Source organism: Gossypium hirsutum, chromosome A11 (genome assembly GCF_007990345.1).
Source record: "Gossypium hirsutum isolate 1008001.06 chromosome A11, Gossypium_hirsutum_v2.1, whole genome shotgun sequence".
Taxonomy (NCBI): Eukaryota; Viridiplantae; Streptophyta; class Magnoliopsida; order Malvales; family Malvaceae; genus Gossypium; species Gossypium hirsutum.
In genome coordinates, this window is record NC_053434.1 from 113,744,850 (window position 1) to 114,033,207 (window position 288,358).

Genomic DNA, 288,358 nt, shown 5'->3' on the forward strand with positions numbered 1-288,358 from the left:
GAATGTATTCAAAATGTTTGTTTTGGCCAACCTCTGGCTCTGGGTTACTGATTTTTTGAATTGATGAAATGATTATTATTTGCTGTCACACACGCATGTTTATGGCTCTCATCAACTTGTAGGTTGTTGCTTAGAATCCTCTGTTTGAACAGAAGAGGGACCTTCATGTACTTCGGTTACTCCTCCATCCACGGTGCTTCCTTCCTCCACGAGAAGCGGTCCGGTACTCGAATCCTTAGCTTTGGCTTCAGTATGCTCAGGTTCTTCCTCCGCAACAAGCATTCTGGTACTCAAATCCTCACCTTTGGCTTCAGTAGGATCAGGTACTTCCTCCATGGGAAGCTGTTCGGTAGTCAAATCCATAGCTTTGGGTTCACTATGATCAGGTTCTTCTGTCTTGTATTTGTACCATGAGGCCCAGTACAAATAGTTTAAAAAGTTTAGGCAGCTAAGGATAGCTAAAAACCAGTAAAAGAGATTTAAGTGACTCGAGTTTAAGTCTAATCCATGAATCCAACCTTGTTTGCTTGAACTGGTTCTTTTCGTGATGGCGTTTATGACATTGACGAACACTGTACTTAAGAAGTAGCCAAAAGATAGTGTTAACCACGTAAATGATGTGGAGAGTGACCTCATGCCTATTGGTGCTTCCCTGTAGAAAAATTCCAGCAGTCCCACAAGAGTGAACATGTCTGCAATTCCAAATATTCCATATTGAAAGGAGAGCCAGAAGAGGCTTATGGGCTTCATTATGTCCCTATGAGCTTGATCCCTTCTTTTAACCTCAACAATACCGGCAATAGCCATTGAAATTGCTGACAGAACAAGCCCCACACCGACACGTTGGAGTTGTGTGATGCCCGATGGATGTTTTGTGATTTTTCGAGCAAAAGGGACAAAGAAAAACTCATAGATGGGGACCAGAATGGACATGAAAACCAGTGGGATTATCGGGATCGAAGCAGCAGGAACGTTGAAATTTCCAATCTTGCGATTCATGAAATTACCTTGCATAACTGAGAATGTCTGCAGCTGCGCCAGACATGTGTTCATTATGACTGTACTGAATAAAATGGGCAACATCCTGGTTAGTATCTTAACTTCTTCAACTTGAGTCACTGTGCACACCGTCCATGGTGTTGTCTTTGAATCTTTCGGAACAATTGCAGCTTTATCTAGGAACCTGACCAAGAATCATGAATCACAGTTGGTTTCCGAATTTTTTTTTAAACATGTTTAGCTATCATACAGTCACATCACATCACATTCATGCATTCATTACCTGAATTGGTTGGTGTGGGATATTATTTCCTCCCTGAAATCATTTTTGGTTTTACTGATCTCATACAATTCATCTGGACTATCCGGCAGAGCTAGCTTACTGTTGTTTATGGCTACTACTATGACCTATGATCATAACACAAAAGAAATGTTTATCACCTTTGTCACCACCCTTGTTTCTATTTGTAGATATATCCATTAAGTAATGAAATGCAGGGATAAATAGTACTGAACCTGAGCTATCCTTATGATGGGGCTATCGGCCATCTCGGGTTCTCGTATGTGGTAGAAAGGCTTGCCGAGTGCAAGAACAGTGAAACCTATGAAGGTAGCCACAGTCGATATGAAGAAACCCCAATACCATTTGTGCTTTTCAGTGGTCAGATACACGATCCCTGTCACTCCGACACAGGCTCCGAGTGTAGTACTGAGCAATAGCCAGTTGAAATACCTTGCTAGAGCTTTGGCTTCCTTGGGGTCTTTATGATCAAATTGGTCACCACCGAGTGCTGGAAGAGCTCCCTTGACCCCACCGGCCCCCAATGCCAACAACCCCAGTGAAAAGTAGAACATCACTGCCTTGCTACCGTCTATGCAGCTGGCCTTGCCACAGTATGCGGGCTGCAAATCCTTTGAATAAGCCTGGATTGTTACCAATGCCAATCCCTGCAAATTAAAACCTTGTTTTAGTTAAGCCTCTAAGAAGGGGAGGGTCTGGGTCAAATTATGGTTTTCGTCCCTGCATTGCATTACTCATCTCGGAGATTTAGTTCCTCGGTTGATGTGTAATTTAATAATAAAAAAAAACAAAATTTTCTGTGTCATTTTAAATGTAAAAATATTGTTATTAAAATAATAATTTTCTATTTTCCGGGAGCAGGTCGATTTTCCGTGGAATTACTCTTCAACGACACTCAAAAAGAACAATAGTTTTACGTTATCAGCATGATGCTCGATCAATCCTTAATATTTAACAACTAAAAAGATTTTATTTTTCGGAATTAAGTTCTCACCAGCACTTCAATGAATCCGAAAATAATAGAAGTAGTGAATCTACTTATGAAAGTATCAGAAATGAAGCCACCAATAAGGGAGAGCAAGAAGGTCGAGCCCATGAAATTTGTAACTGTGTTTGCAGAATTGGGATAATTGAAGAACATAACATACATGAAGTATAGGACCAAGCTGACCATGTTGGCAATGAAACCCATGTTTTCTAATGACACCAGCACTGCAAAAATGAAAACATTAGATATGTACATGCAATTTAGATCAAAACCCTAGTTTAGAAATGGTTTCAAAATAGGTTTAATTCCAAATTTTATCCCTCTACTTCATCAAAATTGAGAAGTTAATCCGGTTGTCAGTGAACATATAAACTTGAATTTTTTTTTTATTTTTCTTTTTTCTTTCTTTCTTTCTAATTTGTTGCATAAAAATGATTGAACCGCTGATTTTTGTTATTTCCGTGCATATAAATGGTTCAACTACTAATTTTTAGGTCTAACAATGTTATTCGATTGAATTAACTTTCAATTTTTGTAAGATACGAGGACTAAATTCTGATGAATTAAAATAAAGAGACTAACTTTTTTATTTTTCATAAAGTAGAAGACGAATTCATATTAAAATAAACCTAATTTTAACAGCTGGAACAGTAACAATGAAAACAACATCCTCTTTAGTGAGATTATATGAACAAATGCCCGAACCTAAATATGTTTTTGCTATGGGTGCGTGTACAATTACAGGAGGGATGTTCAAAACTGATTCTTATAGCACTGTTCAGGGGGGTTGATAATCTAATTCCCGTGAATGCCTATTTGCTGGGTTGTCCCCCTAAACTCGAGGCAGTTATAGATGTTATAACAAAACTTCGTAAGAAAATATCTCGCGAAATCTATGAAGATCGAATTAGATCTCAACAGGGGGATCGATGTTTTACTACCAATAACAAATCATTGGTTTAATTGAATAATTAAATAAAATAGATAGACCTTTCTCTTTGTCTTAGGTCAATGGATCTTCTCAACTGGAGGACCCCCTATATGGATAAAACACATTCCAGTTGGCCGAGCCTAATTTTATTTTAATTGTTTTGTTCCAAAGTAAAGATATCCACGGGGCGGTTCGCCCTATTAAGATATTCACTAAAGAGGGTGTCATTTTCATTGTTACCTTCCAAAATCGTATTAGCTTTATTTTAGAAAATCACTTTCTAGTTAAATTATCTATTCGCCCTCACGCCAGGGGTTGATAGGAGCCCCGATCCCTTAAAATGAAAATTTGCAATTTTGATCTTTTAAAATGTATAAGATTTTAATTTATTAAATGGTTAAATTACACTTTGATTCCTTAAAATGATAAAATTTTTTATTTATTCCTTTATTATAAATAAATAAAATATTAAAATGATAAATTTATATTTTAACATTCTTAAAAATATACGACTTACTTTCGACTTACTAAAAAAATTTCTACTTCCGCTCTTGATCTTAAATCGAACTTTTTTTTAAACTAATTTTCAACAAACCTAATATATTTTTGAACTAACCCTAAATAAATAAAATAAAGGGTTTGGTTTAATTACCAAAAATGAAAATGGAAGCCTTGAATCCACCTTTCTTCTTGTAATGGTCTCCGGTCATCTCTTGGGCCTCCTGTATGTAATAAAAGTCATGTATATTAGCTTTTGCTTAAGATAGCAATTGATTTAACTGATTTAATCCACCACTTCCAAATACAATCAATTATTCAATAGAACTAATTAATTTAATTTAATATCCATCGATTAAATCAGTGAATCAACTTCTTCTTCTTTATTTTTGTTGGGTTAAAAAATTAGATTAATTTAAATGATATATTTTATATTTATTATTATAGATATATATTAAAGTTAGTTGAATCAATTGGCTCGATTATTGTGAAAAGCTCGGTTCGAAATAAATATATATATATAAATACTAGAAAAATGATGGTTTCAAAATTTTTAGTATTTACCATTGTTACGAGAAAAATAATAGTATTTGATTTTTTCTAATAGTAATTGAATAAGAATTGTGATTAAATTATAAAATTTTTAGGTTTTTTAATACATTTTTATCATTGAATAAGAACCGCCTTGTAAGCGAATAATGTTTCATATTTAAAATTTAAAAAATATTTTTTAAACAATCTCATTATAAGTTTTGATTATATCTGCCTTTTTTGATTCAATGCTTAGAATTACTTATAGTCCTTCCCCAACTCATAAATAGGAGGATAATGCGCTTCAATGCACTTGAACCCACGTCCTCCTATATTGGCAACAATGCCCATGCTCAATATAATTCTATATACATTATATAAATAAATAAATATGTGATCATTTAATAAAGGATTAATATAACTTTTAGTCCCCAAAGTTGGCAATTAGGTCCAATTTGTATTTTGTTATTTGAATTTGGTGACTAGATCCATTTTAGCTCCTAAATTTGACAAACGTAAAAGTTTGATGATGTAGCACTCTGAGATTGTATCCCACTATCAACTGAAAATTAGAAGGAAAAAAAGAATTCAAGTGATGATGTGGCACAATCTCACAGTACCATATCATCAAATTTCGATACAATCCAAGTTCAGTGATTAAAATTGACCTAATTGCTAAATTCAAGTACCAAAGAGGAAAAAAGTACGTGTACCAAAATTAACCTAATTTCTAAATTCCGGGACTAAAAGTTATATTAAGCCTTTATTAAATATAAAAGTAATTATACATGTAAAACATGATTTCCAAGTAAAAAAATGAAAGTGCTTTTGATCCAAACAGAATGCTGACAGAAAAAAGGTCTAATTACAGCATAAAAAGCAATGAACAATGTTGAAATTAAGAAGAGATTGAATTAATTACCATGTTTGATGATGACCAGAAATTGCAAGTAGTTGATGAAGAAGATGAGAGTGACCCAAAATACTAACTCACTCCATATATATTTATAGTATACCAAAAATAGGTAAAATTATTATGGAGGTCCTTGTACTAGGAGTCAAATTGCATTTTGCTCCATTCACTCAAAAAACGAGTAAATTGGTTATTTAGTTAAAATTTTTATCTATTTCTACTATTCAAAATTGATTCATGTATGTCAGCATGAGGTACACACAGCACGACATGTGTAACTGTCTAATTATTCCTTCAGCCATGCCAATTTTTAACAATAGAAAAAAATAAAAATTTTAACAGAAATAACTAGTTTGCTCTTTGATCTAACGTATAGGAACTAATTTGTCTACTTTTTGTGCGAAGGATACAAAATGCAATCTGAATCTTAGTACAGGGACCTCCAAAATAAATTTACCACAAAAAATGCTATATATATCATAAGACATAAATTGTAACGTTAGTGACATTAGATTCATCGTCAAAATTTGGGTTGTAATTAGTGACTCCAATTCCTAGAAGATACCATATTAGGGTCAGCAACAAAGCTCGTCTATCACTGTCTTCAATTTGGCAATGTAGCAATAATATTCCATATTCCATCTGTATTATACACAAAATATTATTAATCTATTTGCATTCACAGCCAAATTTTAAGGCCAGTTATTTTGTTTTCTTCCTTTGGAAAAATGAGCAAAGCTCTGGATTTTATGTAAATTAAAATTATTTTGAAGGGGTCAAATTTAAAAAATTGTGTTAAATTAGCTTTGTTAAGGATTCATGTGATACCAAGTTTGCTTATAAATTTTAGGGAAAATTATCAAAATAGTCACTTTTGTTTACTTCAAGTTATTTTTTAGTCACTTATGTTTGAAATGTTGTGTTTTAGTCACTTACGTTATCACATTGTAACATTTTAGTCACTGAGCCGTTAACGGTATAATGGTTTGCTGACGTAGCATATTAAATCATTATTTTAAACAAAAATTTAGGTTAATTTATATAATCGGTCCCCATATTTTTTCGTTTTGAGTAATTTAATTTTTTTCTTTTATTTTTATTTTTAACTTTCTTTTATTTTCTTTTATTTTCCATTCTCTTTTGCTTCTCCATTTGTTTTCCTCCATTCTCCATTTCTTTTAACGTAGTTTTTCTATATTTTCTATTTGTTAAAATTAGTCCCTATACTTTTATTTTTTTGAACAATTTAATTTTTTCGAGTGAGGTGAGCTTGTGGGCTAGCTAAAAGAAATGAAGAAGGGAGGAAAATAGAGGGAAAAACAAAAGAGAATGATAAGTTAAAAAAAAAGGAAAGTTAAAAGAAAATAAAAGAAAAAAATTAAATTGCTCAAAATGAAAAAAAAATATAGGGACCAATTGTAGAATTTAACCTAAAATTTTTGTTTGAAATGATGATTAACATGCCATGTTAGCTTACCGTTACATCGTTAATGACAATTAATGGCTCAGTGAATAAAATGTTACAACACAATAACGTAAGTGGCTAAAACGTAACATTTCAAATAGTAAACAAAAATGACTATTTTGATAGTTTACCCTAAATTTTATAGGAGATCTTAGTTAGTGGTTCGAGTTACAGTGCATTTAGGTACCTCAATTATTTACATGTCCAATATTAACATTTATCCAAAGTCTATATACATCAACATAAGGTACACGTGGCATGTCACATATAGTTGTTTCGTTATTTTGTCGACCACATCAAATTTTAATAGTACAAATGGAGAAAATTTTTAACAAAAAAAAACCAATTTGCTCTTTAATCTAACATACATGAAATAAATTGCCTATTTTTTAATACAAAAGAGTAAAATATAATTTGACTCCTAATATAGGGACTTCCATGGTACTTATACCATTAAGTAAGTAAAGGTCCATGTATTTTGTGCTTGGCCATACAACATATCTTTGTTCCCCTCACTATGTAGCTAGTAAGTGAAGGAAACTATTTCTTAGAAAAATATAATTCCAAACAAGTGAAACAATTAGTTAATAAATAATAACTTCGATCAATTTCATGTCTAAATCTTTACTTTTTTGTTCATTAAATCTTTATTGATTTAGACAAATGTTTATTTTAATTAAGATAGATAATAAAATATAAATAGAGTTGTCGATTGAGTCTTAATTCGATTGAGTCTTAATGGGCTTAATTCGATTGGTATCGGTATTGTTGCCAGTGCAGGAAGTCATGAGTTTGAGTATGTTGAAGTACATTATCCTCATATTTAACAGTTAGGGAGGGACAATAGGTAGTTCTAGGTATTGTATCAAAAAGAACAGATGCTAGACTTTTTTTTTTTAATTTACACCGAACTTGACATTCATGATCTACATTAGAGTTGTTCATGAGCTACGCCAAACCACAACCCTCAAAATTTTTTTCAAATCTAAGCCTATTTTTGGGCCGGCTCGACCCTCAATCTCATTTCAATGTTCACAATATTAATAAAAACTAAAAATATATCTCTATATTTTTATAACTAAATTTAAATTTTAAAAAAAATATTTTTTAAGTAATTAAATTAAATTCAGGTTTGGCCAAGATAAAAAAAACAATCATTGTCCAATCTCGATCCAAGTCGGCTCAGACTTACTCGGTCGTTGGACAACTCCAATCTACATTAATGGAACATGAAATATGATAATTGGATTGTTAAAATATTAATCATACAAATATATATATACACACATAGGGAATGATCCACTTAAATCGGTATAAAACTCAAGTGGTTTTACATAAATTTATAATTTTTCTATAATTAATATTTTAACAGTCAACCATCATATTTTATATTCCATTTATGTAGATAATGCATATTAAAATTTGAGTAAATTAAAAATATCTAACTATTTATTTTATGTAAAAAACTTTCAACCATTAAATATATATTAATAAAAACAGTATTTGAAATTAATATGATAGAGATATCGAATCAATTTGAAAATTTATATGCATGACAAGTACAACTATATTGATAAATTTAACGGTTGGATTAAAGATATTTATGGGCTAAACCAGACTTAAGCATGATATTAACACATATTATGATTGCCCAAGCCTGAACTTTAGGCTTGTTCATATAAATTTTATTTTTTTGACGAATATTTATATTATTTTTAATTTAATATTTTTTAAAATTTTATTTATTAAAATCATATATGGGTAATTTAACTCTTTTTTTTAAAATATGTTTACATTATAGTATTATATATTAGTAGTAAATTTAATTTTTAATGTGTTATAAATTACATAATATAATATAGGGGTAAATATCAAATTGATACATGATCTTTGATTTGGTGCAATTATACACCTGAAATTTGAATTGTGGTTCATATATATATATGAAACTTTAATTTAATTTCAATTGTACACATTTAAAGAAATGAATACATATATTTATTTTCGCATTGGATTAATATAATTGTTTATATATGCAATATGTCAACGTAAAATGGTGCTAACTTGATAATATTGTTAGTAATTTGTGAAAATTGAACCAAACAAAAAAAATCATATATAAAATTACACAAAATCGAAGCCTATGTATAACATTGCACATTGGATACTTTCAAAAAAAATTTGCACATTGGATCAAAATTAATGTATAGTTTTGATTTTCATCCCTATAATATATTATAAACTTAGAAATAGGTTAGGCTCGAGAGTCTAACCCATATTTTAAATGGGTCTAAATTTTTGCAGAAGTCTACTTTTCAAGCCTAATGTTTTCACCCAAATCCTCTCAAATTTCGGGCAAGCCTTTGAGTAGAAGTGACCATGGATTGAGTCTTAATAGAATTTTAAGCCCGTTTTCTAGAACCATGCTCAAAAAAGGGGCCTAAAATTTTGCCCGACCCGCCCATATTAAATTTTTTCATAATATTATTTTTATATAAAACAAATTTAAAAATATAATACATCAAACACAATAAAAAAATTAAAATAAATATTTTAATGTTTCCCAATAAATTGAAAATAAATGAAAAAATATTTATGCTTAAATAACACTAAAATAGGTGTAGCTTAACAAATAAATGCCTCTAAAATAATAGCAAATTTAACAATAAAACAATAATTATACAACATTTGAACAACAACAATCAAATAGTAATAATATAATAACTAAATGGCAGCAAAACAACAACAAAACACAACAGCAGTTTTTTTTTGAAAATTTAGGTCGGGCCAAGGTAAAAAAATTTACTCGGGGCCCGACCCATTTAGGAAACGGGCTTCTTTTTTTGCTCAAGTTCATTTTTCGTGTCTATAATTTTACCCAAACAATCCCACTTTTTGAACGAGATCAAACCTATCTTCAAGTTTAGACAAATAACCTAACTCTTTAATAGGTATAGAGCTACTTAAATTTTACTTTCCAATAAATGGATTCCACTTGTATATATATTAAATTGAAAAAAAAAATCTCAATTCCATAAATCCAAATTACAAATAAAAAATAAAGTAAAATAAATCTCTGCAAGTTTTGCTACACTCTTTTCATTATCAAATTACAAATATAATGTATAATTTTGTGAAAATAATAATATATTTTTAACAAAAAAGAAATTCAAATGACCTGTGGGTGAAGTGAGAGATTAGATAGAGTGGGAAGCCCCCAGTGAGTGGAGAAGATGACATTCATGGCCATGGGACTCCTACTTAATAATTCTAAACCTGCATTCATCAACCTTACAATTGATAATGCCTTTAAACTCAACATTAGTCTTAGCTTTATGGAACGTGATGATGATAACCGTATTCCTCCGCTCATTTTCTTCAGCCACCGCCTCCTCGGACGCCGCCTTACTACCACCTTGTTCCCGTCATTCTGCGGCTGCGGCGGCGGAGATAGCAGCTTTTCGTAGCGACGGCATTGCCTTGCATGTCCCCGCAAAATGCTTTCCAAATGGATTTGCCCCATTGAGATTAATACACAGGCAAAGAAAGAAAAAGGAAATTACAATGGAACTTGAAGTCTTCACTGAACTTCAATGAAGTACGTGGTCAAAGTTGATGATCAATCATGTATATATATAAAAGGAAAATTTGATTTTTATTTCTCTTAAACTTTATAAAAAAATTCATTTTAGTCTTTTATTTAATTTTTCGGTTATTTTAAGTCTTTGAACTTGTATACACGAAGCTAAAATTTTTTTTAGGGGGCCAAAAATTTAATAGTCTATATCTTTATAATTTTTATAAGATTAAATCAAATTTTATCATTTTTGAGGGGACAAAGTGTAATTTTATCATCACTAATTTAAAATTTTATAAATTATAAAGGGGTCTAAATGAGCAATTTTCTATTTTAGGGGTTAGGCCTTTTGCCAACCCTCCTGGTTTTGCTCTTGATTGTTTGTCAAATCACCCCTAATGATGGCATACACGTGACAATTAATTAGTTTTTAAAATTTTAAAATTTATTTTTTATAATTTTTATACTTTTTAAAATACTTTTTATAATTGATGATCAGTGACGGAGCCAGAAAAGTATTTTGGGAGGTAGAAATTAAATTATATATTTTTACTATAGTAAAAATATAATTTTACAATTTTAATAGTCTATTAAGATTAAATAAAAGTTTTATCATTTTGGGAGGCCAGAGTACAATTTTACTATTTCTAATTTAGAATTATATAATTTATAAAGCGTCTAAATGAAAATTTTTCATTTTAGGAGAAGTCAGGGCCGCTACCAACCCTCCTAATTTCACCACTGTTGATGATATGACATCTACATGTATAATAATTTGATAAATAATAGAAATTTAATAACTAAAAAGGACGAAAATTAAATAAAAGAATAAAACAATTTTTTTCTTAAAGTCAGGAGGGTCAAATAAAATATTATCCCTTTATATAATATGCAAGAGTATATGTAAACAGTGCGGGACAAAGAGGGAATAAACGGCCGGTGTTGTTTTTTAGGGTCAAATGCATTCTATGTACATAGTATAATATATACCTTACAACACATTCCTTGCATTGTAATTAACCTAAGTGTATTCCAGCTGCAGCATCTATAAATATATTGTAATTGTAGCTTCTTTTCCACACATGGCCAGCATCCACATACAGTTATTGTAATTTTGTACATATTTTCTCTTTTTTTTCTTTTCCGGATTATTATAAGTTATTATCATATCTATTTTTTTATATATAATTTTTAAAATTACTTATAATCTCTCTCGAACTTTTAAATAGAAAAATAATATATTTTAACATACTCAAAAGATTGATCCTCTTATATTAACAATAATACTGATATCGGTTGAATTAAATATAAACAAATAACATTTAATATATATATTAAACTTGCTTGTTAATATATGTATATATATATATGGGAGGTGCGCATGTGCAATGATTGAAGCCCATGTTAGGAGTGGAATCCAATCATTTGCAAAGGAAAGGAATGTGTGTGTATTTGCGGATGTATATCATATTTAATTGATACTGTTTTGCTTTTGTTTGTTTATAATGTCAACATAATGTTTTTTCGTTTCTAATTATCCAATAAATCATTATAAAATTATCATAGAGATCTTTATATTATAGAATAGATATGTCTATAGGTCAGGTCTAATTTAAAAAATGAGAAAATTTGAATAAAAATATAGGCTCCAAAAAATAGTATTGGGCAAAAATATAAGGCCCGTTTAGAAAATAAGTCGGGCCTCGGGTAAGATTTTTTGCTCGGGCTTGATCCGAATTTGAAAAAAAAATTGTTGTTTTGCTTCTATGTTGCTGCCATTTTACTATTATGATATTATTATTTTATTGTTATTATTTGGATATTGTATAAGTCATATTTTATTTTAAAATTTGTTACTATTGTAGAGAGAAGCACTTGCTTGTTAAATTATACCTATCTTGGTGTAATTGAAGTATAAATACTTGTTTTAATTTATTCTCAATTTGTTGGAAAATATTTATTTTAATATTTTTTATGTATTATGTTTTTTTAATTTTTTATATAAAAAATTTTAATAAGGACGAGCCAGGCCCAAGCATATCAAACAGGCCTAAAAATTTGTTAGGGCCTAACCCAAACCCAGCCCAACCCATGGAGACCTCTAACTAAGGGTCAAGTTGTATTAAGTCTTTTTTTCTTAGAAAAAAGGTACATTAGTCTTTGTACATTAAATTGAAAAATATAATAGTTTTTCTTATAAAAATTTTATCCATTTATACTGTTAAAAACTAGCGTGATTGGCCATATTTACCTCATACTGATGTACAAAAAACCATTTACTATTTGGTAGAATAATCGATTTACTTTTTTATGTAAGGTACTTGTATTAATTTACTACCTCAGAAATTAAACACTCTTTCCACCAATAAGAAAAAAACTCATTTATGACGACTGTGAATTAATTCAATATTCAATAATATTAAGTTTCCAAAACTAGTTTTGTTTCTTTCACTTTCATCATTCTTTCTGTTTCTTCTTGATTTTTCTGCCAACCATTGGTTGAAACTAAGGTTAAAATGATTTTTGGTTTGGGAAAAAAAATTGGTGGCTATTTTTACAACCATTTAAAGAATGAGGCCGTAATACTACCCTGCCGTTTTAGTCAATTGAGTCAAAGCAAACACAAACAATGGAATCGTTGAATTTCACTGAATAAGGCATGAGTGCAAGCCATTGAGAAAACTTGGGGGAAACTTTCAAAATGCCAAATGACTCATCTCCCAAGTATATATATATAGGACTCTTTAAGTCTCACATATAATTGGACGCAAGCCTTAATTATACATAAATAATTATGACACCACAAAATACATGAATCCATCTAATTTTTGAAAGAAAAACAACTACTCCAACCCTTTGATGCTATACTAGGGCAAGTATAGTATAGTATGATACCAAATGGTGACATCATTTGAATAACAAGCAAAAACAGAATCAAGATTGAAAGTGAATCAAAAGTTGAAACCAAATTTTCATGACCCCAATTCAGATCCTTCAAATATGACCTAAAGTGCTTTGCATCTACAGAGCATATAGCGACAAAATCAGACAACTACCAGCAGGCAGATGCTCCACTACGAGAGCTACAAAGTGACCATAATTTACAGTGTGACTGAAATCAACACAGGCAAAAGGGAGAAAATACTGGGAGCTGAGGTCGTAAGCAAATCCACACCAATCACCAACCAACACACAACTTCACATAGGAGGCTGTCCAATGTCAGAAATAATGTTATGTCAGACACTCCCGACTCCACCCTCACTCCACCTACTCCAACCTAAGTCCCCGAGGATGCAGCCTTCTTTCTAGCCTGTCTTAAGGATGCTACTACACACTTGTCACCTAGGTTCAGTATCTTTCGCTGCAGGAACTTTTGAAGGGTAACTGGATAGATCCATGTCAATAAGTGACATATCGTATGGCGCAGAATAAGAATTTGAGTGGTCCACAAGCAGTGATGATTTTGTAAGATCACCGCTTGTAGAATCTGGTACAGAGCTAGGGTTTTGGGGAGCACTTGTACCATATGAAGGGAGACTGGATAGCTGAATATCTTCTAGCTTGTTTCCAATCATGTGTTTGTTTCTTCTAGCAGCATCCATCTCGGGCCCAGTTGGCACAAAAGTCCTCGACCGGTATTTCCTTGTTCCCTCATCACCATCATTATGGTTGTACAGTACATAATCATGATATGTAGGTGCAAACTGCGAATATGATAAAAACCATAAATAACCCTAAACAAAAGAAGAAGAATCCAGTAGAGGAACCTCTGGGAAATGGCAACAGAAGTAAGGGTCACCTGGTGAACAGTATCATGATAGAAGTCATTCAACATCAAGGCATGTGCAAGGCTTCGTGTAAAACCACGAGACATACCAATATTTGCACCAGCATACTCCTTATATGGAAATGCATAAAGATGACCTAGAGCAGCTAGAAGCATCTCAACACATATAATGAAGTTTTGAAATTGAGCTGCTGCATCAGCATCCTTAATAAATCCAGATTTTGCAGCAAGAAAAAACATAACACCCTGCAAAAGGAAATAAAAGAAAAGGATGTTTTGAGTTTATTTAGCACCTATGCAACTAGATGAGGTTTACAAACAGTACAATGCCATCACAACACAAGATGTTATGGATAACCATCAATATAGGCATGCATTCTATTTTACAGGGTTTAATACATTGTACAATGCCGTCACAGCACTTCCGGAACTTCGAACTGCTGTCTTATGATTAGACATCAGTATAAAAAGGGAAAGCAAAATATAGAAAAACAGCCTCCCCTATAAAACAAAACATGAAGATGATATCAATGTGGACAGCAAACAGGTTAGGAAAGATTGCATTCCAGTAACCAGAATTCACCATCCCCAAGGTTTGCCATAAAGATACTAACAAGATTTCTAAATGATGATTATCACCAAAAAGCAACAAAGGGGTGATGCAATGAAATAGAAGGAAAGATAAAAGTATCTAAAAGCCAAAAACAAAGGATTTGTCTTCTTTTTGCATGCATGAGTATGAGAGGAAATAACAGGCACACAAGATTTTACCTGCCAATAGGTTAAGAAAACCACAGATTTTATGATGATAAACTTTGGAACTGGATTGAATGGCTGAAGAAGATCTCTGCATGCCATGTAAAACAACACCAAAGCATACAGAGCTACGGTGTAAGAGATTGTATAGATGATAGTAAGATATAGATATGCTTGACTTGGACTAAAATTCCCATCTTTATATTTTCCTTTGGCGTATAATACGAGTGTAACAGCGACTAAAATGGGCTTCAGGATGACAAACTGCAGACAGCCTTGCTTGCATCTCCGTATAAATCGCCTACATTGCAGTTTCACGTGCAAGCAATCAAATTTAAGCTGAATTCATGAAGTGTAAAGTACAAGAAAGTCCCAAAAAATAAATTTTTATCAAGTTTCCAATCAATCATGACATTAGATATAACGAGGAATTTGTTAGTGTAGGGCCAATGATTTGTCTAAAATACACTTGTTATATTGTAATATATCTAGTAATGGTCTTCATATTATCTATAAGTTTCTTGATTACATTTGTATTAATGATTAACGGTCAAGTCCTTGATCTTATATATATAAACAATCCTATAACTTGAGATTACTAAAGATGTAATATGAAAAGTGTTATAATTTAATTCTAATCACAATTACTCCAGTCATCTAATTTAGGGTATAATATGAAAGCAATTAATAACATTACCCATATCAAACTAATAGGTAAAGATCTAAGGTAAGATGAGGCAGAAATTGTTAAGAGTTCAAAGGAACTGTTATTGTACTAGCATTTGGAAGTGGTCTAGACAGGGATGGCACAAGCACATAGCTCTTCTTTACCTTAGAAGCCATATTGACAAAGTTCATTTAAATCATGCTGCTTTGATATCTGATCTTTTATCTTCAATTCACAATAAGATCAAGTGGCATTGTCAATTTCCCCATAATTTCAAAAGACAGGTTAGCGGAAATGTGTCACTCTAGTCAATTTGGCGAGGGTAATCTCAAAATAAAAGGCTATTTACTCTCACTGGATATTTCCAAGCTGGGGAGAATGATGCAGGAACTACTACACTGCTACTTTATTATTTTAATCTTATTCACTAGACATACTGATAGATAGCTAAAGTTTAGAGTTTAAATCTAGTGCTAGCATTAAAGCTGTTCTTGTAACCCTAATATAAATAAACTGTAAAGCAGATTAACGCCCAACTTACTAATTTTCTTTTTAATTAATAGACTTCAGAAACTAAAGGTTGATTGAACTCTGTGTTTTCTAACAGATCTGCTTCTATCTTACTTGTTTTTGAGCCTTAGTTTTATTGATTTGCTTATGTTTTCTCCTTGAACCACACCACAAACCAAGCTGCTTAAACCCTTCTACTTAGGCACATATTCTCAAATGAAAACGTGAACTTCTGACGAACATTACCCAAGAAATGAATGCTAAGCATTTTGTAACTCTAAACCATTTATTAAATGTCAATTCCCAAATCTAAACTAATCATGAAAGCAAAGATATTTTCGATACCACAAATGCCTAAACTCCCGCATGCATGGACCTGCACAACAATGAAATGTTCAAACCAACTGCATTCCATCCAACACTCACCCATCTAAAGGCATAGGAGGCAAGCAGCATGTCATCAGATACCAAGATGGCTTTAAAACTCGACCACTCAAGCTGAGCACAACTGCTCCTGGACCTCCAACCCATGCCAAGCAGAGAGAAAGAAAATTATAAATGACCCAAGCTTCATAGCTGAAACAGTTAAAGGGGATAACAGTTAAAGAAAATTATAAAAGCCAGCAAAACATGGTTAGTGAACCACTATGATTGAATAGAAGACCTTAACAATTTTAACATATTTTGATATCCATACACCATCCCTATCAATTAATCAATTAATCCATCAACCCAAATATACATACGTAGCATACACACTTAAATGGGATAACGGATTAGAAGAATATGGAATTCGGAAATGAAGTGCAAAATAAAAACTAACGATCAATTCAAACACACACACAGTCGGGCATACTAACCCTTCCCGGATGGAATTGAAATAGATTGAACTCCGTGGTAGAACAAGGGACAAGAAAGACATCAAGGCATAAACCTGTGAAATTTAGGCACAAAGAAAACGAATCCAGTATGAGAAATTATATAATAATCCAAAAAAGAGAGCAGTGAAAAAAAACTGACCGGAACCATGAAGATGATGCGGACGATGTATCTCTGAAAAATAGGTTCGGTGTAATTCAAAAGATGCCTGTAGATATGAAGAACGGCCAACGCAATGGCTCCAGCAGTACAAAAAAAAGCGAGGATGACGAGGTAAATAGGCACTAAATCACCCATTTCTGAGACCGAATTCCGTTATTTTTTTTTATTTCTCGTTCCTTTCGTAGGTAAAAAAAAAACAAAAACAAAGTGGGATTGGATTTCTATCACGCCAAAATCTAAAAATCGATTGCTAAATTAGGAGGCAAACAAAAGAATTGAGATTTATGGAGATGACATATAATTGAACGCTTCAGTTGTACGACGATCGGAAAATCGAGACGGTGAAACCCTAACGGCCAATAAATGGTATCCTCAAAGACAGATCTGGCAGTGTTTGGCTTGGGGAGATTCTTTATGCACTCCGCCGGCGGCCAAACATGGCGGCTCTCCAACTTTTCCCACAGACAAAGTAATTTCCTTTTTCTTTCTTTTTTTTCTTTTTGGGGATTTTCTTAAGAATCAAACAGCACACTAGTAGCTTAATATAAATTTCTTCTCTTCTTCCTTACAATGCAAACAACCCCAAACAAATACCATAACCGTAATTTTGCTTCACCCTTTTTCCAAAACTTATTACTGTTTTCGGCAAATGAACCGATAGATAACTTTAAAATATAATTTAAATTGAACGATAATAAATCCTTTTTATAAATTGAAAATCCATCAAATTTAAATAACGATAAACTATTAAAATAGTCACTTTTATTTCATTCAGTTTACATTTTAGTCACTAAACCATTAATTATCATTAATGGTATAATGGTAAGCTAACAATCATCATTTTAAATAAAAAATTTAGGTTAAATTCTACAATTGATCCTTATATTTTTTACTTTAAGTAATTTATTTTTTTATTATCTTTTAACTTTTTTTCTTTATTTTTCATTCTCTTCTGCTTCTCCTTCTATTTTTCTCCCTTCTTCTTTTTTTAACATGGTTTTCTATTTTTTTCATTTGTTATAAAATTAGTCCACAAGCTTGTCGGAAAAATTAAACTATTCAAAAAAATAAAAGTATAAAAACTAGTTTTAACAAATGACAGATATAAAAAAACTACATTAAAAGAAATTGAGAATGGAGGAAAATAGAAGAAAAAGCAGATTTGTTTGAAATTGCTTAAAACCAAAAAATTTAGAGACCGGTTGTATAAATTAACCTAAATTTTTTATTTAAAATAATGATTTAACGTGTCATGTCAATTTACCGTTATCCGTTAACGGTAATTAACGGCTCAAAGAAAAATGTTATAATACGATAACGTAAATGACTAAAACGTAATATTTCGAACATAAATAACTAAAATGTAATATAAGATAAATAAAAATGACTATTTTAAAATTTACCCAACAATAATTAGATCGGAGTTAATATAATTGAACCGAAACTTAGGTAAACAGTGCGGTTATGTCAATAACTGTTGACGTAATAGCTTGTGTCGGCATCTTGGTGATTCTGTATTAATTATTATTTTAAAATTTTAAAAATAGAATTTTCAGTTTTATAATAATTAACTAATTGTTTTTACCTTTTATCTGCTAACTTTTTATCCAAAAGTTTAAATTTCTGCTGAATATGTATATATTTTAAACTACTTTAAGTTGTTTTCAATTACTTAAGCGAATTTAAATTAAAATAAATAAATAGATAAAGTTTATTTGTTTAGATTTAACTTTAAATTTTAAAAATTTAATAATAATCTCTAGTTTTATTTATTATTTTAAAAAGTTATAAAATGATGATTGAATTATTTAAAAATTTTTATTTTTGGATTTTTTTTAAAAAACTCGGCTAAAGAGTTTCAAGTGATAATTTGATGATCGGTACAATAGATTTAAGTTGATCTGACAGTTAATATCGGATATCGAAAAAATAAATTGGTTGGATTTTGATTCGTAAATTCGTGATTTTCAAAGTTGTTTTATGAAAAAAAATTGAACTATAGAATAGAAGGGGAATGAAATGTTTCAATTAGATTTGTGTATTGCCCGGGCTGAAGGCCCGCCCAAAAAGTAAGAGGTTTGGAAAAAAATTAGATGTGCTCATGGGCCGAGTCGGGTTCCGGTCGGGCTAAGCATGATATTAACATACTTTATACTTGCCTAAGCTCGACCAAATCCAAAATTTGGGCCTAAAATTTTGCCTAAACCCACCTATATTTCCAAAAGGCTAACCCAATCTCATTAGGCCCACCCATGTTTTTTTTTAATTTTTTAATTTTTTTAAAAACCATTTATTTTATTTTATTTTAATATTTAAAAATCATATACATTTTTCATTTATGGAAATTTTTTATATTATTAATGTAACAGCCCGTTTTCAGTGAAATCGGAATAGTGGTTTCAGGACCACAAATCCAACATCAAAATATTTATTTTATTATTATTTTATTGTGTACAACATGATAGTGATTTTGTATAACGAAATTTTACCGTTTACATGTTTAATTTGAAAAAAAGAACTAAATCGCGTAAAGTGCGAAAGTTGAGTTTTATAAGTCAAAAGGGATTAAATAGCTATGAAATTAATTAGTAAAGGGATTTATGTTGTAAATATACCAATTTATTTTGAGTGGACAATTATGGACACTTTAATAGGTGATTTAATGGCTTTATAACAAGGTTAATTAAGTAATTTAGTAAATAAATTAAGTAAAATAAAACAAAAATTAAAGTACCATATGAAATTGTCAAATAGGGATTAAGAAATAAAAAAATTTACATGGTGAAATTGTGAAATAAATTAAATATAGGGCTTGTTAGGGACCTATATGAAATTTGGCTATAGTGGGTTGAGGATGAATTACATGAATTTCCATTTTTATAAGCTAGGGACTAAATTGAAAAGAAATCAAAAGTATGGGGGCGAAATTGTCATTTTTCTAAAATGTGAATTTGGATTAAATTGAATAAAATACATTTTGAATTGAGTTGAATTTGTCCGTTTAGATCAAAACAAACTCGTACGGCTTTAGATTGGGGTAAAGATAAAGTTTTGGATTAGTCGCCTCTGTATCTACATTTATTCGTCGAGGTAAGTTCGTGTAATTAAATTGTATTTATATGTTTTTAATTGAATTATACATGTATTGTGAATTGCCATATATATATATACCAATTGCATATCCAACGATGTACGACGATTACCGAGCCCTGTTTGAATATTAGGAATTCGTAGGATACAAATGACATATCATTAGAGTTTACATGATTCAGGTGTTGGTCCTAAATGACCTACCGATGGTTGAGATCCGGCATGTCTTGCGGATACTCCACAGCTCGTGTGAGCAGCATCGTGTAGCTACATTCCGACCCACAGTGCGTGTGAGTAAGCCCATTTTCACAACTCGTCTGAGCATTCTGATTCACAACTCGTATGAGAATACATGTACAGGATTTGACGGATTACAGTTATATGAGTTAGTACACTATGTGAGAGATATCCCGTGTATCCAATGGTATTCTAAACTGTTCAACAGGCATTATTCGGATATAAAATGGTAACAATTTGATATGAATTGAGAATTAAAATGGATGATATATGCATATGATATATGATTAAATATTGTGCTCACCCATGTTGATATTGCCTATGCCATATGTTTAAGTGGCTAACATGTTTGGTGAACATGCTTAGGCTTTGGCCAAGTGTGGTTGGATTACGCCATGTTTATCTTACCTATTATGTGTTGATTGGTAAGTTATGTTTTACATTATACGAACTTACTAAGCTTATATGCTTACTTTGTGTTATTTTCCGTGTTTTATAGTGAATCAGAAGCTTGTCAGAGTTATATCACATTATCCATCGGCTATATCAGCATTTTTGGATGTTTAAAGTTTGGTTATAATGTCATGTATATATATTTTGGAAAATGTTTGGTCTATGTGTTTTGGCTTGTATTTATGGCATTTTGGATGTTGATAAGGATTTGGTTTTTGGCATGTATATATTTGACTTTAAAATGGTTGATATCTTGGTTCATGATACTTGAATGTTTGAAAGTGAAATGGTAACTCAAAGTGTATATGGTAAATGGTCACGTGATATGTTTCAATGTGATGGTTTGATACATTTGTTTTGGATGACATATATGGTTATGAGTGTTAGTTGTTGAATGGCACATTTGGTACCATTTGGTGTTTTATTGATAGGTAAATTAAATTGTATGTTTTGATGTAAACTTAGTTAAAGTTAGTGAACATTTTGGTGAATTTGAGTGTATGGTTATATTTGTGTAGTTGTTGACATTGAGGTGTCCCTTGGGCATATTGGTTGTATGCAAATGTATCATATTTGATTATCTTGAATATACATGTTTTTGATGCATTTTGATGGCTTGTTCAATTGTGCAAAAGTGATTGTAGGTACATGTTTGAATAGGTGAGAAAAATGGCTTGGAAATGGTCTATTTTTCGTCCACACGGGCAGAGACACCGGTGTGTGTCTTAGCCGTGTGCCAAGCAACATGGCCGTGTGTCCCCTGTAACTTTCAAAGGGTTGCAAATTAGGCTATTACACATCCTGGCACAAAGACGTGTGAGTCTATTTCGAAGGGTACATGACCTGGCACACGGGCGTGTGGCTTGGCCATGTGACCCAAGTCAGTGAGTTACACAGGCTGGGGCACGGCCATGTGTCCCTACTTCGAATGTCCACACAGTTGTGTGACCCTTACAGTTTGAAAATTTTCATATTTTTCTTAAAAATGCTACATGTTTCTGATTTAATCCTAATTCATTTCTACAAGTTTCAACCAATTCACTCGCTCCCTCTATTCCCAATAGTGCTCATCCTTTTCATTCTCAAAATTAAGTTAAATCTTTGTGTCGATAAGTCCTGCCAAATTTTCATCATCCCTTTCGATTTCCATCAACTCTGACAGTTTAGAAGTGAAAAACTCTTTTTTCTTCTTTCTTCTTTTACGGATTCAATTAGCCCATCTCTCCAAACCTTTCCTTACGCTTTCCAACTTTTGCAACAAATCTCCTGTTGATGTATCCCAGATAAGTCGGACCTCATCGTTGAATAATTCCTCCTAAACCGACCAAGCTTCAAACTTGAAACTTTTTCCCGGCCACCCTTTTTATTCTCTTTTTGTAGTAATAAGTAGTGGAAAATAATCTGAAAAAGAGTGCAGAAGATGTTGAATTAAAGCCTCAAGAAACATAGACATCCATTCCTCAGTAGCCACTCCCCTATCCAAACGTTCTTGGTTATTCGATTTCGGCAAATTTCCTCTTTCCTATGTAAACTAGTTTCCAGAATAACCCACATCCAATAGATAACAATCTTCCAACACGTTGCGAATACTTTCATTCATCTCTCATCTCGAGGTAATCCTCTCCTTTTTTTAAAGCCATATATAATTTTGTTAAAATCCCCACAAACAAACCATGGAAGCCCCACAGTACTACGTAGGTTTTTAAAAGATCCCACGATTCATCCCTATCTTATGTGTAAGGAATACCATAAAAGCCAATATATCTCTACTTATTATTGTCGTCAGGGTTTTCGATCACCACGTCAATGTGCCTTTTTAAGAAATTTTGAAGCACAATAGAAACATCACCACGCCATGCCAAACATAACCCTCCTCTAGAATCGTTAAAGTCAACGTCAATACTGTTAGGAAAACCGCAACTCTGTCGAACTCTTTCCATTTGATTCTTATTAATCTTTGTCTCCATAAATAAGACCATATGGGGATTATACGTCTTCAGTGAATGTCGAAGTCGTCGCACAGTTCGTGGGTTCCCCAAACCACAGACGTTCCAACTTAAGATTTTCATTGTGCCCGGTCGGCTTGCCTTTTGGCAGCCGTAGATGATAAAATGTTACTTTCTAACATTCTCCTATTCAGTGAGGCCGAATTATTGGGTTCTTCTCCAACTAACGACCCTTCAATATCTCCTCTTGGTCTCTTTTTCCCCTCTTCTCCTATTAAAACACCTTCTTTAGTATTATGATCCATTGCAAATTGATTCTACTCTGTTGATAAATTTCCTCCCCTTTTTAAAGAGGAAAACGAATTCCCTTCCAAATTGATTCCTAATATCGGGTTGATAGTAGTCCCAAACCTAGATTTATTATTCACACCTCATAATCTACTTTTAAGATGCCTAATTTCCATCAAGATTTCCACCCCTTGCTCCCTCTTCACCTTTACGTAACCAAACACTACTTAGTGCTAGAACTTTTCTAGATTGCGCTCATAATGATAGATCCCAATCAATTTCAACAATCTCCACACCTAAAGCCATTTTTGCCTCACAAAACAAGTCATTATGTCCCATACGACCACTATAGAAACAAAAGAGTGTCAGTCTTTCATATTTGAACCTAACATATGAGCGGTTTCTGAAAAGCATAACCTGCTTATTTCTCTTTAAAAGGCGATGTACATCAAATTGAACCCCAACTCGTAAATAATTCTGATAAAATCTAAAATACTAACATTTTAAAATTTTCTAAATTTTCAAAACTTTTCATTCAAATACATCCTTAAGACCGCAACAATGAAAATGGGATCCAAATGGAGCATTAGTAATCTCATTGTTAGGATGAGTTTGGATGGGCAATGTGTTTACCTGCGGTTAGTGTAAAAACATTAGTGGCGGTGAGATTAAATACTGCAGCGATACTATAGCGTGAGACAATAAGTAAACTAAACACACCGCACCTCCCAGCCAAACCTACACTTAGTGTTTTTAATCTTATGAATGTTAAACGGACCTTTAAGTAAGTCATATATCATTACATCAATGTTTATTTAACACGTACATAGTACATTAGTTTGACTAGAAAAAAAAAAGGTAAACTACGCTCAAGGTTATTAAATTATTAATAATTTTATGTTTTCATCATTCTACTTCAAAAAATTACAAAATGATCACTGAACTGTTCAAATATTTTTATTTAAGTCATTAGGTTGTTAATGGTTTTTTTTAAATTTAGGTAGGGGACTCCAAATTTGACGATTGATACGGTAAATGAATACTATATTAAAATTTTCAAATTTGTTAATTCGCTTTGACAAATATATTTATCAATATACTTAAGAATTTAAAAATCTCATATATAAATGTGTTGGTGAAATTAAAAAAAGAATATTGTTGTGAAGAAGGATTTTCATGATTTACATAATAAAGTAAGAAACCATACAATATATATATTTTTGTATTTATTTTCTTTACATCAATTTAATAAAGTAAGATAATCCTATTTATAAAGTTATACCAATGTTTCTATTTTAAAATTTGTGCAATATTATCACTAATTAATTCTAACAATTTTATTAAGATAACATATTTTATTATCTAAATATTATTCATACAAAATAATACACTTTAATTAATACACATAAAAAATAGTAGTTTATCACTACGTCAATGTTTATTTAACACATAAATCTTTAAAAAGGATAAATACATTCAATATCACTAAATTATTAATAAATTTATATTTTGATCACTCAATTTCAAAAAATCTTGATTTAAGTCACTGGACTTTTAAGGATTTTTTTAATTCAGGAAACTAGCTCCAAACGATGATTTAACGATTGATATAGTAGATCAATATCCATTAATGAGTAGAAGAACATGCCTAATATATAAGTCAATATGATGATCAATGTTGAAGATCAAAGAAGAAAGTTTTTTAAAATTTGATTCGTGGATTCGTCAAATTCAAAGTTGTTTCATGAAAAAAATTGAATCATTGAAAAGAAGGGGTATGAGAACTTCTGATTGATGCAAACGGCGCGAATAAAGAAAGCTATATAACAACGATTTTAACAATCTAGTCACTTAAACGAAAACTTTCGAATAGTTCATTGACATTTTGTAACTTTTTTATTTGTTATTTTTTTGTTTTTAAGTTGAATAATCAAAATGCAATCTTACTAATACTTTAATGATTTTAAATGTAATTTATCCATATAATAACAGCTGATTATGAATTCACAAAATGAAGACATTAAATCCATTCAAATTTATTTTATATTGATAAGATAAATAATTAAATTGTTAAAATAGATTTAATTTTGCCCTCAATCCTTTTAATTTTAAATTTTAATCTCTTTTATTCTTTTAATTTAATAATTAAAGGATGTCTATTAAATTGGATTCTGCGACTCGCTTAGCTAATATTACACTTGTGTAAGGTTTTTAGTTTTGAGTATGGGATCATAAGACACGTTAGCAGTATTTTTGAAAGGTTTAATACATTATTTGGTACTCAAATGTGACATATTTTTTAATATGATACTTACATTTAGTCAAAATTATACATTTTGATACATGAAGATAAAAATGCTATTTTTTTTACTTAATTTGGGTTTTATGGTTGGTGTAATAAAAAATAATTGTTAATATTATTAGGTTTGAATTTTCACAATAAGCTAAATAATTGAATTGTTAAAATATATTTATTAATGCTCTCAATCCATACACTCTTCACACATTTGAAATTTAGTCCTTTAATTTTAAATTCCAAGAATTTTGTTGCACAAAAAAATATTAAAACTATTAATAAGTTTACGTTTTGGTCATGTAACTATAAAAAGTTACAGAATGGTCATTGAACTATCCAAAAGTTTTCATTGAAGTCACTAAACTATTCAAAAGTTTTTATTTAAGTCACTGGGTTGTTAATTGTTTTAAAAAAGTATAGCTAGTAAGTTTCAAGTGACAATTCAACGATCGACACAGGATCAATACCCATCGACGAGTAGAATAACATATCTTAGATCCAAGTTGATCTGAAGTTCAGTGTTGGAGATTGAAGAAGAATGCTATTTGATTTTAGTTAGCAAATTCGTGATGTTCAAAGCTGTTTCATGACAAAAATCTGAATTGTAGGCGAGAAGGAGAATGCGAGCTTTCTCTTGGTGAAGGTGGTGAGAACAAAGAAAGCTACACAACATCGATTTTAATAGCCCAATGACTTAAATGAAACTTTTCAAATAGTTTAGTGACCATTTTATAATTTTTTGAAGTTAAATAATCAAAATATAAATTTATCGATGGTTTAGACACATTAGGTGTTGTTTACATTTTTTTAATTAAAAAATGACGCATAATTTAATTTGAGGTCATTTCTTTGAGAGTGTTTTCATTGACTTAGAAGTACCAAATTTTAAATTTTTGTAGAATATTGGGACTGAAAGCATAAATAAACCATTGTTTTGTACATAATTAAAGCTTAAGGTATAATACCTGTTATAAAAAGGATAAAAGGCAGAAGCCAGTAAGAGCGAGGTGGAGGGCAGCGAAGCCATTCATTTGGGAAATAGTGTGGCCTTATCTCCGTCACTCAACGCCGCCCCCTATATATAGTATCTGAACATCCCTTCATTGTTTTTCCTTCCAAAATATCTCCAGCCCCCTTAAAGCCTATCTTCTTCTTCTTCTACTACTACTAAACTTAGAGGGTGAAATGGCCTCCATACATCAAACCCCATCACTGGAGGTCTCCTCTTCTGCCGCTAATACAAGAAAGATAACACCACCCACTCCTTCAACTTCTCGTTTCTCTTTGCCCTTTACTTTTAAGTCTCAGTTCAACGCCTTGGTAGTCGGTGGGAGGCCATTGCTTGGTGGGTTTAACCACTCTTCTGTTCCTCGTGCCGTTGCCACTCCCAATTCAGTTCTCAGCGAACAAGCCTTCGAGGGTCTTTCGCTTCACCAAGAAGACGACGACGTTTATGACTCCGAGGGTGAGGTTGGGAGTGGGTTCGAGTCTGAGTCTACCCTCGACGATGAACTCGACCTTTCCAAGTTGGGTTTGCCTCAGCGACTCGTTGATTCACTTCTCAAACGTGGCATCACTCACCTTTTCCCCATTCAGGTAAATTTTCTTTTATTTTATTGTGTTTTAGATGATGGTTTTTTCTTTATATGCAACTTTGCTATGCTTAATTCTTATGTTGTTTATAATATTTATGTTGGATATGGCATTGTTTTGTTTATAACCACGAGAGTTTTGGGGTTGAGGGCTTCTCTTTAATACGATTTTAATATTATTATGTATATACGTTCATTGATTTTAGAGAGCTGTATTGGTACCGGCACTGCAAGGTAGAGACATCATTGCTCGTGCAAAAACTGGAACTGGCAAGACATTAGCCTTTGGGATTCCTATAATTAAACAAATTACTGAAGATGAAGGCCAACGTACAAGGAGGTAGCATACCTTATAATGCATTGCAGCCCTCTAGTTTGTAATGTTATTGTTATTCTTAATGTTTTCTCATATCTGTTTCTCTTGTTTTAGGGTGTCGGGTCGGCTGCCAAGAGTTTTGGTCTTGGCTCCGACTCGGGAGTTAGCCAAACAAGTGGAGAAAGAAATTAAGGAGTCGGCGTCTTATTTGAACACGGTTTGCGTTTATGGAGGGGTTTCTTATAATTTGCAGCGAAATGCTCTTTCCCGTGGGGTTGATGTAGTGGTCGGAACTCCTGGTCGAATCATTGATCTGATCGAAAGTAAAGACCTCAGATTGGGGGAAGTTGAATATCTGGTCCTTGATGAAGCTGATCAGATGCTTGCTGTTGGATTTGAGGAGGCTGTTGAAGAGATTTTAGAAAATCTACCATCAAAGAGGCAGAGCATGCTTTTCTCTGCAACCATGCCTTCTTGGGTTAAAAAGTTGGCAAGAAAATACTTGGACAATCCTCTAAATATTGACTTGGTACTTTCATCTCTATGTAATATTCCCTTTCCTGGTATTATGTTGAAAGTACTTCCATAAAGCTGTTGTTATTTCTCCTTTCACAGGTTGGAGACGGAGATGAAAAACTTGCTGAAGGGATCAAACTTTATGCAATATCAGCCACTGCAACTTCAAAGCGGACCATTCTTAGTGATCTTATAACAGTAAATAATTTATCTTCTCTTTGTGTCATTGGTTTCAGTATTTCCTTGTATTTTTGCTATAAATTGAAGCTACCAATGAAGATCTCTTTTATATTTAATAAGTTTTCTTCTTCATTTATGTCTCTTTTTAGTGGTTAGAATTTTAACGAGTAAAGACAAAAACCTATTACTTCATTCTTTTTGTGGAAATACTTCCGTTTGTTTTGAATTTTTGCATAAAATTTCACCATCCCCGTATCATTTTGTTTCATGTTTTTATCAAATGTAGTAGTTGCTTCTCATATCTTTACTTTTGACTGTAAGCTTTCCTTAGAGGAAATAGTTTTACCATTTTGCTCACTAACGTGGTTGCGATGTTATGCTACCATATGTTAAACACTCTTCAAGTTCATTTAGAACCAACATACTGAAGCACTGAATTTTTATCTAATCTTCAGGTTTATGCAAAGGGTGGGAAAACCATTGTCTTTACACAAACGAAACGAGATGCTGATGAAGTGTCTATGGCTTTAACAAGTAGCATAGCTTCTGAGGCATTGCATGGGGATATATCTCAACATCAGAGGGAGAGAACATTGAATGGATTTCGGCAAGGAAAATTCACTGTGCTTGTTGCCACTGATGTTGCATCTCGTGGACTTGATATTCCAAATGTTGATTTAGTATGTTGCCTGAATATATTTTAGTTCTTTAAACTCTATAATTCTTTTTGGGTCTTCCATTGCTATTTTTGGCTCCATTTGATTGTTGCTTTTGCCACTTCTTGTTTTTTGCCTTTGATTCTACTTGCAAAATTAGTTTCTTAAGCTTAAAAGAAGATCTATTAATATTTGATATTATGAAACTAGTGGGAAAGATGTGTCACTGAAGTATAAAAAATGGACATGCATGATATGTTGATTTTCATAAGCTTGTCTGCTGATTTTTCCAACTTCCTTTCTCTGATTTTCATGTTCCAAGTTTTGAGATATTATCATATATGGAAAGCTATGACAATTATTTACCTTTCATTAGTTTCAAAATGCTGAATGTGCTCTCTAAATGGCATGTCAAGAAGAACATTGCACTTACTACCTCTTTCTCCAGGTTATCCACTATGAGCTTCCCAATGATGCAGAGACTTTTGTGCATCGCTCTGGACGAACTGGACGAGCAGGGAAGGAAGGTTCTGCAATTTTAATGTATACTAACAGCCAAAGGAGGACTGTCAAATCTCTTGAACGTGATGTTGGATGTAGGTTTGAGTTCATTAGTCCCCCATCTATGGAAGAAGTTCTAGAGTCATCAGCTGAGCAAATAATCGCAACTCTAAATGGAGTTCATCCTGAGTCTATAAAGTTCTTTACCCCAACTGCTCAAAGAATAATCGAAGAGCAAGGGACAAGTGCACTTGCTGCTGCGATAGCACACCTAAGTGGATTTTCCTCTCCTCCTTCGTCCCGATCTCTTATTAGCCATGAGCAGGTAAACTATAGTACAATTTATCTTGCTTTTAATTTTATTTGGAGCAGTTGATTGCAAAATTACATTGAAGTCTGCTTGTTGCTCATAGGAGAACCTAGTGCTTGATTTAAGGGCTTCCAATTTAAGGTTCAAAGTTCAAATCTTTGCAAGAGTTTGTGGGAGGGGGATTATGAAGCGAGTCTCCATGCCAACCAGAACTTTTGTTTTTCTTAGTGGCTTACTTTTCTTGAAAGCCTATTACTCCAGGTCTCCTTTTTGTTATGTTGGTTGAGTTGGAATATTGAAAATTGAGTAAGACAGTGAATAGAACTATAGGACGTGGTTGTAACTGTACAAACGACTCGTAAGAATGCAATTGTTTGTGAATGAGATTTTAGTCGTGTCATGTTTATCCCAATTGTGGATGTACCAGATGCAATTGCCATCATGTGGCTGTGAATTTATCTTTGTTATGTTTGGGCTTTTTTTATTTGTTTCAATAAATTTTCTTAGCCTATTATCTGATCGGTACATGTGTTGCAGGGATATGTAACACTGCAATTGACAAGAGATTCCACTTATTCTAGAAGGGTCCTGACTGCTAGGTCTGTCACTGGGTTTCTTTCTGATGTCTACCCTGCGGCTGCTGATGAAGTTGGGAAAATACATCTAATTGCAGATGAGAGGGTTCGTATGAGGATTTTTTTTTTTCATTTTCTTTTTGGACTAAGTAATTTCTTTGCTCAAGACCTAAGAATGTATTTATTATCAGGTTCAAGGAGCAGTATTTGATCTGCCTGAGGAGATTGCAAGAGAGTTGCTGGATAAGGAAACACCACCGGGAAACACCATCACAAAGATCACTAAGGTTGATGCTCAATATTGACCACTGTTGTTTGTATTGGTTATATTATATTACTATCATCTAATTGAGCTCTGCTCCTTTGGTAGCCATAGCCACCTTGCGCGAAACTAAGCTGATCTCGTCTATTTATTTCTTCTGGCAGTTGCCTCCTCTGCAAGATGACGGCCCCTCAAGTGATTTTTATGGCAAATTTTCTAGCAGGGATCGCTTTTCTAGCAGGGATCGTTTTCCACGAGGCGGTTCTAAGGAACGGAGAGGAGGTTCAAGGACCCCCAGGGGTTGGGGTAATGGCCGAGAGTCTGACAATGAGTTCCAAGGTGGAAGAAGTAGCTGGTCCCGGGCTTCGAAAAGCAGTAGGGATGACTGGCTAATTGGTAGTGGCAGCAGATCAACTAGGTCACCCGCCCGTGACAGGCATGTCTTTTCCTCCTATTCTCTTATGATAAAATTAGGACTTTTTTGTTTGTTCCAAGTTTTATGACATCTTGTATGATAAGATACATGCAGTACTCAGTTTTATCAAGATCATCTAATGTGATTATTAATATCAAATACTAGGCCAGCAATAGTCACTAATTTTGCCGCTTTCATTCTACAATTTACACTGCAGACTTCTTGTCCTCGTCTTAAACAAAGGTAGAAAGGGTGGAATAGTTGGTTTTAAAAAAGAATTATTTTAGTCATGCATGGTAGAGTGTACATGCATTAGGAGTAGGGATGTCGAAACCCAAGCTCTTCCACCGGTTTGCATTGGTCTGCTCCGAATGGAATTTTTTTTATATATAAAAAAGTAGATGCTTGTGGTAGAGTGGGTAAATGCTTGCTCTGCTTTGCCCTGACCTGACCCAGCTTTTAAAATTACTATTTTACCCCTTGTATCTATTTATATTTGTAGTACACACACACCATATATATATTGTCATCTTGATTAAGAGCTACTGGACTTATGTTATCATGCATGGTAGAGGGTACATGCATGAAGAGCGAGTTGAATTATGTTCTCCCCGTGGTGCATGTATTTTGATGTTTGGTTACTTTGTCCGAAATTGATATATTACACAGGCACCACCACTTATTGAGGTTGACCTTTCTCATAAACTTGTGCAGAAACTTCGGAGGTTCATGTTTCAACTGTGGGAGATCTGGGCATAGAGCATCGGACTGCCCTGAAAAGGTAGACTTTTAGGGTGTTTGGTTTTAGAGATAGTGTTGGAACAAAAGCTGGGAGTAGTAGAGGGCAACTTGGGTTTTGGCAGAAAATAGGGCATTCACTTGATGATGATGATATCTCGATGATGGAGACGCCATTGCTGCCCTGCGAGGGAAACTAATGTTTGTAGTTAGTTGTTTATTTTTGGTAGTCCAGTCATTTGTTATTATCTTTCTCTCTCTCACTCGCTGTTTTGTTGCCTAAAATGTGCGACCTGCCAAAAATGTCAAATTGGCCCCCATGATTGAATACATTATTACTATTATTATTAAAATGGCATACCAAAATCCTCTTCCAATTTGGTTCCCGCAGTTCTTTTAAAAGTAAATTTAATGTGCATGCAACATTATCAAGAATAGTTGGAACATATATTAATTATATTAATAAATGAAGGATTTACACTCATGCTTACTTCTTGAAACACAAGTCTCAATTAATTACTTTATATCAAGCCAAAAAAAATGTAAATATATAATATAAATGTTAAATTAACTCTCATAAATTAAGTTTCTAATTGAAAGTTGCTATTAATTCTTTTCTTTTTTTCAAAAAAAATAATTTTTCATGAAAGCTATTAATGAATAGATAAGCGATATGACAATGATACGTCTTCATCAATTTTTCTTGTATCATTCAACTACTCTTATGGGGTTTTAATGAAAAATTATATTTCAAGGATTCAATTGTTAACTTTTGCTGGTGTTGGTAAAAGTTGAGGCCATAAAACTTTACTTTATTAAGAATGTTTGAGGTTCAATTCTCACATTGTATAAAGTTATGTGTGGATTGTCTCAAGATTTACTTTGACCCAAGTCTCTCATGGTAGGCTTTATACTCTCATACTCTTTAAAACTATTCTAGTTTTACTCGAAAATAGATTCCGTTATTAGTTTGATTCTACAGTATAATAATTGATTTTAATTATAATTTATTTAAATAAATATTGTTTGTAATTATAACCTTAAAAAATACATTAAAAAAAAAGTCAAAACTAATGGCTATTCATCACCTCCTCCACATTATTCTCTTTCCTTTGCTGATGCACTGATTTCCTATGATTTATCTCTTCTCTGCATGGACATCAAACTCAACATTATACCACATCATATCATAGCTAATAAACTAGTAATATAAAAATTGTATCGAAACAGATTGAAAACATAAATACGAACCTAAGGCAGTTCCATATTGTTTCGTAATAAAGAACACCAACGATTCTTCGCTTCCTTCCTTTACGGGCTTCCCCACTAGATTTCACCACTGGCAATTGCTTTATCTCCTTGGCCTCCATCAACACCTTGGCAATGGCCAAGTTGGTTTCTGGATAACATGTTAAAAGTGCACGCTCTTGCCCTCGGTAGGTTATCCCTCGAGTGCAGACAGAGGAAACAAGACATGTATTCACCTGTATAGATTTCTTAATTTCTTAATTTCTTATTCAAAACGAGAGAGAGAAGAGGGGGGGGGGTTGGCTGCCATCACATACATCCAGAGCTGTTGAATCATCGATGGAGACATCACTTTGCTTCTTGGACAGATACTGTCTAATATCACCATATGTGAGAATCCCCTCCAGAAGGTCATCTTTATCAACCACGAGTACACAATTCTGGTGGCTGTCATGCATGCATTTCATTGCTTCTTTTACAGTAACAGCCATTGATACCTTTAAATACTTCTTTGACATGGCCTCGGAAACCTGGAAATAAGCATTGAATGCAGAATTCATCAAGTAAAGAAAAAAATTCGAATAAGCTAAAGGTAATGAAGCTCAAACAACCAATTAAGACCAAAAAAAAAACTCTAATCATTTTGAAAATATTTTCTAATACAAAAAGATAAAAATCTACCCTCAAATCTTCGAGAAGCAGATCTTCATCTATTACTTCGTGGTTAGCAGCCTTTTCTATGTCAGAAAGTTCCTCAGCAGCATAAAGGGAAGAATAACCTCTACCTAAATTCCTTGTAATAGATATTTCAGTCTCCTTGTTCTGGTTAGCCACAGAAGGAACCCATATCGCTAATCCGACAGCCCCCTATATGCCAAATTGACAAGGAATTAAGAACGTGGAAATATTTAGACAATGTCCCATGACATGGTGTTCCAAGAAATTACTCAAAAGTGTAAAGCAAAGCTCTAAGGCCTATATAAGCAATCCCATAAAAAATGAGATATGCTATAAAAATCTTGTGGTAAAACAATATAATAACAAAGAAGACATAATTTCTATTTCGATTCTAAAATTACAGTCACGGTGCATAATATGTTTCCATTCTTGGTTAGTCACTAAACTTGATCCCAGTAAAGTTGGACTGCACTTAAACTGAGCATTTTCACTTTTTCATTTTGCTTGAAGAAACTAGGCCTACTATTAAAAAATTAGTAAAAGAGTATATTCGCCGATTCTCCTCTGAGCAATTGCAATAATCAGGTTCATTGATATTCCTGGTATAGTAGATGCTATTATACTTACAATCATACTCTAGTTACTTCCCGGGAAAATATGGAAAGGAAGACCACTTTAAAACTCACCATGAGAGGAAGTAATATCCTGTAATCTTTTGTCAGCTCAAAGAGCAGCAGAACTGAAGTTAGGGGCACTGAACAAACTGAAGCTAAAGTGGAAGCCATTCCAACCTAAAGTGGAAGCTTAAATGTATGAAAATCAGATTACATGAAATTGATTAGTATTTTCCAAGTTCAACAGATATTTGTGCAGCAACTCCCATGAATAATTACCAGTGCATATGCTTGAGGCTGTGCAAGAGCAGCAATTCCAGGAATAGCTGAATTTGTAAGTTTAGCAGCTGAACCTCCAAACACAGCACCAACCGCAGCACCCATCATCAAACTTGGTGCGTAAAGGCCACCTACAAGTCCAGACCCCTTACACAAAGCAGTGGCAACAACTTTGGCTGCTGCTAGTTGGGTTAGCAACCAGATTCCAGGAGCTGATAAAGTCTTCCCAGTATGCAGGATTTCATTGACATTTGTAAAGCCCCAGTACAGTATTCCAGGATACTTAAGAGCTATCATTCCAGCTCCAAAACCACCTAAAGCAGGACAGATTACAGCAGGAAGTCCGTATTTCTCCTTGATAAACTCAAATGCCTTTGTGAACCAAGAAACCAAACGAGTGAATACTACACTTACAATGCCACATAACATTCCCAATATCAGGTATAATGGTAGCTCTGCAAGGTAAAATCAAATAAATATTTTTAAGTATTGTCATTTTTTCCTTTATATGCAATCATTCCTAATCACATCTTCCCTTACCATGAACCTCGTTTCACCTATTAAGGTAGAAAAGCTAAACAACCAGGAGAGCATGCCTTTTGAAATGAAAAGGCATATTGAAATCACATGCTAATTGGCCACTCACAGTCAGATTTGAAAACCAAGTATGGTCTTTGAATGTTTTAATTTTCAAAAATCAGTTCAGTGGACTTGCAATCAGAACAAGACATTGATGAAATTGCTCTGAATCGATAGTGGAGTGGCACATTCATCAATCCCCTCCATCAAACAATAAATTACGTGTGAAAGAAATATCAGAAGCTGTCACACCATGTAACTCGTACGAGAAACACACCAAAATCCCTAAAATAAAGAAAAATTTCATTCAGGAAGGTGAAATACCAGCAGCAGATTTCAAATCATATGATGGCACAGTGAAAGCTGGTTCTGTCCCAAGTAAAGCACTTGATACTGTAGATGAGATTACTGAGGCCAAAATTATCATCGCAGTTGTAAATGGAGGGGAGTTTTCAGCACGAAGAGGCCTTAACACAGTCTCAATAGCAAAGAAGCAACCAGCAACAGCAGCATTAAAACCTGAAGATGGCAGAAAAGTTGAAAGTTAAATATCAACCCACTTCATCAAACAATTTAAATATAGCCTCAAAATGAAATTAATAGATCAACCACTTTATTATTTTTTGGGGGTGCAGGTAGGTGGAAGGCAACAAACTAGAGATTATCTTGCGACAATCAAAGAACATGGCCAATACACAAGTCCTCAATCTGGCTCTGCTTATCACGTACAAGCTATGAAGTATTATTAGAGAAGATAAGTTCCTTGGAAGTAAGACAATCATCTAAATGAAAATAAAAAACTGAGTACATCACATCCTAGTAGCCTGGCCCATCATCACCCGGTGATGTCATCCTTCAAATAACAAGATACCCTGGACTATTAAGAAACTAGTTCCTGTTAGATTGACACCCCAAGCAGGCATGGCAATACATAAATACAAACCCCTTGGACCAAACTCTTCCAGAAATAGACTTAGAAATAATAGAGTACCTGCGCTAATAACGCATATGTATATTTTTCTGTGTCTGCAGAGATTCTTGCCTATTCCATTCAGCTTCTAAATAAAATATAAAAATGACAGCTTATATGACCTTGGAATTGCAATATGTAGTACCTGCGCTAATATCAAAATCCACATGATACGTACAGTTTCTTGTTTCTGCAGAGATTTCTTGCCTGCTCTTTTCAGCTTATAAATAAAAATATGAAAATGGCTGCTTAAATAAATTTGAAATTGCATTATTCCATAACAATATAAGGGGAAACAAAGATACTTAAAGACTATTCACATTAGCCCGTGTAATATTGTGAAGGGCCACTATTATAAGGCATTCTCATCTAGGGGAACTTTGATCAACATAAAGCTTATCTAGAAGTTGCAAACTTGTAAACTTTGTTATAACACAAGCGGTGTACCTGAAGAAATCCCAGATGCTGCTCCAGCTGCCACAAGTGCAATCCTCCTTTCTCTGTTGTTTTCCATCGTTAATGAGAATCCATTGGCACATGATTTTCCAATGTCTACACTAGGGCCTTCAGGACCCAAAGAACAACCAGTGCCTAAAGTTATGGCAGCCTGGATAGCCTTTATTGTAGGGAAAACCCCAGCAACCAAATCAAAACCTTGTTGTTGTGAAGAACTGGATTGCCTTATTTGAGACAATACCTCAAGTAAACCATGCATCATTCCAACAATGACTCCACCAGCGACTGGTATCAAAAGGATTCGATGCCAAGTGTTGGCCAGTTTCTGTAAACGAAGCCATGCTGCACCCTCATTTGGAGTCCCAGCCCATGCCCATTCATGTATGACGTGAACCTGGATGAGTAATACAAAGCAATTTAAGCACAAAACGACAACAACTATCATGTATGGACTTAAGCTACAGTAAAAACCTGCAGTGGAAGCAGCTTACATTAGCAAAGCAAGAATCAAAATAACAAGGGAGACAACATTGGCTGAGAAAAGGTAAATGAAACAAAGTTTTGATTCTAGATATAGAGATGTAAGGTTCAAATTTTTGAGTCATCAATATGGGGAAAAGAATAGCATGGTTTTCGGCAAAGCTAACAAAAACTTCAAATGTTCATTGCCTTTGTCAATAGAAAAATAAAATGAATTTTACATTTGCAGTTGCAAAAGAATAGTGAGAGTATGGAGTACGGACCATATACATGCAACTAATTGAAGAATTTTGTCCATAGAGAAGTTGTATAAGGTCTAAAAAAAGATAATCTTATAGAAGCTACATTTTCATTTTCATAGCAGTAGATAGCAAATCAGAGTTAATGATCCAAAAGAAGAAATAAATGCGGAAAAAAAAAAAGAGAACTCACTCCTTTATTGAATGCGGCAACTAAGAGACCGGAAGCCAGTCCAAGCAAGCAACCGATAAGCAGCAAAGCCCATTCAGGAGGGGCACCATCTCCCAGTTCATCAGAGCCATCCACCAGGTAAGTCTGGTGATGATCATGATCATGATCATGATGATTATCTCTATCTCTATCTTTATCTCTATCTCTATACCTATCGAGTAGCTTGAAGCTGAGGCGCCTGCTGGAAAAACCCTTGTCCAAACGTGAATGCTTTAAGAGATCAACGACGCCAGTGTTGTTTTTGTTGGGCGATGGAGATTCCAGCTCATCTCCATTTTCATATTTATGAATGTTGGATCTGAGTAGATGCATTTGATCGCTAGATTCTCCTCTCATCATTTCCCTCACCTTTTTTGTTTTACATTATTATCCAATTCCATATCATTGAATTTTTTTTTTCCTTCAACAATAATTCGTGCTTGTTTGGCCGAGATTCAGAAGAGATGACAATTGAAAAAAAGGAAACGTGAAAGAGTTTATTTATAGGTCTCGGTCTGTCTTATGAGTAGAGGTCATCACAGCTCGGGTCGGATCGGTTCGGGTTGTAACAAAATTTTAGATTTAAGCTTGGCCCGGTCACTCGTACTAAAATGTTTTTATATTATTTTTATATAAAATTAAATTTAAAAAATATAATATATCAAATACATTAAAATATGTTAAATTGAAAATCTATTGAAAAAAGTTAGTCGTAACTTAGTGAGCAAATGATTTTAAAATAATAATAAAATTAGCAAAATATAATAGTGAAATGACAACAAAACAGTGAAAAAACAACAATAATTTTTTTTACAAATTTGAGTCGTGCTTGGTCTAAAAAAAGCTTACCCGAGATTGATTCATTTTCTAAACAAAATTTTTTTTTTGTCTAAACCCTTCCATTTTTCAGGCGGGTGACTAGACCATGATCAGGACTAGTTATGAGAATTGAAGAAGTGAAAATAGAATTAAATGGGTTAATTTTAATAAAAATCCTCAAATTATGAAAACAATTTTAAATTAATCTCAAACTTTATCATGATCTCATTGGTGTTATTTTAGTAATCTACTTATAAGTTTGGACGATATTTAACTTGAAGCATATACAATCATCTCTATCTATAACGACCTTATTTATTTGTTAAAATTTTGAATATGATAGAAAAATTACTCGTATGCTTATAATAATACTTAAAAGAGGAGTTAAAATTCAGTACTGAGTTCATCCATAATGGGTGATACTTGTTTTTTGTTAAATATTATAAATTTATCAAACGATTATTGTACCAATATGATTTAAATAACTATCTATAAATCATTAGTTTCAATTTTTAGAATTATAGTTCATACGTATCCTGGAGTCATCGTTGTTAAGAGAGCCTTATTTGAATACTGCTAGAGTTGTTTATGAGCCGAGTCGAGTTTAGATAAAAAAAATTTGGTCCACTCAACCCAAAAATGAGCCTAATGCTAAACCCGAGTCCCATCCATATTAAATTTTAAAAAATATATATTTTATTATATAAAATAAATTTAAAAAATTTAATATATTAAATACACTAAAAATATTAAAACAAATATTTCTCAACAAATTTCTAAAAGACATGTATCCAGATTGGGACAAGACCAAAAAAATCTTGAGGATTGGCTCATTTAGAAAATGTGTCTCATTTTTTTATCCAAATCAATATTTTAAATTTATATTTTTACCCAAACTCTCTCATTTTTCGAATGGATCTTTAAGCTTAATTGAATGACCCAACTCATAAACAATTTTAAATATCACTTCTGGCAGAACAAAATTTATTATAGTTCGTAAAACAGATAAAGAAAATTTGTAATCATAAAAAAAATAGATTATGTGATGTTCTGATTGGGCTATTGTTTTTGTTGTTATTTGGTGGCAGCTTTTGAAGAGAAGGAATGCAATGGTGTTCGATAGTTGCTACTTTGACCAATGTTTGCGTGTTAAGGGATGAACTTTGTTTTCTTTACAGGCTTCGAATATACCTTTCTGATAGTGGATCTACGCAGTGGGGATTCAGGGGTACCCAAATGGAAATTTTGTTATTTAAATCCCTTTATAGTTTATAAAATTTAAAATTAGTAATGGTTACATTGCCTTTTGGCCCTTCAAAAAATGATAAAATTTTTATTTAATCTTTAAAAACTATAAAGATATAGGCTATTAAAATGATAAATTACATTCTTACTATTGTAAAAATATATAATTTAATTTCGATTTTAAAAAAATTTATGACTTTACCCTAAATCTATGTGTTCATGGTGGAATATTGATTGTCAACCTCCTCGGCCAAGCAAGTGGAATGATGACAATTTCTGGAGAGAGTCGAATAATGGTTGTTGTAATGCTTATAAGGCTGCAGTTTGGGGTGTTAGATGATCTCCCAATCAAAAAATGGAAATTATGCGATGAACAGATAATCCTCCAAATAGACTACTTTACATTAAATGACAACCTAATTCATTAATTTAATTTCACATGTTTGTAATACATGTTATTGATCAATTAATTTTTATCAATATATATTAGAGAATGGAAAGATTTTTTATGTCCAACAAAATTCGGGACATGAATTTGATATCATGTTTAATGGCTCATTATAAATGATGAACTATTTAAGTAATCACAATATACTATCAAATTATCTTATGATAATCCAAGCCAACAAAAAAGTTGGGCTAAACCCCACCAATGATAATGGTGTATGAGGGGATTGAGAGACCTAAACATAAAATTGTGCGTGATAGATTTCGAATTTAATTATTCAAGATCTAAGATTTCTACCATTGCTAATTAAATCAATTGAATTGGAGTCTTAAATAGGAGAAAACATTTTCATTTTTTTGAAATTTATTGAAAAAAAAACATTTTTGCATAATGAGTTTGGATCACACCCAATTTATCAATTAAATTTTAAAAATATATATTTTTTTAGTGAAAATAATTAAAACATTGGTGAAAGTATTATGAAAGCTTTTGTACTAAGAGCCGGATTACATTTTGCCCTTTTTATTAAAAAAATAAGTAAATTAATCCCTAAATATTAAATCAAAGAGCAAATTGATCACTCTATTTAAAATTCTATTTTTTCTGTTAAAAATTAGTTATTGTATGTCAAAATGCGCTACACGTGATACATCACATATAATTTAATAATTATTTTTGTTAGCCACACTAATTTTTAACAACAGAAATTGATGAAAATTTTAATATAAAGAACTAGTTTGCTCTTTAATCTATTGTACAGTAACTAATTTGCATATTTTGGAGTAATGGGTCAAAATGTAATTTGATTCCCGATGCAAAGACCTCCATAGTAGGTGAGAATAATTGGTTTAATCGGTTGGTTCAGTCGATTTTTTCTAAATAAACTTTAACATGAGAAAACCAACCCAACCAATTTTAATTGAGAATTGACGAACCAAACTAACTTTGATTTGATCGGTTGAATTGGTTTTTCGGTTAACCAACCTCAAATTATTGAATTGGGTTTATATGATTGTAAATCTATTATATATTATAAAATATAAATATATTTTAAATACTTTAAAATAATATAAAATAAGTCTATTTTTCGGTCAATTCAGTTGTATGATTTAAAAATCGATAAACAACCAAATTAACCTATTAAACCGAGATAAAAATTGATCAACCTATCCTAAATAACGAAATCGAAATAAAAATTTTTTTTACCTGAAAACATCATCAATTGTTACTACTTGCATATTATTTTCTATTTTGATATTTTATACTTGTATCAGTTTAGTTTAAATTCATTTTATCTTTTAGTTTAAATTTACTTTATTTTATATTTAATTTTTAAATTTGTGTTATTTAAATTTTATTTATTTTAAAAACCTATAATTTATTGTTTATTATATTTCTAAATTGACTTTAAAATATTAATTCATTAATATATTACTAACTATTATTGGATAATAACAAAATGATATTAATTAGCTATTAATTAATTTAATATAATATAATTAATTAAAATAATAATAAAATACACAAATTTTACATTTATTAATAATTATTTTATGACAATAAGAGAAGTAATTTACCTAATCATGTATGTTCTTTTTTACTGTTGTTATTACTTAATTAGACTTTATATATTTAGAATAAATTATCAAAAAACTATTTTTTTAAAAAAATATAGAAATAAGCTAATTTTTTGAAAAAATACGAAAATGAGTCGATTTTAGTAAAATGTTTTATCAGGAGAAACCCAAAAAAACAAATTCCAACTGGAAGCCATTTTTTTAAATTTTTGGTGCCACCTATTTATGTGAAAATAAAACTTACAAAATAGGTATTTATATAAACTCAAAGTCTTATTTTCGTTGTTTTTGTAAGTAATGTGGGATATGAGATATGTGTATATATAGACTAATGAATAAGTTTGCAGCTTCTTCCTAGACAATGTGAGAATGCTTCCTTAAATTGTGATATATATATATAATGTGTATATTTAGACTCATGAATAAGGGATTCCCACCATTGTGCTTAAATAATTAATTTATTTAGATAAAAACAAAAAATATTTAATTTATATATTTTTTATTCACCAATTTTTGAGTATCACAATTTCAAGTCCTAAAGATTTTGGAAGAGTATGCCCCCTATTATCTTTGTGCATAGACAAATTTTGATTTCTGTTTTCGTCCATACATATTCTTATTTTTTTGTTAAAATAGATTGAAGTCTCAGTATAATACTTGATAAGTTTGGAATTTAGGCATTTTTTTTATTTCAAACAATTTAGTTTCTCTATTTTTTTTGAATTTAAAAATAGAAGTCTAATTGTTAGAATCATTTTGTTAAATTTATTGGTGTGGCTAAATAAAAAAATTGACAGATATTGTAACATCTAGATTGATGATTAAATTGGCCAACCCATTGATTTCAATTTAATCATTCAACAATATTTAAATAAAAATTCAAATCAGTTCTAGATTTTGTGACAAGTGTTGAACTCTAATTTCTAACACGTAGCTCTAAATCATATCATATAAACGACAAAGCTAAAAGTTATGCAAGAAAAAAGAAAGAACATTATTCTTAAATCATAATTCTTTTCAAAGTAAACTATAAACCTTCAAATTAAAGTGCAGCCCAACTATTTTAAATACACATTTAGAAGACAAATTTAAAATTAATTTTTGAGTATGTCAAATATAGATTTTAACTAGTATACAACGTGGAAATTAATAATTTTAAATACTAATTTTAAAAATAAGATATATATTTTTTTAACTTTGTTTATTTATTATATTAGATATAGACTTTAGATTCGCACTTTTTATATAAATCAATCACTTTAAATACAATAGTTAAACATTAAAAAAAAGGCATCGAGTTTATTATTAATCATATAAATACAATCACTTTATGATTTTTAAGAAATATATTTTAATAAAAAAATCAATTCAACATATTGGCAACTTAAATTTCATAATCTACGTTTCTTCAAAAAAAAATCATAATTTTTATTGAACAATTATATTAAATTTAATTTTATAATTAAACATACTCACGAGTCTATATATACATATTGTCTATATATTATAATTTAATGAAGTAATCCCACATTATCTAGGAACAAGTTGCAAACCTATTAATAAGTCTATATATACACATATCTCATATCCTACAATGCTTAAGAAAATAAGGGAAATGAGATTTTGGGTTTATATAAAGGCTTATTTTGTAAGTTTTATTTCACATTAATAGGTGACACAAAAAAATTGGCCCATTTGACAGGCGCGACTGGTTGAGCCTACAGGCATGACTGATGCTTTATTTTTTCCCTATGTATACTTCCTCGAAAATCAAATGAGCAGAAAATACAGAATTTAGCAGAACGGAAATAAGAAGATAGGGAGAAGAAAGAAAGAAAGGAAAACAAAAAGAAGGATAAGGTATTTTAGTTTATTTCTTTTTAAATAGAATGTAGAGTTTTGTTAGTAATTTTATTATTTGAAAGTTATTTTGTTAGGTTATTAGTTTTATTAGCTTCTGAATGAAAAAATTTCCATTAAAAATTTTATGTAACTTTTTTACTATTTGAAAATGTTTTGAGAATTTTAATTTTTTTTACCAGATCTAATATTGAAAATGGAGAATCAGTTTTTCGTATGCATTTATTTCAATGGAGAAATTTTGACAACAACCATGGGATGTATATTTGAATGTCGCAAACAAGTAGCAATGAGATTTAATAGAAATATCTCGTTTGATGATATGAAGGAAAATTAGTGAAAAATTTTATAGACGTTGTAGGAGAAGGATCTCGAAACTTTTTTACAAGTTTCAAGTTTCGATGGATCCTATAAAATTCACCGAAGTGGAACTTGTAGACGATGAAGAAGTAGAGACAATAGTCGTTCTTTATTGTAGGACTCGGAGCAACCAAAATGCACCGATTCAGTTTTTTTGCTGAGTTAGTTGGTGTGGAGCCAACTGAAGATCCCACTCTATTAGGTGAAGAAGATGGAGCTCAAGAGTCGTGTATTGTGGTTCTGATATCGTACGTTGATAGTCAATCAATTATACACGGGATCGACATTGATCTTAATGCTGCACCTGAGACTGATGTGGTTGGTGATGATGTATACCATAGTCGTGATCCTTCTAATCACGAGGTCGATAGTGATAGTGATAGTGATCTCGACTTGGATGAGGTCCTGGATGATATTGACGACAAATGTATGAATAAGGATAGAAACATTAACGCATCTTTAATCGAAAACTAGATTCGTTGTATTATGATACATAATAATCTTGGGGTACACAGACCCCGATGCGGCGCATGCGGCCAAGTTCCCAAAATACCCTGAAATACTACCTACTCACTGGATAGCCGTATATTCCGATCTTAAAGAGTTGTTTGTAGGCCAGAGATTCAAAAGTAAGGAAAATTGCGCATTTTCCATTAAGGAGTATAGCATGAATATATCATTGGACAACAAAGTCACAGTGTCTAAACCGACATTACATATTGGAGAATGTTAGAGGTTGGTGGAAGGCTACAATTGGCAGATACGAGTTGTATTTATCCAGAAGTCGCAAATGTGGAAGCTACGAATATTTGTTGGGCCTCACACATATACTTCAACATGTATGACAAAAGATCATCAAAAACTTGATTCCAAAACTATTTGTACATGCATCATGCCAATGGTGAAAGACATTCAACCATTAAAGTTTCGGTACTGATTGCTGAAATGCAAGCACAATTCCAGTATAGAGTATCATACCGGAAGGTATGGATAGCTAAACAGATGACAATTGACCAATTGTACGAAGATTTTGATGCATCATATAATAAGTTACAGGGATGGATAGCCGCTATGCGAGAGTACGTACCGTGGACTGTCATTGAGTTGCAGACGCGACCTTATTACAGCCCGGATGACCAACTACAACTTGGAAATTTTTTTTCCAACGAATGTTCTGGATGTTTGATCCATGCGTGTGTGCTTTTCTCTACTGCAAGCCATTTGTGCAAATAGATAGGATATGGCTATACAGTAAATATACACATATCCTATTTCTTGCGGTTGCTCAAGACGGGAACAAGAACGTGTTCCCGATTGCATTTGCCATCGTAGATAATGAGAACACGGAGTCGTGAGAATTCTTCTTTACAAACATGTGGAGGCATGTTATTAGTAATTATAATATTTACATCATCTCTGATAGAGGGAAATGATTAATTGCCACCATTAGGCATTCCGGTGTGCCATGGAGATCCATTTAGTGCATCTGACACATTGCAGCTAACTTCTACGAGATTATAAGAATGCAGACTAGCGGAGACAAGTTGTGAGAATGGGTAAAAAATAATCTTATCCTTTCAATATATAACCTAATGTTTTAGGGCGAGACTTTAACTTATATTTTCTTAATACATACACAATGCACGAGCTAGAGCCACACATTTTCTGGCAAAGGATGACTCAACTTGAGAGTGACATGGAATGTCAGACAAACACAACTTTCCAACAATGGTTGGGTACCACGGAGCCGTGACAATAGGCTCAAAGTTTTGACGAGGGCTTTCGTTACGGTCAAATGACTACAAACTTGGTAGAGGTGATCAACGTTATGTTGTTAAAAACACGAAATCCTCTGATTTTATCTGTCTTCTTGGCTACATTTTACAGGTTGACTACGTTGATACCAAGAATGAGTCAGCAACAAGTCAACCAGATGAATGCAGGACATGTATTTGTGGAAGATGCCAGAGATGCAATGGTTGCAAACCATCAGATGGCGAGGTCGACAAATGTAGAAGTATATTCATGACGTAATGAAATGTTTCGAGTTACAGAGACTATCGATGGTCGACCCGGTATACCACTTAGGTCCTATGGAATTGATCTCTGAAACAGACAGTGCAATTACAGGAGGTTTTAGACACTTCATTATCCTTGTACACATGTCGTGGCAGCTTGTGCTAAAGTTTCGCTTAATGTAGAACAATTTATTGATGAAGTGTATACCCTCGAGGGCACATTGCGTGTATGAGAGAACGAGTTCCCCGTGCTTCCTGACTTATCAACGTAGGAGGTTTCTTCGATGACCTTCGAGCTTGTCCCAAACAAAGGGTTACGTAGGAACCTGAAAGGTCGTCCGCAATCATCTAGAATCCATAATGGAATGGCCATTAGGGAGAAATCCGACGGGAAGCTGTGTGGCGTATACAAATTAGCCGATTATAATCGGAGTAAATGCCTGCTCTAAAACTACCATGTCGGACAATCGTCGCGATTAGATAGAAATTGAGATGTTGTTCATTACATGTTGAGAGGATTGAATCTAAAATTTGTCTACAATTTATTGTAGTTAATCTAATTTGACTTACAAAGTTAGTATAAAATTTATTTATTTAAATTGAAAAAATCATAAAATTGATAAATAAAATGGTAAAAAAATCATTACATAAATACAAAGTTGACTATTTAAATTTTTTAAAAAATAAATTAAATTGATAAATAAAATGGCAAAAAATTTATTATATAAATATGAAGTTATTTATATTACAAAACCCCCTAAAAGTGATAGTTTGATGGTGTGGTTCTAGGGGTATATTTTTATGGAGCTTGACATTCACGTTGCAGGCGATTGCAGCGATCAACATTCTCTTCATCTGTATGTGTGGGTGTACAAAATATAGATGAAAAATCATGTCTCAAACGCCATCAATGAACTTGAGCCTGGATGAGTGGAGTACGGCGGTGGATATGGGTCAGGAGTAGTGGAGTATGGTGGTGGATATGGGCCGGAAGGAGCGGAGTACTGAGGTGGATACGAGCAGGGATGACTAGAGTACTGAGGTGGTAGTGGGCTGAAGATATCAAACTCTGAATGATATCCGTGGCTTGATGAGCCCAGGAAATAGTAATCGCCCCCCTAATCTGGATGATAAGAACTATCCTCAGAGTGTAGTTTCGACTCTAGCTCCGGCTTTGGTGCATAATGCAGATATGGAAAGGGTTGTCTAATTCGTGTCGTATGTGGAGGGACTACCATTGATCACCCACCAAACAAAAATGATTTCCCTATCTCACAGTACCATTGTATGTACTCTAACGAGGACTGTAGATCTAAAGCACGATCCATCTGAGGTACATTCCCCAACCAGTTGTTTCACATCGTAATATATTCTTCATGCATTTCTCTCCAATCTCTTCCATGCTTCCCCCTCCTGTTAATCCCATGGATCTCCCTCAATCGTACTAGCAATGCCAGGATATACTGTATGCAACCGAACTACCGGAGTACTCGATCGCCATGATACCACTCTATTGTCTGAAAATTGATAACGGGTGCATTAATGCACCATAGGTTTGAGTGGATGTGGGAAGATGAGGGAATAACCGCCATAATTTTTGGAACAAAATACGATATCCAAATGAACTGCATAGTTAATAACATTGTTATATTAACGCGGGTCAAGTGAGATAAAATAATAAAATTAAATTGATATTGGAAAAAGTTACCCCCTCTCCAGCACGATTCTCGATATTAGACGGTATATCGAAATCTTGTATGACCTCCTAATACCTGGATTAATGCTCCATCTACGAAAACAAATTGTTAGAACAATATAATCTGAGAAAAAGTCAACTAATTGTTATAACGAGTACAATTTCATCACCTATTAGCGAGTGGAAATACATATGATTGGTGACTAATGGATGCCAACAATGGCATCCGGTAAAGTGCCCACGACTGCAGCAATATGAGGCATCCGCCTATGTTCATCGCAGAAGGATCTGTCGTCCGGCAAAGTTTGCAATACAACATGGCTAACACTGCGGACCCCTAACTGGCAAATTTCCCCTCACTTGGCTTTTAGCCATAAAAACCTCAATCTGGCAAATTTCCTTGGTAAGCGTCCAAGTAAGTCATAGCAAAGGGCAGCCGGCTTAGAGATTAAACTTACGCCCATGATCATGTTCCCGTCGATGGGGAGCTCGAGCTGTAGTGCAACATCCTCTAGAGTGATGGTGCACTTTCTGCACGACAAGTGAAATGTGTGAGTCTCTGGACGTCATCACTCGACTAAAGCGGAAATCAAATTATAATGCAGATCAAAAGTCCGGATCAATGCCATTGATTCGAACCTGGCTAACTCTAAGTATGGCATTAGGCATTCGTCTGGCAGAAACCCTACACTATTAACACTACCCCTCAATGCGCAGTACGAGCCCTGATGTTATTAAATTAACAAAATAGTTAATACAATATAATTTAATTCCACAAATAACATGAGTATCAAATAAAAATTTCATTACCATCTCATTAATAGTACTTGATATGTGATTATTATTAATCAAAGAATCCATTTGTTGCAAATCTGCAATTAAAAGAATGAATGCATTTAAATTTTTTCAAAAAATACAATAAATTGTTTCAAGTTTCAGAAACAAAACACGGTAAATATCTAATAATTTCCCAAATTTACGTACAATAAAAAATAATTATGTTAGATTACAATAATAATATAATTAAAATAAATATAAACTATTTAAACATAAAAAACATACGAATTAAAAAAATAAAAATAGAAATTAAAACATACTTGATTAGTTTCTTTCAAACAACTTATAAAATTATATAATAACAAATTTAATCAACATTTTAATAAATCAATAAAAACTGTCAAATAAATAAAAAAAATAAAATAAAATTATATTATATAAAAATTACATTATATATAAATTACATTTAAAAAGTCACAAAACACTAAACTAAACACTAACAATTTATATAACCTAACGTAAATTGCTAACAAAATAACTATAATTTTTTTTAAATACATTACTAAAAAATCACAAAACAAATAACTAAACACTAACAATTTATATAACCTAATCAAAAAGTATTAACAAAATAACTATACAATTATTTTTTTAAAAATTTACATTACTAAAAAAATCACAAAATCCTATACTAAACACTAACAATTTGTAACCTAATCCCATAAATTATTAACAAAATAAATAACTATAACAAGACACAAAACACTAAAAATTTATAATAAAATTACTAACAAAATATTTAACAAAATAATTTTATATTACTAAAAACTCACAAAACACAACAATTTATAATAAATTACTAACAAAATATTTAACAAAATAATTTTACATTACTATAAACTCACCAAATATTAAACTAAACACAACAATTTATAACATAATCCTAAATTACTAATAAATTAATTTTAAATAATTACAAACACAAAAATTTATAATATAATCCTAAATTACTAACAAATTAGTTTTAAAATAATTATAAAAAACAAAAAAAATTACATTCATACAAAATATTAACCCAAAACCATAAACACTAAACACAAAAAAATTATAAATAATAATTAATAACAAAAAAATTTCACAACATCTTAATTAAACTCTTTAAATTATAAACAAAATTATTTACTAAAATAATACATTGCCTTTTTTTTCTTCTTCTCCATTCTCTCTCTCTTTTTTTTTTCTCTCTTCGGGTGGGTGCTTGATCTTGATGGACTATGCTTATAAGGTCCCCCATTTACAATTTTTTTTCCTTTGTGAAGGGATAGCACATTGCCAAGCAGTATTGTGTAGCAAAGGGGCGCTGGGGGGACTGTGCGTGCAGAGGGGCGCCGGTGTTAGGGCAGTGACACTTACCTGTCAGGCGCAACCAGTTGCGCCTATTTGACAGACGCGACCTGTTTCGGGTATTTTTAACCTGTATTTTGACCCGTTGACTGTATTTTGACTTGTATATATATATTTAAATATTTTTAATAAAAATAAAATAATATTTTATTTAAAAAACAAAAAATATTTTAATGTAAAAAAGGTGTTGTGCCTGTCAGATAGGCACGACCCAAAAAACATACAATTTTCATATATAATCCAGCTGACAACTTATTTCAGTATTTATTTTTTTTAATTTATTTAGGTAAAAAACCCGTAATAGTGTTTTATTTCAATAATTTTACCCAACAAAAACTAAAGTATTATAAACTAATAAATACTTAATAATAAAATGTGTCATACCCTTATTTGTCATTTTACATACATTAGCTTTCATCTATCAGTTAAGTTTTACTAAACTCTTTTAAATAAACAATTAATAAAATCAGTTGGTCAGATCAGCTACTACAATCAACTATCAACTATCAACTATCAACTATCAACCACTTTCATTTCAATTTTTTCATCTATCAGCTCGATTGACATCTGCAAAGTTGCCAGTAGAGAAAAATGTGGGTTCGAATGCATTTAAGCATATTATTCTCCTATTTAAAGGTTGGAGAGAAACTCCGGTATATAATAAGAACCTATATAATGAGATTAATACTAAACACAAATAATAAAAAAATAATATTTAAAAAATTAATTAAAAATTAAATACGTAAAATCAAATACAAAAATTATAATTTCTAGTACTTATAAATATTTGGTTAAATGCCCTCTTTACCTGGTAGTGCTACTACCGTCATCAATTGTTGCCACTTGCATATTGACCCAAAAAGGAAAATTCTTTCTTTCTTTCTTTATTTATTTATTACTTGCAAGTTGCATAATGAAACTATGCAATACTTTTTAGTTTACTTTTCAAATAGTATTATTTTATTTTATTTTATTATTTAATAACACCATAATTTTTCTCCCGATAATGATTTTCATGGCGTATATAACTGCAAATTTATCCACAGATTAGGATTTTCCGTTTCCCTTCAATCTATCTTCTTCTTCAATTTCCAAACCCTCATTCACAATTTCTGTAAAGATATTGCCCTAAAAGGTAATTCATCCTAAATTTCACACTTTTTTTTTCTTTTTCTGTTTCCCATTCATTATTTGCTGAGCTTTTTCATGGTGTATAAATGTTAATGTTTATAGGTAAAGCCTAGCTTAATTCTCCTTTTTAATTGATTATAATAGAGAATCCCAATGATAAGTGTGTATTGGATTTTATTCATTAATTGAATTTTGCTGCAATATTATTGAATAGCATAGTTATATTTTGATTGATTTTGACATGTTTTTTTTTTTTGGAATGATAGTTGTTGATCTCGATCTTGTTCTTGATTAAATCTTGAACGGATTAATAGTTATGGATTTGGAGAGTGAATGTTCTGCGGTTGAATCTTTGGAGGATAATGAATCCACTCAACACACTGTGCCTCATGTTGATGCTAATAAGATCAAGGATAATCACGTTGATGATTGCAAGAGTAAGGATAATGGGCTATGCGGGAATGATGATCAGACACAGAGGTTGTCCACTGATCGTGGTGTTGTTTCTGATGATTTCGCAGTGGATAGTCATGCGAATGGCCCTGTTGGGACTATACGGTCGATGCATTTGCCTACTGTACCAGTTGAATCTCCTGCTGCACCGTCTCCTCCTACCACCAAAGGCTATGGATTGAAGAAATGGAGGCGTATCAGAAGAGATTTTGTTAAGGATCCAACCGCCACTGTGGATGGTTGTAAAATATTGAAGCGAGGTTTGTCCGGTTCTGCTAATCCAACTGAACCTCAACAGAATGCATCAGCTGAGATCAAGCAGAATAATAAGCCTCATATTGGGCCTCTGAATATATTGAAGAACACAAATGTTGCTAGTGGGTTCATGAATCATAGCCCCAGTTCAGATTCCAGATTTGCAGTTGGGGTGCCTTCTGCTGCTACTACTGACTCTGAAAATAGCGAGGATCGAAGTAGCAAGTCTTCTACGGCAGCTAGTATGCCAAAGACAAGATATGACCTGCCTACTGTTTTGGGGTATGTGCATGGGAAAAACCGTATGAAGAATTTAAGTGGAAAATTTGTGGGTAATTCAAGTAAAAAAGCTCAACAGGGAAAGGGTTATGTTGAAAGCAGTAAGAAGCCAAGAGGAGAAAGGATCAAAATCGAGAAGGAAAACTCTCAATCCAGTGTTGAATCGGACTCAAGAAGCTCCAACTTTGGCTTTGTGTTGAGTCCAGTTTCAGTGACAAGCAACGGAAAGCAAAGTGGAAGTTCCATGAATCATGATAGGAGAAATGGTGATGAAGCTCATGAAGGTGAAGGCCAGAGCAATGAGGAAGTACAGACTACTCATAGGAAAGAAAGTTCCTGTGAAATTGAAGAACTTTCACTTGATGATTTGGGTGTGAACTTGTCTTGGGAGGCTAAGGAAGAAAAAATTGAGAGTCACCAACTTTCACCAGATCAGGACCCATTGGTCAACTCTATTCTTTCTCTCCGTTCTGTCCAAGAAGCCCTTGAAAGTGGTGGGTGTGATATCCTTCTGCTAACTTCAATAAACCTTCATCATGTTTTACAACTTATGCATATTGTTCATTATATGCTCTGCAAATCCTGCTTGTTGATCATACCGCTTCTCTTAATTTGCTATTTTTTTAGTTAGCTTATTTATTTGAATCTCTGAAATATTTCCCAAAGCATTTACTTAAAGCAGTTGATTACTATATCCTTTGTTCCATAGTTGGACAAAGATTGAAAATAGTTTTGGACAAAGATTGAAAATAGTTGTTCTCCATAAAGCCTCATTGAGGCCAAATTTGAAAGTTACTATACCAGTCTCCATGCATGTTTCATTCAGGTAGGCATAAGCCTAGAACAAGCATATCACTGGACAAGTAGGGCTGCAAAGTACTTGTTTGCATTCTTGGCGGAGTGGTGTTGATATATATATACATATATATATTACTAAATATCACTCATTTAATGATAGCATAACTGCAGACTGTGTCCTGTACTTTTTAAAGTTCAATGGAGTGATTTTATCCTTGCAGAATTATATAAATTCGGGGAGATTGGAAAGGAAAATGCATCTCAAGATGATGATTCGGTTAGCATGAAAAATGATCATGTGGATTCTACTTTTGCTGATCAGGAAACTAGCCCATCTGACCGATTAGCTTCTGAAAAGATGAGTGGAAGTACTTTGGGTTCCTTGGAAACTCAGTTATTCACCTTAACACACAAAGTAAAATATTTGGAGAGCAAACTAGAGGAAGCGAGGGCTGTACTGCAGGCAAGGGATTCAAAGATTTCTGAACTGGAAACCAGTGTAAATGGTAGCAGGTCAAGGAACGAAGAACCAGGAAGCACGGCAGGGTTGCGGCAAGAAAAATACAGAGAAATGGAATTTGACCTTGAGGGCCTCTTTCAACAGAGAATGGAGGCTGAAATCGAGTTTCTAACCCTAACCAGGGCAGTACAAAAATTGAAAGTTTCTGTAGGCAATCATCATCTCAAAGTATCTGAAGATCAAACACCATTCGCCAGGGAGCAAGCCTGGATGTCAAATAAGCTGGGAGAGGCAGAAAATACAGCTGCTGCAACACCAATGATACAAGCAAGGGAGTTGGAGAAGTCTTATGGAGATGCCTTAGGTACCAACAACGTTTTGATGATGCAGAGGAGAGTGTTTAAGGTAACATTATGTTTTTTCATGCAGTTGGTGTTACTCATTTTAGTGTTCGTGTGGGTCGTCTTGCAGTTATCATCCCATTCAGGGATGGTTGTTCCCACCTGAGGTTTTTATTTTTGGTGGTATGATCCAAATGTAAGATTTCATTGTTAGTATAATTGGAGCCATTTTTTCTTTTCCCTTTTCCCCACTTTTGTTTTTGTTAATACGACAACTTCCTTAAAAGTGGAAACCCTTTTTACAGGATTCACTTGAGTTGAGCTTTTCACTATAGATTTTTATATTAGTAGTATAAGAAAGGTTGTTTATGTGTGGAGTATAATGCTAGGCTTTTAGTATGTAATTTATTGGTAAAATCCCTAAGGTAGTCAATTACCTACTGGTTCCGGTCATATCGGCTGGTACATACTAGTGGAAAACTGTACACTGAAACATTTAGGTGCTGTTTTGTGCCATAATAAAAAACGGAACATTCACCGGTGTGATACTGATTACTTTGAAAGATAAAATGGTATGGTTCTTTTGTTGGTAGCTATTGCTTTGAAGTAATTGCTACTCCTTTATTTTCTACTGTAAACTTTCTTATCAAATACACTTTGAAGGGTAAAAGAACTATGGATGTCATTGTATTAAAAGACAGATTGTATTTTTTCCCTTCCACTTAAAAAATGAGCAAATTAGTCTTTGTATCTTAGATTAAAGAGCAAATTGATCATTTTGTTAAAAAAATTAATCTATTTCTCTTTTTAAAACTGGTTCATGAATGTTTGCACAAAGTAAAGGACTGATTTGCTCTTTGATTCAACGTTTAGGGATTAATTTACTTATTTTTTGAGTAAAAGAGCAAAATACAATATGACTTCTAGTACAGGGATCTCTATGATACTTTACCCTTTTGAAGCATTTCTTTCAATTGATCTTACAAGGAGCATCTAGTCAAAGAATCATTGTGAAATCTTCTTTTTTTCATAAAGTTCAGATTCACGTATAGCATAAACATTTTATCCAGTTCAAGTTTTGTTCAATCAAGCAAATAAAGGGCTAAAACATAAATCTAGTTCATATCTATATGTTAAGTTTTTTAAAAATATGTTAGCATTTATTTAATACTACCAATTTTATATATTTTTCCATTTTATTAAAATTTTAAACATTATAGTATCCTGTATTTAATTTTTTCACTGTATTTGAAAATTATACTAAATTTTCAAAAAGAAAAAAAATATAATACAATAAGTAGTAGATAACACTTACCACTTGATGTTGAAAAGGTTAAATTATTATATTTATTTTATTGAAAACTATATGAAATAATAAAGAAGCTTATATTAATGAGATTAAAAATCATGAAGTAAAGCATATTTCTAAAATTAAGATTTATTATTATCAAGCCATATAATTATATTTGGTATTAATTTTTATTAATATGTATAACAAATAATTTTAAAATATAAATTCAACATGTATAAAATTTATTTACCCATTCGAAACCGTCATGATAAAATAAATATTTTAGTTGGAATGGTGTCTTAAAGAAAATTGGCATCATCAATTTAATTGAAATAGTTAATAATGTTAACTATTTAGATTAATTAATTACATTATAAAAGTATAAAGATTAAAATATACCAAAAATTGAAGTATCTGGAATAAATCTCAAATTTCAACATAATATAAGGGTCAAAACTAAAATTTAACCATAATTTTATATTATAAAAGAATGCAAGGCAAGTTATATATAATCACAAAATATTTTAATTAAAAAGTTTAACGATGTAATATACTTGGATTAACGAAAAACATTGTGAAAATATATGGACCAAAATATTTAAAAATTAAAATATAAAGATTAAAAGTAAAATGAAGGACCACAATTAAAATTTAACATTTTTTTATATTACATAAAAAGGGTAATACACGTGTTAGAGAATCTTCATTTTATTTATAACTATGGAAATAAATTTATTGTAGTGGTTGTAATAGTCAACTAATTAATATTTATTTTAAAAGTTGTATATATTAATTAATATATAGAGTTTTTGAATTTTTTTTAAACAATCTCATTATAAGTTTTGATTATCTCTGCTCGTTTTGACAGAATGTCTAGAATTACTTTTAATCCCTCCCTAACTCTTAAATATGAGGATAATGCGCACTCAAAACTACGTTATTATATATTTATGAGTGAGTAAAATTCGATTTGATTAAAAAACTTAATAAAAAAAATTAAATTTTGAATTAAATAAAAAATTAGACTTGCATTTGTGTATAATTTGAGTTATCCGAAAATCCAAATAAAAAAAAGACAAAACTACGTCATATTGTTTGTTTAGTTAAATAATATTGTACTTTGTCTACTAGTTAAATAAATCGGTCAATGTGAATGCAACATTGAATATAAATAATAAGATTCGTTAACTCGACTTGATTCGAAAGTTTTTGACTCGATTCTAGTAAAAAGTTCAAATTGAGTTCGGTTGCTAAAATAGGATTTATCAACTCGACTAACTGAAAATTTTATTACTCGATTCGACTTGATTCGATCGAATGCTCATCCGTACTTGCATTAACAACAATACCTATACCAATCGAACTAAGACTCAATCAATAGTTTTTTAACCTTTTTAAGACTCTATTTAACAATAAATTGATTTTTTTTTCTATGACAATAATTATTTCGTAGGTATCAAATTTAAATTCATCATTTCACAACTAAAGTTGACACTTGAATAAATAGTTCCATTATTAATGGACATTAGACCTGATTATGGGTTAGACTGATACAAAATTTTAGGCCCATTTTCTTAGGTCGAGCCTAACCCTAAAAATGAGTTTAAAATTCTACTCAAGCTCAATCTAGATTAAAAATACTAAACCTAAACCCAGATCAACTCACCTGTATTATTATTTTTTAGATTATTTTTTAAATAAAAATAAATTTAGAAAGTATAATACATCAAGTAGGCTAAAAATATTATAATAAATGTTTCTTAACAAATTGAAAATATATTAAAAAAATCTTTATACTTAATAACACTAATATAGTTGCAGCTTAGCAAACAAATGCTTTACGTAAGTTATCATTAATCGGTGTTTGGTTAATCTAAAACAAGAGTTATACAATTTTAAAGCAATAACAATAAAATAGTAGCAATATAATAGCAAAATGATAACAAAACAACAGTGAAATAGCAACAAAACAACTGATTAGGGTCGGGCCCAAGCCCGAGTAAAAAAAATCCTATGGGAGGCTTGAACCATTTAGAAAATGTGTTTTATTTTTTGTCCAAACCCTCTTACTTTTTAAGCAAACTTTAATATTTGAGCTAGTGACCTGACTCATTATCTGGTCTAATGGGCATGTGAAGGTACTGATACTTTTCTCATATGTAAATGTAATCCCGAGTTCATTATATTTCGTAGACCAAAAAATTTTCTTTTAATAAATTTTATTAAAGGGATATATTTTCAGGTGAACAATCACACCTAATCAAAAAAATCATCGGAAGTAATAAAGTATACATAACATAATTAAAATGTAAATTTTATATTAAAATAAAGCTTTGATTTAGTGGTAATATTAATATTTTTTAATTATAGAAAGATATTTTAATAATTTTACAAAATAAATTGGTACTCAATTCACTGGTGTAATCAATTATAAGCATTAAAATCATTAACAAAAGTAAAATAAAATTTTCCTCAAATTTATAGTGTTTAAATTTCAAATTCTTATTACAGATTAATTATATTTTTTTGAAAATTCAAATTCTTTGTTTAAAATACTATTTATTTTTGAAAATTTATATACAAAAGAAAAATCTAGTCCATATATAAATATTAAGCTATATTATATTATATTATATTATATTATATTATGCTTCCTATAGGTTTATAAAGGGAGAAACCATATAGAACCACCACCAGCACTTCCTTCTTGAACTACGCATTCTTCTAAACTCATGACTTCATCGGTCGGTGGCGGAGGCAGATGCATGGCCTTCTCTCCGTCGCCTTCCGCCCCTCACTCTCCCCATCTATCCGGCCTTCGCTCCGCAGCCGCCGCTCTCCTTGACCAAGAGAAGTAAGCTATTCTTTTTTATTTTATTTTGTTTTGTTTTTTTTTCTTATCCTCTCATAGTCTTGCATTTATTTTTAATCTAACCTCTTGCGATCTTCGTTTTTTTTATTCTTCTTTTCCCTTCCGATCCTGTTGCATCTGCATCATCTGCTTGTTTCTTTGCGGTTAATGGAGTGATCTTGCCTTTGATCTTTCTCCTTTTCTTGTAATTTGGTTAGCTTACTGTTAAAATTGCTTTTTCTAGCTCATTTCTGCTGAAATCTCCTAGATCTAGAGCTTGATCGTTCGTTTTTGAACTGATTATGCTTTTTCGTTTTGAGTTTCTGTTGATGTTATGATTTTAATATCAGATCAGTTAAAATTTATTAACTGATGAATTTCTAGTGTTGTATGTGTGTGGGGGTTAGGGTTGCTGTTTAAGTTGTGATCCGGATATAATTGTACTGAATTGAAAAGTGATGACAGCAGGTCAGGTATCTGTAATTTTTGGAAAATCGAAGTTCGAAATCTGTTAAATATCCAAATTTAATAAGTCTAATAAGATTTTATTTAAAAATTTTTAAAAATGAAGCAGTTAATGGATTCATGTTGGAGATCTATAAAGTAAAGTAAATTTAAATAATGGACATAAGAATCTGAATCTATTATCCTCAATACGAAAGCAGATTCAGATGATGACTATCCATTGCTATCCCTTGAATCGAAGCTAAAAAATCTGGGGATTGTTTGAAACTCTCATTAATGACGGTTTCTGTCCAACTTTAACATTACCTTGGTTAGAAGGACTGATGGTTTTATTTTTTCTTGCAGATATCTCTCGGAGTTACTGGCAGAGCGTTACAAGCTTAGTCCATTTATGACAGTGATTCCTCATACCTGTAGACTGTTGAACCAAGGTGAGTTACTCTTAAGTAGCAATTTTTTTTCTTGTCAAAGAATCATGCAGACAATATCTCCCTCCCTCCTTGTCATCACTAAAACAACGACTTGAAGCTAACTTTTAATTGCCAAATACTAATTCTATGAGTTACTGACTGGAAATTCTAATTAAGGATCAGCCCACTGAAACTAACGTGAATGAAATCATGATTCGCGTGTCATGAAAATTGTAGATAGTACTGACAATTACTAAGACTTGGGTGGAGCTGTGATTGAGGTACGACTACCTGCAATTTTTAGCTCACGATGGAATATTTGCTTACTCTTTTCATTTTCTTTTTTGGGTAGAGCAATCATTAAATGACAGAAACTATGGTTCTAAAATAATTTATATAACTAATATGATGAATCTTACTTGAACTTTGGTGGCCTTCTATGTAAATGTAACAATGGATACTTAGACATATCTTAGGAAACGATTGAAGTGAAGGATAAAGAGGGAGGAAAAAGGAAGTTTCTGAACCTCACTAACTGTGGTGAAGGAAGAAATGGATATGAAGAAAGAGTTACAGAGGGCAAAGCCAGTGATTCTGCCGGTATTCGTCTTGGGAATTGAGTGGGGAACTTCCCTGTAATATTTAGTTCTTTTAGGTTAGTTGTGAGAGACATTAGTTGCCAACTTCTGGCCAAAATAGGTGCTTGCTCATTTTTTTCTATTTTTCTATTCTATAAAAGCTGTCCTGCAACAATGTGCTGATATTTGGTGGCAGTCAACTAATTAGTGTTTCTTTTTTAATTAATGTAATAATATTTATTAATGACTTAAAAGTAAACCAAAATAAAATTCCACATTTTAACTGGAAGAGTAGCTTAATTTATGAAGCCAGAGTTGATATTTAACTGACTAAATTAACATTGCGTTTGGTCTCTCCATTTTGTGGTGACTGCTAACTGATTTCTTAACAAATGCTGACTGGTACATCTTATTCTTGAAAATGACATTTTTGGAGCAGAAATTTTGCGTATAACTACACTGTTGGGGAATGCATCAGTTTTAGGTCAAAATGGGCTTGAACAAGCTAGCCCCCTGGTTTCTGGAGGAACATTTTCAAATGGAGGAGCCGATATGAACAGATGGATGTCACAGTTTCAATCAGAAGTATGGATACTAACCATTAACCTAACTCTTTACCATCTAATTTTACTGCTTTAAGAGGTATTCCTGACTTATTACTTTACTATATTTTCATGCTAACTCAACCTTTATTTGAAATCTAGCTTGTATTGTCGTTTCTCTTATGACAGGCAATCTGAGGCTAACATGAAGAAGTCCTGAAAACTAACTCTACCATAGAAAATGTTTCAGGCCGTTGCTTTTAATTATATAACTCATTCCTGGGTCTTTATCATTATCAAGATAGAATCAGATTTGTGGGGGATGGTAGTTACTCGTAGTCTTATTTGGTGTTAAGCTTCAGTTTTTTTAGGATGGAAGCCTGAAATGTCGATAGAGTGCGAGACAGTGCATGTTAGGTGTTCTGTTAATAGAGTTATTCTCTCCGCTGTGTACTTTATTGCTGACATTGATAACTACACTGTCATTTTCATGTGTCCCCCCCCCCCCAAAAAAAAAGTGCAGATAGGAGTTTTGAGACATTTGCGTTAATGAGTTAATATATATATATTTTTAACAAAGCCTTGAATATTATGGTGCCAGATGCCTGGTTTAGTACAACCCTCTTTGGCTGAGAACTGGCTGAATTCTCAAAGGGGCTCATCCGGTCTTATTGTTAAGAGAACAATCAGAGTGGATATTCCTGTCGACAAGTATCCTAATGTATGAATGAACTCATGTCTTAACAGTGATTTTAGAAGATTTATTTTTTCAGCATCTAAACTAATTTAATGTTGCAGTACAATTTTGTTGGCCGCCTCCTTGGTCCTAGGGGCAACTCTCTTAAGCGTGTGGAGGCAAATACGGAGTGCCGTGTCCTTATAAGAGGTCGGGGCAGTATTAAAGATCCTGCTAGGGTAATGGTCCTTTGCCTTGCAATATTATGTGTAATTATTGCTCATTAAATAAGTTTGGTAAATATGTGATCATGTTTCAAAGATTTTGTTGAAAGTGAAACCTATCGAATATGTAAACCCTAAACTTTTTAGCAGTTACCATTATGGATACAACTTAAATGAATTATTATGTCTTAAAATTTGTGAAGGAGGAAATGATGAGAGGAAAACCCGGGTATGAACATCTGAATGAACCTCTTCATATCCTAATTGAGGCAGAATTACCCGTTGAAATAGTTGATGCTCGCCTAATGCAAGCACGTGAGATACTTGAAGATTTGCTGAAGCCTACCGTGAGTGAAGTTTCCTTGTGTTGTGATAATACTAATATTATGCATATCTTTTTGCTTAAATTTTCTTTTATTTTGTTTTTGAAAAACAGGATGAATCCCAGGATTTCTATAAGAAACAACAGCTGCGAGAGCTAGCAATGCTGAATGGTACACTTCGTGAGGAAGGCTCTCCAATGTCTGGTTCTTTATCCCCTTTCCAGAACAGCCTCGGAATGAAGCGAGCAAAGACTAGGGGGTAAAAGGATCCCTTCTCGAGGCCTGTTGGAGCTTGTGTCTTAGTGTCTGCCATAAGCCAGCAGTTTTCCCGGACATTGCAGGTATTGGCTATATATAGGCAAATGCCTCCATGCACGATCGGGGCACTGGCATGGGCACTGTTACTGTTGTGTGCCAGTTAAGTTAGGTTGTTCTAACTTATTTGTTTGATATATGAAGTGTGTTTATGTTGTGTGTGTTGGGAGAGGTTAAATGCTAGTATTATTTTTACACTGTGAGCAATGGGTTTGCGTTCATTTTCGGGGTTTGCATTTTGCATGTTCGTTGAAACAGATAAAAATAGCTGTATGTAGGTTGTAGTGTTATTATTAGCTCGTCTGCTTCTGATTATAGTTAAGCTTTGTAATAATTGACAGTTTTGAAGTGAAGGAACCTATGTAAAGTAAATGCGAGGAAATTAAAGGTATGGTTTGTATTGTATTGTATTGTATTGTAATCTATACAAGTCCGACAATAGTATTTTTTTTTATTTATTTTACCCTAAAAAGATGTGGTCTCTATCTAGCGGGACTTTTTAAACATGGGTATTGTTGTTATTGTTGGAGAACGTCAATTTACTATTTTCTTATTTTTGGGCTAAGAAGGGATTATAATTAATTTTAGGCATTGTGTCAAAAAGAGTTGATATAATTTGAACATTTAATGAGATTGTTTAAAAAAAATATCGGTTACACATTTTTATTAGGCTAAAATGTGCTGTTAATTTTTATACTTGCATAGAATTTGAAATTTAATCATTGTATTTTGAAGTTAAAAATTGAACAATTAAAAATCTTAATTCAATCGTTATTGTCGATGGTCATAGTTTATTAATTTAATATATTTAATTTTTTGTTAATTATATTCCAATTTATATTAGGACATAAATTTTGACAGAAAATATTTTTGATCTTAGTGATTGGATTAATATTTTTAAATAACAAAATAAGATTTATTTTTTAAGTATAAGATTAAATTTTAAATTTTTTAAAATCATATCCATTTAGTTGATTTACTTAAAATTAGGTTTTTTTACTCATACATAATTAATTATGTTTTAATTGAAAAGCGTATAAATATAGTATGTATTGTTTTTTACTCACGCAAACATGATTGTAAAATATTAAACATATAATTTAATAATAAATTTAACTATGTTATTATGAAATTTTAAAAAAAATTACATTTCAATACAAAATAAAATTGAAATTTAAATAATATTGTTTTGAAGTTCATTTTTATGGTTACATAAGCTAAATAAAGTGTACAATGTGTTGTATAGAAATTGTAGGTAACTGCCATCTATTTAAAACAATGTTTGAAACTAAAATTAAGTATAGTTGTTAATTGACTGGCCGTAGATTTGAATTCTATTTGAAGAGATTTGATTCGTTCCGAATTAAAAAATTTAAAATGTCAGAATGAAAGTATTCACTTTGATCGTTAAGAGCAGGTAACTCGTTCCCTATGTCTTTATTTTTATTACATTTTATCTCATCGTATCACATTTTGTTTTAAGATATTTGAGAATCACTGTCAATACCTCAGTGTAAGTGTTTGGGATATTTCATAATCCTGAGGCTATTTACAACTAGCTAATGAAGAATTCTCAGATGTACTAGTACTAACAAATGCCTTAGAAATATAGTCACCGATTCTTCTGAGAAGTCACAATTACCATGAGCAAACACATTAATTTAATGACGAAGAGCACATATTTTTTATGCGCCCAAGCCTAGTTGAGAAAGAGTTACGAGACGTAAAACAAAAAAAAAAGTTTATTTTATTTTTTGACTGAAGATATTATATATAAAGTAAAAAAATAAATATACCATAAATAATAAATAAAAAGCTACTCCATTTTGACAAAAGAGCCACGCCAAAGTTCCATAGCTTTTGAGCACCATTTATTTAACCATTAACTTTTTTTATATTACATAATCGACAATCATCATCGAAACCCTATGGTTGTCCTCTTCACCAACTCCATTTACCTCTCAGAATCACCTGTTCTTCTGGTATGGCCCTTGTTTTTTCTTCTTCTTAAAAATCTTCCTAATTCTTTTACCTTTTTTCCTTCATTTTGAATGTTTGGAATATGGACTCACGCTTGAAAGCAATCCTCATTATGAGGGTAACCTCAATTGTCGGTGATGTCTTCAGTTCCAAGTCATGTTAATTTTCATCAGAGGACTATAAAACCCTAATCCGATTTCATCTTAATAGTGGTTTAGGGGAAGGGAATGCGTTTAGGGTTTTCTTTCTTAATTTTCTTTACATTATTTTGTTCAATTAAGAAAATTAATTTTACAATTCTTTTCAGCACAATGAAGGTAAATTAGACATTAATAAATCAAATACTAGATTGCAGCAATATATAAATATTAAGGATCAAAGTTGTTATTATGCTAATTTTAAAAGTTACCAGTGAAAAAAAAAGAAGAAAAGATAAAATTGAATAGTTAATGATTTTTTTTTGAATTTTTGCAATTGAATAATAATAAAAAAAATACTACCAATTGAATAATTAAGTAACTATTTGGATCACTACTATAAAACTTTTAACTTTTTTATACACCATAAATATTTTAATTTTTTATAAAAATTGTAATATTTATTTATCTAACCTTGTAAAAATAAATATAATATAAAAAATATATTTAATAATTCCAGAGTCGACAATTTTAGTTTTTGAGGGTAAGATAGTAAAATTTTAAATAAAATTGAGAGTTATATAAAAATTGAATTCACATCCCTACACTTACAGTTATTTTCATTGAAAATAAATTGGAAAGAAAAAGCAAAAAAAAAAAAAAAGTGAAAATGAAATTAAAAGAAGAAAATTTCCCTTTTGTAAAACACACCAATTACTTGTATAGCACACCACCTCTCTACACTGCTTTTATAATACAAGCTATAAGGCAATCACAAAGAAGAAAAATAATAACCCAAACTTTTCATAACAGCCTACCAAATCATTACATACAAATATAAATACAGTAAGTGCTTGTCTTCTTTGCTCCCTTTTATCTCACCACAATATAAATTTTTACAACCAAAAATGAAATCCAATCCCAAAAGAGCTTTATCAAATGCCCCCCATTCATCCCTATCTTGTTTAGGATATAAGCTGGGGGCTTCATCATGCAGTGGAAGCTCTTATATCGGCATGAGTTCATCAAGATTCCGCCTGCGGGGCTTGAACGCAGCAAAGCCATTTTTTCTAGAATGAAAAATAACACTGAGTTAAAAGAGAAATCTACGATTGCTACGTTCGCGCAAGCTGTTATTATACCATCAGTTGTATGCGTGCTAAGTCGGTTAGAGATTACTTACGGATTGGGGTTTGTTGGGGTCGGCTCCAGGCTTACCATGAGTGTCAGCCTTTTCCAGTGACTCCGGTTTGCCACCTGTTTTCTTCTCATCCCTTGCCTTGTTAAAGATCACTGTAAATCCATCAGCTGATGCAGGATCGTTGACATCCCATTCACCGAATTTCGGCAATGGTCGACCCTGGTCCTGTTGAGCAAAAAGAGAAGTAAAATGCATCCGTCAATATCCTTGTAACCAAAGTAAGGTAGATAGACAAAACATCAAGGCAACAAAATTAAAGCCTGTCAAGATTCATATCTCGAGTTGCATGTCATAACAATCCAATAAAAAATTGTACAGACAAAAGAGCTCCAAGCATAGAATTACTTGTCCAAAATCCAACTAGGAAAGTCCGACAACAAAACTGTTTGCTCTAACAAATTACTTACCACGATGGTTCCAAACTCTAATAAAGGGAAAAACCAGGATATTACAAACAACTCTTCATTGTTTTCCATATAGGTCACCCTACTTATTAGCATAACCATGGAAGATATTTTTCACTTTCTAGGTCTTTATAGAATTATGGTTTCTTCAAATAGAACAAGAGTAGATCTATTCTGTTCCGAACTAGCAAGCAATCACATGCAACTTATCTCTAAATGCCAACAAAGCTCCTAAATGATAGCTGCTAGATACCGTACGGCTCTTACATAACTTCAGCTTCAACATGATTAAAGTAAATTTCATTTAATAAAAGCAAAAGCAATCGGGATGTTTTGCAATAGGGCAAACAGAAGTAATTTCAGCCGAGCTCGTATTGAAATCTATTCAGGAATCTTACAGCAGTCAGGTAAAAAGGCATGTTGCAATTTGAGTTATTACAGTCCGTTGTAGGCCTAAATAGATGGCATAGTTTAAATTAACCAAACACCGGTTAATGATCACTTACGTAAAGCAATCCGAAAGAGAACCTGCCCTAAGACCAATCATAAATGATTCATGGGTACCTATTTTAAGCTACTGTATAATCAATACTCATTCACTTGAGACAACTTTTATTGAAGGGAGATGTTAGGTGTGTAGGAAAATGAGAGTTAGCCAATGCATAGATAGTGACAATACAACAAATTACATGAATCGCAACCACCATTAAAGGAGATAAAAATATACTACAGAAAAACACAACCAAGTAATTTGAAAGATACATTAAAAGCTTAAATTATCTTGAAAAAAGAGATTAAAAAGAGTCTGCCAAAACGTCAAACTTGAATCAGGATAAACTAGAAATCGAAAACCAAAATTAATATCATGGGAATCCAAGCATAACTTAGTCAGACATTTCGAAAACTAACATTGCCATATACCCCATAAGGAAACTTAGAGAAGGTGAATTGAATAATCAACAGGTCGATATGAAAAATTTGTCTACTTTTCAGAATTTGATCATATGTATAGGCCATGACATTGAAGAACAAGCTTCCATTTCCAGATTAGAATATCAAATACTTCCAAAGTAACAACAAAATGCCCTGTGAAAATACCCAGCAAAAGCTAATTTTCTTAAGGAACAAACTTCAATGAATATCCATAACAAAATTAGTAGTACATTAAAACAACTCACATATTTTCTAAAGCATTTTCTTTTCAATCCTTTAAGAAAGATAATTCCAACCATAAACCATGCTATCACACAAGTGAATTGCTTAAATGGTATTCAATTCATCAATCAAACATAAAACAAAAAGGCTCAAAACCAGCTTCCACCAAAACCCATCAAATGAGACAGCGACAAAATGATAAAGTGAAGTGTACAATTCTAATCAGTAAAAAAAATCTTGCCCAAAATGATAACGAAATAAACTTTTGATCAGCAACAAAATCGATATCGATTCTTTAAGAAAAAACAAAAAGGAAAAACATTAAAAACCCAGAACAAAAGAACCCATAAAATATATGAATCGCAACAACCCAAAGCTCGTATCCATTGAAAAGAAAAGTAAATTTAATCAGACAACAAAAATTAAACATTTTTATAACAAATTTAAACAGGAAATGAAAGAGAAAAAAAACCAAAAAAGATTTGCTTACCGACATGAATTCTTGAGAGAGAGAAACTTTTTATTGTGATGGAAAAAAGAGAGATATGGGAAATTAGAGAGAGAGAAAATGAGAGTTTTTTAGAGTGAGATTGAAAGATATTCAATAGAATGGAATGGAATTTTGGGGAGGAAAATGTGAAAGAGAAAAAGAGACTGGTCGGAGGGGGGATAACCAGCGTTAGTTTTAACGGATAAACGGGGAGGGGGAATTGGTGGAATTGAACCGGAGGCGTAGATGACACCGTTAAATATAACGGAACGATAAGATGAGCTGGCAGACGGCTTGATGATAATTGTTGGGTTTTTTAAGACTAAATAAATTAATAAATAAATTTGTATTTATATTTTTTTCTAAATAACCCTAAATAAATGGTTAATTTTATTGGTTAGCTTAAAAATATTGACTCGATGAGATCGGACAAAAAAAAAAAGATATGTTTAGAAAATGAGCTAAGCCTCGAGTAAAATATTTTGGTCTGAGTCTGGTCCGACCTAAATTTGTAAAATAGAAAAACTGTTATTTTGCTGTTGTTTTTTCATTGTTATGCTGTTATTATTTTGTTGTTATTGTTTAAATATTATAGAACTCTTGTTTTGTTGTTAATTTTGTTATTATTTTACAGGCATTTAATTGTTATTGTTAATTTTGTTATTGTTTAAACATTTATTTTAATATTTTTAGTATTTTTGATATATTATATTTTTTATTTTTTATATAAAAAAATAAAATAAAAATTTTAATACGAATTAGGCCCAGATTTAACATCTATAATTTGAGTCGAACTTGAGTAAATTTTAATCCTATTTTTTAGGTCGGACAGGACTCGAGCCTAGAATTTTATTAGAGCCAATTTCGAAGTTAACTTGACCTATTGACAGATCTAATAAAATTAGTATCAGAACTCAGTCACTTGTATTTTTAAAGAAATCTTATATAATTGAATAGTATATCACATTATCTTCATTATGGTAATTTATTCTATTTTTACACCATTAATTTATACATTAAAGATGAAGATAGAAAGAATTATAATTAATATTTAAATGTAGTTTTATTTTACGGTTAAATGTAAAATTAGTACCTAAATTTATCTATTTTTATTAGATTGATATCTAAATTTTTTTTCTTTAATTTGGTACTGAGTCTAATGATATTAAAATTTTACTGACGTGGTAGCACTGAATACTAATGTGCCGTGTCACACTTCTAAAACCCTTTTGTATTTTTTAATAAAAAAATTTAAAAACAAAAATTAAAAAAAAAAGGAAACTATTGAGATTGCCCAAATTCAAAGCTTTTTCCCCAGAAAATATCGACTGCAACTTCGATTCTTCTTCTTCTTCGTCAAATTTTCAATTTTTTTTTTGTTTTGCTTTTTGGTTGTGAATTTAATCATTCCTTCTTGATTTAAATCCTCCCTTTTTATTTTTCTTATTCTTTTTGGTTTAAATCGAAACCCTAGACCCAAAATCAAAACCCCTATTTCTCTTCCCTTCCCTTAATCTCTCACCACCTCCTCTCTCTCTCTCACAGATTTTTCTTCGTTTCTTTCTATATCTTTGGGGTTTTAATTTCTTCTTCATCTTATCGTTGTTTTATCTATTATATCTAGCTAGGGTTTTTTCTTCTTTTTTTGTTATGTCAATTTTTGTAAATATGGATCAACCCAATGGCAAACTTCATAACAACTTCTCCTTTCCTCAATTTCCTCTTTTCTTTTTCAATTTCCTCATGTCGAGTAACTTTGTATTGTGTCTTATTGATGAGCGTATTCGAGTATTTATACATGCTATTATAGCTCATAGTATGACTCTACTCTCTTATCTTGACTCCACCATTCCTAATACTAACATTCCGTGTGGATCTCAGACTTGTTGAACTCGTGTTTCACTCTAAGTTGTTTGTGGAGTACGCAGTCCTTTCTATTATTAGCATTGACATTTCGTGCGAGCTCCAGGTCTTCTTGTTTTTATCTTAAACAAAACAAAGGTTTTTTTTTTATGTTTCTTGCATTTGATGGTTATGAAGCTATATGTTATCCTGGTTGATCACGTCTATGCTACTGTTTAATTGCTAAATTAGTTAATGATTTTGCAAATAATGCGCTTTTTGATGCATCCCAGTATGAATTTTTTGGTCAAAATGCTATGGAAGAAGTGGAGTTAGGGGTCTAGAAGATAATGAACAGGATGCAAAAAGTGGGGTTTCTTATTATTATTCCTTTGTCTTTTTGGTTTTCCTTTAGAAACCTAGATATTGGGGTGGGGTTTAACAACGTAAAGGTGATGAAAGGGAAAGAAAAAACCAAAGGGATAATGGATAAGGCATAAGATGAATCAACGGGTCAAAGGAGTCTTGGGAGTGCGAGTGCGACACGTGGTGGCATGCGAGTGGTCAGCGTTGCCACATCAGCAAAATTTTAACTCTGTTAAACTCAGGGTTCTAAACTAGTGGACAGAAAAAAGTAAAGGTACCAATCTAGGACAAAGAAACCTATAGGTACTAATCTGAGAGAAGTAGATAAGTTCATGTACTAATTTAATATTTAACCCTTATATTTATTAAAATATTTTTAAATTTAAAGAGTAATTTAAATTATTGATCTAATTTAATACTCAATTTTAGAAAATAATCAAAATTAATAGGATTAATTTATGGATAATTATCATAGTTTTTCAATTTTAGATTAAAAACCCTTATTTTAGAAAAATAAAAATAAATAAAAATGTGATAAATTTGGGGTAAATTATTGAAATAGTTATTTTTGTTCGCCTCATGTTATATTTTAGTTACTTATGTTTGAAATGTTGCATTTTAGTCAATTATGTTATTGTTTTGTTACGTAATGATCACTTTGCTGCTAAGATCTGTTACATCCCAAACGGCAGTCCAACGTAACAGTTAAAATAAGTTTTAAATGCCAATGTGGATATTCAGCTGTAGAGCTGATCATGGGTCAGGTCGGGCTGAGCCCAAACAAAATTTTAGGCCCATTTTCTAGGCCTGGGTCTAGCTCGGCCCGAAATATGTGCCTAAAAAATTGTCTAAGCCAGACCCAAAAGAAAATTGCTAAGCCTGAGCCCGATCTTGCTGGCCCATATTAAAATTTTTTAGCTTATTTTATTAAATAAAAAATTAAAATATAATAAATCAAATACATTTAAAAACATAAATGATACTAAAACAATTCTTAAAACAATACACAAATTGAAAGTGAAAGTGAAATTAGAAACGTAAAGTTAAAATTTTAAAATGATTAAAAATAAAATAAAATATTTATTATATAATTCGGGCCGGGCTGGGCCCAGGCCAAAAATATCTTGCCTGAGGCCCGACCCATTTTCTAAACGAGCCTCATTTTTTCGTCTAAGCCCATTTTTTGAGCCTATATTTTTGTCTAAACCCTCTTATTTAAAAAAACCCCATTATTTACTGTAATCAATGCTTGGATCCTCCATTGAATTGATCCTTTGTTCTTCCATTTTGAATAAAAAATCCAACCATTTGATGGAGCACCCAATTTGATTTCTACCATTCGACTTAACAAAGATGACGATGAAATGGATGGTTTTTTCAGTAAAAATTCAAAACAAAAATTAAAAGAAAAAGGAGACTAAAGGTTATTTTTTTCCAGTTCAAGGATTAATTTGATGCATTGGTTTTGATTATTTTTGGAAACCAAATTAATATTTTCTTTTAATTAATTTAGAAAATTTAATTAATTGAATAAAAAAATTAATTAATTTACTTGGTTGGATATCCATGTTGGCGTTTAAAACCCTTTTTAACTGCCACGTCGAACCGCCGTTTGGGACGTAACAAATCTTAACGATAAAATGGCAATTTCGTAACAAAGCGATAATGTAAGTGACTATATATTTCAAACATAAGTGACTAAATATAATCTTAGGCAAACAAAAGTAATTATTTTAATAATTTACCCATAATTTTTAATTCTTTTTATAATTTTTTTTACTACAAATTTACTTCTTTGGAAACATGGCTGGATGTATATTAACATTAGCAAAGCGTAAAGAAGGCTTGAGGCATAAATGTATTTTTAATCTTAACTTTGTGATTTTAAAAATTAAAGGTGTGATTGGTTACCACACTATAATTAGGAAAGAAATAACTAAGTATTATTTATTTTCAAATTTAAAGAATTAAACGCAGTAAATATAATTATTTGGTCCTGATAATTTATTAGCAATCGTTTTTATTTACAAGATTACTAATATCTTGAGATCTTCAATGAATCTCTTAGAAGAAACAGATACTTCACCCCTATAAATGGAACTCTGTTTGAGTAGCATTACCAATATGTCTCAAGAACTTCCATAGCCTTTCCAGAAATCTTGATGTTGCAATCATACTTTAAATTCTCGATCCACTCTCGACCTTCTGCAGCATCGATCATTTGTGCATTGAGATTCATTCCTCCAGTAATGCCCATCTTCTTATCAGCTTTTCCTACCTTGAGAATGTTTTCAAGCCCTTGTAAGCAAACTGTAACAAACTCTCGATCGAAGTAGTAGAGAACATCACATAATGGCTTGATGCAACCTTGACTTACAAGGAATCTGAAATATGTGACATGCCCAGATGAGATAGTTTATCATTCATACTCTACCAAGTCATGATTCCCTTAAAAATTAATATAGGTAACCATTTTTGTACCTGATCTGATCATGAGTCCCACCAGATGTAGCCTTTGAGATGGCTTTTCCAGCTTGTTTCTTAATATCAAATTCAGCATTTTGAAGCAAATGAAGTAGAGGAGCAATAATATTAGCTTCAATTATAGCCTGTAAAATTCATACCATCACCCATCGTTTCATTGTACAAATCAACGCAGATAAAACCTTAGGTTCAAAATTGATACTTGTATCTGCTCTTTATTTCCTGTTGTGATACTCGAGATTGCCCATCAAGCAAACTTATTGATTTTCTTTTCATAATTATTTTTCAAAAGGTTTAAAAGGCATGGCAATGATACACTTTGTAGCAACAAGATTTGCCCATAAACAAGAAAATAAATCATCTTTAACAACTAAACCTACAAAATCTTTAGTCTAATTAAGAGGGGTATAAATGTGGTTTTAGTGAGAAAATTAGTTATTAAAAGAAAATGATATGATAAGTGGCAAAAGATACATACTCTCGTAAGATCATTTAAAAGGAAAAGCAAATTAAATAAAGTGCCTAATACCTGAATTTGCACATCATCTCCAGTAACAATATGTTTAACTGTATAAAGAGTAGGAGTTATCACCGAAGGAGAAGGGTGCCTGTGAAAGCCCCAAAAGTTACGATTTGGGTCAGAAAACCAAACAAAATAGCTCAGTAATGGAATGGATTTTAGAGTCAATCAATAAAAAAATAGTCTCACTCACATTAAAAGTTCCACCAGACGCCCAAGTACACCTGATTCAATAACTGCTTGGATTTTGTCATTTGTGCCATCAAAAAGATATGAGAGTGCCCAACACGCTTTAGCTAAGACGACTTCATCTTTTGAATGAATAAGACGGCCTAATGTAGGGAGTACAAGCTTAACCTGAACAATAAATAAAGGATAATTAATTAGACAAAAATCAATTTAATACTAAACATTCGTAAGCCTCCCAGCAATATATCTCGCTTTCTAGTTTAATGTTAGTAGTGCATAGTTTACATATCATTTGTGTTAAATGGGAAGAATTGGAGGTTTCCATTAGTCTGTGAAATGGAAATACGCCCAGAAGTTTGCATCCGAGGCTGAACTGGTGTGAAAACAAGGTCCCTCGTCTTTGGAAGCTTTGAAAATTATTATTGATAGTGAGAGCTTAGCTTGGAAGGTACATTGGTTGAAAGTGTATATTGCGTGACAGTTAGCCTTGCTTAATCTACTTTTGGTCCAAATTATTGGATTGTGAGGGTGTTTATGTTGTTTGGCTGAAGATTTGTTTGAGTGTTCGTGGTTTGTGGAGGTATTTGGTTCGTGGGAATGCTCTCTTACTTATGATGGTTTTTTATACGGGTGTTCAAACAATTAACTGAATGGTTAACCAAATCGAATTAATATTAATTTAATTAATTAATTTTTTTATCCTTTAATCGTTAATTGAATCAAAATTTTTACAAAAAAATTATTCGAACTGAAATATTTCTATTTATTCGACCGAATTAACCGAAATTTATATGTTTTTTTGGTTAAAATAAGTATAAAATATATCAAAAAATAAATTGATAATATTCATTTGACCAAATTAACCGAATTAAAACTACATGTAATTTGTATCATGAATTAATAAGTTTTGTTAATGCGGTTAATTACTTGATTTCGAACCGAATTAATCGATAACTGAACTTCCAAAAAATCATTAACTGACTTTCGATCGAATCAGGTCGGTTAACAAACCGATTAACCGAATTAGATCGATTCGATCGGTTAATTTGGTTTTAACTAAAATTAGAACATTCCTAGTTTTTATAGGGAGCCACCACTATAAATACTCCCAAGCATAAGGTCCCTAAGCACCAAAAACAAAATTTGAAAACAATTCCATCTATTGAGGTTTTCGAGTGCTTAAAATATTTTGGTGATTTTTGTATAGCTAAATTCGACAACCTCGTCGGTGGGTTAATGTGCTCGAAAGTGGTGTGAAAACATTCGAATTTTGGCATTTGATTGAGACAATGGCTAGAGATATTTATATTCGATATTTCTGCTGCACTATATTGTAAATCGATATTTATTATTTCAGTTTGCTCTGTTTTGGTTTCTGACTTGTAAATTGTTGCTGCAGTTGCTTTTAATATATTTATGATTTAGCAAGTAAAAAAGCATTGTACTAGAAAAAAGAAGGGACTTAGGGTCAAACCTGATCAAAGGGGGGCTTACAAAACCTTGACAGTGTCCATGTAGCATTTCTCAGCATAGAACGTGAAACAGGTTCATTCAACAGAGCCAACAATGGAAGCAAAGCACCATAGCCAAGGACAAGATCACGGCATGTAAGAGAAACAGCAGCAATATTTCCCAATGCCAGGACAGCCTGAATTTCGAAACAAAAAAGAATGATATAAGATTACAAAACATTCATACAAGCTTTTGCCAAAGTAAAATTAAATGATATTAGAATAATTTCATTTCATATGCATACCTGCTCACGGACATAATCACTTGGGGAACTAAGTAAGTCAACAAAGCGAGGAACTACTCCAGCTTGAATCACTTCCTCAATAGGTGGTTTACATTCTGTAATAAATTATAAACGATATCAAAGTAGATAATTTAAACTTTATATCACTATTTAAATAAATTTTATTACAAAATAATTTTCTCACTATTTGAAAACAACTTCATGAACCTGGCAATCAAATTTTCCAGCTGCAGTCAAGGAGTGGAACATGATAAGAACAACCCAATGCTCAATCAAGTCAAAAGCAGAACCAATCAACATATCGTGCAAATAATTCACGAAGATGGTGATGAGGTAAAACTATGACATAAACAAAAATTAAAGAAATAAGCATGTTAATTATTCATAACAACTCTGCTTTGAAATAAAGGATCCCAGTTTTCACTACACTATTGCAATTATTTCTGCTTCAACTATCATGCACATCCCAACAACTAAGCTATAATCCAACCACTAAACTGACCTTACATGAACCAATCAATTAAATTTTTAATTTGGAAATGTTTACAATAAAAATGGAAAACTGACCTCTTTTCGGAAACGCTCTTCGTGAATGTTCTTCCTAATCTCCATGTTATCCTCTACCTAACAGCAAGAGCATATATTATGTTAGAGAAAACAAATACTGGACCTTTATATTTAAAAAAATTAAGTATGTAATTAACTTACTTCAGCCAACAAGCATTCTATGTGAGCGATTGTTTGACCATTACATTCTTCACAATAGTATTTATCATCATTTGGATTTCTTTCTTCCTCACAAAAATCACAATAATACTTTCCCGAATCATCTTCTATAAAAGAATCCTTTAAGAGTAAAGGATGAATATGATATTTGGATTTCACAGTATATGGTATACAAACACATTTCAAATGAAATTTGATATCACACTTTAGGCAACAATAAAAGGGCTCACTTCTACAACTTCCGCCACATACTTCACATTTGAAAATTTTGCCCCATATTGAATCAAAGAGTGATATATGATTTCTCCCAAAATAATAAAGATCATTAAGGTGAAATTTATATTTCAATGGTCGCCTTAAGGAATTAGCACACATAACATGGAGGTTAAAGTCACAATGTTCACAGCTATATACTAATTCACCTAAGTGTAATTGCAAACTGCAAGCATAACACCGTTGAGGTGAATTAGAATAAGGGAGTGAATTAGAATAAGGGAGCAGGCAACTAACCAACATGTGATTTGGATGAAATGGGACTCGAATCTTTTGTGGCAACCTAAGGCAAGATTCATGTAGTTTATACCCGCAGAATCTCTCAGGGCAAAGATAGGCTGGACCTAAGATTTGCCATCTACAAATGCTGCATATTATTTCATGTTTAGGGTCATTACAACTGGCAAGAACAAGTTTATGGGGGTGGGTAAAATGGTGCAACTCAGTTACTCTACCAGTCATTTTCTCTTCTAAAACCCCAATTTTATGAGTTGTTAGAGCTGCACATTTCATATCAAGCTTGAAATCACACTGCTCGCAAAAGTATATGAAGGCATCACAAATGTCTCTACACTCATCACATGCAATTAAATGATGATCCCAAACATTTGAAGTATAGAGGTTAAGAGGGTGGCTAGAATGAAAAGGGTGTCGTATCTCATATGAGAATTTAGCACAATTTTCATGTAGGTAAAAATCAAGACATGTCTTGCAGAAGTAGCTTGAACCATTAAGTACCAGACGACAACCACTGCAATAAATTTCTCCTTTTAACTCTTCAGTTACTTCATACATCTGGTGAGGGTGGATGATAGGTCGAAAAAAACTCTGCACATTTAGAAAGAAATAAAAAGAAAAAAAATTAGAGAATGAGCAAACTCATTTCTTAATTAAGAAATATAATTACATAAAAACGTTGGGTTAAGTTTTTTGAGTAGTTGTTCAAGTGATTAGTTAATAATAAAATAATTAGAGAAAAAACATATTGTAACATATTCATAATAAAGTTGCAAACCAGAGTGCGGATGACATGACTCCCTTCATTCTGCTCCACAAACAAAGCTTTGTTTTCCATGGGCGGGGGTGAGGAGGATGGGACCTTTCCGGATGCAACTCTATCCTATAAACCAAACATGTATTAATATTTATTTCATCTAGACCTGGAAAGTATTGAAGCAATGGTTAGCATGTAGCAATCACATGTTTTATTATTATTATTATTATTATTATTTGGATGTAATGAAGTAACTTAGTTGTATTCCAACTAAGTTTGTTAGTGGTAGTAGGTGGTGATTTATTTTAAGTGGATGTAATGATGTAACTTAGTTGTATTCCAACTAAGTTTGTTAGTGGTAGTAGGTGGTGATTTATTTTAAGTGGATGTAATGATGAAACTTAGTTGTATTCCAACTAAGTTGTCAAGTTGTAAGCTTGTATAAATAGGCTTTATGCCATTTTAAAAAAAATGAATGAATTCAATCAAGATTTCATCCATATACTCTCTATTTTAGCTTTGCTTAAAATTTATTTCATTTTTCTTCTTTGTTTCTGCCGCAAGTCTCGATTCTTGCTCGGCAAGCTTTTTGTTGAACCTTGCTATTTGTTGCACTTAGCTCCAACAGAAAGCTTCACAAATTTAGCTCATATTTTTACCATTAACTTTTAATTTACTTTTTTTACCAAGGAATATTTTTAAAAACAAGAAAGAAAAAAATTAAAAAGAAAATCAAAGACATCGATAAATATTATAAATCTTATGTCTTATACAAATGTTGAATTAAATGGTGAAAAATGATTATTACCTGATCAAGTACACATTGAATATGAGCTATGAATGTGCAACTTTGACAATAATACACGGGATCTTTCGGATTTCTTTCATTCTCACAATCATCACAATAATATTGTTCAGAATTATCTTCTTTGATCAATTCCATCATGGTAAGTGGATGTCTGTGATATTTATGTGTAGCTGAAGATAGTACAACACATTTCAAATGGAGACTAAAGTGGCATTGCACACAGCGATAAACGCTAGCACCACCACAATGCTTGCCACATACTTGGCAATACGGATATTGCTCTTCCTCACCGTTCTTATTAAAATCTTTGAAAAAAGTGAGAAGGTGATGGTGACAGTCAAGTTTTAGGGAAGGCGAGAGTTTAGCGCAGTCAAAATCAAGTCTGAAGCTGCACATCTCGCACACATACAAAGGGGTATAAGTATCACACTCCTTTGAACAACCATTGCAGTAGTCATTTTCGTAGGTATAGGTTAAGCGAAGAGGGTGGTTAGGATGTAAAGAATGAGAAAGTGTCCTGGGTATCTTATCACTGCACACCTGATGGAGATAGAAATTGCAAAAACTACAACCATAGCACACTTCTGATGGCAGTAGATGTTTTTCACACCAAAAACAATCATAGTCTTCTTCGCGTACCTTCCTATATTTGAAGAAGCCCAGCTTGTGATGGTGGCTGTAGTGGAAGATTGTCTTTTTCTTTCCATCTTTAAATCTCAATGGCTCTTGATCTTTAGGCAACTGACCACTGACCGAAGAACCACATGTGAGATCAAGATTGAAACCACATGAAAAACATATGTATCTTAAACCAGTAGATATATACAAACATTTATCACAAATGAAATCGCCATAATAAAGCCATTGTAGTTGAAGTCGGTGTTGCAAGTGGAGGGGGTGAAAAATCTCGAAAGGCAGATCACGATTCAATTTATCCGCACATGAAATGTGCTTCCAAACCTTGCACGAAGCACAAGTAAAGGCAGTACCCGAGATTTTCCCTCCACATTCTTCACAACGATTCTCCGTAGTCTCACTAAGAGTTATGGTGATAAAGTGAGATGTATGATTGCAGGGAGGTATGATGATATCCATGTGAAAGAAGAAAGAAATGTAGAAATTTAAGATTAAAGAAAGAGAGATAGAGAATGGGAAATAATGAAGGTAATTGTGTTATGTGAGGGAAAGTATAATTTCTTGTGTGATGGGAACACATTCAGTATCTATACATAAATAATTTGGGAGTATACTTTTAAAATAATTTTAAAATTTACACAAGAGTAGAAGTAAGGAATGGGAGTATACTTTGGGGGAAAATAAAGGATAGAGTGGGCTAAATGATTTGGAGTTAAAAAGGATGGAAAAAGTTACACCTCACCTTTAGTTAAATAATGTAATAATGTATAGAATCACGCAACGATTACTGTATGCAAACCAATGATTCCACGTTAGGAATCCAAAGCCCAATATTAAGATTCGTATTTATAAATTTTAAAAAATTTTAAGTTTTATAAAGTTGATTTTGTTAAGAATAATACAAAAATATAAAATAAAATTTTAAAATTTAAAAGCAGATTAAATTAATTAATTTTATCAATTTCAAAATTATAATAAAGAATTAGTTGACATTATTTCAATAAGTTATTTAATTGATTTTTAATGCATTGTTTTAATTTTTATCGCTTTTTCATTTTAATTCTTAAAATTCCTTTTACCTGGATCAAGACTTCAGGAAAAGTCTTTTATTTTTTATTTTTCTTATGACCAAAATGAAAGTAATCTAGAAGTTAGGTGACGCAGTTAAGGATTTAACACTTGGGTAACTAAAATGAAAGTATCCTAAAAATTGGGTGACAAAATTAAAAATTGGATTTTTTTAGGTGATTAAAATGAAAGTATCATAATAATTGAGTGACCAACTAGGTAGTTTACCTAATAAGGTATATTATTATAAGGTTACTTTTGTCTTTTTCATGTTTTTAGTAAAAAAGCCATTAAAAATCTTACATGTGATAATATTTGACCCGTCCGCACCGGTATTAATAAAATATTATCATCACCACTCCAACTAATACTTTATTTAATTTGTTTGTACATATTAATATTATGAAACAAACTTTTTCGCCCACATCATTTGTATCTATATTATTTTTTAAGTTATTGACTGAGTTCGTGTCATGAGTTAGTCGAGCATCAATTCGGTTAGGAAAATTATAAAAAAATTATTTTTTAATTAAAATAAGTTATATTAGTCCAAGGTATTTTAATCTTTTTATTTAAAAACAACAAAAAAAAGCATATGGAGAGATTTGAACTCAAATAAATTGAATTGATAAAACTTTAAATTTGCAACTCAACCACTTTATCAGTGACACAAACTCTTGGTGTTGGTTCGCTTCAACATATTGGGTACAAGAAGGATCCTCGTTCTGGCACATGGGTAAAGGCTGCTCAAGCCAAACCAAATGATGATAAAGATGACAATGTTGAAGGAGGTGATCTGGTTCTACCTCCCATGCCAACTCCACCACAATATGCTTAGCTTTCGGCTGAGACTTTAGCTATCCTTAGCGCAATTGGGTCATTGCGAGATGACATTGGCTCATTACAAGATGCAGTTAGTGGCATAGATGCCAGGATGTCTATAATGGAGGAACACATAGCTTTATCTTATGTCTCAATTTCCTCACCGCAGCCTCCACAAGATAGCTAGGACTCATCTTGCATATCATGCACTTTCATGGTTTAATTAGATATTTTACATTATTTTTCTTTTCCTATTTATATGTTTGTTGCTTGTTTGTAGCACTTAAATATTAACTTCCTATTTTGAGATACTTTGGAGCTCAATGTTAATTCTTTGTTCTTCATTGTTTTATATTTTTAGAGTAATCATTTTCTTTCTCTTCAAGCTTTAGTTTGGTTTGTAAAGGTAAATTGGTTGGTAATTCATCTCTACAATTTTGTGACCATTTTTCAGAAACAAAATTGAGCCTTTAATTGAAATTGATTTTAAAAAAAAAAGGAGTACTTTATTCAAAAATAAATTTACCAAAATGTTTTGTTATATCAAAAAAGGAGAGATTGTTAAGTTTTCATTTGATATAATGTTTTTGAATAAAACTTATTTTTGAAATAAAATTTAATAAATTTCAAAGTACAAATTTGTTTCAAAAATATTTGTAAGAGATAAAATTTTAAATATAAATCTTTCAAAAACTTACAAAATATTTTGAAACTTATTCAAATTGATTAACAAAATTTTCAAACATTTTGGAACTTAGAGAAGGTGAATTGAATAATCAACATGTTGATATGAAAAATTCGTCTAGTAACATTTTTTTTTTCCTTCTTTATTTGGAAACGTAGCTGGATGTATAGTAACATTAGCAAAGCGTGAAGGCGGCTGGAGGCATAAATGTTTTTTTAATCTTAACTTTGTGATTTCAATAATTAAAGATGTTATTGGTTACCACACACTAAGTATAAACTTTGTCAATTGTATTTGTTGAGGCCCAATTTTGGCCCGAGTACAAACCCCAATTAAACCAAATCAACCCACCGCAAAAATAAAGAAATTAAAACAACCCAAAACTCAATTACAAAATCAGACCCCAGCCCAAATAAATTACATAAGCCCAATTTAAGCCCAAACTAGCCCTAGCCTCCAAACAGAAAACAAAAATGAAGAATCAGATTTTTCAAATCCTAGGTGCGCCGCTCCTAGGGCATTCGACCAACTGCTCTCTGTCCCATCGCCCATACCATCTGCTGTGCCACCGGTCAAGTTGCCCCTGCAAGAATTAAAGAGAAATGACAAGTAGTTGAACAGATAAACTCTGTAAACGGCTATATAAAGCCTTTTTATCCTTGTAGATATTTTTAGAGACATTGAATATAAAAAGAAATCAGTGAGTCAAAGCAAACAATAGCAAATCAAGAGAAAAACACCAAATCGGAAGAAATCGAAACACCAAGAATCGAAATCTAAAAAAAAAACCAAAGGTGATTTTGTCTTATACATTTTTTCGATTTATTTCTTTTTCTTTTCTATTTTTCGAATCTATTTATTCACATATGTACATATATTAAAAGCACATAAAAAATATAAAAAAAGAAAAAAAATACCTTTTTGAAATTTTCGGCAACCGTGCGCGGTGGCCGGCGACGGTGGCCGGCGGCAGACGGAGCCAGAGTCTGGCCGGAGGGAGAAGACCTTGAGAGAGAACAGAGAGCTTTTGGAATTTTTTTTGAAAAACAAATGAAGAATGATTTTTTTAAAGAAATTTTGACTTATATAGGCCCCCCAAAACGACGTCGTTTTGGGACTGGCCTTAAATGCCCAAAACGACGTCGTTTTGGCCCTTAACCCATGGCCGACCCGCGACTCGACCCGCTCCAACTTCAGGATCCGCGTGTTTTCATTGGAGGGGCTATTTTCGCATTTAGCCCCTCCACTTTTTTATTACTTTGCAATTAAGTCAATTTTTATTTTAAATTTGGCCCCGAAATTTGTCGCGATTTTCAATTTAATCCTAGATAATGCTGTGCGTTTTAGGAAGGGGGGTTACTGCACTTTAGGCCCTCCGTTGTTTCACGCGAATTTAAATAAGCCCTTTTCTTCTTTTTTTATTTTATTTCAAATTTGTCCCAAAACTTCGTTTTTAATTCGAATTTAGTCCTTTTTTTTTAATTTAAGTTGATTTTTATATTATCTTTGCTATTTTAATTTTTAATATTAGTTCCAATAATATTATGTATATACTTTTAAATACACTCTTTGATTTTCTTTTATTATAAATATTATTACTTTATTTTCCTTACGTTATTATTATATCATATTGTCTTTTTTTTTGTTTTTTTTATTATCATTATTATATCATTATTATTTTTCATGTGCACATTATTTATATTATTTTTATGATTATTATTGTATTTATTTTTACTACTATTATTATATTTATTATTAGTATTAGTGTTATAATTATTATTATTACTCTTATATGTATATATATTTATATGTAAAGTTATAAATGGTTATTTTAATATTATCATCATCTTAATATTAATATGTATTTATTTTTAACATATATATGTATATATTTATGAAGTATTATTAATAATCGTTTTGTAACATTATTATTATTATTTCTAACATGTATGTATTATATATATTTTTTAATACTATATTATGTATATATTTTTAATATCACATTATTCATATATTTTTTATATTATCCCATGTAAATACTTTCAATACTACATTATGCATATATTTTTGTCTATATTATATATATACTTTTAATACTCAATACTATTGTTATGAATATGTTGTTGGTATATATATATATATATTTTCTTTATTTATTATTATCATTATTTACCACTTTATATTATACTATTTTTATTTTTGTACATACTTTTAATATCATTATTATATATAAATTTTCAATACATATACGTATATATTTATGTAATATTATTAATAATTGTTTTTTAACATTATTATCATTTCTAATATATATGTGTATCGTATATGCTTTTATATATATTATGTATATATCGTTAGTATTATTAGTTATATGTTTTTTTATCCTATTCTTGTACATATTTTTATTATCCTTATTATCATTATTAATATTAGCATGTGTTTTATTATATGTATATATCTTTAATGAATATATGTATATATTTATGTAATATTATTAATAGTTGTTTTTTTAACATTATTATTATTTCTAATATGTATATACTTTGTAAATATTTCAATATTATATTATGTATACATTTTTTTATATATTACGCATATATATCTTTTAATATTGTATTTTTATTATTATGTATATATATTCTTAATACCACGTATATATTTTTTTATTTCTATTATTACGTATATATTTTAATACATATATGTATATATTTATATATCGTTATTATTAGTTATTTTTTTGTATATATTATTACTGTTTTCAATAAATATTGTATATATTTTTAATCTAGTATTATATGTTTTACATATATATGTTCCCTACTATTTCATACTTACATTATTACTATTATTATCATGTTTAATACCATATGTTTTATTATCGTTTTATACTATTATTATTTATATTATTATTATCGTTTTCGTTATCATTGTCATTTTTATTTTGCCATGTTTTATTTATTTATATTTATTTATTTATTTACTTATGTATTCGATCATTTCATTTTCCTCATGCATTTGTTTATATTTATATATTACTAGCGTTGCTATTATTTCATCTTTTATAATTGCTTATATTATTATTTTTGACACTGTCGCACCTATTATTATGTTATTATACATATTAATACTATAATTTGCTTTTATGTTTTACTATAAATCACGTTATATTTTTTTACTCAATACATTGAAATAATTCTTTCATAAAAGTAATATTCCGTATTAGGTAATTCGAGACAATCGTGCCCTAACTTACTGGGTTTCGATTTTTCTCATTTAACCTAAATAACAGAATATTCTTTTAAATCACAATACGAGTTAAAAAAAATGCTTATTCTCGGAGATACGATATGTGGTGCCCTAACTTACCGGGTATGACATTTTGTTACCTCGAAATAACATTTCTCGCAAGTAAAGGCAATATTCGGTATTTGGAAAATTCGAGAAAACGCGCCCTAACTTACTGGGTTTCGACTTTTCTCGTTCACCCTAAACAACCGAACATCCTTTAAAAAAAAGGGGGGCTAAAATACATGAACTTTAAATAAAGGCAAGCTCGTTCTCAAAGTTCGAGATGTCGTGTCCTAACTTACTGGACATGGTGTTTTATTACTTCGAGACGAGAAGGTCTTTAACATTTGAGCATTTTCTACAAAGAGGGATCGTATTTCAAAGTCTTTCAAGTTTTCAATCTTCGACACTAAGACACTAATTAATCAACTAAGTACCAATTTTTTAGGCGTATCGAGGGTGCTAATCCTTCCTCGTGCGTAACCGACTCCCGAACTCATTTTTTGATTTTCGTAGACAAAAAATTATCGTTTTAGTAAATCTTAACTTTTATTAAAATGATTAATTTAAGGTGACCCGATCACACCTCATAAAAAGGACTGGTGGCGACTCCCATTTTTTCTTTTTCATTTCCATATCCAAAGTCGACCCTTTTATGAAAAAAAATGGTTTCGGCAATATTTATTTTCAAATTTAAAGAATTCAACGCAATAAATATAATTATTTGGTCAATCGTTTTTATTCATAAGATTAGAATAAGTCTTGATTACTAATATCTTAAGATCTTCAATGAATCCCTTGGAAGAAACAAATAGTTTATCCCTGCAAAATAGAACATTATGACACGTTGATAATTAGTTTTATCACAACTCAAGCACGACATATTAGTGATTGCAAGTAACTATCACAATAAGAAAATGAGTCCCAAATTGTCTAAAACGGTGGGCGGACAAAATCCGTAAAAGAATTGAGCATGCATCGAACTGGCGAGGATAATGACAAAATCGTCCCTAAAATTACTTCCAAAAGCAATACTACATGCATAAGTAAGACTAAAAAACATGCCATAAGAACAGGAAAAAAATTATAATTTAAAGTCTTAATTAGAGGTGAGCAAAACTCGATCTGATTTGGAAAAACTATAAATTTTTTTTTGAATTTCGAGTTAATCCAATTGAGTTATTCGATTCAAATCGAATAAGTAATTCGAGTTTCAAGTTTGAGTCGGGTTAAATTTTACAATTCAAATGACTCAAATAATTCAAATAACATATTAGTGTAAATACCCTTTTGATCCTTGACAAATTTGAAAATGAGCAAATTGATCATCTCTCAATAAAAATTATAAAAAAAAATCAAAATATTTATAAAAAATTCAAATTTTAAAAAAAAATTTAAAAAAATTCTAAAGAGTATAGAGAAAGTTAAAATTTTGAAAATGTTCTAAAATAATAATTTTAGGACCTAAATAAGTTAATTAATAATTCAAGTTTATCATGATAAAGTATCTTTTTTTTTCTTATTTTGCTTAGAATTTTTTAAAATTTCAAATTTATATGCTTTAACAAGGAATTAATTATACTGTAAAAAGATTTTAATTTGACATGTTTAATTTTTTAAATTTAATTCGAATAATTTCACTTGATTCGACTCGACTCGACTCAAATTTTATTTCACTCAAATCGATTAAAAAAAATCAAATCAAGTTAGAATGATAAAATATGACTTGTAAACTCAATTAACTCGAAAATTTTTCACTCAATTTGATTGAATGCTCGCCCCTAATCTTAATGTATAATTTAGTACTTGAGTTTGACACTTTTTTAATGTGGTATCTGAGTTTTTTTGTCCAATACGGTACCTATATTTGACAAAAGTTATACATTTTGGTACCTGAAGATAGCAATATTTATACATTTTGGTACCCAAAGATAACAATATTAACTTTTTAGTGTTTAATTTGAGTTTAAAACCTAGTGAACCATTTATTATTGTTAATTACTTTGCCTTTGTTACAGGCCAATTTTACCCACAAACCCATTTTAAACCTCAGCCCGTTACACTAAACCCAAAACAATACCCAAAACCCGAATGACCCACCAAGCTAACCCTTACCCACTAACCCATTTACAACATTAACCCATTAATCCCAAAACAACCCACCAAGCAATACATTACCCAAACTCCTTAACCCATTTTCAAACCCATACCCGAAGCCCACCTAATGTAACCCAACCTAACCCAAAACCCAGAAGCCCAAAACCCCAAATGACCCAACTAGCCAAAGTTAGGGTTTCAGAAAAGCTAAAACCCTAATCACCCACTTGCGCCGACCTAGCCAACTGCCCCACCGCCACTGCACCGCCGCCATGCCGGTCATGTCTGCCACCTACTCCAGGGTCACCTCCACCATCCCTCTGCACCTGCAAGAAATCAAGAAGAAGACAGGACAAAAATAATAGAAAATGGATGTAAAAAAGGGGTTATAAAACCCGAATAAAAAATGTTGTAAAAGGGGAGCGGAGAAAATTTTTTCTTTGAAAAACAGTTGATATACAAATACTACAATCTTAACACAGAAGACAGTTTTTCAAACACCACAACATCAGAGAATCAGGAAACCAAAAATCAAAATAAAAAGAACCAAGCATTTTAACAGTCAGGAATATTGCGCTTTTGGTCCCTTTAAGTCACACGCGTGTTGCAATTTGGTTCGATTTCCCTATTTTATTTCTAATTTCGCCCCAAAATTGTGTTTTATGTTCGATTTAGTCCTTTTGTTAGTTTACTGCTTTATTTTCAATTTACTTGTTTTCATTTTCTGTTATTTATTTATTATAATATTTATATTTATTATATTTATTGTATTTATTATATGTCTTAGTGTATAATCTTTTATATATGTATGCATACGTAATATACTTATGTATTATATTATATATGTAATTTTTTTATATATTATATATATGTGTTTTAATATTATGTTATATATATTATATATATATTTCCAATATTATTAATTATATTTTCTTATAATCTTCCATGTATATATTTTTATATCATATATATGTTCCTAAATACTATGTTATACGTATATATATTTTAATACCATGTTAGTATTATTTTTGTACTATCTTATGTGTACATCTTAAATACTATATTATGTATGTATTTTTAAACACCTTATTTTTATGTATGTCGTGTACATTTTCTCACATTTTACCACATACGTATATACATTTTTATTGCATTATGTACATGTTATTATATCTATTTCACCCTATTATATTTATTATTACTATTGGTTGATTTTATTATACCGGTATATATATACTTTCTATATAGTATTATTTTCATATATCCTTATAATTATTACTATACCTATTATGTTATTCTAATGATATCATGTATTCATTTTAAAATATATATATGTATTTATGTAGTATTATCGTGTATATTTTTATTTTTATTTTTATTTTCTATTAACCTTATATTTTTACACTATTTCATGTATATTATTCATTTTAAATATCATATTTTCTATATATTATGTATACATTTTTATATATTACGTATATATCTTTTAATATTGTACTATTATATCATGTATATATTTCTAATATTATATTATGTTTTCACATATATTACGTGTATACATTTTAATATTATATATGTATATATTTTTAATATGTACGCGTATATATTTGTGTAGTGTTATTAATAGTCCTTTTATTTCTAGTATGCATACATTATGTAAATATTATGTTATGTATGTATATATATATGTATTTATATATTATGCACACTTTTAAAAAATATTATATTGCTTATATGTTATTATGTATGTATTTTGGCATCATTAGTTATACATTTCTCTATACTATCTTATGTACACATTCCTAACACCGTTGTTATATATCTATATATATGTACTTACGTAGCATGGGTATAATTTTTTATATATATACTATTATCATTCTAATATAGGTATATATTGTATATATATTTTACATATGTATTATGTACATATTTTTAACGTCTTCATGTAAATATTTCTTAAACTATTCCCTCTATGTATTTTTGACCATCTTAATTATATACATTTTTCATATTATATTATATATCTATCCTTTTAATACCATTATGTATATAGTTTTTATTATTATTTATTATTATTAAGTATACGTATGTGTAACATCATTAATATTTTTAATGTCATGTTTTCATAACTATATTAACCATTATTATGTGCGTATGTATATACATATATTGTTTCTATTTCACATTTAATTCTCATTGTACGTTTAATACCGCATACATTTTTATCATTTTTGATATTATGGTCATACTTATTATTTGCTTCGATATGTTTCCAGTTCTTTTATTTATTTATTTTTATGTCGTGTCAATTTGCTCTGCACTACTTCGAAAATCATATTCTCGTTTTCTAATTAATTTCAATAATCAAAGCAACATACCGACTTAACATTAAGTCATCGATTTCATCGGTATGTTGGGTGAACATCAATTGACTCGTGTTAAAACGGTATGACCTTTCCAAAAATCAAAAGAATTGAAAATTCTCGTGCTTCAATCGGATCACAACTAAATGATTATATTGAACTCGTATTTTTGAAAATCAAGACAACACGTGTTTATAAGATACCAATTTTGGGCGTCGCGAGGGTGCTAATACCTTTGTCGCGAGTAACCGACTCCCGAACCCTATTTTTCTCTGCATTTTGACGTAGACCTAAACTCGGCCTCCTTTTATTTTAAAAATAAATTTATTAGGTGTCCGATCACACCTATAAAAAAGGATCGGTGGCGACTCCCTTTTTACTTCAAAATCAAATTTCAGTTTTCAAGTTTTCAATAAATCGCCACAATTAGCGACCAAGCTAAATTTTTACGTCGCTGCAGCCCTAATGTATAAAATTAATTAATAGAGCATTAAACAACATGGCAAATCTTTTGATGGCATAAATGATGTATAGAATCACGTAAGGATTATTTCATGCAAACCCATGATTTGAACTTTAAATTACAATATTAAGGTTACACCTCACCTTTAGTTTTTTGCATACAAATTATTTTCCATTTTTCTTTATTTTATTCTGGTATAGAAGATTCGTATTTATAAATTTTAAAATAGTTTAAGTTTTATAAACAATTATTAAATGAGTTATATAAATTGATTCTGTTAAGAATAATACTAAAATGTACAATGAAATTTTAAAATTTAAAATAAGATTAAATTAATTAATTTCAAAATTATAATAACAAATTAGATTACATTATATGGCGGACAAGTGAGATGTATGATTGCAGGGAGGTATGACGATATCCATGGAAAGAAGAAACAAAATGTAGAAATTTAAGATTAAAGTAAGAGAAAGATAGAGCATGGGAAATAATGAAGGGAATTGTGTTATGTGAGGGAAAGATGGGAAGACGTTCAGTATGTATACATAAACCATACAAAGGCAATTACTTTTAAAGAATTTTATGGAAAGCGAATAAATTAAAAAAAAAAAAAATTGAAGCCGATACATTGGTGAATGATGTAATCATAATATGTAAACCCGTGATTTCACGTTAGGAATTCAAAGCCCAAATCTTTGAATTAAAATATTAAGGTTAGATCTTGGCTTTAGTTTTTGCATATAAACTAATTTTAAATTTCAATCGAGAATTTATCTTTTTTTAAGGAGACAACTTATTAATTCATTTTATGAATGGGATGATATAATTAGAGTAAAAGAAAAAATAATAAACATCCATCGTCAACGGTGAAGGACAAGCTCCATCAACACGACAAAAGCTCTAACCTCAGCATCAATAGAACATTACAACATGTTGATAACTGGTTTTATCACAACTCATGTACAACACATCTAGTGTGATTGCAAATAACTATCACGATAATGAAATCAATCCCAACTGGTCTAAAACAGCGGGCGGGCAAAATCCGTAAAAGAATTGAGCATCCATTGAATTGGTGAGGACTATGACAAAACCATCCCTAAAATTACTTCCAAAAGCAATACTACATGCATAAGTAACACTAAAAAACATGCCCTAACAAGAGACAAAAACTTCTAAAAGTGAAGACTTATTAGGCAATGAAAAACAAATAAAACTCAATACAATACAGGTCCAAATTGACTCGTGAAATAATTTATTATTTTGAAATATTCTCAAAAAATAAACGAATTAATAAGCCTATGAAGAGTCACGCACTCCTCAAGAAAAATTGCTAGTGACTTGTAGAGTTTCAGCAATGACAAGCACTCCAAGAAAGATGAGGTTGGTGGGAGGGAGAAAAAAGCGAGCAGTAGCCAATTCGAAGATTAGCATCATCATTGAGCAAAACAAGGGAGAAAAAGTAAACGGTTTGAAGAAAAAAATAGAAGTCTTTAGTGTTGATCCGAAGAATTTATTTCTATAGGATATAAGTAAATTTTTTAAGATAATAATTTATAATTACATAAGATCTAGAGAAAAAAATGAAATATTTTCTAAATGATTTAAGTTATGTGTAAATAAATTTAAATAAATATTATTAACTCAAAAGATCTAATTTAAAAGTAAATGAAAAAAAATACAAACTAAAATAATTCATTTCAAAATTTTAGTGACATTAAAATAAACCCTTCAAATTATACTACGTTATATAGTATGAAATTACAGAAATCATATATTTGACCACATTCAAATCAAACAATGCATTAGTTTATTAATTAAATTATTTAATTCAAACATTTAATGGTTTCTTACTAATGAAATTATTATTTTTTCTTTTTTTATAATAATCATACAGATATAATAACTAAGGTAGCTATACAATTATAATATCTAAGATGTGTACTTTGATATAAAATTAGAGTTTTCATATGTTATGGTATATAAAAAAACTCGAATTCGCAATATAACACTATAACATAATCATATAATTATATTAACGTATAACATTAGAGTTTTATATGGTACAAAAAAGGATTATAATATATGGTTTTATGGATGACAAAATGCTACTAATGTTGCTTCCAAAAATATTAAACCCAAGATTTTTTTTACATAATCGCATCAAATTGAAAATTTTGGGTGTTACATTTAAATTTTTTTTCATTCTTCTTTTTAGTAGTTAAATAAGAATGTATGGGTATATGTAGATTTGAATATGTTGATTTTGAGTTGTGCATAACTAAAGTTGACAGTGTTAGAGAGTAACTTCTAAAACATCTTCCACTAATTCAGCTTGATCAAGTGTACATTTTTTAAAGTTTTATTTTGTTTTAAAATTAAGGATTTTCGTTATAAATTGAAGTTGTGGTAATATTTTAAATTTCAATAAAATTTAATCTTGTACTTGTTATTTATTTTATTTTAAATAAAATATAAAATAAAATTTTAAAATTTTAAAGGAGATTAAATTAATTAATTTTATTAATTTCAAAATTATAATAATAAATTAGTTGACATTATCGAGGGAGAACATTTTTTTAATAATTTATTTAATTAATTTTTAATGCATTACTTTAGTTTTTATCGCTTTTTCATTTTAATTCTTAAAACTTCTTTTACCCAGATCAAGACTTTAAGAAAAAGTTTTTTTTTATGACCAAAATGAAAGTAATCTAGAAGTTGGGTGACATAGTTAAGGATTTAACATTTGGGTGACTAAAATGAAAACACGCTAAAAATTGGGTGACAAAATTACAAGGTTTTTTTAAGTGACCAACTAAGTAGTTTACCTAATGAGGTATATTATTATAAGGTTACTTTTGTCACCATTCCAACTAATACTTTATTTAATTTTTTTTATACATATTAATATTATGACACAAACTTTTTCACCCGCATCATTTGTATCTATACTATTATTTAAGTTATTGAGTGAGTTCGTGTCACGAGTCAATCGAGCATAAACTCAGTTAGAAAAATTATAAAAAAAATATTTTTTAATTAAAATAAGTTATATTAGTCGAGGGTATTTTAATATTTTTATTTAAAAAAATGCATATAGAGAGATTTGAACTCATATAAATTGAATTGATAAAACTTTAAATTTGCAACTCAACCACTTTATCAGTGACCCAAACTCTTGGTGTTGGTTTGTTTCAACATATTGGGTACAAGAAGGATCCTCGTTCAGGCACATGGGTAAAGGCTGCTCAAGCCAAACCAAATGATGATAAAGATGACAATGTTGAAGGAGGTGATCTGGTTCTACCTCCCATGCCAACTCCACCACAAGATGCTTAGCTTTCGGCTGAGACTTCAGCTACCCTTAGCGCAATTGGGTTATTGCGAGATGACATTGGCTCATTACAAGATGTAGTTAGTGGCATAGATGGTAGGATGTCTACAATGGAGGAACACATAGCTTATCTTATGTCTCAATTTCCTCACCGCAGCCTCCACAAGATAGCTAGGACTCATCTTGCATATCATGCACTTTCATGGTTTAATTAAATATTTTACATTGTTTTTCTTTTCCTATTTATATGTTTGTTGCTTGTTTGTAGCACTTAAATGTTAACTTCGTATTTTGAGATACTTTGGAGCTTGATGTTAATTCTTTGTTCTTCATTGCTTTATATTTTTGGACTAACCATTTTCTTTCTCTTGAAGCTTTAGTTTGGTTTGTAAAGGTAAATTACTTGGTAATTCATCTCTACAATTTTGTGACCATTTTTCAAAAACAAAATCGAGCCTTTAATTAAAATTGATTTTAAAAAAGGGGAGTACTTTATTCAAAAATAAATTTACCAAAATGTTTTGTTATATAAAAAAGGGAGAGATTGTGAAGTTAAGTTTTAATTTGATAAAAGTTTTGATATAACAAATATAATGCTTTTGAATAAAACTTATTTTGAAATAAAAAATAAAGTTCAAAGTAAAAATTTGTTTCAAAATATTTGTAAGAGATTAAATTTTAAATATAATCTTTCAAAAACTTACAAAATATTTTGGAACTTATTCAAATTGATTAACAAAATTTTCAAACATCTATCAAGTGTTAAAATGATCCTAGGGATTAAAGTATCGATACCCTATATAAGGTATCGATATCTGTGCCTTGTATCAGTACCAATTTAAGCTTCAAAGTTTAGGAATATTAAGCAAAAATAAAAAGTATCGATACCCTTAGTTAAGAATCAATACATTAACCCAAATATCGATACCCTTTCCCTGGTAATGGTACCAAATTGATGAGTTTTGATGTTCAAGAAAATTTGAACAAAAATACAAAGTTTCAGTACCTTCATGAAAATATCGATACCTTTAAAAAAGTATCGATACCTTACCTAGTATTGATTTCATGATGTGAAAAGATGATGAATTTTGCTTTGAAAGTTCATATCTTTATTATTTTTCCTTCGTGGGTACCAAATGGGTCTTTATTGTTAACCCCCACTTACTTTATTGTATTTGCTTTATTAACAACGTAATTGTGATGAAAGAGAAAGAAAAAAACTAAAGGGATAAGACAGATCAACAAGATCTTGGGAGTACGATACATGGCGGCGCGTGAGTGGGCAGTGCGCGAGTGGCTAACATTGTGATGTCAACAAAATTTTAACACCGTTAAACTCAAGTACTAAATTAGTGGACACGAAAAATTTTTTGATATCAATCTAACACAAAAAACCATTGATGCCAATCTAAGAGAAGTGGATAAGTTCATATACTAATTTTATATTTAACCATTAAATTTATTAAAATATTTTTAAATTTAAAGATTAATTTAAATTGTTGAATTAATTTGATACTCAACTTTAGAAAATAATCAAAATTAATAGGATTAATGTATGGATAATTATCCTGTCATAACAAAGTTTTTCAATTTTAGATTTAAAACTCTGATTTTAGAAAAATAAAAATAAATAAAAATGTGATAATTTTTGGGTAAACTATTAAAATAGTTACTTTTAGTTGCTTCAGGTTGCATTTTAGTCACTTATGTTTGAAATATTACGTTTTAATTAATTACGTTATCGTTTTGTTACGAAATAGTCCGCTAAAATCTGTTACCTCCCAAATAGCAGTCCAAAGTAACAATTAAAATAATTTTAAATGGTAAAGAAGACTAAATGTAATTTGAGGCAAACTATTTTAATAGTTTACTCATAATTTTTTAATTCCTTTTATAAAAAGAAAAAAAAAACTTTGACTACAAATTTACATCCTTTTTTTTCCTTCTTTATTTGGAAACATAGCTGGATGTATACTAACATTAGCAAAGCGTGAAGAAGGCTTGAGGCATAAATGTATTTTTGATCTTAACATTAGCTGGATTTGATTGGTTACCACACAATAATTATAAACTTGGAAATGGAAAGAAATATCTAAATATTATTTGTACAAGCCCAATTTCACCCGGACCTCAAAACCCCAACCAATTAAAATCAAAGCCTAAATTTTAGACCCAACTACCCTAGCCCAATACAGCTCAAAACCCTCTTAACCCTAGCCCATAACAATTAGAAAAAAGAAGACTAAAAACCCTAGCCACCGCCCTTATGCCTGACTTTCGGCCAACTGCCCTCTGACTTCTGCCATGCCGCCGCTGTCAGCGTCTCTGCCACCACCTGCTCCACCCTCCCCACTTGCACCACCGCCTGCAAGAAATAAAGAAGGAATTGACAACAATAATAAAGAAATATTGTAAATGGCTATATAAGCCAAGCAAAATAAATGTAAAAGAGGAGATTTTTTTTTGAAATAATAAAAAACAGACAAAAAATACAAGAAAACAAACACTTCTTCTCTTAAAAAAAATAATCAGATCGAAGAAAAATAGAAACACAAGATCTCCAAGGTGATTTAATCTTTTCGTTTTTCTTTTGAGTCATTTATTATACATAAAAAAAATAAAATAAAAAGAAGAAAGGAAGTTCAAAAAACAAGCTAAGGTCTTTTATGTTTTTATTTTTCTTTCTTTCGAAATCGCTCATATACATGTGTATTTCTCTTTATTTTATTTTCCTTTTTAAAGCTATATATTTATACATATTAAGAAGGGATTTTTTAAAAAAAAAAAGAAAAGAAAAGAAACGAAAAGAAAAACTTACCTTTTAATCGCAAAAAAAAGGAGCGATTTTTTGATTTTTCGGCTACCGCGGACGGCGGCGCTGTCACCGGCAACAGGAGGCCCTGCGGTGGTCCAGTGACCGGAGACCTGGCCTGGCCTTGGGAGCTTTGAGAGAAGGGAGGGGAGCCTTTTTGTTTTTTTTTTTGAAGAAGGATAAGAATGAAGATTTTTGAATTTTTTTTTGGCTTTTATGGCCTAGTGAAACAACGCCGTTTCACTCACCTCCCCCAACGTCCAAAACGACTTCGTTTTGGGGGAAGAACCCGAAGACCTGACCCGCCTGTACCTAGGGTCTGCGTGTTTTTTTAGCGGAAGGGTTATTTCCACTTTTGGCCCTTCCGCTCTTTTATTGTTGTGCAATTAAGTTTTTTTTTTAATTTTTACCCTGTGATTTATTTCAATTACATTTTGGTCCATATTTAAACGACGCTGTTTTGGTGGGTAGGGATTATTTCTCTTTTGGACCCTCCTCGTTATTCGCGTGTTTAGATTGGCCCATTTCATTTTTATTTATTTTGAATTTACCCCAAAATTTTGTTTTTAGATTCAATTTAGTCCTTTTCATTACATTTGTTGTTTTATTATATTATTACTATTATTATTATACTTGTATTTATATTTATTTTATTCTAATACCATTATTATTATTATTATTATTTTACTATTATTATTTTTCATACATATATATTATTATTCGTGTTATTACTATTATTAATGCTCTTATTATTGCTATTATTATTCCTTTTACTATTACTATTATTATTACTATTATTACTATCTTTTTTTATGTTCATTTTTATTAATAATATTATTATAATCTTATTTTAGTACTATTATCATTTTTTTTAAAATTATTGTTACTATTATTCTTTTACCATTTAATACATTATTACTATTTTTGTTATTATTATTATTACTATTATTATTATTATTACATTTTCTTTTTTTGTATTTACTTATACATTATTATTTTTATATCAACGAATTTAACATATATATTTTTAGCACACTTATTTTATTTATATATCATTACTCTTATTTTTATCATTTGATCATTTGTTTTATTTATATTTTTGTAAATAATTTTAAACTTTAGATTATTTTATTTGTATTATTGTTATTTTTAATATTTATTATTACCGTCATTATTACTATTACTATTACTTTTATTTACTATTACTATATTATTATCATTTTTATTTTTATTACTATTATCATTATCTTAGTATTAAACTCATTAATTTCATATTGTTGTTATTATATATATATCTTTTTCTTTCATGTATATATTATTATTTACATTACCGTTATTATTACAATTTTTATTTTGTTACTATTAACATTAGTACTATTTTTATTACTATTACTACCCCTATTTCTATATTGTCATTATTACTAACATATTATCATTATTATACTATTTTTACCTATTATTCTTTAAATACACTCATTTATTTTTATTCCTCACTCGCATTATATGTTATTTATTTATATATACATATATATACACTTTTTTATATATCTTTCCAACTTATTACCATTAATTATTATTATCATTACTATCACTATTATTTTTTTGAATAGCTTTACATAATGTTTATTTATTTACTTTTAATTTCAAATGTTTCTTAACTTATTTATTGTTTCCCTGTTATTTTAGCTTATTCACTTTATTCGTTTATTTTATTTTTGCTCTTATCATCATTATCATTCACATTCGCATCTATATTCACTCTGCTATGCCTGTTGATATCGAAATTTATATTCGTTTATACATTCTTATCTCGTTTTGTTACGAACTTATGTTTTACCCAACCCGAAATTAAATCTTTTATAAAGACAATGTTCCATATTTGGAAATTCGAGGAAATTGTGCCCTAACTTACTGAGTTTCGATTTTTTCGTTTAACCTAATTAACGATATATTCTTTTAAAATCGCAACACGAGTTTTCGAATAAAATGTTTATTCTTGGAGATACGAGGTGTTGTGTCCTAACTTACTGGATATGACATCATGTTACCTCGAGATAAGATCTTTGCAAACAAAGGCAATATTCGGTATTTAAAAATTCGAGAGAACGTGCCCCAATTTACTGGGTTTTGATTTTTCTCGTTTACCCTAAATAATCGAATACCCTTTTAAAAAAGGGGATTAACATACACAAATTTTAAGTAAAAGGCAAAGCTCATTCTCAAAAGTTCGAGATGTCGTGTCCTAACTTACTGGATGTGACGTTTTACTACTTAGAGACGAGAAGGTCATTAACATTCGAGTTTTCTACAAAAAGAGGGATTGTATTTTGAAGTCTTTCAAGTTTTTAACTTTCGACACTAAGACACTAATTAATCAACTGGGTACCAATTTTTGGGCGTATCGAGGGTGTTAATCTTTTCTCGTACTTAACCGACTCCCGAACTCATTTTCTGATTTTCTTAGTAAATCTTAACTTTTATTAAAATGATTAATTTGAGGTGACCTGATCACACCTCATCAAAAAGGATTGGTGGCCACTCCTAATTTTCGATTTCTTTTCAAAATATAAAGTCGATCCCATTTTCAAAAAAAATAGTTTCGACATTATTTATTTTCAAATTTAAAGCATTCAACGCGATAAATATAATTATTTGGTCAATCGTTTTTATTCACAAGATTAGAGTAAGTCTAAGTCTTGATTACTAATCTCTTAAGATCTTCAATGAATCCCTTGGATGAAACAGATAGTTCACCTCTGCAAAATGGAACTCTGTTTGAGTAGTATTACCAATATGTCTTAAGAACTTCCGCAGCCATTCTACAAATCTCGGTTCTGCCATGAAACCATACATACTCGATCCCCTCTCGACCTTTTGCAGCATCGATCATTTGTGCATAGAGATTCACTCCTCCAGTAATGCCCATATTTTTATCAGCTTCTCCTGTCTTGAGAATGTTTTCAAGCCCTTGTAAGCAAACTGTAACAAGCTCTAGATTGGGGTAGTAGAGAAGATCACACAATGGCTTGATGCAACCTTGACTTACGAGGAATCTGCAATATGTGACATGCCCAGATAAGATAGTTTATCATTCATACTCTACCAAGACATGATTCCCTTAAAAAAGTAATACAGGAAACCATTTTTGTACCTGATCTGATCATGAGTCCCACCAGATGTAACATTTGAGATGGCTTTTGCAGCTTGTTTCTTAATATCAAATTCAACAGTTTGAAGCAAATGAACTCGAGGAGCTATAATATTAGCTTCAATTATAGCCTGTAAAATTCATACCATTACCCATCTTTTCTTTGTACAAGTCAACGCAGATAAAACCTTAGGTTCGAAATTGATACCTGTATCTGCTCTTCATTTCTTGCTGTGATATTTGAGATTGTCGAACAAGCAACCACCTTGATGCTTCTTTCATAATTTTTTGTCAATAGTTTTAAAAGGCATGGCAATGCCTGATGACTTATAACACACTGTGTAGCAACAAGGTTTGCCCGTTAATGAGAAAAAAATATCATCTTTAACAACTAAATCCAAACAATCTTTAGTCCAAGTAAGAGAGGGTATAAATGTGGTTTTAGTGAGAAAACTAGTTATTAACAAAAAAAAAATACGATAAATGACAAAATATACATGTTTTAGTAAGATCATTTAAAAGGGAAAACTAATTAAACAAAGTGTCTAATACCTGAGTTTGCACATTATCTCCACTAAGAATATTTCTAACTGTATAAAGAGCAGAAGTTATCACTGAAGGAGAAGGGTGCCTGTGAAAGTCCAAAATTTTACGATTTGGGTCAAGAAACCAAACAAAATAGCTCAGAAATAGAATAGATTTCAGTCAATCAACAAAAAAATAGTCTAACTCACATTAAAAGTTCAACCAGACGCCCAAGTACACCTGCTTCAATAATAGTTTGGATTTTGTCATTTGTGCCATCAGAAAGATATGAGAGTGCCCTACATGCTTTAGCTAAGACGACTTCATCTTTTGAATGAATAAGACGGGCTAATGTTGGGAGTACAAGCTTAACCTGAATAGTAAATAAAGGATAACCAGTAAGACAAAAATCAAATTTAAACTAAACATTCGTAAGAGCCTCCAAGCAATATATCTCGCTTTCTAGTTTAATGTTAGTAGTGGATAGCAATGCATAGTTTAGATATCAGACAAACAACCCACCAGATTAGATTTGAAAGATTAAGGACAATGATTTTGCCCTGTAAAGCAATAAATCGATGATATCATTTGTGTTAAATGGAAATATGCCCACAAGTTTGCATCCGAGGCTGAACTGGTGTGAAAACAAGGTCCTCGTCTTTGGAAGCTGTGAAACTATTATTGATAGTGGGAGTTTGATTGGCTTAGCATGGAAGGTACATTGGTCGAAAGTGTGTATTATTGCGTGACAGTTAGCCTTGCTTAATCTACTTTTGGTCCAAAGTAAAGGATTGTGAGGGTGTTTATGTTGTTTGGCTGATGATTTGTTTAAGTGTTTGTGGTTTGTGTAGGTATTTGGTTCGTGGGAATGCTCCCTTACTTATGATGGTTTTTTATACCGGTGTTCAAATAATTAACCGAATGATTAACCGAATCAAATTATTATTAATTTAATTAATTGAATTTTTAATACTTAATGGTTACTTGAATCAAAATTTTTCAAAAAAATTAATCGAACTGAAATATTTCGATTTATTCGATCGATTAACCGAATTAACCGAAATTTATATTTTTTTTGTTAAAACAATTATAAAATATATCAAAAAAATAAATTGATAATATTCATTTGACTAAATTAACCGAATTAAAACTACATGTAATTTGTAGTATTAATTAATAAGTTTTGTTAATTCGGTTAATTACTCGATTTCAAACCGAATTAATCGATAACCGAACTTATAAAAAATCATTAACCGACTTCCGATCAAGTCAGATCAGTTAACCAACCGATTAACCAAATTAGATCGATTCGATCGGTTAGTTTGGTTTTAACCGAAATTTGAACACTTAAGTTTTTTATAGGAAACCACCACTAGAAATACTCCCAAGCATAAGGCACCTAAGCACCAAAAATAAATTGTGAAAACAATTCTGTCTAGTGATATTTTTGAGTGTTTAGAAGATTTTAGTGATTTTTGTATAGCTAAATTCAACGACCTCGTTAGTGGGTTAACGTGCTCGAAAGTGGAGTTAAAACATTCGGATTTTAACATTTGATTGAGACAATGGCTGGAGGTATTTATATTCGATCTTTCCACTGCACTCTATTATAAATTGATATTTATTCTTGCAGTTTGCTCTGTTTTGGTTTCTGACTTGTAAATTGTTGCTGCAGTTGCTTTTAATATATTCATGATTTAGCAAGTAAAAGAGGCATTGTACTAGAAAAAAGAAGGGACTTAGGGTCAAACCTGATCAAAGGGGGACTTACAAAACCTTGACAGTGTCCATGTAGCATTTCTCAGCATAGAACGTGAAACAGGTTCATTCAACAGAGCCAATAATGGAAGCAAAGCACCATGGCCAAGGACAAAATCACGACATCTAAGAGAAACAGCAGCGATAAATTAAATGATATTAGAATAATTTCATTTCATATGCATACCTGCTCACGGACATAATCACTTGGGGAACCAAGTAACTCAACAAAGCGAGGTACCACTCCAGCTTGAATCACTTCCTCAATAGATGGTCTACATTCTGTGATAAATTGCAAAAGATATCAAAGTAAATAATTTAAACTTTATATGACTATTTAAATAAATTTTATTACAAAATAAACTTCTCACCATTTGAAAGGAACTTCATGAACCTAGCAACCAAATTTTCCAGCTGCAGTCAAGTAGTGGAACATGATAAGAACAACCCAATGCTCAATCAAGTCAGAAGCAGAACCAATCAACATATCATCCAAATAATTCACGAAGATGGTGATGAGGTAAAACTATGACATAAACAAAAATTAAAGAAATAAGCATGTTAATTATTCATAACAACTCTGCTTTGAAATAGAGGATCCCAATTTTCACTACACTATTGCAATTACTTTTGCTTCAACTATCATGCACATCCAAACAACTAAACTGACCTTACAAGAACTGAGAAAATAAAATATTGGTAATGACAATATATATAGCAAAGAAAAGAAAAATAAAAACACATAGATTTTACGTGGAAACTCTCTTGGGAAAAAAACTATTCAACTCACTTAATTCTAACAAGAACCAACCAACTAAATTTTTAATTTGGAAATGTTTACAATAAAAAATGGAAAACTTACCTCTTTTCGAAAACGCTCTTCGTGAATGTTCTTCCTAATCTCTGTGTTATCCTCTACCTAACAGCAAGAGCATATATCATGTTAGAGCAAACAAATACTGGACCTTTATATTTAAAAAGTTAAGTATGTAATTAACTTACTTCAGCCAACACGCATTCTATGTGAACGATTGTTTTACCATTACATTCTTCACAATAATATATATCATCATTAGGATATCTTTCTTCCTCACAAAAATCACAATAATACTTTCCAGAGTCATTTTCTACAAAAGAATCCTTTAAGATTAAAGGATGAATATGATTTTTGGATTTCACAGTATATGGTATACCAACACATCTCAAATGGAAATTGATATCACACTTTAGACAACCATAAAAGGGCTCTCTTTTACAGCTTCCATCACATACTTCACAATTGAGATTTATTCTGCATCTTGAATCCCATATTGAATCAAAGAGTGATCTATGATTTCTCCCAAAATAATAAAGATCATTGAGGTGAAATTCACATTTCAATGGTCGCCTGAAGGAATTAGCACATATAACATGGAGGTTAAAGTCACAATATTCGCAGCTATATACAAATTCACCTGAGTGTAATTCCGAAGTGCAAGCATAACACCGTTGAAGTGGATTAGAATAAGGGAGCAGGCGACTAACCAACATGTGATTTGGATGAAATGGGACTCGAATATTTTGTGGCAACCTAAGGCAAGATTCATGAAGTATATACTCACAATATTTCACAGGACAAAAATAGGCTCGACCTAAGATTTGCAATCTACAAATGTTGCATTCTCTTTTATGTTTAGGGTCATTACAATTGGTAAGGACAAGTTTATGGGGGTGGGTGAAATGGTGCAACTCAGTTACTCTACCCCTCATTTTCTCTTCTAAAACCCTAATTTTATGAGTTGTTAGAGCTGCACATTTCATATCAAGCTTGAAATTACACTGCTCGCAAAAGTATATGAAGCCATCACAAATGTCTCTACACTCTTCACATGAAATTGACTGATCACCCCTAAAAGCATAGAGGTTAAGAGGGTGACTAGAATGAAAAGGGTGTTGTATCTCATATGGCAACTTAGCACATTTTTCATGTAGGTAAAAATCAGGACATGTCTTGCAGAAGTAGCTTGAACCATTAAGTACCAGACCACAACCGCTGCAATAATTTTCTCCTTTTAACTCTTTAGTTACTTCATACATCTGGTGAGGGTGGATGATCGGTCGAAACAAACTCTGCACATTTACAAAGAAATAAAAAGAAAAAAAAATCAAAGAATGAGCAAACTCATTTCTTAATTAAGAAATATAATTACATAAAAAGGTTGGTTTAAGTTTTTTGAGTTGTTCAAGTGATTAGCTATTAATAAAATCATTAGAGAAAAAAAAATATTGTAACATATTCATAATAAAGTTGCAAACCAGAGTGCGGATGACATTACTGTTAGAAATCAAACCCACTCCAAGCATAATCTAGAAGCATGAGACGTGGAGCAATTTTGTGCCATGCAAAGTGCTGAAATTTTAGCCATACAAAGTGCTCCATTATTGAGATGTTTTGTGGCTGGAAATTAAGTGGATTAATAGCCACATTTGTTGTCACTTTATCAGCCTATAAATAGAGGCTTGAACTTGTGTTGTAATGAAGAAGAAAAATGAGAAGAAAAAAGAAATAAGAGAAGCAACGTGAGTGAGAGTGAGAAGGTTAGCAAACCTTGAGTGAGTTAAAATCTAGCAGCAGCTAGACTATCTAGTCATTGAGAAAATATTTGTAATCTTCGTATTGTAATATATTGAGTGTGTAATAAAAAGTAAATTTTCGGCCCATCACGTTTCCAACAAGTGGCATCAGAGCTACGGTTCGGAGCTTGGTTCGGAGTTCGGTTCGTGTCCGGTTCGTATCCAGTTCGGAGTACCTTTGGTGTTCATCTAACAAGTCGATATGGGCGACGTAATTCAGCTACAAGTTCCACAATTGACAAAGACAAATTATGGAAATTGGAGCATTCGAATGAAGGCTTTACTCGGTTCGCAAGATTGTTGGGAGATCGTTGAAAAAGGATACATCGAGCCCGGAGATGCCGCTACAGAAGCAGCTTTATCAAATGACGCTAAGAAGGCGTTACGAGAAGCACGAAAGAAGGATCAAAAGGCCTTGAATAGTATCTTTCAAGGTATGGATGAATCAACCTTCGAGAAAATATCAGATGTGAAGAACGCGAAGAATGCATGGGAGATTTTGCAAAAATCATTTCAAGGTGTAGAAAAAGCTAAAAAGGTACGCCTTCAGTCACTTAGAGCTGAATTTGAAATGTTAAAAATGAAGAGCTCCGAGAATATCGATGACTATGCCAATCGTGTAAAATCGGTGGTAAATGAAATGAAACGAAATGGAGAAACTCTTGACGAGGTAAGAGTGATGGAGAAAATTCTACGGTCACTCACACGCAAATTCGAGTACGTAGTCGTTGCCATCGAAGAATCAAAAGATTTGTCAAAGATGTCGCTCGAAGAACTTGTGGGTTCTCTGCAAGCCCATGAGCAAAAGATGAAGCTAAATGAAGATAGTGAAAATCTTGATCAAGCCTTGCATAACAAGTTGTCCGTCGACGACGGAGAAACAAGTAATAACTTTAGCCAAGGAAGAGGAAACCGCAGAGGATACCGTGGAGGCTACCGTGGTGGAAACAAAGGAGGAAGAGGATCACGAGGACGTGAAAATCAATCATATGGGAGATATCAAGAAAATAAAGATTATCAAACATCCAACCGTGGACGTGGATCTAGAGGTCGTGGCCGAGGCAGATTTCAAGAAAATAAATCTCAGGTACAATGTTACAACTGTAACAAGTATGGACATTTCAGTTACGAGTGCAGATCAACACACAAAGTGGATGAAAGAAACCATGTAGCAGTCGCAGCAGAAGGCAACGAAAAAGTGGAATCAAGTGTCTTTCTCACTTACGGAGAAAATGAAGATCGCAAGAGAAGTGTGTGGTATCTCGACAACGGTGCAAGCAACCACATGTGTGGAAGAAAGGAGCTGTTCACAGAATTAGATGAAACAGTTCATGGACAAATAACTTTTGGAGACAACTCACATGCAGAAATCAAAGGAAAGGGCAAGGTTGTTATAACACAAAGGAATGGAGAGAAGAAGTACATCTCAAACGTTTACTACGTACCAGCTTTGAAGAGCAACCTGATCAGTCTTGGTCAACTCCTAGAAAAAGGATATGAAGTTCATATGAAAGACCGCTCACTCGCCATCAGGAACAAAAGTGGAGAATTAGTTGTTCGAGTTGATATGACGCGAAATCGTCTTTTCACCCTCGACATCGAGTCTGGAGAAGTAAAATGCATGAAGACGGATCTGAAGAATGAATCATGGTTGTGGCACTTAAGGTACGGACATCTCGGATTTTCTGGCTTGAAGCTGTTGTCGAAGACAAATATGGTGAATGGATTACCAAGTATTAATCATCCAGATCAACTGTGTGAAGCCTGTGTCAAAGGAAAGCAGCATAGGCAGAAATTTGAAGTAGGAAAATCTCGAAGAGCTAGAAGACCATTGGAAATTGTACACACCGACATATCTGGTCCGTACGACATTGAATCACTCGGTGGAAACAGGTACTACCTAACTTTTATTGATGATTATAGCAGAAAATGTTGGGTTTATTTTCTCAAAGCAAAATCGGAAGCCCTAGAAAAATTCAAGGAGTTCAAAGCAATGGTGGAAAAACAGAGTGGTCGATATTTGAAGATACTCAGATCCGATAGAGGAGGCGAGTATACTGCAAAGCTTTATGAAAGTTTCTGCAAGGATCATGGAATCATTCATCAGTTAACAGCCAGACGCACTCCACAACAAAACGGAGTTGCAGAAAGGAAGAATCGGACAATTCTGGATATTGCAAGAAGCATGATAAAAGGTAAACACCTTCCGAGAACTTTCTGGGCTGAAGCCGTTGAATGCGCAGTTTATCTGTTGAATCAATGTCCAACAAAAAGTGTAAGACACAAGACACCAGAAGAAGCATGGAGCGGTCACAAGCCAAGAGTTGGACACCTCAAAATTTTTGGATGCATTGCATATGCACACGTTCCTGAGCAACAGAGGAAAAAGCTTGACGATAGAGGAGAGAAGTGTATCTTTATAGGCTATGACAAAAGAAGTAAGGCCTACAGACTTTATAATCCTCTTACTAAGAAATTGATTATCTCAAGAGATGTCGAGTTCGATGAAGCGGATTACTGGAGATGGAGTGAAGAAGAAAAGAAAGTGGAAGGATTATTTTTCAACGAAGACGACAATGATGTCATCAACCAAGAAGAACAAGGCGATGATCAAAGTCCTGGTACAACAGCCCCTTCGTCACCAACCAGCAGCAGCGGAAGCAGCAGCTCAGATGAAGCACCCACAAGAACACGGAGTCTCAACGACATCTACAATTCTACGGAACCTGTAGAGACGCAGTTCGATTATTCACTATTCTGTCTAATGACAGAATGTGATCCAGTGACATACGAAGAAGCAATTGAAGACAATAAATGGAAGAAGGCCATGGACGAGGAGATTGCTGCAATAAGAAGGAATGACACGTGGGAGCTAACAAGTCTGCCAGAAGGACATAGCCCGATTGGTGTCAAGTGGGTGTACAAGACGAAGACCAACAAAGAAGGAAAAGTAGAGAAATACAAGGCAAGACTAGTCGCCAAAGGCTACAAGCAAAGACAAGGAGTGGACTATGATGAAATATTTGCTCCAGTCGCAAGAATAGACACAATTAGGCTTCTCATAGCGGTCGCAGCACAATACAAATGGAAAATCTATCAGATGGACGTCAAGTCTGCATTCCTGAATGGCTACTTGGAGGAGGAAGTCTACATAGAACAACCACCTGGATATAGCATACAAGGAAAGGAGGACAAAGTCTACCGATTGAAGAAAGCTTTGTATGGATTGAAGCAAGCCCCAAGAGCATGGAACACAAGGATCGACGAGTACTTCCGAAGAAATGGATTCATCAAAAGCCCGCACGAGCACACCCTGTACACAAAGAAGAATGGATATGGAGATATCATGATCGTATGCCTATATGTGGATGACATGATCTTCACCGGAAATAATCCAGGTATGTCTGATGATTTCAAGAAAGCTATGACTAAAGAATTTGAAATGACAGATATCGGTGAGATGTCATACTTTCTTGGAGTCGAGGTGAAACAAATGCAAGATGGAATTTTTGTCTCTCAAAAGAAGTATGCGGAGCAGATTTTGAACAAGTTCAAAATGAAGGATTGCAAGCCAGTAGTCACGCCAGCTGATCCAGGGATGAAGCTAAGTGTTGATTCGACAAGGGAGTCGATAAATCCGACGTTGTTTAAAAGTCTCGTTGGAAGTTTAAGGTATTTGACAATCACACGACCAGATATTACATATGCAGTAGGATTGGTGAGCAGATTCATGGAGAAGCCGAAGCAAGACCACTTAATTGCCGCAAAAAGAATTTTGAGATATATCAAAGGTACGATGAACCATGGTTTATTCTATACCCACTCACAAGATTCAAAATTAGTTGGCTACTCAGATAGCGATTATGGGGGAGACTTGGATGATCGGAAAAGCACTTCCGGATATGCATTCCACATCAGTTCCGCAATTTTTTCATGGTCGTCAAAGAAGCAACAAACAATTGCTCTCTCAACATGTGAAGCAGAGTATATGGCCGCAGCAACTTGTACATGCCAAGCAATGTGGTTGAAGAATATTTTGGGAGAAATAGGTGTTTCAAATGAAGGTCCAATTACCATCTACGTTGACAACAAATCCGCTATATCACTTGCCAAGAATCCGGTGTCGCACAGCCGAAGCAAGCACATCGATACGAAGTATCATTTTATCCGAGAGCAAGTGAAAAACAAAAACGTGGAGTTGGTCCATTGCAGGACAGAAGATCAACTGGCAGATATTTTCACAAAGCCGTTGAAAGTGGAGACATTCAACAAATTCAAAGAGAAGCTCGGTATGAAAGTTGGGTTTGAGGGGGAGTGTTAGAAATCAAACCCACTCCAAGCATAATCTAGAAGCATGAGACGTGGAGCAATTTTGTGCCATGCAAAGTGCTGAAATTTTAGCCATACAAAGTGCTCCATTATTGAGATGTTTTGTGGCTGGAAATTAAGTGGATTAATAGCCACATTTGTTGTCACTTTATCAGCCTATAAATAGAGGCTTGAACTTGTGTTGTAATGAAGAAGAAAAATGAGAAGAAAAAAGAAATAAGAGAAGCAACGTGAGTGAGAGTGAGAAGGTTAGCAAACCTTGAGTGAGTTAAAATCTAGCAGCAGCTAGACTATCTAGTCATTGAGAAAATATTTGTAATCTTCGTATTGTAATATATTGAGTGTGTAATAAAAAGTAAATTTTCGGCCCATCACGTTTCCAACAATTACTCCCTTCATTCTGCTCCACAAACAAAGCTTTGTTTTCCATGGGCAGGGGTGAGGAGGATGAGACCTTTCCCAGTGCAACTTTATCCTATAAACCAAACATGTATTAATATTTATTTCATTTAGACTCGGAGAGCTTCACAAATTTAACTCATATTTTTACTATTAACTTTTAATTTACTTTTTTTACAAAGAAATATTTAAAAAAATTAAAAAGAAAATCAAAAGCCATCGATAAATATTATAAATCTTATGTGTGATTACGAAAGTTCAATTAAAAGGTGAAAAATGATTATTACCTGATCAAGTACACATTGAATATGAGCTATGAATGTGCAACTTTGACAATAATACACGGGATCTTTCGAATTTCTTTCATTCTCACAAACATCACAATAATATTTTTCAGAATCATCTTCTCTGATCAATTCCATCATGGTAAGTGGATGTCTGTGATATTTATGTGTAGCTGAAGATGGTACAACACATTTCAAATGGAGACTAAAGTGGCATTGCACACAGCGATAAACGCTAGCACCACCACAATGCTTGCCACATGCTTTGCAATATGAATCTTGCCCTTCGTCACCGTTCTTATTAAAATCTTTGAAAAAAGTGAGAAGGTGATGGTGACAGTCAAGTTTTAGGGAAGGCGAGAGTTTAGCGCAGTCAAAATCAAGTCTGAAGCTGCAGATCTCGCACACATAAAAAGGGGTAGAAGTAGTACACCACTTTGAACAAACATTGCAGTTAGGATATTCGTAGGTATAGGTTAAGCGAAGAGGGTGGTTAGGATGAAAAGAATGAGAAAGTGTCCTGGGTAACTTATCACTGCACGCCTGATGGAGATAGAACTTACAATATCCTGCACAACCATAGCACACTTCTGATGGCAGTAGATGTTTTTCACACCAAAAACAATCATAGTCTTCATCGCGTACTTTCCTATATTTGAAGAAGCCCAGCTCGTGACGGTGGCTGTAGTGGAAGATTGTCTTTTTCTTTCCATCTTTAAATCTCAATGGCTCTTGATCTTTAGGGAGCTGACCACTGACCGAAGAACCACATGTGAGATCAAGTCTGAAATCACATGAAGAACTTCTGTATATATAACAATTAGATATATACAAACATTTATCACAAATGAAATCCAACTGATAATCCCATTGTAGTTGAAGTCGGTGTTGCAAGTGGAGGGGGTGAATAATCTCAAGAGGTAGATCACGATTCAGTTTATCCGCACATGGAATGTGCTTCCAAACATCGCACAAATTACAAGTAAAGGCAGTACCAGAGATTTCCCCTCCACATTCTTCACAACGATTCTCTGTTGTCTTCCCAAGAGATATTGCGGGCAAGTGAGATGTATCATTGCAGGGAGGTATGATGATATCCATGTGAAAGAAGAAAGAAAATGTAGAAATTTAAGATTAAAGAAAGAGAAAGATAGAGAATGGGAAATAATGAAGGTAATTGTGTTATGTGAGGGGAAGTAAAATTTGTTGTGTGATGGGAAGACGTTCAGTATGTATACATAAACCATACAAAGGCAATTACTTTTAAAGAATTTTATAGAAATTGAATAAATAAAATAAAAGTTATCATTAGGTGTAAAAGATAGCATATGATTTCAGGTTAGGAATTCAAATCCCAAATCTTTAAATTAAAATATTAAGCTTACATCTTAGCTTTGGTTTTTGCATATAAATTAATTTTAAATTTCAACCCAGAATTTATATTTTGTAAAGCAACAACTTATTAATTAATTTTATTAATGAAATGATATAATTCGAGTAAAAGAAAAAATAAAAAAATATTCATCGTCGGCTGTAAAGGACAAGCTCCATCAACATGATAAGGGTTTTAGCCTCAACATCAATAGAATATTATGACACATTGATAACTAGTTTTATTACAACTTAAGCATGATATATCTAGCGTGATTGCAAGTAACTATCACATTAAGGAAATGAGTCCAAAATGGTCTAAACAGTCGGGGGGCAAAATCCATAAAAGAACTGAGCATCCATTGAACTGGCGAGGACGATGACATAACCATTCCTAAAATTACTTCCAAAAGCAATAGTACATGCATAAGTAACACTAAAAAACATGCCATAAGATCTTTAGTGTTGATCCGAAGAATTTATTTCTATATGACATAAGTAAAATTTTTAAGATAATAATTTATAATTACATAAGATCTAGAGAAAAAAAACATGAAACTTTTCTAAATGATTTAAGTTACTTGTCAATAAATTTAAATAAATATTATTAATTCAAAAGATCTAATTTAAAAGTAAATGAAAAAATCAATAAAAACAAAAAAGTAAATGAAAAAAAATTACAAACTAAAATAATTCATTTCAAAATTATGGTGGTTACATTACTATGTTTAACCAATCCACTTAAACAGTAAAAAGTAAAAATAAATGTACCAAATAACCTTAAATCCTTTTATAGGTAGGAGATATACAATTTGAATTTAAAGTCTTAATTAGGTACGAGCAAAACTCAATTCGTGATTTAAGATTCAGCGGGTTGAATTTGGTGACCAAAATTTCCAGATCGAAAATTCAATATATAAGGACACTCCAGATTTAATTTCATGATTTTTGGAGATCGGGAACACCTTGAACGAAGTTGTCAAGTTACTCCGCAGTTTTTCGGGTTTTCTGTTTTCAGCAATTTTTATTGATTCTTAGCTGTAGGTTTTCATTTGTTTGCTTTTTATTCTCCTTTTACAATATCTAACACCTTCTTGTTTCTTGTGTTAGTAGGATTTAAACGTGTGCACAATCCTTCCTCGGTGCAACACGAATCACTTGGTGTCTCGTCAGTTTTTGGCATCCTATTGCAAATTAGGATTCTTTGGTAGTTTGGTTCACACTCTCTAATTGGTTGATATAAACTCTGATAAAGAACTCACAAGATTGAATTCGACCTCATTGAGAATTTGATTTTTCTTTTTGAGTGATTAATGGTGAGGTTTGCTAACTTTTATTTTTGAGTGTTGAGTGTTTATTTTTTACAGTTTTGAAGATGTCTAAAGGTGATAATAATGATGCACTTATCAAAGTCCAACAACAGTTAGACGAACATACTGCTGCAATCACACAAATAAATGCTACACTTCAAGCATTGAATACTACTTTGAATGAGGTACGAGTGAATCAAAAACATCAATATCGAGATCCAATTAAGGAAGATAGGGATAACCAGCCCCATAGGTGCAACCCTCAACGTGTCCCTAGAATGGATGATGATTGTCATGATCATGGACAATCATCTTTGGCAAAACCAAAGAGTGAGCAGCAACGAGAACATCTCTTTCATACTCGCTGCCATGTACAAGGTAAGCTTTGTAGAGTTATTATTGATGGTGAAAGTTGCTCGAACATAGCCAGCACGACGATGGTGGAAAAGCTTTGCTTAACCACTACCAAGCATCCACAACCTTATCAACTACAAGGGCTTAGCAACGAAGGCCAATTTAGGGTCACTCAACAAGTGCGCATCGCCTTTTCTATCGGTAAGTATCAAGACGAAGTTGTGTGCGACGTAATGCCTATTCAAGCCTGCCATTTGTTGCTAGGAGAACCGTGGCAACTGGATCGAAAAGTCACTCACGATGGTCGTATCAATAGGTATTCTTTCAAGCATCAAGGAAAGAAACTCACCTTAGTGCCGCTCACTCCGGAACAAGTCCATGAGGACCAAATCAAACTGAAAAATTCTGTTAAAACAAGTGAGGAAAAAGAAAAAGAGAATGAAAAAGAGCAAAAAGAGATTGAGAGTGAAAAAGAAATTGAAGAAAGAAGAGAAAATGAATTAGAAAAAGAAACAAAAGAAAAAGACGTGGAAAGGGTAGTGAGGAATGTTTCCACTAACCAAGATATGAATTTTTCTTGTGTTGCTACTTTTCAGGTTCCCGAAAGATCGAAAGATAACTTTCAACTTCAATACCTCTCAAATGAAAGACGCTTTCATACAATCAACTTAGGCAAAGATGAAATCACACTACATGATCCCGAAGGTAAGCGAGGTAAGGAAATTTTAGAAACCGAGTCCAGTGCAGATTTGAAAATTATTGATAAAACTTTTGGTGACTTAGTTCTTAAAAGATCCCCTCATTTTGATCCGATTAATTGTTACTCTTCGATTGTGGTTGATAAAGTCATTACGAAAAGAAGCGTGATTTGTTATTCTCTTGATTTACCTTGTGTAAAATCCTTGAATTTGTCCAAATCTGTTTTGGAGAATAAAGTAACGAAATTTTCCAAATTTGTTTTCAATTTATATTCGTGCATTAAACAGTTTATGTGGTTGTACATGAAGTTTGAGTTCCATTTGACAAAGGTTAACTCAACAACGGAGATTCGACTACACTATGCCCCCGATGAGCGAAGGTTTGTTTTAAATGAAAAAGGTAAAATCGACCCTTATTCTTCTGCTTATCGAGGTAAGATGCTTGAAACCTTTGAAACACTTTTGTACTCCTTGGATAGTGATAAAGATCGTGTTGATGAACACTTAGATCGAAACGTGCTTGACTGTCCTATTTTATTTATTGATGATCTATCTGTTTTGATGGTTGATAAAAAGATTCTTGTTTTTGATAATGCATGTGTGAGTGAATCTATAGACCGTCGATTAATGCATGGTATGATTATGCAACTCTGTGAACCATGTGAATCTTTTCAAATACCTACTTGTGACGATTATGTTTACCATTTGATTTATTACTCGCAATTTATTCATGGTTTGTGGGAACAATGTGAGACGACTGAATGCCTTAAAACATGTCCATCTTTGTTTCAAATATTTGACGAGGCAGTGGTGAGTAAATTAGATTGTTTGCATGGTAATCTGAATCTGTCCATTCACATGCGTTATACCTGTTCTATTATGCTTATGATTGGACTACAAGCTTATTTCCGTTACTATTTACTATCTCATGGCTATTGTTCTCAGTGGACTCAATTGCCATTAGTCCCGTTCGATAGAGGAAAGTCGAGTTCATTTGATTTTTCAGATTCGAGGACGAATCTTTTTGAGGAAGGGGGGAATGATACGAGTCACAAAAGCCCAAATTCTTGAAGGCGAGGCCCAATAAGCAAATTCCCAGCCCAATCAAGAAATCCATCCATACTTAGTTGAAAATCAGGCCAAATTGTCAAAGTGGCCCAAGTTGTAAAGTTTTATTTTTATTTATTTATTTATTTATTTACTTAGTTTAAATTTTTATGTCAATATTCAGTCCAAGAGTCCCAGATAAAATGACCTTTGACCGAATTTCCATATTAAAATAATTAGGAGTTTTTTTTATTTTAGTTTTCTAATTAGATTAGGACTAGTTATAAGGCCTATTTAAAGGCATGGCTATCCACCTTGTTAAACACTTATCATTATTATTAAAATTTCAGATTTGTTGAGAGCAGAATTTTCTTTGAGTTTTCTCCAAGATTTCTCTCTTGAGTTTTCTTTAGAAGTTGTTTTAACAATCTTTTTGATTGTGGGAGCCATCTTCGGAAAAATCGAAAAAAATTTGAACTTCGAGTAATTGAATTGAGTTATTCGATTCAAATAGAATAAGTAATTCAAGTTTCGAGTTTGAGTGGAGTTAAATTTTACAATTCAAATAACTCAAATAATTTAAATAACATATTAGTGTAAATACCCTTTGATCCTTATCAAATTTGAAAATGAGCAAATTGATCCTCTCTCAACAAAAATTACAAAAAAAATTCAAAATAATTTTAAATTTTACACAATAGTAGAAGTAAGGAATGGGAGTAATCTTTGGGGGAAAGTAAAGGATAGAGTGGGCTAAATCATTTTGAGTTAAGAAGGATGGAAAAAGTTACACCTCACCTTTAGTTAAACAACATGCCAAATCTTTTGATGCCATAAATAATGTATAGAATCACGCAACTATTACTTTATGCAAAGCCATGATTCCACGTTAGGGATTCAAAGCCCAATATTAAGATTCGTATTTATAAACTTTAAAAAATTTTAAGTTTTATAAAGTTGATTTTGTTAAGAATAATATAAAAATATAAAATAAAAAATTAAAATTTAAAAGGAGATTAAATTAATTAATTTTATTAATTTCAAAATTATAATATTAAATTAGTTGACATTATCGAGGGAGAACATTTTTTCAATAATTTATTTAAGAATTTAACATTTGGGCCAGTGACTAAAATGAAAGCACCTTGAAACTATAAAAGAATTATTCATAACTACTCTGCTTTGAAACAAAGGATCCCAGTTTTCACTACACTATTGCAATTACTTCTGCTTTAACTATCATGCACATGCCAACAACTAAACTGTAATCCAACCACTAAACTGACCTTACGAGATCCAATCAACTAAATTTCTAATTTGGAAATGCTTATAACAAAAATGGAAAACTCACCTCTTTCCGGAAACGCTCTTTCTGATTGTTCTTCCTAATCTCTATGTTATCCTCTACCTAACAGCAAGAGCACATATCATGTTAGAGCAAACAAATACTGGACCTTTATATTTTAAAAAGTTAAGTATGTAATTAACTTACTTCAGCCAATACGCATTCTATGTGAACGATTGTTTGACCATTACATTCATCACAATAATATATATCATCATTTGAATTTCTTTCTTCCTCACAAAAATTACAATAATAGTTTCCAGAATCATCTTCTATAAATGAATCCTTGAAGATTAAATGATGAATATGATATATGAATTTCACAGGCATAGGAACACATTTCAAATAAAAATTGATATCACACTTTAGACAAAGATAAAAGGGCTCTCCTACATAACTTACATCACGCACTTCACAATTGAAATTTCCAGACCTTATAAAATGAAAGAATGAGTTACAATTTCTCCTAAAATAATAAAGACCATTCAGGTAAAATTCACATTTCAATGGTCGCCTTAAGGAATTAGCACATATAACATGGAGGTTTAAGTCACAATGTTCACAGCTATATACAAATTCACCTGAGAGTAATTCCATAGTGCAAGCATAACACCGTTGACGTGTAGGGAGCAGGCGACTAACCAACATGTGATTTGAATGAAATGGGACTCAAATCTTTTGTGGCAACCTAAGGCAAGATTCATGGAGTTTGTACGCACAAATTTTGCATGCTGTTTCATATACAGGTTCATTACAATTGGCAAGGACAAGTTTATGGGGGTGGGTGAAATGGTGCAACTCAGTTACTCTACCCGTCATTTTCTCTTCTAAAACCCCAATTTTATGAGTTGTTAGAGTTGTACATTTCACATCAAGCTTGAAATTACACTGTTCGCAAAAGTATATGAAGTCATGACAAATGTCTCTACACTCATCACATGTAATTAACTGGTCACGCCAACGAGTTGAAGTATAGAGGTTAAGAGGATGGTTAGAATGAAAAGGGTGTTGTATCTCATATGACAGTTTAGCACATTTTTCATGTAGGTGAAGACCAGGACATGTCTTACAGAAGAAGCTTGAACCATTAAGTTCCAAAGGACAACCCCCTGCAATAATTTTCTCCTTTTTACTCTTTAGTTACTTCTTACTTCATATATCTAGTGAGTGTGGATGATATGTCGAAACAAACTCTGCACATTTACAAAGAAAAAAAAAGAAAAAAAATTAGAGAATGAGCAAACTCGTATCTTAATTACATAAAAAAGTTGGGTTAAGTTTTTTGAGTACTTGTTCAAGTGATTAATTATTAATAAAATCATTAGAGAAAAAACATATTGTAACATATTCATAATAAAGTTGCAAACCAGAGTGTGGATGACATTACTCCCTTCATTCTGCTCCACAAACAAAGCTTTGTTTTCCATGGACGGGGGTGAGGATGGGATCTTTCCCGATGCAACTCTATCCTATAAACCAAACATGTATTAATTTTTATTTCATCTAGACTCGGAGAGCTTCACAAATTTAGCTCATATTTCTACTATTAACTTTTAATTTACTTTTTTTAACAAAAAAATTAAAAAGAAAAATCAAAGATATCAATTTTAAATTATAATATTAAGGTTAGATCTTAGCTTTAGTTTTTGCATATAAGCTAATTTTAAATTTCGACGGAGAATTTATCTGGGGAGAACTTATTAATTTATTTTATGAATGAGATGATATAATTCGAGTAAAATAAAAATAATAATAAACATCTATCGTGGGCGGTGAAAGATAAGCTCCATCAACACAACAAAAGCTTTAACTTTAGCATCAATAGAATATTACAACATGTTGATAACTGGTTTTATCACAACTCAAGCATGACATATCTAGTGTGATTGCAAGTAATTATCATGATAAGGAAATCAATCCCAAATGCTCTAAAACAATGGGCGGGAAAAATCTGTAAATGAACTGAGCATCCATAGAATTGACGAGGACGATGACAAAACCATCCTTAAAATTACATCCAAAAGCAATACTATATGCATAAGTAAGACTAAAAAACATGCCATAAGAAGAGACAAAAACTTCTAAAAATGAAGACGTATTAAGCAATAAAAAAGAATAAAACTCAATACAATACTGGTCCAAATTGACTCGTGAAATAATTTATTATTTTAAAATGTTCTCAAAAAAGAAACAAATTAATAAGCCTACGAAGAGTCATGCACTCCCCAAGAAAAATTGCTAGTGACTTGTGGAGTTTCAGCAATGGCAAACACTCCAAGAAAGATAAGGTTAGTGGGAAGGAGAAAAAAGCGAGCAGTAGCAAATTCGAAGATTAGCATTGTCATTGAGCAAAACAAGGAAGAAAAAGTAAACGGTTTGAAGAAAAAACAAAAATCTTTAGTGTTGATCCAAAGAATTTATTTCTATAGGACATAAGTAAAAATTTTAAAATAATAATTTATAATTACTTCAGATCTAGAGAAAGAAAAAATGAAACATTTTCTAAGTGCTTGCCAGATGCTTTGCAATATGAATCTTGCCCTTCCTCAGCTTCCTTATTAAAATCTTTGAAAAAAGTGAGAAGGTGATGGTGGCAGTCAAGTTTTAGGGAAGGCGAGAGTTTAGCGCAGTGAAAATCACGACGTAAGCTACAAATCTCGCACACATACAAAGGGGTAGCAGTATCACACACCTCTGAACAAACATTGCATTTACGATTTTCATAGGTATAGGTTAAGCGAAGAGGATGCTTAGGATGAAAAGAATGAGAAAGTGTCCTGGGTATCTTATCACTGCACACCTGATGGAGATAGAAATTGCACAATCTACAATCATAGGACACTTCTGATGGCAGTAGATGTTTTTCACACCCAAAACAATCAAAGACTTCTTCGCGAACCATCCTATATATGAAGAAGCTCAGCTCGTGACAGTGGCTGTAGTGGAAGATTGTCTTTTTTCTTTCCATCTTTACATCTCAATGGCTATTGATCTTTAGGCAGCTGACCACTGACCGAAGAAGCACACGTCAGATCAAGACTGAAATCACATGAAAAACATTTGTATCTAAAACCAGTAGATATATACAAACATTTATTACAAATGAAATCAAAATTATATTCCCATTGTAGTTGAAGTCGATGTTGCAAGTGGAGGGGGTGAATAATCTCAAGAGGCAGATCACGATTCAGTTTATCCGCACATGAAATGTGCTTCCAAACCTCGCACAAATTACAAGTAAAGGCAGTACCAGAGATTTCCCCTCCGCATTCTTCACACCGATTCTCTTTAGTCTCCGTAAGATATATATGGCGGACAAGTGAGATGTATGATTGCAGGGACGTATGATGATATCTATGTGAAAGAAGAAAGAAAATGTAGAAATTTAAGATTAAAGAAAGAGAAAGATAGAGAATGGGAAATAATGAAGGTAAATTGTGTTATGTGAGGGAAAGTATAATTTCTTCTGTGATGGGAATAACCATACAAAGAATTTTACGGAAAGCGAATAAATAAAATAAAATAAAAAATTCAAGCGGATAGATTGAAAGTTATCATTAAGTGTAAAAGATAGCATATGTAAACCCATGATTTCACGTTAGGAATTCAAAGCCCAAATCTTTAAATTAAAATATTAAGCTTACATCTTAGCTTTGGTTTTTGCGTATAAACTAATTTTAAATTTCAACCCAGAATTTATTCTTTAAAAAGGAGAATTTATTAATTTATTTTATGAATGAATGATATAATTTGAGTAAAAGGAAAAATAATAAACGTTCATCGTCGGCGGTGAAGGATAAGCTCTATCAACACGACAAAAGTATTAACCTTAGCATTAATAAAACATTATGACATGTTAATAACTAGTTTTTTCACAACTCAAGCATGACATATCTAGTGTGATTGCAAGTAACTATCACGATAAGGAAATCAATCCCAAATGCTCTAAAACAGCAGGCGGGCAAAATCCGTAAATGAATTGAGCATCCATCGAATTGACGAGGATGATGACAAAATTATCCCTAAAATTACTTCCAAAAGCAATACTACATGCATAAGCAAGACTAAAAAACATGCGATAAGAATAAACAAAAACTTCTAAAAGTGAAGACTTATTAAGAAATAAAAATCAATGCAATAAGGGTCCAAACTGACTCGTGAAATAATTTATTATTAAGAAATAAAAATCAATGTAATACGGGTCCAAAATGACTCGTGAAATAATTTATTATTTTGAAATATTCTAAAAAAAAGAAACAAATTAATAAGCCTATGAAGCGTCACCTACTTTTCAAGAAAAATTGCTAGTGACTTGTGGAGTTTTAGCAATGACAAGCACTCCAAGAAAGAGAAAGTTGGCAGGAGGGAGAAAAAAGTTAGCAGGAGTCAACTCAAAGATTAGCATCGTCATTGAGCAAAACAAGGGAGAAAAAGTAAATAGTTTGAAGAAAAAAATAGAAGTTTTTAGTGTTGATCCGAAAAATTTATTTTTCAAATGATATAGGACGTAAGTAAAATTTTTAAGATAATAATTTATAATTACATAAGATCTAGAGAAGAAAAATGAAACATTTTCTAAATGATTTAAGTTATGTGTCAATAAATTTAAATAAATATTATTAATTCAAAAGGTCTAATTTAAAAGTAAGTGAAAAAAAATTACAAACTAAAATAATTCATTTCAAAATTAGGAAATGTTTAAACAATCCAGTTAAACGGTAAAAAGTAAAAATAAATGTACCATATAACTCCTTTTATAGGTAAGAGATATACAATTAAAATTTAAATCTATTTAAATCTACTTAAAACTTGATTCGATTTGGAAAAATTAAAAAAATATTTAAATTTCGAGTTAATCGATTGAAATCGAATAAGTAATTTGAGTTTCGAGTTTGAGTTGAGTTAAATTTTACAATTCAAATAACATATTAGTGTAAATACCCCTTTGATCCTTGTCAAATTTGAAAATGAGCAAATTGATCCTCTCTTAACAAAAATTACAAAAAAAAATCAAAATATTTATAAAAATTTCAAAAATTATATTTTTAAAAAATTTTAAAAAATTCTAAAGAACATATAGAGAAAGTTAAAAATTTTAAAAAAATTCTAAAATAATAATTTTGGAAGTTATTTAATAATTCAACTTTATCCTACTAAAGTATCTTATTTTGCTTTGAATTTTTTTAAAATATGTATGGTTTCAAATTTATATGCTTTAACAAAGAATTAATTATATTTTGACATGTTTAATTTTTTAATTTAACTCGAATAATTTTACTCGATTCAACTCGACTCGACTCGAATTTCATTTCACTCAACTCGATTCCAAAAAAAAAATTCAAATCAAGTTGAATGATAAAATATGACTTTTTAACTCGATTAACTCGAAATTTTTTCACTCGATTTGATCAAATACTCACCCCTAATCTTAATGTATAATTTAGTACTTGAGTTTGACACTTTTTTAATGTGGTATTTGAGTTTTTTTTGTCCAATACGGTACTTGTATTTGACAAAGTTATACATTTTGATATCTAAAGATAACAATATTTATACATTTTGGCACCTGAAGATAACAATATTAACTTTTTAGTGTTTAATTCGAGTTTTAAGATTGATTTGATGAAAATTAAATGCTAAAATTTAACAAATTCACAATTAAAAATAAATTTATTCTATCAATTACAAAATCGTGAAAAATTCAAACATAATAATATTAACAAATTAACTTTCATCAAACCAATCCTAAAAATCAAATTAAATAGTAAAAAGTTAAACACCATTATCTTTTACTACCAAATACATAACTTTTATCAAATACAAAATTGTACATATGTCCATTACTAAATAAATCTTAAAAGAAAATATTTTAAATATAAAATTAAATTTATGTAACATTGTGGGAGTAATAAAATCTAGTATCAGTAATTTGTATAACATTTTCTTTTACAGCTTTCGCATTTAGAAAAATTCTTAATAAAATTAAATTACTCATGCAAATATGTATACAACTTATTTAGGTTTATAAATGATTGAAAGCATAATTGGATACCTAAGCTTGTCCTTTTTTTTTAATGTCGTACCTGTGTTATTTTATAGTCTGATGTGGTACTCACATTTGACAAAAATGATACATTTTGATACTTAAAAATAATGACACCATTATAATTTGACATTAAATTACAAATAATTTAAATAAAATATATCATACTCAACTAATTTATTCATAACTCAACTTGATTCGTAAAAATTTAGAGTAATTTTTAATAGAAAAACTTAGGTAAACTTTGCAATACTACAAGTAAGGAATTCGGGTATATTTTTGGACTAACCATTTTCTTTCTCTTTAAGCTTTAGTTTGGTTTGTTTTGATATAACAAAAAGGCGGAGAAAAGGTAAATTGGTTGGTAATTCATCTCTACAATGTTGTTACCATTTTTCAAAAGCAAAATCGAGCTTTTAATTGAAATTGATTTTTAAAAATGGGAGTACTTTATTCAAAAATAAATTTACCAAAATATTTTGTTATAATTGTTAAGTTAAGTTTTAATTTGATAAAAGTTTTGATATAATAAATATAATGTTTTTGAATAAAACTTGTTTTTGAAATAAAATTTGATAAACTTCAAAGTACAAATTTGTTTCAAAAATATTTTTACGAGATAAAATTTTAAATATAATCTTTCAAAACCTTACAAAATATTTTGGAACTTGTTCAAATTGATTAACAAAATTTTCAAACATTTATCGAGTGTTAAAATGCTTCTAGGGATTAAAGTATTAATATCTCTGCTTGGTATCTGTACCAATTTAAGCTTCAAAGTTTAGGAATATTAACCAATCGATACCCTTTGTTAAGAATCAATACATTGACCCAAGTATCAATACCCTTTCCATGGTATCGTTACCAAATTGAGCTTTGATGTTTAAGAAAATTTGAGCAAAAATACAAAGTATCAGTACCTTCATGAAAGTATCTATACCTTTAAAAAATTATCGATATCTTACCTAATATTGATACCATTTTAAAGTTTGATGTTTTAAAAAATTAAATAAGAAATTGCCCGAATATCGATACCCTCTCCAAGGTATCGATACCTCATAGCAAGTATCGACACATCCTATATATATTGTATCAATACAATAGGCTTTAACAACCACTGAATTGAGGCATTAAATACCCAAAGTATTGATACCCTCTAGAGGTATCGATACATGTTGTTGCAGGAGACATTAATGCACTAGTTTTTTACCTCATCTTCAAAAAGGAGATGAAAAAGAATCTGCCAAAACGTCGAACTTGAATCAGCATAAACTAACAATAGAAAACCAAAAAAATATCATGTAGATCTCAGGCTTGCTGGACAGGTGTTTCACTCTAGGTTGCCTACGAAGTATGTGGTCCTTCCTATTCCTAGCATTGACATTCCTTGTGGGCTTCAGGTCTACTGGACATGTGTTTCACTCTAGGTTGCTTGCGGTACCCGTGGTCCCCCTTCCGCGAGCTCCTTGGATGCGTGCGAACTGGGGCCGTGACCTTCATTTGGCTCGTGTGAGCTAAACATGCGACCTTACCTTGCGAGTTGGGTCTGCAAACTCCCCTTGATGTCCTCTCACGGTTTGCCTCACCCTCTGTCATCTGGCGTGGCCTATCTGGGTCACGAGTGGGTGACCTAGATGCTATCTAAGACTCGGGTTGGTGATCTATAACACCCATTTTACTTAATTAGCTTGGTTTTATGATGCGAAAAGATGATGAATTTTGCTTTGAAAGTTAAGACCTTTATTATTTTTCCTTCTTAGGCACCAAATGAGTCTTTACTATTAACCCCCACTAACTTTATTGTATTTGCTTGATTACTTGTTTATCTTAAACAAAACAAAGGCTTTTTTTTTTATGTTTCTTGCATTTGATGGTTATTAAACTATATTATGCTGGTTGATTGCATCTACGCTACTGTTTAATTGCTAAGTTAGTTAATGATTTTGCAAATAATGCACTTTTTGATGCATTCCAATATGTATTTTTTGATCAAAATGCTATGGAAGAAATGGAGTTAGGGGGTTTAGAAGATGATGAACAGGATGCAAAAAGTGGGTTTCTTATTATTATTCCTTTCTCCTTTTTGTTTTCCTTCAGAAATCCATATATTGGGATGGGGATTAACAGCATAATGGTGATGAAAGGGAAAGAAAAAACCAAAGGGATAATGGATAGGGGATAAGATGGATCAACGGGCCAAAGGGGTTTTGGGAGTGTAACATGTGGTGGCGCACGAGTGGCCAGCATTGCAATGTCAGCAAAATTTTAACGCTGTTAAATTTAGGTGCCAAACTATTGGATAGAAAAAGAGTCAAGTACCAATCTGGGACAAAAAAAATCATAGGTCCCAATTCGGGAGAAGTGGACAAGTTCATGTACTAATTTATATTTAACCCTTAAATTTATTAAAATCTTTTTAAATTATTGAATTAGTTTGATACTCAATTTTAGAAAATAATCAAAATTAATAAGATTAATTTATGGATAATGATCGTGCCATAGCAGAGTTTTTCAATTTTAGATTAAAAAAATCTGGTTTTAGAAAAATAAATATGTGATAATTTTTGGTTAAATTATTAAAATAGTTACTTTTAGTTCTTCAAGTTACATTTTAGTGACTTATGTTTGAAATGTTATGTTTTAATCAATTACGTTATCGTTTTGTTACAAAATGGTCACTTTCCCGCTAAGGTCTGTTACATCCCAAACGACAATCTGATGTGACAGTTAAAGTGTGTTTTAAATGCCAATGTGGATATTCAGTTGGGATGAGAAAAGCTAAAAAAAATTTATGCAAATAGAATATAATTTTTTTCCTAAAACCCAATTTCCTCCGATTTAAAAAGAAGGAACAATTAGTTTTTTTTTTGTTACCATTAGAGAAGAGAAGAGCAGAACGAAAGAGAAGAAGAAGGAGAAGAAATGGACACACCAACCTCTATACGAAAGAGAAGAGCACTCAATTTGATTTCTATTATTCGATTCAACAAAGATAACTATGGAAATGAATGGTTTTTTCAGTCAAAATGAAAACGAAAACGAAAAGAAAAAGGAGACTAAGGGTTCTTTTTTTCTAGTTCAAAGATTAATTTGATGCATTAGTTTTGATTATTTTGGGAAACCAAATTACCAATTTCCTTTAATTAATTTAGAAAATTCAGTTAATTAAATTTATTTAATTAAAATATCAATTAATTTACTTGGTTGGACTTCCATGTTGGCATTTAAAACCTATTTTATCTGCCACGTTGGATTATTATGGTTTGGGAGGTAACATATCCTAACGATAGAATGACCATTTCATAACAAAACGATAACGTAAGTGACTACACATTTCAAATATAAGTGACTAAATCTAACCTGAGACAAACAAAAGTGACTATTTTAATAGTTTACTCATAATTTTTTAATTCCTTTTATAAAAAAATAAAAAAAACCTTTTTTTTCCTTCTTTATTTGGAAACGCTGGATGTATAGTTGCATACTAACATTGGCAAAGTGTAAAGAAGGCTTGAGGCATAAATGTAATTTTAATATTAACTTTGTGATTTCAATAATTAAAGGTGTGATTAGTTACCATAAAATAATTATAAAAAATTCAACGCAATAAATATAATTATTTGGTCCACATAATTTATTATCAATCGTTTTTATTCACAAGATTAGAACAAGTCTTGATTACTAATATCTGGAGATCTTCAATGAATCCCTTGGGAGATTTCACCCCTGCAAAATGGAACTCTGTTGGAGTAGCACTACCAATATGTCTCGAGAACTTCCACAGCCTTTTTATAAATCTCGGTGTTGTCATGATAATGTAAATACTCTATTTTCTCTCGACCTTCTGCAGCATCTATCATTTGTGCATAGAGATTCACTCCTCCAATAATGCCCATATTTTTATCAGCTTCTTCTACCTTGATAATGTTTTCTAGCCCCTGTAAGCAAACTGTAACAACCTCTAGATCGAAGTAACAAAGAAGATCATACAATGGCTTGATGCAACCTTGACTTACAAGGAATCTGAAATATGTGACATGCAAAGATGAGATAGTTTATCATTCATACTCTATCAAGTCATTATTCCCTTAAAATATAATATAGGAAACCATTTTTGTACCTGATCTGATCATGAGTCCCACCAGATGTAGCATTTGAGATGGCTTGTGCAGCTTGTTTCTTAATATCAAATTCAGCATTTTGAAGCAAATGAACTAAAGGAGAAATAATATTAGCTTCAATTGTAGCCTGTAAAATTCATATCATTACCATTCATTTCATTGTACAAATCAACGCAGATAAAACTTTAGGTTCAAAATTGATACTTGTATCTGCTCTTTATTTCCTATTGTGATACTTGAGATTGCCCATCAAGCAAACTTATTGATTTTCTTTTCATAATTATTTTTCAAAAGGTTTAAAAGGTATGGCAATGCCTAATGATTAATGATACACTTTGTAGCAACAAGTTTTGCCCATAAACAAGAAAATAAATCATCTTTAACAACTAAACCTAAAAAATCTTTAGTCTAATTAAGAGGGGTATAAATGTGGTTTTAGTGAGAAAATTAGTGTTGGTGTTTTGGGACACTTTATCCGGATGAAGTATGGACTTCAGTTTGGAGCTTAAACAACAATGTAATGAATCCAGATGAAGAATGAAGAAAACTTGAAAATTCAAGTAAGGAGATTTGAGCTTGAAAAAATAGAATGAAATTTAAGGCAAGAAAAGAGAGAGTATTTTTGGATGAAATTCTGATGAATTTTCATTACATTAAACTTTGGCATGAAGCCATTACATATACCAGACAATAGCTAGTCTAAATTAACAAATACATCACCTAAACATTACCTAACTCCACTTAATTTATTGGAACTAGGTGAAATTGACTTGCACACTTAGGCAAAGCAGGTAATTAGCTCTTTCACCATCAAGTTACATCAAATGTCATCCAAACATAGTTCAAAATGAACTAAATTACAAAAAATTGTTAAGAGTAACAAAATGAAACTCAGATGAAATAGTAGCATTGATATCCTTAGTTGCATGTATTTCATCCGGCAATACTGCAGCAGCTACTTCTTCATATTTCATCCGCAAGACTTATGTGCATGAATTCTTACGTGCATGAATTTCTCTTTGGTTGCATGAGCTGCATGGAGGGCCATTCTCTAACACTTCTCATTGGTCTCCATGCTGCTGACTCCTAACTGTTTCCTTAATTTGATGAACCTTGACACACCAAGAGCCTTTGTGAAGATATCAGCAACCTGTTCTTCTGAATTGCAATGAATCAGCTCTACCTCTCAAGCTTGTTCCATTTCTCTTATCACATGTAGCTTGATGCTGAAATGCTTTGTTCTACCATGGAAAACGGGATTCTTTGCAATTGCAACAGTAGACATGTTATCACAATAGATATCTGTTTCTTCCCTTTAATGTAGGTTCAAATCAGCTAGGATTTTCCTCAGCCAAATGGCTTGATTAACAGTACTTGCAGCTGCAACTTACTTAGCTTTCGCTGTTGATTGAGCCACTATCGATTACTTCTTTGAACTCCAGCAGAACATTGCTGAGCCTATTGTGAATGCATAACTAGAAGTGCTTTTCATATAATCTTTTGAACCAGCCCAGTCACTGTCAGTATAGCCTATCAGCTTCAAATTTTCAGTTTTTCTAAAATGTATCCCATGGCTCAAAGTACCCTTGATGTACTTGAGCACTCTTTTTGCTACTTGAAAATGCTGTGTGTTGCAGCAATGCATAAATCTTGATAGCATACTTACAGTAAACATGATATTTGGTCTAGTGCCTAGACTCCTATAGGCAGATTCACTGACTTGTTCATGGTCCCCTTGGCTTGACAGCTTCATTCCAACAGCCATAGGTGTGCTTGTTGGCTTGCAATTCTCCATAGAGAACTTGCTTAAGATTTTTGCAGCAAATATCTTCTGTCCCAAGAGGATTCCACTTTGTGTTTGTAGCATCTCCATTCCAAGGAAATATGTCATTTTCCCCAAGTCAGACATCTCAAACATGTCTTTCATTTTGGCCTTGAAATCAGCCAACATTATCTGGTCTCCTCCTATCACCAAGAGATCATCAACATAAAATGACCCAATGAGCTGTGTTTCAGCTTGTTCCTTTTTGACATATAGTGTTGGTTCACTGATGCTTCTTTTGAATCCCAAACTGATCAAGTAGCTGTCAATTCTAGCATACCAGGCTCTAGGAGCTTGTTTCAAGCCATACAAGGCTTTCTTCAGTTTGTACACTTTGTGCTCTTCACTTGGCACTTTGAATCCTTCAGGCTATTCTACATAAATTTCTTCTTCAAGGAATCCATTGAAGAAGGCTGACTTCACATCCAGTTGATGTATGATCAATTGTTTTTATGCAGCCAAAGCAATTATCAATCTGATTGTGTCAAGCCTGGCTACTGGTGCAAAAGTTTCCATGTAATCCAGACCAAATTGTTGACTGAACCCTTTGACAACAAGTCTAGCTTTCAGCTTGTTTAAACTGCCATCAGTATTCTGTTTTGCTCGATAGACCCATTTGGCACCAATGGTCTTTCTGTTGGCAGGTCTTTCGGTTAGCTCCTATGTCTGATTCTTCTGAATTATCTTAATTTCATCAATCATGGCTTGCATCCACCCTTCATCAGCTTCAGCTTCTTCAAAACTAGTTGGCTCCACTATAGCAACTTGTGCTCTTTCATAAATTTCAGCTAAGGGTCTGGTCCCTCTAACTGGTACATCATCTATGTTCATTTCTGGATCAACTTGATCAGGTTCAATCTGACTTGCTATGAGTTCTTCAGAAACATTTTCAGCTTTATTTATTTCCCAGTTCCACTGAGCCTTCTCATCAAACACAACATCCCTGCTCACTTGAATTTTGTTTGTCACAGGATCTAAAATCTTGTACCCTTTCTTGACCATATTGTAGCCTACTAGAATTCCAGGCACAACCTTCTTGGATAGCTTGTCCCTTTTTACTGCTGGTATATAGCTGTAACATAGACAACCAAAAACTTTCAAATGAGCCAATGATGGCTTAAACCCGAACCAGGCTTCAAATGGAGTCTTATGGTCCAATGCCTTGGTTGGTAGCCTGTTCTGAATATAAACAGCAGTGTTAACTACTTCAGCCCACATAGTCTTGGGTAAATTCTTCTGAAATAGCAAACATCTGGCCATATTCATAAAGCTTCTATTTTTCCTTTCACTTACACCATTTTGTTGAGGCGTATCAGTGTTAGTGAGCTGAGTGTTAGTGAGTTGGTGTTTAATGCCTGCTTCATCACACAAGGTATTAAACCCGAATGAAGTATACTCTGTCCGATTGTCTGACCTCAAAGTCTTCAGCTTACAACCTATTTCAGTCTCTACAGTAGCTTTAAACTTTAAAAATACAGAAGCTACCTTTGACTTGTTCTTCTAGAAGTAAATCCAACAGTATCTTGAAAAATCATCAATGAAAATAATGAAATACCTGCTACCATTCAATGACTGAGTCTTCATGGGGCCACACACATCAGTGTGCACTAGTTGCAGCTTATCTGAAGCTCTCCAGGTTGATTTTATAGGAAATGGCTGTTTGGCTTGTTTTCCAATCTGGCAAACCTCACAAACTTCCTCCTCTTCAACTGAGTTGATAAAGTTCTCAACCATATATTCTTTGGTTAGCTGGTCCATGGATCTGCCAAAGCTTGGAATCTTTAATAGAGGCAGTGAGGGCTGAATGTGAGTCACTTGGCCAGTTGACTTCAAAGCATTTATCATTCATAGTGACTGACATGATGCTTGATCCATTTGGATCAGCAATTTGGCACTCATTGCCCTTAAACACGACTAAATAGCCTTTCTCCAGCAATTGAGCAATGTTGAGAAGGTTCCTATCAATCTCAGGTACTAGTAATACATTTGAGATGATTTTGTTGCCTGTGGAAGTGCATATCAGCACACCCCCTTTTCCTTCAGCCTTGATAAATTGCCTGTTACCAACTTTTACCTTGGTTTCGCAGCTTCTGTCCAAGGTTTTGAATATGGTTGCATATGGTGACATGTGGTTAGTGCAACCGCTTTCCAAAAGCCATCCTTTTGAGCCCTTCTTCTGGCTAGCTGAGCATGACACAGTAAAGACCTGCTCCTCATGGTCACTACTGTCTTCAGCCACTTGAGCTTCAACATTTTTCTGCTGTGCTTGATTCTGCCTAAGTCTGCCTTTGTTTTTGTAAACCCTTTCAACATGTCCCTTTTTCTTGCAATGTTGACATAGAGCATCTGGTCTAAACCAGCATCTATCTTCTAGATGACCTGCTCTTTTACAGTGCCTGCAGGGTTGATCCCCTCTTCTTGCAGCATCAGGCTTAGGCCTATTTTTCCAGTTCTTTTTGCTTTTGTAGGCAGTGGTGCTCGAGGCAGCCTTGGCCTTAGCTTGAAAAGCACCTTCTTGGTGCTCCTCCATCCTGGTAGCTTTCCTTTGCTCTTGAGCATAAAGAGCATTGATGAGCTCAGTTAAGGAGATGTTTGCTAGGTCTCTCGAATCCTCAATGGATGAGATTTTTGCCTCATATCTTTTAGGCAATGTTGAGAGCACCTTCTCCACGATCCTTGCCTTACTAAACTGTTCTCGAAGCAATCTTATGCTATTTACTACAACCATAATTCTATCTGAATAATGCTTGATAGTTTCGTCTTCCTTCATCTTCAAGTTCTCGAACTCCCTTCTTAGATTCAACAACTGTTGCTGCCTTGTCCTCTCAGTACCTTGGAACTCCTCATTGAGCTTGTCCCAGGCCTGCTTTGGTGACTCACAAGCCATGATCCTTGTGAAAATTACATCAGACACTATTTTGGATGCAAGACATGGCTTTGTGTCTTTTAGTTCTTTCATCAAAATGTTGTTTGATTTGAGCCACTGTTGGGTTGGCTCTTAGAGGTGCTGGTTCAACATCTGAGTTGACAACCTCCCACAAATCAAATGCTTGTAGGTAGGTCTTCATTTTTACTACCCATATGTGGTAGCCTTCTCCATTGAACACTAGTGGTGGCATTGGTGAGAATCTTGATGAAAACATGGTGCTAAGGATTGAAATATGATAGGTCCACTAAGAATTTGGCTCTGATACCAATTATTGGTATTTTGGGACACTTTATTCAGATGAAGTATGGACTTCAGTCTGGAGCTTAAACAACAATGTAATGAATCCGGATGAAGAATGAAGAAAACTTGAAAATTCAAGTCAAGAGATTTGAGCTTGAAAAAATAGAATGAAATTGAAGGCAAGAAAAGAGAGAGTATTTTTGGATGAAATTCTGATGAATTTTCATTACACTAAACTTTGGCATGAAGCTATTACATATACCAGACAATAACTGGTCTAAATTAACAAATACATCACCTAAACATTACCTAACTCTACTTAATTCATTGGAACTAGGTGAAATTGACTTGCACACTTAGGCAAAGCTGGTAATTAGCTCTTTCACCATCAAGTTACATCAAATGTCATCCAAACATAGTTCAAAATGAACTAAATTGCAAAACATTGTTAAGAGTAACAAAATGAAACCGAGATGAAATAGTATCATTGATATCCTTAGTTGCATGTATTTCATTCGGCAATAATGCAACAGCTACTTCTTCATATTTCATTCGGAAGACTTATGTGCATGATTCTTACGTGCATGAATTTCTATTTGGTTGCATGAGCTGCATGGAGGGTCATTTTCTAACAATTAATTATTAAAAGAAAATGATATGATAAGTGGCAAAAGATACATATTCTAGTAAGATCTTTTAAAAGGAAAAGCAAATTAAATAAAGTGTCTAATACCTGAATTTGCACATCATCTCCAATAACAATACGTTTAACTGTGTAAAGAGCAGGAGTTATCACCGAAGGAGAAGGGTGCCTGTGAAAGCCCAAAAAATTACGATTTGGGTCAGAAAACCAAACAAAATAGCTCGGAAATGCAATAGATTTCAGTGTCAATAAAAAAAATAGTCTAACTCACATTAAAAGCTCCACCAGACGCCCAAGTACACCTGATTCAATAACAGCTTGGATTTTGTCATTTGTGCCATCAGAAAGATATGATAGTGCCTGTTATAGCCCAATTTTACCCCATGACCCATTTACAATTTTGACCCACTTAAACCCAAAATTAAACCCAATAATATCCTAAAACCCATCAGCCCACATCCATTAAAATTTAAACCCACTAAAGCTTAACCCAAAACTAAACCTAATTACCTAGCCCAAGCCCAATACCCATTACACAAAATTTTTTGAAACCCTAATCTACCCTAGCCACCTCTGCCTTTTGACCAACTCTCTAACTCCTCTGTCACCACCCACTCCTCCACCGGCCACCTGCTCTGATGCTTCCAACCACCGCCCATGCCCATCCCTTGCAAGCAATAAAGAAGACAAGACAGATATAATAGAAAATAGGTGTAAAAGGTTTATAAAAACCCGAATCAAAAACTGTAAAAGGTTAAGCAAAAAATAAAATACATATACCGCATATTCGAATACATAGCCAGTGATTCCAAGGCAAGAAAAAATAGCAAATAGAGGGATCTAAACAACAAGAACCAGATTCAAGCACAAGGTGATTTTATTTTTTTTAAAAAAGAAACCGAATCTTTTTTTTTCATCAACTACAAGTCTGTATATATATATTACAAAATAAAAGTAAAAAAAAAACTAAAAAAATTTACCTTTTTCGGCCACCGTACGCCGGCGTCGGCTACGGTGGTTCGGCAATCGGACCGGTGACCGGCCATTGGCCGGAAATCCCCCTCCCCCTCCCTTCTCTCTTCCTTCTCTCTCCTTTTTTTCTTTCTCTCCTCACCAAATGATTTTTTTTGTTAATTTTGGCCTTTATATAGCCTCCCAAAACGACGTCGTTTTGGGAGCTGCCATTTAACCCCAAAACGACGTTGTTTTGATACGACCCGATCCGACCCGACCCGACCCGCCTCAGGATCCGCGTGTTTTTGGAAAAGGAGAAATTTGCGCGTGCGGTCCTTCCGCCTTTTCAAGCTTTTGCAATCAAGTTTTTTTATTTTAAAATTTACCCTAGGAAGTTGTCGCACTTTTCAATTTAGTCCCCACTGATATGTTGTGTTTTGATGGGAAGGAATATTTGGTATTTTAGTCCTCCTAGGTTATGCGCGTGTGGCAATTTGATCCTTTTTCTTTATTTCTCTTTAAAATTGCCCCAAAACTTTGTTTTTGTTCAAAATTTAGTCCTTTTTTTTAATTTTAGTTTATTTTCATATTATCTTCGTTATTTTATTTCATTTTAAATATTATTTGATTATCATTATTATTATATCAGTGTATATTTTATTTACATACGTATGTGTATTTATATCTACATAGTATTTTTTTAAAAATTATTTTATTTTAATATTGTTATATTATGTTTACTTTTTTTGAATTTCTATATTATTATTATTATTGTTACTTATTATTATTACTGTTATGTACATATTATTTATACTATACTTAATAATAATAATATTATTATTATTATATTTACTATTATTATTTATAAATATTAGTGTATATTTTTATTATATATGTATATATATACTCTTTATGTATGGTATTTTTTTAACATTATTATATTTACTATTATATTTATTATATTTAATATATTATATTTTACTTTCCTTACCTTATTATTATGTCATACTTTCTTTTGTATTTTTGCTATTATTGTTATTATTATTATTATTATTTATTATATTTATATAATATTATTAATAGGTACTTTTAACATTATTATTTCTAATATGTAAATGCTATATAAATATTTTAATACTATATTATGTATGTATTTTTCAACGCCATATTATGTATATATTTTTAATGCTATGCGTACACTTTGTAATACTATTATTATGTATATACTTTAATACCATTAGTTATACATTTTTGTACTATTTCATATATATATTTTTTCTATATTATCCTTATTATTAGTATTGATATTAATGCGTTTTATTATATGTATATATACTCTCAATATTATATTTTTATATGTATACTCTTAATACCATATTATTCTTATTATTTTCGCTATTATTACTTACTTTTAATATTATTGTTATTATTTACATATATGTATAGATATTTTCATGTACTTATTATAAATGTATCATTTGCTTATTTTATTATGTACATACATTTTTCAATATTTATATATATTATGTATATATACTTTAGCATTACTAATTATATGTAGCACCCCAAACCCGGCCCAGACGTTAAGCCCGAATCTGATGTGCCACATTGAAGTCAAAAACCCATGTTCCCTTTTCAGTGTTTTAAAGCCGACTTTTGTCAAACTAACCAAGTGAATGGAAGCTGGGCACCAGGTAGGTATCCATAACAGAGGAGGTGAGCCATGAAGGCTGCTTAAGTACCAAGCTCTCCGATTGGATCCAATCCTAGACATGTCCACATCCATTGCCACACTTGGTTATAACAAGTTGATATTTCTTTGAGTGGTTATCTTTGGTAAATCAAGTATTCGTGACGTCGTGTTATTTAAAAAAAAAACAAGTATCGTTTTGAAATCACGCCCTAAGTCTAGCCCATTTGAATTAGTATCCATCAATTTAAAGTTGTTTAAAATAATATAATCCCAGAAAATCAAAGAAGAAAATAAAGTTAAAATGGCCTTATTACAACCCAAAAATTAAATAGTAATTAAAAATAACTTAAGAAAACTAGTCTCTTTTTCAAACCCAAAAGTATTCACCATGGCCACTCTGAATCCCCTCCGGCTCCAAGTCACCCACATCAAGGCTCACCTGCAAGGTTAAAGAAGGGGTGAGTTTGGGGAAACTCAGTGTGTAAGGAAAACCCATTCAAAGCCCAAGTCAGCTCAAGCCCATTGGGCCTAAGCCCATTTAGGTAACAGTGATACTGGGCCAGAGACCTTTTCAGATTATAATAAACTAACTAGGCCTTAGCCCCTTATTCAGATAACAGTATGGCCCATAGGCCCATTTCAAAATACATGCAACATCAATAACATATACAAGCCCATTTGGGGAGACTACTCAACCCACCAACCACTACACTCCACCCGTACCAGCCATACACTCCATGTGGGGAATAGCTCAACCCACCCAGCCCAACACTCCACAGTTGCAGCCTTGCTGCTCAGTTAACAGTAAATTGAGGCAAAGCCTCCAGTACGTGGACAAGCCACTTTCAGTACTTCCTCCGTCAATATCCTAGTCCCATGCATCAGATAATAACAACATGGCATGCAGTAAATAACAACAGTCAAACATGCATTTAGGTCAATTTAACCCTAGGGGTATTTCGGTAATTTATCTCCTAGGGGTAAAACTATAAATTTTCCACTTTTCAAGGTATTTCAGTAATTTATCTATTTTAGGGTTTTTCATGCATATTCCTACCTTTCACGTACTAACAGAATCACTACCGAGGGTTCTTACCGAATTGGGCCCGTTGGCCCATCATTCCAATTTTGGCCCATTAAGTCCAAAAATATCGAGGGCACAGAAATCATGCACTTTGCAGTCCAAACATTGCAGCTTACAAAAACATTAATCGATTTACCTCACGAGCATTCGCACACTCGTAAATCTACAAAATACCGGTTTTCGGCATTTTGGCTTTTCGGCTTTTGCCGATCTAGACTAAAAAGAGGGTGTTAGTTACACACCTGTTTGCGACGATATGCTGACGAGATCCACACACGAACTGCCTACAATTGGATTACTAACACGTTAATCTAACTATTCAAATACGAACTACGTATTAACCCCTTACAATATTCAGCCAACCACACCTACAGATCTTAGTAAGCTTATAAGAAATCAATAAGCAACTCATTAACAAATTTTTGTCAATGTTTAACACATAATCATAATTTCACTACAAGCTGTCTTCCTAAGCAACAGTCACTAAATCATTTATAACTGGAGGTACAAAACTCCAAATCAAGTGCCGTTAATTTTCCCTAAAAATAGACTCATATATCTTCTATCCATAAAATGTTCAGAATTTTTGGTATGGCCAATCAATACCAGATTTTTCTTGAAGTTTCCCATGTTTCACTGTTTGACTAATTTGACCACTCTTCATTACGAATCAAATTTTTCATTGTACAGAATTCAAAATATGTTCTCGTTTATTTCATTTGAAACTAGACTCATTAAGATTTAATTACATAATTTATTCAGCTTCTAATTCATCTCCCACAATTTATGGTAATTTTCCAAAATCACATTTCTGCTGCTGTCCCAAGCAGATTTATTACCAAATCACTCTTTCACACACCTATCTTGCATGCATGTTATTTAAACATGTATATCACCAATCAATCATCACATATCTATGGTTTTTACTTAAGCATAATCTTCATTTCATCATTTTAAAGCACAACATGTTAGCCGATTTTTCCCTTTAGCATCTAAGGCACATGAATAATCATTTGTTTGGCTCAACTTCACCTATCTTCCATTTTTCATCAAAAGAACATGAAACAACAACCATTTCCTTCATTTTAATTCATGACCAAATGCTCACAACACTCCCAAAAACCAAAATATGCTTCAAGAGTTAAGGTAGAATTAAGAAGAACTCATGAACGTCAAGATAGAAGCAAACTACCATGAACTTACCTTCAATTTTCTTCCCCAAGTGACCGAACATTCAAGAGATTTCTCCTCTCCTTTCTCTTCTCTAACTTTCGGCTATGATGAACAAAGATGGACAAAACTTTGTTCTTTTCACCCCTTTTTCTTTTAATAAATTTTCATATTTCATCCATTTAATTCTTTAATACAAAAGACATGAAATGCCCATCATGGAGCATTTACCTAACCCATTATCATGGAACATTTACCTAACCCATTGTCAATTTTTATCAATTTGTACCATAAATTATGGATATCAAGTGCACATATTGTCTTCAACAACATGATGGCCAGCCACTTCATGTAAAATGGGAGGTTTGACATGCAAATCCTCCTATTTTGCACTCCTATTTATTTGGCCACTACAAATTAGCCTATAGCATTTTCAAACATTTTCACATAGGTCCTATTTCATAATTTCACCCCCTTTTTCTTATGGAACAAAAATTAACTAAAATTGTCGGGTTCTATCTTAAGCTTGGGCCTTCTAGAGGCCCACTAACATAATTAAACTTATGCCGACATTCACAGAATTCCCGAAAATTAGGGCGTTACATTATATATATTCTTACTATTTTATGTATATATTTCAAATATTATGTATAGTATATTTCTGACACTATTACTATTTACATATATATATTTTTTGGCGTACATATTCTTAATATCATTATTATTATATATATTTATTCATTGTTTCCATTTCGTGTTTGATTCTAATATTACGTTTAATGTCGCATCTATATTTATGGTTTTAATATATTTGTCGCATTTATATTTGCTTCAATATACTTCTAGATCTGTCTTTTATTTTTATTTATTTGCTTTGCATTATTTCGAAAACCTTATTCTTGTTTTTAATAAGTAAGGCAATGTATCGGTTTAACATTAAGCCATAGATTTCATCGTTATGTTGGATGAAATTTGTCGGCTCGTGTTGAAAACGGAATACCCTTCTAAAAACCAAAAAACTAAAATTTCTCGTCTCTTCAATTGGATCACGACTAAATGATTACATTGAACTCGTATTTTTGAAAATCAAGACAACACGTGTTTATAAGATACCAATTTTGGGCGTCGCGAGGGTGCTAATACCTTCCTCGTGCGTAACCGACTCCCGAACCCTGATTTTTATCTGGCTTTTGACGTAAACCTAAATTTGGCCTTCTTTTTGTTAGAAGAAAATGAATTTTCTTATTAAAAGATGATTTATTAGGTGTCCGATCACACCTAAAAAAAGATCGGTGGCGACTCCCTTTTTTTCATAAACTGAAATTCTATTTTCAAATTTTCAATAAATAGCCAAAATTAGCGACCAAGCTAAAATTTTCACGTCGCTACAGCTGGCGACTCCACAGGGGACCCATTTTTGAGAGTCGTGTCTGGAATTAAACTCGCGTTGTCAAAATTTTCAAAGTTCCTTGTTCAAATTAACATTTAGTCGTGATCCTCAATTTTTTTTTTCAAAAAGCCATGCATTCGCATTATGTTGTAAATGTTTTCCTAACTCATTTTGTCCTTTTATTTTTCAGCTTTAAGTTTTATGGTTTTAGTTCAGTAGTTTTTTTTAAATAAAATGAAAGGTTTGTGAGTTTTTCCCCACACACCGTGCACGTGCATCTTTGCATAACATGAGCTCTATACCCGGGCTTCGTCCGTTTAAGTGAAAGTAAACGCTATGCCTTCGTGAGTTAACTCGTCCCTTCGCACAGGCTAGTGAATACTTTCGGGTTACATATGACTTATGCTTTCGTGAGTTAACTTGTCCCTCCGCATAGGCATAAGTAAATGTAATCCCTCGAATTGAACTCGTGAGCCCGTAAGGGACTACGACCGAGGCTTCGTACTAGTCTTAGTAGACGATAGTATGAACAATTCGAGTACCTGTATAGAACCGAAACCGTATATAGCGAACCATATGAGCCACCTAATTAGAGCCATGCCGAACCTCCATCCGTTTAGTAGTCACCAAATTGAGTGCACGGGAGGAACGCCTCTTACCTTTTGCATTTTCACTTTCTATACAAGGGGATCAGGTTTGTTTAATAAACTAGATTGAGTAGTTCGATTTGTTGAATTTTCCATGTTTTTCTGCCTATATTTAACTACTAATCAAGGTTGTTTGTCTTTGCCTTATTGTTTTTCATCATGCATTATAGGCATCATATTAGGAAGGTGTTGACTAGAGATTGGTTGCCAAAAAACGGGTTTCTAATGGAAGAGTCAATTATACAAACAACCGAGAAGAATGTCGTGGTTCGAGACTGGTCTCTTAAAACTCAGAAAGAAAAAGGGGATAGTCTAGTGGAGGGATGTATTGCCAATTTGCCCGAGCACGTAACTATGAATGTTCACCAGAATAACCTTGAAGACTTGGTTCGGGTTTGGAATCAGTGGGACTCGGACACTAGGGGTATCTTCACTGAGAGGTACGGAGATATAGCCCATCTGATCACTATCAACATAGACGAGCGTTTGATTCAAGCCATGATCAGATTTTGGGATCCGGCTTACCAATGTTTTACCTTCAATCGAGAAGATATGACTCCGACTATAGAGGAGTACGTTACTTTGCTTCATGTTGAAAATGCACAATTCTATAAAGTATATGTGAAGGAGCCTAAGCCGATGACCTTCAAGAAAAAGTTAGTGAGATTGACAGACATGACTGACGCATGAGCCAAAAAACAGATAAAGAAAAAGAATGAAGCCATTTGCATTCCATGGTCTTCCCTACGAGATTTGATTCTGAACTATCTTGACATGTTGAAAAGGGTAAATCTATTTGCTTTGGCCATTTACGGTTTGATCATCTTCCCAAAAGTTCTCGGACACATAAAAGTTGCGATGGTGGATTTCTTTGAAAGACTAAAGCAAGGAATCAACCCTGTCCCGACTATCTTGGCTGAGACCTTCAGATCCTTAAACAATTGTAGGAAAGTGGGAAAGAGACGTTTTAACGGATGCACGCAGTTACTCAATGTCTGGATTTTGAGCCATTTTTGGAAAGTAGAGCGCACACCGTACCACATGTTTTCAAAAACCTTCGCTCCGTTGGAAGCCTATCTTGAGAGAGAATGGCCAAAGGATGTCACTGAAGAACATTGGGTTTCAGTTTTTCAGAACCTTCGAGCTGAAGATGTAACCTAAAGAGCACCGTGGATCCGCCCTTCGGTTCTGTTATACAAGGTTGGAAATCAAGATTGGGTACCACTATTCGGGCTATGGGGAGGAATTGTATACGCTCCGTTAATGGTCCAGAGGCAATTTTCTTCACGACAATTCATACCCGCCACTGGAGGATTAGCGTAGTCCGAGTTTGCTTTTGCGGGTGAAGGCTATATAAAGAGGGTCCGAGGCGCTGCAAAATCTTGGAAGGAAGTTCATCTGATGGAGTTGGCCCTATACACTGATACTCTCACTCAAGAGTACGACGTATGGAGAATACAACGGGTGAATAGCCAACGAGTTTCGTCAATGAGTTACGCCTTTCAGAATCCCTTCTTGAAGGAAATGCCGTCCGAGTTAGAAGTGGCAAGACAAGAATTTGAAGGAGAAAAGGCCAAGATGTCTCGGGACCTTAGTGCTCTTCAAGAGGAAAACTACCAATTGAAGATCGACGTTCAGATTGAAAGATCCAGAATCGAGAAAGTGCAAAAAGAGGCTGAAGTCGTAAGAAATTACTTAAGAGATCTTCATCTGGAAAATAAGAAATTAAGAGGCACAATAAAGAATAGTGGGTTGGGCAAGTCGTCGGCAGAATGGAAAGAAGAAATAAGCAACATCAAAGGCGGGATGGAATTTTGGAAAGGAAAAGCGAAGAAAGAGGAGGAAAAGGCTGCGCGGGCTATGATAGAACTAAGGAGGAAGAACGCCAAATATGAAACTGTGTCTGCCGAACTTATGATTAGTCAGTCCGAACGTCGAGAGTTAAAAGAGAGAATACGAGAATTAGAAGATATGTTGCAAGATCGTCGACAACAGTTAGATACTCTCTTGGAGGCTTTGGAAGAAAAGAATAGTCAATATGATAGAGACATTAATACTTACGAAGAGGGCCTCTAAGAAAAAGAAATGCAACTTAGCTATTGATAAATGAAATTCGTGGGGTAGCCATGCACGTGGTGCAACTATCGGAAGAAGCTGAAATTCTCATTTGCCAATTCCCTCCAAGTCGAAGATCGAACATAGCAGAATTCATAGCACGAGTAAAGAAATATGGTGATATAGCTAGGAAGTTTGTGTAATGGCTGAATCGAAAATGGAAAAATGTTTTGTAATGAACTCTTTTGATGAATGAAATGCCTAAATAGGGGCTATCTTGAAATCAACACCCATTTATTGCATTTCTTTCATGATTGACATTCATTTTTGCATTCATTCATTCATTGCATGTACCTATCCCATAATCGCTTGCTAAGGTTAGAATCATATAATTCGCAGTCACAACACTTCAAATATGGAATCACGCCATTCGTATAGAACGCGTCGACAGGCAAGAACAATGGAGGCTGAGTTCAATGAAAGAATCGAAAGGATGGAAAGAGTCCAAAGGGAATTGCAAGAACAACTGGCTAAGTCACAGTAAGAGACAAGACACTTAATGGTGAGATCTCGAGAAGAATCGCTCGAACAAAGGGACCAAATAGCCAAGATGATGGAAATGATGTTAGCTCTAGTAAAAGGAAAGGGACCTATGAACCCTGACATTGTAGAACCACAGTCACGGGCTAACCTCGATCAGGATCCTCCCCATCCTCTAGGATTTACCCCACTGCACGCCCACGTAACGCAAATAGGGTACGCTCAATGGGAACCTACAGGCCTGGAACAACGACCTGCGCCACTTGCTAATCTAGGACAAAGAATGTTCGTATCAAATCCGGGGGCTAGTCTTACTGATCCACTCGTTCCAGATTTGGACGATCCAGCAGAAATAGCCAAGTTGAAAACCAATGATCACGAGGCTCAAGAGAAGTATAGGAGCTTAGAGGAAAGACTCACAGCGATAGAAGGCACTGAAGTCTTCTCCATACTAGGTGCTAAAGAACTCAGTTTGGTACCCGATCTAATTCTGCCTCCGAAGTTCCAGGTGCTTGATTTTGAAAAGTACGATGGGACAAGGTGTCCAAAAGCGCATCCTGTCATGTTTTGCCGAAAAATGATCGGGTATGTGAACGAAGATAAGCTACTCATACATTGTTTTCAGGATAGTCTCGTAGGATCGGCTCTTCGGTGGTACAACCAGCTTAGTAGGGAAAAGATCCGATCCTGGAAAGACTTGGCGTCAGTATTCTGCGAGCAGTACAAGCATGTATCGAATATGGTGCCTGATCGAATGACTCTACAAATGATGGAAAAGAAACTAGCAGAAACTTTTAGACAGTATGCGCAAAGGTGGAGAGATATCTCGGCCCAAGTGGAGCCTCCACTGACTAAGACTGAGATAACAGTCCTTTTCATCAACACGTTAAAAGCACCTTTCTATGACAAACTGGTGGGAAGTGCTACGAAGGATTTTTCGGATATCGTAATATCCGGAGAACTTATTGAGAATGCCATCAAAAGTGGGAGGATGGAAGGTTCAGAAAGTTCAAAAAGGGCAGCGCCCATGAAGAAGAAAGAACCAGAAGCCCATATGGTGGGAATAGGAAGCCGTTATACCCCTAATCCATATCCAAACCAACCCTGACCTCGAAATTATCCTCCTCTAAATTTCTATTGTCCTCCTCAGACCCTTTACTACCAAGCACCACCTCCTTCCTACCCCGTATATGCCACGAACAACCAAAGGCCCGTCACCACATTCCCACAAAACACTCTACCCGCTCAAAGCCAACCCAGAAATGAACCAAGACCAGCAAGGCCCAATTTCGAGAGACCGCAATTTACCCTTATTCCTGTGTCGTATGGGGAACTGTACCCAAAACTCTTGGAGAAGCAATTAATATCTCCCCATTACATGGCACCCCTTAAACCTCCATACCCAAAATGGTACGATCCAAATGCTAGTTGTGCATACCATGCCGGGAACTAGGGGCATTCTACGGAGAATTGCCTTGCCTTCAAAAGGAGAGTTCAAGGACTCATCGATACGGGCATTCTGCGATTTGATGGTACTGGTGGTACGGCTGGGAACCCATTCCCAAACCACACCGAAGGGAATATGAGTGCAGTGAGAGAGGAGGACAAACGACAAAGTAGAAGATGGGTTTCTGAAATAAGAACACCTCTGCAGAAAATCTGGGAGGTGCTAGTTGAAAAGGGGTTGCTCTGACATCTTAACAGAGTATACGAAGGAAGAAATGCAAAAGGTCAAAGTTTTTACGAATTCCGTGGAATTGAGGGGCACGACATTCAATCTTACGAGGAGTTCAGGAGATTACTGCAAAATTTGATGGATAATAAGGAGATTGGGATTTTTTATAAAGGTAAAGAGGCCGATAGAGGAGAAATATGCGCATCTGACGATCAATCGTCAAGTTTCCCGTATAGCGCCGACCGACCGTTAATAATCTATTATGACACGAAGAAGGAGCCGGTGAAACCAAAAGTGATAATCGAAGTACCATCTCCTTTCTCCTACAAGGAAAATAAAGCAGTACTATGGAAATACAACGTCAATATCGTCACACCTGAAGATGAAAATCCCAAAGCCATGACTGGAAGTGTTGGGGAAGTAGGTCATTTCACTCGTAGTGGGAGATGTTATTCGAAAGAGGTCGAACCTGTGAAGAAGAATACTGACTTGAAATAGAAAGGAAAAGCACCGATGCACGTGACCGAAGATGAGCATAAAACTGTGCCTGAACAAGAAGTTAAAAAGCCTGTAGACGAGGAGGAAGCACAGGAATTCTTAAAATTTATCAAGCACAGTGAGTACAACATGGTGGAACAATTGAGTAAGCAGTCAGCATGAATCTCGGTATTATCTCTACTGTTAAATTCAGAGCCACACAGGAGCTCCTTGTTAAAGGTGTTGAATCAAGCTTACATGGAAAACAATATATCCGTTGAGAAGCTTGACAGATGGGTGAATAACCTAAACACGGATAATTTCATTTCTTTTAATGATGATGAAATACCACCCAATGGTAGAGGCTCCGTGAAAGCATTGTATATCACAACCCACTGCAAGGGTTATATAATACCGAACGTGCTCGTCGACAATGGATCAGTACTCAACGTCATGTCTTTAGCCACACTTTCCAGGATTCCGATGGATTTGTCCTATCTAAGGTCTTGCCATTCCACAGTAAGGGCATTCGATGGAACAAGACGAGAAGTCATGGGAAAAATTGAGATCCCCCTAGAAGTGGGTCCCTACATATATGATGTCGATTTTTAAGTCATGGACATTACACCATCATACAATTGCCTTTTGGGAAGACCTTGGATCCATTCCGTTGGAGCAGTCCCATTATCCCTCCATCAAAAGGTGAAATTTATCATGGATGGCTGTTTGGTCACTGTCGAGGGAGAAGAAGATATTGTAGCATCTATTTCTACCGATACACCAAGATATTGTAGCATCTATTTCTACCGATGCACCATACATTGAAGTGAGTAAAGATGCTATAGAATGTTCCTTCTGACCCCTTAAATTTGTCAATGCCACATTCGTCGCTGAGGGAAGCAGAATTCTCGCGCCAAAACTGTCAAGAAATACCAGAATGGGTATCAAGATGACTGTGGGAAGAAGAGCCCGAGCAAGGAAAGGTTTGGGAATGTATCTACAAGGAATAGTCAGGGCCTTAAAGCCGGTACATCACAAAGCTCAATACGGTTTAAGGTTCCAACCAGATGTGCGTCAAAGAAGAAAATAGTGGAAGAAGGATCAGGAGAGAAGGATTGCGAGAACTTTGGGCCGAGAAATAGAATGGGAGCCCATAACGTACCCTCCTTTGTCAAAAACATTTACATCTGCAGGAATGATATACCCCGGACAGGATAATACACAAAGCACGCTGTTATTAATTGAAAGAGGCCTTCAGAATGTTAGTATAAATGTCATTGACAAAGGAAGTGAGGCAATTAAAGATGTTTCAACGATACGCCCTTATCCTCCTGGTTTCATGTTGAACAATTAGACTGCCGAGGACCTTCTTGTAGTTTATAAGTCTTCAGAGTGATGCTCAAACATTAACCTCTATTGTGTCCTTAGATATAATAGAATTCTTTTGTAAGAGTTTGCATTCGCTCTTTATCATTTAAATGAATATCAATGAAGATGCATTTTGTCACGATCTTTCGCATTATCACTAACTTCATAATCATCTTCTCATTTCCTAGCCTATCTGTACATTTGCCTCATACCATGCCATAACATTTCGTTTGTTGGTTCCAATACTTGGATGCCCCTCTATAGTTTCCTTTTCCATTCAACTTTCAGGTGCTCAGATATCAACAGCATGAACAAACCCGTTATGAGTCCTGAAATCGATTTTGAGAAGCCTGTTTGTTTAGGAGAATTTGAAGTCGAAGAAAATGCTGAAGACTATGTCTCGTCTCCTAACTTGCTAAGAATGGTGGGACAAGAGGATAAACAGATTTTGCCTCATCAAGAATCTGTTGAAACAATAAATTTGGAAACTGAAGAAAGGAAGCAAGAATTGAAGATTGGGACCTCTATTTCAGAGGACACCAGGCATAATTTGATTGCTTTGCTCCACGAGTACAAAGATGTATTCGCATGGTCATATCAAGACATGCCAGGATTGGATGAAGATGTAGTAGTCCATAAACTCCCATTAAAGCCAAAATGCAAACCTATTCAACAAAAGCTAAGACGGATGAGACCTGAGATGTTGTTGAAAATAAAAGAGGAAGTCAAGAAGCAATTTGATGCTGGCTTCCTACAAGCCTCCAAATATCTAGAATGGGTGGCTAACATAGTCCCGGTACTAAAGAAAGACGGCAACGTAGGAATGTGCGTGGATTATCGTGACCTGAACCGAACAAGTCCTAAAGATAATTTTCCCTTACCATACATTGACACGTTGGTGGATAACACAACAAAGCATTCATTGTTTTCTTTAATGGATGGATTCTCGGGGTATAATCAGATCAAAATGGCCCCTGAGGATATGGAGAAAACTACTTTCGTAACAATGTGGGGAATTTTCTGCTACAAGGTGATGCCATTTGGGTTAAAGAATGCTAGGGCAACAACTCAGAGGGCTATGGTGATGTTATTCCATAACATGATGCATAAAGAAATAGAGGTCTACGTCAACGATATGATTGCTAAATCCCGAGGGGAAGAAGAGCATGTAGTGAACCTCAAGAAGTTGTTCGAAAGACTGAGAAAGTTCCAACTGAAGCTCAATCCAGCCAAATGTATGTTTGGGGCTACCTCGGGAAAGTTGCTAGGCTTCATTGTCAGTGAAAGAGGTATCGAGGTTGATTCAGATAAAATAAAAGCCATTCAAGAGTTACCACCTCCACGCATACAAAAGGAAGTCAGAGGATTTTTAGGGCGGTTAAACTACATCTCCCGATTCATTGCTCAACTTACTAACCAGTGTGACCCAATTTTTCGACTCCTTCGAAAACATAATCCCGGAGAATGGAATGAGGAATGCCAGATGGCCTTTGATAGGATAAAACAATATTTGTCTAGCTCTTCAGTGCTAGTACCACCAATCCCGGGAAGACCATTTGACTGTGTTCGAAAATTCAATGGGTTGCGTACTGGGGCAACACGACGAATCAGGAAAGAAAGAAAACGCTATCTACTACCTCAGCAAAAAGTTCACTGAATGTGAGGCAAGGTATTCGTCCATTGAAAAATACTGTTGCGCTCTGGTTTGGGTAGTTCGGAGGCTCAGTCAATATATGTTGTATCATACGACATGGTTAATTTCAAAGCTGGACCCAATAAAGTACATGATGGAATCACCTGCACTTTCAGGAAGAATGGCACGATGGCAAATCCTACTGTCAGAGTACGACATCATCTATGTGAGCCAAAAGTCGATAAAAGGGAGCACAATAGCTGACTTCTTAGCAACTCGAACAACAGAAGAATATGAGCCATTGAGATTTGATTTCCCAGATGAAGACTTGATGTGTATTACAGAAAAAGAATGCGAGTCATCAAAAGAAAAGTCATGGAAAATAAGCTTTGATGGCGCATCGAATGCCTTGGTGCATGGGATTGGAGCAGTTTTGGTATCACCAGAAGGGAACCATTACCCGTTCACTGCTAGATTAAACTTCTTCTGTACTAATAACATAGCGAAATATGAGGCTTGTATCATGGGACTTCGTGCGGCAATTGAACGAAGCATCAAAACTTTAGAGGTATACGGAGACTCAGCATTGGTGATTTACCAAATCCGTGTAGATTGGGAAGTGAGGGATCCGAAATTGGTTAAGTACAGTGATCTAGTGGCTGAATTGATCAAAGAATTCAAAGAAATAACTTTTTATTACTTCCCATGAGAAGAAAACCAATTGGCTAATGCTCTGGCCACTTTGGCTTCAATGTTCAAAGCAAACAGAGAAACAAAAATAATGTCTCTTCAAATGAGCATATATGAAGTCCCTGCACATTGTTTTAGCATTGAAAAAGAGCCAGATGGACGGCCATGGTTCCATGATGTCTTAGAATATATCAGGAATCAAAGGTATCTCGAACAAGTAAATGAGAACGACAAAAGAACAATCAGAAAAATGGCAGCGGGATTTGTTCTTGATGGGGACATCCTGTACAAAAGAGGAAAAAATTAGGTGCTCTTGTGATGCGTGGATGCTGTTGAAGCCAAAAAAATACTTGAAGATGTCCATGAGGGGATTTGTGGGACACATGCCAATGGTTTCACTATGGCCAGAAAGATTATGAGACTCGGTTATTACTGGTTGACGATGGAAAGCGACTGCATTAGTTTTGCAAGAAAATGCCACAAATGTCAAATTTATGGCGATAATATTCATGTAGCCCCTTCGCCCCTTCATGTCATGACTTCTCCGTGGCCTTTTTCTATGTGGGGCATGGATGTTATAGGGCCAATTTCCCCAAAAGCTTCTAATGGACACCGATTCATTTTTGTGGTCATTGATTACTTCACAAAATGGATAGAAGCCGCTTCGTTCGCCAATGTGACGAAGACTGCAGTTTGTAGGTTTTTGAAAAAGGAAATCATTTGTCGATATGGTTTGCCTGAAAGAATCATTTCAGATAACGTCATGAACCTGAACAACAAAATGATGAAAGAAGTGTGTGAACAATTTCAAACAAAGCATCATAACTCATCACCCTATCGCCCGAAAATGAACGGAGCTGTTGAAGCAGCCAATAAGAATATTAAGAAGATTATTGGGAAAATGACCGAGACATATAAAGACTGGCACGAAAAGCTACCATTTGCTTTGTATGCATATCACACATCTGTACGGACATCTACGGGGGCAACTCTTTTCTCTCTGGTCTATGGAATGGAAGCTGTGCTACCTATCAAAGTTGAGATCCCTTCTCTACGAGTCCTAATGGAGTCGAAATTAGAGGAAGCAGAATGGGTTTGAGCACGATATGACCAGTTAAACCTCATCGAGGAAAAACGTCTAAAGGCAATTTGTCACGGACAGATGTACCAGAAGAGAATGATCGCGGCCCATGACAAGAAAGTACGGCCAAGAGAATTCCATGAAGGAGAACTCGTGTTGAGAAAGATTCTTCCGATACAAAAAGACTTGCGAGGAGAATGGGCACCAAATTGGGAAGGACCGTACGTCGTAAAGAAGGCATTCTCAGGTGGGGCTTTGATTCTCACTGAGATGGATGGGAAGGAGTTACCTAATCTAGTGAATTCAGATGCTGTGAAGAAATATTATGCCTAAAAAAAATGGATCAAGGTGAAAACCCGAAAAGGGCGTCTTGATAATAAAAAGGATCAAGGTGAAAACCCGAAAAGGGCGTCTTGATTAACACAAAAGATTAGAATGAAAACCCGAAAGGGCATTCTAATGAAACAAACTGGCTTAAAAAGCAAGGCGTTTTGAACGGTGGGTCAAACAGCGAGACTACAGTATTTGAAGCATTTCTGAAAGCTTGAAATCTTCTACGCAAGAAGCCATGCTCAAAAAGATTCTTGATTAAGGAACGGGGAAGAGTTCATGCGTTGAATATCTAGAGTATTTGTATTTGTTGAAATGCGATCCCTTCTCTCTTTATGACATTTTTTCTTACTATCACTGATTAACTTTCTTTGTTTGCTACATTTGAAATGAATAAATGTGAGGTATCCTTTTGTCCATACCTGACCATTTTCATGCATCTAATTATGTGGTTTATTTACTTGATAAATAGTGAAATGACATACTCCAAACAAAAGAAATGTTAAGCATTACCTGGATAAAAATTCGATAAGTACAAGAACCTCAAAGTAAAGTCAAAGTTCAACCAGGGGCAAAAGAGTGATATTTGAGAAATGTTGATTACTCGTGAAGCTTGAAGATGGGTACAAGGCCTGAAGAGAAAGTCGAGAATCGAAGCAATGAATGCAGATCGTCACAAGGATCATAACAAAAGGACATATGACAAGCATGCCTAAGGCGCATAGCATAATCATATAGGCATAAAGACATTTAAGACACATGTTCATATCATGATAACATCATGCATGACATATACAGGTACTCCAGTAGAGCAAGAGGATGTAATGATTTCTGTACTGAATCAAAGGGAAAGACACTTGAGTTCCACCAGATGACAGGTTTTGATATTTTGATGTTTTATTTTCAAAATTCAACTCATATTGCGAGAAATGAGTTGAGCCTCAAGGCACGCTGAGGTAATTTCAATTTCTGTTTTTTTTTCAATTTCTGTTTTTCAAATTTATGTTTTCAGAAATCAACTCATATTGCGAGAGGTGAGTTGAGTCTCAAGACACGTTGAGGTATTTTCAATTTATGTTTCAAAAATCAACTCATATTGCGAGAGGTGAGTTGAGCCTCGGCTCATATGCTGAGGTATTTTCAATTTCTATTTTATTTTAATTTATATTTTTCAAAAATCAACTCATATTGCGAGAGGTGAGTTGAGCCGCAAGTCACGCTGAGGTATTTTCAATTTCTGCTTTTCAAATTCAGCTTTTCAAAAAAAATCAACTCATATTGCAAGAGCTGAGTTGAGCCTCAAGACACGCTGAGGTATTTTCAATTTCCGTTTTTCAAGTTATGCTTTTCAAAAATCAACTCATATTGCAAGAGGTGAGTTGAGCCTCAGGGCATGCTGAGGTATTTTCAATTTCTTTTTTTTCAATTTATATTTTTCAAAAATCAATTCATATTGCGAGAGGTGAGTTGAGCCTCGGATCACATGTCGAGGTATTTTCAAAATCTGCTTTTCAAATTAAGTTTCAAAGAACTAACTCATATTGCGAGAAATGAGTTGAGCCTTGGCTCACGTGCTAAGCTATTTTCAATTTCTATTTTTAATGTCTGTTTTTTTAAAGAGTCAATTCACATTGCAAGGAATGAGTTGAGCTCAGGATCACATGCCGAGTAAAGAATAAAGATTGGAGCTAATCGAAGTTACAGTGGAGCTAATCGAAGTTGCAGTGGAACTAATCGAGGATATCAGATCTTGCCTTTCTAAAGGGGTAGAAGAGAAGACCAAAACCTTATCTCACTGAAGCGATAGAAGAGCAGATTAAAGCTGTAGATCTTATCTTTATGAGTTACAGTGATGCAGATCGAAGCCACAAATCTCATATCCTTGAAGCTACATTGGGGTAGATTGAAGCTACAAGGTGTATATCAGAAGATGCAGTGGATTGAACCAAAGCTACAAGATGCGTTGGACTGGAAAGAGACTACCTGAAGAAGAGAAGCGCCAAAGAGGTCAAAGCTCGACGAGGCCGGGCAAAATTGGTCTTTCCTAAAAGTCTTCACTCTATTCTCGTCACACGACAACAACTCTATTATCATTATACGACAATGAGTAAAGAGGGGCAGCTGTTATAGCCCAATTTTGCCCCATAACCCATTTATAATTTTGACCCACTTAAACCCAAAATTAAACCCAACAATATCCTAAAACCCATCAGCCCACATCCATTAAAATTTAAACCCACTAAAGCCTAACCCAAAACTAAACCTAATTACCTAGCCCAAGCCCAATACCCATTACACAAAATTTTTTGAAACCCTAATCTACCCTAGCCGCCTCTGCCTTTTGACCAACTCTCTGACTCCTCTGTCACCACCCACTCCTCCACCGGCCACCTGCTCTACTGCTTCCAACCACCGCCCATGCCCATCCCCTGCAAGCAATAAAGAAGACAAGACAGATATAATAGAAAATAGGTGTAAAAGGGTTATAAAAACCCGAATCAAAAACTGTAAAAGGTTCAGCAAAAAATATAATACATATACCACATATTTGAATACATAGCAAGTGATTCCAAGGCAAGAAAAAACAGCAAATAGAGGGATCTAAACAACAAGAACCAGATTCAAGCACAAGGTGATTTTATTTTTTTAAGAAAAGAAACCGAATCTTTTTTTTTCATCAACTACAAGTCTGTATATATATATTACAAAATAAAAGTAAAAAAAAACTAAAAAAAAATTACCTTTTTTTCTCTTCTCTATTCCTTCTCTCTCTTTTTTTTTTCTCTCCTCACCAAATGATTTTTTTTGTTAATTTTGGCCTTTATATAGCCTCCCAAAACGACGTCGTTTTGGGGGCTGCCATTTAACCCCAAAACGACGTCGTTTTGATACAACTCGGTCTGACCCGACCCGACCTGCCTCAGGATCCGCCTGTTTTTGAAAAGGGGAAATTTGCGCGTGCGGTCCTTCCGCCTTTTCAAGCTTTTGCAATCAAGTTTTTTATTTTAAAATTTGCCCCAGGAAGTTGTCACACTTTTCAATTTAGTCCCCACTGATATGTTGTGTTTTGATGGGAAGGAATATTTGCTATTTTAGTCCTCCTAGGTTATGCGCGTGTGGCAATTTGATCCTTTTTCTTTATTTCTCTTTAAAATTGCCCCAAAACTTTGTTTTTGTTCAAAATTTAGTCCTTTTTTTTAATTTTAGTTTATTTTCGTATTATCTTCGTTATTTTATTTCATTTTAAATATTATTTGATTATCATTATTATTATATTAGTGTATATTATATTTACATACGTATGTGTATTTATATCTACATAGTATTTTTTTTAAAATTATTTTATTTTAATATTGTTATATTATGTTTACTTTTTTTGAATTTCTATATTATTATTATTATTGTTACTTATTATTATTACTGTTATGTACATATTATGTAACGCTCCAATTTTCGGGAATTCTGTGAATGTTGGCATAGGTTTAATTATGTTAGTGGGCCTCTAGAAGGCCCAAGCTTAAGATAGAACCCGGCAATTTTAGTTAATTTTTGTTCCATAAGAAAAAGGGGGTGAAATTATGAAATAGAACCTATGTGAAAATATTTGAAAATGTTATAGGCTAAATTGAAGTGGCCAAATAAATAGGAGTGCAAAATAGGAGGATTTGCATGACAAACCTCCCATTTTATATGAAGTGGCCAGCCATCATGTTGTTGTAGACAAAATGTGCACTTGATATCCATAATTTATGGTACAAATTGATACAAATTGATAATGGGTTAGGTAAATGTTCCATGATAATGGGTTAGGTAAATGTTTCATGATAATGGGTTAGGTAAATGTTCCATGATGGGAATTTCATGTCTTTTGTATTAAAGAATTAAATGGATGAAATATGAAGTTTTATTAAAAGAAAAAGGGGTGAAAAGAACAAAGTTTTGTCCATCTTTGTTCATCATAGCCTAAAGTTAGAGAAGAGAAAGGAGAGGAGAAAGCTCTTGAATGTTCGGTCACTTGGGGAAGAAAATTGAAGGTAAGTTCATGGTAGTTTGCTTTTATTTTGAGGTTCATGAGTTCTTCTTGATTCTACCTTAACTCTTGAAGCATATTTTAGTTTTTAGTTGTGTTGTGAGCATTTAGTCATGAATTAAAATGAAGGAAATGGTTGTTGTTTCATGTTCTTTTGATGAAAAATGGAAGATAGGTAAAGTTGAGCCAAACAAATGAGCATGCATGTGCCTTAGATGCTAAGGGGAAAAATCGGCTAACATGTTGTGCTTTAAAATGATGAAATGGAGATTATACTTAAGTAAAATCATAGATATGTGATGATTGATTGGTGATATACATGTTTAAATAACAAGCATGCAAGTTAGGTGTGAAAGAGTGATTTGGTAATAAATCTGCTTGGGATAGCAACAGTAATGTGACTTTGGAAAATCACCATAAATTGTGGGAGATGAATTAGAAGCTGAATAAATTATGTAATTAAATATTAATGAGTCTAGTTTCAAATGGAATAAACGAGAACATATTTTGAATTCTGTACAATGAAAAATTTGATTCGTAATGAAGAGTGGTCAGATTAGTCAAACAGTGAAACATGGGAAACTTTAAGAAAAATCTGGTATTGATTGGCCATACCAAAAATTCTGAAAATTTTATGGATAGAAGATATATGAGTCTATTTTCAGGGAAAATTAACGAAACTTGATTTGGAGTTTCGTAGCTCCAGTTATAAATAATTTAGTGACTGTTGCTCAGGAAGACAGCTTGCAGTGAAATTATGATTATGTGGTAAACATTGACAAAAATTTGTTAATGAGTTGCTTATTGTTTTCTTATAAGCTTACTATGATCTGTAGGTGTGGTTGGCCGAATATTGTAAGGGGTTAATACGTAGTTCGTATTTGAACAGTTAGATTAATGTGTTAGTAATCCAATTGTAGGCAGTTCGTGTGTGGATCTCGTCAGCATATCGTTGCAAACAGGTGTGTAACTAACACCCTCTTTCTTAGTCTAGATCGGCAAAAGTCGAAAAGCCGAAATGCCGAAAACCGGTATTTTGTAGATTTGCGAGTGTGCGAATGCTCGTGAGGTAAATCGATTAATGTTTTTGGTAAGCTGCAATGTTTGGACTGCAAAGTGCATGATTTCTGTGCCCTCGATATTTTTGGGCTTAATGGGCCAAAACTGGAATGATGGGCCAACGGGCCCAATTCGGTAAGAACCCTCGGTAGTGATTCTGTTAGTACATGAAAGGTAGGAATATGCATGAAAAACCCTAAAATAGATAAATTACTGAAATACCTTTAAAAGTGGAAAATTTACAGTTTTACCCCTAGGAGATAAATTACCGAAATACCCCTAGGGTTAAATTGACCTAAATGCATGTTTGACTGTTGTTATTTACTGCATGCCATGTTGTTATTATCTGATGCATGGGACTGGGATATTGACGGAGGAAGTACTGAAAGTGGCTTGTCCACGTACTGGAGGCTTTGCCTCAATTTACTGTTAACTGAGCAACAAGGCTGCAACTGTGGAGTGTTGGGCTGGGTGGGTTGAACTATTCCCCACATGGAGTGTTGGGCTGGTACGGGTGGAGTGTAGTGGTTGGTGGGTTGAGTAGTCTCCCCAAATGGGCTTGCATATGTTTACTAATGTTGCATGTATTTTGAAATGGGCCTATGGGCCATACTGTTATCTGAATAAGGGGCTAAGGCCCAGTTTATTGTAATCTGAAAAGGGCTCTGGCCCAGTACCACTGTTACCTGAATGGGCTTAGGCCCAATGGGCTTGAGCTGACTTGGGCTTTGAATGGGTTTTCCTTACACACTGAGTTTCCCCAAACTCACCCCTTTTATTTTCATCCACGCAGGAAATCCCCAACCATAGTGGGCTTGGAGCTGTGAGGGAATTCGGAGTGGCTACTCGTTCTGAAAGTTTGATTTTCTTCTGGTGAACTGGACATCCTTTTATTTATGTTTGAAGTTTTGGGTTTTTAAATGTAATAAGGCTGCTTAATTATTTTTGATGGTTTTAATATGTATTACTAAGATAGGTAATACTTATTTTAACTGTTGAAATTGGATAGCTTTAGGGCGCGTTTTCAAAAACAACAGTTGATTTCAAAATAACACGACAACAAGCAAAGCTTCCGCAATGAAAGTATTTTCCAAAATTAATCACTTTTCCTAAAAATGACTTAATCAAATCGGTTTCCTAGAAATATCCATGACGCTAAGGTGTGGCAATGGCGGTATGCATGTCTAGGATTGGATCCGAAGGGAGCTTGGTACTTAAGCAGTCCGATGGACTCACCACCTCTTTTCCGGTTTCCTACCTGGTGCACAGCTTCCATTCACTTTAACCCTTAATGAATTAATCTTTTGAACATCAAGTACGATTTTCTGGACTTAGAATGGAAATTTTTTTTTAACGTTTTTGATGTGGCATGCCGGATTCAGCCATAACTTCTGGGCCGGGTTTGGGGTGCTACATATTATTTATACTATAATTAATATTAATATTATTATTATTATATTTACTATTATTATTTATAAATATTAGTGTATATTTTTATTATATATGTATATATATACTCTTTATGTATGGTATTTTTTTAACATTATTATATTTACTATTATATTTATTATCTTTAATATATTATATTTTACTTTCCTTACCTTATTATTATGTCATACTTTCTTTTGTATTTTTGCTATTATTGTTATTATTATTATTATTTATTATATTTATATAATATTATTAATAGGTACTTTTAACATTATTATTTCTAATATGTAAATGCTATATAAATATTTTAATACTATATTATGTATGTATTTTTCAACGCCATATTATGTATATATTTTTAATGCTATGCGTACACTTTGTAATACTATTATTATGTATATACTTTAATACCATTAGTTATACATTTTTGTACTATTTCATATATATATTTTTTCTATATTATCCTTATTATTAGTATTGATATTAATGCGTTTTATTATATGTATATATACTCTCAATATTATATTTTTATATGTATACTCTTAATACCATATTATTCTTATTATTTTCGCTATTATTACTTACTTTTAATATTATTGTTATTATTTACATATATGTATAGATATTTTCATGTACTTATTATAAATGTATCATTTGCTTATTTTATTATGTACATACATTTTTCAATATTTATATATATATTATTATGTATATATGCTTTAGCATTACTAATTATATATATTCTTTCTATTTTATGTATATATTTCAAATATTATATATAGTATATTTCTGACACTATTACTATTTACATATATATATTTTTTGGCGTACATATTCTTAATATCATTATTATATATATTTATTCATTGTTTCCATTTCGTGTTTGATTCTAATATTATGTTTAATGTCGCATATATATTTATGGTTTTAATATATTTGTCGCATTTATATTTGCTTCAATATACTTCTAGATCTGTCTTTTATTTTTATTTATTTGCTTTGCATTATTTCGAAAACCTTATTCTTGTTTTTAATAAGTAAGGCAATGTATCGGTTTAACATTAAGCCATAGATTTCATCGCTATGTGGGATGAAATTTGTCGGCTCGTGTTGAAAACGGAATACCCTTCTAAAAACCAAAAAACTAAAATTTCTCGTCTCTTCAATTGGATCACGACTAAATGATTACATTGAACTCGTATTTTTGAAAATCAAGACAACACATGTTTATAAGATACCAATTTTGGGCGTCGCGAGGGTGCTAATACCTTCCTCGCGCGTAACCGACTCCCGAACCCTGATTTTTATCTGGCTTTTGACGTAGACCTAAATTTGGCCTTCTTTTTGTTAGAAGAAAATGAATTTTCTTATCAAAAGATATTTATTAGGTGTCCGATCACACCTAAAAAAAGATCGGTGGCGACTCCCTTTTTTTCATAAAACCGAAATTCCAATTTCAAATTTTCAATAAATCGCCACAATTAGCGACCAAGCTAAAATTTTCGCGTTGCTACAGTGCCCAACATGCTTTAGCTAAGATGACTTCATCTTTTGAATGAATAAGACGGGCTAATGTAGGGAGTACAAGCTTAACCTGAACAATAAATAAAGGATAATTAGTAAGACAAAAATCAATTTAATACTGAACATTCGTAAGCCTCCAAGCAATATATCTCGCTTTCTAGTTTAATGTTATTAGTGCATAGTTTACATATCATTTGTGTTAAATGGGAAGAATTGGGGGTTTCCATTAGAGTCTGTGAAATAGAAATATGCCCAGAAGTTTGCATCCGAGGCTGAACTGGTGTGAAAACAAGGTACCTCGTCTTTGGAAGCTGTGAAAATTATTATTTATAGTGAGAGTTTGATTAGCTTAGCTTGGAAGGTACATTGGTCGAAAGTGTATATTGCGTGACAGTTAGCCTTGCTTAATCTACTTTTGGACCAAAGTATTGGATTGTGAGGGTGTTTATGTTGTTTGGCTGATGATTTGTTTGAGTGTTTGTGGTTTGTGTAGGTATTTGGTTTGTGGGAATGCTACCTTACTTATGATGGTTTTTTATACAGGTGTTCAAATAATTAACCGAATAGTTAACCGAATCGAATTAATATTAATTTAATTAATTAAAATTTTTAATCCTTTAATCGTTAATTGAATCAAAACTTTTTCAAAAAAATTAATCGAACTGAAATATTTCAATTTATTCAATCGATTAACCGAAATTTATATTTTTTTTGTTAAAACAAGTATAAAATACATCAAAAAATAAATTGATAATATTCATTTGACCAAATTAAAACTACATGTAATTTGTATTGTTAATTAACAACTTTGGTTAATTCAATTAATGACTCGATTTCTAACCGAATTAATCGATAACCGAACTTCTAAAAAATCACTAATCGACTTTCAACCGAATCAGATCGGTTGACCGACCGATTACCGAATTAGATTAATTCGATTGGTTAATTTGTTTTTAACCTAAATTTGAACAGCCCTAATTTTTATGGGGACCACCACTATAAATACTCCCAAGCATAAGGCCCCTAAACACCAAAAATAAATTTTGAAAACAATTCCATCTAGTGATGTTTTTGAGTGCTTAGAAGATTTTGGTGATTTTCATATAGACAAATTCGACGACCTCGTCGGTGGGTTAATGTGCTCGAAAGTGGAGTTAAATCGAATTTTGACATTTGATTGAGACAATGGCTGGAGGTATTTATATTCGATATTTCCGCTGCACTATATTATAAATTGATATTTATTCTTTCAGTTTGCTCTGTTTCAGTTTACTTGTCAGTAAAAAAGCATTGTACAAGAAAAAAGAAGGGACTTAGGGTCAAACCTGATCAAAGGGGGCTTACAAAACCTTGACAGTGTCCATGTAGCATTTCTCAGCATAGAACGTGAAACAAGTTCATTCAACAGAGCCAACAAAGGAAGCAAAGCACCATGGCCAAGAACAAGATCACGACATCTAAGAGAAACAGCAGCAATATTTCCCAATGCCAGGACAGCCTGAGTTTCGAAACAAAAAAGAAAGATATAAGATTATAAAACATTCATACAAGCTTTTGCCAAGTAAAATTAAATGATATTAGAATAATTTTCATTTCATATGCATACCTGCTCACGAACATAATCTCTTGGGGAACCAAGTAACTCAACAAAGCGAGGAACCACTCCAGCTTGACTCACTTCCTCAATAGGTGGTCTGGTCTACATTCTGTAATAAATTGCAAAAGATATCAAAGTAAATAATTTAAACTTTATATCACTATTTAAATAAAATTTATTACGAAATAGTTTTCTCACCATTTGAAAGAAACTTCGTGAACCTGGCAACCAAATTTTCCAGCTGCAGTCAAGGAGTGGAACATCATAAGAACAGCCCAATGCTCAATCAAGTCAGAAGCAGAACCAATCAACATATCATGCAAATAATTCACGAAGATGATGACAAGGTAAAACTATGTCATAAACAACAAGCATGTTAATTATTCATAACTATTCTGCGTTGAAATAAAGGATCCCAATTTTCACTACACTATTGCAATCACTCCTGCTTCAACTATCATGCACATGCCAACAACTAAACTGTAATCCAACCACTAAACTGACCTTACGAGAACCAATCAACTAAATTTCTAATTTGGAAATGTTTACAATAAAAATGGAAAACTGACCTCTTTCCGGAAACGCTCTTCGTGATTGTTCTTCGTAATCTGTATGTTATCCTTTACCTAACAACAACATATATATCATGTTAGAGCAAACAAATATTGGACCTTTATATTTAAAAAAGTTAAGTATGTAATTAACTTACTTCAGCCAACACAAATTCTATGTGAGCGATTGTTTGACCATTACATTCTTCACAATAATATATATTATCATTAGGATTTCTTTCTTCCTCACAAAAATCACAATAATAATTTTTAGAATCATCTTCTATAAAAGAATCTTTTAACATTAAGAGATGAACATGATATTTGGATTTCATAGTATATGGTATGGAAACACATTTCAAATGGAAATTGATATCACACTTTAAACAACGATAAAAGGGCTCTCCTTCAAAACTTTCATCATATACTTCACAATTGAAATAAATAAAGAGTGATTTATGATTTCTCCCAAAATAATAGAGATCATTCAGGTGAAATTCACATTTCAATGGTCGCCTTAAGGAATTAGCACATGCACATATAGCATGGAGGTTAACGTCACAATGTTCACAGCTATATGCAAATTCATCTGAGAGTAATTTCAAATTGCAAGCATAACACCGTTGACTTGTAGGGAGCAGTCGACTAACCAACATGTGATTTGGATGAAATAGGACTCGAATCTTTAGTGGCAACCTAAGGCAAGATTCATGAAGTATATATGTGCAGCGTCTGTCAGGGCAAAAATAGGCTGGACCTAAAATTTGCAATCTACAAATGTTGCATTTTCTTTTATGTTTAGGGTCATTACAATCGGCAAGGACAAGTTTATGGCGGTGGGTGAAATGGTGCAACTCAGTTACTCTACCTGCCATTTTCTCTTCTAAAGCTCCAATTTTATGAGTTGTTAGAGCTGCACATTTCATATCAAGCTTGAAATTACACTACTCGCAAAAGTATACGAAGCCATCACAAATGTCTCTACACTCATCACATGCAGTGAAGTTAAAATCCCAAGAAGTATAGAGGTTAAGAGGGTGGCTAGAATGAAAATGGTGTCCTATCTCATATGACAAAATTAGCACATTTTTCATGTAGGTAAAAATCAGGACATGTCTTTGCAGAAGTAGCTTGAACCATTAAGTACCAGACGACAACCGCTGCAATAATTTTCTCCTTTTAACTCTTCAGTTACTTCATATATTTGGTGAGGGTGGATGATAGGTCGAAACAAACCCTGCACATTTACAAAGAAAAAAAAATCAGAGAATGAGCAAACTCATTTCTTAATTAAGAAATATAATTACATAAAAAAGTTGGGTTAAGTGTTTTGAGTAGTTGTTCAAGTGATTAGTTATTAATAAAATCATTAGAGAAAAAACATATTGTAACATATTCATAATAAAGTTGCAAACCAGAGTGCAGATGGCATTACTCCCTTCATTCTTCTCCCCAAACAAAGCTTTCTTTTCCATGGGCGGGGGTGAGAAGGATGGGAACTTTCCCGATGCAACTTTATCCTATAAACCAAACATGTATTAATATTTATTTCATCTAGACTCGGAGAGCTTCACAAATTTAGCTCATATTTTTACTATTAACTTTTAATCTACTTTTTTTTACAAAGAAATATTTTTTAAAAAAAGAACAAAATTAAAAAGAAAATCAAAGACATCTATAAATATTATAAATCTTATGTCTGATTATGAAGGTTGTGAAAAATGGATATGAGCAATGAATGTGCAACTTTGATAATAATACACAGAATCTTTCAGATTTCTTTCATTCTCACAAACATCACAATAATATTTTTCAGAACCATCTTCTCTAATCAATTCTATCATGGTAAGTGGATGTCTGATATTTATATGTAGCTGAAGATTGTACAACACATTGCAATTGGAGACTAAAATGGCATTGCACACAGCGATAAACGCTAGCACCACCACAATGCTTTCCACATGCTTTGCAATATGGATCTTGCACTTCCTCAGCTTCCTTAAAACTAAAATCTTTGAAAAAAGTGAGAAGGTGATGGTGGCAGTCAAGTTTTAGGGAAGGCGAGAGTTTAGGCGAGAGTTTTAGGGAAGTGAGAATTTTATGGAATGCGAATAAATAAAATAAAAGTTATCATTAGGTGTAAAAGATAGCATATGATTTCAGGTTAGGAATTCAAAGCCCAAACCTTTAAATTAAAATATTAAGGTTACATCTTATCTTTGGTTTTTGCATATAAACTAATTTTAAATTTCAACCCAGAAGTTATCTTTTCTAAACAGACAACTTATTAATTTATTTTATGAATGGGATGATATAATTCGAGTAAAAGAAAAAATAATAAATATCCATCGTCAGCAGTAAAGGATAAGCTACATGAACAAGACAAAAGCTTTAGCCTCAACATCAATAGAATATTACGACACATTGATAACTTATTTTATCACAACTTAAGCACGACATATCTAGCTTAAGCACGACATATCTAGCGTGATTGCAAGTAACTATCACAATAAGGAAATGAGTCCAAAATGGTCTAAAATGACAGGTGGGCAAAATCCGTATAACCTTAAATCATTTTATAGGTAGGAGATATATAATTAAAATTTAAAGTCTTAATTAAAGGTGAACAAAACTCGATTCGATTAGGAAAAGTCAAAAAAATTTAAATTTTGAGTTAATTGAATCGAGTTTTTTGATTCAAATCGAATAAGTAATTCGAGTTTGAGTTAAAATTACAAAAAAAAGTTACAGAAAAAATTCAAAATAATTTTAAAATTGGGAGTATAGCTTGGGGGAAAGCAAAGGATAGAGTGGGCTAAATGATTTGGAGTTAATAAGGATGGAAAAAGTTACACCTCACCTTTAGTTAAACGACATGCCAAATCTTTTGATGCCATAAATAACTTACGATTACTTTATGCAAAGCCATGATTCCACGTTTGGAATTCATAGCCCAATATTAAGATTCGTATTTATAAATTTTAAAAAAATTTAAGTTTTATAAAGTTGATTTTGTTGAGGATAATACGAAATTATAAAATAAAATTTTAAAATTTAAAAGGAGATTAAATTATTTAATTTTATTAATTTTAAAATTATAATAATAAATTAGTTGACATTATCGAGGGAGAACAGTTTTTATTATGTACTGCTTTAGTTTTTATCACTTTTTCATTTTAATTCTTAAAGCTTCTTTTACCCGGATCAAGACTTCAAAAAAAAGTTTTTTTTAATGACCAAAATGAAAACAATCTAGAAGTTGAGTGACGCAGCTAAGGATTTAACACTTAGGTGACTAAAATGAAAGCACGCTAAAAATTGGGTGGCAAAATTGCAAGGGTTTTTTTAGCTGACCAAAATGAAAGTATCATAATAATTGAGTGACCAACTAGGTAATTTACCTAATAAGGTATATTATTATAAGGTTACTTTTGTCTGCACGGGCATTAATAAAATATTATCTTCACCACTCCAACTAATACTTTATTTAATTTTTTGTACATATTAATATTATGAGACAAACTTTTTCACCCATGTCATTTGTATCTATACTATTACTTAAGTTATTGAGTGAGTTTGTGTCACGAGTCAATCGAGCATCAACTCGGTTAGGGAAATTATAAAAAAATATTTTTTAATTAAAATAAGTTATATTAGTCTAGGGTATTTTAATATTTTTATTTAAAAACAAAAAAAAATGCATATGGAGAGATTTGAACTCATATAAATGGAATTGGTAAAACTTTAAATTTACAACTCAACCACTTTATCCGTGACTCAAACTCTTGGTGTTGGTTCGCTTCAACATATTGGGTACAAGAAGGATCCTCGTTCCAGCACATGGGTAAAGGTTGCTCAAGCCAAACCAAATGATGATAAAGATGACAATGTTGAAGGAGGTGATCTGGTTCCACACCTCCCAAGCCAACTCCACCACAAGACGCTAGTTTTCGGCCGAGACTTCAACTGTCCTCAGCGCAATTGGGTGATTGCGAGATGACATTGGCTCATTACGAGATGTAGTTAGTGGCATAGACGCTAGGATGACTACGATAGAGGAACATATAGGTTATCTTATGTATCAATTTCCTCCGCCGCAGCCTCCTCAAGATAGCTAGGACTCATCTTGCATATCATGCATTTTCATGGTTTAATTAAATGGTTTACATTGTTTTCCTTTTCCTATTTATATGTTTGTTGCTTGTTTGTCGCACTTAAATGTTAACTTCGTATTTTGAGATACTTTGGAGCTTGATGTTAATTCTTTGTTCTTCATTGCTTTATATTTTTGGACTAACCATTTTCTATCTCCTTACGCTTTAGTTTGGTTTGTTTTGATATAACAAAAGGAAGGAGAAAATGTAAATTGGTTGGTAATTCATCTCTACAAATTTGTGACCATTTTTCAAAAACAAAATCGAGCCTTTAATTGAAATTGATTTTAAAAAAGGAGAGTACTTTATTCAAAAATAAATTTACCACAATGTTTTGTTATATAAAAAAGGGAGAGATTGTTAAGTTAAGTTTTAATTTGATAAAAGTGTTGATATAACAAATATAATGTTTTTGAATAAAACTTGTTTTTGAAATAAAATTTGATAAATTTCAAAGTAAAAATTTGTTTCAAAATATTTGTAAGAGATAAAATTTTAAATATAATCTTTCAAACACTTACAAAATATTTTGGAACTTGTTCAAATTGATTAACAAAATTTTCAAACATTTATCAAGTGTTAAAATGCTCACAGGGGATCAAAGTATCGATACCCTATATAAGGTATCTACACCTCTGCCTGGTATGGATACCAATTTAAGCTTCAAAGTTATCGATACCGATACCCTCTCCAAGGTATCGATTCCTCATAGCAAGTATCGACACATCCTATATTGTATCAATACAATAGGCTTTAACGACCACTTAATTGAGGCATTAAATACCCAAAGTATTGATACCCTCCAGAGGTATCGATACTGTCGAAACCATTTTTTATTTTGAAAAACGGGGATCGACTTTAAAACGAAGATGGAGTCGCCACCGATCCTTTTTGTTTAGGTGTGATCAGATCACATAATAAAATATTTTATTTCATTAGAATATTGACTTTGGCATATGAAAATCAAGAAAATGAGTTCGGGAGTACGTTACGTACGAGAAAGGATTAACACCCTCGCAACGCCTAAAATTGGTACCTAATTGATTAATTTATGTCTTAATGTCGAAAAATTTGAAAAGATTTTAAAATATAATTTATTTTAAAAGCATTTGAATAACTTGAATTAGATGTTAAGATTCTCTTGTCCCAAGGAAATAAAAATATCATATCCAGCACGTTAGAGTACGACCTTTTGAGCCCTCGGAATCAAGATCATCTTTTGATTTTTGAAATTCATGCATGGAAATTTTAAAAGGATATTTAGCTATTTGGTCAACGGGAAATCGAAACTCAACACGTTAGGGCACGATTCCTCGAATGTCTAAACACGAAATATTGCCTTGTTTTTTAATTGAAGAAAAACACGAACAGAATTTTAAAAGGGTATTTGGTCATTTGGTCAAACGGGAGATCGAAACCCAGCACATTAGGGCACGATTTCTCGAATTTCCAAACACGAAATATTTTCTTATTTTCGAAAGGTCTCTTTATTCACTATTTAAAATAAAAAAGAGTTGATGATTTAATTAAAAGATAATTGATTGGACTAAAACATTTAAATGGCCATTCATAGTAAAAGAAATTTACAACATGCATAATATGAATATGACAATAACAACGAAAACGGTAATAACAACTATAACAATAATAAATCATGCAGGTAATGGCAAAAGCATTAAGGACATACTAAAAGCACAATAGAATAAAAATAAAGTAATAAAGGATAATAATAGGAAAAAATACATGGTTAATGACAAAAACACAAAAAGGAAACAAAAGAAAACAAAAAAAAATGGCAAAAGAAGAAAACAAGAAAAATAAGAAATAAAAGGAACAATTTAAATATAAAAAAGGACTAAATTTAAAATAAAATATCTTTAAAAATATATTAGAGGATATACATAAATGATAAAATAAGATATATATAATTTTAGGTAATACTAGTGTTGCAAAAGTAAATAATTTGGTAACATAATAATAAAATAAATAAGTAAAACAAAAAGAAAGTATAATAATATTATTTAATTTAATGATAAAGTAACAAAAATAACAAAGAAAGGATTAAATTGAATTTTTAAACAAAAAGTGAGGCAAATCTGAAATACGAAGGAAATGGGAGGACTGATTTGAACACGCGAATAATATGGAGGGACTAAAAGGGAAATTCTCCCTTCTCCACCAAAACGGCGTCGTTCATATAAGGACTAAAATGTAAGCGCAGTAAATTATGGGGTAAAGATTAAAGAATAGAAAAATGCGATGGGAGCTGATTGAAATACATTGTAAAAGCGGAAGGACTCAAGCATAAATATCCCAAAAGCCAAAAGAAACTTGTGGATCCTTCATCAATCGGGTCGGGTCGCACGGGTTTTGGCGTGAAACGACGCTGTTTAAGCGTCTAGGGGAAACAGTCAAAATGGTGCCGTTTCAAACATTTATTTAAACCAAAAAAAAAATTTAACTTCATTTCTGCCTAATGCCTTAAAAAATTTTCAAAACACTGTTTTTTCTCCTAATTAGGCCATCGAACCCAGCGAGATCCACGGTGGCCACCGGTCGCCGGCGACGAGCTCCGCCATGCCCGGTGGCCGAAAATCACAAAAAAAAGCCTCCATTTTAACTCTAGACCTAGATCTAAGGGTGAAAACCTTAAAAAGGCTCCCATTTACCACCTTGCGTTTTGAAACCCGAACAAAACTCCAATGAGTTTCTGGGGCTTTCACGACAGAGGAAAAACTCCGATGGTGGCGAAGGACAAAGGAAGCGGTAAGTTTTTCTTTTTATTATTTCCTTTATAAAATATATGTGACAATACACAAAGAAACAGAGAAATGAATCACCTTTTCGACTTGAAAATTTCAGTTTTTCTATTGATTGCTTTGTATGCGTAAAAAAATACATAGATTATTACATGGCTTTTATAGCCGAAAATAGAGAAAAAAAAAGGAAAATACAAATTTGTTTGTTTTTCCTCTTTGTTGTGCTGTTGTTTTTGCATTTGCTTGCAGGTGCTTGGCCAGCTGTGGCGTACGGAGGAGGCGACGTGGCGCGCGGTGACATGGAGGGTACGGAGCCAGGCTATGGGCGCACGGAGGTCATACATGGGGGTGTTGGCTGCGGCGCACCTAGGGAACCTAGGGTTTCTGAAAGTGTTTTAATTTTGGGCCATTTGGGCCATGTATTTCTGGTCTAGGTTTTAGGTTTGTGTATTTGGATTAGGTTTATTGCTGGGCTTGTTTAGTTTTTGTTGCTGGGCTATGTAAGAAATGGACTGATGGACTTTAATCTATTTTGGTTTTTTTGTTTTGTTATCTAATCATTTCATGGGCCCGGGCAAATTGGGCCATTTACAGATACATGTTTTTAAATGCCAATGTTGATATGTAAGAAATGATCACTTTGTCGCTAAGATCTGTTACATCCCAAACGACAATCCGACGTGACAGTTAAAATAAGTTTTAACTGCCAATATTGATATTCAGCTAGGATGAGAAAAGTTAAATTTTTTTATGCAAATAGAATACAAAATTTTACCCTAAAACTCAGTTTTCTTTGGTTTAAAAAGACGGAACAATTGTTTTTTTTTTATCATCAAAGAAGAGAAATGGACATACCAACCTCTATATATGCTTGCTATTGTGGTTGCCTACAATAAACAAATAAAAAAAGATAAAACATATCTTTTTTGTCTGTCACTTATAACAAAAAAAACAAAAAGATAGACCACCTTTTTGCAAAAATATATATATATATAATATTTGAACTCAAAACTCAAGTAAAGAACAAAAAAACCCCATTATTTACTGTAATCTATGCTTGGACCCTCCATTGAATTGATCATTTGTTCTTCCATTTTGAATAAAAAATCCAATCAATTGATGGAGCACCCAATTTGATTTTTACTATTCGATTCAACAAAGATGACGATAAAAATGGATGGTTTTTTCAGTCAAAATAAAAATGAAAATTAAAAGATAGAGGAGACCAAAAGTTATTTTTTTTCAGTTCAAGGATTAATTTGATGCATTGGTTTTGATTATTTCAGGAAACCAAATTAATATTTTCCTTTAATTAATATATAAAATTCAATTAATTAACTTTATTTAATTAAAAAACCAATTAATTTACTTGGCTAGACATTCATGTTGACATTTAAAACTCATTTTAACTGTCACGTAGTATTGCCGTTTGAGGAGTAACGGATCTTAACAACAAAGCGACCATTTCGTAACAAAATGATAATGTAAGTGACTACACATTTGAAACATAAGTGACTAAATATAATCTGAGGCAAACGAAAGTGACTATTTTAATAATTTACCTATAATTTTTTAATTCCTTTTATTAAAAAAAACCTTTTACTACAAATTTACTTCTTCGGAAACATGGTTGGATGTATACTAACATCAGCAAAGTGTAAAGAAGGCTTGAGGCATAAATGTATTTTTAATTTTAACTTTGTGATTTCAATAATTAAAGCTGTGATTGGTTACCACACAATTAATTATAATACCAATATGTCTTGAGAACTTCCATAGCCTTTTCATAATTCTCGGTGCCATTATAATACTGGCAATGCTTGATATTCTCTCGACCTTCTGCAACAATGCTTGATATTCTCTCGACCTTCTGCAACATTGATCATTTGTGCATAGAGATTCACTCCTCCAGTAATGCCCATATTTTTATCAGCTTTTCTTACCTTCAGAATGTTTTCAAGCCCTTGTAAGCAAACTGTAAAAACCTCTGGATCGAAGTAGCAGAGAAGATCACACAATTGCTTGATGCAACCTTGACTTACAAGGAATCTGAAATATGTGACATGCCAAGATGAGATAGTTTATCATTCATACTCTACCAAGTCATGATTCCCTTAAAATATAATATAGGAAACTATTTTTGTACCTGATCTGATCATGAGTCCCACCAGATGTAGCATTTGAGATGGCTTTTGCAGCTTGTTCCTTAATATCAAATTCAGCATTTTGAAGCAAATGAACTAGAGGAGCAATAATATTAGCTTCAATTATAGTCTGTAAAATTCATACCATTACCCATCATTTCATTATACAAATCAACGTAAATAAAACCTTAGGTTCGAAAATGATACTTGTATCTGCTCTTCATTTCTTGCTGTGATATTTGAGATTGTCGAACAAGTAACCACCTCGATGCTCTTTCCATAATTATTTGTCAAAAGTTTTAAAAGGCATGGCAATGCCCGATGACTTATAGCACACTTTGTAGCAACAAGGTTTGCCCGTTAATGAGAAAAAAAGATCATCTTTAACAACTAAATCCAAACAATACCTGAGTTTGCACATTATCTCCGGTAACAACAATATTTCTAACTGTATAAAGAGCAGGAGTTATCACCAAAGGAGAAGGGTGCTATCAATTCTTTAAGAAAAAAGAAAAAGAAAAAACATTAAAAACCCAGAATAAAAGAACCCATAAAATATATGAATCACAACAACCCAAAGCTTGTATCCATTAAAAAGAAAAGTAAATTTAATCAGACAACAAAAATTAAACATTTTTATAACAAATTTAAACAGGAAATGAAAGAGGAAAAAGACCCAAAAAGATTTGCTTACCGACATGAATTCTTGACAGAGACTTTTTATTGTGATGGAAAAAAGAGAGATATGGGAAATTAGAGAGAGAGAAAATGAGAGTTTTTTAGAGAGAGATTGAAAGATATTCAATAGAATGGAATGGAATTTTTGGGAGGAAAAAGTCAAAGAGAAAAAGAGAATGGCCGGAGAGGGGATAACCAGCGTTAGTTTTAACGGATAAACGGGGAGGGGGAACAGGTGGAATTGAACCGGAGGCGCTGATGACACCGTTAAATATAACGGAACGATAAGATGAACCGGCAGACGGCTTGATGATAGATTGTTGGGTTTTCTAAGACTAATAATTGCTTATATATAAAAATAAATAAATAAATTTGTATTTATATTTTTCTAAATAACCCTAAATAAATGGTTAATTTTATTGGTTAGGTAAAAATATAGACCCGACAAATAGGATTAGACAAAAAAATAACATATGTTTAGAAAACGGGCCACGCCTTGTGTAAATTTTTTTGATCTGAATCTGGTCCGACCTAAATTTGCAAAAAAAGAAAATTTCTTATTTTGCTGTCATTTTGCTATTATATTACTACTATTTTTTTGTTATTATTTGGATACTATATAACTCTTATTTTATTGTTAATTTTGTTATTATTTTAGAGACATTTGCTTGTTAAGTTACACCTATATTAGTGTTCTTTAAGTAAGACTTTTTAGTTTATTTCAATTGGTCGGGAAACATTTATTTTAACATTTTTAATATTTTTGATGTATTATATTTTTTTAATTTTTATATAAAAATAAAATAAAAAATTTTAATACAAACCAGGACCAGATTTAACATCTATAATTCGAGTCAAACTTGGGTAAATTTTAAGCCCATTTTTTAGGTCGGACAGGTCTCGAGCCTAGAATTTTGTTAGGGCCCATTTTAAACTTAGCTCGACCTATAGGCAGATCTAATAAAAATAGTATAAGAACTCAATTGTATTTTTAAAGAAATCTTATATAATTGAATAGTATATCACATTATCTTCATTATGGTAATTTATTCTATTTTTAGACCTTCAATTTATAAATTAAAGATGAAGATAGAAAGAAGTATAATCAATATTTAAATGTAGTTTTATTTTAGGGTTACATATAAAATTAGTGTCGAAACCATCCTTCGAAATTTAAAATTTAGTGAAAAATGAGGGAATCGACTTTTGAAAAACAAATACATGGAGTCACCACCGATCTTTTTGTTTAGGTATGATCGGATCACCTAAGAATTTAATTATTTTAATAAAACATTTTTTGATTTACTAAAACAACGATTTTGGTCTACAAACTTTGAGAAAACAGGCTCGGGAGTCGGTTACGTATGAGGAAGGATTAGCACCCTCACTACGCCCAAAATTGGTACCAAACCGATTAAATATTGTCCTTATGTCTGAAATAAAAAATGTTTTTGAAATGTGGTTTTTTTTAATAACATTTGAGTAACCTAAGTTGGTTATCAAAAATCTTCTTGTTCCGACGTCCGAAAGTTTATAATTTGAAAATCACAAAAGGATGCTCAACCATTTAGTTCAACGAAAAATCGAAACCCAGCACAGTAGGGCACGATTCCTCAAATTTCTGAACATTGACCATTGCCTCGCCTTAGAAAAATACGAGTGAAATTCCGAAGAGACATTCGATTATTTTGAACAAATGGGAAATTGCAACCCAACACGATAGGGCACTATTCCCCGAATCGCCAAACATAGAGTATTTTTTTCGTTTTAAAGGGTTTTTAGAAAATGTGAGTGAAATTCCGAAGAATATTCGATTGTTTTGAACAAATGAGAAATCACAACCCAGCACGATAGGGCATGATTCGCGAATTGTCAAACACCGAGTATTGCCTTCGTTTTAAAGGATTTTTGGAAGACATGGGTGAAATTTTGAAGGGACTTTCGATTACTTTGAGCAAACGAGAAATTGCAACCCAACACGTTAGGGCACGATTCCACGACTTGTCAAATATCGAATATCGCCTTTGTTTTAAATAATGGTGAACTAGCTTAAAACGTCTTAATTTGATTTGAAATAAGACGAAATTAATCATAAAAAGAATTGAATTTTACGAAACCACATTTCAAAAACAAGGTGGAAAACGATGATATGAAGTAATAGGCACATACGAGATACCATGCTCAATGAATGGGAATATTAATCAACTAGCGGAATAAGCAGTTAAATATAATTAACCTAGAAATTATAACCTAATTTCAATCAAGTATGAAGAGTAATTAACATACTAATAAGATGAATGCCATGTGTAATAGCCAATTTCAGCCTAGGTCCATAAAATAATAAAACCCTAAATAGGAAAAGGGTCCAATGTCCATTTACATAATAATCCCAGGCCTAAAACTATCTGAGCCCAAATTTTAAAACCCTAATAGCCCATTTGCTTAAAAGATTTCAGCAGTAAACCCTAGCTCCCATCTTGTCTGCCGCCGCTTCTCAACAGTGGCCAACCATTGGCCACCCTGCGCACTACCACCACCACTCCCCACGCACGTCACATGCCTCTACACACGCGTCTGGTCCTCCATGCCCTGCAAAAACAACAGACAAGCAAAGCAGAAGCAAGAATAGCAAAAAATAATAACAAAGTGTAACAAAATAGGCTATAAAAGCCGAATAAAAAAACAGAGATAAGGGGGCTTTTTTTTCTTCTTCTTCTTTTCTACTTTGTTAACACTAAAGGGAAATTTACAATCTTCAATAAACAGATAGTAGTGGTTGTAAAAAACAAAAAGAAGAAACAAAAGGTTGTATTTTTTTTCTTTGTTCCTTTCGATTTTTTACATACATATATATTTCTTTATTTTCTATCTATTTAACATAAAAATATACAACAAATATAAAAAATAAAATTTTTAAAAACTTGCGGCCGGCACCGGCGCCGGCGATCAGACCGTCGTCCCTCCCCTGGCCGAAAATCGCTCCGGTCTTCCTCCTCCTCCCCTTTTCTCTCTTCTTCTCTCTTTTTTTTTCTTTCTCTAGGCATCAAATGATTTTTTTAAATTTTTTTAACTTATATAGGGACCCAAAACGCACCGTTTTGGGTCCCCCCCCATTTAATGAAAACGACGTCGTTTGGCTTAGGGTCGGGTCGACCCGACCCGTCCAGTCTAGGGTCCGCGCGTTTTTGAATGGACGGGCTAATTTCGCATTTAGCCCTTCCGCTTTTCTGGGGGTTTGCAATCAAGGTTTTTTTTATTTTTAATTTGGCCCCGTGGTTTTGCCCCGAATTCATCCTGGTCCCCCACGATGCGCAGCGTTTTAATACCCGGATTTATTGCGTTTTTGACCCTCCAAGTTATGCGCGTGTTACAATTAAGTCCCTTTTCTTTGTTTTTATTTTAAATTGGCCCCATAACTTCGTTTTTATTTTAATTTTAGTCCTTTTTCCGTTTATTTTCATATATTTATTAAATGTCCTTGTTATTTTTATAATTAGTATTGTTATTATTATTATTGTTGTTGTTGTTACTATATATATTGGCATATACTCTTATTGTATGCGTATGTATGTATGTATGTATGTATGTATTCATATTTAGTTTTTTCTAGTTATTTTATTTTAGTATTTTAATGCTCTACTTGTTTTCATATTTCAATACTATTATTATACTTATTATTAATATTGTTATTATTATATGTATGCTTAAATATATATATATATATACTCTTACATGTAGGTTTATTCCCATTATTTTATTACTTTTATTGTATATGGTGTTTTAATTATATCATATTGTTCTCTTTGTGTCTCAATACTATTACTATTGTAATATACGAGTGTGTGTTTTCTTATATATGTATATATTATGTGTATTCTATATTTATACTACGTACATTATTATTTTTGTATTATGTATATATTAAATATTGTGTTATTTATGTATTTTATTCTATAGGTATATATCTCTTATGTATATATATAAGTACATCTTTATGTAATATTATTACTACCAATATTAATATGTTTTGAACATTGAAATTATGTATACATATATATATATTTTAATTATTTATTACTATGTATATACTTCAATATTATTAATTATTTATTTTATCACTACTAGCTCAAATAATATATGTAGTACATTTCCAACATTATTATTACTTATATATGTGTGTGCAAAATATATTATGTATATATTCTTAATATCATGTATATATATTCATTGTTTTCTCGTATTCAATATTATTATTACATTTAATCTTGCATGCATGGTTATTATTTTTTAATATATTTGTCATGTTCATTATTTGCTTCAATATATACCTAGCTCTTTCATTTATTTATTTTTATTCTGTATCAATTTTGTTTTACGTTACTTCGAAAATTACACTTCTGTTTTCTAATTAATTTCAAAAATCAAGGCAGTATATCGAGTTAACACCAAGTCGTCGATTTCATCGCTATGTTGGGTGAATATCAATTGACTCATGTTAAGACGATATATCCTTCTCAAAAATCAAAAAATTTAAAAACTTTTTGTCTTCTTTAAGTCGGATCATGACATAATGTTACATTGAACTCGTATTTTTAAAAATCAAGACAACACGTGTTTATAAGATACCAATTTTGGGCGTCGCGAGGGTGCTAATACCTTCCTCGCGCGTAACCGACTCCCGAACCATAATTTTTCTCTGGATTTTTTGACATAGACCTAACCTCAGCTTTCTTTTAAAAAGAAATCTAATAGGTGTCCGATCACACCTAGGAAAAAAGATCGGTGGCGACTCCTCTTTTTTATAAAACCGAGATTCCATTTCCAAATTTTTACTAAATCGCCACAATTAGCGACCGAAAGCTAGAAATTTTTACGTCGCTACACCATGCAAGGAATATATATATATGCTATAATATAAAACAACCAACAAAGCATATGCAAAACAAAATGGAATTTAGGAGTCAAAGTGGTATAAGGTTAATAAACTCATGCTATATAAGTTGACAAGTTTGAATAAAAACTAGGAATATATATAATTATTGAAATAAATATTAGAAAGTGAAAGTTTGAATTAAATTGTATGTAAAATAATTTAAACACAAATTCATTTAAAAGTTGACAAAGTACATGATAATTTTAATAATACATAATGCAAAAGAATAATAAAGGTACAAGAGGGGACATAACACACAAAATAGATAAAAAAAAAACATATGTACATGTATATCAAAATAGTATTTAAATATGAAATTTTAAATCAATACAATATATAGTAGAATATGTTAAAAAAAACTTATGTACGTAAATATATATATGTACACATATAGAAGAATTTAAGAGAATTCATAAAATAATTTAGTATGAGACTAAATATGTATATATGATTAAATTATTAATTATTCATGAACAAATATATATGAAACATTCGAACAAGTGTTATATAAATATTTTAAATAATATAGTAAAAAATGAACTACAAAATGGTGGTTAAAAAATATATAAAAAGGTACTGAAATAGCTCAACAAATATATAAAAATATTAAGCACTTTAAAGTAATAAATATTACAGATTACAAACTTTAATTAGAAATATACATGTACAGATATATATATATATAACATTTAAAGAAATATCGTATAAATATCGAAATAACATGATATAAAAAAACCTCAAACTCATTGTACAAAGAATACTATAGGTATAAAATCATGGATCTAATAATGTGTATAGATTAAGTATATGTACCAATATATAAGTAAAAATAATAATAATAATAATTTAAACGATATGTAAACGTGTATACAAAACATATTAAAATAACAAAAACATATGGATTTAGTAATGTATAGATTAATATATATAGATCAAATACATGAATATTAATAGCTTGAATGGTACATAGAATATATGGATTTTCTTTTTAAGAATATATATATTAGAAAATGTGAATAGGTTCAAAAGAGGTCATATGTATAAAATAATATAGGGTTAATAATATATGAAATGAAGAAAAATAACTTTAATATAAAATATACGTATACACATATTAACATTTAAACAAGAGATTGTATAAGAATATTAAAATAGCTTAATGCAAAAAAGAAATTCAAAGTGACGACTCTACAAAACAAAACAAAATTATGCATGTACAAATATATATGTATATAGAAAATAAAATGTATAAAAAACCGAAATATTAGCATAATAAAAAAATCTTCAAAACCATTATACGAATAAGCAATTAAGAATAAAATTATAAGCTAAAAGGATTTAATTAGATTCAATCCAAAACCAAAGGGATAATTTGAAAATGAGGTAATAATAAAAGGGGCCGATAAGTAAAGTTGGCCCTAAAACGCTGCGTTACAATGCGGACCCATTTGCTAACGATTGCAAATTACAAGGGTAATTAAAATAAATAAATAAATAAAGAAAGAAACACAAATGAGAGCTGAATGAAACGTGGCGCAACAAGGAGGGACTGATGCTGCAAATAATCCCTCATCTCGAAAACGCGCGGGTCATCGGGGCAGCTAATCGGATCGGGTTGGGGCTCCACCAGACGACGTCGTTTTTGGGCCATTGAAAGGGGCCTGAAACGGCGTCGCATTTGACCCTTTAAAATGGTAGAAAACCGAATCATTCGGCCAAACAAACCCTAGCCTCCCCTTTTCTCCAGCCGAACTAAGCCAAACTCCTTTGGCCATGGCCCCATCGCAGCCTACAACGGACGCCTTCGTCCCTCATCGTCGATTTACAACCCTGCGATTCCTCCTCCACCTTCGACTTCAACGAGACGAGGAAGAACCAATGGCGGATTTGCGAGGTAAGGTTTCGCCCTTCTCTTTTCTTTTATTTGTTTTCGAAATAAAATAAGAAAAAGTAAAACAAAATACAAAGCAAGAGAATGACCACAAAGAGAAAGCCCGAAGATTTAGATCGAAAAAATCACCTTCCGATATTGGTTTTTTTTGTATTGTCTATTGTGTATTCGTGAAATATGCCTTCCTCCTTTTACAATTGATAATCTTTGTGGCTTTATAGCCGAAAAAAAATATCCAAAGAAAATAAAACAAACTTCTATGCTATATGTTTTTTCTCTTTGTCATGCTGTCTCTTTTGCATTTGCTCGCAAGTACGAATGTACGGAGCTTGGTGGTCGTACGGTGCTGCGCTAGCAGTGAGGAAGAAGGGCTGCTTGGTGGCTACTACGGCGCCTAGTAGAAACCCTAGGGTTCTGAGTGCTTAATGTTTTTGGGCTTGTCGGGCCGTGTAACTTTGGGCTAGGTTTTAGGTTTTTTTGGGCCTTATTGGGTTGATGACACTGGGTTTTGTAACTGGACTGTTTGGTTTTATTTATTTGTTTTTAATTTTGGTTTTTGGTTGTTGGGCCCGGGCAGATTTGGCCCATTACAATTAGTACCTAAACTTATTTACCTCTATCAGATTGGTACTTATGATTTTTTTTTCTAAATTGGTATCCAAATTTTTTTTCCATCCATTAGTTTGGTACTAAGCCTAATGACATTAAAATTTTATTGACGTAGTAGCATTGGCTACTAAGATGTTGCCACGTGTCACACTCCCAAAACCCTTTTATCTTTTCTTTAATTAAAAATTAAAAAAAAACAAAAATTAAGAAAAGGAAACGATTGAGATTGCCCAGATTCAAAGCTTTTTCCCCAGAAAATATCAACTGCAACTTCGATTTTCATCCTCTTCTTCATCAAATTTTCAATTTTTTTTGTTTTGCTGTTTGGTTGTCAATTAATCATCCTCAATTTTTATTTTTCTTCTTCTTTTTGGTTCAAATCAAAACCCCATACCCAAAATCAAAACCCCCATTTCTCCTTCCTTCCCCTAATCTCTCACCACCCCCCTCTCTCTCTCAGATCTTTCTTCGTTTCCTTCTGTATCTTTAGGGTTTTAATTTCTTCTTCATCTTATCGTTCTTTTATCTACTATATCTAGCTAGGGTTTTTTTCATATTTTTTTTGTTATGTCGATTTTTGTAAATATGGATAAACCCAATGGCAAACTTCATAACAACTTCTTCTTATCTTCCTCAAATTTCTTTCCTCAATTCCTTCTTTTCTTTTTTGATTTTCCTCCTATTGAGTAACTTTTTCTTATGTCTTATTGATGAGAGTATTCGAGTATTTATACATGCTATTATAACTTATAGCATGACCCCACTCTCTTGTCTTGACTCCACCATTCCTAATACTGACATTCTGCGCGGATCTCAGACTTGTTGGACACATGTTTCACTCTAGGTTGCTTGTGGAGCATGCGGTCCTTCTTGTTCCTAGAATTGACATTCTGTGTGGGCTCTAGGTCTACTGGACACCTATTTCACTCTAGGTTGCTTGCGGTACACGTGGTCCCCCTTCCACGAGCTCCTTGGACAAGTGCAAACTAGGACTGTGACCTTCGTTTGGCTCGTGTGAGCTAAACTTACGAGCTTGCCTTGTGAGTTGGGTCTGCGAAATCCTCTTGATGTCCTCTCACGGTTCACCTCACCCTTTGTCATTTGGCGAAGCCTATTTGGGTCACGAGTGGGTAACCTGGATCCTATTTAGGACTCGGGTTGATGATTACAATTGTATAACACCCCTTTTACTTAATTAGCTTGATTTTATGATGCAAAAAGATGATGAATTTTTCTTTAAAAGTTCCTTTATTATTTTTCCTTCTTGGGTACCAAACAAGTCTTTACTGTTATCCTGGTTGATCGCGTCTATGCTACTATTTAATTGCTAAATTAGTTAATGATTTTGCAAATAATGCACTTTTTGATGCATCCCAATATGAATTTTTTCGTCAAAATGCTATGGAAGATGTGGAGTTAGGGGTCTAGAAGATGATGAACAGGATGCAAAAAGTGGGGTTTCTTATTATTATTCCTTTGTCCTTTTGGTTTTCCTTTAGAAACCCTAATATTGGGATGGGGTTTAACAACGTGATGGTGATGAAAGGGAAAGAAAAAAACCAAATGGATAATGGATAAGTGATAAGATGGATCAACGGGTCAAAGGAGTCTTGGGAGTGTGACATGTAGCGCTAGTGGTCAGTGTTGCCACATCAGCAAAATTTTAACGTTGTTAAACTCAGGTTCCAAACTAGTGGACAGAAAAAAAGTTCAGGTACTAATCTCAGACAAAAAAAACCATAGTTACCAATCTAGGAGAAGTAGACAAGTTCTTGTACTAATTTTATATTTAACCCTTATATTTATTAAAACATTTTTAAATTTAAAGATTAATTTAAATTATTGAATTAATTTGATACTCAATTTTAGAAAATAATCAAAATTAATAGGATTAATTTATGGATAATTATCTTAGTTTTTCAATTTTAGATTAAAAACGCTGATTTTAGAAAAATAAAAATAAATAAAAATGTGATAATTTTGATGTAAACTATTAATATAGTTACTTTTGTTTGCCTCAAGTTACATTTTAGTCACTTATGTTTGAAATGTTACATTTTAGTCAATTACATTATTGTTTTGTTACGAAATGATCACTTTGCCACTAAGATCTGTTACATTCCAAATGACAGTCCAACGTAACGGTTAAAATAAGTTTTAAATAACAATGTGGATATTCTGCTGGGATGAGAAAAATTAAATTTTTTTTATGCAAATAGAATACAAAATTTTGCCCTGAAACTCAATTTTCTTCGATTTAAAAAAAAGAGCAATTTTTTTTTTGTTACCATCAAAGAAGAAGAAATGGACATACCAACCTCTATACATTGAACAAATAAACAAAAATAAAGCATGTCTTTTTTGTCAGTTACTTATAACAAAAAAAACATAAAAAGATGGACCACCTTTTTGCAAAAAAAATCATAGTATTTGAACCCAAAACCCAAGTAAAGGAAAAAAAACCATTATTTACTGTAATCAATGCTTGGATCCTCCATTGAATCAATCATTTGTTCTTCCATTTTGAATAAAAAATCCAACCAATTGATGGAGCACCCAATTTGATTTCTACCATTCTATTCAACAAAGATGACTATGAAATAGATGGTTTTTTCAGTAAAAATGAAAATGAAAATTAAAAGAAAAAGGAGACTAAAGGTTATTTTTTTCCAGTTCAAGGATTAATTTGATGCATTCGTTTTGATTATTTCAGGAAACCAAATTAATATTTTCCTTTAATTAATTTAGAAAATTCAATTAATTAAATTTATTTAATTAAAAAATTAATTAATTTACTTGGCTGGACATCCACGTTAGCATTTAAAACTCATTTTAACTGTCACGTTGGATTGCCATTTGGGAGGTAATAGATCTTAACGATAGAATGACCATTTCATAATAAAGCGATAATGTAAGACTACACATTTCAAACATAAGTGACTAAATATAATTTGAGGCAAACAAAAGTAACTATTTTAATAATTTACCCATAATTTTTTAATTCCTTTTATTAAAAAAAACCTTTTACTACAAATTTACTTCTTTGGAAACATGGTTGGATGTATACTAACATTAGCAAAGTGTAAAGAAGACTTGAGGCATAAATGTATTTTTAATCTGAACTCTGTGATTTTAAAAATTAAAGGTGTGATTGGTTACCACACAATAATTATAAACTTGGAAATGAAAAGAAATATCTAAATATTATTTATTTTCAAATTTAAAGAATTCAATGCAATAAATATAATTATTTGGTCAATCGTTTTTATTCACAAGATTAGAGTAAGTCTTGATTACTAATATCTTAAGATCTTCAATGAATCCCTTGGATGAAACAGGTAGTTCACCCCTACAAAATGAAACTCTGCTTATAAGTGATACTTGAGATTGCCCAACAAGCAAACTTATTGATTCTCTTTTCATAATTATTTTTCAAAAGGTTTAAAAGGTATGGCAATGCCTGCTGATTAATGATACACTTTATAGCAACAAGATTTGCCCATAAATAAGAAAATAAATCATCTTTTAACAACTAAACCTAAAAAATCTTTAGTCTAATTAAGAGGGGGTATAAATGTGGCTTTGGTGAGAAAACTAGTTATTAGCAAAAAAAGATATGATAAATGGCAAAAGATACATATTCTAGTAAGATCATTTAAGAATTTGCACATCATTTCTAGTAACAATATTTCTAACTGTATAAAGAGCAGAAATTGCCACTGAAGGAAAAGGGTGCCTGTGAAAGTCCAAAAATTTACGATTTGGGTCAAGAAACCAAACAATAATAGCTTAGAAATAGAATAGATTTTAGAGTCAATCAACAACAACAACAAAAAAAAGTCTAACTCACCTTAAAAGTTCCACCAGATGCCCAAGTACACCTGCTTCAATAATAGCTTGGATGTTGTCATTTGTGTCATCAGAAAGATATGAGAGTGCCCTACATGCTTTAGCTAAGACGACTTCATCTTTTGAATGAATAAGACGGGCTAGTGTAGGGAGTACAAGCTTAACCTGAATAGTAAGTAAAGGATAATCAGTAAGACAAAAATCAATTTAAACTAAACATTCGTAAGCCTCCAAGCAATATATCTCGCTTTCTAGTTTAATGTTAGTAGTGCATAGCAATGCATAGTTTAGATATCTGACAAACAACCCACCAGATTAGATTTGAAAGATTAATGACATAAAGCAATAAATCGATGATATCATTTGTGATAAATGGAAATATGCCCAGAAGTTGGCATCCGAGGCTGAACTGGTGTGAAAACAAGATCCTTGTCTTTGGAAGCTGTGAAAATTATTATTGATAGTGGGAGTTTGATTGGCTTAGCTTGGAAGGTACATTGGTCGAAAGTGTGTATTATTGCATGACAGTTAGCCTTGCTTAATCTACTTCTGGTCCAAAGTATTGGATTGTGAGGGTGTTTATGTTGTTTGGCTGATGATTTGTTTCAGTGTTTGTGGCTTGTGTAGATATTTGGTTCGTGGGAATGCTCCATTACTTATGATGAGTTATTTATACGGGTGTTCAAACAATTAACTGAATGGTTGACCTAATCGAATTAATATTAACTTAACTAATTTAATTTTTTAATTCTTTAATCTTTAATTGAATTAAAATTTTTTCAAAAAAAATTAATCTAACTAAAATATTTTGATTTAATTGATCGATTAATTGAATTAATCGAAATTTATATGTTTTTTTGTTAAAACAAGTATAAAATATATCAAAAAATAAATTGATAATATTCATTTGACCAAATTAACTGAATTAAAACTACATGTAATTTGTATTATTAATTAAAAACTTTTTTAATTCGGTTAATTACTCGATTTCGAACAGAATTAATCGATAACCGAACTTCCAAAAAATCATTAATTGACTTTCGATCGAATCAAATCGGTTAACCAACCGATTAACCAAATTAGATTGATTCGATCGGTTAATTTGGTTTTAACTGAAATTTGAACACTCCTAATTTTTTTATAGGGAACCACCACTATAACTACTCCCAAGCATAAGGTCCCAAAGCACCAAATACAAAATTTGAAAACAATTCCATCCAGTGATCGAGATTTTCGAGTGCTTAAAAGATTTTAGTGATTTTCGTATGGCTAAATTCGATGACCTCATCGGTGGGTTAATGTGCTCGCAAGTGATGTTAAAACATTCGAATTTTGGTATTTGATTGAGACAATGACTGGAGATATTTATATTCGAATTTTCCGCTCCACAATATTGTAAATCGATATTTATTCTTTCAGTTTGCTCTGTTTTGGTTTCTGACTTGTAAGTTGTTGCTGCAGTTGTGCAGTTACTTTTAATATATTTATGATTTAGCAAGTAAAAAAGCATTGTACTTGAAAAAAGAAGGGACTTAGGGTCAAACCTGATCAAAGGGGGGCTTACAAAACCTTGACAGTGTCCATGTAGCATTTTCCAGCATAGTACGTGAAACAGGTTCATTCAACAGAGCCAACAATGGAAGCAAAGCACGATGGCCAAGGACAAGATCACGACATCTAAGAGAAACAGCAGCAATATTTCCCAATACCAGTACAGCCTGAATTTCGAAACAAAAAAGAATGATATAAGATTACTAAACATTCATACAAGCTTTTGCCTCGTAAAATTAAATGATATTAGAATAATTTCATTTCGTATGCATACCTGCTCACGGACATAATCACTTGGGGAACCAAGTAACTCAACAAAGCGAGGAACCACTCCAGCTTGAATCACTTCCTCAATAGGTGGTCTACAATCTGTAATAAATTGCAAAAGATATGTAAATAATTTAAACTTTATATCACTATTTAAATAAATTTTATTACAAAATAATTTTCTCACCATTTGAAAACAACTTCATGAACCTGGCAACCAAATTTTCCAGCTGCAGTCAAGGAGTGGAACATGATAAGAACAATCCAATGCTCAATCAAGTCAGAAGCAGAACTAATCAACATATCATGCAAATAATTCACGAAGATGGTGATGAGGTAAAACTATGACATAAACAAAAATTAAAGAAATAAGCATGTTAATTATTCATAACAACTCTGCTTTGAAATAAAGGATCCCAGTTTTCACTACACTATATTGCAATTACTTCTGCTTCAACTATCATGCACATCCCAACAACTAAACTGTAATCCAACCACTAAACTGACCTTGCAAGGACCAATCAACTAAATTTCTAATATGGAAATGTTTACAATAAAAATGGAAAACTGACCTCTTTTCGGAAACGCTCTTCGTGAATGTTCTTCCTAATCTCTATGTTATCTTCTACCTAACAGCAAGAGCATATATCATGTTAAAGTAAACAAATACTGGACCTTTATATTTAAAAAAATTAAGTATGTAATTAACTTACTTCAGCCAACACGCATTCTATGTGAGCGATTGTTTGACCATTACATTCTTCACAATAGTATATATCATCATTTGAATTTCTTTCTTCTTCACAAAAATCACAAAAATACTTTCCAGAATCGTCTTCTATAAAAGAATCCTTTAAGAGTAAAGTATGAATATGATATTTGGATTTCACAGTATATGGTATACGAACACATTTCAAATGAAAAATGATACCACACTTTAGACAACGATAAAAGGGTTTTCTTTTACAACTTCCATCACATACTTCACAATTGAAATTTTTGTCCCATATTGAATCAAAGGGTGATATATGATTTCTCCCAAAATAATAAAGATCATTCGGGTGAAATTCACATTTCAATGGTCGCTTTAAGGAATTAGCACATATAGCATGGACATTAAAGTCACAATGTTCACAGCTATATACAAATTCACCTAAGTGTAATTGCAAAGTGCAAGCATAACACCGTTGAAGTGAATTAGAATAAGGGAGCAGGCGACTAACCAACATGTGATTTGGATGAAATGGGACTCGAATCTTTTGTGGCAACCTAAGGCAAGATTCATGTAGTTTATACCCGCAGAATCTCTCAGGGCAAAAATAGGCTGGACCTAAGATTTGCAATCTACAAATGTTGCATTTTCTTTTATGTTTAGGGTCATTACAATTGGCAAGGACAAGTTTATGGGGGTGGGTGAAATGGTGCAACTCAGTTACTCTACCCGTCATTTTCTCTTCTAAAACCCCAATTTTATGAGTTGTTAGAGCTGCACATTTCATATCAAGCTTGAAATCAAACTGCTCGCAAAAGTATATGAAGCCATCGCAAATGTCTCTACACACATCACATGCAATGAAGTTAGAAACCAAAGAAGTATAGAGGTTAAGAGGGTGGCTAGAATGAAAAGGGTGTTGTATCTCATATGAGAATTTAGCACATTTTTCATGTAGGTAAAAATCAGGACATGTCTTGCAGAAGTAGCTTGAACCATTAAGTACCAGACGACAACCGCTGCAATAATTTTCTCCTTTTAACTCTTCAGTTACTTCATATATTTGGTGAGGGTGGATGATAGGTCGAAACAAACTCTGCACATTTACAAAGAAAAAAAAGAGAATGAGCAAACTCATTTCTTAATTAAGAAATATAATTACGTAAAAAAGTTGGGTTAAGTTTTTTGAGTAGTTGTTCAAGTGATTAGTTATTAATAAAATCATTAGAGAAAAAACATATTGTAACATATTCATAATAAAGTTGCAAACCAGAGTGCGGATGGCATTACTCCCTTCATTCTGCTCCACAAACAAAGCTTGGTTTTCCATGGGCGGGGGTGAGGAGGATGGGACCTTTCCCGATGCAACTTTATCCTATAAACCAATCATGTATTCATATTTATTTCCTCTAGACTTGGAGAGCTTCACAAATTTAGCTCATATTTTTACTATTAACTTTTAATTTACTTTTTTTTACAAAGAAATATTTTTAAAAAAAGGAAAAAATTAAAAAGAAAATCAAAGACATCCATAAATATTATAAATCTTATGTCAGATTACCAAAGTTAAATTAAAGGGTGAAAAATAATTATTACCTGATCAAGTACACATTGAATATGAGATATGAATGTGCAACTTTGACAATAATACACGGGATCTTTCGGATTTCTTTCATTCTCACAAACATCACAATAACATTTTTCAGAATCATCTTCTTTAATCAATTCCATCATGGTAAGTAGATGTATGTGATATTTATGTATAGCTGATGATGGTATAACACATTTCAAATGGAAACTAAAGTGGCATTGCACACAGCGATAAACGCTAGCACCACCACAATGCTTGCCACATGCTTTGCAATATGAATCTTGCCCTTCCTCACCTTTCTTATTAAAATCTTTGAAAAAAGTAAGAAGGTGATGGTGACAGTCAAGTTTTAGGGAAGGCGAGAGTTTAGCGCAGTCAAAATCAAGTCTGAAGCTGCTCATCTCGCACACATACAAAGGGGTATAAGTATCACACTCCTTTGAACAACCATTGCAGTAGCCATTTTCGTAGGTATAGGTTAAGCGAAGAGGGTGGTTAGGATGAAAAGAATGAGAAAGTGTCCTGGGTATCTTATCACTGCACACCTGATGGAGATAGAAATTGCAAAAACTACAACCATAGCACACTTCTGATGGCAGTAGATGTTTTTCACACCAAAAACAATCATAGTCTTCTTCGCGTACCTTCCTATATTTGAAGAAGCTCAGCACGTGACTGTGGCTGTGGTGGAAGATTGTCTTTTTCTTTCCATCTTTAAATCTCAATGGCTCTTGATCTTTACGCAGCTGACCACTGATCGAAGAACCACATGTGAGATCAAGTCTGAAATCACATGAAGAACATCTGTATATATAACCAGTAGATATATACAAACATTTATCACAAATGAAATCAAACTGATAATCCCATTGTAGTTGAAGTCGGTGTTGCAAGTGGAGGGGGTGAATAATCTCAAGAAGCAGATCACGATTCAGTTTATCCGCACATGTAATGTGCTTCCAAACCTCGCACAAAACACAAGTAAAGGCAGTACCAGAGATTTCCCCTCCACATTCTTCACAACGATCCTCTTCAGTCTCCCAAAGACATATGGTGGACAAGTGAGATGCATGATTGCAGGGAGGTATGATGATATCCATGTGAAAGAAAAAAGAAAATGTAGAAATTCAAGATTAAAGAAAGAGAAAGATAGAGAATGGGAAATAATGAAGGTAATTGTGTTATGTGAGGGGAAAAGTATAACTTCTTGCGTGATGGGAAGACGTTCAGTATCTATACATAAACCATACAAATAAGGCAATAACTTTTAATGAATTTTATGGAAAGTCGAATAAATAAAATAAAATAAAAAATTGAAGCGAATAGATTGGAAATACTGTTTCATACAATCCTTTCTCTTAAGGTTAGATGACATTTTAGTTTTGGTTTTTGCATATAAATTAATTTTAAATTTCAACCAAGAATTTATCTTTTCTAAAGGGACAACTTATTAATTCGTTTTATGAATAGGATGATATAATTCGAGTAAAAGAAAAAATAATAAATATTCATTATTGGCGGTAAAGGATAAGCTCCATCGACACGACAAAGGTTTTAGCTTCAGCATCAATAGAAACGTTGATAACTGGTTTTATCACAACTCAAGCACGGCATATCTAGTGTGAAGCAAAATCTGTAAAAGAACTGAGCATCCATCGAATTAGCGAGGACGATAACATAACCATCCCTAAAATTACTTCCAAAAGTAATACTACATGCATAAGTAAGACTAAAAAACATGCCATAAGAACAAATAAAAACTTCTAAAAGTGAAGACTTATTATGCAATGAAAAACAAATAAAACTCAATACAGTATAGGTCGAAACTAACTCATGAAATAATTTATTATTTGAAATATTTTCAAAAAAGAAACAAATTAATAAGCCTACGAAGAGTCACGCACTCTCCAAGAAAAATTGCTAGTGACTTGTGGAATTTCATCAATGATAGGCACTCCAAGAAAGACAAAATTGGTGGGAGGGAGAAAAAAGCGAGCAAAGCCAATTCAAAGATTAGCATCATCATTGAGCAAAACAAGAAAAAGTAAACGGTTTGAAGAAAAAAACAGAAGTTTTTAGTGTTGATTCGAAAAATTTATTTCTATAGGACATAAGTAAAATTTTTTAAAATAATAATTTATAATTACATAAGATCTAGAGAAAAAAAATATGAAACATTTTCTAAATGATTTAAGTTATGTGTAAATAAATTTAAATAAATATTATTAATTCAAAAGATCTAATTTAAAAGTAAATGAAAAAAATCAATAAAAATAAAAAGTAAATGGAAAAAAATACAAACTAAAATAAATAATTTCAAAATTTTGGTAGTTAGATTATTATGTTTAACCAATCCACTTAAACGGTAAAAAGTAAAAATAAATGTACCATAGAACCTTAAATCCTTTTATAGGTAGGAGATATACAATTAAAATTTAAAGTCTGAGCAAAACTTGATTCGGTTTGAAAAATCAAATTTTTTTTTAATTTTTGAGTTAATTGAATCGAGTTATTTAATTCAAACCAAATAAGTAATTTGAGTTTCGAGTTTGGGTCAAGTTAAATTTTACAATTCAAATAACTCAAATAATTCAAATAACATATTAGTGTAAATAGCTCTTTAATCCTTGTCAAATTTAAAAATGAGCAAATTAATCCTCTCTCAATAAAAATTACAAAAAAATTCAAAATAATTTTAAATTTTACACAGTAGTAGAAGTAAGGAATGAGAGTATACTTTGGGGGAAAGTAAAGAGTAGAGTGGGATAAATGATTTGGAGTTAAAAAGGATGGAAAAAGCCATGATTACTTTATGCAAACCCATGATTCCACGTTAGGAATTCAAAGCCCAATATTAAGATTCGTATTTATAAATTTTAAAAAATTTTAAGTTTTATAAAGTTGTTTTTCTTAAAGAATAATACGAAAATATAAAATAAAATTTTAAAATTTAAAAGGAGATTAAATTAATTAATTTTATTAATTTTAAAATAATAATAAATTAGTTGAAATTATTGAAGGAGAACATTTTTCAACAATTTATTTAATTGATTTTTAATGCATTATTTTAGTTTTTATCGCTTTTTATTTTAATTCTTAAAATTTCTTTTACCCGGATCAAGATCTTAAGAATTTTTTTTTATGACCAAAATGAAAGCAATCTAAAATTTAGGTGACGCAGTTAAGGATTTAACACTTAGTTGAATAAAATGAAAGCACCCTAAAAATTGAGTGACAAAATTGCAAGGGTTTTTTTAAATGACCAAAATGAAAGTGTCATAATAATTGAGTGACCAACTAGGCAGTTTACCTAATAAGGTATATTATTTTTGTCTTTTTTATGTTTTTAGTAAAAAAGCCATCAAAAATCTTACATGTGATAATATTTCAACGCTTCGCACGGGCATTAATAAAATATAATCTTCACCCCTCCAACTAATATTTTATTTAAATTTTTTTGTACATATTAATATTATGACACAAACTTTTTCACCCACGTCATTTGTATCTATAGTATTATTTATGTTATTGACTTAGTTAGTGTCACGAGTCAATCAAACGGTTAAGAAAATTATAAAAAATTCATTTTTAATTAAAAAATATCGACTGCAACCTCGATTTTCTTGTTCTTCTTCATCAAATTTTCAATCTTTTTTTTTTCTTCTTCCTTTTTTTGGTCTAAATCGAAACCCAAAATCAAAACCCCATTTTCTCCTCCTTTCCCCTAATCTCGCATCCCCCTCTCTTTCTCTTCTATATCTTTGGGGTTTTAGTTTCTTCTTCATCTTATCGTTCTTTTATCTGCTATATCTAGCTAGGATTTCTTCTTCTTTTCTTTTGTTACGTCAATTTTTGTAAATATGGATCGATCCGATGGCAAACTTCACAACAACTTCTCCTCCTTATCTTCCACAAGTTTCTTTCCTCAATTCCTTCTTTTCTTTTTCGATTTTCCCCCTTTACTTAATTAGCTTGATTTCATGATGTGAAAAGATGATGAATTTGCTTTGAAATTTCATATCTTTATTATTTTTCCTTCTTGAGTACCAAACTGGTCTTTACTGTTAACCCCCACTAACTTTACTATATTTGCTTGATTAACACGTAATGGTGATGAAAAAGAAAGGAAAAAACTAAAGGGATAAGACAGATCAATAGGATCTTGGGAGTGCAATACATGGCGGCGCGTGAGTGGGTGGTGCGTGAGTGGCTAGCACGTCACATCAACAAAATTTTAACACTGTTAAGCTCAAGTATCAAATTAGTGGACAAGAAAAAAAATTTGATATCAATCTGAGACAAAAAAAAACCATTGATACCAATCTAAGAGAAGTGGATAAATTCATATACTAATTTTATATTTAACTCTTAAATTTATTAAAATATTTTTAAATTTAAAGATTAATTTAAATTATTGAATTAATTTGACACTCAACTTTAGAAAATAATCAAAATTAATAGGATTAATGTATGGATAATTATCCTGCCATAACAAAGTTGTTCAATTTTAGATTAAAAACTCTGATTTTAGAAAATAAAAATAAATAAAAATATGATAAATTTTGGATAAACTATTAAAATAGTTACTTTTAGTTGCTTCAGGTTACATTTTAGTCACTTATGTTTGATATGTTACGTTTTAGTTAATTATATTATCATTTTGTTACGAAAAAGTCACTTTGGGCTAAGATCTATTACCTCCCAAACGGCGGTCCGAGGTGACAATTAAAATAAGTTTTAAATGCCAAAGAAGAAGAAATGAAGACACCAACCTAAACAAAGATAAAACATATACTAAAAAAACAAAGATGATAATCTTTTTGCAAAAAAAAAAACAAAAAAACCATAATATTTGAACCCAAAACCTAGGTAAAGAATAAAAAAAATCTCATTATTTACTATAATTCAGGCTTGGACCCTCCATTGAATCGATCTCTTATTTTTCCATTTTGAATAAAAAAATCCAATCAATTGAAGGAGCACTCATTTTCATTTCTACTATTCGATTCAACAAAGATGACTATGAAATTGAATGGTTTTTTTCAATCAAAATGAAAACTAAAAGAAAAAGGAGACCAAGGGTTTTTTTTTTTTCAGTTCAAAGATTAATTTGATACATTGGTTTTGATTATTTTGGGAAACCAAATTACCATTTTCCTTTAATTAATTTAGAAAATTCAGTTAATTAAATTTATTTAATTAAAAAATCAATTAATTTATTTAGCTAGTCATCCATGTTGACATTTAAAACCCATTTTAACTGCCACGTCGGACTGCCATTTAAGAGGTAATAAATCTTAACGACAGAACAACCATTTCGTAACCAAACGATATCGTAAGTGACTACACATTTTAAACATAAGTGACTAAATGTAATTTGAGGCAAACTATTTTAATAGTTTACCCATAATTTTTTAATTCCTTTTATAAAAAGAAAAAAATTTTTACTACAAATTTACATCCTTTTTTTTTTCCTTCTTTATTTGGAAACATAGCTAGATGTATACTAACATTAGCAAAGCGTGAAAAAGGCTGGAGGCATAAATGTATTTTTAATCTTAACTTTGTGATTTCAATAATTAAAGATGTGATTGGTTACCTCACAATAATTATAAACTTGGAAATGGAAAGAAATATCTAAATTATTTATTTCCAAATTTAAAGAATTCAACACAATTGTACAAGCCCAATTTTGGCCCTTAGCCCAAAACCCATTGAACCCACTAAGCCTAAAACCCAAATAACCTACCCAAAACCCAATTTCAAAGGAAACCCTAGCCCATTACATTAAAGAAAAAAACAAAAGAAGAAGCTAAGGAAACCCTAGCCGTCAGCACATGCCCCCCACCCCATCCACCACCGACGCCTGCAAGTGGCCTCTGCTCCACCACCGTTTGCCTACAGCAACAACAGAAGAATAGACAGATATTAAAAAAAAAGCGGCATGTAAATGGCTATTTAAAGCCGAATCCGAACCATTGTAAAGGAGGTTTTTTTTTTTACAAATAAAAAGCATAAGATTCAAGCACACAAAAACAATCAATAGTGAGTAACAGGCAGACAAGGCAAAAAGAAAGTCCAAACGCCTCAAGGTCGATTTTACTTTTATTTTCTTTCTCTATTCGAAGCTATTTATACCTATATCTGTTAATCTTTTCGAGCATTCACATACAAATATACGTTAAAAACAAAAAATATAAAAAAGGGGAGAAAAATATACCTTTTTCGGAATTCCGGCCACCGCGTGCAGTGGCCGGCGACTGCTGGAGGCTGCGGCGCACGGCGGAGCCACGGTGGGGGTTGGCCGGATCCCTTGGCCGGTTCTGGGTCTTCCCCAGAGAGAAAAATCCCCCTTTTCTCTTTTTTTTTTCTCAAACGCAGGAAGAATGAAATTTTCAAAAAAAATTTGGCTTTTATAGGCCTTTGAAACGGCAGCGTTTTGGGGAACCCTCCCCAGACGCAAAACGACGTCGTTTTGGGGAGGGAACCTGACAAACCGACCCGAGATGGCCTGGGATCCGCGTGTTTTTTTACCAAGGGTCTATTTGCACCCTTGGTCCTTTCACTCTTTGAGGCTATTCCAATGCGGTCCTTTTTGCTTCTTTAATTTAGCCACGATTTGTTTATTCTGTTGCAATTTAACCCTCGAACCCCATAACTAACGAACCAACGAACGGCGCCGCTTAGAAAGGATGGATTATTTGCTCCTTCAGGCTCTCCTGTTTGCTCGTTTGTTCAAATCAGTCCCCTTCTCCTTTTATTTATTTTAAAATTCGCCTCTAAAATTCTGCTTTCAATCCAATTTCGTCCTACCTTTATTTAATACTTATGTATATATGGTATACAGTATTATTAATAGTTTAATATTATTGTTTTTTATTAATGTATTTTTATGTTATATATATATTCATGTGATGTATATACATTGCACTACGCAAATATGTATTAGCATTATTATGTATATTTGTTCCTTTTAACTATTATAAATATGTATATATGTATACTTTATGTATATTATGTATATATTTTTATATTTTTATAAATATTATATGTATATATATATTTTTTAATATATTATGTATATTGTGGACATACTATCATGTACTCATTTTAACATAAATTTATATATCTAGGTAATATCGTTAATATTTATTTTTAAACATTATTATCATTTTTAGCATGTATATATTATGTAAATATTTTAAATATTGCATTTTATTATGTATACATATACGGATATATTTTTTTATATATTGCGTGTATATATATATTTTAATATTATATTTTTATACATATACCTTAATACTATATCATTTATATATTTTCATTTCTCATGTTATCTTACGTTTATGTTTTAAACTATATCTTGTATATTAATATCATGCACATCATTTTTCATTATGTTTTTTTATATATTTATTGTAAATATCATATTATTCATATTTTTATAACTATTATGTGCTTATTTCACATATGTATTCCATACATATATTTTTAATGTTATATATACTTTTATTTCTATTATTACATATATATTTTAATACCATATATATTATTATCATTCTATGCTATTATCATTTATATTATTATTTTTGTTATCGTTTTCGTTATTATTGTTATTTTTATTTTTATTTTGCCATATTTTATTTAGTTTTATTCGATCATTTGCCTTATGATCGTGTTTTTTGTTTTCATATTGCTAGCCTTGTTTTCATCTTTTTATAATCGCTTATATCATTATTATTGATACTGTCGCACTTATTATTGCGTATTAGCACCATGATTTGGTTTTATGTTTTACAATAAATCACATCATATTTTTCACTCAATACCTTAAAATAATTCCTTTATAAAAGTGATATTCCGTATTTGGTAATTCGAGACAATCGTGCCCTAACTTACTGGGTTTCGATTTTCTCATTTAACCTAAATAATGGAATACTCTTTTAAATCGCTATACGAGTTTTAAAAAATGCTTATTCTCGAAGATGCGAAGTGTTGTGCCCTAACTTACCGGGTATGACATTTTGTTACCTCGAAATAAGAATTTGTTTTAAAATAAAGGCGATATTCGGCGTTTGAGAATTCGAGAAAACGTACCCTAACTTACTGGGTTTCGATTTCTCTCGTTTACTCTAAATAATCGAATACCCTTTTAATAAAGTAAAATATGAAAATTTTATATAAAAGGCAAGCTCGCTTTCGAAAATGTAAGATGTTGTGTTTTAACTCACTGGATGTGACATTTCATATTTTGAAACGGGAAGGTCTTTAATATTTGAGCATTTTCTTTACAAAGAGGGATCGTATTTCAAAAGCCTTCCAAGTTTTCAATTTTCGACACTAAGACACTAATTAATCAACTAGGTACCAATTTTGGGCGTATCGAGAGTGCTGATCCTTCCTCGTGCGTAACCGACTCCCGAATCTGTTTTCTGGATTTGCGTAGACCAAAATTGTTGTTTAAATAAATTAAACTATTTATTAAAAATAACCACTTTTACGAGGTGACCTGATCACACCTCGTCAAAAAGGATCTGTGGCGACTCCCGTTTTCGTTTTTTTCCTCCAAGTCGATACTCGTTTTCCACAAAAAAAAATAGTTACGACAGTTTGGCGACTCCACTGGGGACTAAGTAAGAGAGTCAAGCCATAAGTTGATTAACTTTTGTCTTTTTGTCGAGAATTGAAAATTTGATTTTGATATACGATCCTTTCATTGCATTTCACCCGTTTTTCTTGCGATTTTCATTATTTTATTCCTATTTTCTTTAATCACTTCGAGTTTTTATGCATATATCCTCACACATTGCATTGCATGACCATTGTGGTCACACCCCTTTAAGTGGGAGTGAGAAACTACTCCTTCGTGAGGTTTTCACCTCCGTGCAGGATAGTGGATCGCTTTCGGGATACATTTGTACCTATGTCTTTATGAGATTTACATCTCCGTGTAGCCATAGGGAAATGTATTCCCCTGAATTGAACTCGGTCTGTATGAGCCTATAATGGGTGAAGATCAAGGAATCTACTGGTTCAGGTACTCTTACTCTAGAACCAAGCCCCATGTAGCGAGCCTTAAGAACCCACCCTAGGTAGAGCCACTCCAAAACCCTAGTGGTTACCTGAGCAGGTGCTATATTTATTATTCTTTGTTTGCTTTAAACTGTGTATAAATTACTGACTTGCTTTGTTTTACTTTTATTGTATTTGCATGGCATTTTCATCATAAAAGGTGTTGATTCGCATTCGGTTCCTAAATAGATAACTTATCATGGAAAAGGGGTTTTTTGATAAAGTAGAAGACAACGCGGCTGTCCGGATATGGGCTGAGACAACACAACAAGAGAAAGGTGACAGTCTTACTGAGGGGTACGTGTCAGAGTTATGGAATTTTACTCGGATCACCGTAACTCAGAATAATCTCCAAGAGATGAAAGAAATATGGGGCCAGTGGGATGACGAGGTCAAACAGCTATTCTATTGTCATTACGGTGATTTACCTTATCTGCTCGATGTCAAGGTAGACGAACACCTATTTCGAGCCCTTGTCCAATATTGGAATTCTACTTACAGTTGCTTCACTTTCGGGAAAGTAGATTTGCTACCTACTATAGAAGAATACACGACCTTGCTCCATTGCCCAAAGATTCAGGTGGACAGAATTTATGCCAGACCTGCTAACGTCCCAGCATTTTCGAAAAAGTTGATGAACATCACAGGGATGAGCGAATAGTGGGTGACAACCCGGATCAAACAAAAAGGAGATTATAAATGCATTCCTTGGAGGAACCTGAGGGATCTAGTCTTAGCGCACCCCGACGTGAAGAAAAGGGTAGATGTCTTCGCCTTGAGCATTTATGGACTGGTCATCTTCCCCAAGGCTTTGGGGTATGTAGACGAGACTGTTGCCGACCTTTTTGACAGGCTTGGTAAAGGAACCACACCTGTACCCGCAATCTTGGCTGAAACTTTCAGATCATTAAATGCTTTTCGAAGAGCAGGTGAAGGGAGGTTTATTGGATGTACACAGCTCTTGCTATCCTGGTTCCACAGCCATTTTTGGAAAGTGGAAAAGGTCTCGTATCGTTTCTTCTCTGAAAATTACTCTCCGCTGAAAGAATTAGTGGCTACACCGAGGCGAGATGATGTGACAGAAGAAAATTGGATGACGGTTCTCCAAAATCTGCAAGAAGAAGATGTTGAATGGAGAGCCCCGTGGATGGTTCCTGATGAAATATTATACAGATGCGGAGACTTCGATTGGGTTCCCTTGTTAGGAGTATGGGGGGCCGTCGGGTATGCTCCTCTGCTTGCATTGCGACAATACAGATCCAGACAGTTTACACCACCAACATACGGGTGCGAGTTCGTGTTCACAGGGAATAATTACAAAAAGAAAGTTCGCGAGATATCAAATGCCTGGAACCAGACTCGTAGAGTGAAGAAGTTTGCTGCCAATCCCATGACTACTCCTGAGTACGACCGATGGTGGAATCAGAGGATTAACGACAACATCCCTACATCAGATCAAGGGAATCCTCAGTCGATAGAAGAGCACTTGAAAGTAATCCCATCTGAGCTAAAAATCATCAGGCAAGATTTCAAGAGAAAGAGTCTGGAACTAGAAAAAAACATCGAGCAGTTGGAAGAAGAAAAGATGCGGTTAGGGTTAGATGTCGATGTCTAGAAACTAGAAGCTGAAAAACTCAGAAAAAGGAAAAACAAAGCTAAAGAGGACTTAAACAGTTTGAAAACGGACTATAAGAAGCTGCGCAGATCAATGAGAACCGCTGGGTTAGGAAAAACATCCGAACAATGGCGACATAAAGTTAAAGAAGAACAAAGAAAAGCCAACCAGTAGGAGGAAAAATTTCGCGGTGCTCAAGCTCGAGAAGGTGCTCTGAAAAGAAGTTTGGTAGAAAGCCAGAATGAGAAAGAAGGGTTAAAGATCTAGGTATCAGAGTTAGAAAGGTCATTGTATCAGTATCGCTCGCGTAACTCTGCAATCGAGTTGAAAGCTAGTCAGAACAGAATCGAAGAATTAAAAGAGAATATAGAAAAACTCAAAACAGCGCTGCAAAGTCGTGAACTTCAGATAGAACTCCTCGAGGTAAATAACGAGCGATGGAAGGAGCAATTTCATCAATCTCAAGACTAAGTCAGAAGCAGGGACTACGTCATGAGCGAAGCTTTGACTCAAGTGCGAGAAGTGGTTGATCACTTGCAAACATTAGCAGTACAAGCCGATGTGCTGAGTTTAAAATACGAGTCAGAATCGGACCGAGGACAAAAGCTAGCTTGGCTTCTTAGGCAGGTCAAGGCCTTAAGCATCAGGGCCAAGCCTTATATGTAATCTATTTTATGTAAAGAAACTTGTTTTCTAGAAAAGTTACTCTAATGAAATCGAATTGGAATCAACGCTTTTTTGTATTCATCACATTCATCGCATTCATGCATCAGCATTGCATCATACGCACTAAAACTCACAAGAAACCCTAAAAATCATGGCAGTTACCCTGGAACATCGTTACGGTACAAGGGGAAAAACAAGGGCAATGGACCAAAGGTTAGAGAGATTGGAACAAATGCAAAAAGAGATGCAGGATCAATTATAAGCACGTATGCAAGAACAGCTTGCCAAAATCCAACAAGATATGACGGACCACATGTTGGAGTCCCAGAAAAGCATGATGGATCAATTAACTCGTCTACTAGCTGGCGGATTAGAAAAAGGGAAAAACCCTTTGATCAATGCGGAAGAAGATAATGAAGATCCTACCTACCCTCCGGGTTTTGCCCTAGCAGACGTTCAGACACAACCTGACATGTACCCAAGAAGGCCATCGGTCACAATTAGGCCCCAACCATTTCAGGCCGGTGCTTCGGCACCGATGAATTATCAGGCCGGCTCGGGCTCTAATCCGGGGGACAATCCGACCAACCCTGTGGTCCTTAATCTCGATGAAATAATAGAAGCAGAAAAGACAAGGGTAGAATTCCCGAGAGAGCTTGAAGAAAGATATAGATGGTTGGAAGAAAAATTTAAAGAAATGGAAAACACCGACTATCGTGGTGGAATTGATGCTAAGGAATTAAGTTTGGTTCCAGACCTGGTACTCCCTCCCAAGTTCAAAACTCCGGAATTTGAGAAATACAACGGGACTAGCTGTCCCGAAGCTCACATCACTATGTTCTGCAGACGAATGGCAGGCTATGTCAATAATGACCAACTATTGATCCACTGTTTCCAGGAAAGTCTGGTTGGGGCCACTTCTAGATGGTACAACCAACTGAGTCGTAACCAGATCAGTTCATGGAGGGATTTAGCATAGGCTTTCATGAAGCAGTACAGTCACGTGACAGACATGGCTCCTGATAGAGTCACGTTACAGAACATGGAGAAGAAACAAAATGAGAGTTTCAGGCAATACGCCCAAAGATGGAGAGAGGTAGCAACGCAAGTTCAACCACCTCTTCTGGAAAAGGAAACCACTATGCTCTTCATCAATACCCTGAAGGCACCTTTTATTAACCACATGCTGGGTAGCGCAACCAAGAGTTTTTCGGACATAGTAATGTCAGGAGAAATGATAGAAAATGCCATAAGATGTGGGAAAATAGAGGCTGGGGAAAACGCTAAGAGGTCAGCGCCGAGAAAGAAAGAGCACGAGGTGAATAATGTGAGCTCATATTCGAAATTGATCACCGTAAGCCAACCAAGGTCGACAACTACTGGACAGCAGGGCCCACCCAGACAAGAGCCCAACACAAAACAAAATAGGGAGAAACTTCAATTTACGCCCATTCCAATGACGTACAAGGAGTTATACCAGAGTTTATTTGATGCACATGTCGTGTCTCCTTTCTATCTGAAGCCAATGCAACCTCCATACCCCAAATGGTATGACGCAAATGCCCAATGCGAATACTATGCGGGAGCCACAGGACACTCGATAGAAAACTGTACCACTTTCAAAAAATCGGTTGAGAGACTCATCAACATGGGGATTGTGAAATTTGATGATACATCCAGTACAGAGAATCCATTACCTAACCATGGGGATAAGGGGATAAATGCGATAATCGAGAGTTCGGGGAAAGAAATTAAGATGAATATTGCAGAAGTGAATACCCCGTTGAAAGAAGTATGGAAGAAAATGGTGGAAAGAGGTTTGATAACACAGAATTCGGAGGTCAGGCCTCGAGAAGCGAAGAATTATTGTGAGTTCCACGATCAAGAGGGTCATGAGATTCAGGAATGCAGCCAATTCAGGGCTTTAGTACAAGGATTGATGGATAATAAGGAGCTGGAATTCTTCGAATATATCGGGAGCCTGGAAGAAGCAGATGTGTGTGCCTCCGAAGAGATGTCGACGAAGGATGTTTACAAAGTCAACCGCCCAGTGGTTATCATATCACGTCCGAGAATGAATGAAGCTGGGGCACGAGTTACGCCAAAGGTCGTGATCTAAAAGCCCGTTGCTTTTCCTTATAAAGACAGCAAAAGGGTACCGTGGAACTATAGCTGCAATGTGACATTCCCGGGAGAGGAGACCCCGATTAATGCATCAGAGGAAGTTCAAGACCAAGGTTTTTATACGCGCAGCGGAAGGCATTATACCCCAAATACAAAAGTCGAGCAGGTTAAAGGAAAATTATTAGCAATTAAGCAAAAGAAAGAGAAGCCGGCGGGGCCTGAACCAACTGTTAATGAATTAGTGACTGAAAAAGAAGCCAAGGAATTCTTAAAATTCCTAAAGCAGAGCGAATATAGTGTCGTAGAACAGTTGCACAAACAGCCAGTGCGTATATCGGTACTGGCCTTACTTTTAAGTTTCGAAACCCATCACAGCGCATTGATGAAGGTGCTGAATGAAACTTATGTTGCTAACGATATCTCTGTAAACAAACTGGACCGCTTAGTCAACAATATAAGTGCCGACAACTTCATATTCTTCAATGACGATGAGATACCGCCAGGAGGCCGAGGATCAACTAAAGCTTTGCACATAACGACTCACTGTAAACGGTACACGTTACTGGGGGTATTGATTGACAATGGGTCTGCACTGAATGTCCTACCCCTATCTACTCTGAGTAGGTTGCCAGTGGATAGTTCCCATATGAAGACATGCCAAAATGTAGTGAGAGCATTTGATAGCACGGAAAGGAAGGTAATGGGGAGAATTGAAGTACCCCTCTTAATCGGGTCGAGCACATACGAGGTAGATTTCTTGGTCATGGACATTAAGTCTTCGTATAATTGTCTATTGGGGAGACCGTGGATACATTCGGCGGGGCAGTCCCTTCATCGCTGCATCAAAAGTTGAAATTAGTGACCGAAGGTCGGTTAGTAACAATCAATGCTGAAGAGGACATCATCGCGGTAATAACCATTGATGCCCCATATCTGGAGGCAAATGATGAAGCAATCGAGTGCTCTTTTCGATCTTTGGAGTTTTTGAACGTGACGTTCATCATCGAAGGAAATAAGATTCCAATGCCCAGGTTATCTGAGACTACAAGAATGGGACTACGGCTAACTATTGGAAAAGAGGCTCTACCCGGAAGAGGACTCGGGAAATACCTCCAAGGAAGGATTAATGTACCAATGATGAAGGACAAACAAGACAATTTTGGGTTAGGGTTTAAGCCGAACATGAAACAAAGAAAGAAAAAACTTGAGAAGAAGCAAGAAAGAAGGAGAGTGCGATTGAGCGGGGGAGAAATCGAATGGGAACCAATGATCTTCCCCCATATATCGAAGACTTTTGTGTCTGGAGGGGTCATTCACTCCGAGCAGAAGACATCGGGAAAGGAAATCTTGGAAGGAATGATGGAAAGTTTGGACATCAACGCCACATATGAAGAAGGGACGGGGGTAGAGAATTTGTCAGGCATTCGCCCTTATGAGCCGGGAAGTGTTCTGAATAATTAGACTGCGGAAGAGATTCCTGTAGTCTTTAGAACTAACTCAGAGTAATGTCCAAAACACACTTATTGCTCTAGGCCTACGAGTAACAAGTGTCATTTTGTGAAATAGGCTTATGTTCGAAATCGTTATTTCAATGAAATGCATCCTTTTGACTTATTCTGTGCAAATATTCTTTTATTCTTTCATTCATGATCATACCAAACATATCATTGTTCTTAGATTCTCTTGTTCTTTGCATCTTCCTTCACACCTACAACAGGTCTCCAGATATCAATGATGCGAGTGACGTTGCTACTAATTCAGAATCTCCTTTTGAGCGAGATATGTGTCTGGAGGGATCCCAAGACTTTGAGGATGATGGAGACTATAACTTATCCCCTGATTTGTTAAGGATGGTAGAACACGAGGAGAAACAAATTCTACCCTACAAAGAGACCGTAAAAGTCGTGAACTTGGGAGATGAACTAGAAATGAGAGAAGTAAAGATCGGAACTTGCATCACCACAGAGACAAAGCGGGACCTTATTGAGTTACTCCAAGAGTTCAAGGATGTCTTTGCATGGTCATATCAGGATATGCCTGGGCTAAGTATTGACATTGTGGTACACAGGCTCCCCATCAAAGAAGAATGCAAGCCAGTTCAGCAAAAGCTTCGAAGGATGCTGCCCGATGTTCTGATGAAGATAAAAGAGGAGGTCAGGAAGCAATTTGATGCTGATTTCTTACAAGTAGTTAAGTACTCGGAATGGGTAGCCAACATCGTCCCCGTCCCTAAAAAAGATGGAAAGGTACGGATGTGTGTAGACTACAGAGACTTAAACAAGGCCAGCCCAAAAGATAATTTCCCGTTGCCTCATATCGACACCTTAGTGGACAACACGGCAGGTTACTCACTCTTTTCCTTCATGGATGGTTTCTCGGGGTACAATCAGATCAAGATGCATCCCGAAAACATGAATAAAACCACATTTGTGACCATATGGGGAACCTTCTGCTATAAAGTAATGCGGTTCGGATTGAAAAATGCTGAAGCAACATATCAGAGAGCCATGGTAACCCTATTTCATGACATGATGCATAAAGAAATTGAAGTTTATGTCGACGACATGATCGCCAAATCTCGGACTGAAGAAGAGCATGTGCAAGTCTTGAGGAAATTATTTTTGAGGTTGAGAAAATTCCAGTTGAAACTCAATCCCGCAAAATGTACCTTCGGAGCCAGGTCAGGAAAACTGCTAGGATTCGTGGTCAGTGGAAAAGGGATTGAGATTGACCTAGATAAAGTTAAAGCCATACAAGAGTTACCTCCACCACGTACTCAAAAGGAAGTTCGAGGATTCTTAGGAAGACTAAATTACATCTCTCGGTTTATTTCACAACTAACCGAGAAATGTGACCCCATATTCCGTCTCCTTAAGAAACACAACCCTGGTGGTTGGGACGAGGAATGCCAGAAGACTTTCGACAAAGTTAAGCAATATTTGTCTAATGCCCCAGTGTTGACACCACCTAATCCAGATAAGCCACTGATACTGTATTTGACGGTATTTGAAAATTCTATGGGATGCGTGCTTGGCCAACACGATGAATCGGGAAGGAAAGAAAGAGCGATATATTACCTCAGTAAAAAGTTTACTGAGTGTGAAACGAGATACTCGTTCATTGAAAAGTTGTGCTGTGCCTTGATCTGGACATCCCGAAGACTGAGACAATACATGTTGTACCATACAACTTGGCTGATCTCTAAAATAGATCCTCTAAAATACTTGATGGAGTCGACTGCCTTAAACGGGAGAATGGCCCGATGGAAAATTCTACTTTCTGAATTTGATATCGTCTATGTAAATCAGAAAGCTGTAAAAGGGAGTGCAATAGCAGATTTCCTAGCCAGTAGAGCTCTAGAAGACTACGAGCCTCTGAACTTTGATTTCCCAAATGAATATCTGATGTACGTAGCGACCACCGAAGAAAACCCTCAAGAATGTCATCCTTGGAAGCTAAACTTCGACGGAGCATCAAATGCTGTGGGTAACGGAATCGGGGCAGTTCTGGTGTCCCCAAACGGAGATCATTATCCATTCACTAGTAAATTAGATTTTGACTGCACGAACAATATGGCAGAATACGAAGCATGCATCATGGGAATACGCGCGGCTATAGAACGTAAAATCAAGGTGTTAGAGGTATATGGAGATTCTGCCCTAGTGATTTATCAACTCAAAGGTGAATGGGAGACAAGAGAACCCAAATTGATCAATTACCGGAGGTTGATCCTTGAGTTAATTAAAGAGTTTGATGATATTATCTTCGACTACCTCCCACGAGAAGAAAATCAGATGGCTGACGCCCTAGCAACTTTAGCTTCTATGATTAAGGTGAACTAACCAGAGGATGTGAAACCAATCCAAATGAGCATTTACGAGGCCCCGGCTCATTGTTACAACCTCGAAGAAGAAGAGGAAAATGATGATCACCCTTGGTACCACTATATCCTACGATATGTGAAGAATCGTGAGTACCCCGACCAAGCTACTGAGAACGACAAAAGAACGTTGAGAAGACTGGCCATTGACTATGTCTTAGACGGGGAGATCCTATACAAAAGAAGAAAGGATCAGGTACTGTTAAGATGTGTAGACGCTATTGAGGCTAAGAAAATCTTGGAAGAAGTCCATGAGGGCGTCTGCGGGACACATGCTAATGGTTTTACAATGGCTAGGCAAATTATGAGGTTCGGTTATTATTGGTCCACCATGGAAGGAGACTATATTAACTACGCCAAAAGATGTCATAAGTGCCAAATCTATGGAGACAAGATTAATGTACCTCCCTCACCTTTGCATGTCATGACTTAGCCATGGCCTTTCTCGATGTGGGGCATGGATGTGATTGGGCCAATTTCGCCAAAAGCTTCAAATGGGCATCGTTTCATCTTTGTGGTCATCGATTATTTCACCAAATGGGTGGAAGCCGCTTCATATGCCAATGTCACTAAATCAGCAGTTAGCAAGTTCCTAAAAAAGGAAATCATCTGTCGATATGGAATGCCGCAAAGGATTATATCTGACAACGCATTGAATTTGAACAACAGCACGATAACGGATGTCTGCAGTCAGTTCAAGATCAGACACCACAACTCGTCACCGTATCGCCCGGAGATGAACGGTGCAGTCGAAGCAGCCAATAAGAACATCAAGAAGATTGTAGGAAAGATGATAGAAACTTATGAAGATTGGCATGAAAAGCTACCATTCGCCTTCTATGCTTATCGAACGTCTATCAGAATTTCTACTGGGGCAACGCCTTTCTCATTAGTCTATGGAATGGAGGCAGTTTTACCTATCGAGGTCGAGATTCCTTCCCTCAGAGTTTTGTCAGAAGCAAAGTTGGATGAAGCAGAATGGATCCAGTCCCGATACGATCAGTTGAATTTGATTGAAGAAAAGAGGCTACGGGCTATTCGCCATGGTCAGATGTACCAAAAGAGAATGATGCGAGCTTACAACAAAAAGGTTCGTCCCAGAGAGTTCCACGAGGGAGACCTAGTACTGAAAAAGATCCTGCCCATAAAAAAAGACTTCAGAGGAAAATGGGTGCTGAATTGGGAAGGGCCTTATGTGGTGAAGAAAGCCTTTTCTGGCGGAGCATTGATATTGGCTGAAATGGATAGCAAGACCTTATCCAATCCCGTACATTTGGATTCAGTTAAGAAATACTTCACCTAAAAAAAAAGGAGGAGAGACCAGGGTGAAAACTCGCAAAGAGCACCTTAAGACCAAAGGGATTTTGAATTGAAAACCCGTAAAGGGCGATTCAAATTTTGATCAAAGGTGGGGCATGCGATGGTCTTATGATACCTAAATTAACAAGGAGGAGAGATGTTACATCTTAGGGCGTCTGCAAGAGTACTCTAGATCCCCTAAACACGTATTGGGCAAAAAAGGAGTCCTCAAGAAGTCAGTACAGAGAAACTCACGCTGCGAGATCTGGGGCACCTATTCCTTTTTATTCATTTTGTATTCCAGCAATGTTTGTTGACTGTGATTAATATATTCCCTTCAAATGTTGTTTCTGATAAATTTCAGTTTTGTCATTATTATGATCTTTTTGCATTGATGATTAATGACTAAAACCATTTTTGCAAAAAGAGTTCTGCACATTACTCTGAAAGTTTCTAAATAGTACAGGAACCTGAAACAGGACTATTATTTAGAACTAACCAAACTCAAAGATTTGAAGCATCTGAGAAGAAAGAGTATAAATTGGGACCACCTCTTCTGGTTTTCTGTTAAAAATGTGAGCTGAACAAGAAGACAGAGTACCTTTTTAGAGAAAGAACCTTGATGAACAAAGAGCAATAGCAACCTAAACATTAAAAAGGACTCACGCTCACCACATGTTGCACCCATACATTCATAGATCATTCGTAATACATCTAATTAGGAGCATTTGATTCACTTTGATCATAGCATCCTAATTCTTTGGCATAAGCATAAATACATGGAACTGATTCTACAGGTCATGTCCCTAGAATCAGTGAATTCACCAAGCCTTAAACCCATAAGCAGTAGGGTAACAGGTTAAATTTACAGATCTTAACCCCCTAAGTAGTAGGGTAATAGGCTAAAAATCACAGATTTCGTCTCCTTGAAGTTGCAGTGGAACAGATCAAATCCAGCGAATCCTGTCTTCCTGAAGTCTCAGTGGAGCAGACTGAAGTTACAAGTCTCATCTCCTTGAAGTCGCAGTGGAACAGACTAAATATCTTATCACCCTAAGCAATAGGGAAACAGATCAAAGAAGATGGGCCTTAACCCCCTAAGCAGTAGGGTAATAGGCTGAAAATCACAGATCTCACCTCCCTGAAATTGCAGTGGAGCAGATCAAATACATCGAATTTCGCCTCCTCGAATGCAGTGAAGCAGATTCAAACCACCAAGCTTTAACCCCCTAAGCAGTAGGGTAACAAGCTGAAGTTTATAGATATTATTGCTCTAAGCAATAGGGTAACAAGCCAAATTTTCAAACCTTAAACCCCTAAGCAGTAGGGTAACAGGTTGAGTTTACAGATCTTACCCCCTAAGCAGTAGGGAAACAGATCGAAAGTGATGGGCTTCAACCCCCTAAGCAATAGGGTAACAAGCCAAATTTTCAAACCTTAAACCCCTAAGCAGTAGGGTAACAGGTTGAATTTACAGATCTAAACCCCTAAGCAGTAGGGAAACAGATCAATGATGACAAGCCTTAACCCCCTAAGCAGTGGGGTAAGAGGTTGAAAATCAAATATCTTCTCCCTGAAATGGCGTTGGAGCAGCTAAAACCCATAGCAGATCTCCTTGAAGTTTTAGTGGAATTGATCAAAGCTACAGCAGATCTCCCTGAAGTTTCAGTGGATTAATCGAAGCTACAACAGATCTTCTTAAAGTTTCAGTGGAATTGATTGAAGTCACGTATCTTATCTCCATGGAGTTGCAGTGGAGCAGATCAAAACAAACCTTACCTTCTTGAAGTTGCAGTAGAGCAGTGAAGCGAAGCGAAGCAACAAGATTGGAATAAAGCTACCTGGAGAAAAGGAGCGCTAAACAAGTCCAGACACAGTGAGACCAGAAAAAATTGGTCTTTCTTAAGTCTTTGCTCTGTTCTCATTACACGACAACAAGCAAGGAGGGGCAGCTGTACAAGCCCAATTTTGGCCCTTAGCCCAAAACCCACTGAACCCACTAAGCCTAAAACCCAAATAACCTACCCAAAACCCAATTTCAAAGGAAACCCTAGCCCATTACATTAAAGAAAAAAACAAAAGAAGAAGCTAAGGAAACCCTAGCCGTCAGCACATGCCCCCCACCCCATCAAACGCAGGAAGAATGAAATTTTTAAATTTTTTTTGGCTTTTATAGGCCTTTGAAACGGCAGCGTTTTGGGGAAGCCTCCCCAGACGCAAAACGACGTCGTTTTGGGGAGGGAACCCAACAAACTGACCCGAGATAGCTTGGGATCCGCGTGTTTTTTGACCAAGGGTCTATTTGCACCCTTGGTCCTTTCACTCTTTGAGGCTATTCCAATGCGGTCCTTTTTGCTTCTTTAATTTAGCCACGATTTGTTTATTCTATTGCAATTTAACCCTTGAACCCCATAACTGACGAACCAACGAACGACGCCGCTTAGAAAGGATGGATTATTTGCTCCTTCAGACTCTCCTGTTTGCTCGTTTGTTCAAATCAGTCCCCTTCTCCTTTTATTTATTTTAAAATTCGCCTCTAAAATTCTGCTTTCAATCCAATTTCGTCCTACCTTTATTTAATACTTATGTATATATGGTATACAGTATTATTAATAGTTTAATATTATTGTTTTTTATTAATGTATTTTTATGTTATATATATATTCATGTGATGTATATACATTGCACTACGCAAATATGTATTAGCATTATTATGTATATTTGTTCCTTTTAACTATTATAAATATGTATATATGTATACTTTATGTATATTATGTATATATTTTTATATTTTTATAAATATTATATGTATATATATATTTTTAATATATTATGTATATTGTGGACATACTATCATGTACTCATTTTAACATAAATGTATATATCTAGGTAATATCGTTAATATTTATTTTTAAACATTATTATCATTTTTAGCATGTATATATTATGTAAATATTTTAAATATTGCATTTTATTATGTATACATATACGGATATATTTTTTTTATATATTGCGTGTATATATATATTTTAATATTATATTTTTATACATATACCTTAATACTATATCATTTATATATTTTCATTTCTCATGTTATCTTACGTTTATGTTTTAAACTATATCTTGTATATTAATATCATGCACATCATTTTTCATTATGTTTTTTTATATATATATTGTAAATATCATATTATTCATATTTTTATAACTATTATGTGCTTATTTCACATATGTATTCCGTACATATATTTTTAATGTTATATATACTTTTATTTCTATTATTACGTATATATTTTAATACCATATATATTATTATCATTCTATGCTATTATCATTTATATTATTATTTTTGTTATCGTTTTCGTTATTATTGTCATTTTTATTTTTATTTTGCCATGTTTTATTTATTTTTATTCGATCATTTGCCTTATGCTCGTGTTTTATGTTTTCATATTGCTAGCCTTGTTTTCATCTTTTTATAATCGCTTATATCATTGTTATTGATACTGTCGCACTTATTATTGCGTATTAGCACCATGATTTGGTTTTATGTTTTACAATAAATCACATTATATTTTTCACTCAATACCTTAAAATAATTCCTTTATAAAAGTGATATTCCGTATTTGGTAATTCGAGACAATCGTGCCCTAACTTACTGGGTTTCGATTTTTCTCATTTAACCTAAATAATGGAATACTCTTTTAAATCACTATACGAGTTTTAAAAATGCTTATTCTCGAAGATGCGAAGTGTTGTGCCCTAACTTACCGGGTATGACATTTTGTCACCTCGAAATAAGAATTTATTTTAAAATAAAGGCGATATTCGGCGTTTGAGAATTCGAGAAAACGTACGCTAACTTACTGGGTTTCGATTTCTCTCGTTTACTCTAAATAATCGAATACCCTTTTAATAAAGTAAAATACGCAAATTTTATATAAAAGGCAAGCTCGCTTTCGAAAATGCAAGATGTTGTGTCCTAACTCACTAGATGTGACATTTCATATTTTGAAACGGGAAGGTCTTTAATATTTGAGCATTTTCTTTACAAAGAGGGATCGTATTTCAAAAGCCTTCCAAGTTTTCAATTTTCGACACTAAGGCACTAATTAATCAACTAGGTACCAATTTTGGACGTATCGAGGGTGCTAATCCTTCCTCGTGCGTAACCGACTCCCGAATCTATTTTCTGGATTTGCGTAGACCAAAATTGTTGTTTAAATAAATCAAACTATTTATTAAAAACAACCACTTTTACGAGGTGACCCGATCACACCTCGTCAAAAAGGATCGGTGGCGACTCCCGTTTTCGTTTTTTTCCTCCAAGTCAATACCCGTTTTCCACAAAAAAAATGGTTACGACAACAATAAATATAATTATTTGGTCAATCATTTTTATTCACAAGATTAGAATAAATCTTGATTACTAATATCTTAAGATCTTCAATGAATCCTTTGGAAGAAACAGATAGTTCACCATGCAAAATGGAATTCTGTTTGAGTAGCTTGAGAACTTTCATAGCCTTTTCATAAGTCTCGGTGTTGTCATGAGACAGTAAATACTCGATCCACTCTCAACTTAGTGCAGTATCGATTATTTGTGCATAGAGATTCACTCCTCCAATAATGCCCATATTTTTATCAGCTTCTCCTACCTTGAGAATGTTTTCAAGCCCTTGTAAGCAAACTGTAACAACCTCTAGATTGGAGTAGTAGAGAAGATCACACAATGGCTTGATGCAACCTTGACTTACAAGGAATCTGAAATATATGACATGCCCAGATGAGATAGTTTATCATTCATACTCTACCAAGTCATGATTCCCTTAAAGTATAATATAAGAAACCATTTTTGTACCTAATCTGATCATGAGTCCCACCAAATGTAGCATTTGAGATGGCTTTTGCAACTTGGTTTTGAATATTAAATTTATCATCTTGAAGCAAATCAACTAGAGGAGCAATAATATCAGCTTCAATTATAGCCTGTAAAATTCATACCATTACCCATATTTTCATTGTACAAGTCAACGCAGATAAAACCTTAGGTTCGAAATTGATACCTGTATCTGCTCTTCATTTCTTGCTGTGATATTTGCGATCGTCGAACAAGCAACCACCTTGATGCTTTTTCATAATTATTTGTCAAAAGTTTTAAAAGGCATGGCAATGCCTGATGACTTATGACACAATGCATAGCAACAAGGTTTGCCCATAAATGAGAAAAAAAGATCATCCTTAACAACTAAACCCAAACAATCTTTAGTCCAAGTAAGAGAGGGTATAAATGTGGTTTTAGTGAGAAAACTAGTTGTTAACAAAAAAAGATATGATAAATGACAAAATATATATATTTTAGTAAGATCATTTAATAGGGAAAAACTAATTAAACAAAGTGTCTAATACCTGAGTTTGAACATTATCTCCAGTAACAATATTTCTAACTGTATAAAGAACAGAAGTTATCACTGAAGGAGAAGGTTGTCTGTGAAAGTCCAAAAATTTATGATTTTGGTCAAGAAACCAAACAAAATAGCTCGGAAATAGAATAGATTTCAAAGTCAATCAACAAAAAATTAGTCTAACTAACATTAAAAGTTCCACCAGACGCCCAAGTACACCTGCTTCAATAACAGCTTGGATTTTGTCATTTGTGCCATCAAAAAGATATGGGAGTGCCTTACATGCTTTAGCTAAGACGACATCATCTTTTGAATGAATAAGACGGGCTAATATAGGGAGTACAAGCTTAACCTGAATAGTAAATAAAGGATAACCAGTAAGACAAAAATGTTGGAGATTTTAAGGTCAAAACAACTACCAAAGCTGAGTCTTGAGCAACAAGGTCCGTTGCTTGTGAAGGAAACAAACAGAATTTTGCAAAGAAAAACAAGAACATAATAGAAAGCAAGAAAAATGGAGCATAAAATGAATGAAATCCAATAATTTTCATTAAGAAGAAAACATTGGCATATAGCCATTACATATATCAGTCATTGACTGAGCAAAACAAGACAAACATCACCTAATGTTCACCTAATACCACTAATTACATGAAAACTAGGAAAAATAACTTGTACACATAAACAAAGCTGATTTATCAGCTCAGTCACCACCTAATTACATCAATCGTCAATCTAACATAGTTCTAAATGAACTAAAATTCATTACATCAACTAAAGTAACTAAATGAAGCAAAATGGAACTAGATGGCAGTGATTGCACTCGATTCTGGTGTTCCTGCATGGCTTGGTGTGCATGGCCAGCTTCTCGATGCTGCATGCTGACAAAACTTCAACACTCCTCCTTGGTTAGCATGTTGCATACTCCCATTTTCTCTCTTAGCTTAATAAACCTTGACATTCCAAGGGCTTTTGTAAAGATATCAGCAACCTGTTCCTCTGAATTGCAATGAATCAGCTCCACCTCTCGAGCTTGTTCCATCTCCCTTACCACATGTAGCTTGATGTTAAAGTGCTTAATTCTACCATGGAAGACAGGATTCTTTGTAATTGCAACAGCAGACATGTTATCATAATATATCTCTGTTGCTTGTCTTTGATGTAGGTTCAAATCAGCTAGGATTTTTCTTAGTCAAATGGCTTGGTTGACTGCTCCAGCAGCTGCTACATACTCAGCTTCAGCTATTGACTAAAAAACCTTTTTTTGCTTCTTCGAACTCCAGCAAGACATTGCTGAAATAAGTGTAAATGCATAACCTGAAGTGCTTTTCATATCATCCTTTGAACTAGCCCGGTCACTGTCAGTGTAGCCTATCAGCTTCAGGTCTTCACTTCTCTTAAATTGTAATCCATAGCTTAAAGTACCTTTGATGTACCTGAGCACTCTTTTTGCTGCTTGAAGATGTTGCTTGTTGCAGCAATGCATGAACCTCGATAGCATACTCACAGCAAACATGATGTCTGGTCTAATTGCTATTAAATACGATAAGCAACCAACTAGGCTTCTATAATCAGATTCACTGGCTTGTTCTTGATCTCCTTGACTTGATAGCTTCATTCCAACAACCATAAGTGTGCTTGTTAGCTTACAATTCTCCATAGAGAACTTGCTTAGGATCTTTGCAACAAATGTCTTCTGTCCTAAGAAGATTCCACTTTGAGTTTGTTGTACCTCCATTCCAAGAAAGTAAGTCATTTGCCCCAAGTTAGACATTTCAAACATATCCTTCATTTTAGCCTTAAAATCACCCAATAAGATCTGGTCTCCTCCTATCACTAAGAGGTCATCAACATAAAAGGAACACAATGAGCTGTGTTTCAACTTGTTCCTTTTTGACATACAGTGTTGGCTCACTCATGCTTCTCTCGAATCCCAGGCTTAACAAATAGTTGTTAACCCTAGCATACCAGGGTCTAGGAGTTTGTTTCAGGCTATACAAGGCCCTTTTAAGCCTGTATACCGTGTCCTCTTTGCCAAACACAACAAAGCCTTGCTAATCAATGTAGATTTCTTCTTCAAGGAAGCCATTGAGAAATGCAGACTTCATATCCAGTTGATGAATGATCCACTACCTTTGTGCAGCCAAAGCAACCAACAACCTGATTGTGTCTAGCCTGGCTACTGGTGCAAAAGTTTCAATGTAGTCCAGGCCATATCTTTGACTGAATCCCTTGACAACAAGCCTAGCTTTCAACTTGTTTAAACTGCCATTAGCATTTTGTTTGGCCCGATAGACCCATTTGACACCAATGGTCTTTCTGTTGATAGGTCTTTTAGTCAACTCCCATGTCTGATTCTTTTGAATCATCTTCATTTCATCAATCATGGCTTGCTTCCAACCTTCATGTGCTTCAGCTTCCTCAAAACAGCTAGGTTCTTCTTGTGCAACTTGAGCCCTCTCATAAATTTCTGCCAAAGTCCTTGTACCCCTGACAGGTTCATCATCAATATCCATATCAGGACCATTTTGATCAGGCCTAGTCTGATCGGTCATAAGTTCTTCAAAAATAGCCTCTAGTTTATTTCTTTCCCAGTTCCAGCTTGCTTTCTTATTGAACACTACATCTCTGCTCATTATCACTTTGTTTGTTAAATGATCCAAGATCCTATAGCCTTTTTTGACTAAACTGTAGCCTACCAGAATGCCTGCTTGAGCTCACTTATCCAGCTTGCTTCTTTTTACAGCTGGTACTTTTGCATAACACAAGCAACCAAAGACCCTCAGGTGAGCCAGTGATGGCTTGAACCCAAACCATCATTCAAATGGAGTCTTGTGATCTAAAACCTTGGTTGAGAGCCTATTTTGAAGGTAGACAGCAGTGTTAACTGCTTCAGCCCACAAGGTTTTGGGCAAATTCTTCTCGAACAGAAGGCACCTGTCCATATCCATCAAACTTCTAATTTTCCTTTCACTTACCCCAATCTGCTGAGGTGTATAAACATTTGTCAGCTGATGTTTGATGCCAGCATCATTACATAAAGCTTGGAACTAAGCTGAGGTATATTCAGCTCCACTGTCTGACCTGATGGTCTTGACCTTACAACCTGCTTCAGTTTCAATAACTGTTCTAAAATTCAAAAAAACACTTGAGCTACCTCAGACTTGTGCTTTAAAAGAAAATCCAGCAATATTTGGTATAATCATCAATAAAAAGAATGAAATACTTACTTCCATTCAATGATTCTAATTTCATAGGACCACATATATCAGAGTGTACCAGCTCTAACTTGTTTGATGCTCTCCAGGTTGTATTTACAGGAAATGGGAGCCTGGTTTACTTTCCCATCTGAAAGATTTCACAAACATCTTTATTTTGGACTGATTTAGTGAAGTTTTCAACCATCTCCTTGCTGACCATCTGAGCCATCGATTTAAAATCGGCATGACCAAGCCTTTGATGCCAAAGCTTGGATTCTTCTGTTGAGGCAACACATGTTGAGTGTGAGTCACTTGGCCAGTTGACTTCAAAACACTTATCTGTCATAGTGACTGTCATGAGGCTTGATCCATTTGGATCAGCAATTTGGCATTCCTGGCCCTTAGACACAACTGAGTAGCCCTTTTCATGCAGTTGAGCAATGCTGAGAAGGTTTCTGTTAATCTCAGGCACTAACAGCACATTTGTGATGACCGTGTCTCCTGTGAAAGTGCATATTAGGACATCTCCCTTTCCTTCAGCCTTGATGAACTGACCATTGCCAATTTTCACTTTGATTTTGCAAGATCTGTCTAACATTTTGAAAATGTTTGCATCTGGTGACATGTGGTTGGTATAGCCACTGTCCAACAACCATCCTTTTGAGCCCTTGTTCTGACCAGCTAAACAAGATACAGCAAAGACCTGCTCTTCATAGTCACTACTGTCTTTAGCCACTCGAGCTTCTTCATTCTTGTGTTGTACTTGATTCTGCCCATGTCTGCCTTTTTCTTTGTAGACCCTTTCAACATGCCCTTTCTTTTTGCAATGTTGACACAAGGCATTTGGTTAGAACCAGCATTTGGCCTCTGGATGACTAGGCCTTTTACAATATCTGCAAAATTGGTCTCCTTTTCTTGCAGCATCAGGCTTAGGCCTGCTTCTCTAGTTTTTCTTGCCTTTATAGGCAGAGGTGCTCGAGGCAGCTTTGGCCTTGACTTGGAAAGCACCTTCCTGCTGCTCCTCCATCCTGCTGCTCCTCCATCCTGCTGGCTCTCCTTTGCTCCTGAGCATAAAGGGCATTAATGAGCTCAGTTAGGAAGATGCTTTCAAGGTCTCTCGAATCCTCCAGGGATGAGATTTTTGCCTCATATCTTTCAGGCAATGTTGAGAGCACCTTCTCCACAATCCTTACCTCAGTGAACTGCTCTCCTAGCAACCTTATGCTATTCACAATGACCATGATTCTATCTGAGTACTGCTTTACTGTCTCTTCCTCCTTCATCTTCAAATTCTCAAAGTCTCTTCTCAAATTCAACACCTACTGTTGTCTTGTTCTTTCTGTGCCTTGGAACTCCTCCTTAAGCTTGTCCCAGGCCTACTTTGGAGTCTCACAGGCCATGATTCTGGTGAAAATAACATCAGACACACAGTTCTAAATGTAGGACATGGCCTTATGCCTCTTGGTCCTCTCATCTGCGTGTTGCCTGATTTGTGCCACTGTGGGATTGGCTCTAAGTGGAGCTGGCTCAGCATCAGTATTCACAACTTCCCACAGATCGAAGGCCTGTAGGTAAGTCCTCATCTTGACTACCCATATGTGAAACTTTTCACCATTAAAGACTGGTGGTGGTGAAGAAGAAAAGCCTGATGAAGCCATGACTTTATGATTCAATTATAATAGGTCCACTAAAACAAAAGCTCTAGATACCAATTGTTGGAGATTTTAAGAACAAAACAGCTACCAAAGCTGAGTCTTGAGCAGCAACGTCCGTTGCTTGTAGAGGAAACAAACAAAATTTTGCAAAGAAAAATAAGAACAGAATAGAAAGCAAGAAAAATGGAGCATAAAATGAATGAAATCCAATAATTTTCATTAAGAAGAAAACATTGGCATATAGCCATTACATATATCAGTCATTGACTGAGCAAAACAAGACAAACATCACCTAATGCTCACCTAATACCACTAATTACATGGAAACTAGGAAAAATAACTTGTACACATAAACAAAGCTGATTTATCAGCTCAATCACCACCTAATTACATCAATCATCAATCTAACATTGTTCTAAATGAACTAGAATTCATTACATCAACCGATGTAACAAAATGAAGCAAAATGGAACTAGATGACAGTGGCTGCACTCGATTCTGGTGTTCCTGCATGGCTTGGTGTGCATGGCCAGCTTCTCAGTGCTGCATGCTGACCAAACTTCAACAAAAAATCAATTTAAACTAAACGTTTGTAAGCCTCCAAGCAATATGCCTCGCTTTCTAGTTTAATGTTAGTAGTGCGTAGCAATGCATAGTTTAGATACCAGATTAGATTTGAAAGATTAATGACAATGATTTTGCCTTGTAAAGCAATAAATCGATGATATCATTTGTGTTAAATGGAAATATGCCCAGAAGTTTGCATTCGAGGCTGAACTGGTGCGAAAACAAGGTCCTCGTCTTTGGAAGCTGTGAAGATTATTATTGACAGTGGGAGTTTGATTGGCTTAGCTTGGAAGGTACATTGGTCGAAAGTGTGCACTATTGCGCGACAGTTAGCCTTGCTTAATCCACTTTTGGTCCAAAGTATTGGATTGTGAGGGTGTTTATTTTGTTTGGCTGATGATTTGTTTGAGTGTTTGTGTTTTGTGTAGGTATTTGGTTCGTGGGAATGCTCCCTTACTTATGATTGGTTTTTTATACGGATGTTGAAACAATTAACCGAATCGTTAACTGAATCAAGTTAATATTAATTTAATTAATTAAATTTTTTAATCCTTTAATCGTTCGAAATTTTTTAAAAAAAGTTAATCAAACTGAAATATTTCGATTTATTCGCTCGATTAATCGAATTAACCAAAATTTATATTTTTTTTTTGTTAAAACAAGTATAAAATATATCAAAAAATAAATTGATAATATTCATTTGACCAAATTAACCGAATTAAAACTAGATGTAATTTGTATTATTAATTAATAAGTTTTGTAAATTCAATTAATTACTCGATTTCGAACCAAATTAATCGATAACCGAACTTCCAAAAAATCATTAATCGACTTTCGATCGAATCAGATCGGTTAACCAACCGATTAATCGAATTAGATAGATTCGATCGGTTAATTTGGTTTTGACCGAAATTTGAACACTCCTAGTTTTTTATGTGGAACCACCATTATAAATACTCCCAAGCATAGTGTCCCTTAGCACCAAAAACAAAATTTGAAAACAATTCCATCTAGTGAGGTTTTCGAGTGCTTAAAAGATTTTGGTGATTTTCGTATAGCTAAATTCGACGACCTTGTAGGCGGGTTAACGTGCTCGAAAGTGGTGTTAAAACATTCGGATTTTGGCATTTGATTGAGACAATGGCTGGAGGTATTTATATTCGATATTTCCGCTGCACTATATTGTAAATCGATATTTATTCTTTCAGTTTACTCTGTTTTGGTTTCTGACTTGTAAATTGTTACTGCAGTTGCTTTTAATATATTTATGATTTAGCAAGTAAAAAAGCATTGTACTTGAAAAAATAAGGGACTTAGGGTGAAACCTGATCAAAGGGGGCTTACAAAACCTTGACAGTGTCCATGTAGCATTTCTCAGCATAGAACGTGAAACAGGTTCATTCAACAGAGCCAACAATGTAAGCGAAGCACCATGGTGGGCAAGGACAAGATCACGACATCTAAGAGAAACAGCAGCAATATTTCCCAAAGCTAGGACAGCCTGAATTTCGAAACAAAAAAGAATGATATAAGATTACAAAACATTCATACAAGCTTTTGCCAAGTAAAATTAAATGATATTAGAATAATTTCATTTCATATGCATACCTGCTCACGGACATAATCACTTGGGGAACCAAGTAACTCAACAAAGCGAGGAACCACTCCAGCTTAAATCACTTCCTCAATAGGTGGTCTACATTCTGTAATAAATTGCAAAGGAGACCAAGGGTTCTTTTTTTCTAGTTCAAGGATTAATTTGATGCATTGGTTTTGATTATTTTAGGAAAACAAACTACCATTTTCCTTTAATTAATTTAGAAATTTCAATTAATTAAATTTATTTAATTAAAAAAACAATTAATTTACTTAGCTAGACATCCATGTTGATATTTAAAACTCATTTTAACTGTCACGTTGGACCGCCGTTTGGGAGGTAATAGATCTTAAAGACAGAATGACCATTTGGTAACAAAATGACAACGTAAGTGACTACTCATTTCAAACATAAGTGACTAAATATAACCCGAGACAAACAAAAATGATTATTTTTATAGTTTACTCATAATTTTTTAATTCGTTTTATAAAAAAAAACTTTTACTACAAATTTACTTCTTTTTTTTCCTTCTTTATTTGGAAACATGGCTGTATGTATGCTAACATTAGCAAAGTGTAAAGAAGGCTTGAGGCATAAATGTATTTTTAATCTTAACTTTGTGATTTCAATAATTAAAGGTGTGATTGGTTACCACACAATAATTATAATCTTGGAAATGGAAAGAAATATCTAAATATTATTTATTTTCAAATTTAAAGAATTCAACGCAATAAATATAATCAATTGGTTCTGGTCATTTATTATCAACCATTTTTATTCACAAGATTAGAACAAGTCTTGATTAATAATATCTTGAGATTTTCAGTGAATCTCTCGTAAGAGATGGAGAGTTCATTAGCATTACCAATATGTCTCGAGAACTTCCACAGCCTTTTCAGAAATCTCGGTGTTGCCATGATACCGTAAATCCTTTATTCTCTCTCGACATAATGCAGCATCAATCAGTTGTGCATGGAGATTCACTCCTCCAGTAATGCCCATATTTTTATCAGCTTCTCCTACCTTGAGAATGTTTTCAAGCCCTTGTAAGCCAACTGTAACAACCTCTGGATCGGAGTCGTAGAGAAAATTATACAATAGCACGATACAACCTTGACTTACAAGGAATCTGAAATATGTGACATGCCCAGATGAGATAGTATATCATTCATACTCTACCAAGTCATGGTTCCCTTAAAAAATAATATAGGAAACCATTTTTGTACCTGATCAGATCATGAGTCCCACCAGATATAGCATTTGAGATGGCTTGTGTAGCTTGTATCCAAATATCATATTTATCATCATTTTGAAGCAAATGAAGTAGAGGAGCAATAATATTAGCTTCAATTATAGCCTGTAAAATTCATACCATTACCCATCGTTTCATTGCACAAGTCAACGCAGATAAAACCTTAGGTTCAAAATTGATACTTGTACCTTTATTTCCTGTTGTGAAACTTGAGATTGTCCAACAAGCAAACTTATTGATTCTCTTTTCATAATTATTTTTCAAAGGTTTAAAAGGCATGGGAATGCCTGATGATTAATGATACACTTTGTAGCAACAAGATTTGCCCATAAATAAGAAAATAAATCATCTTTAACAACTAAACCTAAAAAAATCTTTAGTCTAATTAAGAGGGGGTATAAATGTGATTTTAGTGAGAAAATTAGTTATTAAAAGAAAATGATATGATAAATGGAAAGAGATACATATTCTAGTAAGATCATTTAAAAGGAAAAGCAAATTAAATAAAGTGCCTGATACCTGAATTTGCACATCATTTCCAGTAAAAATATGTTTAACTATATAAAGAGCGGGAGTTATCACCGAAGGAGAAGGGTGCCTGTGGAAGCCCAAAAAATTACGATTTGAGTCCAAAAACCAAACAAAATAGCTCAAAAATGGAATGGATTTCAAAGTCAATCAATACAAAAATAGTCCAACTCACATTAAAAGTTCCGCCAGACGTCCAAGTACACCTGCTTCAATAACAGCTTGGATTTTGTCATTTGTGCCATTAGAAAGATATGAGAGTGCCCTACATGCTTTAGCTAAGATGACTTCATCTTTTGAATGAATAAGACGGGCTAATGTAGGGAGTACAAGCTTAACCTGAATAGTAAGTAAAGGATAATCAGTAAAACAAAAATCAATTTAAACTAAACATTGTAAGCCTCCAAGCAATATATCTCGCTTTCTAGTTTAATGTTAGTAGTGCATAGCAATGCATAGTTTAGATATCAGACAAACAACCCACCAGATTAAATTTTAAAGATTAATGACAATGTATTATTAATTAATAAGTTTTGTTAATTCGGTTAATTACTCGATTTTAAACCGAATTAATCGTTAACCGAACTTCCAAAAAATCATTAACCGACTTCCGATCGAATCAGATCGGTTAACCAACCCATTAACTGAATTAGATCGATTCGATCGGTTAATTTGGTTTTAACTAAAATTTGAACACTCCTAGTTTTTTATAAGGAACCACCACTATAAATACTCCCAAGCATAAGGTCCCTAAACACCAAAAACAAATTTTGAAAACAATTCCATCTAGTGAAGTTTTTGAGTGCTTAAAAGAATTTGGTCATTTTCGTATAGCTAAATTCAACGACCTTGTCGGTGGGTTAACGTGCTCGAAAGTGGTGTTAAAACATTCAGATTTTGGCATTTGATTGAGACAATAGCTGGAGGTATTTATATTCGATATTTCCACTGCATTATATTGTAAATCGATTTTTGTTCTTTCAGTTTACTCTGTTTTGGTTTCTGACTTGTAAATTGTTGCTGCAGTTGCCTTTGATATATTTATGATTTAGCAGGTAAAAAAGCATTGTACTTGAAAAAAGAAGGGACTTAGGGTGAAACCTGATCAAAGGGGGGCTTACAAAACCTTGACAGTGTCCATGTAGCATTTCTCAGCATAGAACATGAAACAGGTTCATTCAACAGGGCCAACAATGGAAGCAAAGCACCATGGCCAAGGACAAGATCACGACATCTAAGAGAAACAGCAGCAATATTTCCCAAAACCAGTACAGCCTGAATTTCGAAACAAAAAAAAATGATATAAGATTACTAAACATTCATACAAGCTTTTGCCAAGTAAAATTAAATGATATTAGAATAATTTCATTTCATATGCATACCTGTTCACGGACATAATCACTTGGGGGAACCAAGTAACTGAACAAAGCGAGGAACCACTCCAGCTTGAATCACATCCTCAATAGGTGGTCTACATTCTGTAATAAATTGCAAAAGATATCAAAGTAAGTAATTTAAACTTTATATCACTATTTAAATAATTTTTATTACAAAATAATTTTCTCACCATTTGAAAGAAACTTCATGAACCTGGCAACCAAATTTTTCAGCTGCAGTCAAGGAGTGGAACATGATAAGAACAACCCAATGCTCAATCCAGTCAGAAGCAGAACCAATCAACATATCATGCAATTAATTCACGAAGATGGTAAAACTATGACATAAACAAAAATTAAAGAAATAAGCATGTTAATTATTCATAACAACTCTGCTTTGAAATAAAGGATCCCAGTTTTCACTACACTATTGCAATTACTTCTGCTTCAACCATCATGCACATCCCAACAACTAAACTGTAATCCAACCACTAAACTGACCTTACTAGAACCAATCAATTAAATTTCTAATTTGGAAATGTTTACAATAAAAATGGAAAACTGACCTCTTTTCGAAAACGCTCTTCATGAATGTTCTTCCTAATCTCTATGTTATCCTCTACCTAACAGCAAGAGCATATGTCATGTTAGAGCAAACAAATACTGGACCTTTATATTTAAAAAAATTAAGTACGTAATTAACTTACTTCAGTCAACACGCATTCTATGTGAGCGATTGTTTGACCATTACATTCTTCACAATAGTATATATCATCATTTGGATTTCTTTCTTCCTCACAAAAATCACAATAATACTTTCCAGAATCATCTTCTATAAAAGAATCCTTTAAGAGTAAAGGATGAATATGATATTTTGATTTCACAGTATATGGTATACGAACACATTTCAAATGAAAATTGATATCACACTTTAGGCAACGATAAAAGGGCTCTCCTTCACAACTTCCATCACATACTTCACATTTGAAATCTTTGTCCCATATTGAATCAAAGAGTGATATATGATTTCTCCCAAAATAATAAAGATCATTAAGGTGAAATTCACATTTCAATGGTCGCCTTAAGGAATTAGCACATATAACATGGAGGTTAAAGTCACAATGTTCACAGCTGTATACAAATTCACCTGAGAATAGTTCCAAAGTGCAAGCGCAAGCATAACACTGTTGACAGTTAGGGAGCAGGCGACTAACCAACATGTGATTTGGATGAAATGGGACTCCAATCTTTTGTGGCAACCTAAGGCAAGATTCATGAAATATATCCCTGCAGCCTCTTTCAGCGCAAAAATAGGCTGGGCCTAAGATTTGCAAGTTACAAAAGCTGCATTTTATGTCATATACAGATTCATAACAATTGGCAAGGACAAGTTTATGGGGGTGGGTGAAATGGTGCAACTCAGTTACTCTACCCGTCATTTTCTCTTCTAAAACCCCAATTTTATGAGTTGTTAGAGCTGCACATTTTATATCAAGCTTGAAATTACACTGCTCACAAAAGTATATGAAGCCATCAGCCCATCACAAATGTCTCTACACTCATCACATGCAATAAACTGATGATGCCAAACATTTGAAGTATAGAGGTTAAGAGGGTGGCTAGAATGAAAAGGGTGTCTTATCTCATATGACAATTTAGCACATTTTTCATGTAGGTAAAAAACACATATCGTGCAGGAGTAGCCTGAACCATTAAGTACCAGACGACAACCGTTGCAATAAATTTTTTCTCCTAACTCTGCAGTTATTTTATACATCCCGTGAGGGTGGGTGGTAGGTTGAAACAAACTCTGCACATTTACAAAGAAATAAAAAGAAAAAAGAAATCAGAGAATGAGCAAACTCATTTCTTAATTAAGAAATATAATTACATAAAAAGTTGGGTTAAGTTTTTTGTGTAGTTATTCAAGTGATTAGTTATTAATAAAATCATTAGAGAAAAAAACATATTGTAACATATTCATAATAAAGTTGCAAACCAGAGTGCGGATGACATCACTCCCTTCATTCTGCTCCACAAACAAAGCTTTGTTTTCCATGGGCGGGGGTGAGGAGGATGGGACCTTTCGCAATGCAACTTTATCCTATAAACCAAACATGTATTAATATTTATTTCATCTAGACTCGGAGAGCTTCACAAGTTTAGCTCATATTTCTAATATTAACTTTTAATTTACTTTTTTTTACAAAGAAAATTAACAAAAAGCAAAAAAAAAGTTAAAAAGAAACTCGAAGACTGAGATGAATATTATAAATCTTTTGTTTGATTACGAAAGTTAAATTAAATGGTGAAAAATAATTATTACCTGATCAAGTATACATTGAATATGAACTATGAATGTGCAACTTTGACAATAATACATGGGATCTTTCGGATTTCTTTCATTCTCACAAATATCACAATAATATTTTTCAGAATCATCTTCTTTAATCAATTCCATCATGGTAAGTGGATGTATGTGATATTTATGTGTAGCTGAAGCTGGTACAACACATTTCAAATGGAGATTAAAGTCGCATTGCACACAGTGATAAACGCTAGCGACACCACAATCCTTGCCACATACTTTGCAATATAGATATTGCTGTGGATATTCCCATACACCTTCGTTATTAAAATCTTTGAAAAAAGTGAGAAGGTGATGGTGACAGTCAAGTTTTAAGGAAGGCGAGAGTTTAGCGCAGTCAAAATCAAGTCTGAAGCTGCACATCTCGCACACATACAAAGGGGTATCAGTATCACACAACTTTAAACAACCATTGCAGTTAGTAAATGGGGAGGTACTATAGGCTACGCGAAGAGGGTGGTTAGGATGAAAAGAATGAGAAAGTGTCCTGGGAAACTTATCACTGCACACCTGATGGAGATAGAACTTACATCCTGTACAACCATAGCACACTTCTGATGGCAGTAGATGTCTTTCACACCAAAAACAATCATAGTCTTCTTCGCGTACCTTCCTATATTTGAAGAATTCCAGATCGTGACTGTGGCTGTAGTGGAAGATTGTCTTTTTCTTTCCATCTTTAAATCTCAATGGCTCTTGATCTTTAGGCAGCTGACAAGAATGAGATTACATGGAAAACATCTGTATATATAACCTGTAGATATATACAAACATTTATCACAAATGAAATCGCTATGATAACTCCATTCTAGTTGAAGTCGGTGTTGCAAGTGGAGGGGGTGAATAATCTCAAGAGGCGGATCACGATTCAGTTTATCCGCACATGAAATGTGCTTCCAAACCTTGCAATAATTACAAGTAAAGGCAGTACCAGAGATTTCCCCTCCACATTCTTCACAACGACTCTCTTCAGTCTCCCAAAGAAGTATGACGGACAAGTGAGATGTATGATTGCGGGGAGGTATGATGATATCCATGTGAAAAAAGAAAGAAAATGTAGAAATTTAAGATTAAAGAAAGAGAAAGATAGAGAATGGGAAATAATGAAGGGAATTGTGTTATGTGAGGAAAAGTAAAATTTGTTGTGTGATGGGAAGACGTTCAGTATGTATACATAAACCATAGAAAGGCAATAACTTCTAAAGAATTTTATGGAAAGCGAATAAATAAAATAAAAGTTATCATTAGGTGTAAAAGATAGCATATGATTTCACGTTAGGAATTCAAAGCCCAAATCTTTAAATTAAAATATTAAGCTTACATCTTAGCTTTGGTTTTTGCATATAAACTAATTTTAAATTTCAACCCAGAATTTATCTTTTCTAAATGAGAACTTATTCATTCGTTTTATGAATGGGATGATATAATTTGAGTAAAAGAAAAAATAATAAGTATTCATCGATGGCGGTAAAGGACAAGCTCAATAGAATATTACAACACGTTGATAACTGGTTTTATCACAATTCAAGCACGATATATCTTGCGTGATTGCAAGTAACTATCACAATAAGGAAATAAGTCCCAAATGGTCTAAAACGGCGGGTGGGCAAAATCTGTATAACCTTAAATCCTTTTATAGGTAGGAGATATACAATTAAAATTTAAAGTTTTAATTAAGGGTGAGCAAAACTAGATTCGATTCGGAAAAATCGAAAAAAATATTCGAATTTCGAGTTATTTGAATCGAGTTATTCGATTCAAATCGAATAAATAATTCGAGTTTCGAGTTTAAGTTGAGTTAAATTTTACAATTCAAATAACTCAAATAATTCAAATAACATATTAGTGTAAATACTCCTTTGATCCTTGTCAAATTTGAAAATGAACAAATTGATCCTCTCTCAACAAAAATTAAAAAAAAAATCAAAATAATTTTAAAAGTTACTCCTCACCTTGAGTTAAATGATGTAATAATGTAATAATGTATAGATTCCACGTTAGGAATCTGGGTATACTTTAGCGGTAAGTAAAGGATGGAAAAAGTTACACCTCACATTTAGTTAAAAAACATGCCAAATCTTTTGATGGCATAAATAACTTACGATTACTTAATTTATGCAAACCCATGATTCCACGTTTGGAATCCAAAGCCCCAAAACTTTAAATTTCAATATTAAGGTAACTTATTTTCTATTTTCCTTTACTTTTATTTTGGTATAGAAGTTTCGTATTTATAAATTTTAAAAGATTTTAAGTTTTATAAAGTTGATTTTGTTAAGAATGATACGAAAACATAAAATCAATTTTTAAAATTTAAAAAGAGATTAAATTAATTAATTTTAAAATTATAATAATAAATTAGTTGACATTATCGACCGAAATTTTTTTTAATAATTTATTTAATTGATTTTTAATGCATTGTTTTAGTTTTTATCGCTTTTTCATTTTAATTCTTAAAATTTCTTTTACCCGCATCAAGACTTCAAGAAAAGTTTTTTTTTTTTATGACCAAAATGAAAGCAATCTAGAAGTTGGGTGATGCAGTTAGGGATTTAATACTTGGGTGGCTAAAATGAAAGCACCCTAAAAATTGGATGACAAAATTGCAAGGGTTTTTTAGGATGACCATAATGAAAGTGTCATAATAATAACTAGGTAGTGACCAAAATAGTTTAGAAACAATCATGGACCAATTCGATACAAAATAGAAAATTTGGGACAAAAATGGAAATTTTCAAAACAGGGGTCACACGGCCTTGTGCCCAGGCCGTGTGACAGAGCCCAGACCGTCTGGCTCCAAACATGGTCGTGTGGCTATTCGACACGCCCGTGTGTGTGGATCGTGTAACTCTCTAATTTGGATAACATGACCGTGTCGCAAGTCGTGTGCCAGCCTGTGTACCATTCAAAGTATCCTCACATGATTGTGTCTTTGGCCGTGTGTCAGCCCGTGAGAGGACTGTACTTATAATGTTTTTCAACACGCCTTGGGCACATGCCCGTATGCATCACACGACCTTGTGATAGCCCGTGTCCCAAACCATGTGTGCCCAAAAATGGCCTATTTCAAGCTTATCTCTCAACCAATTTCACAAATAATTGTACTATATGCACAAACAAGCTTTCAAAAAAAAAACACCATAAGCACCCTTTTCATGCCATTTCATATTAGGTCATTTAAGCACCAACTTTGAATCAACCATGCATACCACCTATAGTTGTTCAAACAAATTATATCAAAGCATAACACTTACACCCAAAAATAAATTATGAACCTTTGCAAACATAGCCAAATTACCCTATTACATGCCATATAAGCCAAGTTAAATTTAAAGGTTCTTAATAGACTTCCTGGCGGTAAGGTTCTTATTAGAGTTCTTGTGAACGACTTACTATCAGAATTCCTGTCAATCACAACTCACAACAGATGAGAAGTGCTCAGTACAATAATACAAATTTGTTTCCACATTTCAATAACTTTTCAGAGATTAGTAAAATATAGCCTGATGAATGATAAGTGGATACGAGTACATAGTTAACCATCCAGCATACCAAATGCTTAAATAATAATTTTTGGAAAACATACATGTCCACAACGGAGTCAATTCAAGATATCAAGTACAAGTCATGCCATTTAAAGTCGTTAAACAAGGTATTAATATAATAATCACGACCTGATGAACAACTTACAGATACGAGTACACAAGTAGTCCAACCGAAACACTCCAAACGCTCATAAGAGCTAATCCAACCAATAACACGCCAATTGCACATGAGAGCTAATCCAACTGATAATACACCTCGACACTAAGTGTCTAGCCCGTAGGCTATACATCCGCTCCCGTAACACGCGAGAATAGGATAGTATAACACAAGAGTTCGCAACAAATGCTGAACCTCGATATACTCGGGAAAAATATATATAAAGCACGCCACCTCAATCTCCACTCCTACCCTACATAACACGCCATCATTCAGTTGTACTCTATCTCGCGTTCATCCGGCCCAAACAAAGTAATTCAATAGACATTTTCTGAGTAATTTCATGTCATTAATATAACAATTAATATCCATTATTCCATAGCATATCATTATAAAATTCATATAGATATCAAATTACAAGCCCAACGAACTTACAGGATTGATTTATAGTAATAGTCCAGAATAGCTCAATTAATGATCGACGTTGTGTCAATTTATTATTTTTCATTTTCAATTACACGCATCAACATAATTCAAATATTATACAATTAAGGCGTATAACACATTTAAAAATGTACTAAATTTAAACTGTATGAACTTACCAAACTAAATTGCAACAACGGCAAAGTACATGAGCTATTTGATAATTTTCTCTTTTCCTCGATTTTCCACTCGTTTAGGATCTAAAATAATAATTCCATTCAATTCACTAATTTAACAGCAATATTAATTCATTTTATACAATTAAGTCTTTTTTGATATTTTTACAAAATCGTCCCTAATATTTTACTTTTATACAGTTTAGTCCCTAAGCACAAAACATTCAATTTAACCATTTTTCTTCTATTTCAAGTTTAGAAAAATTGTTTGAAACCCTATTATAGCCCATGTTGTTATTTCACATCAAGTCCTTGTACTTTTACTAATTATATTTTAGTCTTTAAACATTAAAATTACCGAAAAATACTTTACAAAATAGTCTCATCTAGCAACCAAGCTAAATATTCTACCATAACATTTCAAGAACATGTAAAATTCATCAATGGCATAATCCATAACATTTGACAGTTTTACAAATTTATCCCCGGATTATCTAGATTAGCTAATACGAGTTCAAAAACATAAAAATTACTAAAAATGAGCAAGAATTACCTACCCAATCAAGGTGCCCTAGCTTGATCAAAGGTTTCCTCATGTCTCCCATGGCCATTCGGCTTGTCCAACAAGAAGAAGAAAGAAAATTGATAATATCATCCTTTAAATCTTTTAATTTAACTTATTCTTTAATTATTTACAAAATTAACCTGTAATTTATAACTTATAAATCACTAAAACATGTCCAAAAATGTCCAATATATATCAACATAGTATAATTAGCATTTAAGGAAGGTTTAATTGCACAATTGGTCCTTCAATTAAATTAAATTCCAACTAAATAAACTTAATTACAATTTAATCCTAAACTAATTAGGACTAAATGAGAAATAGCCCACAAGTTAGTGGATTTAATCATGCCACCACCGCTTGGACTTTTTGACCATGTTTTAATTACCATATTGGTCCCTTTACTATTTTAAATCTATAGCAATTAACTTTTACCTCTTTTACAATTTAATCCTTTTAGTTTAATCAAGCAATCAATCGTAAAAATTACCGAACCAAATTTCAGTTCACCTATAATACGACTCTATAAATATTTAATAAAAATATTTACAACCCTAAATTACAAAAACAAGGTCGTAATATGTAACAGCCCATTTTTAGTCAAATCAGAATAGTGGTTTTGGGACCATAAATTTGAGGTTGAAATATTTATTTTATTATTATCTTAATGTCTACGGCATGATAGTATGATTGTGTAAAAATTTCGTTAAGAAATTTCGACGTTTGAATGCTTAATTCGATAAAAAGGACTAAATCGCGTAAAGTGTAGGTGTTCTAATAGTTAAAAGTGTCTAATAGCTATGAAACCTTAAAGTAAGGGTCCTTATGTTGTAATTAGACCATTTTTAATATGAGTGGACAAGGATGAACATCTTTTTAATGGCTTTAAAGGTTATATAATAAGGTTAATTTAGTAAATTAGCAAATAAACTAAGTAAAATATAGAAAAACAAATGAGTCGTCTTCCTTAATGTGTTCATCCACCAAAAATAATCCAAGAAATCACCATTAATAGAGCTTCAAGGTTCGGTCTAGTTCCCTTTATGCATGTAAGTGATTTTTGACTCGGTTTTTAATGATTTCTATGTTTTCGGAGTCGTTGTAACTTAATCTAGCTAGCCCAGGGACTAATTTGCAAAATTTTTAAAGTTTTATAGTTTTAACATTGATGAATATGTGTGTTTTTTGATGTTTGATGATAGAAAATGTATGGTTTTTGTTAGATAAACAACATTTGTAAAGTGATTTTTGGTAAAATTGCAAATTAGGGATTTATTTGTGAAAAATGAAAATTATGTGGTAAATGTGTGAAATAATGAAAAATATGGGCTACTATGATAATAATGGAAATTCGGCTAGCATGGGTAAGGACCTAATTGCATGAATTTGTATTTTTATGAGCTAAGGACTAAATTGTAACTATGTTAAACTATTAGGGAACAAGTGTAATTTTGTCATAATGTGATTTTTGGGCTAAATTGAATAGAATTATAATTAAATAAGTTAAATTTGATATTATATAGATCAAGAAAAACGAAAATCGAGGGAAAAATAAAGTTTTGGACTAGCCGATTCATTTCGTCATTTTTTGTGTATCGAGGTAAGTCCGTATGTTAATAAACATTAATACATTTGTGTTTTAAATGCTTTATTGTTGAATTAATTGTGAATACGATCTTACAGATAAGTTCGACGAAGATTTGGTAATGTGAAATCCTGGTTGAACCTTAAGAATAGATTAGGATACGAATGACATGTCATTAGGGGTTTATGTGTTTTGGGTGCTGGTCCGTACATCCTACCAGTGGTTGAGTTATCCAACATGTGTTGTGAATTCTCTTCAACTTGTGTGAGCAACACCGTGAAGTTACGTCTTGACCATCAGCTTGTGTGAGCAGACCCATTGATAGCTCGAGAGTGAGCATTATATGAGATATGAGATTGAGATAGCTTCGGATATGTATTTGGCACTTAGGGTGCGAGATTCTCGGGTATTCGATATTATCCCGAATGGTTCAACGGATATATCAAGATATAGATGAGTATGAGATTGATACGAGTTAGTACAGGTATGTACATGAACCATACAAGCATTGAATCGAAGAAACTTGTGAACTTCATATCTAACCTTGTGAATGAATATGTGATAGGTTTGTGGATCAATAGGAGTTATGTTATGATATGTTAATTGCTTAAATTATGTATATATGGTAAGTTTTATTTTAAGCATACGAGCTTACTAAGCTTTATAGCTTACTATGTTTACTTTTTCGTGTTTTTTTAGTGATTATCGAAGCTTGCTGAGATTTGGAAGTCGTCGGAGATCTCATCATACTATCAAGCTGTCATTTTGGTACTTTTAAACTTATGTATTTGGTTATATGGCATGTATAGGAGTTGTTGTTAATATGTTCTATATCTTGGTAATGGATTTGGCCATTTGATTTGGCTTATAAATGATGTATGTTTTGGCTAAGTGTACAGACATGTAATTTGGCTTTTTTCGGTATACTTGGTGATGTGTATACATGTGCAAATGGCCTTTTTTTGGTATGTTGTGTATAATGGCTATGTGAATGCTTGTGGTGGATTGGTAGTTCGAGTATCATATAGTTGATATTTGAAATTGGTATGCTTGTGGTTTTAGGTAAAGTTATGCATAATTAAAAGTGATCATATAGATGATTTGTTAGTATGAAATAGGTATGAAATTGAATGGCTAATTGTGATACTTGTGTGTCTTGTGATTGATGATATTGAAATAGCATGAATTGGATTTGGTTTAGATGAATTTAAACGCCATTTGAAGATATGGTCATATGCAATTTGGTTTGGTGTAGGTGTATGAAATGTGGGTGAGAAAAATGGCTTGGAAAATAGCCTATTTTTGTCTACACTGGCAGAGACACAGGCGTGTGTCTCAGTCATGTGTAACACACGGTCAGATGACACGACTGTGTGTCCCGTGATGTTTATTTAGAAACCAAGTCAGTATACTCCACACGGCCTAACACACGGGAATGTGACTTGGCCGTGTGGCATAAGTCAGTATACCCTACAGTTTTGGCACGGCTTAGTACACGGCCTGGCAAGCGGGCTTGTGTGGCCATTTCGAAGGGCACACAGGCGTGTGTGTTGTCTATATGACCCAAGTCAGAAAGTTACACGGGGTAGGACACGGGCTGGGAAATGGCCATATAATCTTATTTCAAATGTCCACACGGCCTGTGATACGGCCGTGTCTTTCTCACACGGCTGGGCCACACGGGCGTGTGTCCCTTGTATTTTGAAAAAATTTCTATGTTTTCTCGAAATTTCCTGAGTTATCAGTTTAGTCCCAAACCACTTCTAATATACGTTTAAAGCCTCGAGGGCTCGTATAAGGGACTATATGATTGATTGTGAATGATTTTATTTGGATATGAAAAATGTATGATTGTTTAATTACTAAGTTTGGTAATGCTCCATAACCCTATTCTGGCGACGGATACAGTTAGGGGTGTTACATTTTACTTGATTTGGATAACCACTTGACCTTTGAACCGAACCACTTATACTTACTTTTAATTCAATTAGCTCAATTCATCAAATCAAAATTCAATATAAAAATTATTATTGACTCGTATAATTTAAATACTAATTATACAAATTTACTCATCAAATTTGTGGTCCCGAAACCACTATTTTCGACATCATTGAAACATGAACTGTTACACTTATGTCTCAAATTCCTCCACCGCAACCTCCTCAAGATAGCGACGACTCATCTTGCATATCATGCATTTTCATGGTTTAATTAGATATTTTACATTGTTTTTCTTTTGTTTGTTGCACTTAAATGTTAGCTTCGTATTTTGAGATACTTTGGAGCTTGATGTTAATTCTTTGTTCTTCATTACTTTATATTTTTGGACTAACCATTTTCTTTCTCTTTAAGCTTTAGTTTGGTTTGTTTTGTTATAACAAAAAGGAGGAGAAAAGGTAAATTGGTTGGTAATTCATCTCTACAATTTTGTGACCATTTTTCAAAAACAAAATCGAGCCTTTAATTGAAATTTATTTTTAAAAAAGGGAGTATTTTATTCAAAAATAAATTTAGCAAAATGTTTTGTTATATCAAAAAGGGAGAGATTGTTAAGTTAAGTTTTAATTTGATAAAAAATTGTATATAACAAATATAATGTTTTTGAATAAAACTTGTTTTTGAAATAAAATTTGATAAATTTCAAAGTAAAAATTTGTTTTGAAATATTTGTAAGAGATAAAATTTTAAATATAATCTTTCAAAAACTTACAAAATATTTTGGAACTTGTTCAAATTGATTAACAAAATTTTCGAACATTTATCAAATGTTAAAATGCTCCTAGGGATTAAAGTTTAGGAATATTAAGCAAAAATTAAAAGTATCTCTACCTGCTATTGGCATCAATTTAAGCTTCAAAGTTTAGGAATATTAAGCAAAAATTAAAAGTATCGATACCCTTAGTTAAGAATCAATACATTGACCCAAGTATCGATACCCTTTCCATGGTATCAATACCAAATTGAGCTTTGATGTTCAAGAAAATTTGAGCAAAAATACAAAGTATCAGTACCTTTATGAAAGTATTGATACCTTTCAAAAATTATCGATACCTTACCTAGTATTGATACCATTTTAACTTTTGATGTTTTAAAGAATTAAATAAGAAATTGCCCGAATATCGATACCCTCTCCGAGTTATCGATACCTCATAACAAGTATCGATACAATTATATTGTATCGACACAATAGGCTATAACGATCACTGACTTGAGGCATTAAATACCCAAAATATTAATACCCTCAAAAGGTATCAATCCATGTTTTTGTAGGTGACATTAATACACTGGTTTTTTACCTCATCAATGGCTCTATTCATTTCCTCAACAACCACAGTGATTGGAATCAAAATCAATTATGTAACAACCCATTTTTAGCGGTGTTGGAAATAGTGGTTTCGGAACCATGACTACGATAAGTAGGTTATTATTTTATTATTTATTTAATGTTTATATGGTTAATTTAAGGTAGTATTAAATTTTTGTTATGAAATTTTGAAGTTTAAATGGTTAATTAGTTAAAAAAGGCCAAATTGTAAATGATGCCAAAGTTGATTTTTAGTAGTTTAAAGGATCAAATAAATGTGAAATCTTAATAAAATGGACTTAGATGGTAATTATACCATAAAATGTGTTAGTGGATAGTTATGGACAATGTTTAGTTGAAATTTTTAATTATTAATAAGGGTAAAATGGTAAAGTAGTAATTAAACATAAAAATTAGTAAGATAAAATCATCATCTTCCTCATTTTAGCCTAGGTAAACCAAAACAACATTGAAATAGAAGGGAGAAGCTTCGGTCAAGGCATATGTTCATGCATGGTAAGATTTTAAGCCCCGTTTTTAATGATTTTTATGTTTTTGAGCTCGTTTTAGCTTAATCTACTTAGCCTAGTGGTTAATTTGCAAAACTATTAAAGCCTGAGGGACTTGCCATAGTTGAGTTTGAATTTTTTAACGTTAGTTGATAGATTATTAATCTTGGTATTTAAACAAACTTACTTTGTTAAGTGGTTCTTGATGAATTTAGGGTTTAGGGACTTATTTATGAAAATAGTAAAATTTTATGGTAACATGATAAAATGATGGTTTAATTGGGCTGGTATAGGTCCTTAAGAAATTCGGTTAGCATGTATGGAAGGTAAAAATAGTATTTTTACAAGTTTTGAGCTTAAGGACCAATTTGAGAAAAAGTTAAAATATGATGGGTAAATTCATAATTTTATGATAATGTGAATTATGGATTGAATTGAATGCTTGATGTTAATTGAAGTACTTAATTGAATGTAATTATCTATTTAGATCAAGATAAACAACAATAGGACTTAAATCAGGAAAAAAGCTAAAGTTTTGGACTAGACTTCAACTCGGTTATTGCAGCCATAGTTGTCGAGGTAAGTTCGTATAAACTATAATATTATTAATGATAATTTGATTATTTATATGATATATTATGTTAGTACAAACCGACTTGGTTATATGAATATATCGATGCTTTGATTAAATGATGGATAAATGATCCCGTTTGAACCTTAAGAATTCTTAAGATACGAATGACATGTCATTAGGGATTTCATGTTTCGGGTACTGTTTTGAATGTTCAACCAATGGCTGATGTAATAGCCCATTTTTAGTCAAATCAGAACAGTGGTTTCGGGACCACAAATTCGAAGTCGAAATAATTATTTATTATTATTATTTTAATGTCTACAGCATGATAGTATCATTGTGTGAAATTTTTGCTAAGAAATTTTATCATTTGAATGCTTAATTTGATAAAAAGGACTAAATCGCGTAAAGTGCAAACGTGATTTTCTAATAGCTAAAGGTGTCAAATAGCTATAGAACCTTAAATTTAAGGTCCTTAAGTGGTAATTAGACCATTAGTATGTTAGTGGACATTTAAGAGATTGGTATTGTTGAAATTAGTATGATTAATTAAGGTTATATTTGTTAATTGATAATTAAACTTAAAATAAATAAAACAAAAGCCATTATATTCATAATCTTCTTCATCCAACTGATTTTAACAAAGAAAAGAACCAATTTTAGGGTTTGAAATTCGGCAAGCTTTTCTTCTTTATTTAGGTATGCATTTTTAACCCGTTTTTAATTATTTTTATGTTTTTGATATCGTTACAACTAGGTCTAGCTAGCCCAGGGACTATTTTGCAAAATTGTTAAAGATTTTAGATGTTTCCATTGATGAATACATGAGTATTTTTATGTTTAATGATAGATTATGAATGTTTGATGATAGTTATACAAGTTTTGTTAAGTGCTTTTTAGTGAAAATGTAAATTAGGGATTAATTTGTGAAATGTTAAAATTTTTTGGTTAAAATGTGAAATAATTGAAAAAATGGGCTGCTAGGGAATTAATTGAAATTTTGCTAGCATGGGTTTGGGTGAATTGCATGAATTTGTGATTTTATGAAATAAGGACTAAATTGTAAAAAATGTGAAACATTAGGGCCAAATGTGTAAAAGTGCCTTAATGTGAGTTTTGGACTAAATTTAATAGAGATAATTAAGTAAGTTAATTTTGATTATATTTATATCAAGAAAGGTGAAATACGGACTTAGATCAAGGAAAGCACAAGGTTTCGAATTAGTTAACTCGTGTCATCGTTTTTACATTCGAGGTAAGTTCATATGTAATAAGTTTCATTATAAATGTATTTTAATGTGAATACGAGACTACGGATATGTTCAACAATGATTTGATGACGATTTGGCATTGGAAATCTCGGTTGAACCATAGGTTAAATAATGCATAATTGAGTTTGGTCATTTTTTATGTTTGAGTATGTGAAATTTGGTATGAAATGGATGGCATATTGGGATATTGTGTGTCTTGTATATTGTTGGTATTGAAATGGTATAAATAATGATTGGTTGAGGTTGACTTAATGCCTATTTATGTCTTGTTTTAGTGCCATTTGGTTAAGCGCAAGTGTGCACAAGTTTGGGTGGAAAAATGGCTTGGTAAATAGCCTATTTTTGTCCACATGAGTAGAGACACGGTCATGTACACGGCCGTGTGTCCCTTGGTGTTGAAATAGAAACCAAGTCAATATGATCCACATGGCCTCACACACGGGCGTGTGACTTGGCCGTGTGGCATAAGTCAGTATACCCTACAGGTTTAGCACGGCCTAGCACACGACCTGGCACACGAGCGTATAAGGCCATTTTTAGGGCACAGGGGCGTGTGTGTTAGCCATGTGACCTAAGTTAGAGAATTATACAGGGTTGGATACGGGCTGGGACACGGCCATGTGCTCCTATTTCGAATGTCCACACGGCTTGTGACACAGGCGTGTGTCCCCTGTTTTTAGCAAAAAATTTCTAAGTGCTTCAATAGTTTCCAATGTTATCGGTTTAGTCCCAAACCATTCAGAATGCTTGTGTAGGGCTTCGTAGGCTTGTATTAGGGATTATATATATGTTGTTGAATGATGATTATTTGAAACTTGAAAACGTATGAGTAAATGTATGTGTAATTGATTTATAAGTCTGGTAATGCTTCGTAACCCTATTCTGGCATTGAATACAGGTGAGGGGTGTTACAGCTGAGGTCCTGCATTTGTTACAGATTCTCCATAGCTTGTGTAAGCAGTATAGTGTAGCTAACATTTCGACCCACAGCTCATGTGAGCAAGCTCATTTCACAGCTTGTCCGAGCACTATTGAAAAGGAAAGGTTACGATTATATGGAAAGGCACACCATGTGTAAGCATTCCCAAGTATCCAATGTAATTCTAGATAGTTCAACAGGTAAGTAAAGGTTTATAACAAGGTATGTATACAATTGGATAATTATTCATAATCTTATGAAAAATAAACTTGATGAATGCAAATGAGTTGAATGGAATTAAACGATTATGTGAAGGATGTCATGTTCATAAAGATTCATTTGTGAAATGGTTGAATTCTTATATGTAATATACATGAACTTACTAATTTGTGAATGTGGTGATGTTTATAGGATTGTATTAAACATATGAGTATGGTAATGATGCTATGCATATATCATAAAATGAGTTTATGAAGGGTAAGTTATGTTTTAGTTTTTACGCGCTTACTAAGTACTAGTTACGTATGTAGTTGTGTTGCTTTGTTTCATAGCTTATCAAAAGCTCAATCGGTTGGAAGCTTGCCAGAGATTTATCCTACTATCCAACAATTACTTCGGTAGTTTTTATGTTATTTTGGCCAAGGTTATAAATGGCATGTAAAGGGCTTTAGTGTAATGGTAGTTGTTGAATATGATAATGAACATTTTGGTATGAATATATCTTTGGAGTATGTATTTTGTATATTAGACTTATAATGTATCTTAGACTTATAATGCTTAGGCTGTAACAGCCCAATTTCGGTGAAATCGGAACAGTGGTTTCGGGACTACAAATTTGAGCTAAAAAATAAATTTTATTTTTATTTTATTTTATGGTTCGTAATATGATAGAAATGTCATGTGAAAATTTTGATAAGAAAATTTTATCGATTATGTGTTTAATTATTAGAAGGACCAAATCGTATAAAAAGCAAAAATTGAATTCTAGTAGCTAGAAGGATCAAATAGCTATGGAATTCAAAACTTAAGGTCATTATATGGTAATTAGACCATTAATAAAAAGTTAGTAGATATTTTTGGATGATTCATCCATGGAAAATTAGAAAAAGGCGAAGGACTAAATTGAAAATCAAATTTATTAAAGATGATAAATTAGTTAAATAGAAATAAAAATCATTTTTTATCATCTTCTTCCCCAAAATATTCCATGGAAACCCTAGGAGAGAGAGAAGAAAACGAAAAATTCTTAAAGTCTCTGATTAAGTCCCAACTCGATTCTAATGCTCATATTGGGCCTCGAAGGTCTATTTAAGGGACGCTATGAATAATTTCAGAAAAAGAACAGTGATTGACATGATTTATTTGTAAATGTTTTGAAAGTTTCGGTAATGCTCTGTAACCCTGTTTCGGCAACGGATACGGGTTAGGGATGTTACATAGGTAAGTTTAAGCCTTTTGGTCACCATTAAGTATTTGAAAAATATGGTCATTTTTATGTTTTTAATGATATGTGAATGGTTATAATTGATGTCATTAAGTAGTTAAATGGATTTTGTTTTGGTGCTTGAGATGTGGCATATGATCTTGTTTTGATTGAAGTTGTTTTGGTTAAAATGTGATGTCTTTGAATGACATATTGGTTAGTTGAAATAGGTTGTTTGAATTGGTATGTTTATACATGTTTGAAAGATGTTTCGGGCTATTGAATGTATGCACAATTGGAGTAGATGATTAGGTAAATTTTGGCCTTAAAAGAGCTTATTTTTTGGGTTAAATTATGGAGCACACGGCCTGGGACATGGGCTATTACATGGCCATGTAACACATACGGGCTTGTGTTTCAAGTCAAAAAGTTACACGGCCTGCGACACTGCCGTGTGACCTAACTCTGTGAGTTACACGGTTTAAGACATGGGCTGGGACATGGCCATGTGTCCCTTTGTTCGAGCATCACACGGTCTGGGCTATGTTACACGGCCTGCCCACACAATTGTGTGACCCCTATTTTAAAATATTGCTACTTTTTCCTAAATTTTTTGATTTGTTTCAAATTAGTCTCGAATTGTTTCTAAACTATTTTTAGGGCCTCAAAGGCCCGATTTAAGGCCCAAATGTATTTGTTTGATAGGTTTGTAATAAGTTTTAAGTAATTGTTATTAAATGAATGTATTCTTCTAATTTGTATAGTAATGCTCCATAACCCTAATTCAGCGTCAGAGACGAGTTAGAGGTGTTACAAATTAAGGGTATAAATACAAACTTCCAAAGCCTCTACAACAATTAGAGAGATTACAAGAGATCAAGAACTATCAAGAAAGATCAAGAACTCTTTTTACCAACCTTTTGTGCTTAAATTCATCTTTTTCTTCTATACACTTGTGAGCCTTCATTGTATTTTATCAGCTCAAGTGTTTTTATTGTATGAGTGCTTAACTAGCAAACATCTTAATCTTGTAAAGATTGTTTCGTTGTTTTCTCATTTGTTTACTTTTTTGAAAGGGTTTAAATCTTAAGAGAGTTGTAAGATAAATTTAACTTTTAATATTTATTTATTTTGTCATTTTGGACCTCAATTTTTAAAATTTAGTTAAGTTGCTTTTTTTATCAAAAAATTGACTAAATGTTAACATTTTTACGGTTTTGATGTGACCACTAATGTAGCAGTTCACGTATAATTCATAAAAGTTCAAAATAAATAATAAATAAATAAATAATATTTAAAAATCAACAAAATTTAAAAAGTTCACAAAAACTTTTAAAAAAATTATCCTTATGAGCAGTGAAGTATACATAAAATGCCATGTGAGCTTAATGTCAATACTGTTAAATAGTTAGTTTTCCGTAAAAAAGTAAGCAATTTAATTAAATTTTAAGGAACTAAATTTATCTTTATACATTATTTTTTGAAGTAATTAATATTTAATTGGAGTTTTATTTAAATAAAGCACAAAGGTACCTTTGATTCAAAGTAATTTCAGATTTTAGCACATAATCTTATATTCCGACATAATATAATATTTTAATATAGGGAGGGATCCACTTACACTTTTATAAAAAAAGTTACGTGATCGATATGGAATAATCTTAAAGTGACACATATCATATAAACCAAATTTGAAAAAATTTCTAAATTCGACATTAAAAAAGTTTAGGGTAAACCATACAGATAGTCACCCAACTATAGAAAAAATTTTCATTTTAAGCACCATAAAAAGTTTGCAACTTAGACACCCACATTACATAGTTCGATCATTTTAATTACTCATGTTAAAACCACAAACGGAAATTTGAAAATTAAAATTAATGTAATTTGGTGGAAAATCAAAATTTAAAATAAAAATCCATTTCAGGTTTTGGTTTGGGATTTATTAGAATTACGAAAATGATCAAATTATGTAAGGTGAGTGCATAAATTGCAAATTTCCTTTTGGTGCCTAAAATAAGTGTTTTTTGATTAGATGACTATATGTGTAATTTACCCAAAGTTTAAGAGCCAGGAAAATTGTGCTTTGTCAATAGCCCAGATAGGAAAACCTGAAGGAAAAAAAATATTTATTTAAAAGAAAAAAGAATAAGAGAATTACTTTGGATAACAATGGTGAGACTGTGACTGACCTACGAACAGCTTCCGTTACCTTTCTAATCTCTCACCCCTTTTCTCCTATTGAAATTTTGCAATGGCGATATCAACAATCTCTTCAACTCTGTTTCCTTCTTTAACGATCCCAAACACTTCTTCACCCAAGCCAAGGTTCACTATTTTATCTCATTCTTCACCACTCTCTTTCAACCCCTTGAAGCTCCCCAATTCTTCTCTCAAACATTCACAATCCACCACCAAGATCTTTGCTGCTCCTGAAGCTTTGGAAGATACACCTGAGGTTTGAAAATTTTCCCTATTTCTTCTTCTTCTTTTTTTTTTGTTCTGGAGAATTTTGGGATTTAGTTTAAAGGTTTAATTTGATAATGGGAATTGAAGAAAAAAAAAACATGGCCGTTTCTCCTTTGGGTATGATGGGGTTGTGGTTTTAGAAGTGCATTTGGTTAATTCTTTGTTTGTTTGCTGAGAAATGTGAGGTTAAAAAAAGAACTTTTACCATTTCTGTTTTGTTATTATTGCACTCAAATTTGAAACCCTGAACACCAAAAAGTGAGCTTAGTTGAATTTGGATAATCGAAAGAAAATATGGGAATTGAAAAGAAAATAGACTTTGGCCTTGATGGGGTTGAGTTCTTGGAAGTACATATGGATAATTCTTTGTTTGTTTGCTAATAAATATGAGGAAAAGAAAGATGAACTTTTCCCATTTCTGTTTTGTTCATATGAGCCTATTTTGATTTTCTTTGGCACTCAAATTTGAAGTCCTGAACACCAAAACTGAACTTAGGTGAATTTGGTTAATTGAAAAAAGATATGGGAATTGAAAAAAAACAAGTCTTTGTTGTGTTGATGAATTTGGTTCATTGAAAAAAGATATGGGAATTGAAAAAAAACAAGTCTTTGTTGTGTTGATGGGACTGAATTTTTAGAAGTGCATTGGGTTAAAGTCTTTGTTTGTTTGCTATGATAAGTGAGAAGAAAATGAACCTTACCATTATATAAATTCTTTGTTTGTTTGCTATGAAATGTGAGAAAAAAAGTGAGCTTAGTTCGACATTCAATATTCCATTCTTATGATTTTTGTCTTGCAGGTTGGAGGCTCTGAGATGCCTACTTCATCTGTTAGTGTAGAAGCAGACAAGGTATGTATTTGAAATAGTGAAACTTGTTTAAAATCGTGTTGTCAAATAAGTTCTATTTCCGGAGTTAACCTCACTGCAAAAGATATTAGATATAATATGATATATCCCCATCAATGATAATATAAGTGCTCTCCTTAATACTCCTTTGAAAATATAGGGTATGTCGTTAAAACCATTGATAGAAGGAAATTCGTCGGCTATATTCTAATATGACTCTATGGATGCTACTAGAAGGTTAGGTGACAATGTTTAAGGTTCTTTTTCTCCTTGTTGCAGTTTTGTAGCTTCTGTAAAAAGTTTAATATATGTCAAGTCATTATTAGTGGTTTTCCGGGTTTTTGTTAGTGCTCACGGACCGACCACAGGAGGCACTTTACAAACGTTAAACTATGGAGTTTATTGCTGTTCTGTCTTTGCACTTATGGTGATAATCAAGTATGCTATTGATTATATATGAGGTAATCTTAGCTTGATTGGCATCGAGATGGTCCGTAGAAGGCTTGCATAGAATTGTTTTCATTATCGAACTGTATGAGGAAGAATGAATTACGGTATACGTTTTATTGCTCTCCTCACTTTGCACATATTGTGATGATAAAAGTATGCTATTGATTATATATAATGAGTTAATCTTGGCCCGATTGGCATCTAGCTGGTCCGTGGAGGGCTTGCCTAGAAATGTTTTTGTTGTGAAAAAGTACAGGGAAGAATAAATTGGGGGTCAGTGGTTGCATCTTTTTAAGGAACGATTAACTGTAGTTTATACAGGGCTTGCCGTTAGCCATGTGGTTCCACTGATGGTTGACGAACAGCACTAGATAATAGCATTATGTCTAAATAGATTATATTTTGATCTTGCTTTCCAGTGGTTATATCGGAAATTCTTATTCGTGTTTCTTTCCACAGGCGGCACCTAAGCAGAAGATCAGAATTAAACTCAGGTCATACTGGGTCCCTTTAATCGAGGACTCTTGCAAGCAGATTTTGGATGCCGCGCGGACTACCAATGCCAAGACGATGGGACCAGTGCCATTACCGACCAAGAAGAGGATCTATTGCATCCTGAAATCCCCACACGTGCACAAAGACGCAAGGTTCCACTTTGAGATTCGAACACACCAACGCCTCATCGATATTCTATACCCGACGGCGCAAACGATCGATTCGTTGATGCAGCTCAACCTTCCTGCCGGGGTTGATGTGGAAGTGAAGCTATGAAGAAGCAGCACTGTAGGTTAGGTAAATTTTGTGTAAGTTGCTAAAGATGTCCCTTAAAACTTTGTGCTTTGTTTCATTCCTTGTATTATTGTTATTATTTTTGTAGCACTTATCATAATTTGTTTGTTTTGCAACTTGAAGAACTTCAAGAAATGCAAATATTGAAAAGTACTGAATTTGCTAATTTGCATAAAAATGAAAGTCTTTTTTTAACTTTGCTTTGTTTTTTCCAGAAATTAAATTGAGTTTTTCAATCATTTTAAATTTTTTTAAAGAAATTAATTAATAATAATTTTAAAAAAATTGTAAAAGTTCAGATCTAGTGTGGAGTATTTAACTAAACTTTAAAATGTTCTATTAGCCTAGTCATCAATTAAGGTGTTAAATGCTAGTTTGAATCTAGCGTGGAGTATTTTTTAGTTACAGAGGATAAAATTATAAATGCATGTGTACTTACATGAACAAACTTGAATCCGATATGTTAAAAGAAGATATTGTCATTATAGGACTAGTTAAAAAAAATGATTAGACCCAAACAGTTTATATAGTAGGTACACACGTGATTGCAATTTGATTCATGCTTTTTTAAGCATGACCGATGCAAATATTTAAGTTGACATTTCACACCTAAGAGAAGTTTGTGAAAAGATCTCATTGATACAATATTAATACTTTGAAAATTTAATTAGAATGTTTAGAAATTTGGAACCAACTTAAAAATTAAGCCATTGTTTAGGTATGTTGGGAGTACAAGTATCATCAGGGTCCTTATATTAGGAGTTGAATTATATTTTGTCCTCTCCACTCGAAAAATGAACAAATTAGTTCATGTGCATTAACTTAAACAGTAAATTTATTTATTTTTGTTAAAAATTTCATCCATTTGAACTATTAAAAATTGGTTTAGTTGATGAACTAACTAAACAGTAACATGTGACATGTCACATGCACCTCATCCCAATGTACAAAAATCAATTTACCTTTTTTTTAAGTAAAGAAGGTAAAATGCAATCTAACTCTTAATATATGAGTCTCTATGATACTTTTATTGTATATTGAGTGGAATTAAGATATATGTATATATATACACATACATAACTCCTATACAATGACATCTTAGGCCAATATATGGATGAACAAGAAACACAGCATGGAGCTTCATTTCACCTATGTCGTCACCTTGTCCTTCACCTTCCTTTCCATGTTGTCTGTATGGGAACTACTGGAAACAGATAAGATTTGCAGAACGGAGCTTTTTTGACTAGCGATGGCTAAAATCGACTCAATTCGAACAAAATTCGATCAAATTTTTATGATATAATATTTATTTATCCTCCAATTTTATAAAAGAATCATTTTATATTTTTATTTTTATTTTTATTTTTTTAATATTTAAATTTCTATTTTTTTTGTAAACTAATCTAAAATAAATAAAAAATTAACTTCTTTAACATTGCACACACGTGAATGACACATTAACATTTAATTAATTTTTTAAATCTTAAAAAATTAAAAAATATATAAACTATTTTTAAAAAATAAAAAAATTAAAATTATTTAAAAAATATTTTATATATAAATAAATTATTTTTTAATATCTTTAAAATTTAAATAATTAATTAAATATTTACATATTATATACACAATAATCCGCTAACATTTACCTTAAATTTTCCATTTACTTTTGTGCACAATTGTTTTCTGTCCCTGGTTCCTGCTAAAAACTGACAATAAGTAAAAAGAAAACTTTGATGATTAATGCTATATTTTATGTTTTCAGAGTCAAAAATCACGTCTTCCCCCGAAGGCCCCTCCAACCTCCTTTTTGTATGTCTTTTTCTGAGTTTCAGTGCGTTTCCCTTCTGCTCTCTCCGCTTCCAATCTTGCTCTCCACGCATTTCTCTTCTCCAAGTATTTTTCTTGGTCTTTCTTTTTTAGTCTCACTTATATATAAACACAAAGCCAGAAGCCTTCAAACCACTTCAAGCTTTTTGCTTCACAATCATCTTTACTAATGAGTTCAGCTACTAGTTTTGATTTTCTACTAAAACCCATTTTTCTTCATGGGTTTTCTGCTTCATTACACTTAGTTTTGCTGTTTTTATTTTTGAGCAGGGTTAAAAAAAGTTAGTAGGGAAGGTTCAAAGGAAAAACAGGTTTTATGGTATAAGCAAACATTAGCTTGTTGTTTTGTTGTTTCAGTTTCCAATGTTGTCCTGTGCATGTTAAGTTTTTTTTATTGGTATACGAATGGCTGTTCTGAGGATATGTTAGTGAGTCTTATTGATTATGCATTGAAAACACTTGCTTGGGGTGCAACATGTGTTTACATGCATTGTCAATTCTCCAATCCTGGTTTTTGATAGAAACTGGATTGAATTAGATGATGAAAATTTCCGATCGTGTTAATAATTAGTAATGCTTTATGTTGCTAGAAATATTTGTATTCCGTACTTGTATCGTACTCGTGTATGAAGATATAACTTTCAAAAGATATTTTAAATTTAAAGAGAAACATAGAAAAATATAATATTATTCATGTTAAATGCATATCTATACTTAATATTCGCATTCAAATCCAAATAAATTTGGAATTTCTAGCTTTAACGTTCAATATATTGCTAATAAACTTTTGCAGCTGCCTTATTCTAAGGGTGAGAGAGTCTTATACATTAAAAAACTTTTAAGAGCAAAATGATAAATTTTGTAATAATTTACTTAAAATGTTAAAATTTATGAGATAAATTTAATTAAATAGTTTGAAATTAATTTAAAATATAGTATAGTATTTTTAAATGGTATAACATGTTCAATCAATTTATCATAACTTAAAAACCTCAAACAATTGAATTTGACCTCAACATTTATATCCTACTCACGTGTTAAATGCAATAGTTCTAAGTTTTTTTAACTATAATATGTTGGGTGAAAATGTTATGTTATGTTTTAAATTAATACACCATATATTTAGAGGTCTATTTTTTTTAGAGAAGTCTTCTAAGTGTTTGAACCTCTCAATAGGTCGGTATTGTCCTTAAATCAAGTTAGGGTTTTGTCTCTCGATTTTGCAAAGAACTCAAGTCGACGATGACGTTCATAGAACGAGAGCACCTCATCGAATCATACAGTTGATCAAATAAGTAGCATATGTGTCTTAAATGCCATATAAGGGGTAAGGGTTCAAACCGTGCAACGTTCACATCCCCTTCATAGGATTTCACCGTGCAATATTTTTTTAGATTTTATAAATATTTTTCTGAATTTTTTACATATTTATTTCTATTTTTTCTATTTTTAATGTTTATAAACATTTAATAGAAGAAATTTTTTTTATTTCCTTACTTTCCCTTCCTTGACTAAAAAAATTCTATCAAGAACAAAGCAAAAGATAATTATTTTCTTTACTTCTCTTTCCTTTCCCCTCGTTATTACTTCAATCTACTGGTAAAAAAATTGTGATATAGCAAAACTTTGTACATAAACTCTCGAGTTCAGTGGTTTTTATCTTTTTATTTAAGGTTTAAATGTAAAACCGACCTTTAAATTATAATATTTTTTTCACTTAGATATTTAAAAGTTTTTTGTCAAAAAAGATACCTTTAAATTATAATACATTCTTATCTAAATGCCATACATTTTTTTTAATAAATGAGATAAAAAATTGATAATTTAAATACTATTTTTGAGAAAAATAAATAAATATTTAACTTAAAAAACAGTACAATTTAATGAAAAATTTTGTTATTAATACTTAAAATTGCATATTGATGAATGAACATCTTGGCATGAACGAGAATGGATTTTAGAATTTGTTCATGTTGTATGATGGTGCCTTGAGACATATTGGTTAAAAGTAGGAATGTGATATGTTTTGCCATGTTGTGCATTTTGAATAGGTTTAAAGATGGGTTAAGTGTATACTTTTGTCATAATTGGAAATTTGGTTTTGTAGCTTGTATAATAAGGTAACTATTGGAACACACGAGCTAACACACAGCCGTGTGTTTTTTTTATAATTTGGGAGGTTCTCGATTGACACGACCTCAACTTGTTAAATGGTCTGGTCACACGCCTGTGTGGTATTGTAGAGACGGTCATTTGATTTTCACAAGATCTCAGTCTCTCACATGGCCCAGCCACACAACCGTGTGAATGTTTGTAAGCTTTTGCATTTAGGTCCACACGGCTTAGTGAGATACATGGCCGTGTGACCCTTGTTTTGCATGTTTGCCTTTTATCTTTTAAAAAGATTACAATTTAATCTTTGTTTATTATTGGGTCAGCTCTAGAGCTTATGTAAGCTCATATAAGACCCAGGAAAAGTTTCAAATGGTATTACATGATTGAAATGATTAAAGTTAATGAATGGTTTGATTCGAATTAATAGTGAAATATGATGTGATGAAATGCAACTTAATTGAATAAATATTAATATTTATAGATGATGATGGATAAAAAAAATTAAATTACCTACGAATGGTCATGGTAAGTTAGTATGTGCGTATATTGAAGATTGGAACTTATATGAATATAAGCATGTTATAGTGTATTGGACAGAATATAAAATTTGATAATGAAATTTTACATGAGTTGCAATTGTGAGAGATTATGCATAGCGAATTATGATCCGGAAGGTTAGTATAAAAATTGAGACGAATTAATGAACTCGATTTGGAATATAGTATGCTACAATGTTAAATTCTTGAACTAGTTTATGGAACTTATTTTAATGAAAGTAAGCAATAAATGATGTTCTTGGTAGTATGCTTTCGATAGGTGTTACTATTGAGTGTTTTCATTAACTTATTCATGTTGATATTGAATTTTTAAAAATACCACTAAGTTGATTACTCAGCGTACGATTTATTTTCTGTGCGCAGGTTAGGATATATTAAAGATCTTGAATTTCGATTTCAGCGTCCAGAGAAAATCCCGAACTCAGTAATGTTGATGTATTTACGTTTTTGAATAGTTTGGCATGTACCTATCTAATTAAGTCACTGTTAATATATCTTTATGTTTATATGAACTTGAGTATCAAATTAGTATTTATTGAATTTAATTAATAGTGTTATTATATGCTCATAAGTAAGTTATTTGAAATGTGATGAGTATTCGTATCTAAATTAATTGTAGTTGCCCTGGCAACAAATGTGACACAGTGTAGCTCAGACTTGACGATTGGGTCGAGTATGGGGTGTTATATAAATAGTACAAAAACTCAAATTATATTTTAATATTTACTTTATAATTTGACTAAAAAAATTAACAACTAACCTAACACGAAACACTATAAAATATGTACTAGTTAGTATTAAGGGTTTTTTTACCTAGATAATATAAAAAAAAATTATGAAAATGGGGTATGTTGTAGATTATTTACAAGAATGATATACAGTACAATATTTTAATCTAAAAAAGGTGACCTAAATGTTAGTTCATTTATTTTAATTCATCATAATTTGATTTTTGTATATTTTTAAATTTAAAAAGTCGGTCAAATTATTTAACAATGAATTGTTGAGTTGATGTTTTTTTATTAATTCTTTGTATATGATTTTGATAAACGAGTTGATCTTGTAGTATGTAATTTGATGATCAAGTTTAATGATATTAAATAATTTTGACTAACTTTTTAAATTCGAAAACATACTAAAATTAAATTATAATAAATTAAAATATATGGACTAATTTTTAATTTTCATAAAATAGAAGTATGAAATTTAAAATTATACTACAACCAAACAAAAAGTTAGCACATATGGTGTCACCTTTTTTTAGATTAAAATTTTATTTTTTGAAAAAAAAATATTTTTATTTAAATATGATTTTTTTATAGGTAATATCACCTTACACGTTAAGGACATTTAATTTTATTGTAAAAATTATATTATTCTCATAAATAATTTATAAAATGCCTATAATTAGTTTTTTTTATTAAAGACAATTTTCCAGTGTAAGCCGATTTTTTTATTCATGTGTTTACCCCTTGGAAGAAAAGTGTCTTGACTACAGAATCCCAAGTTTTGCATTGCATGGTGTGCTGAGTTGCTGATGTGTTTGTGCTTTTTTGTTTTTTTAAAGATAAGAAGAGGGTAATTTTTTAACAGCAAAATTATTAGAATGATTTAAATTCTAATCATACTTACAGCCATAAACACTATGATCATCGGACCAATCCGAGATTTAATCTTTTCTATTCTTTGATCACACTTGACCAAGTAATATATAATGTGAATACAAGTCAGCAATATAAACAATTTGATAAAAATATTTTTAATACATTTCATATCATATCCGAATCAATATTTATTATTTAAAGTCATCCTTACACCACAAATGAATCTTAATGGCACAATATTAATAATTTGAGAATCCAATACTTATTTAAGATATAGGGATCAATTTAAAAGTTAAGCAATAATTTAGGAATGTTAGTTGAAATTAAGTCCTTCGTCCCTTGCTCTTGCTAATTTAGTATTTTGTTATTTGTGGAAAACTCACACTAAAGTAAAAAAAGACTTCGATGATTAATGCTATATTTTATGTTTTGAGAGTCAAAAATCACGTCTTCCCCCGAAGGCCCCTCCAACTACCTTTTTGTATGTCTTTTTCTGAGTTTCAGTGCGTTTCGCTTCTGCTCTCTTCGCTTCCAGTCTTGCTCTCCACGCATTTCTCTTCTCCAAGTATTTTTCTTGTCTTTCTTTTTTAGTCCCATTTATATATAAACACAAAGCCAGAAGCCTTCAAACCACTTCAAACTTTTTGCGTGACAATCATCTTTACTAATGAGTTCAGCTACTAGTTTTGATTTTCTACTAAAACCCATTTTTCTTCATGGGTTTTCTGCTCCATTACACTTAGTTTTGTTGCTTTTATTGTTAATCTTGTGGGTGGTGAGCAGGGTTAAAAAAGTTAGTAGGGAAGGTTCAAAGGAAAGACAGGTTTTATGGTATAAGCGAACATTAGCTTGTTGTTTTGTTGTTTCAGTTTCTAATGTTGTCTTGTGTTTGTTAAGTTGTTTTTATTGGTATACAAATGGTTGGTCTGAGGATAAGACGGTGAGTCTTATTGATTATGCATTGAAAACACTCGCTTGGGGTGCAGCATGTGTTTACTTGCATTGTCAATTCTCCAATCCTGGTGAACAAAAGAGATTCCCTGTTGTGTTGAGAATATGGTGGGGTTTTTACTTTTCAATTTCATGTTATTGTCTTGTTATAGACATTGTTCTCTTCAAAAAACATGTTTCTTTCCCAAGCCAGTATTTAGTATCTGATGTCTTGTCTGTTGTTACTGGTTTGTTTCTATGCATTGTTGGGTTCTTTATAAGAAATGAGGGTGAAGATACCCTTCTTGAGGAACCCCTTTTAAATGGAGATTCTAGTGTTAGTAATGGTGTAGAGTTGAGTAAGGAAAAAGGAGGTGATACTGAAACCCCATATTCAAATGCTGGTATTTTCAGCATTCTTACATTTTCTTGGATGGGGCCTCTCATTGCTGGTGGCAATAAGAAACCATTAGACCTTGAGGACGTTCCTCAGCTAGATAGCCATGATAGTGTTATTGGGGCTTTTCCAAAATTTAAAAACAGGCTTGAATCAGCTGATAGTGAGGGGAATGGTGTTACCTCACTTAAGCTGGTGAAGGCACTGTTCTTTTCAACTTGGAAAGATATTCTTTGGACAGCTTTGTTTGCATTTATGTACACGGTGGCTTCATATATCGGTCCATACCTCATCGACACTTTTGTTTAGTATCTGAATGGGCGAAGGGAATTTAAGGCTGAGGGGTATCTTCTAGCTGCTGCTTTCTTTGTTGCCAAGCTAGTGGAGTGCTTGTCCGAGAGGCGCTGGTTCTTTAAGTTGCAACAAGTTGGACTTAGGCAGAGGGCTGTATTGGTAGCAATGATATATAACAAGGGGTTAACCCTTTCATGCCAGTCGAAGCAGAGCCATACCAGTGGGGAGATCATCAATTTCATGATTGTTGATACAGAAAGGGTGGGTGCCTTTTGTTGGTACATGCATGATCCATGGATGGTAGTTCTGCAAGTTGCTTTGGCCTTGTTGATCTTGTATAAGACCTTGAGGCTAGGATCCATTGTCACTTTCATTGCAACTGTACTTGTTATGTTGGCAAATATACCTTTAGGGAAAATGTTGCAGAAGTTTCAGGATAAGTTAATGGAATCAAAAGATACAAGAATGAAGGCAACATCTGAAATTTTGAGGAATATGAGGATTCTTAAACTGCAGGGGTGGGAAATGAAGTTCCTCTCCAAGATTGTCGGGCTCAGGAGTGTCGAGGAAGGATGGTTAAAACGATTTGTTTATACAAATGCCATGACTGCTTTCGTTTTCTGCGTTGCACCATCCTTCGTGTCTGCAGCCACTTTTGGTGCTTGTAGGTTCCTAGGAGTCCCACTTGAGTCAGGGAAGATCCTATATGCACTTGCAACATTCAGGATTCTTCAAGAGCCAATCTACAACCTTCCTGACACAATCTCAATGATAGCTCAAACAAAGGTGTCACTTGATCGAATTGCTGCCTTCCTCCGGCTCGATGACTTGCAGCCTGGTGCTATAGAGAAGCTACCCAGTGGTAGTTCCGATACAGCGATCGAGATTGCTGATGGGAACTTCTCTTGGGATATGTCATCCCCTACTGCAACACTAAAAGATATAAACTTGAAAGTTTCCCATGGCATGAGTGTTTCTGTTTGTGGTACGGTCGGCTCTGGCAAGTCAAGTTTACTTTCCTGTGTTTTGAGAGAGTTCCCAAAGATATCAGGAACTCTTAAGTTGTATGGTACAACAGCCTATGTTGCTCAGTCACCTTGGATACAAAGTGGCAAGATTGTAGACAACATATTGTTCGGTAAGGAAATGGACAGAGACAAGTATGACGAAGTGCTTGAAGCTTGTACCCTCAAGAAGGATCTTGAAATTCTCTCTTTCGGTGATCAGACAGTTATAGGCGAGAGGGGAATCAATCTGAGTGGTGGACAAAAGCAAAGAATACAGATTGCTCGTGCTCTATACCAAGATGCCGATATCTATCTGTTTGATGATCCTTTCAGCGCAGTGGATGCTCATACCGGATCTCATTTATTTATGGTAATGTCTTCCTATAATCGTATGGCATGTATTTTAAGAGTTCCTATAGTTAATTTAGTTGAAATAGTTATGTCTGAGCTCTGAGTATCTTGTTTAATCTTTTGAATGGCAGGAGGTTTTACTAAAGAATTTGAGATCAAAAACAGTGATTTATGTCACTCATCAAGTTGAGTTTTTACCAGCTGCTGACTTAATTTTGGTGAGCTATTATTTACATTATTTTCAGTATTTTCATCATATGTCTTAGATTCAAGAAATAATTTATTAACTGGATTCAACTTGTATTTACATATTTGCTAGGTGATGAAAGATGGGAGGATTGTTCAAGCTGGAAAGTATAATGATATTCTCAATTCAGGTACTGATTTTATGGAACTTATGGGTGCATATAAGAAAGCTTTGTCGGCCCTTGATACTGTTGAAGCGAGTTCAGTTTTGGAACGAACTACCAGTGAAGGAGAATGTGATATAGGTACTACTAATGGGAAAGTGCAGAAAGAAGAAAACCAAGGTAACGAGAGCGGTAAAGTAGATGATGTCGGACCAAAAGGACAGCTTGTTCAAGAAGAAGAACGAGAGAAAGGACAAGTCGGGTTTTCGGTCTACTGGAAGTACATCATGTTAACATTAATGGAAGACAATTAATAATGGTTGCCATTAACATTAATGGGAGACAATCAATAATGACAACCACCAACTTTGGAAAAGTGGCATGGGATAATTTTTTTTTGGTCCTTGAGATAATGGGCTATTTATTGTTTGGTCCTTGAACCTCAACTATAAATAGGCCTTCTCATTTCTCATTTCAATTTATCCCAACCAATCTTTCTCTCTTAGTTTTCTCTCTTCTCCCATTTGAGAATTCTTAAGGAATTCTATTTGTTTGTAATATTTTGGAGATAGTAAAGTTATCATCTGGTGTTAGTGCCCGAGGACGTAGGTATAATTTATCGAACCTCGTTAAAACTCTTGTGTTCTTTTTGTCCTATTTTTCTTTCAATATTTGAGGGTATAATAGTAGTATTTAATTGTGCTATTAAATTACTATAGAAGGGATATTCTGACTAAGGAAAGACTTGGTATTTAAGAGATCCTTGTGATCCACCTCTCTTCACTGGGAATTAAACTTTGTGGGATTTTTTAGTACAATAATTTACACGCTTCCGACCCTATTGGAACAACAAGTGGTATCAAGAGCCGAAGGTTAATCGTAGTATGCTCTGTGGTTGCAGTTTAAACTGATTTTCCACATCAGAAAAGATTTCCTTAGGTATATTGAAAGATTATGGAGAAAACGGTCGGTGTAGGAGCTTCAACATCGTCCATGTGGACAAGACCGACAATTGCAAATGCAAGATTGGCCGCGGAGATCTTTGATAGCACGGGCCATTTTGGTATGTGGCAAAGTGAGGTTCTAAATGCCCTTTTTCAGCAGGGTCTAGACATTGCCATTGATGAAGAGAAACCAGATGATGTACAGGAGAAAGATTGGAAGGCGATCAATTGGTTGGCATGTGGCACAATTCGATCATGCCTTTCTCGAGAGCAGAGGTATGCTTTTTCAAAGGAGACTTCTGCAAATAAGTTGTGGGTGGCACTTGAAGAAATTTTTTTGAAGAAAAACAGTCAAAATAAGCTCCACTTGAAGAAAAGACTGTTTCGCTTCACTTACGTCCCAAGTACCACAATGAATGATCACATCACCAAATTTAATCAGTTAGTCACTGATTTGCTAAATATGGATGAGACATTCAAAGATGAAGATTTGGCTTTGATGCTATTGGGGTCACTTCCTGAGGAGTTTGAGTTCCTAGAAACTACTCTACTTCATGGCAGGAGTGATATATCTCTGAGCGAAGTCTGTGCAGCCTTATACAGTTATGAACAGAGAAAAAAGGACAAACAGAAAAACTCAATCAGAGATACAGAAGCTTTAGTAGTCCGAGGTCATTCGTACACTCGGAAGAAAACTCAGAAGGGGAGATCAAAGTCAAAGTCCAGACTCGGGAAAGATGAATGTGCCTTTTGTCATGAGAAAGGCCACTGGAAGAAAAATTGTCCAAAGCTGAAGAATAAGGGAAAAGCTTCTGTAGATGCTTGTGTTGCAAAGCATGATACTAGTGACTTTGAACTATCACTGGTTGCATCATCATCGTCGTTCCATTCAGATGAGTGGATTTTGGATTCGGGTTGTACCTATCATATGTCTCCTAACCGGAAGTGGTTCTCTGATTTAGTAGAACTAAATGAAGGAGTTATTTATATAGGCAATGATAATGCCTGTAAAACTGTTGGGATAGGTTCAATCCAATTAAAGAATCAAGATGGATCAACCAGAGTTCTGACTGATGTTCGGCACGTGCCCAGTTTGAAGAAAAATCTCATCTCATTGGGAGCCTTGGAATCCAATGGTTCAGTTGTTACTATGAGAGATGGGGTTTTGAAAGTGACATCTGGCGTACTTGTGATATTGAAGGGCATCAGGAAAAATAACTTGTATTACTACCAATGTAGTACAGTTATTGGAGCAGTCGCTGCAGTTTTCGGTAACAAAGACTTAAACTTAATGCAGTTGTGGCATATGAAGTTGGGACATGCCAGCGAAAAATCCTTTCAAATTCTGGCAAAGCAAGGATTGTTGAAAGGTGCAAAGGCTTGCAAATTAAAATTTTGCGAGCATTGTGTTCTTGGAAAGCAAAAGAGAGTGAAATTCGGCACTGCTATCCATAATACAAAAGGTATTTTGGAATATGTTCACTCAGATGTGTGGGGGCCTTCCAAAACACCTTCGTTGGGAGGAAAACACTACTCTGTTACTTTTGTTGATGACTTTTCCAGAAGAGTTTGGGTGTATACCATGAGAACTAAGGATGAAGTGCTTGGAGTTTTTCTTAAATGGAAAACTATGATCGAAAACCAGACTGGCAAGACAATCAAGCGGCTTAAGACAGACAATGGAGGGGAATATAAAAGTGATCCGTTCTTTGATGTGTGCCAAGAGTATGGTATTGTTCGACACTTCACAGTTAGGGATACACCACAGCAGAATGGAGTGGCAAAGCGTATGAATCGAACATTGCTGGAGAAAGTTCAATGTATGTTGTCCAATGCTGGGTTGGGCAAGCAATTTTGGGCTGAGGTTGTGACATACGCTGGCCATCTTGTTAATCGTTTGCCGTCATCTGCATTAGAAAGAAAAACTCCTATGGAGGTATGGTCTGGAAAACCGGCTACAGATTATGATTCCTTACATGTGTTTGGATCCACTGCATATTACCATGTGAAGGAGTCAAAGTTAGATCCAAGGGCAAAGAAAGCTCTCTTTATGGGAATCACTTCTGGAGTGAAGGGATTTCGTCTTTGGTGCTTAAGCACAAAGAAAATGATCTGTAGCAGAGATGTTACCTTTGATGAATCTGCCACATTGAAAAAGGTAGCAGATGAAGATATTCAGACAAGCGATACTCCACAGCAGGTGGAGTGTACTCCAAAACAGGTGGAGTTTGAGCAGATGGGGATTTGCCCAGTTAATAAGTCTAATTCTCCAGCCACAATAGAGGAATTAGAGGTTGAAGAGGTTCTGACCCAAGAACCATTAAGTACACCAGAACCAGTTGCAGTTGCAAGGCCACGGAGAGAAATTCGTAAACCTGCTCGATTTACTGATATGGTGGCCTACGCCCTTCCCGTTGTTGATGATGATATTCCTGTCACTTATTAAGAAGCAATGCAAAGCTTAGAAAGTGACAAATGGAAATGCGCTATGGATGAAGAAATGCAGTCTCTCTTGAAGAACAATACTTGGGAGTTGGCGCAATTACCGAAAGGTAAAAGGGCAATCGGATGCAAGTGGGTATTCGCAAAGAAAGATGGATCTCCTAGCAAGAAAGATATTCGCTACAAGGCAAGATTGATAGCTAAAGGCTACGCTCAGAAGGAGGGAATTGACTGCAATGATATATTTTCCCCTGTTGTGAAGCATTCCTCCATTAGAATTTTGTTGGCCTTGGTAGCACAGTTGAATTTGGAGCTAGCTCAACTTGATGTTAAGACGGCTTTCTTGCATGGTGAGTTAGAAGAGGAGATCTATATGACTTAGCCCAAAGGATACACAGATGCTGGTGGTAGAAATTGGGTTTGTAAGCTGAACAAATCGCTATATGGATTGAAGCAATCCCCGAGGCAGTGGTACAAGCGATTTGATAGCTTTATGAAAAGGCAGAAGTACACAAGAAGCAAATATGACAATTGTGTGTATTTGCAGAAGCTGCATGACGGATCTTTCATTTATCTACTCTTGTATGTTGATGATATGTTAATCGCTTCGAAGAGCCAAAAAGAGATAGATAAGCTGAAGGCTCAGTTGAATCAAGAATTCGAGATGAAAGATCTAGGTGAGGCCAAGAAGATTCTCGGCATGGAGATAAGTAAAGATAGACAGAGAGGCAAGCTTTGTTTGAATCAGAAGCAATATCTGAAAAAGGTATTATAATGTTTTGGTGTAAATGAAAACACAAAACATGTAAGTACCCCACTTACTTCTCATTTGAAACTTAGTGCTCAATTATCTCCGAAAACTAAAGAAGAAAGAGAATATATGGCAAAAGTCCCATATGCTAATGCAGTTGGGAGTTTGATGTATGCGATGGTGTGTATACGGCCTGACATTTCACAAGCTGTTGGAGTTGTGAGCAGGTATATGCATGATCCTGGAAAAAGACATTGGCAAGCTGTGAAATGGATTCTACGGTATCTTCGAAAAACCGTAGATGTTGGTTTATTTTTTGAGCAGGATAAAGCACTTGGTCAGTTTGTAGTTGGATATGTTGATTCCGACTTTGCTGGTGATTTAGATAAACGTCGTTCAACTACGGGGTATCTGTTTACTCTTGTGAAAGCCCTAATGAGTTGGAAGTCTACCTTACAGTCTACAGTAGCTGTATCTACTACAGAAGCGGAATATATGGCAGTTACAGAAGCTGTTAAGGAGGCTATTTGGCTTAATGGATTGTTGAAAGACTTGGGAGTTGTTCAAAGTCACATTAGTCTATATTGTGACAGTCAGAGCGTTATTCATTTAGCGAAAAATCAAGTCTATCATTCAAGAACCAAGCATATCGACGTAAGATATCACTTTGTGCGGGAAGTCTTTGAAAAAGGAAAAATTCTACTTCAGAAGATTCCGACAGCAGATAATCCCGCAGATATGATGACCAAGGTGGTGACAACAATCAAGTTTAATCATTGTTTGAACTTGATTAACATCCTGAGAATTTGAACACCTTCAGGTGTATGGCGCTCGAGAGCGCATTTGGAGGCACTATAAAAGATAGCTTTATCGAATTTGGGGAGTTGAAGGAAGTGTGTGAAGATGTGATTATCCTAATCAAATCTTCAAGGTGGAGATTGTTAACATTAATGGAAGACAATTAATAATGGTTGCCATTAACATTAATGGGAGACAATCAATAATGACAACCACCAACTTTGGAAAAGTGGCATGGGATAATTTTTTTTTGGTCCTTGAGATAATGGGCTATTTATTGTTTGGTCCTTGAACCTCAACTATAAATAGGCCTTCTCATTTCTCATTTCAATTTATCCCAACCAATCTTTCTCTCTTAGTTTTCTCTCTTCTCCCATTTGAGAATTCTTAAGGAATTCTATTTGTTTGTAATATTTTGGAGATAGTAAAGTTATCATCTGGTGTTAGTGCCCGAGGACGTAGGTATAATTTATCGAACCTCGTTAAAACTCTTGTGTTCTTTTTTGTCCTATTTTTCTTTCAATATTTGAGGGTATAATAGTAGTATCTAATTATGCTATTAAATTACTATAGAAGGGATATTCTGACTAAGGAAAGACTTGGTATTTAAGAGATCCTTATGATCCACCTCTCTTCCCTAGGAATTAAACTTTGTGTGATTTTTTAGTACAATAATTTACACACTTCCGACCCTATTGGAACAACACATCACAACAGCATATGGAGGAGCTCTTGTGCCTTTAATATTGCTTTCTCAGATTCTCTTTGAGATTTTTCAAATAGGCAGCAACTATTGGATGACTTGGGGATCACCAATGTCAGCAGAGATAAAGCCTCCTGTTGGGAGCTTTACACTAATCATGGTCTATTTGGCTTTGGCCATTGCAAGTGCCATTTGTGTCTTTGCCAGATCCGTGCTTCTTGGTACAGCTGGATATAAAACAGCCACTCTTCTCTTTAAAAAGATGCATCTTTGCATTTTCCGCGCTCCTATGTCTTTCTTTGATTCTACACCGAGTGGAAGAATCCTCAACAGAGTAAGCATCTAATGTTTTTCCTGTATGGATACAAAAGATTCAATTTATCTTCATGTTTGTTGGTCTTTTCCCCCTAGTTTGTAATGTATTGTAAACTTTTTTGTTGCCTCTTATAGGCTTCTACAGATCAAAGTGAAGTAGATATGGACATCGCGCACCAAGTCGCCACATTTGCTTTCTCAGTTATCCAGCCACTTGGAATCATTGCAGTCATGTCTCAAGTTTCTTGGCAGATCTTTATCATTTTCATTCCAATGATTGCTACCTGCATTTGGTATCAGGTAACTCTTGCCGAATTGTGGCTATGCAATGCATGAAATCATGAACTTTTTACAATGCAGCAACATATTGAAAATCTCAAATTTTCTACTTTGTAAAACTCATTTAATCATTGCCTTATTGTTGAACAAAGGAATGCTCATAAACTTGTAATCTCGCAGCAATATTACACATCTTCTGCCCGAGAACTTTCGCGGCTGGTTGGAGTATGCCAAGCTCCAGTAATACAGAATTTTGCTGAAACAATTTTAGGAGCAACAACTATAAGGAGCTTTGATCAAGAAACAAGGTTCCAAGACACAAACATGGCACTGACCGACTCGTATTCTCGTCCAAAATTTTATGTCGTTGGTGCAATGGAATGGCTGAGCTTCCGCCTTGACTTATTGTCTTCTGTTACTTTTGCCTTCTTTTAATTCATTTTAATCTCTTTACCGGAGGGAGTTATTGATCCTGGAAAGTAAATGCAGATTCATATTGGCACCTTTGTTGACTACTAGATAACAAATGTTCTAGGAGAATGATTTGATGCATTTTTCGTTCGTTTAGCTATTGCCGGGTTAGCTGTGACGTATGGACTCAATCTAAATATATTGCAAGCTTGGGTGGTATGGACTATGTGCAATATGGAGAATAAAATTATATCTGTTGAGAGAATACTTCAATACTGTAGTATTCCTAGTGAGCCTGCCCTTGTGGTGGAAACGAATCGCCCAGACCATTGTTGGCCGTACCACGGAGAAGTTCATATTCGTGATCTGTAGGTAAGGCAATGTGCCAGTGTTGTGGTGTTCTATGATTCTGTTTCCAATGCATTGGCCGTGTTACAGGCCAATTTTGGGCCCTTTACAAAAACCCAAACCCCATTTTACAAAACCCAATTACTTAAATACTAACCCAAACCCGGTTGACCCATTAAACCCACTAATCCCTAAAACCCAACAGCCCAATTACCCCTAACCCTAATCAGCTTTAACCCGAGACCCTGACTCCCACTTGCCTCTGCCTTCTGACACTAGCCTCTGCAGCACCGCCCCGGTCATGTCCTCCACCCACCACACCTGCAAGCAATAGACAGAGATAGGACAGAAAATATAGAAAAATCAAGTTGTAAGGCTATAAAAGCCATAAAAAAAACAAATAGGGAGTTCGGCAAGTTCAAACAAAAATGAAAAAACATTCTATTTTGAGAGCAAAAACAACAATCCAATCAGTGTCCAAGTAAAAAGAATATCACAAAACCCAATCCAATACCAGAGATTGAAGAACCGAAAATATAAAAGCATAAAGTGATCTCTTTTTTTTCTTATTTGAGTTTCGTTTTCTAGGCTTATTTTCCACATATATATACTAAAACATATAAAAATATAAAACAAATATTTAAAAAAAAATTTACCTTTTCGGTGGCCGGCGACGGTGGTCCGGCGATCGGACCGGTGACTGGCCATTGGCCGAAAATCTCCCTCCCCCTCCCTTCTCTCTTCCTTCTCTCTCTTTTTTTTTCTTTTTCTCCTCACCAAATGATTTTTTTTTGCAAATTTTGGCCTTTATATAGCCTCCCAAAACGACGTCGTTTTGGGGGCTACCATTTAACCCCAAAACGACGTCGTTTTGATACGACCCAGTCCGACCCGACCCGACCCGACCTGCCTCAGGATCCGCGTGTTTTTAAAAAAGGGGGAATTTGCACGTGCGATCCTTCCGCTTTTTCAAGCTTTTGCAATCAAGTTTTTTTATTTTAAAATTTGCCCCAGGAAGTTGTCACAACTTTCAATTTAGTCCCCACTGATATGTTGTGTTTTGATGAGAAGGAATATTTGCTATTATAGTCCTCCTAGGTTATGCGCGTGTGGCAATTTGATCCTTTTTCTTTATTTCTCTTTAAAATTGCCCCAAAACTTTGTTTTTGTTCAAAATTTAGTCCTTTTTTTTATTTTAGTTTATTTTCGTATTATCTTCGTTATTTTATTTCATTTTAAATATTATTTGATTATCATTATTACTATATTAGTGTACATTTTATTTACATACGTATATGTATTTATATTTACATAGTATTTTTTTTAAAATTATTTTATTTTAATATTATTATATTATGTTTACTTTTTTTTTAATTTCTATATTATTATTATTATTATTGTTACTTATTATTATTACTCTTATGTACATATTATTTATACTATACTTAATATTATTATTATATTTACTATTGTTATTTATAAATATTAGTGTATATTTTTATTATATATGTATATATATACTCTTTATGTATGGTATTTTTTTAACATTATTATGTTTACTATTTTATTTATTATCTTTAATATATTATATTTTACTTTCCTTACCTTATTATTATGTCATACTTTCTTTTTTATTTTTGTTATTATTGTTATTATTATTTATTATATTTATATAATATTATTAATAGGTACTTTTAACATTATTATTTCTAATATGTAAATGCTATATAAATATTTTAATACTATATTATGTATGTATTTTTCAACGCCATATTATGTATATATTTTTAATGCTCTGCGTACACTTTGTAATACTATTATTATGTATATATTTTAATACCATTAGTTATATATTTTTGTACTATTTCATATATATATTTTTTCTATATTATCCTTATTATTAGTATTGATATTAGTGCGTTTTATTATATGTATATATACTCTCAATATTATATTTTTATATGTATACTCTTAATACCATATTATTCTTATCATTTTCGCTATTATTACTTACTTTTAATATTATTGTTATTATTTATATATATGTATAGATATTTTCATGTACTTATTATAAATGTATCATTTGCTTACTTTATTATGTACATACATTTTTCAATACTTATATATATTATTATGTAAATATACTTTAGCATTACTAATTATATATATTCCTAAATACTATTATATGTATATGCATATTTTTATTACCATATTGTGTGTATATTTTTATTACATTTATTTTATTCCTACTATATTTATTACTAATATTAGTACATATATTCTATCGTTTTTGTATACATTTTTATATATAGTATTATTTCCATATATCCTTATAGTTATTACTATACTTATTATTTTATTCTAATGTTATTATGTATTCATTTTAAAATATATAAGTGTATTTATATAGTATTATCAATGTATATAATTTTCTTTATGTTATTAGCATTTATAATGTACTTTGTATATATTCATTATATATATTATATATAGGTATGCATTATGTGTGTATTTTAGTGTTATTATGCACATACATCTTTCAAGATTTAATTTTTTTTTTACATCATGTATATATTTTGACAATATAAGTAGTATATATATATTTTGACTATTTCATGTATATATTTCAAATATTATGTATAGTATATTTCTGACACTATTACTATTCACATATATATATTGGCGTACATATTCTTAATACCATTATTATTATATATATTCATTGTTTCCATTTCGTGTTTGATTCTAATATTACGTTTAATGTCGCATATATCTTTATGGTTTTAATATATTTGTCGCATTTATATTTGCTTCTACATATTTCTAGCTCTATCATCTATTTTCATCAATTCGCTTTGCATTATTTCGAAAATCTTATTCTTGTTTTTTAATAAGGCAACGTATCGGTTTAATACTAGGTCGCCGATTTCATCGCTATATTGGGTGAACATCAATCGACTCGTGTTAAAACGGTATGCCCTTCTAAAAAACCGAAAAAAAGCTAAAATTTCACGTGTTCCAATCGAATTACGACTAAATGTTACATTGAACTCGTATTTTTTAAAATCAAGACAACATGTGTTTTATAAGATACCAATTTTGGGCGTCGCGAGGGTGCTAATACCTTCCTCGCTCGTAACCGACTCCCGAACCCTAATTTTTTCTCTGGATTTTGACGTAGACTTAAACTCGGCCTTCTTTTTGTTTTAAAAATAAATTCATTAGGTGTCCGATCACACCTATAAAAGGATCGGTGGCGACTTCTTCTTTTTATTTATTCAAATCAAACTTCAGTTTTCAAGTTTTCACTAAATCGCCACAATTAGCGACCAAGCCAAGCTAAAATTTTTACGTCGCTACAAGCTATATTAAATCAAAAATGATGGTCTCGATGTAGGTACGGTATGCTCCACACATGCCACTCGTGTTGCGAGGCCTGACCTGCACATTTCCTGGAAGGTTGAAAACGAGTATTGTAGGGAGAACAGGCAGTGGTAAATTAACTCTCATACAAACACTTTTCCGGATCGTTGAACCTGCAGCAGGGCAGATCATAATCGATGGTGTAAACATCTCATCGATCAGGTTGCATGATTTGCGTTCACAACTCTGCATCATCCCTCAAGAGCCTACCATGTTCGAAGGGACTATACGAAGCAACTTGGACCCTCTTGAAGAATACACAGATGAACAGATTTGGGAGGTAGGTTCATTTTAGACAAACACTGTCTTTTATGATCTGTAATCCAAGTCTAACATCCATAATTATTGTGTTTTAAAGGCATTGGATAAATGCCAACTCGGGGATGGAGTTCGAAACAAGGCCGGCCGGCTCGATTCTTCAGATTCGATCCTTCTATCTTATAACACAAATGAGTTTGTCTTCTTTTGCATAAGTTATACTTTGTATGATCATTGTTGTGCAGTTAGTGAGAATGGAGAGAATTGGAGCATGGGGCAAAGGCAGTTGGTGTGCCTTCGGCGTGTTCTATTGAAGAAAAGTAAGATCTTAGTGCTCGACGAAGCGACCGCATCGGTGGATACCGCCACCGACAACCTAATACAGACGACGTTAAGGGAGCACTTCTCCGATTGTACGGTCATAACAATCACTCACCGAATAACTTCGGTTCTGGATAGCGACATGGTTCTGCTTCTAAGTCATGGTTAGTAGTACAGTATGCTATGCTCGTTAAGATGGATTGTTTGAAGTTCATTTCATTTGAATAGAAAAAAAAACATTTGTTTTTGCAGGAATTAGATGATGAAAATTCCCTAGTGTTAATAATTAGTAATGTTTTATGTTACTAGAAATATTCGTATCTGTGTTCCATACTTGTATCAAACACGTGTATGAAGATATAACTTTCAAAAATCTTCTAAATTTAAAGAGAAATTTATAAAAAATAACATTACTCGTGTTAAATGCATATCTATACTTGATATTCACATCTAAATTCGAATAAATTTAAATGTTCAATAAATTCAAATGATTATCATTTTCTTTACTTTTCTTTTCTTTTCTCTCGTTTTATCCCAATCTAAACATAAAGTTAATATGATAGATAAAAAGATTGTGATATAGTAAAACTTTGTACATAAATTCTCGAGTTTAGTGGTTTTTATTTTTTATTAATATTTAAATATAAAACTGATGTTTAAATTATAATACTTTTTTCCACTTAAATATTTAAAGTTTTTTTGTCAAAAGTAATACTAAAACTATTAATTTCGTCTCATTTTACCCCAAAACACAATACTAATAAATTATAAGAACATGACATGTAGTACATTCTTATCTAAAGGTCATACTTTTTTTTAAATAAATGAGATAAAAAAATTGATAATTTAAATACTATTTTTGAGAAAAATAAATAAATATTTAACTAAAAAACAGTACAATTTAATGGTAAAATTTATTATTAACACTTAAAATTGCATCTATCATGTTATCACTTATTTGTGATTTCTAATTGGATTATCAAACCAGTATATCACTTACTTTATCATGCATATATCTATTTGAATATTTATTTAATTCAATCACACGAATTATTTAAAATTTTCTAATTAATTTGACTTGACTCAATTGGATATTTATCTTTTATTTTTTACGTAGTTTGAGCTCGATATGAACCCTAATATGTGAAGCTGGAAGGTGAGTTTTGTTTACTTGTTATGTATCCTTTTAGTGGAGTGATTAAGAATATGAGCACAATGATATGATCAATAAATCAGATGACGACACATCATTTAAAATGAAGTTAAATGGATTTAGTTTTATTAATTTTAGATAATATATTATCACATGATTTACTAATGTTATATATCATTGTTTCAGATATTAAGACTTAATTAAAACTTCAATTTCCAATGCATTATAATTCTTTTATATATTATTATATGTAAATTTTGATTTTGTCATCTGAAATTTTAAATTTAATATTTATAGGTTAAGTTTATGTAATGTAATAATCATCCTATTTAGTAATGCATGGACTAAATTAATCTATTTAATAATAGAAGGTAAAATTTGATCAAGTCCCTATAATACAGGGTGCTTTTGGCATAGTGGACCCCCAACGGGAGGCCCACACGATGGGCTATTTGCTCAGTGGTAGAGTGCCCCCGATAATTGCATCGTTGTGCCTGGGCTATGAGGGCTCTCAGCCACATGGATAGTTCAATGTGCTCATCAGCGCCTGATCTTGAAATGTGGATCATTCAAGGCACATCAGCATGGCGTACTTCTCTTATTTGAACCGGGATTTGAAACTAAACTTCTCCTCATGAGGATAGATGGGGTGATTCAGGTGAGATCCAATGTAAATCCAACTTTCTATTCGCTCATGGGATTTGGGCAGTCCGAGGGAATCATTCAAGTGCATTTACATTTTTTTCTCCTCTACTTGAGTTCTGAAACTTGAATCAAATGAAAGTTTTTATACGTTAATCAAATGCTTAAAGATATATATATTTAAAAATCACCTTAATAACATAATCACATTGAACTAATTAACAACATTATAAAAGATTATCAAATCCGAAATTATTCACAACCTTGACCTATTATTATATAATTAATTGATCTCCAACTTGAAGTTTAATAAGTGTCAACCCTCCTGCAGGACATCTCTAGAACAGGAAGTGAGACATCATGCAACAACATTAGACTGTGCCATGCCTGAAATACTGAAAAACTCTCATGTAATGAAAATGGCAAAGTAACTAAAGCAATCTATGAACTGAACTGAAAGAAACCTTGAGGATACACCCACCTCTTCCTTTGAACATGAGACAAAACATTGAGAACTGTGTGATCAGCTATGGTATCCCTTCAAAGACCAAGGTCCTCATTTAATGCATGGGACATATAAAGGGATCCTTGTTGCTTGGGAAAAGGTGAAGTTATTGTTGTAAAAGTCAATTAAAAGGGGTGTTGAAAAGTCAAAAATGGGAGGTACAATTGGCACCGAAAGATAAAGTGGTAGGCAACTTGTTTAAAGTTGAATGGGATAATTGCAATTTTGGTCCCTAATTTTTTAAGCCATTTGCAAGTTAGTCCCTGAACCTCAACTATAAATAGGCCTAACCATTTCTCATTTCAACCATCCCAACCAATCTTTCTCTCTTAGTTTTCTCTCTTCTCCCATTTGAGAATTCTTAAAGAATTCTATTTGTTTGTAATATTTTGGAGATAGTAAAGTTATCATCTGGTGTTAGTGCCCGAGGACGTAGGTATAATTTACCGAACCTCGTTAAAACTCTTGTGTTTTTTTTGTCCTATTTTTCTTTCAATATTTGAGGGTATAATAGTAGTATTTAATTGTGCTATTAAATTACTATAGAAGGGATATTCTGACAAATGAAAGACTTGGTATTTAAGAAATCCTTGTGATCCACCTCTCTTCCCTGGGAATTGAACTTTATGTGAGTTTTTAGTACAATAATTTACACGCTTCCGACCCTATTGGAACAACAAGTGGTATCAAGAGCTGAAGGTTAATCGTAGTATGCTCTGTGGTTGCAATTTAAACTGATCTTCCACATTAGAAAAGATTTCCTTAGGTATATTGAAAGATTATGGAGAAAACGGTCGGTGTAGGAGCTTCAACATCGTCCATGTGGACAAGACCGACAATTGCAAATGCAAGATTGGCCGTGGAGATCTTTGATGGCACGGGCCATTTTGGTATGTGGCAAAGTGAGGTTCTAGATGCCCTTTTTCAGCAGGGTCTAGACATTGCCATTGATGAAAAGAAACTAGATGATGTACAGGAGAAAGATTGGAAGGCGATCAATCGGTTGGCATGTGGCACAATTCGATCATGCCTTTCTCGAGAGCAGATGTATGCTTTTTCAAAGGAGACTTCTGCAAATAAGTTGTGGGTGGCACTAGAAGAAAAATTTTTGAAGAAAAACAGTCAAAATAAGCTCCACTTGAAGAAAAGACTGTTTCGCTTCACTTACGTCCCAAGTACCACAATGAATGATCACATCACCAAATTTAATCAGTTACTCACTGATTTGCTAAATATGGATGAGACATTCAAAGATGAAGATTTGGCTTTGATACTGTTGGGGTCACTTCCTGAGGAGTTTGAGTTCCTAGAAACTACTCTACTTCATGGCAGGAATGATATATCTCTGAGCGAAGTCTGTACGGCCTTATACAGTTTTGAACAGAGAAAGAAGGACAAACAGAAAAACTCAATCAGAGATACAGAAGCTTTAGTAGTCCGAGGTCGTTCATACACTCGGAAGAAAACTCAGAAGGGGAGATCAAAGTCAAAGTCCAGACTTGGGAAAGATGAATGTGCCTTTTGTCATGAGAAAGGCCACTGGAAGAAAAATTGTCCAAAGCTGAAGAATAAGGGAAAAGTTGCTGTAGATGCTTGTGTTGTAAAGCATGATACCAGTGACTCTGAACTATCACTGGTTGCATCATCATCGTCGAGTGGATATTGGATTCGGGTTGTACCTATCATATGTCCCCTAACCGGGAGTGGTTTTCTGATTTAGTTGAGCTAAATTGAGGAGTTGTTTATATGGGTAATGACAATGCCTGTAAAACTGTTGGGATAGGTTCAATCCAATTAAAGAATCAAGATGGATCAACTAGAGTTCTGACTGATGTTCGATACGTGCCCAGTTTGAAGAAAATCTCATCTCATTGGGAGCCTTGGAATCCAATGGTTCAGTTGTTACTATGAGAGATGGGGTTTTGAAAGTGACATCTGGCGCACTTGTGATATTGAAGGGCATCAGGAAAAATAACTTGTATTACTACCAAGGTAGTACAGTTATTGGAGCAATCGCTGCAGCTTCCGGTAACAAAGAATTGGACTCAATGCAGTTGTGGCATATGAAGTTGGGACATGCCAGCAAAAAATCCTTGAAAATTCCGGCAAAGCAAGGATTGTTGAAAGGTGCAAAGGCTTGAAAATTAAAATTTTGCAAGCATTGTGTTCTAGGAAAGCAAAAGAGAGTGAAATTCGGCACTGCTATCCATAATACAAAAGGTATTTTGGAATATTTTCACTCAGATGTGTGGGGGCTTTCCAAAACACCTTCGTTGGGAGGAAAACACTACTTTGTTACTTTTGTTGATGACTTTTCCAGAAGAGTTTGGGTGTATACCATGAAAACTAAGGATGAAGTGCTTGGAGTTTTTCTTAAATGGAAAACTATGATCGAAAACCAGACTGGCAAGAAAATCAAGCGGCTTAGGACGGACAATGGAGGGAAATATAGAAGTGATCCGTTCTTCGATGTGTACCAAGAGTATGGTATTCTTCGACACTTCACAGTCAGGGATACACCGCAACAGAATGGAGTGGCAGAGCGTATGAATCGAACATTGCTGAAGAAAGTTCGATGTATGTTGTCCAATGCTGGGTTGGGCAAACAATTTTGGGCTGAGGCTGTGACATACGCTGGCCATCTTGTTAATCGTTTGCCATCATCTGCATTAGAAAGAAAAACTCCTATGGAGGTATGGTCTGGAAAACCGGCTACAGATTATGATTCCTTACATGTGTTTGGATCCACTGCATATTACCATGTGAAGGAGTCAAAGTTAGATCCAAGGGCAAAGAAGGCTCTCTTTATGGGAATCACTTCTGGAGTGAAGGGATTTCGTCTTTGGTGCTTGACACAAAGAAAATGATCTGTAGCAGAGATGTTACCTTTGATGAATCTGCCACATTGAAAAAGGTAGCAGCTAAAGATATTCAGACGAGCGATACTCCACAGCAGGTGGAGTGTACTCCAAAACAGGTGGAGTTTGAGCAGACGGGAATTTGCCCAGTTAATAAGTCTAATTCTCCAGCCACAATGGAGGAATTAGAGGTTGAAGAGGTTCTGACCCAAGAACCGTTAAGTACACCAGAACCAGTTGCAGTTACAAGGCCACGGAGAGAAATTCGTAGACCTGCTCGATTTACTGACATGGTGGCCTACGCCGTTCCCATTGTTGATGATGATATTCCTATCACTTATTAAGAAGCAATGCAAAGCTTAGAAAGTGATAAATGGAAAAGCGCCATGGATGAAGAAATGCAGTTTCTCCGGAAGAATAATACTTGGGAGTTGGTGCAATTACCGAAAGGTAAAAGGGCAATCGGATGCAATTGGGTATTCGCAAAGAAAGATGGATCTCCTAGCAAGAAAGAAATTCACTACAAGGCAAGCTTGGTAGCTAAAGGCTACGCTCAGAAGGAGGGAATTGACTACAATGATGTATTTTCCTCTGTTGTGAAGCATTCCTCCATTAGAATTTTGTTGGCCCTGGTAGCACAGTTGAATTTGAAGCTAGCTCAACTTGATATTAAGACGGCTTTCTTGCATGGTGAGTTAGAAGAGGAGATCTATATGACTCAGCCCGAAGGATACACAAATGCTGGTGGTAGAAATTGGGTTTGTAAGCTGAACAAATCGCTATATGGATTGAAGCAATCCCAGAGGCAGTGGTACAAGCGATTTGATAGCTTTATGAAAAGGCAGAAGTACACAGGAAGCAAATATGACAATTGTGTGTATTTGCAGAAGCTGCATGACAGATCTTTCATTTCGCTTCGAAGAGCCAATAAGAGATAGATAAGCTGAAGGCTCAGTTGAATCAAGAGTTCGACATGAAAGATCTAGGTGAGGCCAAGAAGATTATCGGCATGGAGATAAGTAGAGATAGACAGAGAGGCAAGCTTTGTTTGAATCAGAAGCAATATCTGAAAAAGGTATTACAATGTTTTGGTGTAAATGAAAACACAAAACATGTAAGTACCCCACTTGCTTCTCATTTGAAACTTAGTGCTCAATTATCTCCGAAAACTGAAGAAGAAAGAGAATATATGGCAAAAGTCCCATATGCTAATGCAGTTGGGAGTTTGATGTATGCGATGGTGTGTACGCGGCCTGACATTTCACAAGCTGTTGGAGTTGTGAACAGGTATATGCATGATCCTGGAAAAGGACATTGGCAAGCTGTGAAATGGATTCTACGGTATCTTCGAAAAACCGTAGATGTTGGTTTAGTTTTTGAGTAGGATGAAGCACTTGGTCAGTTTGTAGTTGGATATGTTGATTCTGACTTTGCTGGTGATTTAGATAAACGTCGTTCAACTACGGGGTATCTGTTTACTCTTGCGAAAGCCCCAGTGAGTTGGAAGTCTACCTTACAATCTACAGTAGCTGTGTCTACTACAGAGGCAGAATATATGGCGGTTACAGAAGGTGTTAAGGAGGCTATTTGGATTAATGGATTGTTGAAAGACTTGGGAGTTGTTCAAAGTCACATAAGTTTATATTGTGACAGTCAGAGCGCTATTCATTTAGTGAAAAATCAAGTCTATCATTCAAGAACCAAGCATATCGACGTAAGATATCACTTTGTGCGGGAAGTCTTTGAAAAAGGAAAAATTCTACTTTAGAAGATTCCGACAGCAGATAATCCCGCAGATATAATGACCAAGGTGGTGACAACAATCAAGTTTAATCATTATTTGAACTTGATTAACATCCTGAGAATTTGAACACCTTCAGGTGTATGGCACTCGAGAGCGCATTTGGAGGCACTACAAAAGATAGCTTTATCGAATTTGGAGAGTTGAAGGAAGTGTGTGAAGATGTGATTATCCTAATCAAATCTTCAAGGTGGAGATTGTTGTAAAAGTCAATTAAAAGGGGTGTTGAAAAGTCAAAAATGGGAGGATCAATTGGCACCGAAAGATAAAGTGGTAGGCAACTTGTTTAAAGTTGAATGGGATAATTGCAATTTTGGTCCCTAATTTTTTAGGCCATTTTCAAGTTGGTCCCTGAACCTCAACTATAAATAGGCCTAACCATTTCTCATTTCAACCATCCCAACCAATCTTTCTCTCTTAGTTTTCTCTCTTCTCCCATTTGAGAATTCTTAAAGAATTCTATTTGTTTGTAATATTTTGGAGATAGTAAAGTTATCATCTGGTGTTAGTGCCCGAGGACATAGGTATAATTTACCGAACCTCGTTAAAACTCTTGTGTTCTTTTTGTCCTATTTTTCTTTCAATATTTGAGGGTATAATAGTAGTATTTAATTGTGCTATTAAATTACTATAGAAGGGATATTCTGACTAAGGAAAGACTTGGTATTTAAGAGATCCTTGTGATCCACCTCTCTTCCCTAGGAATTGAACTTTGTGTGATTTTTTAGTACAATAATTTACACGCTTCCGACCCTATTGGAACAACAGTTATCACGTGTATATTTTGAAGATTAATTCGAATATATTGTACTGGACAATATTAGAATATAAAATTTGATAATGAGATAACACGAGTTGTAATTGTGAGAGATTATGCATAGCAAATTATGATCCAAAAGGTTGGTATGAAATTGGAACGAATTAATCAATTCGATTGGGAATATAGTATGCTACAATGTTATACTCTTGAGCTAGTTTATGGAACTTAATGAACTTAAGCGGAATAAATGATGTTCTTGGTAGTATGCTTTGCCTAGGTGTAATTATTGAGTATTTTCATTAACTTAACTTATTCATGTTGATATTGAATTTGTAGAAATACCACTGAGTTGATTACTCAGCGTACGACTTATTTTTCGTGTGCAGGTTAGGATATATTAAAGATCCTAAATTTCGGTTTCAGTATCCAGAGAACATCTTGAACTCAACAATGTTGATGTATTTACGTTTTTGAATAGTTTGGCATGTACCTATTTAGTTAAGTCATTAAATCTTTATATTTATATGAACTTGAGTATCAAATTATTATTTATTGAATTTAATTAATAGTGTTATTATATGCTCATAAGTAAGTTATTTGAAATGTGACGTGTATTCGTATCTAAATTAATTGTAGTTGTCCTGACAACGAATGTGACATATTGTAGCTCAGACCCAGCGATCGGGTCAGATATGGAATGTTACACAAAGAGTACAAAAACTTGAATTATATTTTAATATTTACTTTATAATTTGACTGAAAAATAATTAATAATTACCTAACATGAAGCTCTATAAAATACGAACTAGTTAGTATTAGGGGTTTTTCATCTAGATAATACAAAAAATAATAATTACGAAAATAGGGCATATTGTAGATTATTTATGAGAATGATATACAGTTTAGATGCCTCCTAGCAGCACCACCTATAAAAAATAAAAATAATAAATTAAAAAATAATATTTTAATCTAAAAAATTATGACCTAAATGTTAGTCCATTTATTTTAATTCGTCATAATTTGATCTATTTAATAATAAATTGTTGAGTTAATGATTTTATTAATTCTTTGTATATAGATTTGATAAACAGTTGATTTTGTAGTAAGTAATTTGATAATCAAATTTAATGGCAGTAAATAATTATGCCTAACTTTTTAAATTCAAAAACATAATAAGATTAAATTATAATAAATTAACTAACTTCTAATTTCCATAAAATAAAGATATGAAATTCAAAATTATAATACAACCACCCCAAATTAAAAAAAAAAAAGTTAGCACATTGGGTCACTTTTTTTAGATTAAAATATTATTTTTTACATTTATTCTTATTTAAATAAAAATTTTTAAAGCTAATACCACTTTACTCATAACAATATTTAATTTTATTATAAAATATATTATTCTCGTAAATAATATGCAACATGCACATTTTCGTAATTAAATTTTTTTATTAAAGACAATTTTCCAGTGTAAGTCCATTTTTTTATTCATGTGTTTACCCCTTGGAAGACAAGTGTCTGACTGCAGAATCCCAAGTTTTGCATTGCATGGTGTGCTGAGTTGCTGACGACCATGTTTTTGGCCTTTTCTCTTTCCCTTATTTTTTTATTACAAAAATTAACATTATTAGCACTTTAAAACAATAAATATTTCGATAATCAAACCAATACATAAGATTTGGCTTTTTCTGTTCTTTGATCACCCTCCACCAAGTGACATATAATATGAATACGAGTCAACAACATAAATAATAGTTGAAAAGTGTTCAATTTAGTCCTTGACTTGCATTTCAAACTCATCTCCAAAGTTTAAATTGTTTTAATTAAGTCACAAAAATATAAATATCATATCTATTAAGTTATTCCATTAAATCAGTTATTAACTTAAACATTAAAGGTAGCTCAAATCTACAGTAGTATATTAAAACCCCATAGGTCGAATTATAAAACCTTGAATCTATATATTAAAAAAAAGTAATTCTCTTAAATTCTATTGATGTTTTAAAAAAATATATATTAGATGTAAGTATTAATGTATAATCACATATGCATTTACAATTTTATAAAAATATTTTAAATATATATCATGTTATATCCGAATTAATATTTATTATTTAAAATGATAGTTACACCGACAAATAAATCTTAATGACACAATATTAATAATTTGAGAATCCAATAATTATTTGAAATATAGGGATGAATTTAAAATTTGAGCAATAAATTAGAAATATTATGTTGAAATTAAGTCCTTCGTCCCTCGTTCCTGTTAATTTAGTATTTTGTTAGTTCTGGAAAACTGACACTAAAGTAAAACAAAGACTTTGATAATTAATGCTATATTTTATGTTTTCAGAGTAAAAAATCACGTCTTTCCCCCCTCCAACTTCCTTTTTCACGTCTTTTTCTGAGGTTCAGTGCGTCTCACTTCTGCTCTCTCCGCTTCCAATCTTGCTAACCACGCATTTCTCTTCTCCAAGTATTTTTCTTGGTCTTTCTTTTTTAGTCTCATTTATATATATACACAAAGCCAGAAGCCTTCAAACACTTGAAACCAATCAAAACTTTTATCCAAACACACAAAACCCAAGTTTTTTCTTCAGCCAAAGCTCCAAAAAAAAAATATGGAACTTTTTCCTTCACAATCATCTTTACTAATGAATTCAGCTGCTAGTTTTGATTTTCTACTAAAACCCATTTTTCTTCATGGGTTTTCTGCTTCATTACACTTAGTTTTGTTGCTTTTATTGTTAATCTTGTGGGTGGTGAGCAGGGTTAAAAAGGTTAGTAGGGAAGGTTCAAAGGAAAGACAGGTTTTATGGTATAAGCAAACATTAGCTTGTTGTTTTGTTGTTTCAGTTTCTAATGTTGTCTTGTGTTTGTTAAGTTACTTTTATTGGTATACGAATAGTTGGTCAGAGGATAAGTTAATGAGTCTTATTGATTATGCATTGAAAACACTTGCTTGGGGTGCATGTGCAACATGTGTTTACATGCATTGTCAATTCTCCAATGAACAAAAGAGGTTCCCTGTTGTGTTGAGAATTTGGTGGGCTTTTTACTTTTCAATTTCATGTTATTGTCTTGTTATAGGCATTGTTCTCTTCAAAAAACATGTTTCTTTCCCAAGCCAGTATTTAGTATCTGATGTCTTGTCTGTTGTTACTGGTTTGTTTCTATGTATTGTTGGGTTCTTTTTAAGAAATGAGGGTGAAGATACCCTCCTTGAGGAACCCCTTTTAAATGGAGATTCTAGTGTTACTAATGGTGTAGTGTTGAGTAAAGAAAAAGGGCGTGATACTGTAACCCCATATTCAAATGCTGGTATTTTCAGCATTCTTACATTTTCTTGGATGGGGCCTCTCATTGCTGTTGGCAATAAGAAACCATTAGACCTTGAGGATGTTCCTCAACTAGATGGCCATGATAGTGTTATTGAGGCTTTTCCAAAATTTAAAAACAGGCTTGAATCAGCTGATAGTGAAGGGAATGGTGTTACCTCACTTAAGCTGGTGAAGGCACTGTTCTTTTCAAATTGGAAAGATATTCTTTGGACAGCTTTGTTTGCATTTATGTACACGGTGGCTTCATATGTCGGTCCATACCTCATCGACACTTTTGTTCAGTATCTGAATGGGCAAAAGGAATTTAAGGCTGAAGGGTATCTTCTAGTTGCTGCTTTCTTTGTTGCCAAGCTAGTGGAGTGCTTGTCTGAGAGGCGCTGGTTCTTTAAGTTGCAACAAGTTGGACTTAGGCAGAGGGCTGTATTGGTAGCAATGATATATAACAAGGGGTTAACCCTTTCGTGCCAGTCGAAGCAGAGCCATACCAGTGGGGAGATCATCAATTTCATGACTGTTGATGCAGAAAGGGTAGGTGGCTTTAGTTGGTACATGCATGATCCATGGATGATAGTTTTGCAAGTTGCTTTGGCCTTGTTGATCTTGTATAAGACCCTGGGGCTAGCATCCATTGTCACATTCATTGCTACTGTACTTGTTATGTTGGCAAATATACCTTTGGGGAAAATGCAGCAGAAGTTTCAGGATAAGTTAATGGAATCAAAAGATACAAGGATGAAGGCAACATCTGAAATTTTGAGGAATATGAGGATTCTTAAACTACAGGGGTGGGAAATGAAGTTCCTCTCCAAGATTGTTGGGCTCAGGAGCGTTGAGGAATGATGGTTAAAACGATTCGTTTATACAAATGCCATGACTGCTTTCGTTTTCTGGGTTGCACCATCCGTTGTGTCTGTAGCCACTTTTGGTGCTTGTAGGTTCTTAGGAGTCCCACTTGAGTCAGGGAAGATCCTATCTGCACTCGCAACATTCAGGATTCTTCAGGAGCCAATCTACAACCTTCCTGACACAATCTCAATGATAGCTCAAACAAAGGTGTCACTTGATCGAATTGCTGCCTTCCTCCGGCTTGATGACTTGCAGCCTGGTGCTATAGAGAAGCTACCCAGTGGTAGTTCTGATACAGCGATCGAGATTGCTGATGGGAACTTCTTTTGGGACATGTCATCCCCTACTGCAACACTAAAAGATATAAACTTGAAAGTTTCCCATGGCATGAGTGTTGCTGTTAGTGGTACGGTCGGCTCTGGCAAGTCAAGTTTACTTTCCTGTGTTTTGGGAGAGTTCTCAAAGACATCAGGAACTCTTAAGTTGTGTGGTACAACCGCCTATGTTGCCCAGTCACCTTGGATACAAAGTGGCAAGATTGTAGACAACATATTGTTCGGTAAGGAAATGGACAGAGACAAGTATGACGAAGTGCTTGAAGCTTGTATCCTCAAGAAGGATCTTGAAATTCTCCCTTTCGGTGATCAGACAGTTATAGGCGAGAGGGGAATCAATCTGAGTGGTGGACAAAAGCAAAGAATACAGATTGCTCGTGCTCTATACCAAGATGCCGATATCTATCTGTTTGATGATCCTTTCAGCGCATTGGATGCTCACACCGGATCTCATTTATTTAAGGTAATGTCTTCCTATGATCATATGGCATGTATTTTAAGAGTTCCTATAGTTAATTTAGTTGAAATAGTTATGTATGAGCTCTGAGTATCTTGTTTAATCATTTGAATGGCAGAAGGTTTTACTAAAGAATTTGAGATCAAAAACAGTGATTTATGTCACTCATCAAGTTGAGTTTTTACCAGCTGCTGACTTAATTTTGGTGAGCTATTGTTTACATTATTTTCAGTGATTTTCATCATATGTCTTAGATTCAAGAAATAATTTATTAACAGGATTCAACTTATATTTACATATTTGCTAGGTGATGAAAGATGGGAGGATTGTTCAAGCTGGAAAGTATAATGATATTCTCAATTCAGGTACTGATTTTATGGAACTTGTGGGTGCACATAAGAAAGCTTTGTCGACCCTTGTTACTATTGAAGCAAGTTCGGTTTTTGAACAAACTATCAGTGAAGGAGAATGTGATATAGGTACTACTAATGGGAAAGTGCAGAAAGAAGAAAACCAAGGTGACAAGAGCGGTAAAGTAGATGATGTCGGACCAAAAGGACAGCTTGTTCAAGAAGAAGAACGAGAGAAAGGACAAGTCGGGTTTTTGGTCTACTGGAAGTACATCACAACAGCATATGGAGGAGCTCTCGTGCCTTTAATATTGCTTGCTCAGATTCTCTTTCAGATTTTTCAAATAGGCAGCAACTATTGGATGGCTTGGGGATCACCGATGTCAGCAGACATAAAGCCTCCTGTTGGGAGCTTTACACTAATCATGGTCTATTTGGCTTTGGCCATTGCAAGTGCCATTTGTGTCTTTGCCAAATCTATGCTTCTTGGTACAGCTGGATATAAAACAGCCACTCTCCTCTTTAAAAAGATGCATCTTTGCATTTTCCGCGCTCCCATGTCTTTCTTTGATTCTACACCGAGTGGAAGAATCCTCAACAGAGTAAGCATCTAATGTTTTTCCTGTATGGATACAAAAGATCCGATTTATCTTCATGTTTGTTGGCATTTTTCCCCTTGTTTTTAAAGGATTGTAAACTTTTTTGCTGCCTCTTATAGGCTTCTACAGATCAAAGTGCAGTAGATATGGACATCGCGCACCAAGTTGCCACATTTGCTTTCTCAGTTATCCAGCTACTTGGAATCATTGCAGTCATGTCTCAAGTTGCTTGGCAGATCTTTATCATTTTTGTTCCAGTGATTGCTACCTGCATTTTGTATCAGGTAACTCTTGCCGAATTGTGGCTATGCAATGCATGAAATCATGAACTTCTTACAATGCAGCAACATATCGAAAATCTCGAATTTTCTACTTTGTAAAACTCATTTAATCATTACCTTTTTGCTGAACAAAAGGAATGCTCATAAACTTGTAATCTCGCAGCAATATTACATATCTTCTGCACGAGAACTTTCACGGCTGGTTGGAGTATGCAAAGCTCCAGTAATACAGAATTTTGCTGAAACAATTTTAGGAGCAACAACTATAAAGAGCTTTGATCAAGAAAAAAGGTTCCAAGACATTAACATGGCACTGACCGACTCGTATTCTCGTCCAAAATTTTATGTTGCTGGTGCAATGGAATGGCTGTGCTTCCGCCTGGACTTATTGTCTTCTGTTACTTTTGCCTTCTCTTTATTCTTTTTAATCTCTATACCAGAGGGAATTATTGATCCCGGTAAGTAAATGCAGATTCATATTGGCACCTTTGTTGTCTACTAGATAACAAATATTCTAGGAGAATGATTTGATGCGTTTTTCGTTTGTTTAGCTATTGCCGGGTTAGCTGTGACGTATGTGTTAACATTAATGGGAGACAACATTAATGGCAAACAATACAAAGTGGTGCAAGTTTAGCACCTTAAAGTTGACTTTGAAAAAGTGGCATGGGATAATTTTTTTTTTGGTCCTTGAGATAATAGGCTATTTATTGTTTGGTCCTTAAACCTCAACTATAAATAGGCCTTCTCATTTCTCATTTCAATTCATCCCAACCAATCTTTCTCTCTTAGTTTTCTCTCTTCTCCCATTTGAGAATTCTTAAGGAATTCTATTTGTTTGTAATACTTTGGAGATAGTAAAGTTATCATCTGGTGTTAGTGCCCGAGGACGTAGGTATAATTTACCGAACCTCGTTAAATCTCTTGTGTTCTTTCTTGTCCTATTTTTCTTTCAATATTTGAGGGTATAATAGTAGTATTTAATTGTGCTATTAAATTACTATAGAAGGGATATTCTGTCTAAGGAAAAACTTGGTATTTAAGAGATCCATGTGATCCACCTCTCTTCCCTGGGAATTGAACTTTGTGTGATTTTTTAGTACAATAATTTACACGCTTCCGAACCTATTGGAACAACAAGTGGTATCAAGAGCCGAAGGTTAATCGTAGTATACTCTGTGGTTGCAGTTTGAACTGATCTTCCACATCAGAAAAGATTTCCTTAGGTATATTGAAAGATTATGGAGAAAACGGTCGGTGTAGGAGCTTCAACATCGTCCATGTGGACAAGACCGACAATTGCAAATGCAAGACTGGCCGTGGAGATCTTTGATGGCACGGGCCATTTTGGTATGTGGCAAAGTGAGGTTCTAGATGCCCTTTTTCAGCAGGGTCTAGACATTGCCATTGATGAAGAGAAACCAGATGATGTACAGGAGAAAGATTGGAAGGCGATCAATCGGTTGGCATGTGGCACAATTCGATCATGCCTTTCTCGAGAGCAGAGGTATGCTTTTTCAAAGGAGACTTCTGCAAATAAGTTGTGGGTGGCACTTGAAGAAAATTTTTTGAAGAAAAACAGTCAAAATAAGCTCTACTTGAAGAAAAGACTGTTTCGCTTCACATACGTCCCAAGTACCACAATGAATGATCACATCACCAAATTTAATCAGTTAGTCACTGATTTGCTGAATATGGATGAGACATTCAAAGATGAAGATTTGGCTTTGATGCTGTTGGGGTCACTTCCTGAGGAGTTTGAGTTCCTAGAAACTACTCTACTTCATGGCAGGAGTGATATATCTCTGAGCGAAGTCTGTGCGGCCTTATACAGTTATGAACAGAGAAAGAAGGACAAACAGAAAAGCTCAATCAGAGATACAGAAGCTTTAGTAGTCTGAGGTCGTTCATACACTCGGAAGAAAACTCAAAAGGGGAGATCAAAGTCAAAGTCCAGACTCGGGAAAGATGAATGTGCTTTTTGTCATGAGAAAGACCACTGGAAGAAAAATTGTCCAAAGCTGAAGAATAAGGGAAAAGCTGCTGTAGATGCTTGTATTGCTAAGCATGATACTAGTGACTCTGAACTATCACTGGTTGCATCATCATCGTTGTTCCATTCAGATGAGTGGATATTGGATTCGGGTTGTACCTATCATATGTCCCCTAACCGGGAGTGGTTCTCTGATTTAGTAGAACTAAATGGAGGAGTTGTTTATATGGGAAATGACAATGCCTGTAAAACTGTTGGGATAGGTTCAATCCAATTAAAGAATAAAGATGGATCAACCAGAGTTCTGACTGATGTTCGGTACGTGCCCAGTTTGAAGAAAAATCTCATCTCATTGGGAGCTTTGGAATCCAATGGTTCAGTTGTTACTATGAGAGATGGGGTTTTGAAAGTGACATCTGGCGCACTTGTGATATTGAAGGGCATCAGGAAAAACAACTTGTATTACTACCAAGGTAGTACAGTTATTGGAGCAGTCGCTGCAGCTTCCGGCAACAAAGAATTGGACTCAATACAGTTGTGGCATATGAAGTTGGGACATGCCAGCGAAAAATCCTTGCAAATTCTGGCAAAGCAAGGATTGTTGAAAGGTGCAAAGGCTTGCAAATTAAAATTTTGCGAGCATTGTGTTCTGGGAAAGTAAAAGAGAGTGAAATTCGGTACTGCTATCCATAATACAAAAGGTATTTTGGAATATGTTCACTCAGATGTGTGGGGGCCTTCTAAGACACCTTCATTGGGAGGAAAACACTACCTTGTTACTTTTGTTGATGACTTTTCCAGAAAAGTTTGGGTGTATACCATAGAACTAATGATGAAGTGCTTAGAGTTTTTCTTAAATGGAAAACTATGATCGAAAACCAGACTGGCAAGAAAATCAAGCGGCTTAGGACGGACAATGGAGGGGAATATAAAAGTGATCCGTTCTTCGATGTGTGCCAAGAGTATGGTATTGTTCGACACTCAGTTAGGGATACACCACAGCAGAATGGATTGGCAGAGCGTATGAATCGAACATTGCTAGAGAAAGTTCGATATATATTGTCCAATGCTGGGTTGGGCAAGCAATTTTGGGCTGAGGCTGTGACATACGCTGGCCATCTTGTTAATCGTTTGCCATCATCTGCATTAGAAAGAAAAACTCCGATGGAGGTATGGTCTGGAAAACCGGCTACAGATTATGATTCCTTACATGTGTTTGGATCCACTGCATATTACCATGTGAAGGAGTCAAAGTTAGATCCGAGGGCAAAGAAAGCTCTCTTTATAGGAATCACTTCTGGAGTGAAGGGATTTCGTCTTTGGTGCTTAAGCACAAAGAAAATGATCTGTAGCAGAGATGTTACCTTTGATGAATCTGCCACATTGAAAAAGGTAGCAGATAAAGATATTCAGACGAGCAATACTCCACAGCAGGTGGAGTGTATTCCAAAACAGGTGGAGTTTGAGCAGATGGGGATTTGCCCAGTTAATAAGTCTAATTCTCCAGCCACAATGGAGGAATTAGAGGTTGAAGAGGTTCTGACCCAAGAACCACTAAGTACACCAGAACCAGTTGCAGTTGCAAGGCCACGGAGAGAAATTCGTAAACCTGGTCGATTTACTGATATGGTGGCCTACGCCCTTCCCGTTGTTGATGATATTCCTATCACTTATCAAGAAGCAATGCAAAGCTTAGAAAGTGATAAATGGAAAAGCGCCATGGATGAAGAAATGCAGTCTCTCTGGAAGAACAATACTTGGGAGTTGGCGCAATTACCGAAAGGTAAAAGGGCAATCAGATGCAAGTGGGTATTCGCAAAGAAAGATGAATCTCCTAGCAAGAAGGATATTCGCTACAAGGCAAGATTGGTAGCTAAAGGCTACGCTCAAAAGGAGGAAATTGACTACAATGATGTATTTTCCCCTGTTGTGAAGCATTCCTCCATTAGAATTTTGTTGGCCTTGGTAGCACAGTTGAATTTGGAGCTAGCTCAACTTGATGTTAAGACGGCTTTCTTGCATGGTGAGTTAGAAGAGGAGATCTATATGACTCAGCCCGAAGGATACACAAATGCTGGTGGTAGAAATTGGGTTTGTAAGCTGAACAAATCGCTATATAGATTGAAGCAATCCCCGAGGCAGTGGTACAAGTGATTTGATAGCTTTATGAGAAGGCAGAAGTACACAAGAAGCAAATATGGCAATTGTGTATATTTGCAGAAGCTGCATGACGGATCTTTCATTTATCTACTCTTGTATGTTGATGATATGTTAATCGCTTCGAAGAGCCAAAAAGAGATAGATAAGCTGAAGGCTCAGTTAAATCAAGAGTTCGAGATGAAAGATCTAGGTGAGGCCAAGAAGATTCTCGGCATGGAGATAAGTAGAGATAGACCGAGAGGCAAGCTCTGTTTAAATCAGAAGCAATATCTGAAAAAGGTATTACAATGTTTTGGTGTAAATGAAAACACAAAACATGTAAGTACCCCACTTGCTTCTCATTTGAAACTTAGTGCTTAATTATCTCCGAAGACTGAAGATGAAAGAGAATATATGGCGAAAGTCCCATATGCTAATGCAGTTGGGAGTTTGATGTATGCGATGGTGTGTACGAGGCCTGACATTTCACAAGCTGTTGGAGTTGTGAGCAGGTATATGCATGATCCTGGAAAAGGACATTGGCAAGCTGTGAAATGGATTCTACGGTATCTTCGAAAAATCGTAGATGTTGGTTTAATTTTTGAACAGGATGAAGCACTTGGTCAGTTTGTAGTTGGATATGTTGATTCCGACTTTGCTGGTGATTTAGATAAACGTCGTTCAACTACGGGGTATCTGTTTACTCTTGCGAAAGCCCCAGTGAGTTGGAAGTCTACCTTACAGTCTACAGTAGCTGTGTCTACTATAGAGGCAGAATATATGGTAGTTACAGAAGCTGTTAAGGAGGCTATTTGGCTTAATGGATTGTTGAAAGACTTAGGAGTTGTTCAAAGTCACATAAGTTTATATTGTGACAGTCAGAGCGCTATTCATTTAGCGAAAAATCAAGTCTATCATTCAAGAACCAAGCATATCGACGTAAGATATCACTTTGTGCGGAAAGTCTTTGAAAAAGGAAAAATTCTACTTCAGAAAATTCCGACAGCAGATAATCCCGCAGATATGATGACCAAGGTGGTAACAACAATCAAGTTTAATCATTGTTTGAACTTGATTAACATCCTAAGAATTTGAGCACCTTCAGGTGTATAGCGCTCGAGAGTGCATTTGTAGGCACTACAAAAGATAGCTTTATCGAATTTGGGGAGTTGAAGGAAGTGTGTGAAGATGTGATTATCCTAATCAAATCTTCAAGGTGGAGATTGTTAACATTAATGGGAGACAACATTAATGGCAAACAATACAAAGTGGTGCAAGTTTAGCACCCTAAAGTTGACTTTGAAAAAGTGGCATAGGATAATTTTTTTTTGGTCCTTGAGATAATGGGCTATTTATTGTTTGGTCCTTAAACCTCAACTATAAATAGGCCTTCTCATTTCTCATTTCAATTCATCCCAACCAATCTTTCTCTCTTAGTTTTCTCTCTTCTCCCATTTGAGAATTCTTAAGGAATTCTATTTGTTTGTAATACTTTGGAGATAGTAAAGTTATCATCTGGTGTTAGTGCCCGAGGACGTAGGTATAATTTACCGAACCTCGTTAAATCTCTTGTGTTCTTTCTTGTCCTATTTTTCTTTCAATATTTGAGGGTATAATAGTAGTATTTAATTGTGCTATTAAATTACTATAGAAGGGATATTCTGTCTAAGGAAAGACTTGGTATTTAAGAGATCCATGTGATCCACCTCTCTTCCCTGGGAATTGAACTTTGTGTGATTTTTTAGTACAATAATTTACACGCTTCCGACCCTATTGGAACAACAGTATGGACTCAATCTAAATATATTGCAAGCTTGGGTGGTATGGACTATGTGCAATATGGAGAATAAATTATATCTGTTGAGAGAATACTTCAATACTGTAGTATTCCTAGTGAGCCTGCCCTTGTGGTGGAAACGAATCACCCAGACCATTGTTGGCCATACCATGGAGAAGTTCATATTCGTGATCTGCAGGTAAGGCAGTGTTGTGGTGTTCTATGATTCTGTTACCAATGCATTCGCCGTATTAAATAAACAATAATGGTCTCAATGTAGGTACGATATGCCCCGCACATGCCACTCGTGTTGCGAGGCCTGACCTGCACATTTCCTGGAGGGTTGAAAACCGGTATCGTAGGGAGAACTGGCAGTGGTAAATCTACTCTCATACAAACACTTTTCCGGATCGTTGAACCTGCATCAGGGCAGATCATAATCGATGGTCTGAACATCTCATCAATCGGGTTGCATGATTTGCATTCACGACTCAGCATCATCCCCCAAGAGCCTACCATGTTCGAAGGGACTATACGAAGCAACTTGGATCCTCTTGAAGAATACACAGATGAACAGATTTGGGAGATAGGTTCATTTTAGTAAAACACTGTCTTTTATGATCTGTAATCCAAGTCTAACATCCATCATTATTGTGTTTTAAAGGCATTGGATAAATGCCAACTCGGGGATGGAGTTCAAAACAAGGCCGACCGGCTCGATTCTTCAGGTTCGATCCTTCTATCTTATAACACAAATGTGTTCGTCTTCTTTTGCCTATGTTATACTTTGTATGATTATTGTTGTGCAGTTAGTGAGAATGGAGAGAATTGGAGCATGGGGCAAAGGCAGTTGGTGTGCCTTGGGCGTGTACTATTGAAGAAAAGTAAGATCTTAGTGCTCGACGAAGCGACCGCATCGGTGGATACAGCCACCGACAACCTAATACAAACGACGTTAAGGGAGCATTTCTCGGGTTGTACAGTCATAACAATCGCTCACCGAATAACTTCGGTTCTGGATAGTGACATGGTTCTGCTTCTACGTCATGGTTAGTAGTAACAGTATGCTCTGCTTATTCTGATGGATTCTTTGAAGTTCATTTCATTTGAATAAAAAAAAACATTTGTTTTTGCAGGAGTTATAGAAGAATATGATAGTCCATCAAGTTTGCTGGAAAATAAGTCTTCATCTTTTGCACAGCTTGTAGCAGAGTACAGTATGAGATCAAATTCTGGTTTTTGATAGAAACTGGATTGAATTAGATGATAATGATGATGATGATTGAATTAGTAATTTTTTTAATTTGTAATTGTGGATGTTTTTATTTTTTTTTTGTGCCATTTTCTCTGGCTAATAAACTTTACCAGCCTCCTTGGTCTAAGGGTGAAAGAGTATTATATGTTAAAAAAAAAAAAGAAAAAAAAGAGGAAAATGATAATTTTTGTAATAATTGACAAAAAAATGTTAAATTTTATGAGATAAATTTAATTAAATAGTATGACATTAATCTAAAATATAACAGTATTTTTTAAATGGCATGTTGAATCAATTTATTACAATTGAATTTAACCTGAACTTTTATATTCTATCCGCTCATTAAATGCAATAGTTCAAAGTTTTTTATATGTTGGGTGAAAATGTCATATTATGTTTTAAATTAATACCCATATATTGAGAGATGATATATTCTTTTTAGAAAAATCTTTTAAGTGTTCGAATCCCTTAATAGGTCGGTATTATTCTTGAATTGAGTTAAGGTTTTGTGTTTCGAGAGCTCAAATTGAAAATGAGATGTATAGAGTGAAAGTATCTTGTTGAATTATGCAGAGATGATCAAGTAAGTACCATTTGTGTCCTTAAATGCCATTTAAGGGCCAAGGGTTCATACTGTTCAATGTTTAGATTTTATAAATATTTTTCTGAATTTTTTTATATATTTATTTCAATTTTTTATATTTTCAATGTGTACCTACATTTTTTTTTACTTTTTTACATAATGCCGCTACATGATATTTTGTGATTGACTATAAGAATTTTTTTTTAATGCCTACAAAAAGTTGGACTAAAAAAATATAAGGGAGGCATACTTTAGAAACCAAATTGGGAATTTGAGTGTACTTTAATATTAAATTTGGACAAAAAAAATTTAGATACCAAAACAAAAAAAACAGGTATACTTTAAAAGTCAAACCGTGAATTAAACCAATAAAGTTGGCTTTTTATTTCATTATGCAAAGGACTGTGAGGCTTTCATTTGGAAGCCAAGGCATCGTAAGTAGACAGTCAACTAAGGAAGTATCAACTTTTAATCAAATGTTTTAACTGCTATGCTACTTTTTAAGGCACCATTTGGACGAAGAAATAGTAAATCACAAGGCAATGCTGTTGGTTGATAAGTAATTCATTTGCACATAAAAGAGCCAAGACCAAGAGGAATATTTTCTGCTTAGGCAGAAATAGAACATTATGTTTCTTGTTTCTACCATTTAATAACACCTAACTTCACAGTTTCTTTGTTTGTCAGTGAAATGAGGCTACTGAATGGCAAAATTAATCAAGTGCAAGCTCTCTCTTGGAGCCTTTATGCATTAAGAGCTCTAAATCTGATCAGTCATTTTGGTTTTTTCCCCTAAGAGACCAAAATCATCAGACAAAAGGACTTGGTGGATTGCATCAGTACCTGATGTTGTTTAGGCCTAACTGTCGCATTCTCTAATGAAGAGGGGTAAGGTAATGCATGTAAAGAGGTACAGTGGAAATGTACTGCAGCCATAGGTATCCATTTTTCTGCCTTCTGTTCAATCATATTCCCTGTTAAAAAAAAATTGGAATATATAAGCATGTTATCAATGTCCATCATTTTAAGCCTGTGTTATTCTTCATGATCATCTTTCATTTTATCTAATACATAAATGTTATCTTCAGTTGTTTAATTTGCCACGATCTTGAATTGAATTTCACAATCACTTATTAGTCTTTTTACTTCTGTCATCTCATTAGTATTTGACTTAAATTTATCACTTGTATTTTTAGAGCAAATTTATCACATGCTTTTGTCATGAAATCCATGCTAGTTTGCATGTTATTCACAGAATTGGATTGAGAACATGTTCATGATATGGACTTATATCATGTATGTTATTTACTCATATAACCGTATGCTTCTGACCCTACAGCTGATGATTAAAGGTTAGCTGAGTTAAGTTTGCAACTCCAAAATAGCTCGCGAACCTACGTTCCCAGTTGATATTATAAAAACTCGCCGGTTTAAGATCGCAACCTCCAAGACAACTCGCGGACCTAAGTTCCTAGCTGATATTATAAAGGCTCTTCGGTTTAATATTGCAGGCTCCAAAATAGCTCATGGACCTACGTTTCCTGCTGATATTATAAAGGCTCGCTAGTTTAAGACTGTAGCCTCCAAAACAGCTCGCGAACCTACGCTCCTAGCTGATATTATAAAGGCTCACCGATCTAAGATCGCATCCTCCAAAACAACTCAAAAACCTATATTCCCAACTGATATTATAAAGGTTCGAAGATTTAAGATCACAGCCTCCAAAATAGCTCGTGGACCTACGTTCCCAGCTAATATTGTAAAGGCTCGCTAGTTTAAAATCACAGCCTCCAAAGCAGCTTGTGGACCTATGCTCTCAGCTGATATTGTAAAGGCTCACCGAATTAAGATCGTAGCCTTCAAAACAACTCACGAACCTATGTTCCTAGCTAATATTGTAAAGGCTTGCCAGATTAAGATCACAGTCTCCAAAACAGCTTGCAGACCTATGTTCCCAGCTGATATTATAAAGGCTAGACGGTTTAATACCGTAACCTCCAAAACAAGTCACGGGCCTACGTTCTCAACTGATATTATAAAGGTTAGTTGATTTAGGATCGTAGCCTCCGAACAGCTCATTGATTTAAGATCATGGTTGATATTGAACAATTTTTTTGGAGTTCGTTGATTTACAAATTCTTACAGGAAATACAGTTTGGAGTATTCTGCATTACAATTTTTGTAACGTCCCCTAACCCCGTACCGTCGCCGGAATAGGGTTATGAGACATTACCAGTCAGTACAGTACAATACAGACATTAATTAAATATAAACGTTCAGACTCATCATAATTTTAATATGTCGTCCCTTTAATGGGCCCTCGCGGTCCAATATAAACAGTAAAATCAATTCGGAATTAATTTAGAATTACTACGAATTTTTCTTTCAAATTTTAAATTCATACTATATACCATTGCCAACTATAATTTATTTATTTTATCAATACTTTCACAACCTAAATGACTCTCATAAGACATCCTAGGTACATGCCATTACCAATACTCAACATACTTTACCTCATTGAATTCGGGATCGGCCTGGAATGCTGATTCAACGGTCTAACCTTAACCTGCGCACGGAAACAAACCGTACGCTGAGTATACACTCAGTGGTATTTCTATAATCCGAACACTTAAACAATTATAAAACATATTAATTTTTATATATTGAACTATTCAAACTCAATGAGTATTCAAACATTCACTTTCCAACCAATGTTTTGGTCTACTTTAAATTCAAAATCATTTATTATTTTTCAATAGCAATTAATCAATCAGTAATATTCATTAAACAATCAGTCAATCAGAAAGATTATTTATTCAGTAACAGTTAGTTATTCGGTAACAATCAATTATTCAATAATAATCAGTTACTCAGTATCAATCAATTGATCGGTTATCCAGTAACAGTCAATTATTCAGTAAAAATTAGATATACAGTAACAATTAAATTATTCAATAACAGTCGATCTTTCTAGTTCCTTTATTTACCCTTATTAACATGACTCAGACCTAGACGGATACACGGATCCAACCAACACACCAATACGACACATAGTGCCTCATCGGCCGAAGTCGGAACAGTAACAGTAACAGTAACAGTAACAGTACGGTACACAGAGTACCTCATCGGAACAAATCCGAAACAGTAACAGTAACGGTAACAGTAACAATATCCGACACACAAAGTGCCGAATCGGTAACGGTAACAGTAACAGTAACAGTAGTCGGCACATAAGTGCCTGATCAGTAAGCCAGCAAAACCCGTATTCTTCCATATCCTATGGCATGCCAACTATATCCGACTAGCCCGACTAGTTAATAGGGTATTTAATTCACTTTTCAGTTTTCAATTAATTCATATTTTAATTAATTAACTATATATTTTCAATTCAATATAATTCCATTCACTTTTCACTAATAAATATTCAATTTCACAATAATCACAATTTTCTATCAATTTTATCACACTTCCAACTACATTTATTTTCCAATATAACAAATATTTATTATTCAATTTCCACATCAATATTCATTTCAATTCAAACATTCGTATATATTCATAAATTAATTCAATATAAATTTATCACACACTAAATCAATTCATTTCAATTATAAAGACACAATACAAATAATTCCCATCTTAATTATCTATCATAACATTTATCCAAAATTCAATTATCATAATTGCACAATATCTCATTCACACACATGTATATATTTATAATATATAATTCAATTTAATTCAATCAATATAAATTCATCACATACTAAACTAATCCATTTCCATTATAAACACAATAATTCTCACTTCAACATTTATTAATTGCATTGAATAAAAAATATAACAATTAATAGCTAGGTTCTGATTATAGAAATACAAACCGTAATTTCCGAGCTAACTCCCGTTGTCTTTGTCATTTCCTTGCTTAGACGAGATTTCCCGAGACAACGTTAGCTACGGAAATTAAAACAATTAAATATCAATACACTAACATTCAATTTTCACATTAAATATTTCAATTTCTATCCAACTTTTGCCTTAATTCCAATTTAGTTCTAACTAAATTCATCCATTTTCTATCTCAATTTATACCTTATTTCTACTCAAATTCTAACTAAATTTAAACTTTAACAACAAATTTTCAGCATAAAAATCATAATTTTGAATTTTTTTCAATTTAGTCCCTATTATACAAAATTTATAACTTATTCTACAATTTATTCTATCTCCCACTTCTAGTTAGAAATTCTATTAATTCAATCCCCAATTCACACCTTTACTCACTAAAATTTAATGTCTAAAAATCTAATATCTTCCAAAATTTCAGCACATACTTAATAGTATTTTGTTCTAGTTTCATTTAAACTCAAAAATTACAAGAAAATGACTTAATTTAACATACCAATTTGAAATTGAACCTTAAAATCCTTAAATTTCTTCTTTTCTTTTTCTTTCTGCTTCGTCCCCTATTCTGTTTCTATTTTCTTTCTTTTGTTTCTTTAGTTTATATATATATATAAAATATAATATAATATAATATAATATAATATAATTAAAACATAAAATATCTTTATTATATAATAATATATTAATATACTAAACATAAAAAAATTTTAGATTTTCTTCACGATAAACCGCCTCAATTTATACTTTTTGTATAATTGCCCTTTTAGTCCTTTTTATTTTCTTTTAATCTATAATTCAACTTTTACCCCTTATTCAATTTAGTTCTTTTTCTTAATTACTCTTAATTAAGCTAAATTCACTCAATTAAACTCTAATTAACCACTCGACTAACTTCATAAATATTTTTAATAATTATTTACTAATTCATTTTTCAGAAACAGAGACCCGAAAATACACTTTTCTGATAACCTTAAAATTCGGGTCATTACAATTTTTTACTCTTTTTCCATTCTATCAGACAACAAAATTTGTTCAATAAGGTTTCAAGTTAAAACTTGTACAGTAAGTCCCAAGTTACACACATCATAAGTGTAACTTTATCTTAGAAGAGTCACTTTATACATTTTCTTCGATAAGATGGGGGACGAATTGTTATATAATAATAATAACAACCCGACCCAGAATCCAACCGAATTACCTGACCTATATAATAAAACTCTGAGGCACAAGACTAAGGGAGGTTTCCTCTTCCTCTCTGCTTTTGGTTCTCTGCTCCTACAGAATTAAACTGCGCAACCCTATCTCTTTTCACAACTGTTGATCTAGTGCATCAACACCTTCTACTAAATAAATTGTCACTTAAAATTGTGTCTTCCATGTTATCAATTATTTTTTATTTATTATCGAATCACATAAAGTTGCATATGACTTACTTTATTATGCATAAATCTATTAGAATATTTATTTAACTCAATCACATAAATTATTTAAAAATTTTTAATCAATTTGATTTGACTCAATTGGAAACTTATCTTCTCTTTTTTACCTTAAATCGAGTTGGATATGAACCCTAATATGTGAAGTTGGAAGGTGGGTTTTGTTTACCTGTTATGTATCCTTCCAATGGAGTGATTAAGAAGATGAGAACATGGTAATAAGCACAAAGAGAAAAAAAGATGAAGATGAAGGATGAATAAGATTTGATTGATGTTTTACTACTTAAGATTTAGCAATAACGAGATCTTGAATTTTCAAATGGAGAATGATTAACATAAAAGCTATCATCCAAGTTAATTAGATTTATGTTTGATATATTGACCACTTATAATTTTATATACGATTAACAAATCAAATGATGACCCAATATTTGACTGAAGTTAAATAGATTTAATTTTATTAATTTTAAATGATGTATTTTCATTTGATATATGAATAGTATAAATTATCGTTTTAACTATTAACACTTAATTTAAACTTCAATTTCCAATGCATTATAATTTTATTATTTTAAGTCAAATTTAATTTTGATATTTATAAATTTAAATTTATTTTTTATACAATTTAATAATCATCCTATTTTATGATATTATTAACTAGAATTATTTCTAGCCAAAGTAAGTGTTGAGGTAAATTTTATTTTATTTTTAACCCCCCCCCCTCAAGTAATTGGTGGATTTATAATTTTTTTTATTGGATTAAGTTATTTGACTGAATTTATATGTCACATTGATTTTTTTATTCAATAATTGTAAAAAAAATATAATTATTTGGTTTAATTAGTGCCAAGGGTTTAAGAAAAATCGTTATTATATTATAGGAATTGAATTAAATTAAACTTTCTTGATCGATTTAGTTATTATATTATTAAATAAAACTAAATAAATTCAAATTGTAACAAAAGTAATATTTACGGTCTTGAAATTTATTTTTCAATTACAGTTAAATTACAAATAAAATATTTCATTTACAAAATAATAAAAAATTTAAAATTATTAACTTTATTAAACAGTAAATGTTAACTTATTCCAATTTAGTCTTATTTAATTTTTTTTAATAGTACATGGACTAAATTAATTGATTTCATAATAGAAGGTCAAATTTGATCATATTCTTACAATAGAGGGACCACTCAAGTACATTCTCTTTTTTCCCTTTTTTTCCCCTGCTTACGTTAAAATAAATGAAACTTCAATCAAATTAAAGTTTTTATACGTTAATCAAATGCTTAAGGATATTTTTTAAAACAATTGCCTCGACATTTTAATAAAATAGTTAATAATATTATGAGTTTGAACTAATTAATAACATTATAAAAGATTATGAAATTAAAATCAAATTCGGAATTAATCACAACCTTGACCTATTATTATATGATTAATTGATCTCTAAATTTGAAGTTTAATGACATTTTTGGAGAAGGCGTGTGTAAAATTCGAAAAAATCGAAAAAAATTTGAATTTCAAGTTAATCGAATCGAGTTATTTGAATTATTTGAGTTTCAAGTTCAAATCGAATTGAATTTTACAATTCGAATTACATAAATAATTCGAATAATAAATTGGTATAAATACTTTTTTGGTCCCTATTAAGTTTGAAAATGAGCAAATTGATCCCTCTCAACAAGAATTACAAAAAAAAATCAAAATAATTTTCAAATTTTCAAAATATTTATAAAAATTTCAAAAAATATAAATAAAAAATATATAAAAAAAGTTAAAAATTAAAAATTTTCTAGAATAATAATTTTGGGATCTAAATAAATTAATTAATGATTTAAATTTATCATACTAAATTATTTTATTATTATTTTGCTTTGAAATTTTTCTCAAATATTTATTGTTTCAAATTTATGTGCTCTAACATGAAATTAGTTATACTGTAATAAAATTTTTATTTGACATGTTTAATTTTTTAATTTAACTCAAAAAATTTCACTCGATTCGAAAAAATTTCAAATCGACTTAGGATGGTAAAATAGAACTCGCCAACTCAATTAATTTAAAAATTTTTCACTCGATTCGATTGAACGCTCACAACGCTCACCTCTACTTTGAAACAGAAAGTGAGACATCATGCAGCAACATTACACTGGGCCATGTCTGAAATAGTGAAAAACTCTCATGAAGATGGCTAAGTAGCTAAAGCAAGGATCCATGAACTGAATTTCTGGATATCAATAGTGAAAGAAACCTTGAGGCTACTCCCACTTGTTCCTTTGAACATCAGACAAAACATTGAGAACTGTGTGATCAATGGCTATGGCATCCCTTCAAAGTCCAATGTTCTCATTTAATGCATGGGCTATATAAAGGGATCCTTCTTGTTGGGGAAAAGGTGAAGCGTTTTGGCTGAGAGCAGCTCTATGGTGGTTTTAATGGAGGAAAGCTTGGGTACATGTATATGTATATGCCATTTGGTGGTGGGGAAGCAAGGGGAAGCCAAAAAAATTGTTAGAAGAAAGAATGGTTTGTCCTTATTCTCATACCTTATTCTTCTTCATCCAACTAATAGGGTACTCTAGAGGTCTTTGTACTATAACGTGAAATGTATTTTTGGTTTCTACAAGTAAAATATTCTCGTACTTTAGAAATACATGCAAAATGATCATTTGTATAACAATTGAAGGGAAAAAAGGGTTAGTTTTATGAGGTGGAATTAATTAAATGATGTGGTATTAATTTAAGATATAACGTGAGTTGTTTACTTTTATCTATTGTACTTTAATTCTAACTATTACATTTAATCTAACCTTTTTCTTTTCTTTTTTTTTTTGAATATAACAAACTCAAAGTGCTTACATCAAACTACTGGCTAAACCTAGGTCTTGTAAAATCTCCTTAGAAATCTCCAAAAAAATTTAGACACCTTCCTTATTCTCAGAAATCAATTTGGTGATCTCATCGACAACTTGATTATTCTTCCTAGGAACATACCTGAAAAACCACAATCTTCCATATTTTAATATATGTTTGGTTCTTCTAACCAAGGCTGGATTTGCATCCATTAATTGCCTATCTTCAATGACTTTAATCACTTCCATACTATCAACACTCTCTCATATCTCCGTTCATTTAAAATAGTCAGCTCATCTAGAATGCCCCTTCCCTAAGTAATAGTTATAACCAAGAATCTGGTCCCCAACCTAATTTCACAACACTCCCCCTAACTGATGCATATCCCTTCTCATGCATATTTCCTGGTTTCATATCTTATTGGTCGATTAAATACATCCAGCTACAATCGAGTAAATGAATATCCCACCTCATATATTAAACTTATGTTGTATCATTTAATTGAGTTAATCTCATAAAATTAACAACTTTTTTTTCAACTATTACCAAAAATATGCTCTTGTTAATTTATCTACCTGCAAGCATCTTTATGTTTATTTTAAAAGTATAAAAACTAAATGCATTCTTCATTATAGTACAGGGAGCGATATAGTATTTTTACCAATAATTCCCTAATGGAAAATTGGAAATTTGTTTGGTAGTATATTAATAAAATCAAATAAAAAATGACATTTGTGAATCCAAAGCTTGGTTCAGAATCGAATCTCAACATTGTATCTCCATATTTTTTTATAGACCCCAAATCATTGATTTCTTTGTCCCCCCCCCCAAAAAAGGAATAATTGATTTATTTGCATTTTAGCATTTCCAGGGACTTCCATTTTTCAAATAGTTGTTGGAAACTGAAAATTGGATCAATTAAACTACTAATATATCCTTCTTTCCTTGATCCCAAAGCAAAGATGCTTTTCAACTAAGGTTCACTGCGCTAAATGCTTTTAAGTTTTAAAATGTTATAGTTGAGTCCTTAAAATATCAGTATTTTATCAATTACGTCCTTGTGTCAATTTAGCTTATCAGCTTGGGCTGCAAGGGCAACATTAGAGGAGGAAAAGCAGGGCCTTGGTCCCTTCAAAGTGAGAATTTTCTCTTTTATTTCCTTTAAAAAAATAAAACGATAAGTTAATTTAATTGTAAAATTTTTTTTTGATCCTTCCAAAATGAAATGTATATAGTTTAATTTCTCAAGATATTGTAAAATTTAATGTTTATATAGTGATAAATTTACATTTTAGCTCTCTCAACAATTTATAATTCAAATCCAATCCTCCCCCAAGAAATTATTTCTAGCTTCGTCATTGCTTGGTCATATTGTAAACATATGTTTAATGTCATCTTTGATATGACGTGTTTAAAAAAAAAAACCCTCTTAAATTTTAATGTTATTTTTTAAAATATGCAAATATGAACCGGTATTGATGGTTAAACCGGCGAAAAGGCCTAATCAATATAATACTGATATTTTGAAGATTAGGTTAAAACATTTTGAAATTGTAGGACCAATTTAAAATCTAAAGATAATTTGGGGGATAGTTTAGTGAATTGAACAATTTCAAGTATTCCAAGTTTGCTTTGGTGGTTGGAGCAGGCAGTAGCATCTTTGGTTTCATCAGCTGCAAATTTTGTTTACTATATTTAATTTGTTTGGAAAACTAAACTCCCACTTTTTACAAGGAGATTTATTTAACAGCTAGT

At 33.2% G+C, this 288,358-nt stretch overlaps 16 protein-coding genes, 3 long non-coding RNA genes and 5 pseudogenes across 25 annotated transcripts in view; 8 read left to right on the plus strand and 16 right to left on the minus strand.

The window, feature by feature from the left end:
• The window catches only part of LOC107955422 (transcription factor PIF3), a 4,039-nt gene extending 3,716 nt beyond the window's left edge, over nucleotides 1–323 (plus strand). For all 3 annotated transcript variants that reach the window (XM_041079956.1, XM_041079953.1, XM_041079955.1), the window contains exon 9: nucleotides 123–323. The gene's annotated coding sequence lies outside the window, so the exon portion shown is untranslated. The remainder of the gene's footprint in view (nucleotides 1–122) is intronic.
• LOC107886561 (protein NRT1/ PTR FAMILY 4.5) overlaps nucleotides 1–2,558 on the minus strand; it is a 2,641-nt gene extending 83 nt beyond the window's left edge. Inside the window, exons 1-4 of the mRNA XM_016810563.2 lie at nucleotides 2,295–2,558; nucleotides 1,516–1,947; nucleotides 1,283–1,407; nucleotides 1–1,183 (exon numbers count right to left, since the gene is read on the minus strand). The exon at nucleotides 1–1,183 is cut by the window's left edge and continues 83 nt beyond it. Coding sequence (XP_016666052.2) covers nucleotides 112–1,183; nucleotides 1,283–1,407; nucleotides 1,516–1,947; nucleotides 2,295–2,543 — 1,878 coding nt within the window. The 5' untranslated portion in view covers nucleotides 2,544–2,558 and the 3' untranslated portion in view covers nucleotides 1–111. The remainder of the gene's footprint in view (nucleotides 1,184–1,282; nucleotides 1,408–1,515; nucleotides 1,948–2,294) is intronic.
• A 10,592-nt stretch (nucleotides 2,559–13,150) lies between these two features.
• LOC107886580 (transmembrane protein 184B) lies at nucleotides 13,151–17,642 on the minus strand. The gene is made up of 6 exons (XM_016810583.2): nucleotides 16,945–17,642; nucleotides 16,785–16,858; nucleotides 16,351–16,500; nucleotides 14,763–15,048; nucleotides 14,004–14,237; nucleotides 13,151–13,908 (listed from the first exon to the last, which is right to left on the minus strand). Exons 1-6 carry the CDS (start codon nucleotides 17,098–17,100, stop codon nucleotides 13,543–13,545), a joined length of 1,266 nt encoding a protein of 421 aa, XP_016666072.1. The 5' UTR covers nucleotides 17,101–17,642; the 3' UTR covers nucleotides 13,151–13,542.
• An 8,615-nt stretch (nucleotides 17,643–26,257) lies between these two features.
• On the plus strand, nucleotides 26,258–31,713 carry LOC107955430 (DEAD-box ATP-dependent RNA helicase 3, chloroplastic). Its single transcript, XM_041079958.1, has 10 exons — nucleotides 26,258–26,871; nucleotides 27,074–27,207; nucleotides 27,298–27,712; nucleotides 27,799–27,897; nucleotides 28,335–28,559; nucleotides 28,984–29,361; nucleotides 29,884–30,027; nucleotides 30,113–30,208; nucleotides 30,348–30,619; nucleotides 31,313–31,713. The coding sequence occupies exons 1-10, from the start codon at nucleotides 26,461–26,463 to the stop codon at nucleotides 31,389–31,391; spliced, it is 2,253 nt and encodes a 750-aa protein (XP_040935892.1). The 5' UTR covers nucleotides 26,258–26,460; the 3' UTR covers nucleotides 31,392–31,713.
• Nucleotides 31,714–32,274: 561 nt separating this feature from the next.
• Nucleotides 32,275–37,548, minus strand: LOC121209362 (chloride channel protein CLC-f). 2 transcript variants are annotated; one of them, XM_041079959.1, is made up of 9 exons: nucleotides 37,073–37,548; nucleotides 36,152–36,554; nucleotides 35,059–35,253; nucleotides 34,156–34,610; nucleotides 33,949–34,053; nucleotides 33,266–33,451; nucleotides 32,902–33,114; nucleotides 32,588–32,820; nucleotides 32,276–32,485 (listed from the first exon to the last, which is right to left on the minus strand). In XM_041079959.1, exons 1-9 carry the CDS (start codon nucleotides 37,448–37,450, stop codon nucleotides 32,407–32,409), a joined length of 2,247 nt encoding a protein of 748 aa, XP_040935893.1. In that variant the 5' UTR covers nucleotides 37,451–37,548; the 3' UTR covers nucleotides 32,276–32,406. The 2 variants fall into 2 exon arrangements, with proteins under 2 accessions (XP_040935894.1, XP_040935893.1); XM_041079960.1 differs by lacking the exon at nucleotides 33,266–33,451 and having other exon boundaries at nucleotides 32,275–32,485.
• A 12,555-nt stretch (nucleotides 37,549–50,103) lies between these two features.
• Nucleotides 50,104–53,563, plus strand: LOC107927285 (WPP domain-interacting protein 1). The gene is made up of 3 exons (XM_016858347.2): nucleotides 50,104–50,429; nucleotides 50,692–51,906; nucleotides 52,432–53,563. The coding sequence occupies exons 2-3, from the start codon at nucleotides 50,742–50,744 to the stop codon at nucleotides 53,175–53,177; spliced, it is 1,911 nt and encodes a 636-aa protein (XP_016713836.2). The 5' UTR covers nucleotides 50,104–50,429; nucleotides 50,692–50,741; the 3' UTR covers nucleotides 53,178–53,563.
• A 3,371-nt stretch (nucleotides 53,564–56,934) lies between these two features.
• On the plus strand, nucleotides 56,935–61,089 carry LOC107927262 (KH domain-containing protein At5g56140). Its single transcript, XM_016858297.2, has 7 exons — nucleotides 56,935–57,156; nucleotides 57,964–58,049; nucleotides 59,046–59,191; nucleotides 59,750–59,869; nucleotides 59,947–60,063; nucleotides 60,252–60,395; nucleotides 60,485–61,089. Exons 1-7 carry the CDS (start codon nucleotides 57,035–57,037, stop codon nucleotides 60,632–60,634), a joined length of 885 nt encoding a protein of 294 aa, XP_016713786.2. The 5' UTR covers nucleotides 56,935–57,034; the 3' UTR covers nucleotides 60,635–61,089.
• A 2,390-nt stretch (nucleotides 61,090–63,479) lies between these two features.
• LOC107927263 (protein NOI4) lies at nucleotides 63,480–66,377 on the minus strand. 2 transcript variants are annotated; one of them, XM_041079963.1, is made up of 3 exons: nucleotides 66,054–66,377; nucleotides 63,987–64,169; nucleotides 63,480–63,873 (listed from the first exon to the last, which is right to left on the minus strand). In XM_041079963.1, exons 1-3 carry the CDS (start codon nucleotides 66,057–66,059, stop codon nucleotides 63,829–63,831), a joined length of 234 nt encoding a protein of 77 aa, XP_040935897.1. In that variant the 5' UTR covers nucleotides 66,060–66,377; the 3' UTR covers nucleotides 63,480–63,828. The 2 variants fall into 2 exon arrangements, with proteins under 2 accessions (XP_040935897.1, XP_040935896.1); XM_041079962.1 differs by having other exon boundaries at nucleotides 63,983–64,169; nucleotides 66,054–66,248.
• Nucleotides 66,378–70,194: 3,817 nt separating this feature from the next.
• On the minus strand, nucleotides 70,195–75,372 carry LOC121209363 (importin subunit alpha). Of its 3 annotated transcripts, XM_041079966.1 has the most exons (11): nucleotides 74,665–74,801; nucleotides 74,447–74,576; nucleotides 73,919–74,001; nucleotides 73,778–73,834; nucleotides 73,395–73,437; nucleotides 73,211–73,305; nucleotides 72,929–73,102; nucleotides 71,459–71,622; nucleotides 71,275–71,353; nucleotides 70,743–70,870; nucleotides 70,195–70,645 (listed from the first exon to the last, which is right to left on the minus strand). In XM_041079966.1, exons 4-11 carry the CDS (start codon nucleotides 73,820–73,822, stop codon nucleotides 70,378–70,380), a joined length of 996 nt encoding a protein of 331 aa, XP_040935900.1. In that variant the 5' UTR covers nucleotides 73,823–73,834; nucleotides 73,919–74,001; nucleotides 74,447–74,576; nucleotides 74,665–74,801; the 3' UTR covers nucleotides 70,195–70,377. The 3 variants fall into 3 exon arrangements, with proteins under 3 accessions (XP_040935900.1, XP_040935898.1, XP_040935899.1); XM_041079964.1 differs by adding an exon at nucleotides 75,225–75,372 and having other exon boundaries at nucleotides 73,919–75,037; XM_041079965.1 differs by having other exon boundaries at nucleotides 73,919–74,576.
• Nucleotides 75,364–77,106, minus strand: LOC121210064 (uncharacterized). The gene is made up of 2 exons (XM_041082145.1): nucleotides 76,012–77,106; nucleotides 75,364–75,369 (listed from the first exon to the last, which is right to left on the minus strand). Exons 1-2 carry the CDS (start codon nucleotides 77,104–77,106, stop codon nucleotides 75,364–75,366), a joined length of 1,101 nt encoding a protein of 366 aa, XP_040938079.1.
• Nucleotides 77,107–79,495: 2,389 nt separating this feature from the next.
• Nucleotides 79,496–80,306, minus strand: LOC121209364 (uncharacterized). Its single transcript, XR_005904485.1, has 2 exons — nucleotides 80,140–80,306; nucleotides 79,496–79,805 (listed from the first exon to the last, which is right to left on the minus strand). It is a non-coding gene; the product is annotated as an uncharacterized lncRNA (long non-coding RNA).
• Nucleotides 80,307–96,166: 15,860 nt separating this feature from the next.
• LOC121210065 (uncharacterized) lies at nucleotides 96,167–101,092 on the minus strand. Its single transcript, XM_041082147.1, has 9 exons — nucleotides 100,019–101,092; nucleotides 99,879–99,935; nucleotides 99,388–99,430; nucleotides 99,204–99,298; nucleotides 97,468–97,631; nucleotides 97,286–97,364; nucleotides 96,942–97,070; nucleotides 96,737–96,864; nucleotides 96,167–96,638 (listed from the first exon to the last, which is right to left on the minus strand). Exons 1-9 carry the CDS (start codon nucleotides 101,090–101,092, stop codon nucleotides 96,371–96,373), a joined length of 2,037 nt encoding a protein of 678 aa, XP_040938081.1. The 3' UTR covers nucleotides 96,167–96,370.
• Nucleotides 101,093–105,731: 4,639 nt separating this feature from the next.
• LOC121210066 (uncharacterized) lies at nucleotides 105,732–107,742 on the minus strand. The gene is made up of 2 exons (XM_041082148.1): nucleotides 106,645–107,742; nucleotides 105,732–105,854 (listed from the first exon to the last, which is right to left on the minus strand). The coding sequence occupies exons 1-2, from the start codon at nucleotides 107,740–107,742 to the stop codon at nucleotides 105,732–105,734; spliced, it is 1,221 nt and encodes a 406-aa protein (XP_040938082.1).
• Nucleotides 107,743–113,177: 5,435 nt separating this feature from the next.
• Nucleotides 113,178–116,185, minus strand: LOC121209365 (uncharacterized). Its single transcript, XM_041079969.1, has 3 exons — nucleotides 115,567–116,185; nucleotides 114,134–114,235; nucleotides 113,178–113,959 (listed from the first exon to the last, which is right to left on the minus strand). Exons 1-3 carry the CDS (start codon nucleotides 115,732–115,734, stop codon nucleotides 113,927–113,929), a joined length of 303 nt encoding a protein of 100 aa, XP_040935903.1. The 5' UTR covers nucleotides 115,735–116,185; the 3' UTR covers nucleotides 113,178–113,926.
• Nucleotides 116,186–122,446: 6,261 nt separating this feature from the next.
• On the minus strand, nucleotides 122,447–157,018 carry LOC121210067 (importin subunit alpha-1b-like; annotated as a pseudogene).
• Nucleotides 157,019–164,013: 6,995 nt separating this feature from the next.
• Nucleotides 164,014–165,568, minus strand: LOC107886257 (uncharacterized). Its single transcript, XR_005904486.1, has 2 exons — nucleotides 164,603–165,568; nucleotides 164,014–164,505 (listed from the first exon to the last, which is right to left on the minus strand). It is a non-coding gene; the product is annotated as an uncharacterized lncRNA (long non-coding RNA).
• Nucleotides 165,569–175,905: 10,337 nt separating this feature from the next.
• LOC107886243 (uncharacterized) lies at nucleotides 175,906–181,886 on the minus strand. Its single transcript, XM_041079968.1, has 9 exons — nucleotides 180,687–181,886; nucleotides 180,361–180,465; nucleotides 179,092–180,186; nucleotides 178,951–179,007; nucleotides 178,566–178,608; nucleotides 178,386–178,480; nucleotides 178,105–178,278; nucleotides 176,562–176,725; nucleotides 175,906–176,447 (listed from the first exon to the last, which is right to left on the minus strand). The coding sequence occupies exons 1-9, from the start codon at nucleotides 181,779–181,781 to the stop codon at nucleotides 176,363–176,365; spliced, it is 2,913 nt and encodes a 970-aa protein (XP_040935902.1). The 5' UTR covers nucleotides 181,782–181,886; the 3' UTR covers nucleotides 175,906–176,362.
• Nucleotides 181,887–186,305: 4,419 nt separating this feature from the next.
• LOC107955373 (uncharacterized) lies at nucleotides 186,306–187,099 on the minus strand. The gene is made up of 2 exons (XR_005904487.1): nucleotides 186,902–187,099; nucleotides 186,306–186,579 (listed from the first exon to the last, which is right to left on the minus strand). It is a non-coding gene; the product is annotated as an uncharacterized lncRNA (long non-coding RNA).
• Nucleotides 187,100–193,685: 6,586 nt separating this feature from the next.
• Nucleotides 193,686–195,622, plus strand: LOC121210068 (uncharacterized). The gene is made up of 5 exons (XM_041082149.1): nucleotides 193,686–194,103; nucleotides 194,182–194,549; nucleotides 194,655–194,858; nucleotides 194,963–195,289; nucleotides 195,452–195,622. Exons 1-5 carry the CDS (start codon nucleotides 193,686–193,688, stop codon nucleotides 195,620–195,622), a joined length of 1,488 nt encoding a protein of 495 aa, XP_040938083.1.
• Nucleotides 195,623–203,728: 8,106 nt separating this feature from the next.
• LOC107955379 (importin subunit alpha-like) lies at nucleotides 203,729–211,838 on the minus strand (annotated as a pseudogene).
• Nucleotides 211,839–212,442: 604 nt separating this feature from the next.
• On the minus strand, nucleotides 212,443–218,557 carry LOC107886280 (importin subunit alpha-like; annotated as a pseudogene).
• A 15,165-nt stretch (nucleotides 218,558–233,722) lies between these two features.
• LOC107886298 (30S ribosomal protein S10, chloroplastic) lies at nucleotides 233,723–236,491 on the plus strand. The gene is made up of 3 exons (XM_016810202.2): nucleotides 233,723–234,198; nucleotides 235,010–235,060; nucleotides 235,967–236,491. Exons 1-3 carry the CDS (start codon nucleotides 233,995–233,997, stop codon nucleotides 236,276–236,278), a joined length of 567 nt encoding a protein of 188 aa, XP_016665691.1. The 5' UTR covers nucleotides 233,723–233,994; the 3' UTR covers nucleotides 236,279–236,491.
• A 6,575-nt stretch (nucleotides 236,492–243,066) lies between these two features.
• Nucleotides 243,067–256,890, plus strand: LOC107927250 (ABC transporter C family member 3-like; annotated as a pseudogene).
• A 10,210-nt stretch (nucleotides 256,891–267,100) lies between these two features.
• On the plus strand, nucleotides 267,101–277,807 carry LOC107886267 (ABC transporter C family member 3-like; annotated as a pseudogene).
• The last annotated feature ends 10,551 nt before the right edge of the window (nucleotides 277,808–288,358 follow it).

What these genes read in the sequence shown, in the direction of transcription:
- LOC107886580 (XM_016810583.2), bottom strand. Translation starts at nt 17,100, where the DNA reads ATGGGTGATTTAGTGCCTATTTACCTCGTCATCCTCGCTTTTTTTTGT. An exon ending in GCATCATCTTCATGGTTCCG is followed by an intron (nt 16,859 to 16,944) that starts GTCAGTTTTTTT and finishes TAAATTTCACAG; the next exon opens with GTTTATGCCTTGATGTCTTT. An exon ending in CCTCCTATGCCTTTAGATGG is followed by an intron (nt 15,049 to 16,350) that starts GTGAGTGTTGGA and finishes ACTGCAATGTAG; the next exon opens with GCGATTTATACGGAGATGCA.
- LOC107955430 (XM_041079958.1), top strand. Translation starts at nt 26,461, where the DNA reads ATGGCCTCCATACATCAAACCCCATCACTGGAGGTCTCCTCTTCTGCC. An exon ending in GAAGGCCAACGTACAAGGAG is followed by an intron (nt 27,208 to 27,297) that starts GTAGCATACCTT and finishes CTCTTGTTTTAG; the next exon opens with GGTGTCGGGTCGGCTGCCAA. An exon ending in ATCTAATTGCAGATGAGAGG is followed by an intron (nt 30,028 to 30,112) that starts GTTCGTATGAGG and finishes ATTTATTATCAG; the next exon opens with GTTCAAGGAGCAGTATTTGA.
- LOC121209362 (XM_041079959.1), bottom strand. Translation starts at nt 37,450, where the DNA reads ATGATGAGAGGAGAATCTAGCGATCAAATGCATCTACTCAGATCCAAC. An exon ending in TGCTTCTCGAAGATTTGAGG is followed by an intron (nt 33,115 to 33,265) that starts GTAGATTTTTAT and finishes GCTTATTTCCAG; the next exon opens with GTTTCCGAGGCCATGTCAAA. An exon ending in ATGATTCAACAGCTCTGGAT is followed by an intron (nt 32,821 to 32,901) that starts GTATGTGATGGC and finishes AAATCTATACAG; the next exon opens with GTGAATACATGTCTTGTTTC.
- LOC107927285 (XM_016858347.2), top strand. Translation starts at nt 50,742, where the DNA reads ATGGATTTGGAGAGTGAATGTTCTGCGGTTGAATCTTTGGAGGATAAT. An exon ending in CCAAGAAGCCCTTGAAAGTG is followed by an intron (nt 51,907 to 52,431) that starts GTGGGTGTGATA and finishes TTATCCTTGCAG; the next exon opens with AATTATATAAATTCGGGGAG.
- LOC107927262 (XM_016858297.2), top strand. Translation starts at nt 57,035, where the DNA reads ATGACTTCATCGGTCGGTGGCGGAGGCAGATGCATGGCCTTCTCTCCG. An exon ending in TGTCACAGTTTCAATCAGAA is followed by an intron (nt 59,192 to 59,749) that starts GTATGGATACTA and finishes TTATGGTGCCAG; the next exon opens with ATGCCTGGTTTAGTACAACC. An exon ending in CTGTCGACAAGTATCCTAAT is followed by an intron (nt 59,870 to 59,946) that starts GTATGAATGAAC and finishes TTAATGTTGCAG; the next exon opens with TACAATTTTGTTGGCCGCCT.
- LOC107927263 (XM_041079962.1), bottom strand. An exon ending in CAACAAACCCCAATCCGTAA is followed by an intron (nt 63,874 to 63,982) that starts GTAATCTCTAAC and finishes TTTTCATTCTAG; the next exon opens with AAAAAATGGCTTTGCTGCGT.
- LOC121209363 (XM_041079964.1), bottom strand. Translation starts at nt 75,284, where the DNA reads ATGGAAAACAAAGCTTTGTTTGTGGAGCAGAATGAAGGGAGTCATGTC. An exon ending in CGTCTGGTGGAACTTTTAAT is followed by an intron (nt 71,354 to 71,458) that starts GTGAGTGAGACT and finishes GGGCTTTCACAG; the next exon opens with GCACCCTTCTCCTTCGGTGA. An exon ending in GGGACTCATGATCAGATCAG is followed by an intron (nt 70,646 to 70,742) that starts GTACAAAAATGG and finishes CACATATTTCAG; the next exon opens with ATTCCTTGTAAGTCAAGGTT.
- LOC121210064 (XM_041082145.1), bottom strand. Translation starts at nt 77,106, where the DNA reads ATGGATATCATCATACCTCCCTGCAATCATACATCTCACTTTATCACC.
- LOC121210065 (XM_041082147.1), bottom strand. Translation starts at nt 101,092, where the DNA reads ATGTATGAAGTAACTAAAGAGTTAAAAGGAGAAAATTATTGCAGCGGT. An exon ending in GTGATTATGTCCGTGAGCAG is followed by an intron (nt 97,632 to 99,203) that starts GTATGCATATGA and finishes TTTACTATTCAG; the next exon opens with GTTAAGCTTGTACTCCCAAC. An exon ending in CGTCTGGTTGAACTTTTAAT is followed by an intron (nt 97,365 to 97,467) that starts GTGAGTTAGACT and finishes GGACTTTCACAG; the next exon opens with GCACCCTTCTCCTTCAGTGA.
- LOC121210066 (XM_041082148.1), bottom strand. Translation starts at nt 107,742, where the DNA reads ATGGATATCATCATACCTCCCTGCAATGATACATCTCACTTGCCCGCA. An exon ending in TTCAATGTGTACTTGATCAG is followed by an intron (nt 105,855 to 106,644) that starts GTAATAATCATT and finishes AATATCTGCCAG; the next exon opens with TTGATCTTCTGTCCTGCAAT.
- LOC121209365 (XM_041079969.1), bottom strand. Translation starts at nt 115,734, where the DNA reads ATGGAAAGAAAAAAGACAATCTTCCACTACAGCCACTGTCACGAGCTG. An exon ending in GCAATTTCTATCTCCATCAG is followed by an intron (nt 114,236 to 115,566) that starts GTGTGCAGTGAT and finishes TTTGGTTTATAG; the next exon opens with GATAGAGTTGCATCGGGAAA. An exon ending in GTAATGTCATCCACACTCTG is followed by an intron (nt 113,960 to 114,133) that starts GTTTGCAACTTT and finishes GTAAATGTGCAG; the next exon opens with AGTTTGTTTCGACATATCAT.
- LOC107886243 (XM_041079968.1), bottom strand. Translation starts at nt 181,781, where the DNA reads ATGGATATCATCATACCTCCCTGCAATCATGCATCTCACTTGTCCACC. An exon ending in TAGAATGCGTGTTGGCTGAA is followed by an intron (nt 179,008 to 179,091) that starts GTAAGTTAATTA and finishes TCTTGCTGTTAG; the next exon opens with GTAGAAGATAACATAGAGAT. An exon ending in GTAAGCCCCCCTTTGATCAG is followed by an intron (nt 176,726 to 178,104) that starts GTTTGACCCTAA and finishes CTTACTATTCAG; the next exon opens with GTTAAGCTTGTACTCCCTAC.
- LOC121210068 (XM_041082149.1), top strand. Translation starts at nt 193,686, where the DNA reads ATGGGGATTGTGAAATTTGATGATACATCCAGTACAGAGAATCCATTA. An exon ending in CCCAGTGGTTATCATATCAC is followed by an intron (nt 194,104 to 194,181) that starts GTCCGAGAATGA and finishes TTCCTTATAAAG; the next exon opens with ACAGCAAAAGGGTACCGTGG. An exon ending in ATCACAGCGCATTGATGAAG is followed by an intron (nt 194,550 to 194,654) that starts GTGCTGAATGAA and finishes AATGACGATGAG; the next exon opens with ATACCGCCAGGAGGCCGAGG.
- LOC107886298 (XM_016810202.2), top strand. Translation starts at nt 233,995, where the DNA reads ATGGCGATATCAACAATCTCTTCAACTCTGTTTCCTTCTTTAACGATC. An exon ending in CTTTGGAAGATACACCTGAG is followed by an intron (nt 234,199 to 235,009) that starts GTTTGAAAATTT and finishes TTTGTCTTGCAG; the next exon opens with GTTGGAGGCTCTGAGATGCC. An exon ending in TTAGTGTAGAAGCAGACAAG is followed by an intron (nt 235,061 to 235,966) that starts GTATGTATTTGA and finishes TTCTTTCCACAG; the next exon opens with GCGGCACCTAAGCAGAAGAT.